At 44.0% G+C, this 288,358-nt stretch overlaps 7 protein-coding genes across 18 annotated transcripts; 4 read left to right on the top strand and 3 right to left on the bottom strand.

The window, feature by feature from the left end:
* Window positions 1-4,977: 4,977 nt before the first annotated feature.
* On the bottom strand, window positions 4,978-28,084 carry LOC146008714 (manganese-dependent ADP-ribose/CDP-alcohol diphosphatase-like). The gene is made up of 4 exons (XM_083148305.1): window positions 27,972-28,084; window positions 18,571-19,205; window positions 11,528-11,644; window positions 4,978-5,664 (listed from the first exon to the last, which is right to left on the bottom strand). Exons 2-4 carry the CDS (start codon window positions 19,148-19,150, stop codon window positions 5,309-5,311), a joined length of 1,053 nt encoding a protein of 350 aa, XP_083004431.1. The 5' UTR covers window positions 19,151-19,205; window positions 27,972-28,084; the 3' UTR covers window positions 4,978-5,308.
* A 13,415-nt stretch (window positions 28,085-41,499) lies between these two features.
* Window positions 41,500-49,131, top strand: LOC146008713 (E3 ubiquitin/ISG15 ligase TRIM25-like). Of its 3 annotated transcripts, none has more exons than XM_083148304.1 (3): window positions 41,500-41,647; window positions 43,067-43,138; window positions 47,286-49,131. In XM_083148304.1, exon 3 carries the CDS (start codon window positions 47,362-47,364, stop codon window positions 48,931-48,933), a length of 1,572 nt encoding a protein of 523 aa, XP_083004430.1. In that variant the 5' UTR covers window positions 41,500-41,647; window positions 43,067-43,138; window positions 47,286-47,361; the 3' UTR covers window positions 48,934-49,131. The 3 variants fall into 3 exon arrangements, with proteins under 3 accessions (XP_083004430.1, XP_083004429.1, XP_083004428.1); XM_083148303.1 differs by having other exon boundaries at window positions 43,067-43,142; XM_083148302.1 differs by lacking the exon at window positions 43,067-43,138.
* Window positions 49,132-55,383: 6,252 nt separating this feature from the next.
* On the top strand, window positions 55,384-90,984 carry LOC146008712 (uncharacterized). 5 transcript variants are annotated; one of them, XM_083148297.1, is made up of 10 exons: window positions 55,384-55,510; window positions 72,740-73,330; window positions 74,078-74,191; window positions 74,503-74,562; window positions 76,681-76,822; window positions 77,203-77,280; window positions 79,166-79,240; window positions 82,417-82,488; window positions 86,297-86,374; window positions 88,200-90,984. In XM_083148297.1, the coding sequence occupies exons 2-10, from the start codon at window positions 72,809-72,811 to the stop codon at window positions 89,015-89,017; spliced, it is 1,959 nt and encodes a 652-aa protein (XP_083004423.1). In that variant the 5' UTR covers window positions 55,384-55,510; window positions 72,740-72,808; the 3' UTR covers window positions 89,018-90,984. The 5 variants fall into 5 exon arrangements, with proteins under 5 accessions (XP_083004423.1, XP_083004424.1, XP_083004425.1 ...); XM_083148298.1 differs by lacking the exon at window positions 82,417-82,488; XM_083148299.1 differs by lacking the exon at window positions 86,297-86,374.
* Window positions 90,985-95,009: 4,025 nt separating this feature from the next.
* LOC146008711 (uncharacterized) lies at window positions 95,010-103,451 on the top strand. Of its 3 annotated transcripts, none has more exons than XM_083148295.1 (9): window positions 95,010-95,273; window positions 97,173-97,815; window positions 98,290-98,403; window positions 99,456-99,515; window positions 99,599-99,740; window positions 99,894-99,965; window positions 100,165-100,242; window positions 100,576-100,641; window positions 102,730-103,450. In XM_083148295.1, exons 2-9 carry the CDS (start codon window positions 97,243-97,245, stop codon window positions 103,062-103,064), a joined length of 1,440 nt encoding a protein of 479 aa, XP_083004421.1. In that variant the 5' UTR covers window positions 95,010-95,273; window positions 97,173-97,242; the 3' UTR covers window positions 103,065-103,450. The 3 variants fall into 3 exon arrangements, with proteins under 3 accessions (XP_083004421.1, XP_083004419.1, XP_083004420.1); XM_083148293.1 differs by having other exon boundaries at window positions 97,078-97,815; XM_083148294.1 differs by having other exon boundaries at window positions 95,271-95,380; window positions 97,078-97,815; window positions 102,730-103,451.
* Window positions 103,452-126,566: 23,115 nt separating this feature from the next.
* LOC146007158 (E3 ubiquitin-protein ligase TRIM17-like) lies at window positions 126,567-128,922 on the top strand. The gene has a single exon (XM_083145531.1). It carries the CDS (start codon window positions 126,737-126,739, stop codon window positions 128,312-128,314), a length of 1,578 nt encoding a protein of 525 aa, XP_083001657.1. The 5' UTR covers window positions 126,567-126,736; the 3' UTR covers window positions 128,315-128,922.
* A 16,202-nt stretch (window positions 128,923-145,124) lies between these two features.
* SPAG9 (sperm associated antigen 9) lies at window positions 145,125-258,293 on the bottom strand. 4 transcript variants are annotated; one of them, XM_083148289.1, is made up of 30 exons: window positions 257,873-258,293; window positions 234,455-234,575; window positions 230,451-230,521; window positions 210,998-211,092; window positions 205,548-205,695; window positions 203,433-203,628; window positions 201,139-201,238; window positions 200,493-200,614; window positions 183,898-183,955; window positions 181,520-181,672; window positions 180,274-180,325; window positions 177,286-177,416; window positions 177,000-177,056; window positions 175,616-175,789; window positions 175,036-175,177; window positions 173,860-173,952; window positions 171,727-171,894; window positions 171,312-171,483; window positions 168,600-168,821; window positions 162,276-162,468; window positions 161,031-161,156; window positions 160,756-160,836; window positions 160,114-160,181; window positions 159,678-159,826; window positions 159,265-159,436; window positions 158,344-158,457; window positions 154,982-155,020; window positions 153,117-153,293; window positions 152,881-153,024; window positions 145,125-151,473 (listed from the first exon to the last, which is right to left on the bottom strand). In XM_083148289.1, exons 1-30 carry the CDS (start codon window positions 258,170-258,172, stop codon window positions 151,355-151,357), a joined length of 3,957 nt encoding a protein of 1,318 aa, XP_083004415.1. In that variant the 5' UTR covers window positions 258,173-258,293; the 3' UTR covers window positions 145,125-151,354. The 4 variants fall into 4 exon arrangements, with proteins under 4 accessions (XP_083004415.1, XP_083004416.1, XP_083004417.1 ...); XM_083148290.1 differs by lacking the exon at window positions 154,982-155,020 and having other exon boundaries at window positions 257,873-258,292; XM_083148291.1 differs by lacking the exons at window positions 210,998-211,092; window positions 230,451-230,521; window positions 234,455-234,575; window positions 257,873-258,293 and adding an exon at window positions 209,919-210,272.
* Window positions 258,294-281,155: 22,862 nt separating this feature from the next.
* On the bottom strand, window positions 281,156-283,834 carry LOC146008709 (E3 ubiquitin/ISG15 ligase TRIM25-like). The gene has a single exon (XM_083148288.1). It carries the CDS (start codon window positions 283,466-283,468, stop codon window positions 281,888-281,890), a length of 1,581 nt encoding a protein of 526 aa, XP_083004414.1. The 5' UTR covers window positions 283,469-283,834; the 3' UTR covers window positions 281,156-281,887.
* Between the last annotated feature and the right edge of the window lie 4,524 nt (window positions 283,835-288,358).

Genomic DNA, 288,358 nt, shown 5'->3' with positions numbered 1-288,358 from the left:
ACCTCAGGTTATAAGATACTTTATATAATATATAACATGTAATTTTGTTCTATCACTTTAAGTTTTTCATTTTTTTTTCATTTATTGCTTTTTTTTTTTTTATATTTCTTCAATTGATTTAACGTTAACATACTTGTTTTGCCATTGGTAACATCCTATATTGTGCGCATATATATTTTATGTTGTATATATTTATTGTCTTTTTGTGTTTTGTTTCCATAGCAACCCGATTTGTGAAACCCGGTCCCCGGGGCTGCAGGCTGATGACATAATCAGTGCGGCAAGTCAGCTGGGGCCACACCACGTGACCCAATGCGGAAGATGCAGGGATCTGTGCACTGAAACTGTCCGGAACCACTAGAGTTTGTCTCTGCTGTTCTCAGCTTTTTAATCATGAAAATTCAGGTGTTGCCTGCAGCCTCTGGGCAAGTAAGTAACCAATCGGGAAGGTGTAAGGGGGTGTGTCTATGTGTACCCTAGTGGTTTTAAATGTCTTGTTAGTTGTACTCTGATTGTCCCTGATGACGAGGTGGATACCTCGTAACAACGTAGGAATAAAGGACTTTTAAACTGCTATAATCCAAGTCTGTGAGTGCCGCCCGCTACCCACTGTATATTAGGGTTACCAACTCATGCCTTTAATCCGGGACACATATTAATTACACAGGTTCTGTGGCAGTTTATAACCAGGTGAAATGGAGTCTTGAGGTGTGGCAGTTTAAAACCAGGTGAAATGGAGTCTTGAGGTGTGGCAGTTTAAAATCAGGTGAAAGCATGAATTACTACACCGGGTGACACCAACCCTAGTGACGCCACTGTTTCCAGTACTGTCTGCTTCAGCACTGAGCATATGATGGTGCTGGCACAGGCAGAATGACTCTCTTCATCCCTAATCTGCAATTCAACACCACAGAAGGGAGGAAGGTCTACAGTGACTGTGGACACATCAGCCTCCAAGCAGCAGCGACCCGGGGCTCAGGATCTGCAATGAGCCTGGTGTCACACTTTGGGGTTTTTGTGGGACTGGCAGGGAGGAGGCAGCTGAGGAAGTGGAAGTGAGTGGATGGATGTAGTGCTTTTCCATGTACCAAAGTACAAGATTAACGGAGGACAGTTGAGAGGTTTAGAAGATTTAATGATAATGTTTTACAGTACAGTCTAAGGATAAACCTCAATGAAAAGACAAGCAAAACAGATATATCTAAAATACAGTGAACACAGGCAACAGTGATAACAGAAGCAGTTCATATATCGGTAGATAGACTGTTGCACAGAACATGAATACAACTGTGAAGAGTTTGAAGAAAACTGTGAAATACACTGGGAACTTGGAGATGATTATGAAGAACTTGGAGACACTGTAAAAAAGTTGTAAATGACTGTGGAATATACCGAGACCTTGGAGACAGCTGTGAAGAACTTGGAAACAATGTGAAGAGCTTAAAGACAACTGTGAAGAATGTGTAAACGGTACTTATTTCCTTTAATTAAGGCATACAATCTATACAATTGAAAAGATTTTTAATTGTATGTACAATATTGCATCTTATTAGATGCATAAGATGCATGAGATCCATAAGAAGCCATAAGATAAAAGATCCAGCAACACCAACCCAAAGCGTGGTGAGCGCAGCGAGTTCGCGAGGAGCGGCGGCACGCGTCCTCCGACCTTTTCATACCCCCACTATCCACGTTGGCGTGGAGTTGATTTTATATAGTGTGGCGAGCGCAGCGAGCCACCGCGCCCTAAGCATGGCAAGCGCAGCGAGCCCCGCAAGGGGACGCGTAATACCTGTGAAGTAATGCGCGTTCGCTCGCCTCGCCACAATATATAAAATCAACTTCATGCCGACATGGAGAGTGGGGGTATGAAAAGGTCGAGGGAGGCGTACCGCCGACGCTCGCCACGCTTCGGGTTCGCGTCAATAGTGGGGTGGCGTTAACAATGGGGGGGGGGGGCATTTCACCCATGAGGGGGGGTTAGCAATTCAAATTGGGGTTTTGGGGGCTTTTTACATTGGAATCAATGTAAAATTGGGTCTCAGGGACCATTTCACATTGATTCCAATGTAAAAATCTCGTTGATCGCATCGCATGCATCTTATACCGCACAAACACATAAGATGCATGCAATGCTTGCGATATCGGCCCGACACAGACAATCTAGATCGTGGGCGCCGTGCTAGGAAATAAGTACCGTGTAAACAAATGGAGGATATACTGTGATCTTGGAGACACCTGTGAAGAACTTGGAAACACTGTGAAGACTTGGAGATGACTATGGACAACTATGAACACTTGGAGACGACTGTGGACAACTATGAACACTTGGAGACTACTGTGGACAACAATGAACACTTGGAGATGACTGTGGACAACAATGAACACTTGGAGACGACTGTGGACAACTATGAACACTTGGAGACGACTGTGGACAACTATGAACACTTGGAGACGACTGTGGACAACTATGAACACTTGGAGACGACTGTGGACAACTATGAACACTTGGAGACGACTGTGGACAACTATGAACACTTGGAGACGACTGTGGACAACTATGAACACTTGGAGACGACTGTGGATAACTGAACACTTGGAGACGACTGTGGATAACTGAACACTTGGAGACGACTGTGGATAACTGGACACTTGGAGACGACTGTGGATAACTGGACACTTGGAGACGACTGTGGATAACTGGACACTTGGAGACAACTGTGGATAACTGGGCACTTGGAGACGACTGTGGATAACTGAACACTTGAGAGGACTGTGGATAACTGAGGCACCTTGAAGACAATTGTAAATAACTGTGGCACTTTGAAGACAACTGTGAGTAATTGTGGCACTTTGAAGACAACTGTGAGTAACTGTAGCACTTGGACACAACTGTGAGTAACTATAGCACTTGGACACAACTGTGAGTAACTGTTGCACTTGGACACAACTGTGAGTAACTGTTGCACTTGGACACAACTGTGAGTAACTGTAGCACTTGGACAGATCTATGAATATCTGTGGCACTTGGATACAACTGTGAATCACTGTGGAGCCCTGGAGATAACGGAACCACTCTCCAGGAGGTAGACTGAAGCACTAGCTGTCGACACTGGACACTTTGGTAACTATCAGAATCAGGATACCTTCCAGCAGCAGACTCAGAGACCACATGGCAAGCTGTGAGCAGAGGCGGCAGTGCAAAGCTCAAGTGACAGTTACTAGGGCAGGCATAGTAAGGGTTAACTCAGGAGCTCAGGACTGTAGAACTGACACAGGTAAGCAACTAGAAGTACTGGCCCAGAGGCTGAAAACCTGATCCCTTTTAAGGAAGTGGATTAAACCATAGCACAGGAACTCAGGGAGAATGGTCTGATCTGGTCTCCAACATGGCGCTGATGTGTGGAATACCATTAATTTTGTCTTAATGGCAATGTCCTGTTGGTTCCAGAGGCCTTTTTTCAGAAATGCAAAGGCAGCTATATGACTTGTGATGCCGCTATCTGTTGACCATTGATAGTTGGACCTAGGTACTTAAAAGCATCCATTTTTTTTAGTGATCTTTTCCGTGTAGGTTTAGCTGCACAGGTATGGTACCAGTAAAGCTGTACTAGTTTTTTTCCACATTTATTTGTAAGCCAAGCTTTGCTAAATTTGTGTGGAGCTTATTTTGGATGTTCTGATCACCTTGCATGTTTTAGGCTAGATATCATCAGCATAGACTGCCCGGCCAAACATGTGTCGTCCCCCCGCCGCCGCCAAATCCGCTCTGTACCATGTGAGGGCATAGGTGCTGATTCTGTGGCTCAAGGGCCCGCGCACCCACGGAAATTGATGAGCACCCACGGGCCCAAGTCCCGCTGCTGGGCCACTGTATTAACTTGCTAATTTGCGGGTGCAGCACCCACATCGTCGGACCCGCCACCTGGGAAACAGTATGCCGGGAAGAGTGTAGTCTGTCCACGGAGTACCTGCACTGTGGGGGCATTTATGTATGTGGAACTCTGTTGCCGTAATTTGAATATTGGAGACAACTGTGCTCCATAATATAAATTGGTATTATTTTGTGGCCACACCCCTTACCCATGAAGCCACTCTATATTTTTGGCTTGAGCACCCACCAGCAAAAACATAAAATCGGCACCTATGTGTGAGGGTATGTATGCAAACACATCCCCTCGCATGCGACCGAAGGGGAGAGAAATCATTCAATGGTCGCCGACCACAGAATCATTTTTTTCCCTTCAGGAATGAAAAAGTCAGTCTGAACTTTTGTCTTTTGACATCAGCCGCACACCCCCGGCAGGCATCAGCCCGCCTGCATTCGCAGGAGATCGCCAAGCATTTTCATGGGGACGCCCATTAAATGCAGGGCATTCCCCTGCTTGCCCCTCTCCCTCCCCTACCTGTACAAATGCCTCAGCGACTGTGATTTTCGCCAAAATATAGAGCCGCACCATCAGTCCCCAGCGCGAATACGCTGGGGACTGATCTGTATTGAATCATCCCCTAAATCTCATACATAAGAACCGTTGTTTTCTTAACGTATTCCTATTTTTATTTTCCCTACAGCTTTGAGAAGCACATGCTACTGCTTTTTATAGTGTTTACTGTGTGTGCTCAATGTGGGAGGAGTTATTTCCCATAATTGCTTTCATGATGGCAATTACCATGTATGCAGAGGCGTAACTATAGCACCGCATCCCCCGCGGCCACGGGGGGGCGCTGTGCATGTGTGGGCGCCAGGGGGCTGTGGTGCTATAGTTAGCCCCCTCCCGTCCGCCCATCTGCCGCCCGCCAATCCGCCGCCCGCAGCCTTACCTGTCTTGCTGGTCCCGTCCCGGCTCCCTTGCTGGCTTCATTCTTCTGCTAGTGAGACGGACCACAATAAAATGTCCGCCCCATATAGCAGACAGTTCTCTGAAACTGTCTGCTGTATGGGGGCGGACATTTTGTGTTGGTCCGTCTCACTAGCAGAAGAATGAAGCCAGCAAGGGAGCCGGGACGGGACCAGCAAGACAGGTAAGGCTGCGGGCGGGGGGTGCCCCCCATTAAGGGTGGGGGGGGCGCCCAATTCATAGTTACGCCACTGCATGTATGAAATAACCATAAGTTACTGGAAGTGATTTTCAGGTTGACACCTGCTCAAATACACTTTCTAAAAATAAATGGATATGGCAGATATCTGCTATTTGTAGTGTTTGCAATTTTTTTTTTCAATATTCAGCAAGCTGCAGTCACCCACCAATGGAGTAAGAGATGTGTGATTGAAACTTCAACACATCAGAACAGTATGTTTTCAGAGCTCTTATCTTTCTTCCCCTGTGGCAGAGGTGCAAGAACATTTAAAGCAATCAGGCCTGCATTTAGTATGCTTTCTGTATGGGAGGAGCCTCTCCCTCACTCTGCCTCTTCCTCTAAGGAGCATACCATCTTCATACACACTGACCGTCCCAAATGCATTGGTGCCAGGCGGTGACTCAATGACCCCTTCCATCGTGATATGGTGTATCCCATAGGAGTCTAGGTAGTATCCCCCACTGTGGTCATGTCCGGCAAGATAACACACCACACACTCGTGTGACTGAATTATTTTGAGTATATCTTCATAGTTCCATGCCAAACAGGTACTGGGTTTAGCTGCCGGGTGGATAGGAATGTGGCCTGTAATGATATTTTACCAACAACACAATGTAATTGCTTTGCAAATAAAATGAACACTTCATTAAACACTTATTTTTAAAATCGTATTCATGTAATGGTGTTCTGAAATAGATACGTACTATTTCTCTATCATCCGGCAGGGGACACTGGCGTTCACGCTGGGTAATAGAGGTGGATGGCTGGGAACTGGCACACTATAACTTTAAGCAGCTGGCTCCTCCCCTCTAGTACCCACAATCCCCAGTTAGAAAAATTGTGCAGAGGGAGCTGGCCACGCAGGAGTTTACTCCTCTAACACATCTCTTTTGGCATTATTTCTTTCCTATTCCCTGCTAGGGAATTTATCCCCAGATAACTGGGTGCTTCATTATCCCTGCTAGGGAGCTTTGGCGCGCTGGTTCAGCCAGCACTGACTGTCAGGGTCTCACCAAAAGACGCCTGCCAGCCTGCTTGTGTTCCTGCGGTCCCCCACCAAAGGGACCGTCAGACACCATCTGCCTGCCTGTGACGCCGGGGAGCCCCAGGAGAGAGTCACCTAATTGTGAGTACCCCTTCAGCGGGGCGTTCTGTTTGTGTCCCTGCAGTGCGCCGTGTGTCACCCCCGTTATCGCGTCTCCAGGCAAGTGCAGTGGGATTATCCCTTGCTGGCCGGGAGGCTCAGCACGGCGGGGAGCGAGAAACAAGTGGTGTAACGCTGTGTGAGGGGCTACTCAGGCGCGGTACCGCACACGGCGGGCGCCATTTTAGATGTAATGCCGCGGGTGAGGGGGACTTGGGCAGCGCTTTAGAAGTTATGCGGGTGTAGAATATTGCTGTGTATAGCTCTATTCTGAGACACTGTTTCTGCTTGTCACCTCTCTCCTTTTAGGTGTATACAGCAGTGGGACTTTAACCCTTTCATTCCCCTCTGTTGGGCGTTCTAGCTCTGTGTGGGGGGAGGGTTTATTGCTAACAAGGAGGCTTAGTCTTCCCTCTGGTGCCTACAGTCCCTGGGTCCTTACACCCCTCCTGTCTTATCTGTGTGTAAGTGCTTCTGGAAAACATGACTGGCAAGGCGTCCACTAAGGCTTCTCAGAAAGCCTTTATATGCATCTCTTGTGGTGCAAAGTTTTCACAGTCCTCTGCTGATGGAAAAGCTACTACTTGTGAGACATGTAGGGGTATGTCACAGGGTCCTTCTGAGGTCTCTAATGCTCCTCCTGCATGGGCATCCTCATTGGTGGGGGCCATGTCTCAGCTTTCCTCTGAACTGGCTGAATCCAGAGTGGCTCAACCAGCCTGGGTCTCTTCTCTAACTAGATCCATGGATTCGTTTGTTACTTCTATGTCTGTCCCTTCTCTTCAGCAGAGGCGACCAAAGCGGCCGTTGCTCCTGCAGGACTCTGATGATTCCGCGGAGGAACAGGAGTTTCTAGCAGACGATTTGGATCCGGACCTGGATGATGACCAGGTCCAACCTGCAGCTGAGCCCGAGCAAGCCCCGGCAGGGGTGCAGGCGCTTATAGTTGCTGTAAGGCGGGTCCTTAATTTCCCTGAGGAGCCGGAACCCGTGTCCCAGGATTTAGAGCTGTTTGAGGTACGTCCTAAGCAGCTGGTGGTTTTTCCTTTTCCTAAACAGGAGCAACTAAATTCGGCATGGCAAAACCCGGATAAACGTTTCCAGGTTCCGAAGAAGTTTCTTTCGTTATACCCGTTTCAACCGTCTGCGCTTGCGCAGTGGGTGACGCCTCCTCCTGTGGACGCCTCCTTTTCGAGGTTGTCCAAGAAGACTACCCTACCGGTTCCGGGAGCTACTTCCTTAAAGGATCCTACGGATAGGAAGCTGGAGAATACACTTAAGGCCATCTATGTGGCAGCAGGAACCCAGCTGCGACCAGCGGTGGTGTCAGCCTGGGTAAGTAAGGCCATTTCCAAATGGGCTGACCAGCTAATCCAGGGTCTGGATGGGGGTGTTCCCCGCCAGGAACTGAGGGTGCTGGCGGAACATATCCGCGAGTCGGCGGATTTTCTTACAGACGCGTCCAAAGATATCACTACGGTTGCTACCAGGGTATCGGCTAACTCTATCGCTGCCAGGAGAGCTCTGTGGTTGCGGTCCTGGCAAGCGGACATGGAGTCAAAGAAGGCGGTAGAAGCCTTGCCGTTTACTGGAGACATGCTGTTCAGCCCGGAGCTGGATAAATGGATTTCCCAGGCCACAGGGGGTAAGTCGGCTTTCCTGCCATCTGCTCCTCCACCAGCGAGACGCCAGTACGCGGGGCCCTCGTTCAATTCCTTTCGGCCGCAGCAGTCCTTTCGCGGCAGGGGAAGAGGCTCTACCTCTTCCTTTCGTGGGTCTCGTGGAAAGACAAGAGGACAGCCTGCGGCCAGGGCCCAGCAGCCCAAGCCCCAGGATAAGCCAGCAGCGTGACTATCCTCCAGCCATGCTGGGGGACTCCCAGGTTGGGGCCCATCTTCTGGAGTTTCGACAGCAGTGGCTTGCCACCACGTCGGATCCTTGGGTCCGTCTGCTCATCTCAGACGGATACAAGATTCAGTTTGTGGGTCTTCCACCTTCAAGATTTTTCACAACTGCTCTGCCACGCGAGCAGGAGAAAAGAGTACAGTTGCAAGGGGCAATGGAGAAGCTTTTGAAATCCAGAGTGATTATGCCGATGCCTTTCGAGAAGAGGGAAAGAGGTTCTCAAATCTGTTTACGGTTCCCAAGCAAGATGGATCCGCAAGACCCATTTTAAACCTCAAGGCACTAAATTTGTACGTCCAGTACCATCCTTTCAAGATGGAGTCGGTACACTCTGTCATAGCCTCTCTGGAGCCTCAGGAGTTCTTACTCTCCTTAGACATAAAGGATGCGTATCTCCACGTCCCAATATGGAGTCACCATCAATCTTTTCTCAGGTTCGCTGTTGGACAGGAGCATTTCCAGTTCCGCGCCCTTCCGTTCGGGCTGTCCTCAGCCCCTCGCGTTTTTACGAAGCTGTTGTCGGTCCTGCTAGCTTGTCTGAGGCTTCAGGGCATCAATATCGTGCCTTACTTGGACGACCTACTGATAAAGGCACCATCCCTTTCGATTCTGCAGGAGCATGCTCACAGAACAATTCTGTTCCTGACGCAGCACGGGTGGATAATGAACTATCCAAAGTCCTCGTTGGTACCGTCCCAACGCCTACAATTCCTGGGCCTGTTGCTGGATACCAGGGTACAGAGAATATTTCTGCCAGAGGACAAGATCGCCTCAATCCGGATGTTGGTGCGTCAGATTCTACTCCACAAGAGAGTTCAGATCCTGCTGTGCATTCGCCTAATAGGAAAGATGGTGGCAGCTTTCCCCGGGGCCTCAGTTCGGGAGGTTCCGCTCTCGAACCCTACAGTTGGACTTGCTTCGTCAATGGTCATGCTCTCACCTGTTCATCCACCGGAGGGTACAGCTATCCAGTCGAGCAAGGTCGTCACTGCTGTGGTGGCTACACAGACAGAATTTGACACAGGGCCGTCGATTCGCCATATGGGACTGGATAGTTCTGACAACAGACGCCAGTCTCACAGGTTGGGGCGCGGTCATCCTAGATCGTCGACTGCAAGGTCTCTGGAATCGGTGGGAAGCATGTCTGCCCATAAACGTGCTGGAGCTCAGGGCGATTCACAATGCTCTACTAGCTGTTCCAGACATTGTTCAGGGAAAGACAGTCAAGGTCCAGTCGGACAACGCGACGGCTGTTGCGTACCTCAACAGACAAGGAGGCACCAAAAGCAGGGGCGCCATGAAGGAGGCCGCAAGGATCTTAGACTGGGCAGAGAGACACAAAGTGATTCTGTCTGCAGTATACCTTTCTGAGCAGGCAGAGGTTCCATCTGGGGGAATGGTCTCTGCATCCCGACGTGTTTCAAGAGCTAGTCAGGAGATGGGGTCTGCCTCAGATAGACCTCATGGCCTCCAGGCAGAACCACCAGCTTCCCCGTTACGTCTCACGAACGAGGGACGCCGGAGCTTGGGCAGTGGACGCTCTGGAGGTTCGGTGGCCCTTCCACTTCGTCTACCTGTTCCCTCCAATTCCGCTTCTAGGAAGGGTTCTCAAGAAGATAAGAAGGGAAGGGGTCCGAGCCGTGTTGATTGCCCCGTTCTGGCCCAGACGCACTTGGTTCGCCGAGATTCAGTCCCTGCTCATAGACCAGCCTTGGACACTCCCAGACAGGCCGGATCTCCTCCAGCAGGGACCGTTTCTGCATCCGGCGCTGAAGCCACTCCGTTTAACGGCGTGGCTATTGAAGAAGACATCTTAAGAAGGAAGGGTATACCAGCCTCGGTAATCCCTACGATGATGGCGGCCCGTAAGCCGGTTTCTGCTAAGCATTATCATCGGATATGGCGAGCATATTCCACTTGGTGTTCCGCTCGGGGGTATCCGTTCAGAAGTTTTCATCTACCTAGGCTACTTCGATTTCTGCAATCGGGGTTGGAATCAGGACTTCGTCTAGCTTCCCTGAAGGTGCAGGTTTCTTCACTGTCCATCCTGTTTCAGAAGAAGTTGGCTTCACTGCCAGAAATCAGGACGTTTTTGCAGGGGGTGGCCAGGGTCCAGCCCCCCTTCGTCCCTCCTACACCGCCGTGGGATCTTCCTTTAGTTCTGCGATTTCTACAGTCCGATACTTTTGAACCCTTGGAGCGGGTAGACTTAAAATTCCTGACATGGAAGACAGTTATGCTGTTGGCTCTGGCCTCGGCAAGGAGAGTCTCAGAGTTGGGTGCTCTGTCTTGCCGGGCGCCTTTTCTTATTTTCCATTCGGACAGGGCGGAGCTTCGTACAAGGGCCTCCTTCCTACCGAAGGTGGTTTCTTCATTCCACGTGAATCAACCGATTGTCATCCCTGCCTTTACTGATTCCGACCCGCAATCGGCCTCCCTTGATGTGGTCCGAGCCTTACGAGTTTATGTGTCCAGAACGGCGTCTTTGAGGAAATCAGATGGTCTATTTGTCCTGTACGATGCCCTCAAACGGGGTTGGCCGGCCTCAAAGCAGACTATAGCTCGCTGGATCAAGCTCACTATTAGGCAGGCCTATTTGGCAGAGGGTAGGGCCCCGCCCTCCTCTATCACAGCTCACTCCACCCGGTCGGTGGGCACTTCGTGGGCGGCGCGACGAGGCGCGTCTTCAGTTCAACTATGTAGGGCGGCTACATGGTCGTCCACTCACACCTTCATTAGGTTTTATAGGTTCGACACGTTCGCCTCTTCAGCGGCGGATTTTGGTCGTTTGGTTTTGCAGGCTCCTCCGAGTTCTCCCGCCCAAGGGGGAATCTTTGGAAGCTCCCCAACGTGAACGCCAGTGTCCCCTGCCGGATGATAGAGAAAAGAGGAATTTGGTACCTACCGGTAATTTCATTTCTCTGAATCCGCAGGGGACACTGGCCTCCCTCCCTACTCTGGTCGCCTGCCGGTCAATGTTGTCATGTGTGTACAGTTCTTGTTGTCTGTATATATATATTGTAAATATGTTGTTATTTGTTTAGTGGCAAGTCTGGTGTCCTTCCTCTCGTTCCAATTTTTCTAACTGGGGATTGTGGGTACTAGAGGGGAGGAGCCAGCTGCTTAAAGTTACAGTGTGCCAGTTCCGATCCACCTCTATTACCCAGCATGAACGCCAGTGTCCCCTGCGGATTCAGAGAAATGGAATTACCGGTAGGTACCAAATTCCTCTTATTATTGTATACACTTTATATTTATAACATGGGCGGATGGTTGCTGCTTGGTGCAAGTACCAAACCACAGGGTCAGTTCCAGATTGTTCTATTTGAAATAATTGAGGCTGCACTTTGACATGTGCTTGGCAGTTAGTTGCAAATTCAATTTAATGTAAGCACTTACCAGCAATTATTACTTTCTCGTTATTATTGTCAGAGTATGTAAGGACACGGTCCAGCCACGCCAGCTGCTTTTTGCTTATTCCTCCATTAAACTCCTGCATGTGACGTTCGTCAGAGCCTACATGGAGCAGAAATTAGGTACTTTTAATTCATTGGTATGTTCCAAAATGCTAGTACAGTATGTGTGGCACCGGAAGTGGGGCGGAAGAATCAATCGCACAGCATTCCCAATAACATGCTGCTGATTGTGGCGCGAAATGGCGCTTAATCGGGATTGGACAGTCACCTTCTTAAATAAAGATCCTCCACACAACTACAGCCATCCTTGAAAAAGACCGTAGTAAACGGTCGAAACGCGTTGGTCCCATTTGCGGACGCTTATCTGGGGAAACCTTTTACCTGGACCTTTGGACTGTGCCTGATGTGAGAGATTCCGAGACTTTCATTAATAGCGCATATTGAGAACTTCCTTCCAACAAGTTCTCCACCAGTTCCGGTAATTGTTTGAAATTCCCCTGTGCGGCGACCTGTTTTTAAAAAGTGTGTTTATGTATACCCAGTTCGTTCCATATATTTGTTGTCAGTATTAAATACAGTATTACAATGGAACGGTTCCATTGTGTTTCCATATGTTCCACTGAGTGTTTTCTGGAGTATATGAATACCTTGGCTAATCAGTGTGATTAAGAATATCCCTATTTGGGGAAGAGGAGACGCTATTCCCTTTGAAGGGGCGTATGGTACCTCTTTTCTCTGTGCTGCTGGTTGGTCTGACTGCACTATATATCTTTGTCCGTGCTCCAGCTTCCCTCTATTTTCCTCCTCACATTAATGCTTGGTCACTCTCATCACTAAAGGTGCTCATACATGGTGTGTTTGCGCCGTGCGATGCACGCTTATACTTTTTGTACTGTTCTCGAATCGCAAAGGCAAATCGCATGCACAACGCATGCATTGCGATGCGATCCAGCCCATAACTGGTGCGATCATCGCACCGTGTATGGTCACCTTAATACAATCACAAGTGGATATACTTACTCAAACAAAAACATTCAGTTCCTGAAATACTCTGTGCAGCAGTGAGTATTATAAAAGGCATGATTGGCTACAAAGTTCTCCGATTGCTACTGTACTTAAAGACTAAGCAAAAGATCAAGACCTAAAATATGTGTTCTAACCCTAATTAAATTATATATTTTCCCTCCCTGTAATGAGATACAAATAGTGTAATAATAGTAATAATACATATTAAAGTTATTAGTAGTAGTATTATGCTTTAGAAGTATGCCCATTGACAATAAACAATGGGGCAGATGTATTAAGCTTTAACAAGAGATAAATCCAAGGGTGATAAGGAGAGATAAACGTCCAGCCAATCACCTGCTAACTGCCATGTTACAGGCTGTGTTTGAAAAAAGTCAGTAAGGAGCTGATTGGCTGGATGTTTATCTCTCCTTATCACCCTTGCATTTATCTCTTGTTAAGGCTTAATACATCTGCCCGATTATGCTTTCTTAGCAAAATTAATTGATCCAAATATTTACCATAGACATACTGTAATCTATGATTCTGCCCAGCACTGTACAATGAGATGCATGGTTGTGTTATTTTTCTTTATATTTTCACTCTTTTTTTTTTGCTACAGCATCATCACCTTACATATAACCATTTTAAAAATAATGTAGTAATGTTATCCACTGCAGAGCCCAAAGCTTGGTTGTTTGTATGTAACTCAGAGCTTATTCTTCGTTAGTAAGTAATACTGTATATATTAGGAAAAGGGGGGGGGGGGGGGTTGGCATTCACTGGTGAGTAGTGTTAAATATACATAGTGGATCATTTATTGTTTGGTATGTACTTAGGCTGAGCCTGGAACCTGCTCTGCTTATCTTGTATTTATTAACTTTTCTTTTTTTCTGGGCACCCCACTAAGGCCAAGTGGCCCTCTGGTGGCTAGATCAATAATTACATCTTCAAATAAAAAACTATATTCTTTTTCTTGGGTGATACAGGGTGAGAGGGATATAACTCACTCACTCCCACCAATATTATATTAATATGTGGGAAGCAGCAGCATATACCCTCAATATATCTGTCACCCAATATCTAACACACCATGGGGCAGCTGTATTTATCCTTCAAGAGATAAATACAAGGGTGATAAAGATAGATAAACATCCAGCCAATCAGCTTCTAACTGCCATGGTACAGGCTGTGTTTGAAAAAAGTCAGTAAGGAGCTGATTGGCTGGACGTTTATCTCTCTTTATCACCCTTGTATTTATCTCTTGTTAAGTCCTAATTAGAGATGTGCAGACTCGGATTCCAGAGATCCGAGCCCCCACGGACGTTATCATTCCGAGCCCGGTTCCGAGCAGCACTTGGAGATTCCCGCCTGACTCGGGTCCGTCCGCGGGGGCAGAACGTCATCACCCGGCACTGGATTTCGCGAGGCTTTAAATAGCGGCTTCTGCGCCCGCCATCTTCACTCCAGTCTAGTAGTGGGTTGGGAGAGGGTGTGTTGGTGCTGCTGCTGGGGCTTAAACTTGAGCGTGACCTTGAACGCAATATTTTATTTGCTGGGGCTGTCTCTCTCAGTGCTGCTCTGTACTCTGTTCTCCTCTCTGCTTAGGGTGGGATCACCCTAGCAAGGAGGACAGTCTAACTGTGTACTTGTAGTACTACTGTCTCCTCTGTGCTGGGGCCTAACTCTGGTGCTGTGCTGTAATATTATATATTATATTAATAATTAATTATATTATATATAGTCCACTGGTGCTGCCTGCACTGAATCTGCCAGTATTATTTAGTTACTCAGTCCACTGTTGCCACTGGCAGTGCTACTGCCTAAGTGTACCTACCTAGTACATACTAGGCTGCTATATATAATTTAATAAAAAAATAATACCTGTGCTGCATGTTACTGTAAAAAATAATTCCATGCTGCTGGTGCACTGACGTGTGCCACTGCCAAGCAGTACCTAATAATAAAATGAATTAGTATAAATTCTGCTGGTGCATAATAGTATGCTACTGGTGCTGTGTAACTACCTTTTGTGGTGACCACTGGCAGTGCTACTGTCTACCTACCTAGTAGCTTAGTTTCTCTACCTACTAGGCTGCTATATTATTAATACTTAATTATATATAGTCCACTGATGCTGTCTGCACTGAACACTGTGAATAGAGGTTGCCAGTATTATTTACTCAGTCCACTGTTGCCACTGGCAGTGTTACTGCCTAAGTGTACCTACCTAGTAGTACAACTACATACTAGGCTACTATATATAATTTAATAAAAAAAATAATACTTGTGCTGTGTGGGACTGTAAAAAATAATTCCATGCTGCTGGTGCACTGACGTGTGCCACTGAGTGCCAAGCAGTACCTAATAATAAAATTAATTATAAATTCTGCTGGTGCACATATACTAGTATTGCTGACGTATCTACCTGTCTGGTGCCTAGTACTGCCGTATCTACCGCTGCAGTGCCACTCTTACATGAGCCACGTGTTTGTGCCGCACACTTGTGTGGCTTAGCATAGTTATCCAGCTACCTCGGTGCAACCTTTTGACCTAAAAACAATATTGTGGGGTGTGAGGTGTTAAGAATAGACTGGAATTGAGTGGAAATTAATGTTATTGAGGTTAATATAGCGTAGGAGCAAAAAAACAAAAACACAATTCTGCGATTTTAGCAGCTTTAAAAAAAAAAAAAATCCAAACACAAAACTTTTAGGAGATGTTTTGGCAAAACCCATTACAACCCAAAACCTCAAGGTAATCAGAAACCAAAACACGAAAAGTGGCCGGTGCACATCCCTAGTCTTAATACATCTGCCCCCTAGTTACCTATACTCACCTTCTGGATACTCTCATCCTATTGGAACCCACACAAACAAAATTCCTGCAACTGTAGGCCTACAAACAGGAACCAAGGTGTGGGAGACTAGGAAAGCAGATATGCCCTAGGTCCACCATAAACACAGTGGATAATTGAGCCACGCTCACTTCCCCATCAATGCCCACCTATAGGACAACCGCTAATCCAGGGTGAAGCGCTGGGGTAAAAGCAGCTGCCTTACACACTGGTAGGTGACCTGCCACAGCTTTCTTATTCTCTAACCAAGGTGTACCTGTACATTATACATACCAGTACACACCAACTAGACATATAATCCTATCAGCTGACCATATACTGGTACTTAATTGTTTACTTAATACAATTCTTAAATATGTGGCTAAGTTTCCAAGCAGTCAATGTAAAACTTTTTTTTTCTAGAAATTGATTCTAGGAATTAATAGAGGGTGACTCACTGCATGTCTAATATCAGGAGATACAATATTGGATTCATATCCTTAGGAAATCCTGTATTTGATTTATTGACGTGCTTACGCTGGCTTCCAATGATGTTGGCATTTAACTTAATTGCCATTACTAATTGAGGGGAAAGTGTTCCCAATACTGTGTATGTTACGTTTATGAATTTATACGTGTGTCCTACTGTCTGGAACAGCTTTCCAGCTTTTTTTTAACACATATTGAATAAAAGTAAAATTTTATATACTAAAGAGTGTTCCCAGAAAAAGAGAGTGCTTTTCTTTCAATATTTTTACATAGCAACAAAAAGAAGGGATGGTCATCCGCAAAGGATCCTCATTGCATTATTGAGGAAAATAGGACCCCCCTAAATGATAACCAAAATGGCGTAAGCCTAGAGTATATTGGTTTACTGCGGGAGGTGTGCGACCTCTAGACAAAAAGTAATAAGCTTTATTGGAAGAGAGAAAGAAGGTATGTCCTTGTCGGGTGCACCTATGAGGTCCTTAAATAAAGTAAAATTTAACTTTTATTAAATGATTACTGAAACTAAGCGAAATATGACAAACACACATGTAACATTGAAACGTGAATACAAGGGGAAGGGTAGGTGTGTTTATTAAAATTGGTGGCCTGCTCAATTCGCACTATTGTTATTACACAGGTTTGTCTTAGGTTTCAAATATATCTGTACATCAGGACAATAAATTTGTCTCAAAATTCACGTATATATGTGCTCCTTGAAATAAATTTGTGGATTGGTACCGTGTCTGTTTATTTGCTCTTAAAAGAGGTTATGTCAGTGGCCTTGTGTGATGTTTGACGTTTATGTTTCATCCACTGCAAGGCCACTGACATAACCTCTTTTAAGAGCAAATAAACAGACACGGTACCAATCCACAAATTTATTTCAAGGAGCACATATATACGTGAATTTTGAGACAAATTTATTGTCCTGATGTACAGATATATTTGAAACCTAAGACAAACCGGTGTAATAACAATAGTGCGAATTGAGCAGGCCACCAATTTTAATAAACACACCTACCCTTCCCCTTGTATTCACGTTTCAATGTTACATGTGTGTTTGTCATATTTCGCTTAGTTTCAGTAATCATTTAATAAAAGTTAAATTTTACTTTATTTAAGGACCTCATAGGTGCACCCGACAAGGACATACCTTCTTTCTCTCTTCCAATAAAGCCTATTTTTACATATAAAGACTCTCAGGTGAGCACCGCCATGTGAGTCAGAGTCCACTAATACTCTTAGACAATTATTATCGTGTTATCTATTTATGCATTATACGTAACAGCTAGTGCACAGCTTTTCCTATTCCCCCCCCCCCCCCTTCCCTGTTACTCAACCTTTAGAGTGTCTCAACCTAAGGCCTGTTTATCTTCAGTGGTCAACCTAATACACGTCGACCTTCCTGTGGTCGACCTAATGATCCCCACACAGTGGGTGCAAATCAGCGCAGGGCAATGTCTTTAATCGAAGATATTCAAGTGTTGCAGGAGACATCTTCAATAAAAAGATGCCCACTGGCAGTTTCTCAGCTCTGCTGCTTGTGTCTAAAGCTACAGCATTGGGCAAATGTCACAACCATCGGACATCTCAGCAAGCATATGGTTGTTGAGAAAGCTCACCCCACCTTAACTGTGAATCCAAGTCTGAGGATGCAGTCTCTGGCTTTAGCATGGACCAAAAATGGTGCGGATACATATCTGTTTGAAAAAAAACCCGTCACCACTCTGTGGGCCTTATTCTGGTTGAATCGGAAGGATGCGTATTTGGGACAGGCACCGAGTGTTCTTTGCCCCGCCTATCGTATGGATCAATCACGCCATCCAAATGCAGTAAGACACCGAGCGAATGGACCGCGAGTGGATGTTTCATGTGAACATCTGCGGGTACCATATGGTAATGAGCCCAAACAGCCCTTCACGCCCCTCTCCACCCCCTGCTCGGATGGTTTCCTACCGATCGTTTTTTGCACGCAATTCACGCACATGCGCAGAAACGCCATTGCACATGCGCAAACACAAAACATCGGCCGTCCATCCACACACGCAGCCATCCGACTCAATCAGAATAAGGGCCTATATGCCTAAATCTGCAGCTTGCACCGCACTGTGGGCCCTTTGCAGCATGAATTGTCAATTCGAAAAAATGCAGTCTTCTGCGAGCAGAAAGCCGCCACTCAGACAGAAAGTACAAACGCCTTTTGCACAATTGCTAATAAATTCCAAATTCGCAGATCCATTCACAGAAACTGAACCATTAAATTTTTTTTTACCATTTGTGCCAGTCTAGGGCTTCCACTAGTTTGCGCAAGAACCAGGCTGGAAGTGGTCATCGCTGACTTCATAAACACACCCAGAAAATGCCATGCTTCCACCCCTAATTCCTGACTTCCTGTCAAATTTTGGGTTCTCTGCGACTTCTATGCTTAAGCATATTTATTTGCTAATTGCCTCTCCGCAAAAGCAGTCATTCGATTATTGCTAGTTTGTAAATTCTCTCATCATCTATGATGAATCAGGCCCTGTGAGCGGAGCCACAACAGCATCGTGACACATGTGGGCTGTGGCTTTCACACGTGCATACATCAGAAACCGTGTCTTTCGGTACTAAATTGAAACAGAATTCAACTGAATCAAATTATGCAAATAATATGCATTTTTTCCGATACTTACGGTACTTCTAACATGTGTACATACCATTACTGCTCGAGTGGCAAGTATTGCATAGGAAGTCTACCGATTCTTGGTACTTAGGGCTATCCTCTGATCTGCCATGTATACTTAGATCATAGGTGTCGACTAGAATGAAGCGGAATTTAGCATGAGGACTGAAGTGATATGCATAATAGTCACTGGTGTCTGGGTTTCCTTCATGGCTTGCGTCCGTTTTATTTTGCAGCTTGTCCTGCATCCAAGTTGTGTTTAGTTTTGTGTCTTTTAAATGATCACGACAAAAGTTATAGAACTCATGATTTCCCCAGATGTGGTGGAAAGGCATCTTTGCATTCTTAATCTCAGTTAGGACTGTGCCAAGTGATTTTTCTGATGTTAAAAATTTGTTATTGGAACCATCAATGATATCTCCAAGTTGCAAAACAAACTTGGGGAGAGGATCCTCCATGTTCCAGTGTTCAATGGCATTTTGCAGATGAATGCAACTGTGCCTGTAGTATCTCATGGTTCTCCAGCCACTCAGTCCATCATCTCGATCAGCATACTGTACATCTGCTATGACTCCAAAGTTAAAATATGGCTGTTGTTTATAGCAGCTCGTCATGTCTTTATGTTTTTCCCCTGTGCTACAAAGCTTGATTGCTGTAAATGTCAAGAACCTATAAAGTAATTAAAAAAATATTTAAAATCTCATTATGTAAATAAAGGGGTGGGGAACTTCCGGCTCGCGGGCCTGATACGGCCCCCGCACCCTGCTTGTCCGGCCCACCGGTCCAGCTGCATATTTTATTGTTTACTTTAAGCAGCCGCCCGCCTGGCTATATTACTGCAGTAATATAGCTGTGCGGGCGGGCGGCTGATTAATCAGTAATATAGGCGGGCGGTGGGCTGATTAAGCTTGATTCAGCTGCCCGCCCGCCTATATTACTGATTAATCAGCTGCCCGCCGAGCAATGTTCCTACCTAATCAGCCGCCCGCCCACATGGGTGGCTGCTGCCGCGGGGAGATGTTGACAACACGCGCCTGCCAATCACAGTGGCTGTGGATGTGATGCGTCCACAGTGATTGGCGGGCGTGATGCGGTCGGTACGGAGGGAGACTGGTCGCGTGATTTAGGATCAGTGCATGGGCGGGAGCATCCTACAACAGCCACAGCAGCAGCCATCACGCTGTGCTGCCACAACTAAAACAGTGTGTTAAAGGTAAATGCTGCTCCTCTCACCCTCCATTCCCCAGTGACTGAAAGATCCAGCGGTTGTCATTTACCCCTGGATTCACACCCAAACAGGTTTATGTGATTTTGTCTGATTATCATAATCAGACATAATCACATAAACCTGTTTGGGGGTGACACTGCCATTTTCTCCACTTTTTATGAGTAAATGACAACCCCTGGATTAATGCTGTGCATTAATTAGCCAGCCCTGGTGTCTCTGGCCACATGTTTATGCCGCGTGTATAATGCCCACATGTATATGCCGCTGCCCGTGTGTATAATGCCCACGTGTATATGCCGCTGCCCTGTTTATAATGCCCACGTGTATATGCCGCTGCCCTGTGTATAATGCCCACGTGTATATGCCTCTGCCCGTGTGTATAATGCCCACGTGTATATGCCGCTGCCCGTGTGTATAATGCCCACGTGTATATGTAGCTGCCCTGTGTATAATGCCTACGTGTATATGCCGCTGCCCTGTGTATAATGTCCACGTGTATATGCCGCTGCCCTGTGTATAATGTCCACGTGTATATGCCGCTGCCCTGTGTATAATGTCCATGTGTATATGCCGCTGCCCTGTGTATAATGTCCACATTTATATGCCGCTGCCAGTGTGTATAATGCCCACATGTATATGCCGCTACCCTGTGTATAATGCCCACATGTATATGCTGCTGCCTCCCGTGTGTATAATGCCCACATGTATATGCCGCTGCCCTGTGTATAATGCAAAGAGAAGCAGTTCCAACCATCGCATTAAGGGTGAGTTATTTAAAAAATATTTGCTAAATAATACAGCAAGGCAATTTTTAAGTTGATAATTTTTATATGGCCCCCGAAGGGTTTTCAAATTTTCCAAATGGCCCTCGGTAGAAAAAAGGTTCCCCACCCCTGATGTAAATGTTATTTTGTCATGTGAAATAATAGGACTGACAAACTTTACATTCAAATAGCTATACTTATATAAAAGATCAAATTTTTGGTATAATTTTTACCCCTTTCAGATATACTCCAAATTGAACACGAATCAACCTGGGATTTTGTTATGTATAAAAAGGCACCTACTCGACTTTGCAATTCACCGGGTCTTTATTCCCGGTTTGGTGACCCGGGTTAAGTATGAATGATGCAACCCAGGAATTTGCTTTTTGCTTTTTGGCTTCATGAAAACATGAATTGGCCTGGATGGGCTGCCCAATGCCTGCTGATAACATCATAAATGGCACTTGGAGAGGAACAGACGCCACACGTGAGGAAAACAGTTCAGAGAAGAGTGCTAGTGAAAAGCCTGCCATTCATTTACTCAGGTCTCACTGGAAGGATGATGAGGTCCTGAAGCTACTACACGTGCTACTGTGAAGTGAGGAGAAAAAAAAAAGGCCCAAATAACAGGCATTGTTAAGGATGCCATGATGTACAGTATGGCAACATTTCAAAGATCGTGTCCAGGAAGGGGGTGTGTGTACCAATATAGATCTTACCTCGGGGCAACTGGGACAAACTTATGCCATTGGTTTTCACACCTCATTTGGTTTGGTATACACAGCAAGCCCAGTGTCCCTCATCTTTTGGGCCTACATCCCACTATGCAAAGCTAGGCCAGTCTCCAAAATCTTTTGGGCCTACTGTACATCCCACTATGCACAGCAAGCCCAGTTTCCCACCTCTTTTAGCGCTACTCCCTAGTATGCCCATCAAGGCCAGTCTCCCACCTCCTTTGTGCCACCATCAAATTATGCCCAAAAAAGATCCAACAGTTACAATTGTGCTCATAAGTTTACATAGCAGAATTTGAGATTTTCTGCCCATTCGACAGAGAATATGTATGATAACTCTCAAACTTTTCTTTCACTCATGGGTAGTGGTTGGGTTAAGCCATTTATTGTCAAACAACTGTATTTACTCTTTTTAAAATCATAATGACTACATAAACTACCCAAATGACCCTGATCAAAAGTTTACATACCCTGGAGATTTTGGCCTGATAAAATGCACACAAGTTGACAAACGGGTTTGAATGGCTACTAAAGGTATTCATCCTCACCTAATCAGTGTGTGTGTGTGTGTGTATAAAAGGTCAGTGAGTTTCTGTTCTCCTGAAAGACCCTTGCATCTTTCATCCAGTGCTGCACTGACATGTCTGGATTCTGAATCATGGGGAAAGCAAAAGAATTGTCAATGGATCTGCAGAGAAAGTTAATTGAACTGTATAAAACAGGAAAGGGATATCCAAGCAATTGAGAATGCCAATCAGCAGTGTTCAAACTCGAATTAAAGTAGTGGAAAATTAGGGATTCTTTGGAAACAAAATCACCAGGAAAATTGTTCGGGATGCAAAGAAAAGTCCACAAATAACTTCAGCAGAAATACAGGACTCTAAAGTGGTGTGGTTGTTTCAAGATGCACAATAAGGAGGCATTTGAAAAAAATGGGCTGCATGGTCGAGTCACCAGAAGAAAGCCATTACTATGCATTTTAAATACATAAATAGTAAACGTTTATTTAAGGAAAACATAGGCCCACTAACTGATATTAGTGGAAAAAGTGTTACTGAGGACAAGGGAAAAGCAAAACTGTTAAATGAGTTCTTCTCATCAGTATTTACTAAGGGAGAGCAGACTGTGGAACGAACATTTACCACAAACGGGACAAATAAGCCAGATCTCATTGTGGATTTCACGCCGAAGGAAATAATACTGAGGCTAAGCAAACTCAAAACAAATAAATCACCAGGGCCAGATGGGATTCATCCGAGGGTATTAATGGAATTAAGGGATGAACTAGCTACCCCCCTACATTATATATTTAGCAAGTCACTATCGTCAGGTATAGTACCAAAAGATTGGAGAATAGCAGAGGTAGTGCCAATATTCAACAAAGGAAAAAAGGAAGATCCCGCTAATTACAGACCCGTTAGTTTAACATCAATTGTGGGTAAACTATTTGAAGGATTTTTAAGGGATGGTATCCAGGAATATTTAGATCATCACCGTCTACTCAGTACTAACCAACATGGGTTCGTGAAAAATCGTTCATGCCAAACTAATCTACTAGGGTTCTATGAAGAGGTTAGCAAAAACCTCGATAATGGAAATGCTGTAGATGTGATTTTCCTAGATTTCGCTAAAGCATTTGATACTGTCCCACACAAGAGAATGATTAATAAAATGGAGAACCTAGGATTGGGTGAAAATATCTGCAGATGGGTAGGGAATTGGCTATGTAATAGAGAACAAAGAGTGGTTGCGAATGGTGCCGTATCAGATATGATACCGATACTAAGTGGAGTGCCCCAGGGTTCGGTTTTGGGGCCCATTTTGTTTAACGATATTGGGATAGAGTTACTCAGCAATGTATCCATCTTTGCGGACGATACAAAACTTAGCAAAGTCATCAAAACATCAGAAGATGTCACCATGCTTCAAAATGATCTTGCAATTCTAGATAAGGTGGGCAAAAAAATGGAAGATGAGGTTCAATGTAGATAAATGTAAGGTTATGCACCTTGGGAGACACAACCAGTGTGCAAGTTACAACCTTAGCGGAGAGGAACTGGGTAATTCCATACTTGAAAAGGATCTAGGAGTCCAAATAGACAGCAAACTAGGATGTAGTGCCCATTGTAATGTAGCTACAAAAAAGGCCAACAAAATTCTGGCATGTATTAAGAGGGGAATGGAAACTAGGGACTCAAGGGTAATTATGCCACTATATAAAGCATTGGTGAGACCTCACCTAGAGTACGGAGTACAGTTCTGGGCCCCACACTATAAAAAGGACATAATAGAATTAGAAAAAGTCCAAAGGCGAGCAACAAAGCTTATTAGGGGAATGGAGAATTTAAGCTATGATTCGAGGAACCGGCAGCGGGTGATGGGGACAGAGACGGTGGGCGGCGGGCAGCAGTGGGAGCAGGAGCCGCACTTTAACAGGGGGAGAGCCGCATGCGGCTCTAGAGCCACAGGTTGGCCACCCCTGCTCTAGGTGGTACATCACCAAGATCCTTGAGCAGCGCTGTCCTTTCCATACCCCAGAGAGGAGAGCTCATCAGTATTTTCGGGGAGGGATGGAGATAAACCTCTTTAAGACCTACCCCCTCCACGTAGGCATGTGAATCATGGCATATGGTGCGATTTGCATAATTTTAACCCTGCTCCCTCCCTAAAGAGCCACGGAAGGTAAAGTGGTAAGAAAGGTGTTTTGAACAGGTAAAGTGGTAAGAAAGTTGCTTCAATATAGGTGACAGTAATTATACATTAACAAGCAAGTCCAGGACCAGATAATTCTGTCCCTCCTGAAGAAGGTCATGTTGGAAGGTATGCAGCCTTGTCTCAGGTATTGGCTGCCATATATGGCGGGTGCCTTTCCACCTCATGCTCCTTTAGTAGCTGGAATTCTGTATTTCCTGTTTTAAGTTAAAGAGAGCAAGAAAATAAAAGGATTGTCTTTGTTGCTGGCTCACTGAAGAAAAGAGTATAATAAAATTTAACTTTTAATTGTATAAGTAAAAAAGAACCGTTATGGTGAAATATATGCTACATACATGACTTACAAAAACATTGAACAATTATTTTAAATGATGCACGCGCTGTGTGTGTGTCACTGTTTTGTGTGGGTTTTATCGTGAGGTTTCCACTGTCCTGTTGTTTTGGTGGGCAATGTCACCCTCAATGTATGACACTGTTCCTTCCTTGATACTATGTTGCAAGTCGTGTGGGTAGTCTGACAGTTTATTGTGTCAGGTTCCTCTATTGTGTCACGACTATATATTAAGTGTGAGCCAGTTCAGCCTGCTTCCTAGTTTAACTATCAATTGGATTGGTTAGTGTAAGTCGAGTTAGCAAGTGCTATGATTCTGGCAGTGTCGTCTGCCAACGGATGTTTTTATCAAGGTGTCAGATGCCGTGATCTCGGCAATACTTTTTGCCGGCCTGCTTGTATGCAGCAAATTTGTGTGATACACAGTGAGATTTGTATATCTGTTCCTGCGTACAGGATTATCTGTCTATGTGTATATCTGTTCCTGCGTACAGGATTATCTGTCTATGTTGTTTTTAGACAATTTATTTTCTCAAGTTTCAGTTGGTCAGTGTGTATCGTGGCAGCAGACGTCGGAATATCGGCAGTGCTTTCTGCCGGACCTTGCGTTATTCAAATGATTGTTTCTTGCACAGTAAAATTTGTGCTATGCACCATGAAATTTGTGCGTTATTGGTTGCATATACCTTATTTATTTTTGCGGTACCCTTGAGAAAGATTTTTTGAGGAAAATTGTATGGGTGATCTGATGGTGTGAATGCTAACAGATTCCTCTAATCTATTGCAATTATTTGCGATATCAGCAGTGCTTTCTGCCTGGCCGTGCTTTATACAGCAACTATTTGATACACAATAAAATTTGTGTTCTGCACAATAGAATTTGTGCGTTGTTGGCTTGTTTATTTTTGGGGGTTAACCTTGGGAGGAATTGTATGGGTGATCTGATGGTGTGGATGCTATTAGACTCCACTAATTTATTACAATTCTACTAGTAGATACTTGGATTGGCAGATGCTGTAATTTTGGGGAAAGATTGTATGAGTAATCTGATGGTGTGTATGCTGTCAGATTCACTAAATTGGTTACAATTTCCCTCATAGGTGTTTAAATCACGTATCAGTGCTTTTCTGTCGGCAGCAATTTGTGTTTGTATCGATATGCGTTCACACAGGTCATACGCAGAGATAGGTCTGTTGGTTTTTGAAAATGCTTATGCCGGCTATTGCTTTATTCGGCGGCGGCTTGTGCACAAACAGGTTTGTGTTTTTCACAATGGAGTTTGTGCTTAAATTAATATGTGATCGCAAGGGTCATACACAGAAGCATACGCGAAAGCCAGATCTATGTTCTAGGAGATTGCGCTGTTGCTGTTGGAGTGTCTTTTGGGGAAAATTGTATGGTTAATCTGATGATGTGTATGCTGTCAGATTCCCTTAATTTATTACAATTTTCCTTTGGTCAGGCAGTGCTTTATTCAGCAGCGGTTTGTGCACAATGAAATTTGTGCTATACACAGTGAAATTTGTGTTCGTATCAATATGTGATCACACAGGTCTTGTAAAAAAAACAAGCGCAAAAGCAGATCTGTATACTGGCTGACTGATCATACTGTTACTGTTGTGGTATCCTGTGGGAAAGATTTTATGGGTAATCTGGTGGTGTGTAGGTTATCAGATTCCTTCAATTTATTCCAGTTTTCCCATAAATGCTTTAATCAGGCTTTGGATACAGTGTTTATATTATATCCCTTTTTCTTGAGGTTTTCTTTAGGGGTACACAGAAATGGGAAACATCAATTATTTTCATATCAGCTTACTGTTTTTTTTTGTTATAAATGGTGTCCATTGTCTGATGCTTAGTCTTATAGGACATTTGTCATGAATTTGACTGGCTCGGGAAGTAGCAAGATATACTGATGCACAGTCCTACTTGTCTGCTTGGTTTCAGACCCAGGTTACGTGAAAATAGCAGGATATGTTAGTGCACAAACCAACTGGTAATATCTGTGGTCTGCTTAGTTTCAGACCCAGATTGCATATGGTATATCGGTATCCTGGCGTGTGACCGGTCTCAATGGGATATATATACACACACGCCAGCCCCTACTGATAGTAGTTACGGTCTGTTTAGTTTCAGACAATGGTTTATATAATGCTATTAGCTGCTCCGTCTCGCCAGTCACTCTCCGTGGCTGGCGGGCTCAGACAATGTTAATCAATTGTATATACACCAAACCCCGCTAAGCGGTATTAGTTGCTGTAAAATAATACTGCTGGCTATAGGCTGTTCATTTTGACTGGCATATCTTACTCATATACAGTGCATAGTTATCACACATTTAGACAGCGCGTGCATCAGGCCAACGCGCGTTTCACAAACGGCTTTATCAAAGCTTGCGGGCAGGCTCCTGATTGGCTGCCTGTTCGTCATTTGATTGACAGCTGACAGGCGCAGGGAGCAATGGGTAGGGGATGGATCCGGACATGACATGTCATCCAGGCATTCCACAGACAGCGCTACATGCCTCAGCGCAAGTGTCCGTGAGGAAGAGGGAGCAGGTCGCAGCTGCTCAGCCTCTCCATAGTGCCACCCGCTGTCAGACAGGCACTGCAGGCGGCGTGCAGGCTGTGTGCACTCGCAGTGCAGGGAGCAGCTCTTTATACTGCCGCCCGCTGTCAGACAGGTGCTGGTGGCAGCATGCAGGAGGCAGTGACAGTGAGGGCTGAGGCAGTTTTAGCAGAGCAGGGAGGGAGACAGCGCCTTTTCAGCATGGCGCCTCCCTGCTTTGCAGGAGCTGCTGAGTGGGTAGCGTCGGCCCTGTGCATACTGTTGCAAATTTGTTACTCACCCAAACATCTCACTATAAAACACTTGAAACTCACAGTCAACCGTTTAATATTGTGGACTATTTGCTTCAGAGCATTTTTTCTAAATAAATATTTTATTTTTTGCCTGTGATTTTTTTTCATTATTTTTCCTTGTCAGTACAATACACAAGAGGCATGAAAATATTAAAAATAAAAAATAAAATCATGCAATGAAGGGTTAATGACAAGAGAGTAATTGCATGGAGCTCTCTCTAGCAGGCCTCTAGCTTTTCAAAATAAAATAAACATACATTTAAAGGACCCTCAGGTATATGACATAGCAAAAAATGGATGGATGTTTATCTTATTTGGAATATAAGATATCATTTTAATAAAAACAATATATATTGGAAAATATCTGGGTGAGGGGGCAGATTATTACTCTTTTAGGCAGATTATTACTCTTTAACCTGGGAGTCGGACTATGGGAGCCACGTTATCTAGAAAGTGCACTGACTGACTTATTTGGGCTTATTTGTCAGGGAACCTGGCAGTCACAGTTAAAGAGGAGTCTCTCATCCATCATGCTGCCAGTATCGGAGGGGCAGCTGCATTAGAATTGTTATGTTACCATTGTACCTTATTAAATAAAAGTCCTTACCCCATGTACTGTAGTCTGTGACTGTAATACAGAAACTTCAAACTACTGAAACGTATACCAAACAGAAGCAAAATTGTACTGTATATCAATCAACAGTTTTCATATAGAGCTTTATTTATATTAAATTCATTTGGGTGTCTCTCTATATTTTTAACACTGTTATTTACCTTTCTGGATACAGAGAATGTGATTACTTACCTCCTAATGCAATCTGAATGGCACTATCATCTGTGCTCTCACTTGCACCGTGACTTCAGGCTGCGTCAGGAACTCACTAACTTCCTGCTTATAAACACGACATGGCACACCCATGCAGCACTGAGGACATTTTTAAAGGGATAACACCATTACATGACATCACGAATAAAGAAGGACATTGCTACAATAATTCAGTAATGAAGCAGGTTTGGCATGGATTACACGTGGAAAATGTTAACTTTAATCCAATTGAACAGATTTGCATACCTTCCAACTTTTGTTGAAGCCAAGGAGGGACATCCTTGTGTGCCGAAGACGCACCGATCAAAAATTCAGGGCGTGGCCTCGCAGAAAGGGGGCCTATAAATTGCGTAATTTCGCAAGGCCACACCCCCATTTTCTGCCGCTGTGGGGGCATGGCTAGCAGATCTGTAAGCCCCTCTGCTTGCGGTAATAGATGCTGTACACATGCGCACAGCGTCTATTTACCAGGTGATGGGGGGGCTCCCAACTGCCCCCCCCCCCACCGTGGGACACTGCCGGCCATGGGAGGGATGCAGGAACATCCTCTAAAACCGGGACGTTCCTGCAGTATGTGGGACAGGTGGGAGGTATGGATTTGACAAATGTCCTTTTAAAGTTAAAATTTAAAAGCCCACTGAAATTTGTTTTTGTTTACAAATATTACTTACAATTGAATGGTAAACAGTTAAACTGGGGGGTGGGGCGCTGTCCGGTCCGGGCAGTGGGGGTCCGGGGATGGGCAGCGGGAGGTCCGGGGATGGGCATAGCGGCAGCTGGAAGCAAGCTACGCTATTTGCTGGGCAAGAAGCAGATTTTGAAAAGACTTTCCGGACACTGATTGGCTGAATTCTCTCAGCCAATCAGCGTCCGGCAAGTCTTCTCAAAATCGTCAGCACTTCCCGCCGCCAGGCAAATAGTGTAGCTTGCTACAAGTGAAAGCCGCCGCTGCCCGTCCCGGACCCCTCTGCATATAGGTATGTGGGCGCGGGGGGTCGCTCAGCCTCCGGCGCCAGGGGCAAGGCAGTCATTTGGTGTGTGTGTGTATCCCAGGCAGGGGGGCGACCAAATGACTGCCTTGCCCCGGGCGCCGGAAACCCGAGTTTCGGCCCTGAGCGATTAGATGGAACCAGGGTCGGACTGGGACCAGAAATCGGCACTGGCATTTTGAGCACACAGGCCCACGTACGAGGCGGGACCCTTGCGCGGTGAAGCCGGGCAGTGAAAAGGGGGCATGGTCTCAAGGAAAGGAGGCGTGGCATCAGAAAAAAGGAGGCATCACACATTATGGAACACACCGTAATGCCCATTACACATTATGGAACACACCGTAATGCCCATTACAGAATATGACAAAATCTGGACACCACAGGCTGCTCCCCTTGTATAATAACCGGACACAACAGGCTGCTCCCCCTGTATAATGACAGAACACCACATGCTACTCCACCTGTATAATAACAGGAAACCCCAGGCTGCACCACTGCACAAAAACAGAACTCCAAAGGCTGCGCCCCCCTGCACAATAACCACAGGATGCCCCCCTGCACAATAACCACAGGCTGCTCCCCCTGCACAATAACGACAGCACAGGCTGCTCCTTCTGCATAATAACAGGACTGAGGACTCAGTCCTGTACAGTCCAGGCATTGTCAGTGCTCCACCACCACTCGCTGTCATGATTACCGTCAGTCACTGCCTCCTGGAGTACGGCCATCCCAGCAGCACCACTGTTGCCAAGCTAAGCCCCACGCTGCAGCAGGTCCCTCAGGCCGGGGGTGAGGGGCAGCGGGCGCTCCGATGTCCGTGGCACTCGGTCCGCACATACTTGTATATAATATGCGCAGATGGATCTGTGAGAGGATCGGCATAGGCAGGCTGCGCTGCTTCCTGGTTTCTCCTATGGCCCCTTCGTCCGCCCGAAGCCCTGCCCTCTGTAGCGACCTCCCGCACTGTCTAGCCAGGTCCTAAGTTCAGGAGGCTGGCGGCCATGTACCCTGAGCCGCAACCATGTTCCCTAAGCTGCGGCCAGTGGCGCCGAACGGCGGAGAGTCCAGCCGTGGCCAGCAGGACTCAAATTCGGCCCACCTGGCCATCGGCCCTTCTGGCATTTGCCAGTAGTGCCAGATGGCCAGTCCGTCCCTGGATGGAACGACCTATATATCGCAAGCCTATTTGTGGGAGCTTACCCCCAATATGTCTGTAAATGTTGTCGTTCACAGACATATCGCAGCAGATGGCTGATATATAGTAAGATATATCAGAGCATCTGGATATGGGTGGATACAGGGCAGTCGAGAGGAAGGGCCCTGGTCAAATTTGGAGGGCGTGGCCTAATCGTGGGAGCTGTGTCCACCTTGCGACGCTCCCAAAACATTTGGGGGTGAAAATACACTTTAAAGTTGAGGGAGGAGTGTTATTGTCTCCACCCCCCTCAGCATCAGCAGCACATACCTACAGCGCTGTGCTGACAGCAGGCTTAGCATGAGCTCTCACGCTGTCAACACAGCACATGCTGTAGGAGTGTGCTGCCCGGAAGGGACGGAGGGGGAAGGGGGGGTGGACCAGGGCCCCCACTGGTCCCCTCCAGCAGACCTGGGCCTGGGTAATTAGTACCCGCTCCCCCTCCCTCTCGGCAGCCCTGGGTGGATAGGCTGTCATCCACCTGTAACGCCACAGCTGGGTGGACCCGCCTAGCTGGTGTACTGACCGGCATGTCAAACTGTCGACCTGGATTAGTTGCTTGGTCTGAGAGACGTCATGTCTGCTGATGTGTCGGCCCTTACTCATTTTCTGCTTTTTTCCAGGTTAAGAAAGAACAATAATTGAAAAATAACATAGGTTAGCTTTAGTGGCGGTTTTTACCTATGGGCTGCAGCACCCCTCAGGTAAAATCCACCACTGTAGCGAAGCCAGGTGCAGTCTGTGAGACTGCACTGGCTTCACTGTGATTGGCAATGGCTACCTATTGGAAGTCCGACCTGCCAGTCACCAAGGCATCCCATTGGGAGGCGTTCCCTCCCTCCAGGAAGCCTTTCTGCAGGCTGCCGTGCAAAATTGCCGACTGCGCATGTGTAGTACCTATATCGGTACTGCGCACGCGCTGGTCCTGGTGCCTGTCATTTGATTTATACAGGTGCCGGGACCATGACTCCCTTCTATGGGCTGTTGTCGAAGCAGCCCATAGATGTTGGCCACATGCGCAGTACAAATGTCATCGTAGCACAGGAGCTGGGAACTCTGCAGGGACCGGCAGCGGCGGCGACAACAGGGGGAGGTACCCCCCGCGGCAGCTGCGGCCAGAGGCAACCCCCTCTCCTGACAAGGTACGGGCCGCCACTGGCTAGCTTCCATACCACAAGAGGGGGTTACAATAAGTTTTGTGCTGTGAAAATATAGTGTATTTCATCCAGACTTTACTTGCTATTTCAACATATTTTGGAACCTATCAAGCAATTCTATTAAAAAGCATATGTACAGCCAGTAAAATTCTACATTGTGTGAAGGAAAGCTCTTTTAGTAGTTTTCGTCATAAGAGATCCTACTAACAAATATATTGCAGAAAAAAGGTTCTGAGAACTGCTCCAAAGACCTCCCTGAACATGTTTTCCTGCATTTGGGTGGAAATTTTTGATTGTCATTTGCTCCCATACATTTCCAGGTTTTTGTTCCCACCAGATAAATCAGACAGAAAATCTGTACGTGTGTACACACCTTAACCCTCACAGCCTAACCAAAACCCAATTTATATGTGCCTGTCCCTGCCTCCCTGCAGCCTAATCCTTCACGAGGCAAAGTGGTACATTTTGACAATGCCATGTTGACTATTTCGACAAATGGGACAAAAACGTGAAAAACGCACGTAGACCTTTTGACTGTAAACTTTGACATTGTTGACCTAATGCTTTTGTCGACCTTTCAACCCTGTCAACCTTAGCATGTCAATCTATTTCATGTGCAATCTAAGCCATGTCAATCTATTTCATGTGCAACCTTAGCCACGTCGACCTCCAGTGGTTGACCCAATGCATGTCGACCTAATATGGGTCGACCTAAAGACCCATACCCCTGCTGCTGAGCCTCTGCCGCCACTGTACACAGAGGTTTTTTACTCTATTTTCCCCAAGGGTGTGTGACTACGCCTCCCGTGATAAGGTCATGCCCCCCAAATTTTAACCAGGAACTGGGGACCTCTCGGCAGCCCTGCGGCAATTCTCGAGACTGCAGATGGAGGCGAGGTGCTGGCTGACTGGTGGCTGCTGCTCTTCTAGTGATATGCTGGGAAGCAAGGTCAGGCTGAGACCCTGTTTAATAAAGATACAGTATGTATGTATGTATGTATGTATGTATGTATGTATAATATATATATATATATATTTTTTTTTTTTTTTATTGTGATGAGAAAGACACCAGATGGTCTGGAGTGGAGTACTAGACCAGTCGAAAGGAGCCTTGCAAAAGGGAAATAGGATCCGTTCCATATTTTGCGATGACCTGGAAAGTGCCTACAGCAGACTTTAGAAAACCCCAGGTTTTGATACAAAACTAGTAAGGGTCCCTGGGGGTGGATAGGGGGGGGGGTGATAAAATGGAAGGTGATAACACATAAGCCAATCAGCTGTGTTTGAAAAATTAGGGGGGGGGGGGGGGGCATCCACAAAGGCCAGTCCAGGTCTTGTGGGTTCTGCAACCAGGACAGCGTACACCTGCATACCCACCTTCCTGGACTTCCGTCTTAATTTATGTTTACCATCACCAGTGTGGAAGCACCTTTCTTTTTACTTTACTTTAACCTGTTCAAAGCAGTTGTTGGCAATCATAAATTGGAGAGGGTCATGTTGGGAGGTATGCACCTGTGGGATACCTAGAAAGAGCTGAAGGTCACCTCTGATGCTGACTAGCAGCCAAAAGCTACAGTAGGGCCTGTAAGGGGGGCTGAGGGCTAAAGACGGGGATCTGGAAGACTGTGTATGCCTGAAGGGACTTCGGTATCGGTGGTTCCTGGCAGGATGCATTCCCACTGAATGCTGCATGCTCTGCTAACTATAACCCTTTGTTGTGAATGTTTATTGCTAGTGCTGTTGGCACAAAAGGGACAAACTTTATAAGGCGTCTATACATTTATTTGGCTTGAAACTCTAACACACTAAAAATAACTCACGCTGACACAATAAAGACCCGGACACCTTAACAATTAGATTTAAAGGTCATAAGTATATTTATTAATGTGGTATGACCCTCTCGTAAAGGGCTGGCAATAAGGCGCCACGGAATGCCCAGCTCTAGTCACATCCCAAAAAATGGCGGCGACTTAAACGCCCCAACTGATTGATATTAATATGGGAATGACTGAGACGGCCCATCTGACTAAGGCACAACCTAACGCTGGGAAGTCTCACCACCCCCGCTCTGGCCGGTGTGGACACTCCGCTGACGGAGGCAGGACACCCTGCCGTCTTTCCAGGGGGCAGTGCCTCCCAGTGCCCTCTCATGCCACAAGTGACCGCTGGACCGTGACGCCCTACCGCCTTAGTTGAAATAATGGTAAATGTACCAATGATTTGACTATAAATTGAAATGCCAAAGGCAAGGAGGGTGGGTGGGGCTGAAGAAAATTCTGCAAGAGGAAGTACTTCCTGTAAGGACCTGCCTATATACCCCTCTCCCTAAGCTCACGCCCCCCCAGTTCACCCAAAGGCTAACTAAACAAAACTGAAACCAACTTTAAACACACTAGCAGTCATTAACGCTTTCCTGCCAACCCAAAAAATGTAAGCCTCTGAAGTAGGCTCTGGCTTAGACAGCCCTTGCTTAATCCAATGCTTGATTCATTGTTTTAGACTGTATGCTTTGTCTATAAACACCGCTGTGTGATGTTAACCAGCCAGGGAGTTTTACTCCAAGTTGTCGTGTAAACAACTTGGTCTTTATGTGGAAAAGTACCTGTAATTTAGTAAAACTGTTTTTCGTTTTCACAATATATCTTGGTATCAGAATTGTAAAGCCCCGCACACACGAGGGAGATATATTGCTCAGCCATATATTGCTGAGCAATATATGGCTGAGCAATATATTGCTCAGTTTCTCCTTTTCATCAGCAACCAGAGATGGTCGCTGATGAAAAATAAACTGCCGGGGGGGAGCCCGGTAGTGGAAATCAGCTGGTCGCAGGAGCATGTTCCTGCGACCAGCGATTACTACAGGGGTAAAAACGGGAGCGCGCACCCGGCAATATATCTTATATATTATATCCTATATATATTACACAAAATCGCCCCCGTGTGTACGCACCATGATTTTATGACAATTCCAACAATGCCATACCTCCCAACATGACCCTCTCCAGGAGGGACACAAATGCTATAGCCCCGTACACACGGGGGAGATATATTGCTGAGCAATATATTGCTCAGTTTCTTCTTTTCATCAGCGACCAGAGATGGTCGCTGATGAAAGGGAACCTCTGCCGGCGGTGCCGCAGAGGTAATCAGCTGGTCGCAGGAGCAAGCTCCTGCAACCAACAATTAGAATGGGGCTGAAAACGGGAGCGTGCACCTGGCGATTTATCGCCGGGGCACACTCCGATCACTGGCAATATGGTCACCAGTGACCATATTCCCAGCAATTTCAGCCCCTATCGCCCCCGTGTGTACACAGCTTATGTCCCTGGACTTCCTTCTTAATGTATAATTGCCATCATCTGTGGTGAAGCACCTTTCTTATCAATCAACCTGTTCAAAACAGGTGATTGCAATCATACATTAATGCTGCTTTCAGACCGCATCTCTGGCTTTGACCCTGTATTTGGAAACGTTTCCAAAAACGGGTCTGCCAGATAAAACCCCTTTCACACCGCAGCACTTAAACGGTATATTACCGTTTAAGTGCCGATTTTTTGACACGGGAGACCCGTTTTTGGAAACTTTCCAAATACAGGGTCAAAGCCAGTGCAGCCTTCAGCCCTCCCCTCCGTGCAGCTCCCCCCTCGCGCGTGTCGACCGAGAGCGTGTCGACGCCTCCCGCGCATGTCGACGCCCCCGCGCGTGTCAACGCGCGCCCCCCCCCCGCGTGTCGGCGCCCCCCCTGTCGACTTACCCCGTGCCGGTACCTCCGTTGTGGATCCCGGCACTGCAGCTCAGTATGCTCGGAAAGCACTTATGAAAAAAGTGTCTTCCAGAAAATGGCTGCCCCATAGGAAACCCTGTTTAAAAAAACTGTCTTTCGTATGGGGGCAGCCATTTTCTGAAAGACACTTTTTTCATAAGTGCTTTCCGAGCATACTGAGCTGCAGTGCCGGGAACCACAACGGAGATACCGGCACGGGGTAAGTCGACACGGGGGGGGGGGGCGTCAACATGCGCGCGGGGGATGTCGACGCGCGCGCGGGGGGGGCTCCAGTGCTGTGAATACTTAATGAGCGCTCATTAAGTATTCACTGTGCTGAATTTAGGACCCAGCTCATTGGCTGGGTCCTAAATACCGTTTCAGAACCGATTTTGAGCCTAAAATACCGGTTCTGAAACGGGTAGGACCCTGCATTTTAACCGGTTAGAAAAAACTTTTTTTCTAACCGGTTAAGTGGTCCTGCACCTTTAAGACCGCACACATTACCGTTTTAAAACGGTAAAAAAATATACCGTTTTTAAAGTGCGGTCTGAAAGGGGCATAAGAGGGAAGTCTAGAAACAGAGCATTGTGTCCCTCCTGTAGAAGGTTATGTTGGGAGGTATGCAACACTGTTACAAGTGGTGGCCAGTACAGGGGGTGTGGATCGTATTATCGCTCACACTTAGGTCGACAGGGTTCTAGGTCGACATGGGTTAGGTCAACAGGTCGCGAGGTCGACATGGGTTTTTTCACTGTTTTTTTACCCAAATGTTGACACAGTCGACATGGACACGTTTTGCACGCTATGCTTTGGGCACACTATTTTATTCTCCCACCACACCCTAGTGGATGGTAGGGCATGAAATACCGCCTCTCGGCACATGTCAGCTAAAAAAAAAAACAGTGAAAAAGCTCATGTCAACCTAGTTGCCTGTCGACCTAATGACTGTCGACCTAAGTGTGGTCGATAATATGACCGTATCCCAGTACAGGGACCTTACAGCATGGCACTCAAAGATCAATAACCTCATAAGACTCATAGAGCATTCATCCAAAATCTGGTGCCACTCCTTCATAAATTCAGTATTATCATGACCCATAGTGGGATTCTTGGTAATGCGAAGACCTCAGGGAATCTGATGGTGTGTAACATAATTATCCAACCCTTTGATATCCCACCATGTCTTTCCTCTTTTATAAGGAGTCTCTCAAGGGAGAAAACAACATCATTGCCGTCAGAGAGGTTATCAGTGCCAATCATAATGGGATTATTCTCATTAAAAATTCTAGAGCATTCCTGTAAACGCTTAGAATTTAAGTCAATATGTCTAAACATGATACCGACTATATCAACAATAATACAGGTAATAAAAGAACGAAAATCTGCAGCTATAAAGAACAACTGGACCCAGACAGACAATTGGAATGGAGGAATAGGCGTTGTCCTTAAAGCGCTGATTGTAAAATAAAACCAACAATGAATAACCACGTCCAATGGTATAAAACGTCACCAAAGTCCCAAATATAGGGCTGCTGCTCCTCCTCTCGTGGGAACACGAATGCCAAGGGTCCAAACTGGCAACAACAAATCTAGAACAAAGAGGATAGAAGAGGGCGCTTCATGGTGTATTAAAAGAGTACATTTATTGGATCCAACACAGACAGAGATCCACGATAAAAGCAATTGCTCGTACCATATATAAGAACACTGTGGGCTGGTTACCACAAGGCATGAATGAACACACAAAGGCAATGCTGCTCACTTATCCTCTGGGAACGGACGGTGGACTGCACGATACTGCTACTGACAGGCGCTGGATTGCGCTGCTGGAGGCAGGGGTACACGCAGACACCAACGCTGTACGGGATCGATGGAAGAAAGCAAAGCGGTCAGGTAGAGCGTCACGTAGCCACTCCCTGACGCGTTTCGTCACTTGGACTTCGTCAGAGGGCGTGGCTACTGTGACAGCCAACCCGATATTTAACACAACAGGTAACCAATGGGGGCATATTCATTGATTAACATACACACGCTAATTAAAAGCAGTGGTTATGGCACCAGCACTCAAAGAGGTACTAGTCAATTAAAAAAACAGCCACATATTATTACAGATAACCTATAGATGAGAACTCAACTGACTCTAACAGTGTTATGTTCATTACACAGTTCAATAACAGGGATCGTGAACTGAAAAAGATTTTCAATAAGCACTGGAATGTACTTCAGCTGGACCCTGTTCTCAGTGGTCACATTCCTAACATGCCCAAATTGTTTTTTAGGAGGGCCAATACTATTAAATCTATTGTATCTAAAAGCCAATTGGAAACGGTACAAGCCAGACCTACAAATAGTTCTTTTTTGTCCATTAAAGGTAGCTATTCTTGTAATAGTTGCAAAACTTGCCAGTATATGGAAAAAGGTCCGGTTATTGAGGCTGCTAACGGCAACCTGAGAATTAATGATTTTATAAACTGTAATTCCACGCAAGTAGTGTACTTATTGAAATGTAGCTGTGGCTTGAGGTACATCGGCAAGACTAAGAGATACGCATCTTGAAGCATCTCCGTAACATCAAGCATGGTGAGCTTAACCACAGCGTTCCACGACACTTTAAGGAACATCACAATTGTGATCCCTCCTGTCTGGTTTTTAAAGGTATTGAAATTATCAAACCAGGTAGGAGAGGTGGTGATATGGACAAACGTCTGTTGAGAAGAGAGACGCAGTGGATTTTGAAATTAAATACATTGACCCCAATAGGGCTCAATGAAGGTTATGAAATAACCCCTTTTATCAATTAATTGTATGTGTATCACTATCACACTGCAGCTCTCTCGACTTTGGCGCATGGGTTGAAAACATTCGTTTGTCCGTATGCGCTCATCCACTACCTATCTTAATTATCTAAACTCGTAGTATAAATGCGTTATACTTATATTGCTGTCCTTTTGTATATGTTTGTTGATTTTTGTGTTCATTTTTCTCTGTTTTACTAAGATTGATTTTAGGGCATATTCATTGATTAACATACACACGCTAATTGAAAGCAGTGGTTACGGCACCAGCACTCAGGGAGGTACTAGTCAATTAAAAAAACAGCCACATATTATTACACATGCACTCCAACAGGTAACTAAAAGCAGATGCTCGTACCATTAACACATGCACTGTGGGCTGGATACCACAAGAGATGTTGTATAAATACCATAGGCAGAAGAGCAACCGATCAGGAACTCCAAATCACCACCAGCACAGGACACAGGGACGCTGGGTTGAGTCGTGTATGCTGAGAAGACCGGGACCAGGTTACAGCCAGATCGGAGAGATGCCGGGGTCAATCGTAGAATGCGGGTGTCACAAGCCACGCTCTAACGCGTTTCATCAGAGACTTAGTCAAAATCGCATGCAGATCGCACTTTTACCTTGCGATCCCGATGCACACCCCGTGGCAGCACAAATCAAAACCCAGATAGACAGGGCAGCAATGACTATATAGTGCAAATCTTTAGATTGTAAGCTTCCAGCAGGGCTCTCCTACCTCCAAGTCTGTCTGTTGTTACCCAGTTTGTTTTATCATGGTCTACTTTTGTAAAGCGCAACGGAATCTGCTGCGCTATATAAGAAACTGTAAATAAATAATAGTGCAAATCTAATGCATATTGTATGAATTGTATGTAAAAAGTACAGACTTAGCAAAGATTGCATAGCACTCGAATCTTAAGTCGAATAGCAAGGGAATCTCACAGTGTGTACACACCATAACATACCTCCCAACATGACCCTCTCCAGGAGGGACACAATGCTTTGTTTCTGGACTTTCCTCTGAATGTATGATGTGCCAAACAGGGTAATTGATAAAGAAAGGTGTTTTAAACACAGGTGATGGCAACATACCTCCTAATATGATCCATTCCAGGAGGGACACACAATGCTCTGTTTCTGGACTTCCCTCTTAAAAGAGAATGACTTGCAAATAGCAACGAATGAGTATAAACGCTCAGCCTGTGCCCCACAAAAAAGAGACATAATTGCTGCTGGGGGGAAAGCAGGTAGGGTAGGTGCCAGCTTAAAGCAAGAGGGAAGATAAGGTGAAGGACAAAAGGTTAATGGCCCCTCCCCAGGGGATAGGCCATACTTAAGGAAGGGGGACATTACACTCAGAAGCAACCCCAGCAAGGATAACACCCACCCACCCCAAGAGGAAGAAGGAACAACATTAAGCAACTTCAAGAAGGCAAAGCAACAGACGGAAGAACTGCAGACAAGCCATGGTATGGCGCTAGGCCTGGCGTCGGGGGCGGAAGTACTGCGGGCCAGCCAAGGTGGGCGCCAGGCCTGGCGTCGGGGGGCAAAACGGGATCACCCAGCGGTTACAGGTTGTCAGTTGCGAGAAGGGGATCCCGGCCCCCCAGGCGGTTACATGATTCAGTTGTGAGAAGGGCTGGTGGACCGCAGTGCTATCTTTGCCACCCAAATTAAGTAACAGTAAATTTGCAGGAAGGGGGTCATTACACTCAGAAGCAACCCCCCACAAGGATCCCACCCACCCACCACAAGAGGAAGAAGGAACAACATTAAGCAACTTCAAGAAGGCAAAGCAGCAGATGGAAGTACTGCGGACCAGCCATGGTATGGCGCTAGGCCTGGCGTCGGGGGCGGAAGTACTGCGGGCCAGCCAAGGTGGGCGCCAGGCCTGGCGTCGGGGGGCAAAACGGGATAACCTGTCGGTTACAGGTTGTCAGTTGCGAGAAGGGGATCCCGGCCCCCCAGGCGGTTACATGATTCAGTTGATAAGGGCTGGTGGACCGCAGTGCTATCTTTGCCACCCAAATTAAGTAACAGTAAATTTGCAGGAAGGGGGTCATTACACTCAGAAGCAACCCCCCACAAGGATCCCACCCACCCACCACAAGAGGAAGAAGGAACAACATTAAGCAACTTCAAGAAGGCAAAGCAGCAGATGGAAGTACTGCGGACCAGCCATGGTATGGCGCTAGGCCTGGCGTCGGGGGCGGAAGTACTGCGGGCCAGCCAAGGTGGGCGCCAGGCCTGGCGTCGGGGGGCAAAACGGGATCACCTGTCGGTTACAGGTTGTCAGTTGAGAGAAGGGGATCCCGGCCCCCCAGGCGGTTACATGATTCAGTTGATAAGGGCTGGTGGACCGCAGTGCTATCTTTGCCACCCAAATTAAGTAACAGTAAATTTGCAGGAAGGGGGTCATTACACTCAGAAGCAACCCCCCACAAGGATCCCACCCACCCACCACAAGAGGAAGAAGGAACAACATTAAGCAACTTTAAGAAGGCAAAGCAGCAGATGGAAGTACTGCGGACCAGCCATGGTATGGCGCTAGGCCTGGCGTCGGGGGCGGAAGTACTGCGGGCCAGCCAAGGTGGGCGCCAGGCCTGGCGTCGGGGGGCAAAACGGGATCTCCTGTCGGTTACAGGTTGTCAGTTGCGAGAAGGGGATCCCGGCCCCCCAGGCGGTTACATGATTCAGTTGATAAAGGCTGGTGGACCGCAGTGCTATCTTTGCCACCCAAATTAAGTAACAGTAAATCTGAAATCAAGTTAATAAATTGTGACCATTTAATTCGCCAAAAATACTAGACTCCGACTGGTTATTTCAGGTACAAGGGGAAGGTTACAAAAGGGGAAAGAAGGGGAGGAGATGGTGCTTTGGGTTCAAGGTATTGTTGACTGGTGAGGGGCATCAGGCGCTCAGCGGTTTATGTGTGATTACCATCACCTGTTTTGAACAGGTTAACTGATAAGGTTTTTCAGCACAGGTGATGGTAATCATTACTTAAGAGGGAAGTCCAGGAATTGAGCATTGTGTCCCTCCTGGAGAGGGTCATGTTGGGAGGTATTATACCATAAGTGGAATAGCAAGGGAATCTCACCGTGTGTACACAGATTATGCCACTGCTCAGGAAACAACCAAAAAGCCATGTTGCCCCAGGTTTGCCTACCTGACCCTCTCCATGAGGGAGAAAATGCTCTGCTCCTGGACTTCCCTGGTAGTGTATGATTGCCATCAACTATGGTGAGCTAGGTAATTGATAAGAAAGGTGTTTCACCACAGGTGCTGGCAATCATACATTACCAGGGAAATCCAGGAGCAGAGCATTTTCTCCCTGAAGGAGAGGGTCAGGTAGGCAATCCTGATGTTGCCTAATAACCTCACCCCTTATTGTCAGCAGATTAATAAAACTTTTTCTTGCAACTATAATGGAGGCTAAACATTGTTCACTAATCATAAGACGACAGCAAGGATTTATGAACTCTGAATTCCAATCCAGCTCTGACTGGATTCAAACCCGTGTTTTCCTGATAGCTTTTCTTGTTCCAAACATAAGGCTGATTAGACAAGCTGCATTGGTTGTGTTTCCTGCTAGAGACACAGCCAGTTCCACCGTGCTAGCAGATGCATGTCAAATCTTTAGTGGTAACACAGGGCCAACACTGCCACACCACCTCCTTACACAGACTTTCCTCCTGTGAGGTAGTTCTGGATTGGGACACCACTAATTTCACTTCTGCTCCCAGGTACATGGTACAGTTGGATTGAGGTGTGTGTGTTTGTGTGTGTGTAACAATTCTTTACATAATATCCCTTTAATAAAATAGGGGACACGTTTGATGATGGGTATGGGTCATAGGGTTGGCAACTGAAGGGCGACATGGGCTTGGGTTGACACCTGTCACCTCAGAATATTGACATGGGCTTAGGTCGACAGGGTCATTAGGTCGTCACAAGCATAAGGTCGACAGTCAAAAGCTCGACATGGGTTTTCCACGTATTTTGTCCCAGATGTTGACACAGTTGACGTGAACACCATATCGGCTTGGTTCATTGCTCTTGCTATTTTATATTCCCTCTGGGCCCTAGTGGATGTTTAGGCATGAAATACCACTATCGGCGCATGTCAGTTAAAAAAAAAAAAAACGTTTTGGCTGTCGAGCTTGTCCATGTCGACCTGAGGTGTTGACCTAAGCCCATGTCGACCTTCAGTGGTTGACCCAATGCATGTCGACCTTAGGTGTGCCAACCTAAGGACCGTAGTCCCCTATGATTTATGTAATGTATAATTGGTATTGGCATAACGAAGCATTTTAATGTTCTGAACAAGTTTAATGATCTCTTCTCAAACACTTCAGTTATACTAACACAGGCACCAGGATAGCCCATGTTCTATACTTAAACATACATACACTGTACACTTATGCATGTGCAGGTAGTAAACTATATGCAGCATGAGCAGTAGACTCTAGCACCACTCTAGAGCTTACACTTCCTGTCTGCAATCAAGAAAGATAGTAGGGGGCCAGTTGGAGCTGTACATGGGCCCAGTCCGCTCTAAATACAGCCCTGGTATATATCCATAGGCGTGCGCACGGGGGGTGCACAGACACCTCCTAATGACTGCCGGCACCCCGTATGATTGCATGCAAAATGTGTATACCCGGCCGCAGCAGCGGCACCCACTTCCACTGGCAGGGCAGCTCACACAGCTGAGCTGCACTGAACCTGTGCAGCGCGATGGAGTGCCGGTCTGAGCAAGAGGCTGCAGAGGGACGGCTACACTGAATAAAGATGCTGCTCGGATCCTGCGGCCACTTGCAGATTACCACCCTACATGGATGCAGGTGCAGACCTGGCTGCTCGTCAGCTATTTCAAATCTTGTGGTTTAGCATCCAATAGGGAGTGGCAGTGGTGCCTCCTGATTGGCTGCTGGCGCAAGATTTCAAATAGTAGATGAGCGGCTATTTTTCTCATGTGTCGGCACTCTGATATAGGCAGGCTCCGGTTTCCCGGTTGCCTGCCGCTGGGCTCAGCTCCCCCCTTGGCAACGAGCATTCATCTCCCCCGCCAATGAGCATTCATTAACTTACTCTTTGGCAACGAGTATTATTTAAACTCCCCCTTGGCAACTAGCATTGATTACACTCCACCTTGGCAACAGGTATTTGCACTCCCCCATGGCAATGAGCATGAAGGCCCTGGCATGGAGCAAGAAACCCCTATCAATTAACATGTAGGTAAGTGGCATTTATATGGCATAATATGTAATGGGTATTACGGTGTGTGGAATAACATGTAATGGGCATTATGGCATGTGGTATACTATGTAATGGGTGTGTGATGTGTAATAGACATTACGATGTGTGGTATAATTTGTAATGGACATAAAGGTGGATGGCATGATCTGTAAAGGGCATTACGTTGTATGGCGTTATGTGTAATGGGCATTACGGTGTATGGCATTATGTGTAATGTGTACATTTTTTTCAGCTCACCTTGAGCATGCACTGTCCCTGTTTCTGCTGTGTATGGGTTGAATGATTTGATCTGAATTCCATATACATAAATATGTCACCTATTTAGTTTGCATTGATGCCCAGTAGGCTGCGATGGACACGCCCCTACAATCGTGCACCCCCTAAGAAAATGGGCTGCACACGCCTATGTATAAATCATCTATATATATATGTCTAGTGTCTGTGTGACTCCAAAACACTGCCATCTGTTGGCAGCAAGTGACGTACATCTACTAGCTTTGGAAGCATGGCCATCTGTTGACAGCAAGTGAAACTACATCTTCATCTACTAATCTACTAGCATTGAAGCATTAGCTTCGAGCAGGCTTACTAGTGTGTGTACTTATATATGTATGTGTGTGTATATCTATCTATCTATCTATCTATCTATCTACCTCTATCACCTCAATAGTGTTAAGTAGCGCCCCAGTTCAAATTACTCTATGATAATTCAGTCTTTCCTTCTACGGATACGTATCAATTTTCTTCCATAAAACATTTCTTTAAAATATACAAAATAAAATTAACTTTTCACAGCAGTTCTTAGTCTTAGGAGTGACTTTCTTGATTCTTTAGATGAAGAACATATACACGACGCGTTTCTTCTCACAGCGAGACTTCATCAGGGGTAAAGTATATCTCTTACATTTTGATTAGATTCCTATTGATCTGAAAGTGGTCACACCTTTCTATAGAGTTCCTGGTATAGAAAGGTGTGACCACGGGGGGAGGGGGAGGGAGATCATTCTACATCAGCTAGCAATATAATTACATAAAGTGCAATTCAGTGCAAATATGAAAGACATTTATAACATATATGATTAAAAACATACTGAGCGTTATATAACATACTGAACATTATATAACATACTTATCTTACTTTAATAGACAAATGCAGAATTTTTCTTTCCCAAGTCTATTAGAGGAGGTAACCGCAGTAAACGTTTACTGCAAACAGAATGTAAATGAATTTACAAATTAGAAGTTTTATTAACAGAACACACGGAACACAGTACTGCAGGCAGAAATCACGTACCCCACAGGGCGGTACTAGACACCGCAGATGACTCGCATAGTGTATGTGCTGCACGCACAACAAGCCGGCGGATTGGTTACACTCAGCGATCAGGCTCAGCAGCGGTGATGTACAGTATTACACACGGATTTCTTGGTCAGAGATGATGCTAGGCCACTCCCAATGCGTTTAATCATAGTCTTCGTCAGAAGGCTGGCCTAGCATCAGTCTCCTACCCTTTAGAAGCTAGCTCTCCACTTGATAGCTTGTTAATATTATGGGGTCACCCTGGTCAAGGAACTGTACCTATTGGGAGTGCCTGTATATGTGGACTTTGTATCTGTATATTAGTATTCATTCTAGCACCCGCTATATTTAAAAAAAAACATGCAGTTTCTGTTCCCTGCCTGGGGTGTCGCTGTCTGCTGTGGTGTTTCTAGCACAGGTCTGGTTTGCCTATCAGTGCTGATATACAGACCACACTGTGCTAGAAGCACTAAAGCAAACAGCGACACCCCAGGCAGGGAAGAGGAACTTCATGGGTTTTCTAAGATAGCGGGTGCTAGAATGAACACTATGTATGTATGTATGGTTGCACTCCAGCAAGCTCTCCCTGGGGTCCCTTGGACAAGCTATAGTCACTCCTGAGAGGGTATGCAGTCGATGGGTCAACACATGAAAAAGGTTGACATTGACAAAAGGTCAACACAGGCAAAAGGTGGATATGTTTATTGCAGGGTTGCCGACTTTTACAGTCTCCTCTCCGGGAGAACCCTGGAGAGAAGACTGCCAGCATCACTTCTGGGGGCGGGGCCTGATGGAGACATCATCAGTCCCTGCCCCCAGTGATGCAAATATGCGGGTCTCCGATGAGGGGGCGGAGCTAAATATACATATTTGCGTATTTAGCCCCACCCCTTCCGACGAAAAGCCGCGAATCGCGGCAATTTCAAGCTTTCTAATACAGGTACATGAGGGGGGAAGGGGACCGCAGGAATCAGGGAGGGTTGCCCAACTTTCCGGGGGGCCGGGAGGGGCACCCGATTTTCGGGATCCTCCCGGCCATTCCGGGAGGGTTGGCAACCCTGGTTTATTGTTGTCACGGGAAAAAGGTCGACATGAATTTTTTTCCTGTTTTTTTTTTTTTTTTTTGCTGTTTTTTTTTAAACTGTATAGTTTATTACATTTTTACCTGTAACCCCCACTGTATGATACCCTTCAACACAACCCATTGCATTAGGTACAAAATGCTCCGCTCCTGTACTTCCCTCTTAATGGGCCAGATGCACTATGCTTCAAAAGTGATAAAAAACCAGCCAATCAGCTCCTGCCTGACATTTTTCAAACACAGTCTGTGACATGGCAGGTAGGAGCTGATTGGCTGGCTGTTTATCACTCTCCATTTTATCACTTTTGAAGCTTAGTGTATCTGGCCCAGTGTATGATTGTCATCACCTGTGTCTTAACACCCTTCTCTTCAATTAACTAGTTCAACACAGGTGATGGCAATCATAAATTAAGAGGGAAGTCCAGGAGCAGAGCATTTTATACCTAATGGAATGGGTCATGATAAAGGATATGATATACCTCTGCTGTTTGTACACCTCCCAATCTATTTATACAGGGTATATCACACTACACAGGTATTGCTGTTTCTATATATGCATTGGGTCTTTTATATTGCTTATCTTACACAGTGTAACCTCTGTAACACCCCCAACATGGCTGCCTCGCCTGGTACGCTTGCAGGGTCAGCTTAACTGCATTATGGGCCCCAGGGCAAATCAGTGCAGTGGTCCCCTACCTAGACAACCTCACTTCTCTTGTTGCTCCTCAATGATAAAGTCGGGCATAATGACATCATGTCCGTCATTCAGTGTGACCACTGGAGTAGGAGGACAGGGGCAGGAGGGATGCTGGCCAACGCTAACAAAATTGCCGTAAGCAACATTTTAGATTTGCCCTGCCTTAGGCTACTCTGGGGCCCCTATGCTTGATGGACCAATGGGCAGTAGCCCACCCAGCCCAGTGAAAAAGATAGCCCTGTGTGCTCGTGCATCGGATGTAAAATGGATCTGACAGTAACGTGGGGCCTTACTACTAGCGTTAGGATGCTGCAGCTGCAACCATCAATGTTGTGCCATCTCTTCTGCGTGTCACATATTCCGCTACGGGTAATCCTACGAGCCCAACATGGCTGCCTCACCTGGTACCTACATGAGTGGAATGTATAACCTGTGGAAGTGCTAATCCAAAATGACTGAATAAATATCTGATAAATGCCTACTTTCTAGGTTTTTTGCAATTTTTCTTCTGGCTGTAATACCGAATTGTTTGTATCGTGCATATTTTTTATTTCTTTAACGCGCCTTGACTCCTGTTGGAGAAAGAGTGCTATTATTATTATTTATAATGTTCCCAACACTTGTAGCACTAAAATATACTTTGCACAATTGCAATTATTTAAGATTATGAGTATTTTAGTACTAAGTGACAAATTCTGTGTGTATGCAAATTGATAACAATACATACATTTTTTTTACACTAAGGTAATAGATAGTAAAGCAAATAACTGTAAAATAAAAACAAAAAAAAAACTTGCAACCTAAAGGGTGTGCAACAAATCTATACCCTGTGGTGAGAACACTCCCATTTGCTTTTATAACAAAAAGAGATTTGTTTCGTTTCTGTATAATGACATGGCAAGAAGTTGTGCTGCTCGTGTGACTGCACAGAGCTGGAGTCCTGCCACTAGCACATACTGTAGTTCCTGCTCACTTTATTCCTTTCACTGCGTAGCGCTGACGGTATAGAATCTCAAGTTTTAAAACTATGAACCTTATTTGCAGGAAGAATCAGAACACATTCTCGGATATTCCACAAGCTTGAAAAAGAAGTACAGCTAATTTCCTCCTGATTGTAGCAATGGCGTCTACAACCCTGCAAGAAGAACAGAGCTGCTTAATCTGTGAGGAAATCTGTATATCCGTAACGCTGTCATGTGGACACAATTTCTGCCAGGACTGTATTGATTGTGTGCTGAATCTGGATGGATCTGGAGTTTATATCTGTCCTGAATGCAGAGAAGACTTTCCAGCGATTCCTTCACTGGGTAAGAATACAACCCTGTGTAAAACAGCAGACCAAGTCCTGCATACTTCACTGACGCAGGAGGAAACGCAGACATTCTGTACCAACTGTATTCACTCTCTTGTACCTGCTGTTAAGACATGCCTACTGTGTGAGGTGTACCTGTGCTCTGATCACCTAAGGGTACACAGCAAGTCAGCAGACCATGTCTTATCCGCTCCAACATCTCTCTTCAATGACATAAAATGTTCTGTCCACAACAAAGTCCTGGAATATTATTGCTACGAAGATGCTGTCTGTATCTGTGTGTACTGTGCTGCTGAGTCGCACAGGTCACATAACCTAGAACCAATGCATGAGGCCTCTAAGAAGCGAAAGGAGAAACTAAAACAGGTTCTAAATAAACTGACTTCAGAGAGAGAGAGGAATGAGAGCAGAGTCCAGAGTGTTTTGAAACAGAAGAATAAAACACCCAGCAAAATAGCTAATTTAACAGGAAAAGTCAATGTCCTGTTTCGAGACATCAGGAGACAGCTGGAAGACCTAGAAAAGAGAGTCCACAGCGAGATCTCCAAGCAGGAAAAGCAGGTATCCCTCTCCATGTCTAAACTGATCCAGCAGCTGGAAATAAAGAACGATGAACTGTCCAAGAAGATGTGTCATATTGAGGAGCTATGTAATGTGACTGATCCACTAATGGTTTTGCAAGGTTCAGCAGCAGACTTGTATGATTCTGGGGCGGGTGGCAATGACAACCTAGAGGAAGTTGATAATGGAGACGACAATGCGTGTCTTGTGAATGAGTTTATAATTGCCCTTACATTCTATGATGGCTTAAACAATCTTGTGACTAAGACAAGGAAACACTTTTATGTCCCTAAGCCATCGGATCTCTTACTTGATCTGAACACAGCTGCCAATAATGTTGTCATTTCCAATGATTTCAAATGTGCATCGTGGTCGGTAATAAACCAACGCCGCAAAGAAACACCTGAGCGATTTCGACAATATCAAGTACTCGGCACAAAGAGATTTTTGTCGGGACAACATTACTGGGAAGTGGAGACCAGTGAATCAGAATACTGGATGGTGGGCGTGACCTATCCCAGTATCAAAAACAACGGGGACCAGTCTTGGATTGGAAATAATAAGAAGTCATGGTGCTTTTGCAGATGGTTTAATGAGTATTCAGTTAGACATGACTGTAAAGATATTTACATACTCACTGAAATTACCTGTAACCGATACGGAATATATCTTGACTATGATGCTGGACAGCTGTCCTTTTATGAGCTGTGTAATCCAATCAGACACTTGCACACCTTTACCACCACCTTCACCAAGCCTCTTCATGCAGCATTTTGGGTAACAGATAATGGGTGGATAAAAATAAGGCGATTGGGTTAGTGCAGTGATTTTCAAACTGTGCAGTGGCCCACAGGGGTGCCTTAGGGGATTTGCAGGGATGCCATATATTGGTGGTCCATAATTAATTCAAAATATTTATGACCAATGTAATGTGGACAAATAGAAGTGAATCATGTTAATTACTAAATAACTGACTTAAAAAAATTCACTTAATTAAATATTTTTTTTCTGATTTTATCATTGAGAAGCTTTTGTCCTCTGGTGATAATCAGGAGGTGGAACACTGGGGCAAATGTATTGATCCTGTTAAAGTGAAAAAGGGGAGATAAAGAAGAAGGGGATAACACACCAGCCAATCCTAATTGTAATTGTTCAAACACAGCTGTTTGGCTTATGCGTTATCACCTTCCATTTTATCACTTTTCCAGGCTTAATACATCTGCCGCATTGTCTGCTAGTCATATGTAGGCGATAGGACCATTGGGGTAGATGTATAAAGCCAGGAGGAGAAGTGATAAAGGGCCTGGTACTTTATCATTGGCCAATCAGCTCCTAACTGTCCCAGCCTGTAAGTTAACAGTCAGGATCTGATTGGCCAATGATAAAGTACCAGGCACGTTATCACTTCTCCCTTATCATGGTTTCATACATCTATAACAGAGTGTTCTAATATTTGGGTGACATAGGTACTGTATGCTGTGATATTTAGCTGATATTTAAGAGAAGGAAACAATGAAGGCTATGATATTCTGGTAATATGTAAGCAGTGGTGAATCCTGAGAGGGGGGGTTGGGGCGATTGGCAAAATTGCCCTCATAACACTTCCCTTATGTACTTTTTGCTGGGCTGGGGATGGGGAAGCTACCGCTGATCAGCAGCAATCTCTGCTACCCACTTACCCTGATGTTCTACACTCTTTCTAGAGCCACGATCTGTAAGTAGTAGGGATTTGTCAAGAGGGGTGATCACCCTTATTGCCCCACCCCCTAATCCAACATGATGGCTGATAAGGAGTTGGGTACAATCAGGGATGATCTCTGGATGATGATCAGGAGATAGAAGCAAAGGATGGTCACTGGAAGCTAGTGGCGCACAACATGTATACACAGGAGATGGAGGGATGGGGGAATGGCCAGTAGCTCTTAGAGCGATGGTTATGCCCCCCAGTGACAAAACGGGGGCATGGCTTTGCGACAGCCTACATTCCCACAAAGCCATGCTCCCTTTACATAAAGTCACGCCTATTTTCAGGATCACCACGCAGGCATCCTGATTCTGGATTGCTGTTGTGAAATTCGATGCATTGCGTGTGGACTAAGTGCCAGCCACCACCCGCCGTGCCAGCCGCAAGATACTATAACTAAACAATTCAACCAAATATGCATCCAGAGAAGTGATGTGACCTTTTTTCCTGCAGTAAAAAACAGCTAATGACAGAGCAGATACACCGTTATATACACAGTGATGGTGGATGACAGATCCTGTATAGAGCAGATACACAGTTATACACGCAGCAGGCAGTTTGATCTGTAACCCATAGGCTACAATCTCTTAATGGTGGTGGCTGTGGATCTGATATCTTTCGCATTCTGGACATTGGAAGATGCGGCTGCTGGCGGCAATGGAGAGATTGGAGCAGCTATCGGAGATATCTGCTGCTAACCCTTCTAGTTACAGTCGGGGGATACTTAATGTTTGGGACTTATATTACATGATAAATGGGCCCCACGGGGTTGGATACAGTATGGGTTGGATACAGTGCGGGATATACAATTAGGGATACAGTGCAGATTAGACATAAAGCAGGATACAATGCAGCATATATTGTGGGTTGGATACCGTGTGATTTGCACATAGAGTAGGATACAGTGCAGATTGGATAAAGGGCCCAATTCAGACCCGTACACAGGGGTGTGAATTCACAGCCCTGCTGATTATCTAAAGACCACACGTGCACTGTACACTAAACTTACTCGGTGCTGCGAGCAAGGGGGAAATAATGCACAAGGACATGCAGCATTTTACCTTCTCACTGAGCTCTGAATACTCACAGCCCATTGAGCAGGTCTGAATCGGGCCCAAAGTATGAGTCGGATACAGTGCACATTAGATATACAGCGGCATACAACACTTGTTGGATACAGCCAGTTGGATACAATACTGTATCCAACCTAGAGCAGGTTGGATACAGTATTTGTGGGAACACAAATAGTACAGTTACTGTTACAGGGGGTGTCTGCCTTGTAGGTGTGCTGGCGGTTTCCTCAGACTGGGATGGCATCGGCAGTAAAGGAGTGCTGTGGTAAAGGAGCGCGGGGTGGCGCTCGTGTGGGCAGTGCAGGAGCAGCAGCTGTATCAGCAGTGCAGGGATGGCTGTGTCGGCAATGCAAGGGTGCCAGTAGCCTTCTTTAATGTGTGTGTGTTGGCATTGTCGGTAGTGCAGGACTGCCGGTTGTGCAGTCATCAGTGCAAGGTAGGGGGAGGGTGGTGATATCCTGCTGCTGTTCCTCCGACTACTGCAGAGAGAAAGGCTGGCTGGTTGACTGAGAGTCGAAAGACTGCTTTCTCAGCCAATCAGTGGCTTCCCATTGATTTTAATGGAACTTTTGTAATCTCATGCCCGCCCGCCACTGCCTATCCTCACCCCTCCTCCACTTGCTGTGCAGCCCAGATCACCGTCAGCTCCCTCCTCTCCTCAGAGCTAAATGCCATCCCTTTGGTCGGAACCACCATCCCCCTTACCCAGAGACACTGGGCTCCTGCAGAAGCAACTCTTTCAGCTGCGGTCCTTATAAGCGTGTCGACCCAATGTATGCCGACCTATATTCCGTTGACCCAATGACCCATACCCTACTATACACAGCAGATACACACTTGTATAACTAGTTAGCCCGCTCAAAGCGAATGCTTCGAAAGTTAGTCTGCTACCTTGTGAGTGCCTCTGTGTTTTGCATGTGTGAGAGAGAAAGAGATGTAGTTTCACTCGCTGCCAAGAGATGGCAGTGTTTCAGAGACACACAATCACAAAATCGAACACTAGACATATATATATATATAGAAGATAAAAGTGAGGGTGGGCGCCGCGTGATAATACGTACTATATAGAACAGATACACAATTGCTATATACCAGGCATGGCCAAACTATGGCGCTCCAGCTGTTGTGAAACTACAAACCCCAGCATGCCGTGCAATAGTTTCAGCATTAACTAATAGCAAAACTGTGGCAAGGCATGCTGGGACTTGTAGTTTTACAACAGCTGGAGGGCCACAGTTTGGACATGCCTGCTATATACAGAGTAAGGGTGTATGTGACAGTCAGGTTATATAAAGCAGATTATTTCCCAAATGTCCTGATTCACACTGTCCTAACCACTAATGGGGTGGGGGGCAGTTGAGAGTAGGGTTGACTATCGTCCATCAATGATTCAGTATCATCGAAGGTCTATGATTGATGTAGGATACTTTTACCATCGATGGGGTAAAACCACATGGATTCCCCCCAGCCATGATAAAGAAGCAACTGAATATCCCACACCCCCACCCCTTTAAGGAACGGGGCACAGAACTGGGTTAGGGGTTAGCTCCCAACTTACTAACACCACCCCATCAAGCCCCGCCCTGTGATCTATTGGCCTGCAGCCATGTGTATAGGAAAGCAGGAGACCATCGATGATCCCATAAAAAAGGGCTGTGTACCATCACTGCTAAACATTAATGGGTATTTGTGTATTATCAGGGCGCCCATCGCATCGCATCGCATTCCACTAATTAAGGGATGCGATGGGACCCGATTTCCGGGCGCACAGACCCACACTGTGTGATAAAATATTGCATCGATATCATTAGAAATGGCATGTGATGCGATGCGATATTAAATTGTACAGGCACCCTGATGGGTGATTACTATGTTAAATGCACCCCCATTGTTAACGCCACCCCCACTATCAACGGCCACCCGAAGCATGGCGAGCACAGCGGTACGCGTCCTCCGACCTTTTCATACCCCCTATATCCATGACGGCGTGGAGTTGATTTTAGATAGTGTGGCAAGCGCAGCGAGCCACCGAGCCCGAAGCGTGGCGAGCCTGTACAATTAAAAATCGGGTCCAATCCCATCGCATCGCATGCAGTCTGATCGCATGCGATGCGACCAAAACTATGTCGTACGATGGAAATCTTGGGCGCCCTGATAATACACAAGTACCCATTAATGTTATGCTGGGTACACACCAGGACGACAAGGGTCCGATCCCATCAATCTAGATGTAATTCTGACCGATTGGATGTAGATTGTGTGGTGATTGGGCCCTTTTCTGTCCTGGTGTGGACCGATACCGATCCGATGCGCGGTCCCGCGGGTCGTCGTTATTCAGATCCTACCTGCAGCAGGAAGGATCTGGAAACGACCATACTCCCGGGTGCGGGTCGCCATCGGCTCGGACCTGCTCACGGTGCACATTGTGAGCGGGTGGTGCCCCCCCGCGTCATCGTGATCGGGTCGGAAGAAACACTGACGACCCACTCACATCGTGCATTGTGAGCGGGTTGTCCTGGTGTGTACCCCACATTAGTGTGTGACCAACGATGGTAAAAGCCGTGACATTAAACATTTATGCTAGTGTGTGACCATCGATGGTAAAGCCGCGAAGGTGGGCAATTTTCCTGCATCAGCCACACAGCCCCCCGCATATCCCTTCCCCGATGCACCAAATACCGGATTTCACGGGTCCCCGTGAACTGCCACGTTTGTCTGCCAAGGGGGGCGGGGCTTGGTGACATCAGCCTTGTCCCATCCCCCTGACATGTACTATCTGGTCTCCTCTCTGGGCTTCTCCCTGGTTATTGCATATTTTACCTAAAATACAGTGATGGTGCATATTTTAGGCCCCGTCCTCTTCCCACCCGCGAGTTATAGCACTGCTTTGCCCTGCTGCTGCTGGCCAGGTAGTGGTAGAGTGTGCAGGCTGGGGCAGTATGTGCGCAGTGTGGGGACATTTGGATGTATGTTATGTCTGACACTGCTCAATCCAATCCATGTTGATAAAAGTCAGTCAGGGCGGATGCCATTACGAAGCTCCTGAACCATTGCCTGCCCCTGGCCTGGGACTTTACACCAAGAGACAGACTCTGGGGCAGATTTATTAAGCTTGGAGAAGAGATAAACTGGAGATAAAGTGGAGAAAAGGTAAAGGGAGATAAAGCACAACCAATCAGCTATGTTTGAAAAAGACAGTTGGGAGTTGATTGGCTGGTTCTTTATCTCCTTTTACCTTTTCTCCGCTTTATCTCCAGTTTATCTCTTCTCCAAGCTTAATAAATCTGCCCCAGACTTCTGCGGCAAAGGAGGCGGGCAGAAGGGTTGTGACATCACGCGGCGCGGAGGAAATGCCGTGTCACAGTGAGTATGCGGCGCAGGGAGGAAGCCTTCCACTGCGCTACCCTCACACGCTATGCTGACATTTGATCCATCGGAGCTGGAGATGAGGGTTCGTGTAGTTGATGCAAGAAGAGCTTTGGACGCTGCAGTCTGCTGTAGCAGCCAGGAAGAAAAAAAATCCTGTGTATAGCGATAGACATATGCAGATGCTGTGGGCCTATTTTTGAGGTTTATTTGCAACTAATTTTATGCTGATTTTTAAATAAATAAGTAAAAAAAATCCTTTTTTTATTATTTAATAATGTAGCATATTTTAACACTTTTCAGGCATATTTTAAGTATTTTTCATGCATATTTCAAGCTTTTTATGTTGCATATAATCCTGTCTCTATTGTAAACAGTTTGCACTATCGTCATCGATGGCTATAAGCATACCTCCCAACTTTAGAAATTCGTCAATCGGGATGATGCTCCTGCGCGAAATTTTCGGGGGCGTGACCTAATTTGGGTGCGTGGCCTATACTCGCGGCTCTTCCGCGAGGCCACGCCCCCATTTTGCCGCTATGGGGGCATGACCCAGAGGCTCTGTGAGCCTCTAGCCATGCCCCCAGTCCCCTGGCTGTGGGAATAGACGCTGTGCGCATGCGCACAGCGTTTATTCCCCGCTGCTTAGCAGCTGACAGGGGGGACTCCCAACAGCCCCCCCACACCGCGGGACACTGCCGCCCACGGGTGGGACATCGGGACAGGCCCTGACAATCGGGACTGTCCCGATAAAATCGGGACTGTTGGGAGGTAATAGCACCGATGGCCATCCTTTAGCACTGCAGCAGAGGGTGGAGACAAGCAGCTCAGAACTGGTTGTGACCCCATAAAGATGACAGCGGAAGGCGTGGCACGCCTCTTCACGCGTAGGGGTCCTGACTCCTGGGGGCTGCAGCTTGACAAATCATGTTGGGAGATACACAGTCATATACACCGTAGCGGGACTGTGTTGTATATAATAACCGCTCCCTCTCTGTGCTCTGCGCTGATATTGTTTTTATTTCACAGTGACCGTGACGTCCGTCTCTTATTATTCAGGCAAAATAAGAATAAAAAACTACGACCCCCAGAATCCTTCTGGAAAGCCGGATGTGATGTTTGACATGTTCTAGCCAATCACAGGTCATTTTGAAATGATCCTCTCTTGTACTTCCGTCTGTGTGGGAGTGTGTGGCTCTGATACAACAACAAGGTATAATAACAACAGTAGTGAGCAGGGGGTAAATGTGGGGTTACTGCAGTACCTGTGTTATGTGCCGCTGTGATACGTCTCCATAACTCCCCATTGTCAGTGTCTGACCCAGCCCATTACCATGGATATGTTTCATGGTGTACTTCGCTGACAGCCTGTAGCTTCCCAGTACATAGAGAACTACAAGTATCAGTATCACCTACCAGCCAATGTATTGCTAGCTATACAGCATATATAAAATGGTAGGATTGGGCAACATGTGGAACCACAAGGAGCAGCATATATACAGAGTACATTACAGGCTGCTTGCAGGTCGCTGTGCACCTGTTGTGAGTGTGGGAACAGGATCCGCAGTTAGAGCGCAGGTGGTGCCTCAGGACTACTCCTGCTGTGATCTAAGCTAAATCTCTGCCAGGGCGCTTTACCCCTAATGGCTCGGCAATGGTTTTATGACTGCTTCTAGTGCATGGCAGGTTCCTATGCAGTATAAAGTCTTTGGTTACTAGTGCCATTTAACTATAGCAAAGCAGCTATATTTTGACTATTGATAAAAATTGACATTTAGACAGTTTGCTTATTGTGGATATAATATTTAGTGGGGACCTAGTAATTTAGCAGGTGTGAAAACAGGGATATGGTCCCTAGGTCAACATACAATTTGTCGACCACTGAAGGTCAACTCGACACCATCAAAGGGTCGATATGGCTTTAGGTCAACAGGGTCATTAGGTCGACAAAAGCATTATGTGCACATGGGGAAGGTCGACAGTTAAAAGATTGACATGGGTTTTTCACGTGTTTTTTTTTTTGAGCCAACGTGTGCCAACCGGTGGTATTTCATGCCCTTCCATCCACTAGGGTATGAAGGGAGAATAAAATAGTAAATGAGCACAGGGTGCAATGCAAGGGGATGCGGTGCACCGATGCGGTGTCCATGTCAACCTTTTGACTGTCGACCTTCCCCATGTTGACCTAATACTTGTGTCAACCTCATGACCCTGTCAATATAAACCCATGTTGACCTTTTGTGGGCGTCAACTTAATACCTGTCGACCTTCAGTGGTCAACCTAATGTATGTCAACCTTCCTGTGGCCGACCATATGATCACACCCAAAACTGGTGATCACCTCAGACTTTAATGCCTGGGGCTATTCACGTAGAGCACTAGTTTTCCTCACCTAGTAAATTACACTGTTATCGGGCATAAACATATAGAACTATATCTGTTAACATGATAACATGTTATTCATTGGAGATTTTTTTTTTGGGGGGGGGTCTGCTCATCCCAGGGGATCAATTAGCCTGCGGTAAATAACAGTATCTAATTCCCCTCTCTAAAGGCCCCCATACATTAGGCCGACTTGTCCTAGGGACAAGTCGGACCCAATTTACCTGCGAGCCTCCCGGCAGCTCCCCGGGAGGCTCACATACAATTTGGCACTTGATGTGCCATTTTTTACATGGGATAAATCGCATGCGATTTGTCCCATGTAAAAAAAAACCCGGGGAGCTGCAGGGCGGTGAGGAGTAGTGGGGGCGGGCAGCGGCGGCGGTGGTGGTGGGGGCGGGCAGCGGCGGCCAGCGGTGGTGGGGGCGGGCGGCGGGTGCGGTGAGCGCTGCTGACCTGGCCGGGCAGTGTACTTACACATAGCAGCAGCGGGGACGGGCAGCGCAGTGGCGGCTATTATATTTTTAAAATACTTGTCAAATGACCGGCCGCTCTCTGATTGGCTGAGAGCTCTCCGGCCAATCAGAGAGCGGCCGGTCATTTGACAAGTATTTTAAAAATATAATAGCCGCCACTGCGCTGCCCGTCCCCGCTGCTGCTATGTGTAAGTACACTGCCCGGCCAGGTCAGCAGCACCCGCCGCCCGCCCCCACCACCGCCAGGTCAGTCAGCAGCACTCGCCGGTGCTCAGGGACCCGCTGCCCCGGTGTCTGCATGCATATGCCTGTCAGGTGGCAGGCATATGCATACAGGGAGGTCGGACGTGATCGTATGTACAGACCGTCCGACCTCCCTGATCCGGTCCGATGCGCACGGGACCGCGCATTGGATCGGATCAGATATCACACACCTACGATTTTGGGCCGATTTCACCCGATTATTGGCACAAAGTGCCGAAATCGGATGAAATCGTCCCAAAATCGCATAGTGTATGGGGGCCTTTAATGTTTTTATGAATACCATTCTTTGAATATGTTAATAAAATATTATTGAATTTGTATTTCTGCAATATTAATTTAAATTTAATTCAGTTAAGTCTATTCAAGTGAGTTTTAAGTACACAACATACACTTAAACATCACTAAATTATTTTAGAAGTTTAGCACCCCATACCTGCATATCACTCTAACAATATTGCTAGCTGTCAGAAGAACAAGCAGATGTCTGCTCTGATCACTCTCAGCTCTCACTGAGGAAACACATCAGAATGTCCCATTGACAATCGTTCACTGGCTATCAGCTGTACTTAAGGTGCATACACAGAAAGATTTAGCAAACAATCCAATCTCATTAACAATTTCCTCAGAACTCCTGGACAAACGATTTGGTGTCAAATAGTTAACGATTTCGCATGGACTATTGATCTTTAACGATGGTGGAGAGGAGTGGGAGCCAGTCAATAAGCTTTAGCAAATCGTTCATCACATGAAACGATTGGTACACATTGCTAAGGATTGGTCTATGATCTTTCTGCATGCAGGAAAGATCATCGACCTCTACCAATGACTGGCAGGTATGCGCATCGGCATTGATATCGTTCATACACAGAACAATTTGAGCGATTAATCATTTCATTCGGTCAGGAACGCTCAGATCTTTTGCCAAATCTATCCGTGTGTATGCCAAGATCTTTTGCCAAATCTATCCATGTGTACGCACCTTAAAACACCTTACTAAAGATTATGCTACTATAGGTTAAACCAGGCATGTCCAAACTATGGCCATCCAGCTGTTGTGGAACTACAAGTCCCATCATGCCTTGCCACAGTTTTGTTATTAGGCAATGCTAAAACTATGGCAAGGCATGCTGGGATGTGTAGTTTCACAACAGCTGGAGAGCCACAGTTTGGACATGCCTGGGTTAAACAGACTATTACTGTACTTATTAACATTGCTATTGCTTTGAACACAAGTCCAATGGCAACATCTAACTTATTTATACATTATTCAATCACTTATGCTGACTGAAAATAGATTTTCTGACTCCACTTTTCTAAATATCACCTCTACATATTTTTAAGGTAAGCAGCCATCATAATTTTTCATATAATTTTTTGGTACTTGTGAGTTATCCGGGCTGCCGATTTCTAAATCGGGTCGGATCGGGCACATCGCATCGCATCGCATGCGACCATCGGATGCGATGCGATGCGATGACCCGATTTTTCCATAGGAATCAATGTTAAAATGGACTGAGTCCATTTTAACATGGAATTCAATGGGAAAAAGGGGTCCTTTTCATACCCCTACTATCCAAGTGGGCATGGAGTTGGATATAAACCTGTGGCGAGCGTAGCGAGCCACCGAGCCCGAAGCGTGGCGAGCGGACACAGAATACCGTCCCCTCGCGGGGCTCGCTTCGCTCGCCACGCTTCGGGCTCGGTGGCTCGCTACGCTCGCCACAGGTTTATATCCAACTCCATGCCCACTTGGATAGTAGGGGTATGAAAAGGACCCCTTTTTCCCATTGAATTCCATGTTAAAATGGACTCAGTCCATGTTAACATTGATTCCTATGGAAAAATCGGGTCATCGCATCCGATGATCGCATGCGATGCGATGCGATATCGCATCGCATCGCATCTGATTGTATGCCTTAACTTAAGGCATACAATCAAAAAATCGGCAGCCCAGATAACTCACAAGTACCAATTTTTTTTTTTACTTTAGTTATACAACTCCATCTGTATGTTACTTATATTATTTATTTACAGTTTCTTATATAGCGCAGCAGATTCCATTGCGCTTTACAATAGTAGATATATGGGTACTTATGTAATATCTGGGCTCCCGTTTTTCTTATGAGACCGCGTCCCCACGCGGGGCTCGCCACGCTTCGGGCATGGTGGCTCGCCACACTATATATAATCAACTCCATGCGTAGTTGGATAGTAGGGGTATGAAAAAATAGGGTGCATTTAACATGGAAGCCCAGATAATACATAAGTACGGATATATGAGGATAAAAGAAAACAAGGGGGTGACCGTTTGGGGATGAAAGCAGGAAAGTAGCCACATGTGTGAGGATGAAAGCAAGAAAGGGGTAAAAGTGGGGGCATGAAAGAAGGCAAGGGGGTAGAAATGTAAGCATGATACCAGGCAATGGGGTGAAAATATGAGAATAAAAGTGAAGAAGAGCTAAAAGTGCTGGGATGAAAACAAGGAAGGGCGTAAAGGTGAAAGCTAATTTAATTAATTTAACTAATTTAAGTGAATTGTGTATTTTTCAATTAAGTCAGCATGCAGTGATGAGCAGGTAAAAGGACTTTTTCCGCTCTAAACACACAATTGAGTTGTACTACTCTGGTTTTTATCCCAAGATATAAACTAACAAGTAAGCCATAGCATATAAAATGCTTCTGCTAGTCTGGGGTTGGCCTTTTCTGGAGAAACTTCCTGTTTACCAGAGTTGGGGAAAAAAAAAAAGTTTTCTAAAAAATAAAAAAATGAATGGTTTGCATTAACTTTTTAATTATTTTTTTTTTTAATCCTGTTTGTTATAAAAATAGTGACATTGCTATGTATTAGAAAACTTGATCAACCATGTTTTAATGCTTTCTAGCATTACCAGTACAACGTTATTAGGCTTTGATATGATTTATTTGAAATCTTTCAATAAAACCAATTTTAGACTAAACATAATAAAAACACGCTAAAGCACTTTCAGAGAAATGCACAAACACAAAAGGAGTTAAGCAGTAGAACTGGATATGTCACTGGCATTAAACATTTTGAATATAAAACATTAGTTTAGATCAGCGTTTTTCAACCACTGTGCCGTGGCACACTAGTGTGCCTTGAGCTGTTCTTAGGGTTACCACCTTTCCCCTTTAATTCCGGACACATATTAATTACACAGGTTCTGTGGAAGTTTAAAACCAGGTGATATGCAGTCTTGAAGTCAGCCAGCCACAGAACCTGTGTAATTAATATGTGTCCGGAATTAAAGGGGAAAGGTGGTAACCCTAGCTGTTCTCGAGTGTGCCCCCAGATCTAGAGATGCCCAAACCAGTTTTACAGCCACCACCAGTTCAACTGTTATTTACTGGTCTCTTCTTTTCATGTAAAGGGCCAAAGTATTTTATTTTTGTTACCTGTGGGGACCAGTGTGATTATTTTTTTATATGGAGGGCCAATAGGTTTGTTTTTTTCCTGTGGGGGCCAATGTGTTTTGCCCTGTGGGATCTCATGGTGTGCCTTGGCAATTTTAAAATGTTATTTAGTGTGCCGCAAGGTAAAAAGGTTGAAAATAACTGGTTTAGATGTATTCAGTTACCAGTCTTTTTCAACCATTTGAATGAAGTAACCCAAAATTAAAAACAAATCTTTTGAATTTAAGTAAACCTGAAGATTAAACCATGAGGTGTTTCCCTGTATATTGCCTGTTTAATCTGTTGGTTTTGTTTACCCTTTAGGGTTACTAGTGTTAACTGTGTTTTTTTCCTGTCCTTTGTTGGGGAACAAGCTTGATGCAAGGCAGATTTAGCACCTCTTATCTGTTTCATCTCCCTTTATCTTTGTTGCATGTGTGTGTGATTTACTGCATTGGTTCAGCTTACTTAGATGAAGACCACAAGCACCAAGAATGTGGAATAATACCATGGATTCCTTACAGTAGGATTTTAAGAAGTCACAGTGTTGTGCCTGTAGCCACAGCATATAAAAAAAAAAAAAAAGTGTTTTTTTGTTTTTTTTTATTTAAACCAGCCAAATTCCCAGCTAGACAAACTGCTTAATGGGACAACATTGTTTTTCAAAGGTTTACATAGTAGCAGTTGTTAGAGATGTTCCCCCATCCTGAACCTTCTGTGAGGGGGTTCTAACTGCATGCAGGAGAAAATCATAACGACACACACACACTGGAGTATCGATGAGAGTTCTGAAGTTTATTAGTCTAATGCTTACATTCGTTTTCTTATCTATTACATAATGGGTTTTACACATATGATTGCATTCCATTCCTATACATAATCTATATAATAAGTTGAAGAATCTGTGTGCGTGTCCGTCGCATTGCGGACACACCGTGGCACTCAGAGACACCAAATTCAGCAACAAGATACCTCTGGACCCGGTGGTGTGCACCTCGAAGCCGTTTTTGGGAAATTTCACTTAGAAATTTAAAAAACACCAAGTTTTAATTTACCTTCATTGATGTTCTGGGGAAAAGATCGATGATCTGGGAAACCGTTTGCAAAGGAACAACTCCACACCTGATTTCATTGCTGTCATTGAGTATGAATGACACATTCTAACATTATGGTGAAGGCTTTAAACAATTAGGAAATAATTGAGGATATACATAGGCCACACAACACACACACATACACATTGTACACGCACACACACACACACACACACACACACACACACACACACACAGTACACCACATACCTCGCACACAACACACATTTATACGTAGAGCACCTCACACACTTACACATTGGACAGATACACACACACACAACACACCACATGCAGTACAATACAAATCCATACACACTACAACACACACCCAAAAACAGTACAACAAACACACAGAACACACACACTTAAACATTGCCAGGATACGCAAAGCACACTACACACACATATATACGTAGCACACATCACAAACTTACACATTCGCCAGATACACACAACACAACACTCACAGTACAACACACACCCACATTCACTACAACACACACCCAAAAACAGTACAATACACAAAACACACACTTAAACATTGCACAGATACACACAGCACACTACACACACACACAGATTTATACATTGCACACCTTACGCACTTACACATAGGGCAGATACACACAACACACACACATAACATACCTCTAACAGCACAACACACACCCACATTCACCACACACACCCAAAAAACAGTATGACACACACAAAACACACACTTAAACATTGCACAGATACACAAAGACACAACACACACATACTGTACATACGTAGCACACCTCACACACTTACGCATTGGACAGATACATACAATACAACACACACAACCACACACACTACAACACACACACAAAAACAGTACAACACACACAAACACACAGAACACATAAAAAATAATTTACCGTTTATTTAACCGTCTGTACCGGCAAATAAAAACTGTACCTAATGTACCGTTTCTACTTTGTTCCCCATATCCGTCTCTCCAGTCCTCCAGCCTGTCACTGCGCTCCCCGGCCAGTTGCACTGAGAAATCTTTGTCCTGGCCAATGCACCCATTGATCAATACAAAGTGGGTACACTGCACTCACCCTGTTAGTCAGTTGGATATCAGGCACTGCTCTGCCTTAAGGGTTTTCCAGACTCTTTTGGTTCATAGATAATGTTTGGTCGATGGGCATGAGCGCTGCATGTATTTGTTTGAATGTTATGAGTGTAAGAAGTTGAAGAATAAGACTGACATGAAGATTTGTCACGTTATAGTGTACAATTTACTCAATAAATTGTGAAAAAAATATGTGTACATAGAAGTACAGTACAATCAAGAAATGAAAGTAGGATTAAAAAATAAATTCTGATTCAAACTGATAATTGTTTGGATGGCGGTGGCTTGCGAAACAAATCTATAGGTGGAGGGGGTATGGATATTGTGGGCATAATTGGTGTTTGGTACACCTACAGGGGGTCCCCAGTTGATGAGAAATTCTCACTACAGTGTCACCGTAGGGGGATTTCCAATTGGTGTTCAGGTGGTCTTTTAGGGACCCCTTTACAATCCCGTTGGTCTCTTCTCCTGGAGCCTACGGTCTCCCTCAGTGATTGACTATCATTAAGGGAGACTGTAAGCTCAAGGAGAAGAGACCTACAGGATTGTAAAGGGTCTCTAAAAGACCACCTGGACCCCAATTGGGAATCCCCCTATGGTGACACTGTGACCGTGACACTGTAGTGAAAATCCCATCAATTGAGGCCCCCCTGTAGGTGTAACAAACACCAATTATGCCCACAATATCCATACCCTCACCTATAGATTTGTTTCACAACCCACCCCATCCAAACAATTATCAGTTTGAATCAGAACTTATTTTTTAATCCTACTTTCATTTCTTGATTGTACTTCTATGTACACTTACATTTTTTTCACGATTTATTGAGTAAATTGTACACTTTGTAACATGGCAATTCTTTTTCTCAGTCTTATTCTTCAACTTCTTAAACTTCAAACCTTATCAATGCATCCATTGATGATTGTGATGGCTGAATCAGTGGATTGGCCCGGCGGGTGTAAGGAAGAATTTGGCCCATTGCACCCATTCCCAGTGGTGCATTACAGTGGTGCGGATAGTGTGCGTCGTGTCATGACATCATGTGGCCAGGCCCGCGGACCTGCTCCCACACTCAGGGGCTGCCCCACTGTTTGGTAGAGATGCTCGGTGCATGTGCTTTACAGATCCCCAGACCTCAGAGACTGCTGCAGGCAGGTGAGGTGAGGGGAGTGGCAGTGGCAGGGAGCAGTGAATTTTTAATTAATTATGGCGCGGTAAGTAACGCCCACACCGGACCCCACACACTCAGCGCCTGTAATTACACACCCTAGAAACTGTACCATTGAAAGTATAGAAATTGAGGTGTGGACATGTCCCTTTCTGATTTTGTACCGATTTCGGTACTTATGTAGTATCTGGACTCCCGTTTTTCTTATGAGAACGCGTCCCCTCGCAGGGCTCGCTGCGCTCACCAAGCTTCGGCCACGGTGGCTCGCTGCGCTCGCCACGCTATATAAAAGCAACTCCATGCGTAGTTGGATAGTAGGGGTATGAAAAAATGGGTCCAGATAATACATAAGTACCCCGATTTCTGACCCTCAGATGTTGGAGGATATGTCATACAGTAGGTGCTAAATCTCAGGAGTGGATGTGGAATTCATCAACACATACAAGTTTTCAACTCAGGAGCATTGTGTTTCAAACAACAACACCACACCTGATTTCATTGCCATCATTGAGTATCAATGCAAACATATTCTAACATTATGATGGAATCTATAACAAATTACAATCTTAGGTCTTTGTCGCAGCATACTGTAAGATTACATTTTTCAGCAATTTTGGAAATAAAGAAACCCCAAGGTATTCCCGGGCAACGCCGGGCGGGTCAGCTAGTTCACTAAATAATTGACACACCAGCTTGCTCACATCACTACTGAGATTTGGTTCCCCCACATCTCCTGGGCGTAGCCAGAAATACCGATAACCTTTGTACCCCTTCTAAAAGATTTACGAGTCTCCTCTAGGAAACGAAACTTAAGCTAACTAATTGACACAATTATATGAGAACACCTTACATTACATATATGATGCATACAAAATGGCGTATATGGTGCTACATAGAATAACTACCAATCTGCCTCTCTCAGTCCCTTCTATTGATTCTATTTAGAGACAATATACATTATTTGCCCTGAGTCTCTCCGCCAATCAGACCAGGCGATGCCCTGATTAAGTACGTTCTGTCCCCATGGGTCTTTCCTGACCAGATGGAGGGCAACATGCCATCCCGTACAGACTGAGAGTTCAGGTCGCTGTCATATGGACCACTAAACAGGTTCTTGTTCTCTTTCCAGGTAGATTGCTTTCACAGCTTTATCCATGGCTTCAGTATCATCATACTGACAACAGATCAAACGAATGTTGTGATGATCATTGTCTTTGTCAGCTTTCTTTTTCTGTGCTTTCTTATTGTGTTTTTTATTTTCTTGGCAGTACATGCAAAATTACACTTTTTGCTAACCATGAAAGTATTCCCATAAACCATCCTCCTATGCCTCCTATGCATTTATACCAATTGGATGGGTTTAACCAACTGAACCAACTATCCTCAGCGAATAACCAGTTACCCTTGTGCTGTTCTGCAAATTCCTTGTTGAGAGTTTCGACCATATCTAGATGCTGTTCAATGGCTTCCTCTATGGAGTCACATGATCGAGGTAATTACAGCAAGTTTCTGCCACTATCAGGCACAAACCCCCCTCCTTGGTGGTAAGGTAGTCTAGTACCATACGGTGAGCCCTAACTTCTCGTTTAACCATTTTCATGTCCTCCAGTACTCGGTCAAAAGTATCATCATATATCCTGGTTATATTGTCCAGTAATTTGGCTAGGTCACTAACTTGTCTGTCATTGAAAGCGGTCCCTGCGGTCCCTATAGTTAATACGTTTCCTATAGTTACCCCTACCATTGTACCCAAACCAGTATTAAACAGGGAGTGGTAGGATTTATGATGACTGCCTCTTTCCTTGAATTCTCTCTTATTTATTCTGTTTGGGAGCCTTGCTTCCATGGCGTATTTTACCCCTAGTTTTTCTATTATTTTTGTAGCTGGGATTAATCTGGCTATGGTACGCTGACACAGTTTACACATTAACTTCCACCAGGGCAGATGGTCTGGCCTGAGGTGTGTTATCATTTTGACAACCTAACTTTTTGTGGGTAGGTGATCTGGTTTGTGTTCAACTGTGGGAGGAGTGTATCCACGTCTCTCTTCCAAACCCTTTCACTGAGGTTGGGGTGGTCAGCAACAATTGGAACGGACCATCATATCTTGGTTCCAGTGAAGATCTTCAATCTTTAGTGCATGAGGTTCTGGTTCTGGGCTTTGGTTACTTAAAAAACAAAACTTGAGAATGCAAATCAGTTAAATATTCATTTAAAGACTTCACATATGCTGTCATGTTCCCATGCTTAAACTGTAATTCTTGGGGACAATAACATTCTTTCTTTGGTTTAACTCCAAATAGGATCTCATATGGAGAATATCCTGTCTCTTTTCCTGGAGTTGTTCTTACTGCAAATAAGGTCAGGGGTAAGCATTCTACCCATGTTTTGCCAGTCTCTTGCATGGCTTTTTTTGGACTTTTAGTTTCAGAGTGCCATTAAGTCTCTTGATTCGGGCACTGGCCTGTAGGCCTGTATAATATTCTGCATTATTTCTCCTGTGAAATGACTACCTCTGTCTGATTCTATTACTTCTGGTACCCCATATCTGCAAACTACTTCAGCTATTATCTTTTTGGCAGTGGTCAGGGCGTACTCATACATGCCACATTTAGGCATGTGAATGTAGTCTATTTGAACTCTTTTGAAAGGGAAATATGCTTTTGGCATGTGTCCCATGCTTGTCCTGGTTTGTCTTCCTGGGTTGTTTTCTGCGCATATTTAACATTGGTCTGTGTAGTTCTTAGCTGCCACATAGAAGCCTGGAGCCAGCCAATATTCTTGAACTGTCTTAGTCATCTGTTCCTTGCCTTAATGGTCTGGTCCATGGGCTACTTGAATCATAGGTGCATATAGTGTTCTTGGCAGGCACCATTTTTCTTCCTTTTTCCAAAGACCCACACAAGATTGCTGGGCTCCCAACTTCTCCCATACTTTGTGTTCTCTCTTTGCTTGTTCTTGTAGTCTGATGAGTATCTTCATATCAATTTCTGCCTTTGTCTCTTGGACATATATTCCAGCTGTTTTCTTCTCCTTTACAGCTGCTTTCTTTGCTTGTTCATCTGCAAAAGCATTCCCTTTTACTTCTTCTGTGTCTTCTTTAGTGTGTGCCTTTGTCTTTATGACTGCCATTTGCTTTGGTAATCGTAAGGCTCTGGTCAATCTCTGGATCAGTTCTCCATTCTTGATGGGTTTTCCTGTTGCAGTAAGGAAATTTCTTCTTTTCCATGTGGATGCATAACGTGAGTCCGTGTAGATATTCACTGACTGTCCTTCAGCCATTTCCAAGGCTCTTGTCAGAGCTGTTAGTTTTGCTGCTTGGGCTGAGGTACCGGCTGGGAGTGGTTCTGCTTCCATGACATCATTTGGGGATACCACTGCATATCCTGCATATCGGTGTCCATCCACATAATAACTGGATCCATAGGTGTAAAATAAAAAATCTGGATTATTAATTGGTTTTTCTTCAATTTTCCAATCAGGTTGCACTTCTTGTTCCATCATGGATACACAGTCATGTATTATAGGTCTCGAGGTATCTTCCTCCTCTTCCACTTTTGAGGTATATCTATCTTCTTCTACTCTCTCTTCTATTGAACCGTCAGGTTCATCATCAATAGTAGAGTGGCAGGGTTTAATACTGTGTATCGCTTGATAGTCACATTGCTTGCAGATAGCAAGTCTACTTCATACTTGGTGAGTCTGGCAGAACTCAAATGCCGTGTAGAAGCTTGTTGCAGTATTTCTGTCACTGCATGTAGAACTTGGATGATGAGGGTGTGATCTAGGACGGCATCAGCACATTTTTCCTTCAGTATTGCAGCTACTGCTACTGATTTTATGCATGATGGTGATCCTTTCATGACCCCGTCTAATGTTGTGGGGTAGTAGGCAATTGGCCTTTGTTTGCCTCCATGGTCCTGCGTGAGGACTCCCATAGCATGTCCTTTTTGCTCATGGCAGAACAGTGTAAAGGGTTTATCATAATCAGGAAGTCCTAGAGCGGGTGCATTGCAGATGGCTTGTTTGATCTGTTCAACTTCTTCCACTTGGGCTTGTCTTTCCTCATCAGATTGGGTTGCTGTTTTCTTGGTTACATCATAGAGGGGGGTTGCATGAGGGCTGAAGCTCCCAGTATCCAGTCTCTTACATACGAGGTTAAACCTAGAAATGCCCTTTTCTTTCTCAAGGTGTCTGGGAATGGGGCGTCTAGGATTGCTTTCACTCGCTGTGTGGTGAGATGCCTGGTCCCATGTGAGATGCAGTGTCCAAGGAATATGACTTTTTCTTGTGCATATTGTAACTTGTGCTGAGTTACCCTGCAATCTTTTTCCGATAGGAATATGAGTATTGCGACTGTTTCTTCCTCGCACTTTTTCTTGGTTGTTGTGGCTATGAGTAGATCATCCACATACTGTAACAATTGGGTGTCATGGGGGTATAGAGGTCCCCCTTTGTTCAGTATCGTAGACATGTGCTTTTTCTTCCATCTTCTTCACTTGTGTACCCAGAGCTTGATTTTGTTCCTTGCTTAGAGGATACTGGCGTATTGCTACTGGTACGGTATTTGGCTTGATGATCAGCTGTACTGGCTGGACATTCATCTTCCCTACGTTGTTCTTCACTTTTGCCCATACCTTGTCTGGAACTCCTAGATGTGACCAAGATTCAAATGCTGTCTTCTCTGCTGGTTCTTGCAAGAGGAATATCTGGACAGCTGCTTGTATCTGGTTGTATTCTTGGGGTTTCAATGCAGTTTGAAATACAATCTTGTCCCCGCGATACAGTATGCTTGCTTGTAGTTTTTGCAATAGATCTGCTCCCAACTGGTTCACTGGACATATAGGTGAGACTCGGAATTCTGCTGATACTTCTTGTGGGTGACCTTGCACCTAAATATTAATCTTCTTTGTCTTGTTCAGGTAAACTTCTTCTCCGGTTAGACCTTGAGCTGTTACTGGTTTGTTTGTAATGAGGGAAGGTGGAATATCCTCTTTTCTGATCACTGATTTGCTCGCCCCAGTATCGAGTAAAAAAGAGATCTCTTCTCCTCCCGGTAGAGTGATGTTCACAAAACCCTCTACTGATTTGCTTTGTGAGGGGAATGCATAAATGTTCTTGACTAGGGCGCCCAAACTTCAGTCTGAGCTTGTTGGTCCTGTATTCTTGGGGCCATTTCTTCTCTTCTCCATGTAGGATTTGTATTGCTTACAGTGCCGTTTCATGTGACCGGATTTCTGACACCAGAAGCACTTTCCAGAGGATGGACTCTCAAAATTCCTTCTTTCCCCATATGCTACATACTTCTTCTTGTCTTCGGTCACATTGTATACTTGTTTTGACCTTGCTCATTTCCACTCCTTTTCCTCTCTTTCTTGATCTTCCAGAGCTTCCATTGTGTCCATTAGTTGGTCCAGTGGGATGGTTTTGTAGGCTGGTGTGCTGACGATGAGTTTTTGCTTCAGGGATGGTTTCATGCCTTCCATTGCCTTGGTTCTCACCAGTCTAGTCCCTATCCCCTGTTCTGGGTTCAGTCCTTCTGTTCTGATGAGGTCACTTATCTTCTGGAAGTAGTCTCGGTAGGGCCTCTCACATTGAGGTCCTATTTCTTCTGGGCATCTTTGGTTACGATTGTAACACCATCTCTTGAGTCTTTGGATGAACTGGGTCCCACTGCCTTCAGTTTTTCTAACTTCTGCTGCTACTTCCACAATTTGACCATGGTAATCTGTTGCTGCAGCTGCTTCTGTATTTTCTATGTCCCATAGATCTGACATTAAGAGCTTACTTTTACATAATTGGGCCACATCCGCCCAGGCTGCTGTGTGTAGGTCAGACATTGTTTCCACATACACACTAAATTGAAAAAAGCTTTTGTATGGGTCAGGACAATCTTTTATGATTGCTGTGGCACTGTCCATTATGCTTGCACAGTTGGGGCAAGTCATAATAACTGGGTATCTTAGTGGGGGTCCTTTTGCCACTAAAACTGGGTATCTTAGTGGGGGTCCTTCTGCCACTGTGGTTCTCTGGTGGGGCAGGATTATTCTGTATATGGGGGGTTGTGGTTGCTAGACACACTGTCATATGTGAATCATCTTCATTCTGCTTTTTCTTCTTTTCATTTCTCACTGGCCAATACCCATATATGTGCCATGTCTGTTTTTCGTTTCCGTTTTAGCCAAGCAATATTACATTGCCGGAAGTTTTTCCATTTCTTTGAATCAAATTGTCCCTCAGGAGGAAATTTTCCACCCTTAGAAGTTCCCATTTTCTCAACTTATTAATACTATTTTATTTAAAAAAAAAAAAAAAAAATCCTGGTACCTATTTTCAGTACTGTATTAATTATTGAAAATATAACACCTATAATCATTTTATGCCTTTCGCTTCACAGTTTTCCACTAAACTGATTGGCTATATTTTTATAATGAATAGAGTATGGACAAAAGATTCTGCCTGGTTCGTCTCTTTTTATTATACCTTCCTTCTCTTAAATTGACTGTTCCGTGATATCCTGTAGTCAGGATTCCTTTAATGACACATGCTCTTATGCCGTATATGGGGTATTGGTGACCATCTACTTTCTTAAAACCAGTTCCATCTTTTTCTGTTCTGGTTATAAATATAACATTTTCTTCTCTCCTGCCTGTCACAAACCACTTCAAACTACCATCACAGCAATTACAACCATATGAACTTTGTGATCCCAAAAAACTATCAAGATCTATTACATCACCCATTTATCATTTTGAATTTGCCTCTGTCTTTGTAAACATAAAACACAAATACAACTTACTGTATGGCAACAATTATCACTATAACAAATGGTACATTCAGACAATATTCATCATTTGACAATATAACATTTTCCCTGAGACAAGGAGGCAGGACAATTAGAGAAGCGCTTGAATCAAAGAGAGAAATAGGTATTCTGGCAGAGATATCAAGACACGTCAAGTAACAATTGGCGAAAATCGCTTAATCAATTTGTTACTTACCACGGTTTGACGTTTGTTGGGATCTCTGGTCAGATACTGGTCATTCCTCCGTCCAATTTCTTAGCTGTCCGGGGTTTTTTCGGCACCATGTAATGTTAGAGGTGTTCCCCCATCCTGAACCCTCTGTGAGGGGGTTCTAACAACTGCCTGTCCTTAGTCTCCAGGATTTGATCAATAACCTGTGTTCCTTTACTGCATGCAGGAGAAAATCATAACGATACACACACACTGGAGTATCGATGAGAGTTCTGAAGTTTATTAGTCTAATGCTTACATTTATTCGTTTTCTTATCTATTACAGAATGGGTTTTACACATATAATTGCATTCCATTCGTAGTGTTCATTCTAGCACCCGCTATCTTTGAAAACCCATGCAGTTCCTCTTCCCCGCCTGAGGTGTTGCTGTCTGCTGTGGTGTTTCTAGCACAGGTCTAGTTTGCATGTAAGTGCTGATATACAGACCACACTGTGCTAGAAGCACTACAGCAGACAGCGACACCCCAGGCTGGGAAGAGGAACTGCGTGGGTTTTCAAAGATAGCGGGTGCTAGAATGAACACTACATTCGTATACATAATTCACTAAATAATTGACACACCAGCTTGCTCACATCACTACTGAGATTTTGTTCCCCCACATCTCCTGGGAGTACAGCCAGAAATACCGATAACCTTTTTACCCCTTCTAAAAGATTTATGAGTCTCCTCTAGGAAACGAAACTTAAGCTTAAGCTAACTAATTAACACAATTATATGAGAACACCTTACATTACATATATGATGCATACAAAATGGCGTATATGGAGCTACAAAGAATAACTACCAATCTGCCCCTCTGACAGTAAGAACTCAGATAGTTAAATATCATCATAGAGGTAGAAATAGAATCTCTCCATCTTTAGTTGCAAGTTGTTTTAAATGCAGTACGTTCTGTGTAATGCTTTAAAACCACTCAGGTGATGATTTAAAGCTGGGCTGGGAGTACCGGATTGCCATCATGATCTGGCCAAACTAATGAAGGAAGAAAGACCCTCTGTTACTCCTCCATCGCTATAGTGTAGCAGTTTACATTAATGTTGCTAAGCTATAGCAGTGATATTGGGATCCAGAAGGATTTTTAATCCTTGATGGAGATTATCATTATACCTCATATGCCAGACGAGACAACTGATTCACCCTTCAAAATGTGATTTAGCCAATTTAACCAAAGTTGCAGTAGCTTTCATGTTAATATCAAATTGAAATGCTTTCACTAGACTGTGAAATTATTAAGCTAGCAATTGTAATTCGGGATATATTCATCACTTACTATCTTACACTGTATAACTTCTCTCACTATCCCATGGTTATACCATGCAAAGTGTATCGGGAAAAGTGCTTCTCCCCTGGGATAACATTGAATGTGTTTCCTAGAGAACTCAGTCGGATAATGATAGTGTTGATGCTTTTGCACAAAAAAAATTCTGGGATCTTAAAAAAAAAAGGGTTCTTATGGCATGTGCTCTGCCCATTTTGACTCTGATTGTTACATGTTACAGGGAACAAAGGTGGTGCATAGACCGGACGCTATACCTACCCTTTTCCCGGGGAATATCACACCGATTGCCATGGATTGGAAGCACCTTCCTTTGCAAAAAAAAACACAGCTTGAACAAGGCGATCCTAATAACTGCCGGATGCAGGCAGATGCCAGTACCTCCACCATGCACATCCTTCAGGTAGAGGGGGGCACACAGACGGAGCTCAGTCTGGCAACAATAAGAGCTCGATCTGTCAAACTGCCCTATTGGCTTACTTCTGACAAAGGTGTGCAGTGGCCGGAATATGAGTTTAATTTTTACGGAGAGGACTGGAAGGTACAACGTGACCACATGTATTATAATAGTAAGTTAAAATGCACCCAGGAAATATCCATGCCCACTGATGATCAGGAAGAGGTCATAAAGGACCACATTCAGGTCCCCTCCATCCCTCTGAAAGATGTCCTGCCACGGTGGGGTTGTAATGTGTCTGCTCAGGAAATGATAAAAGAGGAGTCTTCTGCCCTGTCTCAGACACCAGAAGGATACTTCTTGTCAGACTGCACAATGAGAAACAGAAAAACACTGTGTACTCTGCAGGCAAAACTGGTGAGTGATATAGATTGTTAGATGTTAGAAATATACCCCAAGGCCCTCATTTAGAGCATAAGGGGTCTACACACGGGGCAATTCTTCTAAGAGATTTTGACTACATCGTTAAAATTGATTAGACGGTTGGCCTGAATTGCCCGGTGTGTGCACACAGTGGGCGACAGTGATGCGCGGCCCCGCAGCGTTGCGATCGCCTGGCCAAATAGACAATGCAGGTAAGAATAGTCTTGATACACTGTGTATTTGGCTGTGGAACCTTGGGGCTGGCAGGATGTAGTTAGCTGTCTAGTTAGGATGTAGTTGGACCATCCCATGATCCCATTTGATGTTCTGTATGGTCAATGGGGTGATGTCCAGCTTTTACGCTATATTGGGGCTAATTCAGCATCAGGTACAGTTTTGCTAAAATTGCAAAACTGCAACCAACTACGTTCTTTCGCATGTGGGGGGGCCTTCCAGCAATATAATTGCAATTGCAACACAGAAGTCGCTGCTATCGCTGTGATTAGGGTTGCCCACTACTGCAAAGGCTGCATGCCTCATCATTCCAGGATGCGATCAGACTTTAAGGTTTGGCACGTACACACAACATTTTATGCTGAATTAGCCCCATTGTATGATATTGCTTTTGATTTCTAATCATTTCACACATTTCACTTAGCTGGACCCTGTTATTGGTGAGAGTAAATTATTTTATACAGGTATATTTATATGTTTCCTTTGATTATCTTCCCCTCCTGATAGGTGGCGCTCTTGAGGCATATGATCAAAGCGCCACATATGGGCAGTTACAACAGACAGAGAACAAGGAGACTCCTCCATCAGGTTGTGGAGATCGTGTGCATTCTGGCAGGAGAGGTGAGAACTAAGAACTGTCAGTCGAAACATCATTGCTGTAGATGGCAGCCGTCAGCTGTTCTATTAAACCTCAGCTGCTTTCCATCAGAGGTTCCTGAATTTTTATTGTAATACCTAATAGCTGCATGTTGTGTACTAGGAGCCATCAAATACCAGCTACATCAGCAAGGTGCTGAGGTCTGTTACAATAGGAAAGAGTAGTGAAATACACAGACCGCTTCTTTTACATGGTAACGGTGATATGTGAGGCATGTTCTTATCATTTGGTAAATCAGAAGGAAATGATCAGGGTGCATTATCATATTTTGCAGGATCTGCAGCTTGTGAAGAAAAATGAAGGCCTCAGCAAGTTTTATCAGGAGGAGGGAGAGGTGAGAGATTGTAGGTGATACATCTTTTGTTTTATACAAGTACATTTTCATTTTTTTAATCCTACAGGAAAGTGGAAAACTCAACTAAAAAGATAGATTGCGCCAGTTGAAAATGTGGTCAAATACAGAATGTTCATATATTTCACAGTAAATGTATTCTCTTATAAATATACCAATTTAATAACTATAACATAAAACACACATGTATAAACATAGTCATAAACACAATTCACATTAAATAAGATGTACCATATATACTCGAGTATAAGCCTACTTTTTCAGAACAGTTTTTGGTACTTCTTTACTTTCACGGCGCCAGCATGGCGCCGCGCTACTTCTGGGTTACGCTCGCCACAAACTAAGTAAAATAAACGAAGTTAACGCCATGCCAACATGGATAGTTCATACCTCCACTATCCATGTTGGCATGGAGTTGATTTTAATTAGCGTGGCGAGCGTAGCGAGCCACCGAGCCCGCAGCGTGGGCGAGCGAAGCGAGCCCCGCAAGGGGACTCTGCCGCGCGGCGCCATGCTGGCGCCGTGAAAGTAAAGAAGTACCCAGTTTTTATGCTGGAAAAGCCCCCCTCGGCTTATACTCGAGTAAGGGTCCCACTTGAGTCAATAAGTTTTCCCAGTTTTTTTGTTGTAAAATTAGGTGCCTCGGCTTATACTCGGGTCGACTTATAGAGTATATACGGTATATTAAAAAAAAGTTGCAATCTGCTGGCATTTACCACATTAGAAAACACTGTTTGTAGAAAAGAAGTGAAAGCTTGTGTCCCAAAACACAGTTATGTATCTATAGATGCAGATGAATGGCATAAATAGTAACAGATTTGTACAAATAGTATGTCCTTCTCGAGAAACCTCCAGAAAACTATTCATTTGTTATATGGTATCAACATTAAATTAATTCAGTATAATGATTTTGTATCAATGCCTGGTTACAAAATCAGGAACAGTGGCCATTATTCTGGTTCACTCTCAAAGGCAAATTCCTTCTCAAATGGACAAAACCATGTGCACTGCAGGTGGGGCAGATGTAACATGTGCAGAAAGAGATAGATGTGGGTGAGTTATTTTGTTTCTGTGCAGGGAAAATACTGACTGCTTTATTTTTACACTGCAATATAGATCTAACTTTGAAGTAAAACCCCACCCAAATCTAATTCTCTCTGCACATGTTACATCTGCCCCATCTGCAGTGCACATGGTTTTGTCCATTTGAGAAGGAATTTGCCTTTGAGAGTGAACCAGAATAAGGGCCAGTATTATTGCAGTTATAAATACAGTATCTTCCACCTCAGGTTGGTGTCAAAGGAAAACTTACCACTTGGTAAGAAAAATTCCTTGCATGCTGTAGCCATCGTAATAGTGGGCAGTGTAGGTATCTTGTCCTATATAAGCTGTATTAGTTCCTGATAGTGCAGGTCAACTTTAATGGGATTCAGGGGTGCAGACAGACAGCTTGTGTTGCAGACATTGGCATACATAGGTTTAGGGGCAGGCAGTCCAAACGGGTATCTCTGAAATCTGTAATGCACACTTGCCATAGCTGGATTTGGCACAAGTAGGGAGGCAGGTGCTGTGCTGCGTACATGTGTAACCAGGGGGGAAGTAGATACAGCTAATGCTAGCGGCTCGCTTAGTGATCTTAGCTGGCAATAGGATAAGCATATAAGCCTGTTGGTAGTCAGCTGGCAAGATATCAACCAAGGCAGCTAACGGGTAGGAGACTTGAGCAGTAGATCAAAGCATTTCATTCTTCATCTAAGGACATTTTTAAGAACATGAAAAAGTCAAAAGTCAAAACACATTGATCAATTGCTCAAGTCTGCTGCCCGGACACCCTACCAAGACCCTCATATTGCTATAAGTTTGAAGCTCTGTAAACCCTGTAACCTTTTTTTTTAATTCAATACCGCAGTATCGGGAGTTATACAAAATTGGGCGCGAGGTACGGAAGGTTTTTTTTTGTTCGCCAAATTGAACCCCCCCATACTGTCTAGTTTTGTTTGTGTTTTTTGCACTCTGAACATAAAAATTGCCACATTTTAAGCTTAAGCTATGGAGAATCCATTGCTGTCTCCAGACTGAACAAGATACTGCTTGTTTCAGATTCCTGTCAGGTATGAAGACGTGGCTGTATTTTTCACCAAGGATGAGTGGAATTACATAGAGGGTAACGAGGAGCTTTACAAGAAAGAAATACTCAGTGATCCTAATGAATCAAAGGAAAGCCAGGCAGACAGCAGTGCAGGTGACACTAAATTGTGACATATTCATTTGTGGGCTGCATTTCCAGCAGTTATTAAAGGTGGATCAAAATGTCTGAATCCCTGTTATGTTCAGTCTCCTGTGAACACAGAAAGAAAAACAAAGCCAAGAGCCAAGTGAGTTCCTAATGTGTGGTGAACTGGGGACCAATAGCTATACTGTATTATAAAAACATTAAGCTACTTTAAACATGTTATGGGTAATAATATGTTCTCCTTTATGGTGGACATGGGTAAGATGGCTACAGTAGTGTTTGCCAAACTTATTGGTTGTTATTCAAAGGGAAGCAGAATGGGCAAATATAGTATACAGTGTGTAGAGATCAGCAGCTGAGCTTTATTTTCTGAATTGTTTTCATTCTAGATGCTTTCAAGGAAGACACCAATATTACAGATGACCATTTCTTCAACCTCTTGACTGTCAATGTGCGTTACCCACAAGGTAGGGGAGCTCCCTGTGGCAGTAAGTTCTGGAAATATTATCTCCTGGAACCTCCCCTTTTCTTTTTCTTGAGATCATCCAGAAAAATGATTATACAGTGATACATGCTTCACGCGAGCACTGTACTGAAACAGATGAAAGTCTACAACAGAGGTTGAATAAGTAACAAAGGTTAAATAAATTCTAATTATCCAAAAAAGAGAGAGAAAAAGGCCATAAGAGACTATAGAATCCATGTCATATAGTCTGAATTATTACCGTTGATAGTGGGGTGCCACAACATACATAAAATGGGGACATACAAGGTAGGCACAATAAAACATGCAAGAAAACAGAGGGTAGATAGGGCCTTTTTCTCTGAGAATAGGGCACAGCTGATTGGCTATGAGCATAGGAGCGAGTGTGGCACCAAGTAAACATGAGGTTTTGAGCAGTACATTCAATGGAAAGCTACCACCACTGAACCTGCAATAATTGCTGCCAGAAAATGAATACTCCAGGAACCAAGTCCGCTGCCATACTGCGGCCTACGCGAGGTCCTTCTGCACTGGTAAACAGTGGCAGGAGCCTCCAGAATCCTCCCAGAATCCCAGAACCCTCCATGCCCTGGACCTCCTCTAGAACCTGCTTCCACAGCTGTGAGAGGTGTGCCTTGAAGTTGCTGAGACACGCCCCCTCAGTGAGGCATATGTAACAAGTGATTTCTCTGGTGCCTTTTACGATGCACTAATACTGCCCGTGGTGAGGAGGCAGAGTTCTTTGCTGCGTGCGCAAATTTGGTACCTGGTATCCTCTGATCTGTGTTATAAATTGGAGCAGGAACGGTGACTACACGTCACTGGTTTTGAATGTGATTGAGTAGAACTGGCTCTACCATAGTTCTTGTAAGACTTTCCGTTCCTCTCTCCTCCAAACACTGGTTCCCTTTGATCCTCCGTTGTCGATCTGCAACCGTAAGACCCGGAGAGCATGTAATATGAATGTGGTCAAGTTGTGGAAAGTGGGTACCTGCTACCCAGAGATTTAGCCATCTGGGTAGCAGGTGCCCCCTTTCCACGACTTGACCGCATTCATATTACACGCTCTCCGGGTCTTACGGTTGCAGATCTACACCGGAGGATCAAAGGGAACCAGTGTTTGGAAGAGAGAGGAGCGGAAAGTCTTACAAAAGGGGAGTATATTATTTTTTCCCATATCCCCCATTATTGAAATTTCTAAACCTATAAATGGAGTCCGTGAGGAGAGCGCCCAGTTCCTGATTAAACTACCTATTTTTATCTACTTGCTCAGGGATAGGGGATATATCCCATTATTCAGGACAGGCGAACTCCTACGCTAATAGACTCTCTAAAACTACCAGTCTCTACCATAGTTCTGGTTGACTTTAATTTCAAGTACAATATGTGCATTATCCTCTAAAAAAACGGGAATGTAGTGAAACCGCTAAGGATAAAACAATAATAAAAATAAAATGATAGGAGGAAACTACAAATATGGAAAGCTTGCCGTGGGCAATTCACATCAATAAAAAAAAGCTAGGTTAGACACAAATGTGGTTAATCAGGAATGATGGTCACATACTTGTCAGTGGTCCAATTACTTGAATTAACAAGTGAGCCATTGTAAATTGCTGCAAAATAGAAACAGTCTGTTGCACCTTATTGCTGCTCTAGTTAATAAAATCTGGAACATTGCTTTTATAAAGCACTAGAAATATAGAATTGATTAAATCTCTGCTGTATTAGCCATTTATTAAATCTCTGCTGTATTAGCCACAATGCTTTCTATATTTCTTTTTTTTATATCAAGTTTTTTCCTCTATAGGTTAGTTAAGACCTGTTGCTGACTCTCAAATAAAAACAATGGATTTTTTTGTCCCTTTTAGGTCACAGCCAAAGGCCAGCCTTACAGGGGAAGAATCTGAGTAAAGCTTTACCTCTTAAAGTGGAGTGTTTTCCAGGTGAGAAGCACAGGGTCGGTGGCGTTGTATTATAGTGGCACGGATTGTGCCCCTATAGTACTTCCTGCTTCCCCTTTTCTGCCCCAGCAATCAACACCATAGAGCACAGTGTGTTAGCTTAGTGCTGATGCACTCTGTATTTCCTCCCAGCTGGTTCCTCTGAGCAGGTGCAAGATCTCACTATTATCGCAAGGATCTTCCATGTAGCCCAGAGCTGGCAGCCACCACTGTCCCTGCTGTGGTGAATGGTCGATGATACCTGCAGCTGTTGAAATAGATAGCTGCAAGTGTCGGACCATTACACTGCCCAGCATGTATCTTATACCCCCTTCACACAAGCTTGGACTCCTGTGTTGGCCCCGTGACTAGCACTGGTGTGCAAGGTTCCCAGGCCAAATTCCCGAGAATAGTTACCGTGAATTCAACCCTGCTAGATATCAGGGTTGCTCCCGGACTAGCCCAGGATGCAGGCCAGTGTGAAAGGTACTTACCTGGCATCCTGGCTTGCTTCCAGCGGTGGCTTACTTCCAACAGCGTGTTGCGGGTCCGATCCGGGCAGTGCCGTCCGATCCAAAGAGCGGGGTCTGGGTGGTAGGGTCCAGGCAGCGGGTCGCAGGGTCCAGACTGCGGGGATCCAGGCAGCGGCAGCTGGGCGCTTTTGACATCAGACGCCCACCCCCCTGCAGGCAGCTGCCCGTCTGCATTCGCTTGGAGATCCCTAGCGGTTTCCTGGGTGCACCCAGCATTTTGTGAGTATGCCCAGGAAACACTGGGTGCCCCCATGCGAATGCCCCCTTCCCGTCTCATTCCCCCCCCCTCAGACGAATGCCTTAATGCACATATGCGACTATGCACATGTGCAGAGGCTAAACATCGGTCCCTGGTGTGAGTTCGCTGGGGACCGAGCAGATAAGAATGACCACCAAAGCGTGATTGGTTTGATTTTCTATTTAAATAAGAATTAATCATGCAGTAAGGATTCATTTACATGAATGTATTTTCAAATAACTGTACGTTAAAGCTCCATATTAACATCATTTTTGTTCACATCACTTTTTTTATGCTAGCATTTTTTTGAGTGTTTTTTTTTTTTTTTTTTTTTAATGAATGGAGCGCCACAGATTGATATTTAAATATTTTTAATGTCATGGGACAGAACCAGTGCTGGTGACTGCCAATAATAAAATGTGCGGCCATACAAAAGTACAACTCATGTGCATCCTATCATAATGAACCCAAATCTAATTCTCTCTGCACACGTTACATCAGGCCCACCTGCAGTGCATGGGTTTTGTCCATTAATGGAGTTTGCTTTTGCAAACCAACCAGAATCACGCCCTTAATCCGATTCTCTGAACAGTATCTTATTTTACATCCAATATAAAAAATTCAACTTGAAGCATTTAACATGGATATGTAAACATTCTCAATCCATGATAGGCATCTGAAAATGTTACATCCTTACGATCTTACATAAATTTGTGCTTTTGTGGTATATTCTAAAGGCCCATAAACACTTGCCGACTTTAAGCTGAAACTCACTCAAAACAGATGTTTTGAGCGAGTTTCAGCTTAAAGTTGGCAAGTGTGTATATGCCACCGATGCCCGACTAGCGATGATGCGCGCTCCCGCATCATCGCTAGCAAAGTGGGCCATCTGCTGGTTTTACCAGCACGTCTGGCGATGATGGCTCATATTTGAGCCATCATCGCCAGGTGTGTACGGCAGCCGGGCTGAAAGATCAGAGACTTTCAGCCCGACTGACCGCCCCCTCCCTCTGGAACATACTCACCGCCGGGACAACTGCGCCGCTCTTCCGCCGCTATCTCACCCTGCTCTAGCGCATATGTCACACTGATGCGCCACTCAGTTCCCCAGCCCATCGGATGCCCTGCCTCCCTGCACCTGTCGGACGCACTGACCCCTGCTCCATGTTCTCTCCGCCGTGCTCCACACAAGGAGCATCTACTGCCACCAATGATTTCTTTATTTTCCGGTAATATATACATTGCTGGCACATGCCAGCAATGTATATATTAATGGCACCACTGCCACCAATGATTTCTTATTTGCTGGTAATATATACATAGCTGGCACATGCCAGCAATGTATATATTACTGGCACCACTCCCACCAATTATTTATTTATTTGCCGTTAATATAAACATAGCTTATTAATTTGCCGGAGAATATATACATAGCTGGCACATGCCAGCAATGTATATATTAATGGCACCACTGCCCACCAATGATTATTGGTGCATGAAATGAGCATGTAGGTAATGAGCAATGAGCATGTAGGTAAGCAGCACTTTTGTGGCATTATATGTAATGGGCATTACCGGGTGTGGCATATGTGTAATGGGCATTACGGTTTGTGGCCTAATGTGTAGTGCGCATTATGGTATGTGGTATATGTGTAATGGGCATTGTAGTGTGCATAGTCCCCTGTCCCCCAAAGCCATGGCTTAAATTTTTCGCAGGCCAGCAATGTATATGTTAATGCCGCAACTGCCCCCCCAATGTATATTTTCTTATGGTGTAACGTATACATTGCTGGAGTAAGTGAATGGATTTATCCCTACGTGCACAGCTGCAAATTAAATGTTTGCCGTCAAAATGGGTGGGATTTTGCCCGGTCAGGGCAGCGCGGGGTGGAGTTTACCTGATTGCTGGGCTCCGAATATATGCAGCCCAGCAATCAGTTCTGAATCAGGCCCCAAGAACAGGAATGCACTGAATAAAAGGGCTTCTGCTCCAACCCTTGTAATTCAAACCCCGCCCATTATGTAAATCACCTTTTATATGAAAGATTTTCAGCAAAGTCTTTCGCCTCCTGAAAATCTTTTGCTCTTTAAGGAAAATAGCTCAGTGTGTACGCACTACTTTTGTGACAGATATATCTATCAAAGATTTTGGCAAAGTCTTTTGAAATGAAAATCTTCAAGTGTGTATGGGCCTTAAGTCATTTTAATCTAAAAAGTGACCGGCTATTTTTTTTTTTTATTGAATTTATATGCTGGAAGTTTTGGAAAATGGCTTCCCCCTCAAAAGCACAATCTACAGAATCAGCTGAAAAATGGTTCAAACTTCAAAGAAGATCTTGACTATTTTTAGTTAATGTGTGGTCTTTTCTGAGCAGCAGTGCAATCATGTCTGTGTATTGCCTTTTCAGATGATGAAAAAGACCAAGATGAAGATGAACATTTTGGCAAATCTATGGACCTAGACATACCCTGTCTCTCTGGTAAAGCTGTCAGTTCTAGCTACTAGTAATTGGCCAGATGTGTGACAGATTTGGCAGTATGTATTGGGACCAGATCTTCTGCATGTCTGGTTCTTCGCCTGCAGGTCCATTATTCTGATCTGAACATAATTGTCTTGTTCCATTTGGCTGATGAGGCCAGGCAAGCAGTTGTGCATCAGCAATATACTGCATTTTCCATCCAGTCCATATATGAAACATATGAGAAGTTATTGGCTGTTGAACAAATAAATTGAGCATCATTTCTCCAGGTCTATTACACAGTAACAGATCATGTTTAAGAGCAGCCATGGCCAAACTGTGGCCCTCCAGCTGTTGTGAAACTACACATCCCAGCATGCCTTGATACCTTGCCATAGTTTTAGCATTCCCTAATATCAAAACTGTGGCAAGGCATGATGGGACTTGTAGTTTCACAACAGCTGGAGGTCCACAGATTGACCGTCCCTGTTTTAGAGTTTTCTGAGCCCCTCAACACTTATAAAGGGGAACTTCCACCTTCACAGCATCCCCATGTTCAAATAGATTTGATTATTGTCATTACATGAAGATACAGATGTGATCTTATATATACAGTCAGGTCCATAAATATTGGGACATCAACACAATTCTCATATTTTGGGCTCTATACTCCACCACAATGGTTTTGAAATGAACCAAAAAAGATGTGCTTTAACTGCAGACTTTCAGTTTTAATTTAAGGGTATTTATATCTAAATCAGGTGAACGATGTAGGAATTACAACAGTTTTTATATGCGCCTCATACTTTTTAACAGTCCAAATGTAATGGCTCAAAAGCTATTTCATGGACAGCCATGAGCTATACCCTCATTATTTCATCATCAATTAAGCAGTTATAAAGTCTGGAGTTGATTCCAGGTGTGACATTTGCATTTGGAATCTGTTGCTGTGGACTCTTGATATGAGATCCAAAGAGCTGTCACTATCAGTGAAGCAAGCCGTCATTAGGCTGACAAAACAAACCCATCAGAGAGATAGCAATAACATTAAGTATGGCCAAATCAACTGTTTGGAACACTCTTAAAAAGAAAGAATGCAACAGAGAGCTCAGCAACACCAAAAGACCTGGAAGACCATGGAAACCAACTGTGGTGGATGACAGAAGAATTATTTCCCTGGTGAAGAAAAACCCCTTCACAACAGTTGGTCAGATCAAGAGCACTCTCCAGGAGGTAGGTGTATATCTGTCAAAGTCAATAATCAAGAGAAGGCTTCACAAGAGTAAATACAGATGGTTCACCACAAGATGTAAACCATTGGTGAGCCTCAAAAACAGGAAGACCAGATTAGAGTTTGCCAAACAACATCTAAAAAAGCCTTTACAGTTCGAAACATCCTATGGACAGATGAGACAAAGATTAACTTATACCAGAGTGATGTGAAGAGAAGAGTATGGAGAAGGAAAGGAACTGCTCATGATCCAAAACATACAGCCTCATCAGCGAAGCATGGTGGTCATAGTGTCATGGCATGGGCATGTATGGCTGCCAATGGAACTGGTTCTCTTGTATTTATTGATAATGTGACTGCTGACAAAAGCAGCAGGATGAATTCTGAAGTGTTTCGGGCAATATTATCTGCTCATATTTAGTCAAATGCTTGGGAATTCATTGGACAGCGCTTCACAGTACAGATGGACAATGACCCAAAGCATACTGCGAAAGCAACCAAAGAGTTTTTTTTTTAAGGTAAATAAGTTGAATGTTGTGCAATGGCCAAGTCAATCACCTGACCTGAATCCAATTGAGCATTCATTTCACTTGAGGAAGACAAAATTGAAGGGAAAATTCCCCAAGAACAAGCAGGAACTGAAGACATTTGCAGTAGAGGCCTGGCAGAGCATCACCAGGGATGAAACCCAGCGTCTGGTGATGTCTATGCATTCTAGAATTCAGGCTGTAATTGACTGCAAAGGATGTGCAACAAGTATTTAAAAAGTGAAAGTTTGATTTTGGATTGTTTAGTTTGTCCTATTATGTTTGGTTCCATAAAAAGTGGAAGGGACATATAGAAACCATTGTAATTCCTACACCGTTCATCTAATTTGGATGTAAATACTCTCAAATAAAAGCAGAAAGTCTGCAGTTAAAGCAGTTAAAGTTTGGTTCATTTTGAATCCATTGTGGTGGTGTATAGAGCCCAAAATATGAGAATTGTGTCAGTGTCCCAATATTTATGGACCTGAATGTTAAGGTATAGTGTCCGCATGACTCTGAAACACTGCCGTCTGTTGGCAGCAAGTGAAACTACATCTTTCTCTCTCACACATGCACAAACAGAGGCAATCTCAAGGTAGCAGACTAGCTTCCAAAGCATTTGCTTTGAGCGGGCCTACTAGTCTGTATATATTTTTGTTTGGTCCAAGAGAAGTGAATATAAATAAGCCTGCCTGGGTAATAGAATTCTCTGAACGTTCACTTCTGACTATTTTATTCCACTTGTCGATTAGAAATTGAAATTAGAATAGAAATTCAGTAAAGGGACTGAACTGAGAAACTATGTATTAGTCTGCTTTTAAACATCTTCTGAATAAACAACAGGAAGAATGTAGAGGTTTCCACAGAACGACAGATACAAAAAAACAATTGGGTATGTTTCTGAAAACATAATTATTTCACCTGTGATTCTGTGTGGAGACCTGCAAAACGTGAACTGTTGGGGGTACTTGAGGACTGAGGTTGAGAACCACTGGTCTAGATAGTCAGTAAATAAACAGGACTATTTGTGTTATTGTAGGCCTAATCCTAAACCACCCCTCCCCCCCCCCTCAATCATGCCCTCTGGGAACTGAACCCTAACCTTCCCCTAAGTGTCTAATCCGAACTCTAAACATCCTGAAAACTATGTGTTGATCGTTTTGTATGTCAACCTTTTGACTTTGACGACCTGAAGTCCTGTTGACCATGTTGACTGTTTGTGTTGCCCTATTTACGGTCTATCTACCACCCGTATACCATTTTCTTTCACTTTCTGAACTGTAGTAGACAAATTACTGTGAGATACTGCAAGTTTTCCCCGTGCTTCAGCTTCTGCAAATGCACCTCTGTGTTATTCTGCATTGTATGTTTGACAAAACGAGGATTGTTCCTTTCCTCTGAATCTACATTCTAAAGAATAACCTCAAACCTGCATTCTTGCAGAAGTTGTTTTATGCTGTACTATGGTAATTTGGTCGTATTGTCGACACCACTTAGGTCGACAGGTGTCTAGGTCGACATGGGGCACGGTCTACATGGTTTTAGGTCGACACAGCATTAGGTTGACATGGGTTAGATCGTCATGTTGGAATGTCGACATGTTTTTTTTTTACTGTTTTTTTTTTTTTTTTTTGAGCCAACACGTGTCGACAGGCGGTATTTCATGCCCTACCATCCACTAGCGCGTGGTGGGAGAATAAACTAGTGTGTCGTGCGCAGCGGGGCACCGTGCCTGAAGCAGTGCGAGCATAGCGAGCGATGCGGTTGACTTCCAATTGTGTCCATGTCGACTGTGTCAACATTTGGGTAAAAAAAACACATGTTGACCTAACGCTGTGTCGACCTTGTCACATGTCGACCTTCAACCCTGTCAACCTTCACCCATGTCGATCTTGCCACCTGTCGACCCAATGACTGTCGACCTAAGTGGTGTCGACAATACGATCCAAACCCGTACTATTATATGTAGAGGAAGCCTTTATGTCTTTATTACTACTCCGGGTTGCAAAATATATTTTGTACCCACTTTCTTAATAATGTGAGGCTTCCTGTTCTGTCATGATTGTCCTAGATGTTGGGTATGAAGAAACTGTGAGAGATCATCAAGAAACTGACTCCCCTATCAGTATGGAAAGGAATAATACAGCAGGTAAATGTGTTAAGAGTTCAGGAAGTACGATAATCTGGGTTCTGAAATATCGTCACTTACCTATTTAATGCTGCCACTAATGACAGTATTCAAGGCTGTCAGATCCAACTTTTTTAAAAGTCTGATCTGTTTGTCGGAAACAGCCGCGGATTGACGAATTCACAGCCGTTTTCTGAGGATATGCAGTCATTTCTGACAAATTACAGACTTTGACACTGTACAGTCAGTACATCGGTTACCGACTGGTGATGTACTGTGGAGGCAGTCGGAAATGAATGGATTCCGTCTGCCAGGATGTCTCGACAGTCAGCATATGGAATGGAATACCCTCCTAAGGCTGAAAAGATTCTTCAAAACAGCAGACAACACAAAACATCTCCCATTTAAGAAAAGATGGCTTACAATTAGACACATTTTAGTAACTACCAAAAAAGAAAGTTTAATGGGTAATTAATTATATCAATATTGGGTTAGTGAATGAGTTCTCCAAGTGTTGTTGCTGTAATCAGGAAGTCTTGCATCCAACAGGTCATCAGTGGGTTATAGATCAGGGATCAGACCAACAATGTCTATTGAGTCTGATTCATTAATCTTAACTTAATATACAGACATCAATAGCATCCCAATCTGAATACTGACAAGATTACTTTCCTACAAAAGATAAATATTCGATGTATCCACAATTAGCATGTACATAGAAAGCAAAGTGTGGGTTTAGTTTGTGGCTTAAACTTACAAGGGTGGTTCAATAAGTATGGTAACAAACCCAAACCTGTTTCCATGACATGATGTTATCATTGTACACCTCGACAAGTGGGCGATGAGCTTCGGCTGCTCTGTAGACTCAGAAAGCTGATGTTGGAACATTGGGGCAGATGTATTAAGCCTTAACAAGAGATAAATTCAAGTGTGATAAGGGGGCAGATGTATCATAGCAGCGCAGCGCTTATCGCGCCGCTATGATACTTCCTGCTTTGCCTCAATAGCGAGGCGAAGCAGGAAGGGACATCGACAAGATGTATTAACATCTTGTCTGCCGAAGCGGGGGAGCGTTAACTTCCCCCCTTCGGCGATGTCCCTTTCTGGAGATAGCGCATCAGTTAATACTGATGCGCTATCTCCTGTCCCCCGGCCGGCCGCACTGGGCATGCGCGGGATCTCGCTGTTCACGCGAGATCCCCAGCGCAGCCCAGACCTAACAGCAGGGACAGCGCTGTCCCTGCTGTTTAGATAGGGCTTCGCCAGCCTGATGCTGGCGAAGCCAAAGCAGGCTTCGTGCGGAACGGTCAGCGATGCTGACCGTTCATACATTCGGCCTGCTATCATTTTGATAGCAGCGCCGATATGGACAGGGGCGCATAGCATCTCACCTGCTTCATACATGGGGGAGAAGCGGTATCAGTGCACATAACGTGCGCTGATACCCCTTCTCCCCCATAACGACCTTTCATACATCTGCCCCAAGGAGAGATAAACGTCCAGCCAATCAGCTCCTTACTGACTTTTTTCAAACACAGCCGGTAACATGGCAGTTAGCAGGTGATTGGCTGGACGTTTATCTCTCCTTATAACCCTTGAATTTATCTCTTGTTAAGGCTTAATACATCTGCCCAGTATGCCTGGTATGAGGAGCAGTCTAATGGCGTGAGCTGAAGCAGTTGTCCTACCTGCTCTGGCCTGGTGGGAATTTAGAATGAAGCAAGAAATAATCACTGTCTGAGATCATCTCTGCTCTTTCATGTAAAGTTTTAACCATGGTTGTTTCAGACACGTTAAGTGGTAATCAGAATACCACCTTAATTTTTTTTATATTCCCTTCCCGTAGATGCAGGCATGAGCTGGGACATAACGGATGAGACCCATGATTCACCAGGCTCTTCTCTCTGGATAACACCAGATGGCACCACCTCTACACAGTGGATCCCACAGTTCAAATCTGTTTCCTCTGGACCATTCTTAAAAAGACCAAGAACCCATAAAACACAGCCTAAAGATCCTGAATGTTTGAATGAACCTATTGCGATGCCACAGTCCACAGATACTGGCAGTCTCATGTTTAATGTTTCAAATTACAATGTTGAAGTTGAGAAAAAGATGCAAGTGGATGCAACTCAGGACACCACAGCATTGGATCCTCTAGATGGTCACAGCTCCCAGGAGGAGGAAATGCTGTGGTGCGATATATGCAACAGGTGTTTCCATAATGAAACCGAACTTGAAACTCATCAAATAGCACACCTGGAGGAAACAAAATTGGAATGTGAAGAGTGCGGGGAAAACTTTGACTCTGGGTCTGAGCTTGAAAAGCACAAAGTTAAGAAACATGGCAAAATGCGCTATCCCTGTGAGATATGTGGGTTACAGTACAATTATAGGTCACAGTATATTATACATCAACGGACCCATACCGGGGAGAAGCCATTCCGCTGTAATCAGTGTGGTCAGGCATTTGGGCATAAAAGCAGTCTGGTGATACATCAGAGGAAACACACCGGGAATACTCTGTTTAAATGTGATAAATGTGGAAAACCGTTTGATACAGAGGAAGCATTAGAAAAACACAACAAATTGCGCTTTTGTACAAAGTGTCAAAAATGCTTCACTCGCAGAGCACTAAGACGCCACATGCAAACTCACACCTGAAGAGAGAGGAAAAATGCATCTATAGATAATTAATACACTTTACATTTCATCTAAGGCAACCATCAATATGTGTGTGTCATGTGAGTTGGCTACGATGTGGCACCTGTCCAAATATTGCACCCTAATCTGTGTGTGTGTGTGGGGGGGGGGGGGTACAATTTTGAGATTACTTTTGCAATATGGAAAAATTGTACTTCTGAGACCTTTTGACATGTTGAAATAGTGTCTGTTACACAAATAAAGTCACATGCAATATAATCTGAAATATATGTGAATTTAGAATATTAGAGAGATATATTCTACAGAATAATTTAGTATGATTTAATACCTTAGTAGAGGCACATGTAGAATGATTGCTGCCAATCTTTGACCAATATGTCTCCAGTGGTTTCAGTCTCTTGGGAAGAATCAGTTCACAGCTGGAAGCATTGGGCATCTGACAAGGAAATCGGGCTCAGATCAGGCGCAGCTGCCTCGAGCGCTCAATACTTAGTTACTATAGAGTTTGTCGCATCAATACATTACACATGTGACGCAGCTAATCCTACCTAAAGGTTTACTTTATCTCCACTTTATCTCTTCTCCAGTCTTAATACATCTGCCCTAGTATATGACAGGTTATGGATCATAGGGTTGACAGGGTCTACGTTGACCCCAAAAGCTCAATTGGCACAAAGTCGACATTGGAAGAAGTTTGTCACAAGCAATTCGATTGACATGGACAATAGGTCAACACGAGCAAAAGCTAGTCACAGAAATGGTCAACCCATTAAAAGGTTGACATGAGTTTTACATGTTTTCCGGTGTCAATTTGAAGATTTGAGCACATGGATTAGTGTAACACGCTCTGCTCGTGGCTGCACTTGGCACATGTTACCATAGTTGTCATGTCGTGGTTGGTAGATTATGAAAAAATTGCGAAAACCTCATGTCGACCATTACCATGTTGACCTATTGTCCATGTCAGCTTAATGCATGTTGTCCAATAGTGGTTGACCTATTGACTGTAAATCTAATGCATGTCAACCCAAAGTCTGGATCTTCTATCACACTAGGGAGGAGTTTCTATGCACTATGTCTGTCCTCTCACGCCTGATATGGTTCTCATTCTAGGAAGTGCTGCTTCTAAATATATCCGTAAAAGATACGCCCACCTTGATGTCGGAAGCCCATTGGGTCTCTCTCCAATTACACTCGCCTACCTATAGTCAGTCATTGGCTGTATAAATTCTCTAATTGAAATCACCTGGTGGAATACAGCTCCACCAGTCCACCCAGTGCATTCTTCTTACAGGTTATGTTGGATACACTCTACTTTTTTGATTACAAAAAAACCCACCCAATCTAGAATAGCTAAAATTCTCTGAGATTGTAGAGAGCCTAGAGCAGTGGTTCCCAACCTCGGTCCTTTAAGTACCCCCAACAGTTCATGTTTTCCACACAGAGAGCCTAATTCAGTATTGCTCGCCAAGCAGCGGTCGTTTGCTGCTTAGTGAGATGTTTAATGCTGCCCGGACGAATGTTTTTTACATTGTACTTTTTTATTTGAAGCAAATGTAGAGCTTGAGCTATATAATTATATAATATAATTATTTAAACCCCCCCCCCCCCCCCCCCCAAAAAAAAATAGCAGGCATAGTTACGTGTCAGACATGAGTGGCGTATTGTATATTATTATTAGTATAATGTTCCTATTAGCAATGGACTTTTGCCATATCAATATCAAATTTACACAGCTTTTTAATTTCTCCCAGTTTATTTGCATGACTTAGAACTTTACATTTGGCTTCCAAGTCAATTATTTCTGCCGCGTATCTGTACATATAATATTCTCCTGGTGAATTCCCCTACTTATAATGTGCTGAGTATTTCTTTCTTTCGGTACATGTGAGTTATCCGGGCTGCCGATTTTGTCCTTAAGTTTGGTTAACTTAAGGACACCCGACCGACGCGATGCCCACGATTTAGCTCCAAATCGGGGGCATCGCGTCGGTCGTGGCCGTTATAAGGGGCCGCGACGCGATGCCCCCGATTTCCCATAGACAGTAATGTTAAAAGACACGATATCGGGGGCATCGCGTCGGTCGTGGCCGTTATAAGGAGCCGCGACGCGATGCCCACGATTTCCCATAGACAGTAATGTTAAAAGACACGATGGACCCGATTTCCCATAGACAGCAATGTTAAAATAAAATTACAATGTGAAATTGGGCAATATGTTTTAAAAAAAAATGTTTCATGGCCCCCCACCACCGTTAACGCCACCCTGCTATTGACGCCAACCCGAAGCGTGGCGAGCGCAGCGAGCCCGCGAGGGGCGGCGGTACGCGTCCTCCGACCTTTTCATGCCCTACTATCCACTAGGGCGTGGAGTGAGAATAGAATAGTGTGGCGAGCGCAGCGAGCCACCGAGCCCGAAGCGTGGCGAGCGCGGCGAGCCCCGCGAGGGGACGCGGACACCTGTGAAGCCCGCAAGGGCACGCGGATACCTGTGAAGGTGTCCGCGTCCCCTCGCGGGGCTCGCTGCGCTCGCCACGCTTCGGGCTCGGTGGCTCGCTGCGCTCGCCACACTATTCTATTCTCACTCCACGCCCTAGTGGATAGTAGGGCATGAAAAGGTCGGAGGACGCGTATCGCCGCCCCTCGCAGCCTCGCTGCGCTCGCCACGCTTCGGGTTGGCGTCAATAGCGGGGTGGCGTTAACGGTGGTGGGGGGCCATGAAACATTTTTTTTAAAAACATATTGGCCAATTTCACATTGTAATTTTATTTTAACATTACTGTCTATGGGAAATCGGGTCCATCGCGTCTTTTAACATTACTGTCTATGGGAAATCGTGTCGGAAATCGGGTCCATCGTGTCTTTTAACATTACTGTATATGGGAAATCGTGGGCATCGCGTCGCGGCTCCTTATAACGGCCACGACCGACGCGATGCCCACGATTTCGGGCGCGATGAAAAAATCGGCAGCCCGGATAACTCACAAGTACCTTTCTTTCTTTTTTTTTTTTTTTATTTGCTCCAATACTGGTCACCTTCCATACCAATATGAACCAGACCTAATCTGATATTAAATGGACAGTAATATTTATAAATAAAGGTGTTTTATATTAAAACATTATTTATAACAGAAACAATCTGCTTTTTCTTCCGTTAAAATTGCCCTTTATTAAAGTATAACTGGTTTACTATGTGTTTTACTTTCCCGTGCAATAAGAATATACAGTGTGTTCCTCTGATGTTGAATGGCTGTTTCAGAGTGTATGTTGTATGTGTATATATGTCAGCTAGGTCAGGTATGTACCCAGCATAAGCATTGTTGAACAAGAGTAAAATAATCTTGCAGATTGGATGAAAAAAATATTTACTGGTACACTTTTGGTATTTGCTTTGTGGCAGGTTTATTCATTATTGAATTTTAGACCTGATAATTAAAGTTTTTTTATTGCGACAATAAGAAATTAGTTTCTGATCGTATGTGTTAAAAAAATAAAACACCCCTGTAAGGTGTAAAGAAAAGTAAATGCTGATTCCTCTTCTCGTCAGGATCGGGTAAAAGGATATGATATGTATACTATCAGCTAAAGTGGATAATGCCATTAAAAGCATTGCATTCCGGAGCTTCGTAAATCTCACAATATAGCAGCCCCTTCAGTTTGGTTTTGTCCAGAGGCAGAACTACCATTGGTGCAGCAGGTGCAGTGCAACGGTGCCCTTGAGGACTCAGGGGCCCATTGTTGTCCTGTCATCCTCTTCCTGTCACCCACTATTTTTTTCTGTCACGCTCTGCCTCCCGATGTCACCCACTGCATCTCCCTGTATATACGGACGCTAAATACAAATACGAGTCGGCAGCCTGCATGGATCAGTCAGATCTGCGCAGGCACCAGTGTTAAAAAAATCAATAAAATAATTTTAAAAAAAACAGTGTGGGGTCCCCCCACGGTCATAACCAGCCCCAGGCTCAAAGAGCCAGTCCTGGTTTTAAAAAATTAGGGAACAAAACAAATAGGGGTTCCCCTTATTTTTTAAAACCAGCACCAGGCCCAACCAGCCAGCAGGGTAATGCCACAGCCGGGGGGAGACTTTCAAGTAGAACTTTATTACACACTGAGCCCATTCATACAGATACTTACCTACCTTGACAAGTAGGTAGGTCTCCTCCGCCCACTGGTCCTGAAGAAATCCAATGTGGGTACCTGTGGAAGGAAACCATACACCACGGGGGTCCTCTGGCGTAGATACGCCATTTTTAAAAATGATTTCTTTTTAAATTTTTATACTGAAGCCTGCACGGATCTTACTGATCCATGCACGCTTCGCCAAATACGCCTGGGAAATTAAGTGTATTTTTCAGGAGTATTTTTGCGGCTGTATTCCGCTAAATACTGACTGTATATTGCATACAGCCGCTTAATAAATTAGGAATCACCATTGGAATGAATGGTGATTCCTAGTCTTATTCTTTTGTGCCATGAATACGAATAAACATATTTTTGGCATAGTAAATGCTGAAAATACGAATACCAGGGTTGCCGACTTTTGAAGTCGCCTCTCAATGAGTGTGCCGTCATTAAACCCCGCCCCCAGGATGGCAAATAACCCATTTTTCCTATCTCTGTGGAGGGGGCAGGGCTATAATGTCACGATTATGACACTTTAGCCCCGCCTCCTCCACGGAGATTGGCAGATTGGGTTATTTAAACACCAAGGGCAGGATGGAGGAAGCCGCAGGGCCGGCGTCACCACTAGGCAACTAGGAGAGCAGTACTAAGCTGCAGCAGGAAAGCTCCAGCCAAGTACCAAGCCAGCAGCTATTCTAGCAGGGAGCAGTTGATCGTACCTCCGTCCTTCCCTGGAGCCTGCCCGTCGATCAGTGTTAATCTGTGGGTGGCACCCGCTGCCCCCCACCCTGCTGGTCATCTGTGCCCGCACCCACCCTGGAGCCGGGCGTAGATATAATCGGTGACCACCGCACTCCAGGGGGGGGGGGGTGCGAGCTCTACCCGCAGACTGCCACTGCGGCTGACTGGGGGATGGGTAGGGGGCGCATTTGGTTTTCTTGCCTAGGGTGCCTACAATTCTTGCACCGGCCCTGGGAAGCTGCAATCAGGGGGCTGAGCGGGGGTGCCCAGGATTCCGGGAGGGTTGCCCACCTTTCCGGGAGATTTTCAGGACCCTCCAGGCCATTCCAGGAGGGTAGGCAACCATGACGAATACACGTAAAATAGGTGTCTTTTTTATACGAATACGCCTATTTTATGCATATTTTCGTTAGTAAATTCCCCCCCCCGTGTCTGATCATCAAGCTTCTGATTATTGCATGTTATTTTCTGTACTATTATGTGTACTTCATATTTATATCTTTATTGCTACTTTAGGTTGTGCAAAATATTTTGAATCCACTTTCAAAATAATGTCTTAGATGTTGGGTATGAAGAAATTGTGAGAGTCTGAAGGTCCCCATACAGGCTGCGACAGCAACGTGCAATGTGATGCATTATCGGGTGGATTGCATTGCATCGCATCGCATGTGTACAAAAAGTATGTGCAGCACATACTTTTTGTACTGTGCAATTGTAATGCCCGCGGGAGTGCGCATCGAGTCACATTGAACGCTACTATCGCAGCGTGTATGGGGGCCTTAACTCCCCTGCCAATTTAGATATGGATAAGTCGGGATCGAGTGAAATCGGCCCAAATCATACTACTAGTGTTTGGGCACCTTTATTAGTTCTGCCCCCTGGTGCCCCTCTACAGTCACATCCCCATCTCATGCCCACCGGTTATATTGTATGTTTTTCTGCATACAATGTGACTCTTCACTGTATACTGAAGCAGAGATCTGAGCAGCGTAAAATTCGTTATTTTATCCTCTGCATCCAGCGCAGCTAAACGACCATCTAACCTCACAGCGCCACCTGCTGCTCTCCTGTGCGCAGTACTCTCTGCTGTATGGACTGTTCGCTTCCTGTTTGCCGGCCATTTTACTGGAGGCCGATATTTATTTAGAGACGTTCGTTGTAGCCTTAACTCTGGCTCGTGTAGTGTCGCTGAAAGAGAACGGAGATGACCTCGTATCCTAAAACAAAACTACATCTCCCAGCGCTCCTCGCGGGTCTGACTGTACCCACCACTGCCACTTGGATTTAGCAGCATCTTCCCAGCCCAGCCCAGCCCCTGCCAGGGCATCATTGTTACACACCACTAGACTCGCGCCTCCGTTCCTTTACAGAATAATATTGCGGTTATCAGGTCTGCTTATTATTATTATTTATGATCATTTGTTATTGTCGGCCACCACTTGCTGCCATTGTAGACCGTCACCGCAAAATGCTGACATTGGCAATTAAAAGGGTCAGGTAGGAAAGTTCAGATTTATATGCATCGCCCAATGTTAAGGACATCTCCTTTTAATATAGACTGGATCTACATATACGGGAATCCTAGCTCCATGTCCCCATAGTGTGTGTGTTGCGGTTTCATATATATCAAGCATAGATATAAAGAATAGTGCAGAATAAAATATAATATCTGCTCTCTTTGATGGAATGTTCTAAAAGGATGATCAGCAAGTAAAGATTGCTGATCATCCTTTTAGAACATTCCATCTTACACAGAGCTTGCCAAATGTAGGGAAACGCAGGATAATACACAACAAACCACTTACTTTCTCCTGGGGGCATATTTAATAGCATCCGAGTTCTTACATAGCCTCCTGGTACTTTCCTGTATAGTTCCAGTGGTTGTACTGTTTAGTCGACCCGGCTCAGTTAGACGCTTAAAGATAGTCGGCGGATTTTTTGTTGGTGAAGGTCACAAGGGTCCCCAGGGACATTGTATATGTGCACAATGCCCCCTTGCTCCGCTCACCATGCTTCGGGCATGGTGCCTCTCTCAGCACACTAAAATTAGTCCATGGACAAGAGATTTAGTAGTGTCTTGTGTGAGATAGGGCCATATTTTGAATGTTTTAGGATCCACGTCCCCCCCTTGTCGGCATTTCGGCTGTCGGGATTCTGAACACCGACTATCTTTATGCATCTAACGGTATTGTATGCTATAATATTTACTGAATCCCATGTGGAACTGAGCAAATAGTACCTAACTCTAGAGTCATTTGCATGATTTTTATGATTACACAGATCTTCTAAAGCTGGGTATCGGTGCCATAACTAGATATTTTAGTGCCATGTTGTGCCTATTGCCGGGTCCCTGTGAAGCTCCGCCCCCACCAGGTTCTCTGCAGCAGCCAGCAGGATTCAGAGCAGGGAGAGCGCTTCTTTTGCCCAACGCTTCCCCACTCTGCAGACTAGGTGTGTCACACACACTGGCACACAGTTATGGCCCTGCTTGGTAAACAAGTGATTAGACGATGTGTCATCTGACATGCATGTTGCCAAGCATTGTTAGCAATGTGCTCCAAGGGCCCTACATGCAGGGACGATGGAAGATATCGTTTGCCGGGATCTGCAAGTGTGTATGCACTTTGCCGATGCCAGCTGTCTGCTGGGTACTGTTGCTGCCACATTGTCATCGTCTAGTACAGCGTTTCTCAATCTAGGGGTCCCGAACTTCTCAGCATGGGGTCACGACTCCATGTTGCTGACCATCAGGCTGATGCCTTTTCTAATCTCAGTCAGTGATTCAAGGACTCTTCAAATCTGTTGAATTGTCTGCTCACATCATTTTGTGCCTTCACAATGCTGCCATGTATGTGCTGTCTGCTGACTACACATGTGATGTGATGATCGTCTGCAGTAACTTTCTGGGGTCCTGTAATTGATTTTTATTATCTGAAGGGGTTCCAGAGCAAAATAGTTTGAGGACCCCATGTCTAATGTGTAACCAGCTTTAGAGAAGAAACACGTTACCAAATTGCCCCTTATCTCTTGTTGGTTCCCCCCCTCCGCCCTTATTATTGTAACTACTGTATTTTAAAAAAAATGTTACAGTTGAATAGGAACTGGTTACTACTATTTTACGCATACATTATAATTCTGATCTCATAACTGCTAAGAAGGTATTTTAATATAACATCCTACTTGTCTTTCTCCAGATAGTTGTCATGCCTAGCTGCATTGTTAAGGGATGTACACACTACACCGGCATGAAAACCTCCAACCCCCTGCTGACAATGCATGTCTTTCCCAGGGAGTTCACTCGGATAAAGCTTTGGCTTCAACAGACTGGCCAGGACTTTGGTGACATTGATGCATTTGCAATGAAAATTTTGGATGCTGCCAAAAGCGGAAAATACCGCATCTGCTCTGCACACTTTGACCCAGGAAGCTATACCTCTCAAGGTAGTAGGATAGTACTCAAACAGGATGCAGTACCCACTGTCTTCCCTGGTATTTACTCAAAGCCTCTGCAATATCGGAAGCCATTTGCTCCGCAGGCCAAGAAATATCATATTGATTTGGATATTATAGGTGAAAGGGATAGTCATCTCTGTGTAAATGCCAGGTCACCTAAGCATCCTATCCAGAAAAGAGAGGTGGGTACACAGACAGACATACAGAGCCAGAAGGCACAGAAAGAAGTAACCTGCCATAACATTAGCCTACAGGCTACCAGGCAAAGCTCTACGGAGTCTTCATTCCCACAGCAGCTGCTGGATGTGGATGGCTCATATGTCGGAGTCTTTCGTCACACAGACTTTGGACAAACTGAACTAAAGCTAAAACAGTCCCAGCATGGACACAGCTTACACTCCCAGAGCTCCAAAGACGGCTCTTCATCTGATTCCAGGGTGGAGAACAGAAGCGCTCTCACTTCCTTAGAAAACATAATGGTGAGTAAATGTCATCACTCACACCTCTGGTCAGGTAGTGGGCCAATATAGTTCAGGGGTATTCTGGCCTCAGGACCTCAAAAACTCATGTTTATCAGGCCTTCTCACAGAATCACAAGTGAAATCATTAGCTCTACCTGTGGATTGTTCAAGTATATCAGTGAGTAAGTACCCACCTGTAGTACACCTGTTTGGGGTCTGGAGGACCGAGTTTGAGAACATCTGGTATAGGTAATTATATTTATATGCTGTCTGCAGGAATATCTGCATGAGCATGTGAGAGGAGATATGTGATTGGGTTACATTATTGAAATATTAAAATGTTCCGAAATACAGAATAATCCGTTATTCAAAATTCTCCTGGTCCCAAGCATTTTGGATAAGGGATACATATCCTGTACCTGTTTGATGCACACTTCTATTCTGGGACATAAGATTATTATTATGTTTGTATTCTATGTTGCTGGTTTGCAGGTCTCGCTCTTGCAGCATCTGACAGAAGCCCCTCTGACCACCCGTCCCCAAAAACAAAAGACTACCCGACTCCTGAACCGAGCAGCCGCAATCATCTCCATACTGACTGGAGAGGTGAGACTACAAGTCAGGGGTAAGGTGATGTTTGCTGGATGAGTTTGTGAAAACGCATAAGCATTTAAATGATTATTTTTTTTTTTATTGTATGTAGACAGTCATTTGGTACACAACTTCCTGTAATGGGCCTATTTTGTTCATTGCGTAGTCATGTGACAAACTATTGAGTTCCCCAAAATATTCACAGCTTGGAGAATATATTACATAAGTGGTAGTCAAACTATGGGGGAGATTTATCGAAGATTGGTGAGAGACAAAGTGGAAAGAGAAAGTACCAAAAATCATCTCTTAACTCTCATTTTTCACACACAGGTGACAAGTAGAAGCTGATTGGTTAGTACTTTATCTCTCTCCAATTAATCTCTCTCTAAACTTCAATAAATCTCCCTTTGTGAGTCTTTAAAGAACCCAAACAATTTGTTTTCCTGGCCACCCGTGGCTCTTTTTAGAATGTGTCAGTTACAGTAGTAGTGAATACACTTGTGCACCAGTTAGGACAGTGGTGTCAAACTCATGGCCCTCCAGCTGTTGTGGAACTATACATCCCACCATGCCCTGCCACAGAATTTATATAATGGATTGCTAAAACTGTGTCAGAGCATGCTGGGATGTGTAGTTCCACAACAGCCGGAGGGCCATGAGTGTGAGTTAGGTGGTCTGTAATCATTGAACCGTTGTTACTGCATTACAGGCTAATAAGCCTGTCAAAAGAGATGAGTGATTCTTAGCTGGATCTATATTATCTGGGTTACAACTCATGGCAATGTTTAAGAGGTATTGTGCAATCCAGTAGTTACTTGCTAAACCTATAAGTATGCTGTGATTTATGTAGCCATGTTCAAAGTTTTGTTATGTTTTGGATGGTTGACCATTTATTTTATTGCTGTTATGGTTTAATCTCGACAGTTAATATTTAGTGATTGCTTTGAAAATGATGATTACTATATATATGTTACTGACATATCATATGGTGTTATATACATTTATACTCCCTGGTGTGCGTTTTCCGTTCGATCCTCATGTGGTGATATGTCCCTCTTGTTGTGCAGGAGTGGACAGTGGTGAAGAAGAACGCACATATCAGCAAGTTCTACCAGATGATTCAAGAAGTGAGTAATCTGATCACATGATCCATCACATGACCCTTCCTGAGCTACAGGTGTCCCTAAGCAAATGATATTGTGTGGTACAGGTACCTATAAAGTGCGGGGATGTTGCAGTGTTTTTCACAATGGATGAGTGGGACTACATAGAGGAGCATGAGGACCATTATAAGAATGTGATGCTGGAGAATCCCTTAGAACTTAAAAGCATGCGACCAAGCACAAGCTCAGGTAATATTAAAATCAGTCCTGAAGCCTCATGTTTGTATGGCAGATTCCATTAAACAATTCGGGTACAAATACTTTTATCTATCTTGGATATTATAACAGCATATTAGACTAAATGAGTGCATACTCATTGAATTACTTGTGTTGCCATTTTAGACCATTTTAAAGAAGAATGTCTTGAGAGTTACTGTGACCAAGAGCTGAGTCCCATTACAGAGCAAACAGCAGGTAAAACTGCTTTCTTGAAGGGGAGAGAGTCTCTCTAGTTACTGACTGACTTCATGTTAGGCTTTGGCTAGACAGGACATAGACAACCTGTGGCTCTCCAGCTGTTGTGAAACTACAAGTCCCAGCATGCCTTGCCACCGCTGGAGAGCCACAGGTTGCCTATGCCTGGGCTAGACATTAACATGTTCCTGTGTTTTAGGTACAGATGATCTTGTGATGTCAGAGAATCATCCAGACACTGCCCAGCGTCTCTCTACAGCCCTACCACTGATTACTGGTAGGTTCTGATTGTGGGAGTCACCTTTCACTAATTACCTCCCTTTATTCAGTACACATCTATATTACCAAATGACTTCTTTGTTGATGCTCTGTGGATCTACGCCTAGGCTTTGTGATGAATTACATTGGCTGCCTTCAAGTTTCTCCATGTGCCATATGTGTACAGATAAGCTCATGAAACATGACTACGTCATCAACTCAAGCTCATTTCTTTGTTGCCATTTAGTGTCATGCAAGTGAATTTGATAAATGTGTGTGTGTGTGTTTAATAATGAGTCATTAGTGTATTTAAAGAATAAATCCATATTTTCCACCTGTGGTTTGTTCCTAGGTAACTTTGAGGGAATATTTAGCAAAGAAGAGGATAATGACATCAACAGCATGGAATGTTCCACAGGTAAAATACATAGCACATTATTAAACTCCAGAGCTGCTTTTGTATCTGTATTGTGACTACAGTTTAATGAGGTAGGAATGTACATGAAGCCTGGAATAATATGTAAGACAAATTGATGTAAGGTGTGTTTCTCAGTTTCTACCACGGACTGTAGGTGGTCAGAATCCCGACACATCCCAGAGGTAAGTACTGGGGTTGAGGTTAGGCTGCCTAGGGGGCTAGGGGTAATATTATGGTACAAGCACTTACCGGTTACTGTCTGGATTCTGATGTTGGTCTGACTTTCAGGATTCCCACTACTGGTATCGGGATGCAGTGTAAATCCCGGCGGTCGGGATCCCGGCGTTCAGAATCCCGACCGTTAAAGTCCCGACACTTTCTCCCTCCGGGGGTGTCCACGACACCCCCGGAGGGAGAATAAATTAGTGTGCCCGCTGCGTGGCGAGCCCGCAAGGGGGGCGATCCACGTCCCCCCCCTTGTCGGGATTTCGGCCGTCGGGATTCTGAACGCCGGGATCCCGACCACCGGGATTTAATACTGAATCCCTGGTATCCAACCCGTATATGGTGCTGTGGCTGTTGTAGGCATTGATATAGAAAAAATGTTCATAGCATCTCACAGCCAAGACCTTGTAATACATATATACACAAATGGCGGTGTACCTATTTCCACCACCGTCCATGTTGGACAGGTTACTATAGGGTGTTCAACAGGAGGGTCTCAGTCACTCAGCTCTCCAGACTGGCCTCACGAGCAGTGGTATGCTTTCCTTTAAAGAATGCTGGCTGAGATTCCTTACTGGCTGCCTTTCTCTTTGTCAAGACTTACTGCATCAGGGCCTGTATATACACCCAGATTTGTCTGATCTGTCATTGATAGCATGATTCTGGAGACCCAGATTTTGATGGCTTGTGGGTTTTTCAGGCAGATTATCCAGACCGTGATTCAGGCTTCTTAGTCTAGTTAGGCACTTGGTTACTACCATCTATCTACAGTTGAATTTATTTTTTTATTATGTTGTTGAATGAAACACCAAAAATGTGTAGGAGTACCATTATGACAAATAACCTGTGGAATCAGATAAGGGTCCTGATGTAAGGCCGGGGGATTGGACGGGAGGGGAGGGGGGTGGTGGTGGTGTTACATAACGTGAGAGAGGGTATACTTTTCTGGAAAGGTGGTGCCAGAATGGGAGAGAGAGCACTTTTAATGCTTTCCCCCATTTTTAGGTAACTGCCTCCTACCACAAATGTCTGTTCGCTCTGTGGTGTGGCTTGAGTGGTGATACTGGGCCTGATTCAGCATTTTTGCGAGAAATCTCATAATTACAACTCCTTCCACTAGCATGTGGGGGGGGGGGGGGGGGGTGCCCAACACAGGGCAAGGCCGCCCACATACTGGGTCCCTCTACGCTTTATGACCAAAAAATCACCAATGCTGCGCTGATTCCCACCCAATGCCCTATCACCACCCCCTGCCGGCACCCTTCCTGAAAGAGACCGCAGTGTAAGGTCTTATGCATGCACTAAAATGAGGAAAGTGGATCTCTGCACTTTTGCGCAGTTTACTGAATTGTCCCCTCTGTTCTCACAGTTCCTAAGCTGCCCATAGACGGTCCGTTCCCGGACCGTCCGTTCTGTATTATGAGATGCACGCTCCCGCGCATCTCATCGTACGGTACAAAAAGTATGTGCTGCACATACTTTTTGTACTAGTTGGTTATCGCATCGCATGCACAAGGCATGCAATGCGATGCGTACTATATAAGTCCCAAACGGATCCGTTGAACGGACCGTGTATGGGCAGCTCTACTGTTGTAAGCTGACAGACTTACAACATCCTTTAAGGAGCATTGGGAAATCTAGAAATTGCCTCAGCTGTGGGTGAGCTGTGGTGCTAAGAGCACAGATTGCTTTTGTTTTCTAATATTCTTCTGTAATTAACATGTATTAAACATGAAAAATGGAAAACATTTTCTGACAGTTGATTCAGATATGGCAGTGTGCGCTGCAGTTCTGGTTTGAGAACTTCTGTTTTTGTTCAGGTTTTAAGATATGATCTTTTAATGGTCTTTTTCTATTCTTCAGAGGAATGGAACATGAAAGCCAGTTTCCATGAATCTCCCAGCTCAGAGCTGTGGATTGCACAAGATGGTACCACCTCTTCTCAGTGGATCCCACAAGATGACCCCAGGCCACCTAGATGGGGATACAATACGTATCGCAGAAAACGTCCCCTACTACAGTGTCCTGTCAGTTGTGACAATGCACATACTGTAAATACAGAGAACTCTCCATCAGTCCACGAAGATTCAAAAACACTGCCACAAGATAGCTGGTGTGACCTGTGTCACAAGTCCTTTGCTGACATACATGATCTTGTAGCACATGAAATAACACATACTAAGAGGCAGCGGCCGTGATGAACATTGGGTGCACGTATTCCCACCAGCTCTGAGAATGAGCTCTGTCTGAGTGAGCCGAACCGTGCTTTGCTGTCCCAAGTATGACCGCAGAATGCACAGCCTACAAGGCAAATGGCTGGACCACGGTGGAATGAGGCTTGGCCATTGCATGCCCTCATTTTGCATCAGGGTGTAGAATAGAGAATTAAATGACATCATGAGAGACTTGTCCGTTCTGTGTAAACCTTCTGAGAGTGTATCTTTCATCTACAGTGTATTGTCTTTTGTGTACAAAGGGGCTTTAAATCTCAGTACAGAAATAAGGAGGTTCAAAGACATTAATAAAAATATTTATTTGTGTTTTGCATTATAAAGAACAGACTGGGTTTTTTTTTGTCATGTTTTTTTTCTGTTGAGAAAATCTACTTGAGGGTTCTGCCGTCTTGTCCTATGGGACAACAATCCTTACAGGATTTTCTGACTACCAACATGTCAATTGCCATTTCTATAACTGTATTAGAACAAGTTGAAACTTGGCTGCTATTTCCGAGACCTTGTGTTATCTTATAGTGAAGTTATCAGTGATTGGAGGGTTGGAAAGTGGGCAGGACCTAGAAGGTCAGTGGGTCCTGCTACAACAGGAGGTGTCTGCTGTTTATTTGTGCCCTGAAATGAATCCCACCCAATTTTGAACAATAATAATGAAACCCTGTAAAATCCATTATTTCGATATAGCGAACAAATTTGTTTGGAATATAGTTGGAAATCTAAATGTATAGAAAGAATATATATTAGGACTTTTAAATGTTATTTAATTATGAAATACTTACATGTGTACGTCTTTGCATATAGACTTAGAGTGAGCAATTGTTACCCTGGTACAGTAGTGTCCTGTGGGTACTGTAGTCCACACTGGTAGGTCAATGTTATCAGTTTAATTTAGAAACTCTTTGTTCCTAGCATCCATGTAGCCAAATGTTAAGGCCTCCGAGTTCCGGAGGTGCGGGACTTATGTGCAGATCTGACCAGCAATCATTTACAAGGCAAAACCAGCTTCGCTGCCTTAACCCCTTCCCGACATTTGACGTACATTTACGTCATGGCCGGGATGTACTTCCCGACACATGGCGTAAATGTACGTCATGGCTTTAAACTGTCACCGCGTCTATAGACGCGGTGACAGTTTAAACATGTCTGCTGTCCCTGACAGCAGACATGTCCCTGCATGCCCAGGGGGGGCTGCGATGATGCCCCCACGTCGGCGATCGCTGTGATTGGCTGTTCAGTGTGAACAGCCAATTACAGCGTTTTCTGTGTCACCGGCGAATAACGTTCGCCGGTGACACAGGGATCGGTGGTGATTGGTGCTGTAAAGTACAGCACCAATCACCACGGGGTGTAAGGGTGACACTGGTGTCACCCCACCTCACCCAACCCGCCCCCAAAGGCCGTGATTGGTTCGTCGGACCGACGAACCAATCACAGCCATGGAGGGTGATTTAAACTAACGGTGACTGCACTGCAGACGCCATTCCGGTCTGGAATTGCGTGCAGTGCGGTCACCGTGCCTATCTGCCGCGATATACTGACCTGATCCTTGCAAACACTTACCTGATCACTGCTTGTAGCGTTCCTGGATCTTGTTACTTCTTGTGACTTCCTGTGTTGTGCTGTGTTGTGCTGCTGCAGTGTGTTCGAGTTATAGATAGAGAGAGATAGAGAGAGAGAGATAGAGAGAGATAGAGAGGGCTAGTGACAGAGAGTGCTATATTTTGTGCTGCTGCAGTGTGATAGAGTTATAGATAGAGAGATAGAGAGATAGTGACAGATTGTGCTATATATTTTTTATATATATACAGCTGTACTGCGTGTGCAACTGACTGCTGCCCCCCCCCCCCCCCCTTTTGTGCTGATCAGTATAAATTAACTGATCAGCAACTTTTTGGGGGCGCAGGGTTTTTTTTTATATATATATATAACCTGCTGCTGCAGTATCATAGAGTGATAGATAGAGAGAGATAGTGACAGAGAGTGATAGAGAGTGCTATATTTTGTGTCGGCTGCCCCCCTTTTGTGCACCCCCAGCAACTTTTTGGGGGTGCAGGGTTTTTTTTTTATATATATAACTGTCAGTGCTGCTGCTGCAGTGTCATAGAGTGATAGATAGTGAGAGATAGAGAGAGATAGAGAGAGATAGTGACAGAGAGTGATAGAGAGTGCTATATTTTGTGTCTGCTGCCCCCCCCCCCCTTTTGTGCTGATCACTATATCTGAGGTGATCAGCAACTTTTTGGGGGTGCAGAGGTTTTTTTTTTATATATACCTGCCAGTTGCACTGTCAGTTGCACCAAAGGTTGTGCACCTGCTGCCCCTCACTGGTAATCAGTGTCGCATCACTGATCACCTTTTTTTTTTTTTTTTTTTGAGGGTGCTGTGGGGTCTTTTTTAAATTTTTTTTGATCAAATTTTTTTGATCAAATTTTTTTGATCAAATTCCTGTTGCCTTTGAGCGCTGTTCAGTGACGGACGTTACTGACCAACATCTGTGCTCAATTTTTGGCGCAGGACCTTTTTTTTTTTTTTTCTGCACTACATACACACTACACACTACATTGAAATAAAGTTTATACCCCCCCTACACTATACACGTGTTGAAACATTTCACTACCAGAAACACAAAAATAAAAATGGCATCCCAAATGTCATCCCAGTCATCCAGAAGAATGTATTCAGCGGAGGAGGCATATGCCATGCTTGCCTCTGACTCTGACACAGCCAGTGATGCAAGCGGGGAATTTGAAGGATTCATCTTAAGCTCCTCTTCCTCCTCTAGTGATGAGGGACCCCCTCAAAGACGCCCCCGTAGAGCAGCTGAGACCCCCCCCCCCCCCCAATAATTGATCTCGTATGGACCCCACCACCAGACAATTTTGAGCCCCAGGTTCCTGAGTTTTTGGCCATCCCAGGAATCCAATTTGATTCCACAGGTCTCAGAGAAATTGACTTTTTCAAATTATTTTTCTCTGATGATTTTATAAATTTAATGGTGGACCAAACTAATTTATATGCCCAGCAGTTTATTGCTCAAAACCCCACGTCATCATTTGCTAGGTGGACCCCTGTAGATGCAGTAGAGATGATGACGTTTTGGGGTCTGGTGTTTCATATGGGCATAGTAAAAAAGCCAGAAATTAGGCAATATTGGAGTACAGATGTTCTGTACAGCACCCCACTTTACCGTATGGCCATGACCCGGACTCGTTTTGAGTTAATCCTTAAATTTTTGCATTACAACGATAATGCACAGTGCCCACCCAGAGATGATCCCACCTTTGACCGGCTATTCAAAGTCAGGCCGGTCATTGATCACTTCAGTGCCAAATTTGAAGAGATGTACATCCCAGATAAATTCATTTGCATAGACGAGTCCCTTATACATTTTAAAGGAAGTACCTTCCCAGTACCTTCCCAGTACCTTCCCAGTAAGAGGGCAAGGTATGGCATAAAAATGTATAAGCTGTGTGAAAGCACCTCAGGGTACACCCACAGGTTTAGGGTATATGAAGGGAAGGATTCAAGAATTGAACCGCCAGAATGCCCCCCCTCCCTCGTAGGTGTTAGTGGAAAAATTGTCTGGGATTTAGTGCACCCCTTCCTGGATAAAGGTTATCACCTCTATGTGGATAACTTTTACACCAGCATCCCCCTGTTTAAGGCCCTTGGTTCAAGAGGTACAGCAGCTTGCGGTACTGTGCGCAAGAACCAAAGAGGCCTCCCAAAAACGCACATTGCCCAAGTAATGAGAAGGGGTGAAAGCAGGGGAATATGCACCGAAAATATGTTGTTGGTCAAATATAAGGACAAGAGGGATGTCCTTATACTGACAACAATTCACGGAGACAGTACCACCTCCGTCCCTGTACGAGGTACCAGTACCCACACCTCAAAACCTAATTGTATCCTGGATTACAATAGGTACATGGGCGGAGTGGATCTTTCAGATCAGGTACTGAAGCCGTACAGTGCCCTGCGGAAAACAAAAATCTGGTACAAGAAGCTGGCCGTCTATATCATCCAGATGGCACTGTATAACGCTTACGTGCTATTCCGTTCTACCAGCCAGAGGGGGACATTTATGCACTTTCAAGAGGAAGTCATAAAGGGCCTAATATTTGGGAACCAGCAGGCAGAGGGCCCCAGTACTTCTAGTACTGGCCCCAGTACTTCTAGTACTGGCCCCCGTATTGTACCAGGGCAGCATTTTCCTGATGAAATCCCCTCCACTGGAAAAAAGGGCAGGACACAAAAAAGGTGCAAAGTTTGCTATAAAAAGGGAATAAGAAAGCAAACTATTTTCCAGTGTGACACTTGCCCCGACAAACCCGGCCTATGTATAAAGGAGTGTTTTAAAATATACCACACATCTATGGATTATTAGGTTCATAATTTCACCGTGCTTCGGGGGTCTTGCTAATGCCACATAGCACCCACCATTCATTCCACCAGAATCTGAGCCGCAAAATCCAAAAATCACTCCTTCCCTTCTGAGTCCTGCCATGCACCCAACTGGTATTTTTTGGTCACATGTGAGGCATTGCCGTACTCGGGAGAAATTGGGGCATAGATTTTGGGGTGCTTTTTCTCCTTCATACCTTCTGAAAATGAAAAATTTTGAGCCAGAACTGCATTTTTATGTAAAAAAAATGTAATTTTTCATTTTCACTGCCCAGTTGTATCAAAATTGGTGAAACCCCTGGGGGTTTGAAATGTACACTATACCCCTAGATGAATTCCCTGAGGGGTGTAGTTTGCAAAATGGGGTCACTTGTGGGGGGGTTCCACTGTATTGGTGCTTTGGGGGTCTTGCTAATGCGACATAGCACCCACCAACATTCCACCAGAATCTGTGCTGCAAAATCCAAATATCACTCCTTCCCTTCTGAGTCCTGCCATTTTTTGGTCACACATGAAGCATTGCCGTACTCGGGAGAAATTGGGGCACAGATTTTGGGGTGCTTTGTCTCCTTCATACCTTATGAAAATGAAAAATTTTGAGCCAGAACTGCATTTTTGTGTAAAAAAATGTAATTTTTCATTTTCACTGCCCAGTTGTATCAAAATTGGTGAAACCCCTGGGGGTTTGAAATGTACACTACACCCCTAGATGAATTCCCTGAGGGGTGTAGTTTGCAAAATGGGGTCACTTGTGGGGGGGTTCCACTGTATTGATGCTTTGGGGGTCTTGCTAATGCGACATAGCACCCACCAAAATTCCACCAGAATCTGTGCTGCAAAATCCAAATATCACTCCTTCCCTTCTGAGTCCTGCCATGCACCCAACTGGTATTTTTTGGTCACATGTGAGGCATTGCCATACTCGGGAGAAATTGGGGCACAGATTTTGGGGTGCTTTGTCTCCTTCATACCTTATGAAAATGAAAAATTTTGAGCCAGAACTGCATTTTTGTGTAAAAAAATGTAATTTTTCCTTTTCACTGCCCAGTTGTACCACAATTGGTGAAACCCCTGGGGGTTTGAAATGTACACTATACCCCTAGATGAATTCCCTGAGGGGTGTAGTTTGCAAAATGGGGTCACTTGTGGGGGGGTTCCTAACTTTTAGCATCTTATGGTGCCTAGAAACCTACATGGTGCCTAAAAAATAATCTCATAAAAAGGAGGCTCCAAAATCAAGTAGGTGCTCCTTCTATTATGAAGCCTGTGGTTTGGTCAACGTGCACTCTAGGGCCACATATAGGATATTTATGAAAACAAAAGAATTGGGGGAATCAATTTTTAGTCACATTTCTCTAGTAAAATCTACTGTGTTCCTTAGAAAAATGTATTAAAATTGCAAATCTGCAAAAAAAAATGAAATTTTGAAATTTCACCTACACTTTGTTTTAATTCCTGTGAAACACCTAAAGGGTTAACAAACTTCCAAAATGCTGTTTTGAATACTGTGAGGGGTGCAGTTTTTGAAATGGCATCATTTATGGGGGTGTCTCACATACAAGTCCCTCAAAGTCACATCAGAACTGAACTGGTCCCTAAAAAAAATCAGTGTTTGAAATTTTCTTGAAAATTTGAAAATTTGCTATTCATATTGTAAGCCTCCTAGTGTCCAAAAAAATTAAAAGGAAGTTGAAATAATGATGGAAACATAAAGTAGACATATGGTCTATGTTAGTTATTAACTATTTTGAGTGGTATGATTATTTGTCTCACAAGCAGAAAATTTAACATTTTGCAAATTGCTAAATTTTCCATTTTTTTACGACATTTTGGTATTTTTCACATAAAAACACAGACTGTATCGACCCAAATTTACCACTAATTTGAAGTACAATGTGTCACGAGAAAACAATCTCAAAATCACTGGGATAAGTAAAAGCAAAAAAAAGTTATCCCCACTTAAGTGATACATGTCAGATTTGAAAAAAAGGGCTCTGTCAGGAAGGGGTTAAACAAAAAATTAAAAAAAAGGGCACACTCGCACAAAGTCTCGCACCAAGTCTCGCACCCCTGGCTATGACATTTATCCCATAGTCTCAAACACCCATATTAGACTGGAAACACAGTTCTCAGTACTGATTTTATTACAGTGGGAAAATATCACAATAATATAGTCTTTGGGCTGTTTCTGTGATTACAGATTAGCTAATAGCTTGCACAAGGTAATGGGAATGCATGCAGCATGCCCTGACATTTGGGGCAGAAGTTGAACTTACATGTTTTCTTACTTACCTGTTAGTATTCTACCACATTAGGACTGTAAATAACCATTGCCTGGTGTGGGGATGTAGTTGTATAAAAGTACCTAACGCACACAAAAAAAAGGCCCAGCATTGCACCATATATGTTTTAGAGCAGTGGTAGCCAACTCCAGTCCTCGAGAGCTACCAACAGTGCACATTTCCCATTCAACCTAGCTGCTGCACAGGTGCACTAATTACTCGCTGAAACATTTTAACAGACCCACAGGTGGAGCTAATTATTTCACTTGTGATTCTGTGAGGAGACCTGGAAATCCTGAACTGTTGGTAGCTCTTGAGGACTGGAGTTGGCTACCCCTGTTTTAGACTGTTTCACATGGCTTGGTGGTATTTGTAGTTCTGCGACAGCTTGATTTGTGCAGCCAATGTGAAAGAAAGGAGGAGCAGTTAGACACTTGTAGATTAGCTGTGTCTGTATCGCTGGTGGCGTAATCTCTGCCATATACTGCTTTCCTGACCGTCACGGTGTGCGTTGAGGTTGACTAGTAATGAGCACAATTACAGGAAAGATGCCTGTTCATATTTGGGTGTTGTACATCCACATGTATCTGCACCTGCCTTCTATCAGGTGCAAAAGATATGCCTTCAACCAAGCAAATAGGCACAATGCAGTTATTTTGCAGCAGCCGTATGTATGAACCCACTCAATGTATTTGGCCTATGTTCATCCAGCTGTGTCAGATGCACAGATTGGGCACATGTGAATTTTTTTGGGTGAACACTTTCAAAGTAATATCACAGAACAATGTACTTCTACATGATGCACAGACTCATAATATGCGTGACCAGTAGCACTGATGTGGCCTTTGTGTTTGTCTAAGACGTTCTTTGGGTGGGAATTGAGGTCAGGGATGACCACTTCCAGCCTGTAGCAGAATTGTAGAGGTTTTTAAATGGAGCAGATGGAAAATACTCTTCAAATGTTCTGACTTTTTAGCTAATGGTTCTGTGATTGCAGATTCATACCAGCAGATAAAGTGGCAAAGCGGGAGCACGCATCAGCACTCATCGCTATGAGCAGCTTTTGAGCTGAAAGCCGCTCAGGCGACTAAACTGAGCAGCTTTCGGTTCAAAGTCCCCCCCAGTGTGTATTGATCTTTACTAATATGACACACATACTAGTGTTTGAGCAGTGCGTAGCAATCACATTTGAGAAATGCTTATAGTGTGCTATGTTCCTTTAGGTTACATTGACTGCAGATAAGCTAATCTCTACACAATCTTTCACATGTAATTTCTTTAATGTCAAGCTTAAGCCATATTAACCCCTTTGGTGGCATGCCTGGAAATTAGTATTACGCCTGCTCCCGGATTCCTATTAGCTCAAAAGTGGGCTTGACTATTTAATGGTTTACGCTGATTCCTGGGTGCCGCAGGTAGGGGGCAGCTGGAAGAGCTGCTGTTAACCAAGACCATAGTGATTGTACACCGACTCTTGCACCCGCGGCACTGCTGTTTGCCTCCTTTTACTGTGCACAGTCAGAGTAGGAAAACGGCGGTGCTGCATGTGTGGGAGCCGCATCTCATTAAGAAAAGAGCCACCCGTGCTGTAGACCTTTCAATCCACACCCCTACGTCATATGACAAACAGCAGCACATTCACAGTCTCCCCTGCCTGCATCCAAATCCCCCCCTCCATAGACAAGTGATATCAGAATATATATAGCTTTTATGCTTCACTGGTTTATCGCGTAGACCGTAATGGTGAGATTCCTTTGCTATTCAACTTGCTATGCAATCTTTGCTAACTCATGTGCTATTTACATATAAAGGGCCCTACACACATGCCGATGTGTGCAGGGCTACCTAGCTGCGCTATGTCGGGCTGTGCTGCGCCGCTATCACCTAGCACACAGAGCTGACAGCCCACACACAGAGCGAGCTGTCAGCTCTGTGTGCTAAGCGAGCGGACAGCACCAGTGTTCTCCGGTGGGAGAACACTGCCGATGCCGAGATTGATGGACACTGTCCGTCAATCTCGGCCACCGATAAAGACGCGCGGGGACGCGCGCCGATGCAGATACAGCCCCCACACATACACCGATGTGAGGGCATTTGCTAAGCGACTTTGCAAAACTAAGCAAAATCGCTTAGAAAATGCCTTAATATCGGCATGTGTGTAGGCCGTATAATTCATGCTATCTCCATAGATTTCTACTATATAGTCATTGCTGCCCTGTCTGTCTGGGTTTCGATTTGTGCTGCCATGGAGCATGCATCGGGATTGCAAGGTAAAAACTGTGCGAACTGCATGCGATCCCGATGTGATTTTGACTATATAGTCAAAATCTGACGCTGGATTTTACCATGTGTACACACCATAAGAGACTATGTATGTATGACCACATTGTATCTACTGTACAAAATGAAACATTAGTAACTGAAATGAATGTACTGCTGAGGAAACATTAAATGCAAATTCAGTAGATACATAATAATATAATGATCACCACCAGAATGTAGTCATTTAACAAACTGTGGGGCAGATGTATTAAGCCCTGAGAAGAGATAAAGTGGAGCTAAAGTAAAAGGGGTACTTGTGTAGTTTCACGGCGCCACCGGGCGCACAGTCTGTGTCTGAAACTTGGCAGCCTGCCAGACGCTCTGTTTAACTGTGCGCGTGCCGCTCTAGCTGTTCTCAGCGCAGCGTGTGGCTGCTTTCCTAATGTAAGCTACGTAATCAGCATAGCACTGGGCAGCAGCAGCGCACGCTGCCCAGCGCTGACAGGTCACTCTGGTACTTGTAGTTCCACAGTGAAATAGGCAGTCCTGCGCACCGCTGACAACCCAGCAATTTAGACGCTAAAGCGTCTAAATCCAGAGACTCCCTGAACCGGACACTGCGGCAATTTAGAGGTCTAGATTTAGACGTCTAAATCCAGACTCCCTGCAAACCGCTAAGATGGGGGCATCTAAATTTAGATGCTAAAGCCTCTAAATTTAGTAGGGTCTAGGGGTACACTATTAAACCTGTTCACAATGACACTAGTCGACGTAAGAGCTGTCGACCTTGTTAATTCCACTATCCACGCCAACCCGAAGCGTGGCGAGCGCAGCGAGCCGGCGGTACGCGTCCTATGACCTTTTCATACCCCCACTATCCACGTCAGCGTGGAGTTGATTTTATAAAGTGTGGCGAGCCCCGCGAGGGGACGCGCATACCTTCACAGGTATCCGCGTCCCCTCACCACACTTTATAAAATCAACTCCACGCCGACGTGGATAGTGGGGGTATGAAAAGGTCGTAGGACGCGTACCGCCGCCGCTCGCCACGCTTCGGGTTGGCGTGGATAGTGGAATTAACAAGGTCGACAGCTGTTACGTCGACTAGTGTCATTGTGAACAGGTTTAATAGTGTACCCCTAGACCCTACTAAATTTAGAGGCTTTAGCATCTAAATTTAGATGCCCCCATCTTAGCTGCGTAAAAATCTAGACTTCTAAATTGCCGGGGTGTTCCGGTTCAGGGAGTCTCTGGATTTAGATGCTTTAGCGTCTAAATTGCCAGGTTGTCAGCGGTGCGCAGGACTGCCTATTTCACTGTGGAACTACAAGTACCACAGTGACCTGTCAGCGCTGGGCAGCGTGCGCTGCTGCTGCCCAGCGCTATGCTGATAACGTTACTTACATAAGGAAAGCAGCCACGCGCTACGCTGAGAACAGCTAGAGCGGCACGCACACAGTAAACACAGTCTGGCAGACTGCCAAGTTTCAAAGTTTCACTGTGCGCGCGGTGGCGCTGTGAAACTACACAAGTACCGTAAAAGGAGATTAAGCACCAGCCAATCATCTCCCAACTGTCATTTTCAAACACAGTTCATTGGCTGGTGCTTTATCTCCTTTCATTTTATCTCCATCTCTAGGCATAACACATCTGACCCAATATTTTAAGTATTCACACTGGTAAACCTTTTTTTTTTTAAATGAGCTTTTAATATAATAAAAAAATATATTTCAACATTATTAACTAACCAGTGATATGTGGGCCTTATTCTAGTTCATTCTTACTGACAAAATCCTTCTTAGAAGGACAAAACCATGTGCACTGCAGGGGGCAGATGTAAAATGTGCAGAGATAATTCGTTTGGGTGAGTTATTTTGTTTCTGTGCAGAGTAAATACTGGCTGCGTTATTTTTACACTGCAATATAGATCTCTCTTTCAAGTAAAACCCCACCCAAATCCCCAAATCTAATTCTCTCTGCACAAGTAACATATGCCCCACCTGCAGTGCACATGGTTTTGTCCATCTAAGAAGGATTTTGTCAGAAAGAGTGAACTAGAATAAGGCCCTGCGAGGGACGGTGGTTCACGCTACTTAAGGTAAGCTTTTGCACTTAACACTTGCTCACTGTATGTATTCACCTTGACAAAGGGGCGCCGAGGTACTGTGATTGGAGAGGGGAGAGTGCCGGACCGCACACAGCCAGTATATATATATATATATTTTATTCTAGGTCCCCTCCCAGCTACAAAGGATTGATAGTGATGTGTATAGATTGTGTATCCTCTGGGTGATGGTGAAATATTAATAACTAGCTGACCCGCCCGGCGTTGCCCGGGAAAACCTTGGGGTTTCTTTATTTCCAAAATTGCTGAAAAATGTCATCTTACAGTATGCTGTGACAAAGACCTAAGATTGTAATTTGTTATAGATTCCACCATAATGTTAGAATGTGTTTGCATTGATACTCAATGATGACAATGAAATCAGGTGTGGTGTTGTTGTTTGAAACACAACGCTCCTGAGTTGAAAACTTGTATGTGTTGATGAATTCCACATCCACTCCTGAGATTTAGCACCCACATCCACATCCACTCCTGAGATTTAGCACCTACCTTCTGAGGGTCAGAAATCGGTACAAAATCAGAAAGGGACATGTCCACACCTCAATTTCTATACTTTCAATGGTACAGTTTCTAGGGTGTGTAATTACAGGCGCTGAGTGCGTGGGGTCCGGGGTGGGCGTTACATACCGCGCCATAATTAATTAAAAATTCACTGCTCCCTGCCACTGCCCTCACCGAACCTGCCTGCAGCAGTCTCTGAGGTCTGGGGATCTGTAAAGCACATGCACCGAGCATCTCTACCAAACAGTGGGGCAGCCCCTGAGTGTGGGAGCAGGTCCGCGGGCCTGGCCACATGATGTCATGACGACGCACACTATCCGCATCACTGTAATGCACCACTGGGAATGGGTGCAATGGGCCAAATTCTTCCCTACACCCGCCGGGCCAATCCACTGATCCAGCCATCCCAATCATCAATGGATGCATTGATAAGGTTTGGAGTTTAAGAAGTTGAAGAATAAGACTGAGAAAAAGAATTGCCATGTTCCAAAGTGTACAATTTACTCAATAAATCGTGAAAAAAATGTAAGTGTACATAGAAGTACAATCAAGAAATGAATTAGGATTAAAAAATAAGTTCTGATTCAAACTGATAATTGTTTGGATGGGGTGGGTTGTGAAACAAATCTATAGGTGAGGGTATGGATATTGTGGGCATAATTGGTGTTTGTTACACCTACAGGGGTCCCTCAATTGATGGGATTTTCACTACAGTGTCACGGTCACAGTGTCACCATAGGGGGATTCCCAATTGGGGTCCAGGTGGTCTTTTAGGGACCCTTTACAATCCTGTAGGTCTTTTCTCCTTGAGCTTACAGTCTCCCTTAATGATAGTCAATCACTGAGGGAGACCGTAGGCTCCAGGAGAAGAGACCAACGGGATTGTAAAGGGGTCCCTAAAAGACCACCTGAACCCCAATTGGAAATCCCCCTACGGTGACACTGTAGTGAGAATTTCTCATCAACTGGGGACCCCCTGTAGGTGTACCAAACACCAATTATGCCCACAATATGCATACCCCCTCCACCTATAGATTTGTTTCGCAACCCACCGCCATCCAAATAATTATCAGTTTGAATCAGAATTAATTTTTTAATCCTACTTTCATTTCTTGATTGTACTGTACTTCTATGTACACATATTTTTTTCACGATTTATTGAGTAAATTGTACACTATAACGTGACAAATCTTCATCTCAGTCTTATTCTTCAACTTCTTACACTCATAACATTCAAACAAATGCATGCAGCGCTCATGCCCATCGACCAAACATTATCTATGAACCAAAAGAGTCTGGGAAACCCTTAAGGCAGGGCTGTGCCTGATATCCAACTGACTAACAGGGTGAGTGCAGTGTACCCACTTTGTATTGATCAATGGGTGCATTGGCCAGGACAAATATTTCTCAGTGCAACTGGCCGGGCAGCGCAGTGACAGGCTGGAGGACTGGAGAGACGGATATGGAGAACAAAGTAGAAATGGTACATTAGGTACAGTTTTTATTTGCTGGTACAGACGGTTAAATAAACGGCAAATTATTTTGTATGTGTTCTGTGTGTGTTGTAGTGTATGTGGTTGTGTGTGTTGTATTGTATGTATCTGTCCAATGCGTAAGTGTGTGAGGTGTGCTACGTATATACAGTATGTGTTTGTTGTGTCTTTGTGTATCTGTGCAATGTTTAAGTGTGTGTTTTGTGTGTGTCGTACTGTTTTTTGGGTGTGTGTGGTGAATGTGGGTGTGTGTTGTGCTGTTAGAGGTATGTTATGTGTGTGTGTTGTGTGTATCTGCCCTATGTGTAAGTGCGTAAGGTGTGCTATGTATAAATCTGTGTGTGTGTAGTGTGCTGTGTGTATCTGTGCAATGTTTAAGTGTGTGTTTTGTGTATTGTACTGTTTTTGGGTGTGTGTTGTAGTGAATGTGGGTGTGTGTTGTACTGTGAGTGTTGTGTGTATCTGCCGAATGTGTAAGTTTGTGATGTGTGCTACGTATATATGTGTGTGTAGTGTGCTTTGCGTATCCTGGCAATGTTTAAGTGTGTATGTTCTGTGTGTTTGTTGTACTGTTTTTGGGTGCGTGTTGTAGTGTGTATGGATTTGTATTGTACTGCATGTGTGTGTGTGTGTGTGTGTATCTGTCCAATGTGTAAGTGTGTGAGGTGCTCTACGTATAAATGTGTGTGTTGTGTGCTATGTGTGCGTATGTGGTGTACTGTGTGTGTGCGTGTACAATGTGTATGTGTGTGTGTGTTGTGTGGTCTATGTATATCCTCAATTATTTCCTAATTGTTTAAAGCCTTCACCATAATGTTAGAATGTGTCATTCATACTCAATGACAGCAATGAAATCAGGTGTGGAGTTGTTCCTTTGCAAACGGTTTCCCAGATCATCGATCTTTTCCCCAGAACATCAATGAAGGTAAATTACAACTTGGTGTTTTTTAAATTTCTAAGTGAAATTTCCCCAAAACGGCTTCGAGGTGCATACCACCGGGTCCAGAGGTATCTTGTTGCTGAATTTGGTGTCTCTGAGTGCCACGGTGTGTCCGCAATGCGACGGACACGCACGCACACACACACACACACACACACACGCACACAGATTCTTCAACTTATTATATAGATACCATATAAATCTTGTGCAGATACACTTTTATTTATTTTTATTTTGTTCCCATGCTGTCCCAGCCTTTAATTCCAGAGCTCAAGATGATCGGATACCTCTTTCACACCAGCCTATTTTCAGGGGTTGATCCCAGGAACGACCAGAACAAGTGCTGGTGTGAAAGGGCCCGGCCGAAGTCCCGGGACCATTGTCCCAGGATTTCAACCCTGCATGCTCGCATAGTTGCTCCCGGGATCATCCCGGTATGAAAAGTACTTACGCGGCTTTCCTGTCCTGGCAGTGGTGCGGGAAGCGAACCCCGAACTCTCTCTGCCGCTGAGGAAGCCGCCGGTCTCTGCCTCCCTGTTGATGCTGCCATACTCATGCTGATGGGGTGTCCCCCGGATTTCCCATCCCTGCCTTCCCTTATGGTGACCCTATCGCCCGGCTGCATTCTAGAATGGGATCGGAGGAGGCAGCCCAGGTCAGGCAGGGAGTGCTGTCCTCAAATAGCAGCTGTGAGTGTCCAGGAGGTACAGTAACACAGCTCCTGTCACAGCACCCACTACCCCCCTCACACCAGAAAATACAGGGACTAGGCTGGTGTGAAAGGGGCCAACCCAGAAATGTCCCTACATGATCCCAGGACTGTGTTCCCAGGTAAGCTGTGCATTTTCTGGTGTGAAAGGGGTATGATATGGAAAACCCACCAAACAGTACGGCAATCACATTTACCTAATTATAAATGTGCACCTCGTTGTATAACCATGCCCAGTCGGCCCTGAGGACGACACCCGGGCGCATCCTGAACAGCAGGACCCCTGGAATATATGTTCCCTGTGTGATTACTGTACAACGACCAGTGGCACTGCTGATGGCTGCTCAGCGAATATATGTCCCTGTGTCTATAAACCCCAGAGTACATCTAGTGTATGTACATTTTACAAAAAGAAGAAAAAAAGAACTGTTTGGGGGAACGCACTGATCATTTTAAAATGTAACGTTTATTAGTATTAATTTTATTATTCCCTATATCATAGTTGGGGAATTAATGTAAAACAGCAGAATATTTTGTAGGGGTTAAAATCATGTACAACCAATACACAAATACATATAGTGTGTTTAAAGAGAAGACATTTGTGTGTTTAAAATGTACACAGGTGTCTGTCCAAAAGCTGAAAAAGCTGGTGAACAGCAAAATGCTGCATTGGCACATGTTCTGTCTGAAAGATGCCTGTTAGCCTGAATTATATGAAGTTTGAATAATGAATTGATAAATAATATATAATATCTTAAATAATATCTACCCAGTAAAAACTCTGATAGAAAGTAGTGCATTATATATAAAAATAGCACACTGAAAATAGTGCATATACAGATGGAGCGGGAGACATCTTTGCAGGGGATGGCGGAAGTCACCATCTGCCGTAAGGGGATGCGTCGCCTTACAACAGGGCTCCCTCCGGGTCCCCGCAGCCTCACCGACGCCCCCCTGGTCCTCACCGCACCCCCCCCCCCCCCCTAACCCTGTTCGTCTCCCTGAAGCGGAGACTGACAGGGTTCCCGCTGACGGGAAACGGACGCACGAGCGCCCCAGTCTCTATCGCGGTGCAAGGGATCTGGCGAGCGCCGGCCAAAGATGTCTTCCGCTCCACCTGTACAGTGATCACAGGAGGGCACCAAGATATCATTATCTGTAGCTCTGAGCATTTTCCATGGACATGGAATGACCAGAGGAGGGTGCCAATAGATCACCATCTGTGCTAATAAAGCCACAATGCGGCCTAAACAACATGTAACACATTGTAACACCTTGCAATCACTGTGCTTAGTGTCAAATGTATTTGTATCTGTATTATACTATAAATTGAAACATTCTGACAACAAGCATATTGTGCCTTAACAAGGACACAACATACCAATTTCTTGCTGCAATATCAGAGCCACAACCACAGAGTCTAAATCCAGAGACTCCCTGAACCGGACACTGCGGCAATTTAGAGGTCTAGATTTAGACGTCTAAATCCAGACTCCCTGCAAACCGCTAAGATGGGGGCATCTAAATTTAGATGCTAAAGCCTCTAAATTTAGTAGGGTCTAGGGGTACACTATTAAACCTGTTCACAATGACACTAGTCGACGTAAGAGCTGTCGACCTTGTTAATTCCACTATCCACGCCAACCCGAAGCGTGGCGAGCGCAGCGAGCCGGCGGTACGCGTCCTATGACCTTTTCATACCCCCACTATCCACGTCAGCGTGGAGTTGATTTTATAAAGTGTGGCGAGCCCCGCGAGGGGACGCGGATACCTTCACAGGTATCCGCGTCCCCTCACCACACTTTATAAAATCAACTCCACGCCGACGTGGATAGTGGGGGTATGAAAAGGTCGTAGGACGCGTACCGCCGCCGCTCGCCACGCTTCGGGTTGGCGTGGATAGTGGAATTAACAAGGTCGACAGCTGTTACGTCGACTAGTGTCATTGTGAACAGGTTTAATAGTGTACCCCTAGACCCTACTAAATTTAGAGGCTTTAGCATCTAAATTTAGATGCCCCCATCTTAGCTGCGTAAAATTTAGACTTCTAAATTGCCGGGGTGTTCCGGTTCAGGGAGTCTCTGGATTTAGATGCTTTAGCGTCTAAATTGCCGGGTTGTCAGCGGTGCGCAGGACTGCCTATTTCACTGTGGAACTACAAGTACCACAGTGACCTGTCAGCGCTGGGCAGCGTGCGCTGCTGCTGCCCAGCGCTATGCTGATAACGTTACTTACATAAGGAAAGCAGCCACGCGCTGCGCTGAGAACAGCTAGAGCGGCACGCACACAGTAAACACAGTCTGGCAGACTGCCAAGTTTCAAAGTTTCACTGTGCGCGCGGTGGCGCTGTGAAACTACACAAGTACCGTAAAAGGAGATTAAGCACCAGCCAATCATCTCCCAACTGTCATTTTCAAACACAGTTCATTGGCTGGTGCTTTATCTCCTTTCATTTTATCTCCATCTCTAGGCATAACACATCTGACCCAATATTTTAAGTATTCACACTGGTAAACCTTTTTTTTTTTAAATGAGCTTTTAATATAATAAAAAAATATATTTCAACATTATTAACTAACCAGTGATATGTGGGCCTTATTCTAGTTCATTCTTACTGACAAAATCCTTCTTAGAAGGACAAAACCATGTGCACTGCAGGGGGCAGATGTAAAATGTGCAGAGATAATTCGTTTGGGTGAGTTATTTTGTTTCTGTGCAGAGTAAATACTGGCTGCGTTATTTTTACACTGCAATATAGATCTCTCTTTCAAGTAAAACCCCACCCAAATCCCCAAATCTAATTCTCTCTGCACAAGTAACATATGCCCCACCTGCAGTGCACATGGTTTTGTCCATCTAAGAAGGATTTTGTCAGAAAGAGTGAACTAGAATAAGGCCCTGCGAGGGACGGTGGTTCACGCTACTTAAGGTAAGCTTTTGCACTTAACACTTGCTCACTGTATGTATTCACCTTGACAAAGGGGCGCCGAGGTACTGTGATTGGAGAGGGGAGAGTGCCGGACCGCACACAGCCAGTATATATATATATATATATATATTTTATTCTAGGTCTCCTCCCAGCTACAAAGGATTGATAGTGATGTGTATAGATTGTGTATCCTCTGGGTGATGGTGAAATATTAATAACTAGCTGACCCGCCCGGCGTTGCCCGGGAAAACCTTGGGGTTTCTTTATTTCTAAAATTGCTGAAAAATGTCATCTTACAGTATGCTGTGACAAAGACCTAAGATTGTAATTTGTTATAGATTCCACCATAATGTTAGAATGTGTTTGCATTGATACTCAATGATGACAATGAAATCAGGTGTGGTGTTGTTGTTTGAAACACAACGCTCCTGAGTTGAAAACTTGTATGTGTTGATGAATTCCACATCCACTCCTGAGATTTAGCACCCACATCCACATCCACTCCTGAGATTTAGCACCTACCTTCTGAGGGTCAGAAATCGGTACAAAATCAGAAAGGGACATGTCCACACCTCAATTTCTATACTTTCAATGGTACAGTTTCTAGGGTGTGTAATTACAGGCGCTGAGTGCGTGGGGTCCGGGGTGGGCGTTACATACCGCGCCATAATTAATTAAAAATTCACTGCTCCCTGCCACTGCCCTCACCGAACCTGCCTGCAGCAGTCTCTGAGGTCTGGGGATCTGTAAAGCACATGCACCGAGCATCTCTACCAAACAGTGGGGCAGCCCCTGAGTGTGGGAGCAGGTCCGCGGGCCTGGCCACATGATGTCATGACGACGCACACTATCCGCATCACTGTAATGCACCACTGGGAATGGGTGCAATGGGCCAAATTCTTCCCTACACCCGCCGGGCCAATCCACTGATCCAGCCATCCCAATCATCAATGGATGCATTGATAAGGTTTGGAGTTTAAGAAGTTGAAGAATAAGACTGAGAAAAAGAATTGCCATGTTCCAAAGTGTACAATTTACTCAATAAATCGTGAAAAAAATGTAAGTGTACATAGAAGTACAATCAAGAAATGAATTAGGATTAAAAAATAAGTTCTGATTCAAACTGATAATTGTTTGGATGGGGTGGGTTGTGAAACAAATCTATAGGTGAGGGTATGGATATTGTGGGCATAATTGGTGTTTGTTACACCTACAGGGGTCCCTCAATTGATGGGATTTTCACTACAGTGTCACGGTCACAGTGTCACCATAGGGGGATTCCCAATTGGGGTCCAGGTGGTCTTTTAGGGACCCTTTACAATCCTGTAGGTCTTTTCTCCTTGAGCTTACAGTCTCCCTTAATGATAGTCAATCACTGAGGGAGACCGTAGGCTCCAGGAGAAGAGACCAACGGGATTGTAAAGGGGTCCCTAAAAGACCACCTGAACCCCAATTGGAAATCCCCCTACGGTGACACTGTAGTGAGAATTTCTCATCAACTGGGGACCCCCTGTAGGTGTACCAAACACCAATTATGCCCACAATATGCATACCCCCTCCACCTATAGATTTGTTTCGCAACCCACCGCCATCCAAATAATTATCAGTTTGAATCAGAATTAATTTTTTAATCCTACTTTCATTTCTTGATTGTACTGTACTTCTATGTACACATATTTTTTTCACGATTTATTGAGTAAATTGTACACTATAACGTGACAAATCTTCATCTCAGTCTTATTCTTCAACTTCTTACACTCATAACATTCAAACAAATGCATGCAGCGCTCATGCCCATCGACCAAACATTATCTATGAACCAAAAGAGTCTGGGAAACCCTTAAGGCAGGGCTGTGCCTGATATCCAACTGACTAACAGGGTGAGTGCAGTGTACCCACTTTGTATTGATCAATGGGTGCATTGGCCAGGACAAATATTTCTCAGTGCAACTGGCCGGGCAGCGCAGTGACAGGCTGGAGGACTGGAGAGACGGATATGGAGAACAAAGTAGAAATGGTACATTAGGTACAGTTTTTATTTGCTGGTACAGACGGTTAAATAAACGGCAAATTATTTTGTATGTGTTCTGTGTGTGTTGTAGTGTATGTGGTTGTGTGTGTTGTATTGTATGTATCTGTCCAATGCGTAAGTGTGTGAGGTGTGCTACGTATATACAGTATGTGTTTGTTGTGTCTTTGTGTATCTGTGCAATGTTTAAGTGTGTGTTTTGTGTGTGTCGTACTGTTTTTTGGGTGTGTGTGGTGAATGTGGGTGTGTGTTGTGCTGTTAGAGGTATGTTATGTGTGTGTGTTGTGTGTATCTGCCCTATGTGTAAGTGCGTAAGGTGTGCTATGTATAAATCTGTGTGTGTGTAGTGTGCTGTGTGTATCTGTGCAATGTTTAAGTGTGTGTTTTGTGTATTGTACTGTTTTTGGGTGTGTGTTGTAGTGAATGTGGGTGTGTGTTGTACTGTGAGTGTTGTGTGTATCTGCCGAATGTGTAAGTTTGTGATGTGTGCTACGTATATATGTGTGTGTAGTGTGCTTTGCGTATCCTGGCAATGTTTAAGTGTGTATGTTCTGTGTGTTTGTTGTACTGTTTTTGGGTGCGTGTTGTAGTGTGTATGGATTTGTATTGTACTGCATGTGTGTGTGTGTGTGTGTGTGTATCTGTCCAATGTGTAAGTGTGTGAGGTGCTCTACGTATAAATGTGTGTGTTGTGTGCTATGTGTGCGTATGTGGTGTACTGTGTGTGTGCGTGTACAATGTGTATGTGTGTGTGTGTTGTGTGGTCTATGTATATCCTCAATTATTTCCTAATTGTTTAAAGCCTTCACCATAATGTTAGAATGTGTCATTCATACTCAATGACAGCAATGAAATCAGGTGTGGAGTTGTTCCTTTGCAAACGGTTTCCCAGATCATCGATCTTTTCCCCAGAACATCAATGAAGGTAAATTACAACTTGGTGTTTTTTAAATTTCTAAGTGAAATTTCCCCAAAACGGCTTCGAGGTGCATACCACCGGGTCCAGAGGTATCTTGTTGCTGAATTTGGTGTCTCTGAGTGCCACGGTGTGTCCGCAATGCGACGGACACGCACACGCACACACACACACACACGCACACAGATTCTTCAACTTATTATATAGATACCATATAAATCTTGTGCAGATACACTTTTATTTATTTTTATTTTGTTCCCATGCTGTCCCAGCCTTTAATTCCAGAGCTCAAGATGATCGGATACCTCTTTCACACCAGCCTATTTTCAGGGGTTGATCCCAGGAACGACCAGAACAAGTGCTGGTGTGAAAGGGCCCGGCCGAAGTCCCGGGACCATTGTCCCAGGATTTCAACCCTGCATGCTCGCATAGTTGCTCCCGGGATCATCCCGGTATGAAAAGTACTTACGCGGCTTTCCTGTCCTGGCAGTGGTGCGGGAAGCGAACCCCGAACTCTCTCTGCCGCTGAGGAAGCCGCCGGTCTCTGCCTCCCTGTTGATGCTGCCATACTCATGCTGATGGGGTGTCCCCCGGATTTCCCATCCCTGCCTTCCCTTATGGTGACCCTATCGCCCGGCTGCATTCTAGAATGGGATCGGAGGAGGCAGCCCAGGTCAGGCAGGGAGTGCTGTCCTCAAATAGCAGCTGTGAGTGTCCAGGAGGTACAGTAACACAGCTCCTGTCACAGCACCCACTACCCCCCTCACACCAGAAAATACAGGGACTAGGCTGGTGTGAAAGGGGCCAACCCAGAAATGTCCCTACATGATCCCAGGACTGTGTTCCCAGGTAAGCTGTGCATTTTCTGGTGTGAAAGGGGTATGATATGGAAAACCCACCAAACAGTACGGCAATCACATTTACCTAATTATAAATGTGCACCTCGTTGTATAACCATGCCCAGTCGGCCCTGAGGACGACACCCGGGCGCATCCTGAACAGCAGGACCCCTGGAATATATGTTCCCTGTGTGATTACTGTACAACGACCAGTGGCACTGCTGATGGCTGCTCAGCGAATATATGTCCCTGTGTCTATAAACCCCAGAGTACATCTAGTGTATGTACATTTTACAAAAAGAAGAAAAAAAGAACTGTTTGGGGGAACGCACTGATCATTTTAAAATGTAACGTTTATTAGTATTAATTTTATTATTCCCTATATCATAGTTGGGGAATTAATGTAAAACAGCAGAATATTTTGTAGGGGTTAAAATCATGTACAACCAATACACAAATACATATAGTGTGTTTAAAGAGAAGACATTTGTGTGTTTAAAATGTACACAGGTGTCTGTCCAAAAGCTGAAAAAGCTGGTGAACAGCAAAATGCTGCATTGGCACATGTTCTGTCTGAAAGATGCCTGTTAGCCTGAATTATATGAAGTTTGAATAATGCATTGATAAATAATATATAATATCTTAAAAGAAGGGGTAGTATTTAACTACACCCAGTAAAAACTCTGATAGAAAGTAGTGCATTATATATAAAAATAGCACACTGAAAATAGTGCATATACAGATGGAGCGGGAGACATCTTTGCAGGGGATGGCGGAAGTCACCATCTGCCGTAAGGGGATGCGTCGCCTTACAACAGGGCTCCCTCCGGGTCCCCGCAGCCTCACCGACGCCCCCCTGGTCCTCACCGCACCCCCCCCCCCCCTAACCCTGTTCGTCTCCCTGAAGCGGAGACTGACAGGGTTCCCGCTGACGGGAAACGGACGCACGAGCGCCCCAGTCTCTATCGCGGTGCAAGGGATCTGGCGAGCGCCGGCCAAAGATGTCTTCCGCTCCACCTGTACAGTGATCACAGGAGGGCACCAAGATATCATTATCTGTAGCTCTGAGCATTTTCCATGGACATGGAATGACCAGAGGAGGGTGCCAATAGATCACCATCTGTGCTAATAAAGCCACAATGCGGCCTAAACAACATGTAACACATTGTAACACCTTGCAATCACTGTGCTTAGTGTCAAATGTATTTGTATCTGTATTATACTATAAATTGAAACATTCTGACAACAAGCATATTGTGCCTTAACAAGGACACAACATACCAATTTCTTGCTGCAATATCAGAGCCACAACCACAGAGTATAAATAATAAATTCTTCTTCAGGGCTATATTAAATGGACATTTCTTTTGGACAGACACCTGTGTACATTTTAAACACACAAATTTCTCTTTAAACACACTATATGTATTTGTGTATTGGTTGTACATGATTTTAACCCCTATAAAATTTTCTGCTGTTTACATGAATTCCCCAACTCTGATATAGGGAATATTAAAATTATTATTAATAAAAGTTACATTTGACCAGTGCGTTCCCCCAAACAGTTCTTTTTTCTTCTTTTTGTAAAATGTACATACCCATGCTGTAGGGCACAGTATCCCCAATACAAATGTAAACATCAGTGATTAATCAATTTATAAGGTTGTGCGGATACAAATCATAATCATCACGGAGTAAATACCTATGTGAATACATTTAGTGTATACCTGTATGTGTTATGTAAATTTGTACAGTCATTGTTAACTGTTACCTAACTGGCTGTTGCACAGCAATCCAAATCTAATTCCTAGTATACGCAAGTATACCTGGCCAATAAAGCTGATCTGATAACGAACACTCTTGCTGTCCAGAAGTAGTTCAATAAGTACATTTTAAATGAAAATATACATGTAAAAGGTTTTTTTTTTTTTTATTATTTGTTTGACATGTGGCCAGCTTAAGACTTTGTATTGCAAAAGACCTTTGTACATCATTATACATGATGTATAGGTAATAAAACTCATAGAACCTGCCCTGGTTTTCCCTGCAAGTTCTGTTCTCAATATATAGTCTTATCTGTAGATTACTGGGTCAACAGTTAATAAGATAACGCATACTCGAGAGTAGAAGCCCTTTGCACTTGGGTTGAACCACCCTACTTATTTTCTCAGGTCTAAGATTTCTAGACGTATTTATCCAAGCTACACACCATGGCTTCTACTGATCTAAGAGAAGAATTAGTCTGCTCCATCTGTTTGGACATTTATACAGATCCTGTAACACTGAGATGTGGACACAATTTCTGCAGAGTGTGTATTGAGGATTTCCTGATTACACAGGGACAATCCGGTATTTATACCTGTCCTGAATGCAGAGAAGAGTTTCCGGATAATCCTGTACTGAGGAAGAACACGACTCTGTGTAATATAGCAGAAAGTTTTCTTTTTAAGACAAAACAGGAAGAGACTGGAGTCTCTGCCACTTACTGTGACTCTCCTGTTCCTGTACTTAAATCATGTCATCAGTGTGAAAGATTCACTTGTGATCAACATTTAAAGAGAAATAACGAGTCTGCAGAACATACCTTAATACACCCCAACCCTTCATTGGAGAACAAACAACAGTGCTCTGTCCACAAGAAGGTTCTTGAGTTCTACTGCACTGAGGACACTGCCAGTATCTGTGTTTGTTGCAGGCTGGAGAAAAAGCACAGTGGGCATCAGTTGTGGACATTGGAGGAAGCCTGTATAAGAAAGAAAAGAGAACTACAAAATCTTTTGGAGAAACTGGCCACAAAGAAAGCAGAGACTGAAAGAAGCAGTGAGAACCTGCTGGAGCGCAGGAGAAAAATACAGGAGAAAGCTGTTGGTGAGACAGACAGAGTTACTGTTCTATTTGAAGACATCAGGAGACAGCTGAACGACCTAGAGAAGAGAGTCCTCAATGAGGTCTCCAGGCAGGAAGAGCAGGATTTACTTTTAGTTTCTGATCTAATGCAGCAGCTGGAAATAAAGAAGGATGAGCTGTCAAGGAAGATGCGACACATTGAGGAGCTGTGTAACATGACCGATCCAGTGACTGTCTTACAGGAACCATATGGAGATAACTTATGTGATACTGGGGAGTTTGATTATGAAGACACAGAGAGAGGTGACAATAAAGGACTCAATTTCAGTGACCTGGAGGAAGGTCTTATCTCTTTGACATTACAAGCAGGTTTATCTTCTATTTTTGATAATGTAAATACAGCATTTCATGGGACTTTGGACATTGTATTTGATGTTAGTACAGCTGGTAATAATTTAGTCATTTCTGGTGACCGGAAAACTGCATGCTGGTCAGACATAAACCAGGGACGGCCAAATACAGTAGCAAGATTTGAGTATTATCAGGTTTTAAGCACCAGGAGTTTTTCCTCCGGACGACACTACTGGGAAGTGGAGACTAGTGACACAGGGGGATGTAGAATAGGTGTGTGTTATCCTAGTACACAGCGGAAAGGAGGACACTCCCTCTTTGGGAATAATAATGTCTCCTGGTGTTTGCGATGGTGTAACAATCAGCTTTATGTTATGCATAACAGTACAGTAATACAGCTAGTACATAAGTTTCCTAGTCATAAATTGAGAATATATCTTGATTATGATGCCGGACAGTTGTCCTTTTATGAGCTGTGTGACCCAATCAGACACTTACACACCTTTACTGCCGCCTTCACTGAGCCACTCCATGCTGCATTCTGTGTGTGGACCGGTTGGGTACGAGTACAGGGCTACAAAACAAACTAATGAAACGTGTATCGAACGGATATTCTAGAAAAATCAATGTTGTATTTGTTGATTTCTGTACACTGTGCAACTAGAATATATGCACATTTCAGGGGTGCGCTTTCAGTGTACGCATTTGTCCCAATCCTGAAAGATAACAAGTTCGGAAGTATACCTATTGTGACAAGAACACTGAAATAGTGTTTGAGGGCAGGTATGTTTGTCCCAGGTTCTGGTCTTACACATTTTAGAAACAGGAAACTTCCATGAGAGTGTTTCTTTTTGTTAAAGCTGAGTAAAGGCCCAGTTCAGGTGTTTGGCCTCACAGAGGGCTAATCAGGGCTTGCAAGGGCTTTATAGAGCTGCTAGACTGATCAGTGTGGGCAGACTGCCTGGGGAGACTGCAGAATCTCTGTGAGAGAAACAAGCTGTCTTATGCAAGTGAGCCATCCAGTAGTGACTGGAAAACTTTGTGTTTTGTTTAGAGACAGTTCGGAATGTCCTATGATTAGTTAGTGCCGGACAGGCAAGGAATTTTCTTTTTATGTTTATTTTATTTTCTGCTTAATAAAATTGGTTGTGGCCAGTTGCACCCCAAAGACTGGACTTGTATGATTTCTCAGCTGCTGCTTTCTACCCCAGGAAAAGGTATCTGGTTCCCCTACAGCAGTGGTAGCCAACTACAGTCCTCGAGAGCTACCTCACAGGTACACAGGTGCACTCATTACTGACCGACACATTATAAATGATCCACAAGTGGAGCGAATTACTTCACTTATGATTCTGTGAGGAGAACTGGAAAAAGTTAACTGTTGGTAGCTCTCGAGGACTGGTGTTGGCTACCCCCTGCCCTACAGTGTTACACTATGCTCATGCATGGATATCCTTAAAACCTAACTCCCTACAGTATCAATTTCAGCAGGCTCCCAAAGTAATGAATAAGGGAGACATGGTGCGTGAACACATCCTGACAACCGAGGCCACACCCACATACAAGGCCCCGTACACTCTTTTCTGACATGGTGGTCCCAATTACAAGCTTCCATTTGTCAGGCGGTATACTTAAAATTTGGACTGTAATGGTGTTGGTATGTTTCTGTAATGGTAAATGCTGTAATAGTGATGGTATGTTTCTTTTGGTTACATGGAATACAGCTGAGGTGCTCTATTCCCCCAAATAACTGCATTGTACTTTCTAGCAGTGGGGACAGCTATTTTGTAGGTTGAATCTCAGTTGATGTCAGTGTAGCAATTCACTTGGAAACAGTTTAGGTACTCCAGATTAACTTTGTTCAACATAAAAATGGTCTGTTTTCACTTGAGATGCTTGAGAAAATGCAAATGTTAGATTCTAGGTAATATGAGTAGAGCGAGACACCAGTGGTGTAACTAGAAATTTTGCAGCTCATCAGGTAGGATTACTTTGGCTGGGGATGTTCCAAGTTTGATTTACATTCATCTATCTTTGGAGGTAAACCATTTCAGTACCCTGACGGCATATAAACAGATACCCCTGTGTGTAACTATCTGTTGGCCAAGTTATTCATATCTGGAATATATATATATATATATATATATATATATATATATATATATATATATATATATATATATATATATATATATCCAGCTACGGAATTTTATTGAATTAAGAACTTTAGGACACTCACACATCGAGTGTACCACTGCAGTGAGTATGCTACCATTTAATCTGATTTATTGGTCTTAATGTACACCCCCGGGAGGTTGTTCTATATTATGGTTTTACGCGTTTTATTTTATTCCACTAATTTTTAGTGTTTGTGCATACATGTTTTTAATAAATTGTTTGTTTTAAATTATTGGTCCTTTTCATTGTTTACAATGCATCACTAAGCGCCCTACGCCCTTCTATTTCTTCAAAGTACACACCTGTCTGAACTGATTGGTCTATTACATACTGCAGCAATGATATTAAGGAATGTACCTCCCCCACAACTGGAAAACAAGAATTTTAGGGACCGCTGAGGAATTGCAGTACAAGCAGAGACAGAGTGCTTCTATTCTGGTCTCGGGACTCTAATGACTTGAAACTTCTGGTATGGAATGGGTCATAGAGAGCTATTTAAATGTCCAACCATCCCAGTTATTTATTTATTACCCAAAGTCCATAAGGATCCAGTGCACCCTCCAGGTATTAGGTAACCTGTCAAAATTTTTACATTTCTATTTCCAACCCCTGGTCCAGTTTGTCAAAGGACATGGGTGATATTAACTTTTTATAAACAATGAAATGGCCAGCATAAGCCAGCCAGCCACCCCAAGGTATCACACTAGTCAGAGCCTGCCCTAGGCAAGATTTTAGCTGGTGCCCCCTAGTACCCCGATCCGACACAGCACCCATCACTCAGCAGCATACAGCACTCCTCACAGAAGTCAGCTAAGCACATCTCATTCATATATGCTGAGCTGACTTGGGTATGCCAAATGTGGAGACTGGGAGGTGGATAGAAGTGCATGCACAAATAATCCGTTCAGTGGGAGTATTATGTCAAAGCAGTAGTTTACATATACGCAGGCATTGGAGGCCACAGCCAGACATGGGGCAGGATGTACCAACCACTGGTGGTTCATCCTGCCATTTACCGCTCCAAAATTAATTGCATATGTACTTACAATTAGTAAACGTAGCTCTTCCAAAAAAGCTACCGTTTTAAATGTCCGCCGGACATTCACATAAGTCCCTACCACATGTACACTCACGGGTTCATTTTGTTGGGAGCCAATTAATCTACCAGTATATTTTTGGGTTGGGGAGGAAACCAGAGTACCCGAAGTAAACCCACGCAAGCACGGGGAGAATATACAAACGCTGCATGATGGGAATAGAACCCATGACCTCAGTGCTGACCTCATGAGAATTAGACTTTTTCTTATTTATTTAGGCCCTCCAGATGTTGATGAACTACACATCCCAGCATGCCTTGCATCAGTTTCAGCATGGCCACATAGCAAAACTAATGCAAAGCATCCTGGGATGTGTAGTTCACTAACATCTGGAGGGCCGGTGTTGCCCAGCCCTGCTCTAGAAGATAGTAGACAGGATCTGATTGGTTGCCCATAGCAATATCACATATGAAGTCTAATGCACATCCTATCAAAAGGAGCACAAACACTAAGGGGAAAATTTACTATCAAGTTGTTGCCTATTCTGTTATATGTGTGAGTTTTGTTTGCGCTAGCTATAATAGGAGCACTCTAAGAACCTCCCTGTTAGTGGGAGGTTCTTAAGAGTGCTGCTATTCAGAATAATGATGCAAACCACATGCAGCAATAGTGGACTAATCCTTCCAGTGTCTGAATACAGGTGTATTAAGAAACTGGAAGGATCAGTCTACTATTGCTGCATGTGGTTTGCATCATTATTCTGTGGTTGTCCCATAATGATTGATTACCAGTTTCTATAAATCCGCTGGAGTCGATCCCCCAGATGAAGTCTTGCATGACAAAACGTGTTGGGTTATCTTCTATTTTGAAAGGACAAATCAATAAATACCGTGTCTGACTCTGTAAAAGAGATTAAAAATTTTGAAACGTTGAACTAAGCAGGCATTTGTCTCTGTTATTTTAAAGTCGCCGGAGTGCCGCCCCATGGCCAAGATATAGAGATAGATATTTATAGTATGAGATATCTATCTGTGGGGTGGCACTCACAGGTCTATCATCACATATTAAACACTGACACAGCGCTCAGTTAAAATGAACATTTCAGCTATAATTAAAGGTCCCTACATACTGACCGATTTTGCCCATTGTGTATGCAGAGCAATAATGAGGAAAATCACTGGGCTGAGAACCGCTCAGGGCATACACACTGAGTGATTTTCGGTTGTTTTAGCAATTTTCTCAGGGGTGGACAACTTTCCATAGCAGGGCACTATGGAAAGCCTTCCACTCCATCGCTCATCTGCTGGTAACACCACTACGGTGGCCAGTGATGATGTGGGAGTGTATATCATCGCTCACCAATCATAGCTGCCCGGACAGACTGGGTGACTTTTGAGCTGAAAGCAGCTCAAAAGACACAACTAAGCTGCTTTCAACTCAAAGGACAAGATGCTCTAAGCTTCAAAAGTGATAAAATGAAGAGTGATAAACAACCAGCCAATCAGCTCCTGTCTGACAATCTTCAAACACAGCCTGTGACAAGGCAGGTAGGAGCTGATTGGCTGGTTGATTATCGTGTTCCATTTTATCCCTTTTGAAGCTTAGTACATCTGGCCCAAAAGTCACCCAGTGTATATGGGCCTTAACCTTCCTCAGGATGAAAATATTTGCCACTGTGCCTGTGTTCTAATATGTGATGATACACCTGTGAGTGTTACCCCAATGGTGTGAGCTGTACGTTTGGTAGAAGTCACATCGGAGGGCACCTGGGCAAGTATTCACAAGCTCGAGGGGAGTTACCTGCGGCACTGGGATAATGAATCAGACAACGGAGGTTATTCTGATCGGAGCGGCCAAACGTGCGTACGTTCACTATTAACGTACGCTCTCCGTACGGGGCCGTTGGGGTTAAGTCCACCCACAAATCAGCCGCATACGTACGGCCAGAAACAACGTCGAAGGGGAGTGGCGTACAATTGAGCGTACGCCAACGTACACGGACGGACCAGCCCTTACACTCCGACAACTGGCGTACAACAGAGCGTACGCCACCGTTTACGGACGTCTCTCGTCCGTCTTCCCGCCGACTTCTTGCGGCTATCTGAGCGTACGCCAGCTTGCACGGACGGGTCCCAATTGTTTTCAATAGAAAACTCAGCTTATGTCACCGCTCGTGAGAGTGAGCGTACGTCCGTGCACGCTGGCATACCCTTCACATATATGGACCTGCAAATCTTGCCTTTCAACTACAATTCTGACAATTAATTAATTATTCTAATTGTTATTCAATTATTGTTTTCTATTAACTCAATTGTCTACCTTAATAAAGACCCTAATAAAACAACATTTTAACCCTCATTACATGTATATTTGTTATGTTCTAATGTGGCATTTTAATCACTATCTATGTGTCCCCACATTGCTGTTACTTTTAAAACAAGTTATGTTGGTGTTTCTGTATATGTACTAAGTTATGTCCATAATTATTTTGTCCAAAATGTGTAACATGTATACCTACCCTGATGTTATGTGTGATGTATTCATCTAACAACATTAAACATTCATGCATTTTCACTGTGTTATTTAACTCAAAAACACACACATTCACACAGCAATCGTTACCCCTCACATCAAAATACAAATATAACTTACATTACACATCTGTATGTACCTGCCCTTACAAACCTGCAAACATATTTTTGATTAACAACACCGGCAACTTCTCTCTGTACAAAAATTTTTAATTTTAAAATACAACCATAAAAAAAAAAAAATCAACAAACTTAAATGCGGGCCTCCAGTAGGCCAAAAAGTATCTGCAAATATAGGAGGGTCAGGAAGATCTCCCGAATAATGGCTGCCACCTCCTCCTGGTGCTGTTCAGTGTCTGTAGTGAAGGGATAAAAAAATATATATATATATAATATACACAAATGTTTGTTGTATTTGTACATAATAAGAAGTTGTGAGTTATGTGTGAAGGCCACATACATTTTTTAACTACATTGAAGATGGGTCTGATGTAAACACAGTACTAAAAACTACACACATACTGTACATAGTAAATAACATTAATTAAATTACTCCTTCTTGGATGAATGTTTTCTGTATCCCAATTGGTAGTTTTGTTTTGGGGGACTCACCTCTAACCTCACAATTAGGCTGTGCTATTTAAGGGTTATGACATTGTTGCGGCTTAAGCACTCCTTAATATTTTAAATTTAGGACATTGCTGTACAAATTATAGGCCTAAAGCTATGTTTGTAAAGCATGCATCCGCATGGCCTCACACACTATGAACAAAACAATCTATAAATTAATGTTGCACATCATGCTGGGAAGTGGAGTTACCCAACACCTGGACCCACATAACTACAACACCACTAATGTCGGATATCTCATTGGATGTACTGTTATGTCAATTATTCAAGGGGTGAGCCATGGCCACACTCCAAAAAACCACCAAGGGGACCCTTGTTCCTGGAGAAGGACAGGCCACACCTCATGGTCGCCCTGCAGTGATATGTTGCAACTAATGTTGATGTTGGATACACATATGTGGTTGTTGTGATTGTTTATGTGTAGAAATGTGTAGGTAAACATTAGACACATTATTTACTTACGGCTAGTTGAGCCATCCTGCTCGCCGCTGGTTGGGTGTGCGGTGGTTGGGGGGGTCAGGAGCAAGGGGGATGGGATAGGACTTGGGATACTGGTAGTGGGTTGGAGTGGGGATTGGAGAGGTTTGGGGGTGGGTGGTGGAGAGGTGTAGGGGGGTTGGAAATGGGGTGGGGAGGGGGTGGGGGAGGGGGTTGGGGAGGGGGTAGGGGTGTGGGTGGGGGAGGGGGTGGGGGTAGGGGTGTGGGTTGGGGAGGGGGTGGGGGTTGGGGTGGGGGTTGGGGAGGGGGTGGGGGAGTGGCTGGTGGAAGGGGATGTGGAAATTTGGTGCTCCCCAGCTGGACCCATTGTCTCCTCCTCTTCCTCCTCTTCCTCCTCCTCTTCCTCCTCCTCCTCTGGCTGCTCCTGGGCTGCCTGCTCCTGGGCTGCCTGCTCCCGGGCTTCTATGCGTGCCATTGCCCGTGCAGAAATGTTCATGTTGATGGCATAGAAATCGAAGGTTGGGTTTCATAAAAATGGGGGAAAGAAAAATTCACATTAGTCATGCTCATAACCTTACAAATTATCATTGCTGTTATATTTCAGACATTTATCATGCAAACTAATTGATATGCTACACCCAAAAACTGAGCAACTACTTAAACCCCCCCTATACACCCCCTATACACCCATATACACCCCCTATACACCCATATACACCCATATACTCAGGAACATATTTATAAAAAGTACAGAAATCATTTGAAAAAAAACGCAGACATACTAGTTAATAAAAACTTACATCGGGCAATATGGCGGCGAATGGAACTCAGCATGACTGGCTGGCGCCGGCGCAGGTCAGACCAGCGCCGCTCGACTTGGGCCAGGCTTCTCTGTACGCCGGTCCGGGTGTATATTAGGTGGCGGGCAGCATTATACGCCCGCCGCTTGTCCATGTTGGACACATATGGGCCCCTGGGCCCCAGCCGACGGTCCATGACCTCAACCAAGGTCACCAGCTCCTGGGTCGAAAACGCGCTAGCCCTGGTTGAAGTCATAGTGGCAATGGCGCAGTTATTAATTGCAGGTACATATATCACTTTTGGTGCTTGCTGATTGGTGTAAAAAATTGTTTGTTTAGTATTAACTTTATTAATCCTTCTTACATTAACAAACTGGATGCGAATAGAAACTTACGCGGACCGTTCCGATATACACACACCATAACCAACAGCATGCATTCAATGTATAGAGAGGAACTGTATATACAGTGTGCGGAAAAGAATACACGCAACCGTCTACTAATAAATACGCTGCTAAAAGGGGCACAATACACCGATTTCCATGGAGAGACGTACTGTATATACAGTGCGCGGAAAAGAATACACGCAACCGTCTACTAATAAATAAGCTGCTAAAAAAGGCACAATGCAACATGTTGGTGTATGACAATTTCATACTCATTACATATGTAAGGAAAGCATTATAACGTGATGTTTTGAAATGTGACTCACAAAGCATACACGAACTCCAACAGATACCAGCTGACAACACTCATCATTGGAATGACAGGTGCACACATTTCACAATGTAGCACACAATGCTCCACAACCTGTGTATGTGCATATACAGGTGATTGATCAGGTGCGTTGAGACCTGCGTTATTTAAGCGGCAATTATCGGCGGGAAATATCGGCGTAAATTAGCAACTACATTGCGGGGAAAAATATACGCCCCCTTGTTCATGGCGGGAGATTAACATATAAATATTCAGTCAGATGCAGGCCAGAATTGCTGCAAACATGTCTAGCTCAGACGATTCCGCAGCTGAGGACGCTCTACAGAGAGCTACAGCAGAATCCCTGCTTGAAGCTTTGCAGAAGAGGGAACAGGAGCGGAGAAGGAGGGCCTAAGAGAGAAGTAGCCTGCAAGACCAAGCGGGCCCCTCACTAACAGGCCCTGTTCAACCTCCACCAGCTCCACAAGGGCCAAGCAACCAGCCAGAACAAGAGGTTGCATCTCTCCAAACAGGTGTGACCCAGCAGGTGCATGGTGAGAGAACTGGGGCCACCAGAAAACGAGCTGCAACATCTAGGGTGAGGACTGAGCAGGATACCACCACCAAAAAGAGAAACCCTGCATTTGTAGAGGCAGAATTGCGAATTTTAGTGCCCAGAGCACGCGAATGGATCGAATTGACAACCAGGAAGCCGGGTGCCAGTGCAAGGAGAAACCTTTGGGAGAAGATCACAGAGGAAGTGAACCAGGTGTCACCAGTGGTCAGAGATTGGCTAGCGGTGAAGAAAAGGCAAGTGTGTATGTCCCCCTGATAATGTCATATGTGTGTACATATGTTACATGTATGTTTTGAGAATAATAGAAAGGTGTGTTTGTAGATAGTGCTACACTTCAATGTCACATGTGAACACAACCATGTCTAATAACCCACATTTATATATGAAACATGCACCATTGGTGTGATGTGAGGTTATGGGCACAGTTCTGCTCATGTGAAGTATGTGATGGGACAAGAGAAAGTGTGTTTTTGAAAGAGTTGTTGTAACATGTTCCATATGATAGAGAGAGGGAGATGGGCGCTCTGCCTGGGTTGCCGGCTGCTAAGTCTGGTTTGTCCAAACCTGAGGTATCACACGTTCAAGTATCATCCAGCAGTCTCCTTCCCACTGGGAGTGCAGCCCGTGTTACTCCAGGAATTGGAAGCACCCGGTAAACGCACGCCAGCGGGACCCGGAAGTGCTTCTGTTCCTGTGGAAGCGACACGGTTTCTACACTGGTGATCTGCACGGCTGTGCAGACACCAGCAGGACACAGTCCGGCTACAGAGAAGCGGCGTGGGACGGACGTACTGAAGACTCCAGCGGGCACCAGGTAAGTGTTAGGTGCACCGCCAGGGATCCCACAGAGGACGCTCTTACCCCGAGCGACACCTGGCAACTTACACTGACCTACTGTGAAAGACTCTGTTTACATCCAGGACCAGCACAGCGTTATCGCTAGCAGCACTTATCCTTCAAGCTTCATTCCCCCCAGAACACACGGACTGCGTTCACCTCAGGAGGTGAAGCAGGGTGTGCTCTGTTTCCTTATCCCTACTATCCGGACTCAGGCTACCATAGCCACTACCTGCCCTCCTGCACCCCTGCAGAGAGCCCCACTTGCCTTGTTCACATCCCCCATCCCCCCCTCCACCCACACCCCATATGGTGTTTATACACCCATGTCTATCAGCTAATAAAATAATTTTATTTTATCACATCCACTGGTTACATCGTCATTGTTACAATATAAACCCAGCCTCATACACACAACATTACTCCTTTTTTCAGTTTAAAGCCAGAGCGCTAGTCACCCCCATATCTTTAATGTTCCATATGATGCTACTGAAACAAGAATGACCAAACTGTGCACATGTAGCTGGTGAGAAACTACACATCACAGTATGCCATCCCATAGTTAAATTACTCCATAATAACCACACTGTCAAGCTATGGTGGAATGTGTAGTTTCACAACAGGTGGAGGTGTATAATTTGGCCATGGATGATGTCATTTCTGCATAGTGATCTATGTATGTGCATTTAGTTGCTTAATGAATGAGATGAGACACTGAAATGCCTCCTAATGGAGACATTAATGTGTGTGTGGGACACATATGGCTAAAAAACATAAGATCACCCACACTAGGAAATGTAACGTAGTCATGATGTTCACTAGCACAGTGGTGCACATATCTCATGGTGATATTTGTATGTTTAAACTTGTAGGTGGACAGACTTCAAAACGACACTGAAGAGGAAGATGACTGACCGGTACAACCACAGCATGTCCACCGGGAGGGGGCCTATGCCAGACACCTTGGAATATACCCCCCTGGAGCAGGATGCCTTGGATGTCATTGATGTGGCCGAGGTCAGGGGGATATCCAATGTGGGTAGTGAGCTCCCGGTGGAGATCTTTGCTGCTGCTTTTGATGGTAAGTCACAGTAATGCATTGTATTTGGAAAGATATTTTTTAGTGCGTATGTGATGGTGACATTGTTTTCAATTATTATCCTAGAAGAAGCAGAAACCCAGGATGAACCGGCAGCATCTTCCTCTGCAGAGCCACAGGTGGAGCAAGTGGTCCAGCCTCCACCAAGAAGACACCCCCAGACACAGGACACATGGGATGCCAGCTTGATGGTGACGCTGGAGAGGATCGAGAAGCAAGGGGAGGATGCTGCGGCCCGTCAGCAGCAGGTTGTGGCCATTCTGGCGGATTGGCAGGCCACAACCAGGCAGCAGTGTGAGGCCTTCAACCGCATGAATGACACTCTGGCGGCTGGCATGCAAAGCATTGGCCAACACCTCAGCCGCCAGAATAAAATTCTTGCGGAGCTGCTGACCACCGCCAGGTCCCTAAGGGACAATCCCCCATCTGCTGGCCCACCCCAAGCTGCTCCCCAACCTTCCACCTCTGCTGACCCTCCTGTGTCCACTAGGGGAAGACGCCGCAAGCCATCTGAGCCAAAGGCCCCTGTCCCCAAGGCCCCATCTAAAAAGGGGAAAAAAAGGGCCCAAATAATGAGACCTGGTTCACTTCCTCTGTGGTTGGACCCCAAATGTTTAAATTGCACTGGACATCCACTTCCTGAGTTGGCCATCGATCCATTTTCATGCCATGGGCATTAAAGTTCTTATTTTGACCTCTACAAATGCAGGATATTTTTTTTTGGTGGTGTGTATCTTGCTTAGTATTCACCCTGGTTGTTGCAGTACGTATTCTGGTGTCCCCATTTCTTTCACCATTGCATTTGCAGGGTAACACATGTTTGGAGATATGCAACCTCTTGTTCTGGCTCTTTTTTTATTTTTGTGTCTATTTTATTTGTTTATTTGATTTATGACATTAAAGTGTCAAATAAGCTGTGATGCTGAACAGCAAATACATTTATTTTACCAATTAAAACAAAATTGTTGTATGTGTAATTTCTTGTGTGAAACAAATACTACATTTATGTGTACTTACTGACCAGGGTATTTTTGAACTGTGGTAGAAGTTTCCCATGTGTAACCCTCTCCATGGCCATTCCCATGTTCCTATCCAACTTTTCCCTGCTAATTAGTTTGTGTCAGCACATGTGCAGAGCATCTTAATAGGTGAGAAAGCAGTTTGTGTGCAGGTGAGGTAGCTCCTACAGTAGTAGGTAAAAGCAGGTCCAGAACAATGCTTTCCTCATGGAGTGGGTGAGGCAGACAAACAAGGGTCAAAAGGTACATTTGTGTAGGAATGCATATGTGTCCTCCCTAAAAAAAGATGTGTGAATCGGCCAAACATGAGAAAATTGCTTGTGAACAAACATGTATAACTTTTTAAATATATATGATTTTACAGTGTCATAAGCAGATGTAGGAATCCTTTGTTAGAGAGATGTGAGTGCAATAATGTGATTGGTGGCATCTTGCATCCAGAGTGTAGTAAAATCCAATTCATAGCAGATCAGATAGTGGTACAGTTCTATATTTTGGGTACTATACAAAGATTGTGTGCAAAATAGTGGGCATGGGCTTAAAACATTGCTGAAACATACTTTGTAGGTGTTAGATGTGGTTTATGTTATTGTATCATAAATACAAAACCTATGTTTGTATTAGAGTGAACACGTTGACACATGTCGACTTGTGTAGATTGAGTGTGCTACTGTGTAAAGTCTATGAAAGCACGTAGTGAATGTGTATAACTGTTTAACAAATACCTACCTTAGCATATATAAACAGGTCTTAAAAAGATTCTTACCTTAAATTAAACAAACCTTTAAATGTAGAGAAGTATAGAAAGATAAGCTTCCAATGTGTTTGAGTGCTGTGTGTGGCTTGCAGGTAGTGAAATCATGGTTTGGACTTAATAGACTGCAGCATTGCTTATTACATTCAGGTGTATGTGTTTGAGTAGTAATCAGCGTAAATTAGCAAACCCAGGCGCACGCTGGCATGCGGTATCTGTAGGGGTGGTCTGAGCTGGCGGTTGGCGGGCGCCTGTTTTGTGTCCGAAATGAACAGTGCTTTAGGCGATCGTGCAGTAGTAGCACCGTTCATTTTTGGTGCACACCCCCGTGTACGCCCATTTTCCCTCATTATTTCGGCCGCTCCCCTCATCACGCCCCTATGCCGCCCCCAATGCCCGTACTCTCGCATACAGGTTTTTTCGCACGTAGAGACCCGTCCGTAAACGTTGTGGAGTGTTCGCGCCTGCGCATTGGAGATGGTACGCATGCGCAGATCATTAAAAAACCCGGAACGTACGCGTACGGCCCGGCCGCACCAACCAGAATAAGGCCCAACATCAGGTAAGTATAACCAACGTTTTAAAGTGATTTTACTATGTCATCATGGCATAAATACAAACAAAAATAACTAACCTTATATCCTTTCACCAACATATTGTGGTAAATAAAAGGACCACCCACAGAGACACCTCTACATGACATCATTCATGGATGGCTGCTGTCAATTTGCCACCAAACATTATAATAAAAACATCTAAATAGCATGTACAAAAAATACACATGAACAACAATATAACATATCTTTACAGAAAAAAAATACATCAAGTAAACAAAGCCATCATCAATATATAAAAGAAATCAGTGTATCATTTAATCCACGTGGGGTCCGAGTACCTAATCTGTAAATCTGCGTCACCTACTTTAAAAAAAGTGCCCTTGCACTGGGTTCAGCCTCAAAGCACTCACCTCTGTGTGCCCCTGATCTTTAGCAGTGGGGGTGGAGGGTGGTACCTGCCGGGAGTCAGACTGACTCCATAAAGGCCCATGGGAGGAGGAGCTGCTGCGGCTGCCCAGCCGCAGTAGCCCTCCTCCTCAGCCAGCGGCCATTTTTGTTAGGGGCAGAGAGACAGCCCCGGCCCACATGCAGCAGCACTGCAGCCAAGTATTTAGAACCTGCTCCAGAGCTACCACTGGCGGGCGGCTCAGCTCAAAAGTGCACGCCGGCAGTGTCCCACCGATCACCAATGTTAGAGTAGCCACCCCCTAGGCATAGGACGATGCCCTAGGCCAGTGATGGGGGAACTCGGTCCTCAATACCCCACACAGTGCATGTTTTGCAGGTCTCCTCACAGAATCACAAGTGAAATAATTAACTCCACCTGCGGACCTTATAATATGTGTCTGTGAGTAATTAGTACACCTGTGCACCTGCTGGGTTACCAGCAAAACATGCACTGTCTGGGGTAATGAGGACCGAGTTCCCTGACCACTGCCCTAGGCAATTGCCTAGTGTGTCTATGCCTAGGTCCGGCTCTGACACTAGTGTGAGGTTTAAGTGTTTCTCTGTTTTGCATTAGCAAGCAGCAGCTATGGGTTGAGAATGACCTTGTTATCAGGACAATATGAGCAGAGAATGTAAAGCACCACAATTCTGTTGTGGTGCGACATGATCTCATAAATCCTGTCAAAGGCCTTCTCTGAATCTGTAGAAAACAAGATTAACGAGAAAGAGCTACCAGAGGCCACATGTACTGTTCCCATTAGACCAGGACATTTGTATACTATTTTATCAAAATAACGTTTCCCGATTTTCAGCCTTTGCTTGGTAACCTACAAATGTTTTTTTTTTTTTTTTGCTAGGTGCCTTTTTTTTTTTTCTTCCCCTCACTGTATGCTATTCCTGTAACGTGTATGTCCACTATTTGCACATTCTGGCAGCAGCAACCTACGCAGCACACCCTAGATTAGTGATGGCTAACCTTGAAACTCCAGTTGTTGTTGAACTACACATCCCAGCATGCCCTGCTACAGTTTTACTATCCGACCATGCTAAAACTGTTGCAGGGCATGCTGGGAAGTGTAGTTCAACAACAGCTGGAGTGTCAAGGTTAGCCATCACTGCCCTAGATGGTTCCTCGGTAGGAAGCATGCGTTTCATATGGATCTTTCTGTACAGGGTGTATAATACAACTACATGTGTCTGTATTCCCATATTACTTGTTTGACTCACCTCCCACAGAGTTTCCTTCATAGTGTGCCCAACATGGCTACCTCACCTAGTACGCTCGCGGATGGGATGAAAAAATACATGAACTGGATAGTTATGTTGGAGTGTTGGAATAAAAAGCGGCCTCAACTAATTATATACTGGCTTATTATCCACAATAGAAAGGTGGTCAGTCCTTTTAAGAACCAGAGAGGAGACCTTCATCCAAAGAGTCTACCCAGTTAACTATATCTTTTGCCACACAGCCTGAAGCTAAAGCTGGGCGAACAGCCACCTCCTCAACGACAAAATCCAACTTCAGAAACTTTCGAGTTCTTACAAGACGGGATAGTCATCTCCCTTTCATAGAAAGGGAACTTGAGAAAACAGACCACTAAGAAAGAACCTATGGTCAGTTTAACAATGTTCAAACATAGAATACCGTAAAATAAAGGAGTTAGAATTTAGTACACCCCAAAAAAATTTAAACAAACAGAAGTTCCTAATTTCAGTCAAGTAGAAAAGGAATTTAGGTCAAAACTTACTTATAGAAGAGACAAAAATGATCTATAATCTTGAGACCCTTTTACCGCTATAGAACTAAACATAGATATGGAAATCACCCCTTTCTTATAAACATATTAGAGTTGGTATTATTATAATGGCTTTACAATTATGTTACACAAGTGTAACATACATACACACACACACACACACACACTATCAAACCACCTCGACTTTTCATTGGAGCAATTTTGAATGTACAGCAATAGGCTTTTTTATTTTAAACCGAGACCTCATATTGCACACCCTTATGTATTGAGAGGCAGTAACTTGTTGGGGATTATAGTTGCAAACAGAAAGAGATAAAAAGATGCAGGTGTACTATGCAATAAATTAAGCAATAGTGTTTTTGCATAGGTACACCTGCCAGGGTTATGGGCTTACCCAAAAAAGGTTACCTGGATGTGGTGGGTAAGTCCCAATCTATCATTCTAAAAATTCCTATACACCAGGGATAGCCAACTCCAGTCCTCGAGAGCTACCAACAGTTAACATTTTCCAGGTCTCCTCACAGAATCATAGGTGAAGTAATTAGCTCCACCTGTGGATCATTTAGAATGTGTCAGTCAGTAATGAATGCACCTGTACCCCAGCCAGGTGATCTACAAATGTGATCGGTTGGTAGCTCTCGAGGACTGGAGTTGGCTACCACTGCTATACACTGTATGACTTCTCTGGAGGGAAGTTATGCAATCCTCCTTGTACTGCCCATCAGCAGGATCGCATAGGATACATCGTATGCCGTTCTTTTGCATATTATCCCAGCAAGAGCTGCGAGACCTGATAAATAGTACAGTCCCTGCGGTCTCCGATCCGATGTTCAGGGGACCATGTATCAGAAGTGAAACAAATAGCTTGACAGTTTTCATCCGATTTCTCGGCCTGATCTGCCGGAAAATGAAAATGCCCAAATCACAGTAGTGTATGGCCAGCTTAAGGTTCAAGTCTAGGGCATAGGACACCTTCAAAATCTAGGTACATTTTTTACATAAATGAATTGGAACAGAAACAAAAGGGGACAATTTAAATTTTTTATCAATAAACAGGACTTACATTTTGCTGGAGAAAACGGATAACAGGTATGTAATCCAGTCTCTACATAGAATGAAATAAAGTTCATACCTGTAGTTGTGACACATCTTAATATGGTTTATGAAGCATAAGCCAAGAAAATGCTCGACAACTTTTTTTTTTTTCTATGATATCACTAAAATAGTCACTGCTTGGCTCCCTTTTGTCAGAGACTAATGCTTCACACACCTAAACCTTCTTCAACAAATGGTCTATAAAAACTGAAAACCACATTAAAAACCATCCAGTTGTTCTGAAGATCAACGCAATCTTTGATCCCACAGGGAACTCCTAAGACGGGGCATGGTGTTTGAGAGGCTACACCTCAAAAGTTATTGGACATACTGAGCTGAAATTTGGCAGAGACATGTAGAACTGTTGCCCAGTGCTGCATGCCAATTTTCATGGCATATTATATGCAGTATAGAACCCCGGGTCACAACACGACATTGCTGGGCTTATAAAAAGATTAATTTATTGTATCTCCATTACCCCGTCCTCAGGAGTAAAAAACTTGTCTGTTCTTCCCTATTATGCTATTTTGACAAGGGCACGTAGGCTATTGGAACCTATTTTGGTAAGTACCAATCCAATTATGCCATATTTTTTTTAAATCGGTCTGTAACTCTGGTGGCATCTTGAATGAAACGTCGATTTAATTGCTGTACTGATGTCGCGAGTAATACACTAACAAATTGCGAAAGACCCTGGCAAGTGCAGCTTTATTTTGAATTGCTGCGGACCATTTCTCCAGTGGGTGATACTGGGGGTCACACCCCAGTATGCTGTGCTCAGAAGATAATGTGCAAGTGACTATTATATATTTTGTCATTCCACTGTATAAATAGTCTATGTTTTTATTTGTTTTTTCTAGCATCAGTTTCCTTCTAGCATCATTGTATATTACATTATTGTAAAAAAGATGAAGTCTTATAAATAAACACAAAAACACTGATTGCAAATTGTTTCATATACATATTTATATATATATATTTACACACATGTATATCATGTACAAAGCTACATTCTAAACCCCAAATGGGGTGATGATGGAATTAAATAATTAAGCCCTAAGTACCAAAATGATCTTTCTTGCTTACAGAAGTTTTCTTACAACTTATCAGGTAGCATGTTCCATGGTGCACTACCTATGGTCAGTTTAACAATGTTCAAGCATAGAATACCGTAAAATAAATGAGATAGAATTTAGCAGATAAAAGGTGTTAAATGGTTTATAAAACAAGAACACATTTAAAATTGTAATGTAAAAATTATTAAATACACTGACAACAAGTTAGCAAAACTGTGCACAAAAATATACTTTTGCAAGGCAACTATTTCCATCTGATAGCTTAGTCCTACATTTGAAAGTTAGACTTTTTATGATAAAAAAAAAAAAAAACCCTCACTAATATATGAAATCCTTTGGTACATTTGGAGTTACAGTAGAATAAATATTGATTTGTGCATTAAAATCATGCAAAACATTTACAATAAGTGTGGGTTGAGAATATGATCGAATTGAAGTTACAGCTTAACCCAGTTTGTTCATTAGTTCATGGTATTTAATATAAAAAAACTATTATTAAGTACAATACATTGTGAGCACATATGGTTGTGGAATGTTGTGTATATAACACATACACACACGGGTTAAGGTTAGTTTTTTAGTCTTATATAAAAGGATATTTTAATATACATATATATAAAATACAATTTAGCAATGCATGACTCAAGTTAAGAATGTGAATTCTGAAAAGGACAGGAATTAAAAAAAATTATACCATTAAAAATAAACAGAAGGAACATGAACAAACAACTTTTTTCCTTAAACTTAGTGACTTATTTTATTATGTTTTATACTCTTATAAGCTTACCACAATTTTATGAGTCTATTGAATCAAATGTAAAAGCACATATGATACAGACTTGGCAAATTCAAATAATCTGAATTTGCAGTAATGCTTGAACAGAATGAATCCATTTTACTGAAAACTTATAGTTAAAAATAGGGTGTGTTGCAGTTCATTTTTAATGATTAGAGTTTTAATGATTAGAGTGGGTCCATAAGAAACCATTCATCCCACTTCTAAAATACTGTACACTAGTTTTAGGAATTGGCAAATGAAAATTGTATTAACGATGGATAGTTATAGTCATAACTGCATTTCTAAATGAAAATATTCTTGTTTTTAGCTTTGGCATATCAAATATTCCAACATATAACGTGCTAGACATACCTGCCATTGAATCATTAAAGTACATTAAAATAATAATAATAATAGTACTTCTCTCTGAAAATAATTCTGTCAGTGTTTTGCTATTTAATAACAGAACAGTAGAAAATATTGAATGCTAGGAAGAATACTCATCTAAAGTATGTAAAAACAATTTAAGGCTAAAGGAGCAACCGCTAATATGTGTTTATAAACCAGAATGGTATGATCTACAAGCTGCTCGCTTGACTACAGTGAGCAATTAACGTAACTCTAAATATTCTGAGTGCACCTCAAATACTTCTCTCATATCAAAGTGGATAGGCAAAAATAAAGTAGAAAAAGACAAAACAAACAATAAAAGAAAGGAAAAAAAATATGTAAACCTTATGGTTTTATATAACTATTTTACTTGCTTTATTCAAGTTGTGGGAGATGCATATTTTTGTTCAATGCTATTAAGATGTGGATATGTGGTTCAGTTCTTTTTTGCAACAATACAGACATTGTCATCATGCACTTTGAGCCTGGTTAAAATAAAAGTTCAATAGATTTAAATACAAGTCTTTATTCACACAAGTAAGTAGAATCATATGTACACAGAAGGTTTGACTTAAGGTTTGTGACCAGTCATGGTAGGGGAAGAGTCATAAGGATTCAAGCCTGCTGTATGTCTAAGATGGCCAGTAAAAGTTTTCGGTTAAATTAAAATCACTTCGAAATACCTTGAGGTTAGCCTTGCATTTTGTAGCATTTATATTAGCAGAAATAGATCCTAAGGTGCATTTTCATTAGCAAACTCCCTTCCAGGGTGTAATCGACAGTATACAAGTGTCTTATAATGATTTCCTTTAATAACCGCTGTCCGGCCATTTCCCAGTGGCATCAGTTTTCAACACAAAAACACATTTTCAGTACTCACCATTAACCAAGTGGACTGGACAAATTCTATGTACTTCTATCTTGAACACTTGTTAGCATTCACAGACAAGTAGGAAAGTTGTCTAAATACAGAGATTTGCCTTATCAAAGCTCAACATCTAGGACCGAAGATTGATCATTAAGTATAACCAGAAACCTGGACGAAGTTAGCACCACCTGAATCCTAGAAGTTCCATTATCTACCGTATATACTCGAGTATAAGTCGACCAGAATATAAGCCGAGGCACCTAATTTTACAACAAAAAAACTGGGAAAACTTATTGACTCAAGTGGGACCCTCACTCGAGTATAAGCCGAGTCAGGCTTTTTCAGCATAAAAAATGTTCTGAAAAAGTAGGCTTATACTCGGAGTATATATGGTAACTCAAATATAGCCCACAGCAGACTTTGGATCAGATTCTGAACCACAATATACTGATTTTTGGGAAACTGTGCACACACAGGACCCATTCTGTACAGGTGCGATCGCATCCATTTCAGAAATGCAAATGCCTCTGCGAGGGACAGGACGGAGGCAGCTGGCTTTGCAATGCTCCCTGCGACTACAAGCCTGTGTACACTTACTCAGGATTGCAGTTGCAGATGAACAATGTGACACTCCTGGACTGTGGTCGCATCGCTGTTTTAGCAAATACAAATTTAGGGAGGATGTGAGATGCACTTTCTCTTGCATTTGGATTGCTAAAGATCGCATATGCTAAAAAAAAAAAAAAAATCTTCATACCAATCAAAATATTTTCAATCTTCGTAAACTTCAGTAACTTATTTAGTTGAGAGAGAGATAAGTTTAATCTCATGTTTTGCAATGAAAATTGATGCTGACCTGATAACTCCCAGTGAGAATAACCCGAACCATTTCAATACTTACTGCACATAAAAATAAAAACTACTCTTCGGGTTTGCACACAGTAAATACATAAATGGTTGCCATATTTGTTTTCCCATACCCTGTCATTTAAAGGATGAACACCAAGTGGATGATACCAGAACTTGTACGGCAAGAAACAGCAAGGTCCGGATGCACACTTGTACACACTTGTACTTGCTAAAATGCTCATAAAAATGTCACACAAACTTTAACATAGAATTTATAGCATGTGCACAATTTAATGTCAGATAATTGCCAGGTAAAAAGTCAGTTTGTAAATGTGTCTTTAAGAATGTTTACTCCGTACATTATTTGATTATTCCTAATGAACACGTTGAAATGTAAAACTTTTTTTTCTTAAATACTAGCAGAATATATAAAATATCAGGAAGAAAAATAAATATTTATCATATAATGAAGCTGTAACACATTTACACTATTTGGATTTGCATAGCAAGATTAGAGGCAATTCACTTTTTTCTAATATTGGGAGACTATTTGTATTTGAAGCAACAGGGTTAGATTGCAAGGCTTTAAAATACTTAAATACAGTGTGTGTGTGTGTGTGTGTGTGTGTGTGTGTGTGTGTGTGTGTGTGTGTGTGTATGTATGTGTATGTATGTGTATATATATACACACATTACTCCAGAACAGAAGCAATATAATAAGGAAGGCAGATTTTACTATTTATATAAGATCCAAGCAATATGTGTGACATTGGATTCAAATATTTTGAGCAGCAGGTGGTCACCTCTATCCTCAAAGAAGAAATTATAGTGTGGCTAGGGGGAAATAAATGTCTTCTTACGGTGTGTACACACAGTACAATCCAGCATACAATTTTGACTATATAGTCCAGTGATGGCTAACCTTGACACTCCATCAGTTTTAGCATGACCAAATGGCAAAACTGTAGCAGCATGCTGGGATGTGTAGTTCAACAATATCTGGAGTGTCAAAATTATAAGGTGACTGATATGTCAAAATCGCATGCAGAACGCACAGGTTTAACCTTGCGATCCTGGTGCGCACTCCCGCACAGCACAAATCGAAGCCAGATAGACAGGGCTGCATTGACTATATAGTACAGATCTGTGCTATATAGTCAAAATTGCTGGCGTGTCTTCTGGCTTGCCGTGCCATTCGATCGCATCGGGACAGAATAGCAAGCCTAATCGACCGTGTGTACACACAACAAGAAGCACTTGAAATTGCAGCATAAACCTGTGACTTACTAGTGTCGGTTCTAGTAATGGGTCATACTGTATATGAGAGACAGCCAAGGGAAGTCATGGCAGTAAAAGGAGAATATTTTTTGACCCGCATAGCAAGTTTTTTTATACCATTCTAAAAATGAAAATGGCATACGCAATGGCCAGTATACTTTAAGCAACGACATGTGAAATTAGGGATGGGAAAAGCTAGAAACTGTAGTGATGATTTGATGGTTAGCGATCGCATGAGTCTAGCTACGTTATCAAGCCAAAGTGTCCAGTTCCTCACACATTTGCCTATACTCATTTTAAGCAAGTGGAATCAGTTGGTCATTGGAGGGGATGCAGTTACAATCCCGGCGGTCGGGATCCCGGCGTTCAGAATCCCGACCGCCGAAATGCCGACACATTCTACCTCCGTGGGTGTCCACGACACCCCTGGAGGGAGAATAAATTAGTGTGCCGAGCGTAGCGAGGCACCGGGCCCGCTGCATGGCGATCCACGCCCCCCCCTTGTCGGAATTTCGGCTGTCGGGATTCCGGCGTCGGGATTCTGATCGCCGGGATTCAATACTGAATCCCATTGGAGTCTGTCCTTCTGTGATGATATAATATTAATAATAATAATAATTGTAAAAAAGTATTTAAATCATACTACTCTCCACAGGTTATGCTCCCCAAGTATGGGAAAGTTTACAAACTTTGTTCTGAGTACTAATATATACATTGCATGTGTGTTTGGTTACTTTTAAATCCTTAATACACAAAACCTCAAAAACAAACACTGCAGATGTACACACAGCAATAAGAAACAATTAAAAGCCGTTTTGAAACAAATGACTATGAAATGAACAATATCGCATTGATGTTTCCATTCATGGTTAACCTCCAACAAACAGGCCGTATTTAATCTCGGATTAAATTTTCGCCAGGCGAAACAAAATCAGTTTTCGCGTGGTTTTTGGGGAAAATTTGATTCGCCCTATACAATACGAGCGCCTGGGCAAAAATGGCCATGATTGGTTACTAACAGGCGAATATTTACCGTTTTTTTCACCTCGTGAAAAACTTGTCCAAGATTGAATACGCCCCTTAGTCTCAGCATTCCTGATGGAAGAAAATACATTAAAGTGTTCCCATCCCAACTGTGCAGTAAAGGCAGCCATCTTGTGAGTGAAACCTATATTATACACCAATAAATTTATGAGGCGTATCAGTGAGGCATGAGGAACAAAGTCTCAGTGATGTGACTAGTACATTTACTAAAATGCTCATGAATATTGACTCAGTAGACACAATCATTGCATGTTAGGGATGGGTACACTTTAAGCCATGTTTTGTAAACTAAGTTTGGTCCTTCCTTTTAATAAACTTCTTTTCATAAATCTTAAACAATTAATGGAAAAAACAAATCATATTTGAATGGAATTATAACTTTTTACATTTATCAGATATAGAGCCTCAAATTCTTACAAAAAAATTCATATAAAGCCAACAACTTTATCGCTAACTAGATCGTAATTCCCAGCACTTTACAAAAAAACACTGAGAAACTAACCAAACTGGAGCACATGCATGTGCCTCATTTCTTGCTTCTCCTTATTTATCACAATGTAACTTTCTGTACGCTTCATTATAGAGACAGTAAATAATGCATTAGTTGGCCTTTAAGAACATGATTAGCTCATTATAAGGAGTAGGAATTCATTTGCAGATAATGAACTCTACGTGTGTATATAAAGTACACCACAGTGCAAGATAAAACAAGCCACTCTACTGACAAAGCACACGCTCTGATGGCAGAACGATGCATTTCGAGTGTGAAGATAACATTTTATACATTCGCTGAAGTGTTAAAATACTGATAAAAGAATACAAAATTTGGGAGGGGGGAAAAAAAAAAAGGAGGAAAAAATATTTACACCATGCAAAACACTTGCAGAGTTCTCCTTCATTCGTTGCTGTTGCACATAACCTGCCACACTATGAGGTGACTTCTCTCAACTTTGGTCATGGATGGTTCAAATTGTAAAGACTCGTGTAAAAGTTCAGATTCTGCACCATCATCCCCTAAAAAAAAAAAAAAAACAGAAAGGAGCTTAGGCAATGATTTACCAGTGAGTGTACTTACTCCATCATGAAATACACATGAGTGGAAGCATCTATTTTGTGAGCTGAACCAATGTTCGTGCTCTGTGCCTCTTATCTCCTTGACATCTACATCACATACTTGCTCAGCATGGCAACAATCATATCTACACAACATTGTGTCCTGCTACAACGGCTTCAGTTACCTTGTAGCGGGTCTCCTGCAGCAGCTTCTCCATCTGGCAATAAGGTAATTTAATTTTTAAACCCTAACCCTCTTTTTCCGCAGCCTTACCCCAAACCTCTCCCTAGACCCTAACCTTAAGCCTCCCCTAGTGCCTAACCCTGACCGTCCATACATTCTGCAGATGACAGCATTTCAACAATATTGACATCATAACTGTCAATACTGTGGGGTCAACATGACTGTTGACATTATGCATATCGGCATAGTGTCTGCATACGCATTTTGAAACCTACTAAAAACATTTTCTTTTTTTTTCTTAGTTTCCTTTTTACTGCCATAGGTGTACAACTTGGTCTGCAAACCAAATGTGTCTCATTTGGTTTCCAGACAGCTTCCCTAGAAGTCTGACACATTGAGATACTGGCTGGCACTTTTAGTGAACCCATCATTTCTTTCTATATTGGTTCACTTTAAAGTTAGGCATTTGTAATAAATATTACCACTCTAACTCCAATTCATTGACCTGGAGACACTACCATTTTTATTTTGTAAGAAGCCCCCTTATGAAGTCTTGACAAAAAAGACGAAACGGCTCATTTTTTTCACTTCCATCCTATATGTATGAACTACGATCAAATAAAGCTTCTGGTCAAGCCTACTCGCACTTCATTGTTATGGACTACCAATAACCATACAGGCCATGGACTATCAATAACCACATAGGTTATTTCCTGGTAAAGAGATATTTGGTGCTCTTCCACTTCTATTGTATATGTTTGCTCTTGTATGGTTCCCCACCTTCAGGGAGTTCAAGTGGATCAGCTGCCTTTCTACATTAATTTTATTTTACTATTTTATATGCTACTGAGCGCAATTAAGGGTATTGTTTGACTAAAAAGGCACACCCTAGTTATTACAGGGCATCTGCTCGGTCCAGAAGCAGTGGGGGTGAGCCACTGGAATCAACAGTAGTTTTAGACTAGAACGGGGACCTACAGTATAGTGCCATGGAGTAACACGGCAAATCTAATAATCTAGTAACATATATGAGAGAATTGAATAAAAATACTTTTCATTTATTACAAATAATCAATGAGAGGGTATAAGAACAAGAAAATAACAAGGAAAACTATGTACAATAGTCATTAGAAAAAGGAAATGCAAATTGGAGTCTCTTTCCAGCCCCAAAAATCCACTCTTACCCATTCTAAAGTCTATGTATCCTTCTCCTCCACTCATCACCAGCATGGACTTCTGGGCCAGACTACTCGCTTCCTGCTGCGATGTGGCACCTTTATCATCTGATGAATCTGGTGTGCTGCCACTGGAAGGGCAAATTACCTGACCTGGGTAAACAACCAACCAGCATTATAAGTCGTTTTTCCATATTCAATAGTTTATGAATAATACATTTTTTAGTGACAAACACCACAAGTACCTGGTACTGCAACAAAGAATTTCACAGCATCACGGTGGCCATGAAAACACAACTGCGCGTGCGCCATAGAACAATATGGTATAAACGTTCCTGGAGTAACTTTGTCACTGTTCTCGTCGCCATAGACACGGATGACGCTTCCTGGACGACTCCCAGCACCAGGCAGTGCTTTATTTGCTTAAGATTAGAAAATAAAAAGAAATTATTTTAAACTTAATAGCTGCACATATACATAGTCAAAAGTACATATGACAATTGCCAACTAATAGGAAAGCTAGTGGGGAAAATACACTCAGCATTTAGTATTTTAAGACTTTGCTTCAAATATTAGCGCAGCATGCTTAGATTCTGAAGGAGGAAGATAATGGAATGTGTATTTTGCTCATCTAGCACTAATCAGGAACAAAGCAACATGTTCCATGTTCATTGAGATGTAAACTAGAAAACTTTGCCTGTCCCACATTGGTCCTTATACACTACCTTCTGTCTCCACCTAATGGCGCTCCACAGATATAAACTATATACAACAACATTTCTGAAAACCAGTCTCTTTGTATTTTCTATACTTAAGATGGATTAGTCACACAATAGAGGAATACATTGTGTGGCCTACACCAAGATATAGAACAGTGATCCACAAAAATGTCTGTCTTAACAAGGCATTGCCAATAGGCCCACTTACACTGTACACAATTATTCATGGTTTCTACATAGTATAGGCCATTATGTCAGGTTACAATAAAAGAAATGATATCCAACTAATCTTAAATGCCTGAGAGCTCCCGGCCTACAATAGATGTAATGGCGGGTTGGCACGTCTGAGGAATTGTGGTCTTGTGCCCACACACTAGAACAATTTTTTTGCCGATTGGCAGATTTCCGATAAATCGGCTGATATATCGTCCGATGTTTACTGAGGATTGGTCGAAAATCGTCCGAAATCAGTCCGATGCGCGTGGATCTTTTGCTAAATCTTCTGATCTTACGTGCTGTACGAAAGATCAGAAGATTTAACAAAAGATCCATAGGAACTCACAAGGGATCTTAAGGAAAATCTTTGGTAGAGATGTGCGCTTGCCTGAAATCTTTTCTCCAGGACAGACAAAAGATTTGAAGGCTAATTTATGCGCACATCTTAAGATCACAGATCTTTCTATTGTGTGGGCACCTAGAATAACCTCCACCACTCAATGTACTTACACTGTGATACACTGGCACCTAACCCATTTCACTAAACTGTAAAACTATATCTAAACACCCAATGACCATTCAAGAGCATACAATCCCAGATAAATATTTGCCCCTGTAATCATAGTATTTTTGTTGTTGTAACTAATATGCATGAGAATGCATCCTGTGAAATCATCAGAAGTAGGTGAGATCATTGAGGCATTTCATTTCACTAGCCGTTAGTGTCATAAGAATTTTGCTTTAGCCCAAAAACTTCTGCCACTTATCAAGTCATATGGAATAGGTCAATAATATGTGTTTAATATTCTACACCTATGGGAAGTGGTATTTAGTCTGCCATATGACATGCTAGATGTACAAGACACATCCATTAGAATGAGGAGGCCATGACACAAGGAGAAGTCCAAGAGGAGAGCAGTGTGCAGGGATGAGAAGTCCGAGAGCGGATGGCTTGATGTGGTGACCAGTGTAAAGAGAGCAACTAAGATTAGCTGCAAAATGTGAGCAGACACTAAACTGCTGAGCCGTTTAGTAATACAGGAGACTACTGCCAATTAGGGGACTTCCAGAAGAAGGCGACAATCAGGAACATACAAAGGGGTGACTACACAGCCAGAAAAAAGTGGCTACTAAAAAAGCCTGAGGGAAGATTTCTGCTTTGCATCGGCACTTACCCCTTAACCCAAGTAACCGGCCCTGGTGCAGTATAATCGCTATAGTGAGACAGTAAGGGAAGGGTAATGGACAGGGTATAAAAGTGAAGAACAAGTTCTTGAGAACCTGATAGGCAAAGATCAATCAACATTTACAGACTATGTTTGGGCACTAATATTAACCTCTACCTACCATATGGCAGGTGTTTAACATACTCTTGCATACATTAAAAGGAATCAGTGAGCTTTCTTTCTTAGTATATTTTAATACCTACATATGCGTCAGCCTTGGTGGAACAATTTCAGAGAAAAAAGCAGGAACAGTACCACCACCAACATCACCACCCTCCGCGAGGTACACCAAGTGAAGTACACATATTACGGAGATAAATGTATTTAATAAAAGTAATTATTAAAGTGTTAGCTATAGTCTTTCAGCTTTTCATGATATGGAATAACAGCTAAACCATAAGTCTTGAAGCAAAGGATATTTTTATTAGTTCAAAAACTTTAAATAAATACACCAGGCCAGTAATTATCATCTTAAAATAAAACAAATAAAATTGTGACTCTAAGGCTCATACACACTGGGCGACTGAGCTGAAAGTCGATCAAAACAGCAGGTTTGAGTGGCTTTCAGCTCAATGCCGCCCAGTGTGTATGGCCCGGCAACATCGCCGGGAAAGCCATTCATCTGCTGGGTATACCAGCAGATGAGCGGCTTTCAGGACGGCTTTGCATAGTGCTCCGCTATGCAACGCCGTCTCTCCCTCCCCCCCCCCCCCTCCGTCGGCGCCAGGCAGGGGGAAAGCCGCTCAGTGTGTATGCACTGAGCAGCTTTCCCCGCAGCGATGAACGCGATCATCGCTGTTCAAACACGCTGGGCATAGTCGCCCAGTGTGTATGGACCTTTACTTAACAAACGCAAAATCAAGTGGTTGCTTGTTCTTGTCAAGTGCATGCAGTACTTCATGCAAATGATAAAGATAAGCACATGAGCCATTCTAATCACCATAATACATACACACTACAAGATTTTCATTTCAAAAGACTTTTCCAAAATCTCTGATAGAGATATCTGTCACCAAAGTAGTGCATACACACTGAGCTATTTTACCAAAGAGCAAGAGATTTTCAGGAGGTGAAAGACTTTGCAGAAAATCGCTCATATAAAAGGCTATTTACATAATGGGAGGGGTTTGAATCCCAAGGGTGGGAGCAGCATTTCTGTTCTTGGGGCCTGAGTCAGAACTGATCGCTGGGCTGCGTATATTTGGAGCCCAGCGATCAGGTTAACACCACCCAGGCTGGGCAAAATCCCACCCATATGCATGGCTACAATTATGTGCAGCCGTGCACATAGGGAAAAATCCATTCACCTGCACCAGCAATGCATACGTTATCACCATTACATAATATACATTGGTGGGCAGTGGTGCCAGTAATATATACATTGCTGGCCTGCACCAGCAATGTAGATACAGATGGAGCCGCTCTCATCGCACCGTCTGCCAGAATGGGGAGTGCATACAGGAGACGCTCGCGCGCCGCATTATCGGCAATAAGAAGCTTGCGTGTCCTCATCCACCATCTCCCGCCAGCTACAGTGATATGGCAAACTGGCAGCAAGGGGGAGAGCGGCTCCATCTGTATTAATGCCTTATAAATATTGGTGATGGCAGTGGTGACCGTAATATATACATGACTGGCATGTGTTAGCCATATATATATTATTGCCTTTAGAAAAATCATTGGTGGGCAGTGTATTCTCCACACAGTGGAGTAGGGTGAGGGAGCAGAGCGTTACGCAGGGATGTATGGCCGGGGCAGCAGAGCTGTAGGCCGGGCAGCGACAGCTGAGGAACCAGCCATCATCGCTAGACATACTGGTAAAACCAGCAGACGGGAGACTTTGCTAGCAATGATCATCACTAGTCTGCCATTGGTGGGCTCAAAACAGCCAAAATGAGCGCTTTCAAGGTGAAAATCACCTAGTGTGTATGGGACCTATTTATCAATAATTGAAACTACAACGGTCATACATAGAAGTCACCATTAACCAATGAGTTTTATTATTGTGGTCCAAAGAACTACAGTGTATGTCATGGACAGCAGAAGACTACAGTTTCTGCACTTCCAAAAGAACATAGAAGCCATTTAAATTGTAAACTAGCAGTGCAAGATTGATCAGCCCCTGTTGCATTATTTTAATACAATGTGTGGTTATTAAGTAGTTAGGACACATGGCTGATTTCAATCCAATCCATACAGTCTTTCTCCCATTATGCAGAAGAGCCGTCAGTGAACAGAGCACCACTAAACCGTGATGAAGAGAACTGGTGTCCATACACCATCACAACAGAAGGTAGACATGTGCAACATGCGTGTATGTGCAACAATTTTTTCCCCATATAGATATAGACAACAGATACTTCACTTAAATCCCCCTCAGCGTTTCTCCTCTGGTAACTGGCACAAAAACGGACTGCTGTAAACTACACATGCACACTTTGTGGTATGGTTGATAAACACACTTCATTTCTCTGCAGCACTCAGAATTAACTGTTCTGTGGGGGCCGCAACATTTTTTTGAAAAAAAAAAAAGTTTCTTAGCTCGTCTCAAGCTCTATTATAATAATAATAATAATAATAATAATAAAAATAATAATAATAATAATAAAAAAAAGTGACTTGAGGGCAGTTTGTACATAGACGGGTTACAATAAATTTACAATATGCTTTGTAAAACCAGAAATCAGCAGGAATTAATCAAATTGGAAAATATGGAACTCTAAGGCAAATGTATTAAGTTTTAAACAAGATAAATGCGAGTGTTAATAGTCCAGCCAATCAGCTCCTGTCAGGATATAAGGCTGTGTTTGACAAATGTCAATGGGATGATTGGATGGACGTTTATCATTCTTTATCACCTTCACATTTATCTCTTTTTAAGGCTCAATACATCTGCCACACGGACTCAAAATATATAAGATGAATCAGTGAACGTTATTAGTGTAGGGACACGATTATCATGTGTATACAGCTCACATATGATTTACTGCATCCATTATTTTTGAAGCAGGTTACCACTTTAGACTACTACTTAAATTGTTATATTTGTCCTCATTGGCATCCTCATTCCACTTCATTTGTAAAATGGTACTGGTAGTGAGAGAGACTATAGAACATATCCCCACCTCTCTACTGCTGGAAAAACACACAGTATTACATAATAACCTTACATAAGGCCCTAATGGACTAAGGATTTGGAGCCGTAAAAACCAGTACAGAGGAGAGGCCAATATAAAATGACAATAAGCAGGCATGGTCTCTGAATAGCAGTCTCTTCACATGTACACTTTAATAATTCCCTGTGTACTTACTTTCTGTTAAGGGGATCGAGATAATGACCCCATTGCCAGTGCCTACCCACAGCCGGTTTGAAGACACCATCAATGCTGTTATTCTAACAAAGGAGAAGCCCAGCTTTCCGGTACCTAGAGACAAAAATATTTTTTACATTACAAAGAGGAAACTATGCCAAAGAAAACCGAATCATCATTTAATTCAAAGTAATAGGCCTCACCAAAGAGATAACCGCATTCTTTTAAAAACAAAAAACCTGCAATCTAGTTAAGTACAAATAACACATTAAAAAAAATGTAATTTGTGTACTTGCATTAATTATTTTATGGGAGTTCAAGGGCATACTTTGGATTATAGTTTTATGGAGACACAGAGGCGTCGAGAGGGGGAGGGGAGCGGGTAAGTATTATCTGGGTCGGCCCGGGACCCGCTCCCCCCCCTCCTTGCAGGGAGCCGGGCAGTGGGGAGAGAGATGACACTGCCCGCCCCCCTCCCCCCCTACTGATCAGTGCTGTGCTGTCCTCTCTCTGTATGCGAGAGGAAGACCCTGCCCACCACAACATACAGTCCGCCCCCCCCCCCCCCCCCACACCATGTCCAATGGCCACACCCCCTTTATTTAACCCATGCCCATGCCCCCAACAACAGGAGCACAATGTCCTGGTTTCAGTTTTGTGCCAGTAATTTAAAGAGCTTAAGCTCTCGAACATTACACTCTGAGGTAAATAAATGAAGCAGTGATAAGAGTGGAAAAAAGTACCAGAGGAGAAGTTGACCATAGCAAGCAACCAACCAGCTGCCACCTGTCTGGGGTTACTTTAAAGCTGATTGGTTGACATGGACAACTTCTCCATAATACAATATATATATTTTTTTATATTCGCCTGCACAATGACATATTTTAGAACTTAGAATTCAATTCTTACTTGAAAACTTACCTAACATCTTGCTAACATAAGGTTCAATGTCAACATCCTGCAAATGTTGGCAGGTGTGTGCATGGTAGAGCCGTAAAGTGGAGTCTAGCCGGATGGAGACCCAAACACCATCACCAACCCAAGCTAGCTGCCTTACTTGGCTTTCTTTCCTCGGGTGGGCGTCAAAAGATTTCTAGAGAAAGAAAATAAATATGTGAGTGAAACCCAGATTTTTTATATAATGGTTTTGTTTTTTTCCCCTCTATGAATATTTATTTACATAGCACACACATATTCCGCAATACTTTACAGAGAATCTCAGAAAAACACAGGCAGGACACAACCTTATTTTATTTACTGAAACACCTTAGTAAAACTAGAAGAAGAATTTTGTTTTATTTCATAGCCACCAGGATAATCTAGCTCTCGCTCACCTCTATTTTCATTGTCTTTGGCTGTACTATGTAGATCTTGTTCCTATATCCACACCAGACTTTCTCGTGCACTACTGTCATACATCGAATAGAATGGTGAGGGCGGCCAAAATCAAGAAGGTGGTAGTTTGTCAGATCCCACTGGCCATCTGGAAAGATAAATGGAACCTTCATAATAACACAATTAAAGTGACAAACTGATCTGATACGCCACATTTTTTATACTTTTTTTTTTTTACATTTGAAGGAAATTATAATCAATATCCTATTCAGGTGTGAGCTTATACATAGACCTCCCGGGAAATTGAATGAGAGTGGCATTTCCCTTTAAGAGGGAAAACCTTAAAAATAGAAATATACTGCTTTGTTCCCTTGAGAGCAGCAATATCTTTTTTATACCTACATCTGAAATCAGCCAGCTAAATTCTATACTTACCGACACCTCGATGGAATATGGCCAGTGTTCCATCTGCCAATGCCACCAACACGATACCTTTCACATGCCTGAAAACATGAGTAAATAATACCACAACATGAGAGGATGTAATGAGACACATGCTGATCTTTAGGCAGTAGGTGTATGGCTAATGGGATTCTTCTCTTTGAATGGTCAGTATAGTTGATTAATTCAACTACACCAAGCACCACTGCCACCCAATCATAACACCCCCATTTTAAGTTTGCCAGTTCTAAAGGCTTTAATGTTCCAACTATAACATGTACACTTAGAGTTATTTTAGATCATCCCCCGGTGATGGCTAGGAGGAAACTCTCAGGTGTCACCCAGAACATCAGACCATATCATGCTACACATTAGACCACATCCCTTGCCAGAAGGTCATGTCCTCAATGACCGTAATGGGAGTGGTGCATCAACACAAATACAAAAAGAATCCTGCCTCTAAAGGAGCCATTTTATCCATCGATAGATATACGCAACCAGAGACTGACTTTAAAAGCAGCAGTGTATGCAGATATGGTAAATACTGTTATATGGTAAATAGAAGCTATTCTGGAAATAGAAGAGTAACAAATTACTGCCAGGACATCACATTTTACATATTTGGATTGTACTCACACAATACTGAGGATGGAATCTTTCAGTTTAATTTGCAGCAGACATTTCTTCCACTGGGCGACAGAGGAATGCACATACAAACTGCAACAAGACAAACAGTAAGTCTCTAGTCTGACAGCTACTAGTACATGTGGAGTTAAGTAAATATAAAAAAGAATAAACAATAGTTTCATCGAGGACACACTACTGGAGAGTAGTCAAACTTCAGGTGAGCAAGGTAGAACATGGATCTTGTGGTGGTCACATGAGCACACCGTATGATGGAGATTACTTACTATCCATTCTGTGCACCCAGCCACATAGTAGGTAGCAAGCTGTTCATCTTCTGGGCCTCCTCTCTCATCAGGTCCTGCTCACTAGGGAGCGTTGCAACACCATCTTTATACAAGTCAGAGTCATTGCTGGGGGATAAAATAAACTGGAATAAACAAACATAACATGGGCACTTATCAATTCCCTAGAACATGTGTATTTTATGCTAGCTGTGTGTGACAGAGACAGCCTATAACAGGAGCATTTTGAGGGTAGCTGAAGGCTAATGTCTGGTGTGCAATAACACTCTGTTTGCACAACACTAAGGCCGATATTTTATTACTGGTGGACATATTTCTTAGGGGCCGGTAAGATCACTTCTATGCCCCCAACTACGGCAGCGCAGCAGCAGAGCCTGTCTACATCTGCACCGGCACTACCACTGCTGGCTCTCCTCAGCCGTCCATCAGGGGCCCCACTTACCACTACTGTTAAAGCTGAGCCGGCCCTAGGCTCAGTTTGCCTATGGCTTGGGCCAGCTCTGCACTCTTTAATAAAAACATTTAATTTATGAAAAAGCATATATTTAAGAAGAAAAATAAGCATTAAAAAGGTCACTAAAACACTGGACTACAGAAAGGTTACAAACATATTTGTACCATGATATTTTTTCTCTGTTATCAGTGAACATTCCTGCAGACTGCAGCATTCCTCAGGAAGTCTGAAAATTCTTTCACATGACCTTTACATCAAACATCCCATTCTGGAAACCTCCAGCAATAGCAAAATTATATTTACCTATAATTCTAGATTTTAATTGTAATGTTTTTCAGAGAGTAAAACCACCATAACTCCTCTCCTTAATCTTTACAACCCCCCCCCCCCCCCCCCCCCCCATGCTAACCCTAATCTCTAACACTAACCCCCTGTAATTACTTCCAGGTTTCTTACACACCTATCCTGCACTGCAACCCATGACTTGCATATTACACTGACAGTCCCTTATTAATCCTTCCTCTTCTGCAATGTCTGCCAATAAATACTGTGATTTGGACGGGGGTTCTATACCGTTTAACATTCTGATACTTGGATTAATGATTACACACGGGTAAAAAAAATATACAATAGTCTTTATCTGGAAGACGATGTTATAAGCACAATCATTAGGAAGGAGAACTTTCTCTGAGCGCTCCAAACTACAGTCATCATAATCTCAGCATGTCTACTTTGACTTTGGAGCATTTGTATAGTATAATATAAAGGCTTACCTGTCCTGGCAGCTGTTGTCGTCCGTCGTGCTCTGTACACCTAGTGGGTCAGTAAAAACATGCTCTGTATAGATCCCAGGCTGAGTTATGTCTGCCACATCATCTGTGGAGCCCTCAGCAACTTCAGTAGCCTCTGTGGCTTCCTCTGCAGTGGGAATGTTATCATCCAGCTCGGAACTGGTGGAATCTGGATCTGGGCACCAAGAAGAACAAAACTGATGAAAAACTTTAAAATGACACAGTTGTATTGTCTTTTTAATATGTATATCCAACATGCCCTTGTAACTAGCTCTCTCCCTAAGCGATGCAGTGATGGGTTTATTATTAGCTATTTACGTTGTGCATGCTGTGTCAGAACCTTGTTGCTGCTTCGGTCTCATTGAAGTGCAATAGTGACAGCAATCAGATTATGTTGTTGGGACTTTAGGATAAGTACAATATTCTATCCTACCTTTGGCTTACTAAACATACAATTAAGTTAATAAACTTAGGAGACATCCTATACAAGTAGTCACTACCATACTCAACCAGTATTATTCCAGAAACCCAAAATGTGATTTTCAGTCGAACTTACATTCCAACCTATTCAATTCAAGTGCTAATTTATTGACGGTCAGAAAAAAACGGCAAGTCGGAAAACACGTGAATCGGCAAATTACTAGATCCAAGTATTTTAGTCTAAAATGCGCCTGTTTTTCGACTATTTCTGCCAATGCAAATTCGACTTTAACAAAGTTGGACCTGAATCGGCATAAAAACCATCTAAAAACGGCCGCATTGAATAGGTATGTGCATTCAGGACATCTTGAAGTATAATACCAACAGATATGCAGAATCATCAATCCAAACGGACATCCTATTTCACTCTTTTCAGATCTCATAAGTGCAAGATGAAGTGTGCTCAAGCAGGGCACTTATTTTAGGGTTTCAGCGAGGAAAGTGCCTAAAACCACTTGATTTTTGTTTTACAAGTAGTTAATACCCAAATAAAAATCCCAAATATTCCTGCCAAATAGTGTGTAAAGAAAGAACCTATTTGTAACTTATTTTAGCCAACCACTCATTAAGAAAGATGATTTGTACTTACCGTAAAACCAACTCCTAAGTCCATCTGGGGACACCGCAGACTGTGGGTTTAGAGGGGAGACTGAGGAGTAGGCACTAAATAGTTAAACCCCTCCACCCCTAAGCCCACCCACCTGCTGAAGCAATTTAGTTATTATCCAATAGCCGTAAAGGAGTCCTCATCCTGCAACAGTACAACAAACAAAACTAGGGAGTCAATGCATTGTCCAAGAGATAGACTCTTTCATCCTGTCTGGGGAACACTGCCGACTATGGGACTTCCCAAACCAAGCCTCAAGTTGGCCGGGGGAAGGGGTTGTGATTGGGTGTCATGCACTTGCCCAGCCATACACAAAGCGGACTGTCAATACTGGCATCTGTAGCCACAAAGTCTGGAATCTGGAAAATGGTGGAGAAAAATTCTATACTGACCAATGCTCTCAGCACAGCTGCTCACCCAAGGTACCATGCCACTATGGCCAGTATTCAATGAGAAAAATTTGCCTTGTTTTATGGCGAGTTTGTGCTGTTTTCGCGTTGGAAGGAGCATTTTGCTCTCCAAAAGTGAACCACCCTATTCAATGTGATATTTTCGCCGTCTTTTTAAGTGATTTTCGCCGTGTCTCTCCGTGTAGCAATTCTCCATCTTTTCATGGAGAACTGGAATGTGAACTTTTAAACTAAAAGTTTTTTTTTTTAAATTTTGGTGTAAAAAAAATAGGATTTATGGTCTTACCTTGATAAATCCCTTTCTTTGAGTCCATAGGGGGCACAGGAGTTCACGCTGGGTATGAGAGGTGAGGTAGCAGAGCGTGCACCAAAGGGTTACAAAAATGTACCCAGCATGCTCCCTGCCTCCCTTCTCCCTCATAACCCGCCCCCTGACCCTGGGTCACCAGTTTCGTTAGCAAGCCCAAGGTAGGAGCAGAGCCAGAGAAGAAGGAAGAGCAAACGCACACCCACATAGCATACAGGCCCTAAAGCCATGGAACTTTCCTACATAGGAAGCCCCGCTACCAGGTGCGTCTGGGAGGGCTTCCTGTGCCCCCTATGGACTCAAAGAAAGGGATTTATCAAGGTAAGACCATAAATCCTATTTTCTTTTTCGTCCACTAGGGGGCACCGGAGTTCACGCTGGGACGTCCTAAAGCTGTCCCCTTACGGGTGGGGGACGCTCCTGGACTGCGGAAAGCACATGTCTACCAAACTGTGCATTAGCCGATGCAAAGGTATCAAATGCATAAAACTTGATAAAGGTCTGGGAAGAGGACCAAGTAGCCGCCTTACAGAGCTGTTCAGCCGAGGCGCCTCGATTAGCGGCCTAGGATGTACCCACAGACCTGGTAGAATGTGCAGTAATCCCCTCCGGGGGAGTAATCAGTGCGGAAAGATACGCTTGGCGAACCACTGATCTGAGTCATCTCGCCAAGGACTGTTTGGAAGCGGGCCAGCCCCTCTTATTGGCCCCATAAAGCACAAACAGTGAACCCGACTTACAAGTTGACTTAGTCCTGCGAAGATAAATCTGCAACGCACGGACTACATCAAGAGAAGCTTCAAAAGAACCTGGAAAAAAAAGGCACCACTATTTCCTGGTTAAGGTGAAACTCAGACACCACCTTTGGAAGAAAATCCAGTTTGGTACAAAGAACCGCCCTGTCCGGGTGAAATACCAGAAAAGACGGTTTCCATGATAATGCACTCATGTCAGACCCCCTTCGTGCTGAGGAAATAGCCAACAAGAAGCCACCTTCCAGGATAGCCATTTCAGATCCACCTCCTCCAGAGGCTCGAAAGGAGACGATTGAAGTGCCCGGAAAACCTCTAAAGAGGGACACCTCAACAGCCAGCCCATCAAAGCCAGGCGACTCAAGTCCGGGTGTCGGAATGGCCCCTGTGAAATTAGGTCTGGACGCAGAGGTAGACTCAGAGGAGAGGCTACCAACAGGTTCCATAGATCCGCGTACCAACCTCGACGGGGCCAATCTGGGGCCACTAGGATCATCATTCCTCCCTCCTTCCTGAACTTCCACAGAAGGTGAAGTAGGAGTTGAAACAGGGGGAATGCGTACACTATCTTGCCGACTTAAAAAGTCTGCCTCAAAATTGAGAACCCCTGGGATGAAGACTGCAGAGATTGCAGAAATCTGCTTCTCCGCCCACCTGAATATCTTGGAGACTTCTTTCATCGCTCCTTTGATGCGTGTCCCGCCCTGCCTGTTGATAAAGGCCACGGGCGTGGTGCTGTCAGACCGGATCTTTACAGGGCACCCTCGGATGAGGGACCCCAACCTCTGAAGAGCCAGAAGGATTGCTCTCAATTCCAGGAGATTGATCGGAAGACGACTCTCCATGGCACCAAAGAAAAAACTGGTGACCCAGGGTCAGGGGGCAGGTTATGAGGGAGAAGGGAGGCAGGGAGCATGCTGGGTACATTTTTGTAACTCTTTGGTGCACGCTCTGCTACCTCACCTCTCATACCCAGCGTGAACTCCTGTGCCCCCTAGTGGACGAAAAAGAAATCAGGATTTTTTTTCTGTGAAGGGGCATGTTATTTTTATTCATGTGCTTATAGCACATGAATATATATTTAATTAAAAAATATATATTTTTTTAATTTTTTTTTTATTTATTTTTTTACAGAGCAGCCAGCAGGGGGCCGGAGCGATCGAGTCGCTCATTAGATATTCATATAGTCACTGCATCCGATCATTACATATGCACGATCGGGTGCAGTGAATACTGGGTCCCCCGCTGGCTATAGGGGGGGGGGGGCAGCTTGTGCTGCCTGGGTCCCGGGGAGCCCACCTCCCCTCCACATAGGTTCTGCTCGTCCGCTGCAGGGGTTAAGACTCACCGAGAGTGGCGGCGAGTCTTAACCACATTGAATAGTGGGAGCAGGAGTGGCAGCGAGCCCTCCGGAACAGGGCGAGTGCATGGCGAGAGAAAAAATCTCTCGCCATGCACGGAGAATTTTTTTCATTGAATACTGCCCTATGTCTTAGCAGCATTTAAAGCACGACTAGCAAGCATACAAATCTGTTCAGGCACCGGTATCCTATGAAATAGGTGAAGTGATCTATTGAGTCACAGAGTATATGGAGGCAGGCCATCCGCTCTGGTCAGTGTAAAAAAATGACCATGTGACTGTTCAACATGGCCCAAAACACAAACCCTGCAATGTCTGGACAATAGTCAAGAAGAACACAAGAACATCAGGATCAGAAGGATGAAAAACTGGGAATACAAGCTCACTAGTCATGAAGAACCGGGAAAACACACTGGTCAGGACGATGGTGGATCGCAGAGCCCTGCCCCCACACAATGGAAAAATCTGAAAATGAGAGTCAGCAGATAAAGCTGCCAGCTAGACAAACTGAATCACCACTTCTAAGTAAGCCTCCACAGGCCAAAAGAGGAGCCCACACAAGCACTTCTAAAGGCAACACGGAGGTTCCGAGACAGGACTGGTAAAACAGAGAAAGGATGTACGTACAACAAACGCTGCATAAATGGTTGAAAAACAGGCCAGACACTGAAACAGGTTGATAAGGTAAAAGTGTAACCTGACAGCGTATACCCAGAGTCAACCTTCCCACAAAAAAGAAAAGGAGAGACAATGGAAGAGTGAGGAAAAGCCCACATAACTATAAGCTAAAAATTGTGAAGCAGTAAGGGACTCACACAAACGACTCACACGATTGATAAGGCTAAGGAAATTAATGACGTGACCTAAAAGAGCTTTACCAGAGAGGACCAAAAGCCCCAAACCTCTGCTCTGGTCCTTATCAGTGTAGTTCTTTTGGCTGAGTACTACCCCCCATTGGACAGTAAGTGGTTCTGCAGCTTCTTTTGAAGCAGCAGTTTAATTCTGGTCATGGGAGATGTTTAAAATTTTTTTTTTTTTTTATGGAAATAAAAGCTTGGTCTTCCCCTTAAAGGCCCAGGTCTGTGACACAAAGATTGCCCAGCTAGAAAAGAGATCTAATTAAAACCTCAAATTCTTGCGCCTCTCCTGCAGGCGCTAAATAAAAAAAAATGGAATGCTGCAGCTTCTGAGGCATAGCCGTAAAAAAGGAGGCTTCCTGATCGATCACAAACACAGAGCACCTGCAGATACCAGGAAAACTCTCCCGGGTCAGACACGAGTAGCAGCATGTAAGACAGACACCGGCTGCCGGAGACGTCCTAATAGCTTCTCCCATGGAGCCTGATCTCAAAAGAAGATTCAGGCACCAAGAATAAAAAAAAAAAAAAATGAGACTATAAATGAAAATAAAACCCTAGCTCCTAAATAAACTAGATGTCAACAGGTGGGTATAGTATAGTTTCAGCGTCCACAGTTTTACGTAATTAATGCTTATGCCTCAGCCTCTCCTCTACAGCCATAGGTGTTTAATTACTAAAATGGGAGTTCTTTTGAAGATGGGATGTTGCTATGGGAAAGCAACTAGATTATATTATCTTCTAGAAGGTGCTAAAAAAATGCGTAGATTGTGAGTGTTAGCTATGGACAACATCCCATCTTCAAAAGAACTCCCATCTTAGTAAATAAACCCCATAGTCTGCAGTGTTCCCGAGAAGGGACCAAAGAGGGGGTGCATCCTCCTGATGAAGGAGATGGCTGCGGGGCCCTATTCAATGCGGTCTTCCCCGACAGCATTGAACAGGGGTTCTCGGCAGAACGAGCCCGACTTCAGAAGCGGTCTGGCTCTTTCTGCCAAGAAAAGCCGGAAATAGTCGGAGCTCGACTATTTCCGGCCTCAGCTCGTGGCCACGCCCCCTTCTCGCTGCTTAGGACATTGAATCCCGACTGCCGAGTTTCATTCGAGCAAAGCGAGAATGGGAAAGGGTCACGGCTGTCGAGCTAGCTCGACAGCCGTGTCCCTGACATTGAATACCCCCTTAACGCTTCAGTAACAGCTGATAAACATATAGAATTTGATAGGGGAGAATGTGTAAGATGATGCCTTAGAACAGTGGTAGCCAACTCCAGTCAACGAGAGCTACCAACAGTTCATGTTTTCCAGCTCACCTCACAAGCACACAGATGCACTCATTACTGACTGACACTTTTTAAAAGATCCACAGGTGGAGCTAATTACTTCATTTGTGATTCTGTGAGGAGATCTGGAAAACATTAACTGTTGGTAACTCTCGAGGACTGGAGTTGGCTACCCCAGCCTTAGAAGAACACCCTCTGGAATGGGGTAATTTGATTAGCTAATCCACCAAACAAAAATTGCAAACCATCTTTACCTGGATTGATCTCTGCCTCTGGGGAAATGACACTTGGTGTTTGTGCTATGAAGGTCTGGATGTCCTCCGCAGTGGCAGCGGTTACTTTGACTCCCCCTACAGCCAGGTCAGTAGAGGAAGTGCTGCTCACTAGGCTTTCTGATAAGGAGGACCTGTCTGTCTGACCAGAGTCTATGTCTTGTTTCACAGGATCTCCTGTGGGGTAGTCTGTTTCCATCACACCTGTAACACAGCAACAAATCTGGTAACTGCAAAATATCACATTGTGCTAAAACAGTCCATTCTTTAACAATAGCAGGAAAAAGAAAAGCAATATTAAGATCTAGTATGGAAAAGAAAAAAGGCAGTGGTCTAAATATGTAACATGTATGACACAATACTAAAGCATTGCACATATCTAGCCATTATACAATCAAGCTAGCCAATATAACAGGGGACCAACCATAACACCATTCATCCCTCAAGATATTTATTCTGTAGGTTACCATAGGTTTAAATGCTACAAACAGCAAAAAACACACTTTCAGCCTTGTAATCTGTGAAAAGCTACAATACTAATTGAAAAAACTTAGGAGTAACTATCCCCTTCAGGGTTCCTTTAAAATATACATATCTGCCTTCATGCACAAGTGGAACTTAACCTGCAAACCTTTTGATACAATCTAGAGAAACACAAACTTACTGCCTACTTCTGAAATCCCACAGAAAACTATTCAGAAGCTGCTGAACCTGCAAATGGAGAAGGTTGTAGCTATACAAATGAGTGCTCATAAATTCATCTTTGTTTGTATAGTAAAAGCGCTGCGTAAAAATCTAGCACATAACACTAAGCTATTAATTGCTTGTTGTTCTCTCTATGAAGAAGTCAGAACCACATTAGCAGTGAACCAAGAACATTAACACATATGTGATAACATGCGGCTGTGGAGTACACTATCTTGGCAGAACCACACGTAGCTTTAATATCCACTTTTTACAAAATTTTAGAAATATCCTTAAAAAAGGTATAGAAACCTTAGCAAGACAAATTGCAACATGCCCACATGGTGACTTTGGAGATTTGAGAATTAAAAGGCACAGAAAAGATTAAAATAACTTTAAAAGGTGGTGACAGATAGCGACAACTTTGTAGAAAGGAGGCTTTCTGGATGTTCAGATTGAGGAACTTGGTACCAAATGGACTGAATGATACCATAGAACTAAATAACATTATATGTTTGGAGTGATATGTCAGACACCCTAGGTACATGGAGGCCAGTCAGTTTACTTCTAGTCTCCCATTACATATAGATGGATTTTTTGCCCTTCAGCATTATGGTATATAATAGGAAAAGATAGGGGTGGATTATATCTCATCTTTGTGTAATAATTTGCAATAAATTGAATCACCCTGGGTCCATTTGTAACTACAGTATATGTAGCACAAATGCAAATCATGTGCATTACTTCAATGAGGAATGTGTACACGTCTAAACAAAATACTCATATGTCCTGATAGAAATATCGATGCACTATGCTAGGTACCCTCTTCTTAAATTGAGAAATATAATGGATTTCTGTAGATTAGATACTTACATACTCTTACTCTTCTCACCCATACACCCATAATTTAAATGTACAAGAATAATTCAATTCTGCTAGGTTGGAAGTCTAATCCCAAAAGAAACAATCCATTGTAATGGGAAAACTGATGAAAGCGATTAGATAGATAGTACATGGTGAAATGTGAATGATGCACTGTACTTTTTATGGAATGACCCCACACAATTTATATTCAGACAATTATATATGTTATTTCTTAGTGACAACAGCTACAGATCTTTAGAAATATTTGCGGTCATATATGTATATTTACTAATGTATAGCCAATGTGAAAAACAAAGAAATGAGAGGTCTGGAAACACTAGTGGATATCTCTTATGCAATATGTAGCACATTTGGCAAACAAGGAGTTAAAAAGCAATTGGATAATAGGAGTAACCTTATGACAAAAAGGGCTTTGCGTGACGGGCAGTCACTCTTGAGGAAACAGCCACTAATGGCGGTAGGCTGAGAAACGCATCACACAGAGCTACAAACAGTCTCGCAAGCTACGGGCTAGGTATTAGCTATTAGGCCGCAATCAGCTAACCAGACTCTCACGGACACATACAGACGCATATAAATGGCAGAGATGGACTATATCCAAACCCGAGCAGGAGAAACATATGCCATCATAGGCTTATCTGCATAAGTCCAGAGCCAGACTACAGCGCCCAAAGGACTGGGTAACGATAAGCAAACTCAATGCTCTGAGTAAAGTTTGTCTCCTACTACTAGGACATTAAATTGTTCTCTACCCTCAACAAAGACTGTCATCATTTCTATTGCATAGCTGTAAGGGTGCAGAGAAATATCAACTGCCAATATGATTTTGCTAAATCTGTATAACATGAATAGATTTACACAAATAAAAAAAAGGCATGCATAAAATCACTAACACCGCACACAGGGGCAGATGTATGAAGCAGTGATAAAGGAGGAAAAGTGAGCCAGTGGAGAAAATGTACCCATGGCAACCAATCAGCACTGAAGTAACATCTATAATTTGCATACTATACAATTAGGTAGAGCAGCAGACTGGTTGCCATGGGCGACTTCTTCACTGGCTCACTTTTCCTCCCTTATCACTGCTTCATACATCTGCCCCACAATGTGGGAGAACAGTCTTACCTGGTACACTAGCGATACATAAGACGTGAGAGTTACAGACTATGAAACTATCCAACAGGTTTCCTGGGTCATTGGCATCAATGATGATAACCTTGGTTGACGAATGGGTGCTAGTGCAGATCCACACCAGACTGGATAATTCATCCTGGTGTCTCAACTCCTTCTGCTGCACCTGTGCAAACAGAACACACATTTCTATAGTCTAGGAACGGAAAGTGACCTAACCTTTGTGTTCCCTAAGCTTTTGTTACAGTGTGGATATATATCTCTGCTGAAATAAAATTAAAATCGTATCCATTTAAGTAGGCAAATCATAGAACCCATACTAAAATATGGGCAATTCATTAGAATTCAGCTTTAATACTACAGAACAATATTGATTCTGTATAATACAATCTATGCCTCTGAAACATACCTTGAGTTCTTGTTCCAATTTCTCTAAACTGCTTTGGGTTTCACTTCTGGATTTCTGGTTCTCCATTTCAGAGCCTGAGAGGTCGCTATAGAAGACACTGGCTCCGATAATGGAGCCTCCATCTCTGGTCTTTCCCCCAGACAAGTTGACACCAACTGCACACCACAGCTGTGGAAGAATAAGCACTGTCAAACCGATAATATTGCCATGCTCTTATTTCACATCACATAAGTGAACAAAAGCACATTGGGGCGTAAATGTAAGTTGCTCCGATTTAATAACCTTATTCAGTCTACTGGGATTTATGGAAACCAGCTTTGTGCTTTCATATGATCACAGAACTCCTGGATTGTAATACAGATAATAGGAAAATGAGCTGTCAGGTAACATGAGGTACAAAAAATGATTTGTTGTATGTTTCCTGGCCCATCGCATGTACATGCACCGTGAAAGTTACCATAATAAAAGTCCTATGCGTTGACCAGAGCAAAATGGGACTTGGAGAAAAGAGTCTGCTTCCCACGCAGATTTTAGAGCACTGTACAGTAGGTTACACAAACAATCTTCGGAAATGTGCATTAAAGGGTGCTCAGTAGACAATAACAATTGTAAGTACAACGGTGTACTAAACCAAGAGGGCAAAATAAAACACATATATAGCATTAGCAAAAAAGAACTTACTCGCTTGAGGGGGCTCTGGAGTGCATTCTACTGCTCTGAGATAAAAATGTAAAATACAGAGAATTCGGTACTTATTTGCTAGCACGGCGCCCATCGCATTGTATACCATAAGCCTTACAATGGTATGCGATGCGATGTTACACGAAGGCACCCGATGTTATACAATTTAAAATTGTATACCATTGTATATGGCATACAATGCGATGGTATACGATTTAAAATTGTATAAGCACCCTAATGGGTGTTTTCAATTTTAAATGGCCCCCCTATAAGATTATTAATTGTGTAAGCACCGTGATGGGTGCTTACAATGTTAAAAGCACCCCCACGCCACCTCCAGTATTAACGCGAACCCGAAGCGTGGCGAACGCAGCGAGCCTGCGAGGGGCGGCGGTACGCGTCCTCCGACCTTTTCATACTCCCACTATCCACGTCGAGGCGGAATTGATTTTAGATAGTGTGGCAAGCGCAGCGAGCCACTGAGCGGGAAGCGTGGTGTGCGGACGCGGAATACAGGTAAAGTAATACGCGGGCGCTCACCACGCTTCGGGCTCGGTGGCTCACCACACTTTTTAAAATCAACTCCACGCCGACGTGCATAGTGGGGGTATGAAAAGGTCGGAGGACGCGTACCGCCACCCCTCGCGGGCTCGCTACGCTTCGGGTTGGCGTTCATAGTGGGGGTGCATTTAACATTGTAAGCACCCATTAGGGTGCTTATACAATTAAAAATCGTATAGGGGGGCCAAAATCACATCGCATCGCATGCGGCTATATGGCATGCGATACAATGCATAAGATGCCATACGTGCTAGGAAACAAGTACCGAGAATTCAAATGATTTGCTAGTCATTTGTTAAATAAAAATTTGTTGAACAAAAACTAAACAATATATGGCGCTATATAAGGACTGGTATTTATTTGAGAAATCAACAAATAAAACCCCATTCGTGTTCTAGTGCGTGTCAACATAGTTCATCTTAACATCATGCCTATATTGCAAGAAATAGCTTTGATAGTAAAACATTTCTACCAGAACCAACATAACTCCGTTGCAGGGAATTTATGAAATAGACAATTTAAAATAAACAAACTACTAGCGTATAATTGGAATTATCTGTAGTTTACATTTTATCTCATTGGGAGCAGTAGAGCGCACTCCAGAGCCCTCTGAAGTTGGTCACTTTTTTTTTTTTATAACCCTGAATTTACATAAACTTGCAGGTTTAGGCCACCTACTATTGTGGCTCTACAAGTCCAAGCATAACATGTCCGCCAACGCCTCATCAGCATAGCTGCGTTTTCGGAGCCACAACAGTTGGAAGCATTCAGATAAAAATCCTCCACATTAAAAAGCAATAAAAAACAGGACAAACAAAAGTAAACTGAACAGTAAAACATAACTATAAATAAACCTGTTCTCCTTCTACAATTAAAAACTCAGATAGTCACCTTCATTGATGTGTCTTTTTCATCCAGAGGCCTTAAATAAACAGGAACTGGTAAATTCTTCATTTTGCCTTCATTTTGTCCACCATTTGTAAGCTGTCAGGTTGGAACAAAAAAACATTTTCAGTCATTTCAATGCAACTTTTCAGAATTTATAAGTTGTAAGTTTATAAATAACAGTGTATGTACTGTAATGAGGGAACTAGAAGACTCATTCTGAGGAAGGGGTAAAACAAGTAACTGTTCACCTTGGCAAACTATATTGCACTGCAGCTGGGGTAGATGTAAAATTAGTTAGATTTGGGAGGGGTGTGTCCAAAATCTACCGAAAACTGCAGTGTTTATAAAAAAAAAAAAAAGCATTTGTTGGCTACATGTAAAATCACCCAGAATTTATAAAAATAAAAAGAGTTTGCTCAGATACATACTATATACACTCGAGTATAAGCCTACTTTTTCAGACCATTTTGTATGCTTAAAAAGCCCCCCTCGGCTTATACTCGAGTGGGGGTCCCACTTGAGTCAATGAGTTTTCCCAGTTTTTTGTTGTAAAATTAGGTGCCTCGGCTTATATTCGGGTCGGTTACAGTATTTGCTCCTTGCTCTTTTTTGCTTTACTTGCACCTGAGATCCAGGTCCCATTCCACCAACTATCGTTTTGAAGGGACAAGCATAGAACGTACACTTAAAAGTTGAATTTTTTTCAATCCATCTATGACAATTGCACTTTGTAACATGTTGGTGAGGCCACATCCAGCATTGTAACTTCCAACAATACAATCTGGGGAAGCCAGACAAACTGCTATCTGGTATGTAAATAGGAAGCACAGACATCTATTATCCCTGTTTTGGATCTCTTCAGCTGTTTTCAAGAATCCAAATGAAACCAATACTTGCAAATAGCATATACCCAGTGCCTGGGACACCACTTTTATCTGTTCCAGTAACATTTTAATTGTATGTCATTTTATTTGCGCTAAGGCACTACAATGTGAAATAAGCCAGCAGTCACTGAAGAGCTAGCAGATCTAACAAATAAATGACACTAGCTACTGTGCAAAACTACATGTAGATCTCTAAAGTGCTAGACACACACTATGTATGTACTGTAGTTTTAAGTCCTATAGAGGGTACATATAGTTCTAAAATAACCTATAGCATTTATGAACCACACGTTACCGGTTTGTACTTTTGAGGAAGACTCCAGCCAAATGCCTGTATGCGGCCATCTTCTTTCTGAACATGTGCCTTCACCTGGCGGTACTGCTCCCGCTTCTGTTCTCGCCGGGAGGCTACAGAGGCTTCATTACCCACAGAGACACTGTGAACAACATTTTTAACAGAATAAATATTGTTATAAAAGGCCACTTAGAGTGCAAGCTGCAACAAAAAAATAAAAATACCTGTAACCCTTACAAAATGTTTGGAACCTTTCAGGATTGTTTTTTTTTTGTTTGTTTTTTTAAGGAACTGGAGAGTTTGGAGGAGGTATATTTCAGCTTAGCTTTGTATTTTCCTGAAATATAAGTTTTTAAACTAGGAAATAATCTCCAAACGCTCATGTACATATTATCCAAACACACAGCCAATCAGCTCATAAGTACCCAGTGACACTATAGGTGCAGTTATATCACAGAGTCCTTGTAGATCGATAAGCTGCATTCCCAATCTTTCCATAGGCAATTAGTGCTGTGTATTGCAAATATGAGATGACAACCAGCGGTTAAAGAATAGAGAGGTTTGGAAACTGAACACTCACTCTTCGCTGAGGAAGTCGAACGCTTTGTACTTGTCACTCGGAAGTTTGGCTAAGGCACTGCTCTTCTTCTTGATGGAGGGAGTGATGTGCGAGGTTGGAGCATTGTACTTAACATTAACAGGGAGATCTGTTTTTTTAGAAGCAGTGCCTGAGGAACTGAAAAGCCGGCTGAAACTGAAAAGGAAGGAAGGAAGGGAAAAAAAAAAGAACTGCTGTTAGGAAAGAATTATAGAAGTTGGAGAGTTTTTCCTACTCTACTTATAAAGTAGGCAAAATGTAACTGGCTGGAGATTTAGGCGGAATTCAATTAGTTTCAGTAATGTCCTGCAACAAAGCGATCCCCTTGCAGCTATTCAGCCCCACACTGGGCATTAAAAAGGGAATTTTTTTTCACCAACCAGGGGCTCTGGAGTTATTGAGTCCCATGCACCTGTCTACAAAGGATTACATTAACTTTTTGGATTTCATGCATTAATGTTCGATAACTTTTTGTTTTAACGGGCGTTGGTTAATAGGCATTAACCAGCCTTTTGAAATAGGCTACCTCTGTTATTACCCACAGGTCATTGAATTTCCCTTGAACAGTTTATTTTGATATAGACGCCATAAAAGTCCGGGCTCTAACGGAACTGTGATGTAGAATGCAATGACCTTGATCATTTTAGTTCCCACAAGTGGCAAGCTACTGTGAATAGCCTAAACCTAGCTCATTTAAGATACTGGTATTTTCAGACGTGTGGTGGCTGGGACAATGGTTCAAAAAGTAGGTGCCGTGGCAACCTGAAGTGTCTCTAGATTCTTGCAGAGGTGTCCTGGGGTAGTGGTTCATGACCAAATAAAATTATTAAAGGTCAAGTTAATTGGGAAAACCAGTACTTGTGGTTTCCAAACATAAAATGTGGATAAACATAAGTGAATCATGTAAATAATTTTGTTCTTTCCAGTAAACCACATAAGCAAACCTAAGGAGGACATATAGTTACAATTTACTTAATTAGTATTCTGAATGTCTCAATTAGAAACTAAGGGGAGCCATGAAAGAAAATTCTTATACTGTAGAATGCCATGATTCAAAAAAGTTTTGAAATCACTGGGCTTGGGTATTCTGTTTTAAGAGTAGAAGACATATCTAAAAGACCGTATTAGTGTTAAACATATGGAGCGGTGTTGATCATGTCACCTATGGTGGTAATGGAGATGCACAGTAGAGAGGGCACAATATTATATGCAAGCATACAAGTTACATTTTTACATTGTAGATGTTCTGTACAAATTATTTCCAACTAGACATGACCACTGTGCCCCAGTTTTTTTGTACTTAACATAAATTAAACTAACTTGCTAAAACTTATGGAAACCATTCCCACCATGATCGAATACTAACAATTGCCAGATGCTTGATCTCTTCTTCTCCTGCATGGCAGGATTTTCTCTTGATGCTCTGGAAAGAAAGAACAAAAAGCCTGAAATAAGCGCTTGAAAAATAAACATGACCCAAAACTAAAAATAAAATAACACATGCTTACAAACAATTTTTAGGGGAATACAAATAAATGCATTTAATTCAGAAATGAAACCTTGCATTAAAACTAAAAAAATATATTTTAAATTAAAGTCGTTAAGCCTTCCTAGGTTATATTCAGCAGGAACAGAGAATAGTTAATGAATACCGAATCATTTCAGTCCATCGAACGGCCTCTTGAAGCTCCATCAATCTCTCTTTATACTGGTTTCTTTCCATAAGTACCCGAGCCATCTCCACGCGTGTGAACCTTTTCCTCTGAGCTGTGGGCACATCACTCTGTACCAGGAAAAGGAGTACAGACGTGTGGGTAATAGGGTTTCATAAAGAACATATTGAGTTTATTGGGATTCCAATCTTCCATCAATTTAATAAACTTCAACTAATATACTTCTTGACAACGGTGTCCTGTCTGCATCACATTATACTCTTTATAGTACTGGGATTTGCCATTTAACCTGACAATCAGCTTAGGTAAGTCAAGAATGAAACAGAAGTAAAGTGATTTGAAGTTTGAAGCTAGATATGTACCTGAATGGACAAGTTCATGAAATAGGCTTAATTTATTTAATTATTTAATAGATTAAGGAAACAGAACCCGACCTACTTAATTTGACAAGTGATTAATGAAGAAAATGTTATTCACTCATTTTTGAAGCTTACAAATGCTAAAAGGATAAAGGTATTCACGTAATGATCGTGTGTCATATTATACAATGGTACTTTGTATAAAACAGGAAATCCAGGACCTTCCCTTGTCACTAGCAGCAGAACCAGAAATGACAATATTAAATAAAACACTTACAGGAGTTATTAAAAGTGTACTTTTGGAATGGCTGGCTGATTTATGTATATGGATGGGGTCACTATCATGACTTATACTGGAATAAAAAATAAAAATCCTTAATATCTCGATTGCCTTAGCACTGTGCCTAACTCAATATAAACCAGTAACAATACATAAACAAATATACTTTAAAATAAATCCACTAACTAGTATCACAATAGAGACAGCCACTTTAGAGTTTACTTTCAGTATTCAATCCAGTATTCAATCCGGTATTCCGACTGTCAAAACATCCCGACAGTCAGAATTCCAGGCCGTTCCCATCTGATTCAACAGCAACTTGACAGTTGGAATTCAATGTTCCAACTAGAGTATTTAAAAAGTCTGTGGATTGGTGAAGAAGGTGGCGGATTGTCAAAAAACGGCTGTGAATTCGACAATCCACGGACGTTTCCCAAAAAAACAGATCAGGCTTAGAAAAAAAAAAAAATAAATCTGATCGGACGGTCATTAATGAGATTGATTGAGTAGGCGAGTGCCGATATTTCCCCTGTTAGGAAATATCGGCACAGATTGAATTCCCCCCTTAAACCATGTTTGGTACTTGTGTATTTTGGCGGCGCCCCCGATCTCCATCGCGCGATGTGTACATCGCATCGCATGCCATGCACCCGATGGCATGCAATGCGATGCAACGCGATTTTTGCCCCCTATTCGATGAAAGATTGTATAAGCACCCTTCGGGCACGGTGGCTCGCTGCGCTCGCCACACTTTCTATTCTCAACTCCACGCCGACGTGGATAGTGGGGGTATGAAAAGGTCGGAGGACGCGTACCGCCGCTGCTTGCCACGCTTCGGGTTCACGTTTATAGTGGGGGGGGTGGCGTGGGGGTGCATTTAACATTGTAAGCACCCATTAGGGTGCTTATACAATGTTTAATCGCATCGCATCGCATTGTATGGCATTGTATGCCATATACAATGGCATACAGTTTTAAAATTGTATGCCATTGTACAATATCGCGCGATATTGCGTTGCATACCATCGTATGCCTTATGGTATGCGATACGATGGGCGCCGCCAAAATACACAAGTACCCCATGTTTAATGAGAGTTCAACCTATCTATTCACAAGGAAACCATGACATCACTCACTTCAGGTCATTAATTTTATGGGATAACCAGTAAGACGGTCAACTATTAAAATAGACCAACCAACTACACACAATGGAGGCAAACTTTTGTAGGATGAAGCAATTACAATTGGAGTACAGTCTAAGGGGGGGTATTCAATGTTGGGTCACGGCTGTCGGGCTGGCCAGACAGCCTTGATCCTGTCCCATTCTCTGTCTGCTCGACCAAGAATTTGCAGGCGGGATTCAATGTCCCACCTGCCGCGGGATGAGAAGGAGGGTTGGCTGCGAGCTGCAGCCGGGAATCGGCAAGCTGCGGCAGGGAGCTCGTCAATTCCCGGCATAACAAGCGTGACTGCTTGTGAAGTCAGGCTCGTTCTGCAGAGATCCCCTGTTCAATGCTCTCGGGGAAGACTGCATTGAATAGGGCCCCACAGCCATCTCCCCCGTCGGGAATGGCTGCAGGAGGATTAAATACCTGCCTAAGAATTTCAAAAAGAGCCAGAGCCTCATATATAATCATAATAAAAATTGACTGTCATCATAAATATTAATTGTAGTGGTGCGATTGGTTGTTGGACAAACTACAGACAACAATCTAGTTCAACACACGTCATCTGCCTTCAACATCTGTAGCAGACAAATTCAGAAAAAATTCATTAGTGGTACGCATTTTGCATTAATTTTTAAGGTCATAGATTGTTAAACACACAAACTGACTGTCCCCATACTCTTTTCAAGCAATGAGTTTACATTTTTGTGCGAATTTCTAAATAAGCAAAAAAGTTAAAATAGCGATTCTATTAAAGTGAAAACAAAATGAACATATTTCTAACATCGGATTCATTTACAGATCACCGTACTATATGTTGCCAAAGAGATAAAGGTTTTCTGTTATTTTGCATTGTTGATATATCAAGGCCTCACAAAAGGTACCTTGGCACATGCACAGTGCATGCTCAGTCTGTCGATAACCGCTCAGTTGCATAAACATCAGCATTGCGTGCAAACATTAATTAGGCCCTATGTACACAATCTACAAATACTGTGTAATATTATGGTAAATAAATAGGCAAACAAACAGAATCTGCCAACATAAACAGACAGAAAACAGTCTCTACCAAGACTAAAGAAAATAAGCTACTCCTACCCAGTCATTTCTGGGAAATGCCATTTACATGGTACAGTAAAGAGAAATATATAAATGAATTTACATCTTCTTCATCTTTAGATTTTTGTCTTGCCTCTTCCGCCTCGGCTCTCACCCTGAAAGAAAATAAAGCCTTTCACAAACTACAACATTTCTGGACCAGTACAGGATTCTTTAAATCTCATTTTTATCAAATACAAAAAATACAGCATACATCAATAAACAATCTTGAGTAATAAGCTGCAGAGATTTTAGAAGATACATGGAGAATATAGGTAGGGGTTCTCTGATGGACCAAGTTTTGTAATAGGTCATATATAAATGGAGATGGAGGAGGGAACGGTGGTGTAGGGGGTTTAAAAATACCCCCCCCCCCCCCCAAAAAAAAAAAAAAATTAAGACTACGAACACTAAAACAGAAAAAAAAAACATTAACAGAAAAAAAAACCATTGGTTTACACCAAACAGGCAACAAGGAGTACTTAATGGGGTGTTATGTCCCAAATCAGACTGTCGGGACGTTCGTGACAACCTGATTCAAGTCCGTTCTCGACCCATTCCAACTGTAAGTAGACAGTCGGTACTCAATGTTCCAACTGCCGACTGTTGGAATAGCAGCACTCACCTATTCCATACTGCCGCTTCAGTCAGCATTAAATCTGAACTGTTTGAAAAGGGTGCTCATTGTCCAATTCGCATCCATTTTCAACAATTCAGATTCAATGCTGACGGAAATGGCAGCATTGAATAGTAGAGTGCCGCTATTTCCACAGTCGGAAATAGCAGCACAGACTGAATACCCCCAATAGTGTGGTAATTCCACGATTTCCCAATACAGGAACCTTTTCCTCGGAAACAAAATCACAATTCTTACAAAACTCCTAGATCTGAGGGGTAAAACTTATGAGGTTTCCAATAAGTCTGCAAAGCCCAACGTTAGTTGTAGTATTCAAACAAGGAACGTCTGACTTACTGACCACAAAAAGTGATGATGAACTGTAACTTACATTAAACTTTAAGTATTCCATTAATCAAGATCTAAATTTTTATTTTTTCCAACATTTTATGTAGTTACAGACATGTTTTTACTAGACATTTAGTATGGGAAGTAAGTGCTTGAGTGGCTTGATTGTAATTAAATACAGAACATTCTAAATTACAAACTAAAAAAAAAGTGTCAGCATTTTGAGTAATGGGGGACTTATAATAATTTGCTAGGCTTAAGGTTCCATTACACTGGTTGTAAGATTGTCAGCATGGGTAATGGAGGTCCATGACACAGAGGATTTTAGAGACCATCAAAAACGTACCTCTTTAACTCTTCCTCCAGCTCCTTGTTTCTCTCTTCCAGCTTCTGTTTGGCCTGTTTGACGGCAGTCAACTCCCCTTGTAACACATCCTTCTCACAAACCAGCTCATCCAGCTTTACAATTAAGTCATTCTTCACCACATTGAGGGCATTTCTACATGTTCCATGTACATAAAAGTAGAAAATGTGTCAGAAAAGCAACATACAGTGCTGGACTTACCACAAAGCAACATAGGCAGCTGCCTTAGGCATTAGAATGGAAAATATTATTTAAAAAAAGGCGCCGAGGGCCAAGATTCCCTGGTTCAACAGGTATTTGATTAGAGAGTTCTGCTGGACCAGCACTGTGGCACTGGCACGCTGCAGACCAATCAGTTCTGCTCAAAGTTACAGTAAAGCAGTGTCAGAGTTTTCTGCACAGTGCTCTCTGTACTCTCAGTCAATCACAGGAGCACATGCTAAGCGACTCCAGTCAGGGCTCATCACATTCTGCTCTAAAGGCCCATACACACTGGGTGACTGAGCTTAAAGTCGCTCAAAACACCCAGTTTGAGCAGCTTTCAGCTCAAAGCTACCCAGTGTCTATGCCCCGGTGATGAGCGGTGAGTGCTGCTGCACTCTCCTGCATCATTGCCGGGAAAGCCGTTCGTCTGCTGGTCAAATGAGCGGCTTTGAGGATGGCTTTGCATAGCTCTGCGCTTTACAAAGCCGTCATCCCCCCTCCGTCGGCGCTGGGCAGGGGGAAAGCCACTCAGGGTGTATGCACTGAGCGGCTTTCCCCGCAGCGATGATTGGCATCATCGTTGTCCATACACGCTGGGCATAGTCGCCCAGTGTGTATGGACCTTAAATCCTCCTACTCATCAGCTCAGAAAGCTGTGCAAGAAGCCTAACACGTGCATTATACAGTGTACACATGTAGCATATTTCAGAAGAGTTGTGGGCAGTGTCACTGAGAATATAGTGATCAGTCTATTTCAATGTGTATGAGGCATGTGATCTCAGTGTGGCCTTAGTATAGTGATCAGTGTGTATCATATCTTTCTCAATGGATTGTAGAAAGTGCCCTAAACCATTATGGTGCAGACTAAAAGGCCCCCACTACTCTGACTTGTCTTAAAAGGCAAGTGCAAGTCAGGCCAGATTTTCATTGTGCTCCTTTGGAGGTCTAATATCGGACTTGGCACTTGTGCAATTTATCGCATGTAAAAAGGACTCCCAGGGAGCTCCCTGGGAAATTCAATGGTAAGTCGAATGCGATATATCGCGGGTGCTAAAAAGCACCCACCATGTGCCGCAGAGGGCTGCACATACGAATTATCTTATGTGCAGCACGTCTGACGTCCCACTGGATGTGCACGTGACCGTGCATCGGGTTGGTTAAGCGCATGCGATTTAGCAACATTTTTCGGGTATGGATCATTAGGTCTACAGCAGTTAGGTCGATATGCATTGGGTCGACACCATTAGGTCAACATGGGTGTAGGTCGACATGGGCAATGTCGAAATGGGGTTTTTCACGGGTTTTTTTACCCGAATATCGGCACAGTCGACATGGACACTGAAATGTAACACTGCGTCCCCTTGCTTGGCTCGCTGCACGCACTCACCATGCTTTGGCCACGGTGCCTCACTACGCTCGGCACACTATTTTATTCTACCACCACGCCCTAGTAGATGGTAAGGCATGACCGCCTGTCGGCACAAAAAAACAGTGAAAAACCACATTTTGACCTTTTGACATGTCACCCTACACCCATGTCGACCTAATGGTGCTGACCTAATGCCCGTATTCCGATTTTTTAAGCCCAATCCGTCAGAATCAGGTGAAATCAGCCCAAAATCACACTAGTGTATGGGTGCTTTTAGTCTGGCTTTGATACAATGTTAGACGTTTAAAATAAGTGTTCTTGCATAATGGTACATTACTGGAGGTTATTTTGAAAAAAAAAAAAAAAAAAGATTTAGCCCTAATAGCATAATGTCTGAAGTAGTGCATGCAAATCAATAATATTACGGCCACCTTATAACTTACCTAAATAAATGGGAAAATATACATTGGCAAACATTTGAAAAAGCACAATACAGTATACTGGATGTAAGGCCACCTAGATGTTGGTTATGCACACCATAATGTCTTCCTCAACGGGAAGTCTTTCTAGCAACAGGAACAAGCAAAACAATGGAATGTTTCTTACACTTCTCACTATAGGAATGCATACAGGATGCCTTCACAGAACCACTTTCCTCTCTTGAAAGAATGACTGATAGCAACAATATCCTACATTTACATCAGCAGATGTTTACAGTGTCTATAAAAGACAGCGCTTTGTCCAGGGGGTTGATCTGCATAAGAGGTAATATAGAATAGTTACATACTTTGTTTCGAGAAGCTGGGTGTTCTCCAGAATAAGATTTTCCACCTCTCGCCCCATTCCTGCAACAAAAAGAGTTGTGCAATAAATATATAAATATTAGGGGTCTAGCAGTAAACAGAGTTGGAAATGAAAGGGTTAAGCAAGGTACAAGATGTTAAAATCAACACCTTAACAGGCTGCAGTGGCCCGACTTCTGCATCTAGCTATAGAAACATGAATAAGCAGAGTCCCATTGCCATGATCTTGAACATTCCTCTAGTCCAGTGGTTCCCAAAGTGGGTCATTTCAGCATGGGGTTGCGACTCCATGTTATTGACCAACAAACTGATGACTTCTCAAATCTCTCAGCCAGTCACCAAGGAGTCTGAAACATTTGTTGAATGGTCTGTTACTTTAGACTCCTTGGGGCAGATGTATTAAGCCTGGTGAAGAGATGAAGTAGAAGGCAATAATGCATCAGCCAAATTAGCTAAGTGACAGTTAGGAGTGGATTGGCTGGTGCGTTATCACCTTCCACTTTATCTCTTCACCAAGTTTAATACATCTGTCCCCTTGCATCATTGTGTGCCTCCACAATGCTGACCACGCATGTATGGATAACTATTCTTTCGGTTACTTGCTGGGGTTCTGTAATCATTTTTATTGTCTGAAGGGTTTCCTGCTCTAGTCTACCTAGATTAATGGTTCCCAAACTCTGTCCTAAAGGACTCCTAGTAGCTCACATTTTCCGGAACACCCAGCAGGTGCCCAGGTGTGATAATTACTCATTTTAAAAGATCTACATGCTAAGTATTTCATTTGTAATTCTGTGAGGAAACCTGGAAAACACTGTTAAGGGTCCTTGAGGACTGAGAGGCAGATGTCTGAAGTGTCGTTATGGGGGAGAACAGGTATTAGAACACATGATGTGCACCAATACGGCTTCTCCCCACGTAAGAAGCAGTCAGGGTGCGCCAAATGAAAGGGGTGCTATGCCGCTGCTATCTAAATATTGGCAGGACAAATGCAGGGCAAATGAATGAGCAGTCAGCAGCGCTGACGGTTCCGCCCCTTGCCATTTCGACAGCTGCAGGGTGGTGATCTCCATAGCAGGCACAGTGCTGTCCCTGCTGCTAGCTCCAGACTGCGCTGGAGATCTTGCGCATACCCAGTACAGCCGGCCGAGGGGAAGGAGACAGCACGTCAGTGTGAGTTGAGGCACTGTGTCCTCACGGGGACACCGCCGGAGGGGGAAGTTTGCGCTCCCCCGCTTCAGCAGACAAGATTTTAATACATCTTGTATTATATCAGTGATGCGAAACAGGAAGTGTTAAAGCGGCACGCTAAGCGCAGCTATAATACATCTGGCCCTGAGTTTGGGGACCACTGACCTAGATAATTTGTTTTACCCATCCTGGTGTTCCTACCCTGTTGCATACCTTTGTGTGGTCTGCAAAAATAAACCATATCCCATTAATAGCACTGGTCCAAGTACCGATCCTTGCGGTACTCCTCTAGTAAGTTAACGTACCTTTTACCTACTGCAATCAGGAAGGTATTCTATTCTTCTATTCTATAAGGTATCTTAAAATCCAAACTCAATCTTTCAAATTTATTTAGCAGTATGCAAATAAACTGCACTTATGGGCCCCACACACGGGGCGACATTCAGGCATTTTCTGAGCAATTTTGCAAAATCACTCATAAAATTCCTGAAAACGCATTTAAATCATGGACCACACAGCGATTTAAATGGGCGGCCCCAATGATCTGAATCTGCCCAAGATTCAGAACGGCCCGGTCAGATAATTAAGAGCTCAGAAGCTCCTGCTCAGCACCCGCATGTGTGGCACAGGCAGATGAGCAGGGCCTCTGAGCGGGCGATGCAACACCCCCACACGCGGCACTTCCTGGTCCGGGGGTGGCAGTCCGGGTCAAAAAAAAACTCAACTTCACAATGGCCAGGCCAGCCAATCATGGCTTGCTGTGTCATTGCCCAGCCCCTAGAGCTGGCTATATTAGCCAGCTCGAGACAGGGGGCAGGCAGTCCGACTGGAAATCTCCGATACCTGCTGCGATCGCTCCTGTCCCATCCACAGCCCCCATAGTTTTCTTTGGGGGATGGGATGCTGCCCGATACCAATATTAGGCAGCATCACATTATGTAGCATTTTCTCTAGCTAAACACCCAGCTCATTAGTTAACATACTTATTATCAAGGGCACAATACACCAAATATTGTTGTTATATTTTACTTCACATTTGATTTAGTTTTAAAGTAACAATTTCTATATAAAAGATAGTGTATATTAAACATAGAAACATAGAATTTGACGGCAGATAAGAACCACTTGGCCCATCTAGTCTGCCCCTTTTTTTAAACATGTTACCTCAAACCATATTTGATCCTTATTTTTTTGTAAGGATATCAATATGCTTATCCCAAGCATGTTTAAATTGTACTACTGTATTTGCGTCTACCACCTCTGTTGGGAGGCTATTCCACTTATCTACTACTCTTTCTGTGAAAAAATTCTTCCTCACATTTCCCCTGAATCTTCCTCCCTCTAGTTTCAGTGCATGTCCTTGTGTTCTGTTGCTCCTCTTCCTGTGAAGAATGTCTCCCACCTGTACCTTGTTAAAGCCCTTGATATATTTGAAAGTTTCTATCATGTCCCCCCTTTCCCTTCTCTGGCTATTCCAGATAAACACGGAAGCCTACTATTGTTCACAACTCCACTTTTCAATGCTAACAAGTGCATTGTCTCCCACAAGTAGATCTTTATCTAAAGACATTAAACAGACAGCTGTTCCCTTTCATTTACTGTACAGAATAATAATGGATGTTAGAGCCTCTTTTTATTTATTAACAGTGTCTTATATAGCGCATACATATTACGCAGCGCTTTACAGAGTATAGTTGAACAGTCACATCAGTCCCTGCCCCAGTGGAGCTTACAATCTATATTCCCTACCACATATACACATACACAGACATTCTAGGGTAAATTTTTGTTGTACCCGCCGGAAACCCACACTAGTACGGGGAGAATATACAAACTCCGCACAGTTAGAGCCATGATGGGAATCGAACCCATGACCTCAGCGCTGTGAGGCAGTAATGCTAACCATTACACCATCCGTACTGTTCTTTAAATCCTCTTGGACAATATATACGTGCAAATTTAAGGCAAACTATTTTGCCTTGGGCTTATTATAGTAAAAGGTCTAATTAATATCAAGCTTATCACTCATAGAAAATCTGAGTATGGATGACTTGGGGGGAAAATTTTAATTGCAAATTGTAATTATTGCATTCGAACAACGGGATCTGGAGAGAATTGCAATCTACAGTATTTCCATGCACATAGCAAACCAGTAACTAGCTGTAGTACCCAGGGGACCATCCATTTAACCCCTTCCCGACATTTGACGTACATTTACGTCATGGCCGGGATGTACTTCCCGACGCATGGCATAAATGTACGTCATGGCTTTAAACTGTCACCGCGTCTATAGACGCGGTGACAGTTTGGAGATGTCTGCTGTCAGGGACAGCAGACATCCCCCCTCGCCGCCCAGGGGGGGCAGCGATGCCCCCCCCGTTCGGCGATCGCTGTGATTGGCTGTTCAAATGTGAACAGCCAATTACAGCGTTTTCTGTGTACCGGCGAATAACGTTCGCCGGTGACACAGGGATCGGTGGTGATTGGTGCTGTAAAGTACAGCACCAATCACCACGGGGTGTAAGGGTGACACTGGTGTCACCCCACCTCACCCCACCCGCCCCCAAAGGCCGTGATTGGTCCGTCGGACTGACGGACCAATCACAGCCATGGAGGGTGATTTAAACTAACGGTGACTGCACTGCAGACGCCATTCCGGTCTGGAATTGCGTGCAGTGCGGTCACCGTGCCTATCTGCCGTGATATACTGACCTGATCCTTGCAAATACTTACCTGATCACTGCTTGTAGCGTGCTGGATGCTTCCTGGATCTTGTGACTTCTTGTGACTTCCTGTGTTGTGCTGCTGCAGTGTGATAGAGTTATAGATAGAGAGAGATAGAGAGAGATAGAGAGAGATAGTGACAGAGAGTGCTATATTTTGTGTCTGCTGCCCCCCCCCCCCCCCTGTTGTGCTGATCAGTATATCTGTGCTGATCAGCAACTTTTTGGGGGTGCTGGGTTTTTTATTTTATATATATACAGCTGTGCTGCGTGTGCAACTGACTGCTGCCCCCCCTTTTGTGCTGATCAGTATAAATTAACTGATCAGCAACTTTTTGGGGGTGCAGGTTTTTTTTTTTTATATATATATACCTGTCAGTGCTGCTGCTGCAGTGTCATAGAGTGATAGATAGTGAGAGATAGTGACAGAGAGTGATAGAGAGTGCTATATTTTGTGTCTGCTGCCCCCCCTTTTGTGCTGATCAGTATATCTGTGCTGATCAGCAACTTTTTGGGGGTGCAGGTTTTTTTTTTATATATATACAGCTGTGCTGCGTGTGCAACTGACTGCTGCCCCCCCTTTTGTGCTGATCAGTATAAATTAACTGATCAGCAACTTTTTGGGGGTGCAGGTTTTTTTTTTATATATATATACCTGTCAGTGCTGCTGCTGCAGTGTCATAGAGTGATAGATAGTGAGAGATAGAGAGAGATAGTGACAGAGAGTGATAGAGAGTGCTATATTTTGTGTCTGCTGCCCCCCCTTTTGTGCTGATCAGTATATCTGTGCTGATCAGCAACTTTTTGGGGGTGCAGGTTTTTTTTTTATATATATAACTGTCAGTGCTGCTGCTGCAGTGTCATAGAGTGATAGATAGTGAGAGATAGAGAGATAGAGAGAGATAGAGAGAGATAGTGACAGAGAGTGATAGAGAGTGCTATATTTTGTGTCTGCTGCCCCCCCTTTTGTGCTGATCAGTATATCTGTGCTGATCAGCAACTTTTTGGGGGTGCAGGGTTTTTTTTTTATATATATACCTGTCAGTTGCTGCCAGTTGCAAAGGTTGTGCACCTGCTGCCCCTCACTGGTAATCAGTGTCGCATCAGTGATCACCTTTTTTTTTTTTGAGGGTGCTGTGGGGTCTTTTTAATTTTTTTTTTTTACACACACTATTGTGGGTGTCCTGTGGCCACTGTGCGCTGATCAGTGACGTACATCACTGATCAGCTTTTTCGGCACAGGGTTGATCTATTTTTTTTTTTTTTTTTTATCAAATTCCTGTTGCCTTTGAGCGCTGTTCAGTGACGGACGTTACTGACCAACATCTGTGCTCAATTTTTGGCGCAGGACCTTTTTTTTTTTTTTCTGCACTACATACACACTACACACTACATACCCCCCCGGGTTGAAATAAAGTTTGTACCCCCCCTACACTATACACGTGTTGAAACATTTCACTACCAGAAACACAAAAATAAAAATGGCATCTCAAATGTCATCCCAGTCATCCAGAAGAATGTATTCAGCGGAGGAGGCATATGCCATGCTTGCCTCTGACTCTGACACAGCCAGTGATGCAAGCGGGGAATTTGAAGGATTCATCTTAAGCTCCTCTTCCTCCTCTAGTGATGAGGGACCCCCTCAAAGACGCCCCCGTAGAGCAGCTGAGACCCCCCCCCCCAATAATTGATCTCGTATGGACCCCACCACCAGACAATTTTGAGCCCCAGGTTCCTGAGTTTTTGGCCATCCCAGGAATCCAATTTGATTCCACAGGTCTCAGAGAAATTGACTTTCAAATTATTTTTCTCTGATGATTTTATAAATTTAATGGTGGACCAAACTAATTTATATGCCCAGCAGTTTATTGCTCAAAACCCCACGTCATCATTTGCTAGGTGGACCCCTGTAGATGCAGTAGAGATGATGACGTTTTGGGGTCTGGTGTTTCATATGGGCATAGTAAAAAAGCCAGAAATTAGGCAATATTGGAGTACAGATGTTCTGTACAGCACCCCACTTTACCGTATGGCCATGACCCGGACTCGTTTTAAGTTAATCCTTAAATTTTTGCATTACACCGATAATGCACAGTGCCCACCCAGAGATGATCCCACCTTTGACCGGCTATTCAAAGTCAGGCCGGTCATTGATCATTTCAGTGCCAAATTTGCAGAGATGTACATCCCAGATAAATTAATTTGCATAGACGAGTCCCTTATACATTTTAAAGGAAGGGTTAAATTCCGCCAGTACCTTCCCAATAAGAGGGCAAGGTATGGCATAAAAATGTATAAGCTGTGTGAAAGCACCTCAGGGTACACCCACAGGTTTAGGGTATATGAAGGGAAGGATTCAAGAATTGAACCGCCAGAATGCCCCCCCTCCCTCGTAGGTGTTAAGGTGGCCATACACACGCAGATTTATCTTCAGATCTGGCTGGTTGGAACAAAATCCTGGTTATGGATGAGAGCAAATGACAGTTGACCATTTGCTTGGAAATGCTGGAAAACTGTCAAACTGTCACTCATCCATAACCATGTTTTTGTTCCAACCAGCCAGATCTGAAGATAAATCTTACTAGTGTATGTGCACCTTTAGTGGAAAAATTGTCTGGGATTTAGTGCACCCCTTCCTGGATAAAGGTTATCACCTCTATGTGGATAACTTTTACACTAGCATCCCCCTGTTTAAGGCCCTTGGTTCAAGAGGTACAGCAGCTTGCGGTACTGTGCGCAAGAACCAAAGAGGCCTCCCAAAAACGCACATTGCCCAAGTAATGAGAAGGGGTGAAAGCAGGGCACAATCCACCGAAAATATGTTGTTGGTCAAATATAAGGACAAGAGGGATGTCCTTATACTGACAACAATTCACGGAGACAGTACCACCTCCGTCCCTGTACGAGGTACCAGTACCCACACCTCAAAACCTAATTGTATCCTGGATTACAATAGGTACATGGGCGGAGTGGATCTTTCAGATCAGGTACTGAAGCCGTACAGTGCCCTGCGGAAAACAAAAATCTGGTACAAGAAGCTGGCCGTGTATATCATCCAGATGGCACTGTATAACGCTTACGTGCTATTCCGTTCTACCAGCCAGAGGGGGACATTTATGCACTTTCAAGAGGAAGTCATAAAGGGCCTAATATTTGGGAACCAGCAGGCAGAGGGCCCCAGTACTTCTAGTACTGGCCCCCGTATTGTACCAGGGCAGCATTTTCCTGATGAAATCCCCTCCACTGGAAAAAAGGGCAGGACACAAAAAAGGTGCAAAGTTTGCTATAAAAAGGGAATAAGAAAGCAAACTATTTTCCAGTGTGACACTTGCCCCGACAAACCCGGCCTATGTATAAAGGAGTGTTTTAAAATATACCACACATCTATGGATTATTAGGTTCATAATTTCACCGTGCTTCGGGGGTCTTGCTAATGCCACATAGCACCCACCATTCATTCCACCAGAATCTGAGCCGCAAAATCCAAAAATCACTCCTTCCCTTCTGAGTCCTGCCATGCACCCAACTGGTATTTTTTGGTCACATGTGAGGCATTGCCGTACTCGGGAGAAATTTGGGCACAGATTTTGGGGTGCTTTTTCTCCTTCATACCTTATGAAAATGAAAAATTTTGAGCCAGAACTGCATTTTTGTGTAAAAAAATGTAATTTTTCGGGGCGTGGCCTGCACGGAGCAAGGGACAGCAGCATTTATTACTAGCTCCTGCCAAAAAAGCCATAAAAAGCACAAAAAAAGACTGATACTGTGCCTTAATCCTCCTCACACCTCACTACCAACCCCCCAGAGACACCAGCGACACGGGTGAGGAGCGCTGTGGTGCCGGGAGACCCTTTCCTAGGCCCCGGAGGGTTGAGGCCTATCCGCCCGGAGAAGCCGGGACCTGGATTTTAGAAGACTGCCCACGATCGGGCTCCACGGCCGAAATCGCGGCCGATCGGGACCTGGGACAGCGCTGATCCACACACCCCCAGCCTGCTATACATCAGGGACCCCCTCTGCAGCTCCACAGACGCCGGGGACACAGGGGAAGAGAGCCACGGAGCCGGGAGACCTTTCCCTGGGCTCCGGAGGGTTGCGGCCTACCTGCCCGGAGAAGCCGGGACCTAGATTTTGGAGGCCTGCCCGCGATCGGGCTCCACGGCCGAATTTGCGGCCGAACGGTACCCGGGACGGCGCAAAACCACCCACCCTCAACCTGACATACCTCAGGTGTACCCCTGCAGCCGGACAACCCACTTCTGGAAGTCTGCTACACGCAGACAGGGAGGTAAGAGGCCCTGAGATCATTGCTGCTGCAGCTGCGGCGGCCATCTTGGATTACACTGAGCCCACAATTAATGTCTCTCTGGCCAGCACTTACTATACGTGCAGAGAATATATTTAACAACTGAGGGTATTACCAGACTAGCCCTTGTCCCCCAGCCCTTTGGACCTGATAATCCCTCACACTACTCACTGTGCCACCTCCACTGAAATCTGGCAGAGCTGCTACTACCTGTCAGGGACACACACATAATTGAACAGCAGCCTGCTGACTTTAATATTAGGCACATCTGTCTGCAACAACGAGACCCCTGAATAACGCTGTAGTGCCAATACCCTGAAATACGCAGCCCTAGGTGTGTCCAACAAAATTGTGGAGCAACAACCAATCACCTCCCTCCCCCATAAATAGCCTTTGCTGCACGCTATATACCTGGATAACTAAATACCTGCTATACGGCGCCGACCATGCTTGGCGGGTGGGCCAGAAATTCATAGTCATGAAGCCGCAGGCACGTTACTGACTACAGTTGTCCCAACTCCGTTCTATGCTACTGTTCACACCGTGAACATGGACTAACCTTACCACGCTGAGGGGAATGTGTACTGTGTCACTACGTTGAAATCACCCGGCCATTTCTCCTATACCACTAATGCAATCCTGACTCTGGACCTGTCTGCCCCAGCACATGACGAAACGACGCTCTCACAAAAAGCACAGCGGTTCCACACCCAAACCTTCGCAAGCGAGAGCATTCCACTCCCTGTTCCGGACGCCAGACATCGATCACCACATACCCACGTCTAGACCTATACAGGAGATAGATACACAGATGGCAGATACCAGTACTGCAGAAAAGGGGCAACATGCCCCAACAATTCATCCCGGAGCTGAACCCATCGACATGACAGCCTTAATGGCACAGCTACGCTCCCTTCCGTCTCGCCAAGAATTTCAGCAAGACTTACTATCAACGGAAAACCGTCTCCAAGACGCTTTCCAATCTACAATCTCAACCATACAGACGGACCTGACCCAAATAGGTAATAGAGTGGACAAGTTGGAAGAACATGCAGACGATGTTGACTCCAAAATTGCGGATCTACATGACCTGATATCACGTCAATCCCGTTCTCTCGCAGAAGCAACGCGCAGACTCACAGATATGGATGACAGGGGGCGCAGAAATAATCTCCGAATCAAAGGCCTCCCGGAGGACATCCCGCCCCAAGGCATCATAGATGCCCTAACAAAAATATTCAATGAACTTTTGGGCGCCTCTCCGAATGCAAAGATCCTGTTTGATAGGGCCCATCGAGCTCTCCGCCCTAAAGGCTCTCCTACAGAGAAACCCCGTGACGTAATCTGTAGACTGCATTACTTCCATGAAAAGGAAGACATCCTGCGCAAGTCGAGACAGGTACCGAACATAGACTTCAATGGATATCAGGTCCAAATCTTCCAAGATTTGTCATGGCACACCCTGCAACAGAGACGCCTACTAAAACCACTAACAGACGCCCTCCGGAAAAAAGAGATAAGATTCCGCTGGGGATTCCCCTTAAGTATTCAGGTGATGCATGAGGGAGCTCGCATTGTGTTGCAGGAATACGACGACGTGCCCCAATTCTGCAAATCACTGGGACTACCGTTGATCAAGTTGCCAAACTGGTTAGACCCACTTACCCCTCCCGTACTCCACCAGCCACGGAGATAGACCTGGAAAAAAGCTGGAAAGCCCCGTGGCCGCTCAAACTCTAACCAGTCTGGAAAGGCACCCAGAGACACTTGAACAATATGGATCCTCACTTGAATTCATATCCTTTTTTGGTTGCGATATATAGTATGTTAAGATACATATCAGTTGATAATGTTGTCACCCCTTTACATGCTCTCTTTCCCCCTGGTTAATAACTCCCGTTGAGCGTTCATCTCATGAGATGTTGTGAGTCATGCAGATGATGGTCCCCTAGCATCGGTGCTGCTGGTTTATGTTACTGCCGAACCATCGGAACTATCCGGCGCTTATGCATGGTGAAATGGCCGACCGAGCTTAGCTCGGTTTCCCCTAAATATAATAATAATATGTCAAGTTGTGAAGACACATTCACTACCCCCCCTCTCACCCCCGTTCTGCTGTAAATTGTTGAGACCGTGGGCCACTGGTAGATGCCCATGGCTCTAAATGCAGAATACTACCACTTGAAAATGTCACTGTTGTACTTTTCATTGTACTTTCTTCTTCAGGCAAGCAGCCTGAACAATTTGTTTGATATGTTTTCTACCCCAGCTAAACCATATGCAAATTTGAATTTACTAGGTTATATCTCCCTTTTGTGTTTCCCTTGTCTCCCCACTTCCCCTTTCTCTTATACAGGTAATGAGGGTAACCCTTCAACGGTTTACGTGCAACATTACTCACAATGGCTAAGTTGAAAATTTGGTCCAATAATGTAAAGGGCTTAAATGTACCTGAAAAGAGATCACGTCTCTTACACACACTACATACGGAGAGGGCAGAAGTGGTGTTTCTGCAAGAAACCCACTTTAAGAAGGGAGCTTCGCCACGTCTCAGTTCCCGACACTTCCCTACTGGTTTCTTTAACAATTACTCAGGAGCAAAATCGAGGGGGACAGCTATCTTGTTTGCCAAACACCTCAGGCTTAGTGATATAACAGAAAGGATGATAGGAGATGGCAGAGGGGTGATGGTAAAAGCCACCATAGACCAACAAGTGTTCACATTTGTAAACCTATATTTCCCTAACCATAACCAGATATATTTTCTCAGAAATAGCCTGGAATCCATAGAGAGTTACATAGAAGGTGTCTTGGTAGTGGGCGGAGATTTTAATTGGACCTTAGAACCAGCCCTTGACTCCTCCGTTGGGACATCTAGGATCCCTTTGAAACAGGCGAGGCAATTTAGGTCAGTCTTACACGACTTTCAGTTGATTGACTCTTGGCGTCTCCTCCACCCAGCGGATAGGGACTATACTTTTTACTCGAACCCCCACAATTCCTACTCTCGCATCGACTACCTCTGTGTGGGCCATAGACACCTGGACCTGATACTAGATGCTACCATAGACCAAATGGTGGGATCAGACCATTCCCCCATCACGCTCACACTAGCCCTCCGAGGTTCACCTCCTTCCCAATGGCAATGGAGGTTTAACGAACAGTTACTCAGAGACCCTGACAGCCGTGCCCAATTAGAGGCGACTATAGATGAATATATCTCACTAAATTCCACAGAGGACTGCTCACCGTTGACTATTTGGGAAGCCCACAAATGCGTAATAAGGGGCAAATGCATTCAGATGGGATCTCTCATTAAAAAAAAAAAAAACGAAAGTCGGTTGGCCCTACTAGCCAAAATTAAAATGTTAGAACAAACTCATAAAACATCCCGCACCAATGACACACTATTAGAGCTCCAAAAAACACGTTCAACACTCAATAATATGCTAGATGACAATACCCGAAGAGCCTTCAGGTGGTGCCGACATAAATACCACAGATGGGGAAATAAACCAGGGAAATTGTTAGCCCGGGCACTTAGAGCACAAAGGTCACTTACATATATAACTAAAATGAAGGATTCTGGCGGCAACCTACATGTCAAAAGCAAAGACATAGCTAAAGTCTTTCATAAATACTATACAGACCTGTATAATCTAACCCTGCATCGCTCATCGGATGCTCTGACCGCCCATAAATTAGAATTGGAACAGTATTTGCAGAACTCTTCTTTCCCTAGTCTACCCACAGAAGTGACCCAGGCATTAGAAGACTCCTTTACAGAAGACGAATTGATTAAAGCCATCGGAACCACCCCTTCCGGTAAGAGTCCAGGCCCAGACGGCTTACCAATCACTTACTATAAGGCATTTAAGGAGAAGCTGATCCCACTGCTCCTACGGGCATGTAACACGGTATCGGACAAAAATCCCTTCACTAGTCAATCTCTGGGAGCTCACATAACGGTGCTACCAAAGGAGGGCAAAGACCCCTCTCTTCCATCTAGTTATAGACCTATCTCCCTACTGAATGTAGACCTCAAGCTCTACGCCAAACTCCTGGCCAACCGCCTGGGTCCGCTTTTGCCAGGGATAATCCACCCCGACCAGGTTGGGTTTGTGCCAGGAAAAGAGGCAAGAGACAACACCATTAGAGTATTTGACCTAATTGCGCATGCCCAGTCGAATGGCACACCCATGATGCTCCTCTCCACTGATGCGGAGAAGGCCTTTGACCGAGTGGACTGGGCCTTCATAGAGGCATTGTTGCGGAGGCTGGGGCTGGGCGAGTCGTTTCTTCAAAAAATTCTAGCTCTCTACAGAGCCCCGACAGCACAAGTTAGGGTGAATGGGATCCTGTCTGAGCCGATCAACATATCAAACGGGACACGTCAGGGATGTCCACTTTCGCCCCTGCTATTTGTTCTAGGTATGGAGGCCCTAGCACGATCGATCAGGCAGAATCCCAGCATCACAGGCTTACAGGTGGGAGACATGAACCACCGACTGGCCCTATTTGCGGACGACCTACTCGCGATCCTGACCAATCCAACATCTTCACTTCCGAACCTTATGAAAGAATTTGACCAATTTAGTAGACTATCCAATTTTAAAATTAACTTCACTAAGTCCACTGCCCTAAACATATCCCTACCTGCGGCAATAACCACAACTCTGAAATCTACCTTCCCATTTGAATGGCATCCGTCACATGTCAAATACTTGGGAGTTCTGATTCCGTCCTCCCTTCCAAGAACTATCTCCATTAATCATGACCCCTTGCTGCAGAAGCTGAAACGAGAAATGGCGCAGTGGCTCACGCAGAGGTTCTCTTGGCTGGGACGTATGAATATAATCAAAATGAATGTACTGCCCAGACTACTGTATATCTTCCAGACTGTTCCTCTTAAACTTCCCCAGCGCTTCCTGACCGATACTCATAAAGCAATTAGTCACTTTGTTTGGGGGGGAAGGAGACCCAGGTTCAAACATTGCCACCTGTCTAGACATAAATCACAAGGGGGTCAACAATTACCCCTGATCTCGGCCTACTACCAATCATCAATCCTTTATAGGATAATGGACTGGACGCGTCCAGACTCTAGCAGAAAACAGTGGGTGACGCTTGAATCCTATTCCACACAGCTAAACCTCAGAATGGTCCCTTGGCTCCCCAAAATCGGGAAATCCACACATCCCACAGTAGGCCCCACTCTAGCGGTATGGAAATCGATTAGGTATAAATATAATATCTCATCCGTTAATCCCCCGCTCCTGCCTGTCATAGGCAACCCTGCGTTTACCCCAGGGCTATCAGGAGGAATAGCTGCCAGATGGGAAAAAAAGGGTTTAGATAGGGTACACAGGCTATACTCCCAGGGTACACTTAGATCATTCTCAGAAATATGTGAAACGGACATCATACCCCCTAGGGACTTTTGGTTCTATTTACAGCTCCGCCATTTTATCCAAACACAAAACAAGACGCTAAATCTCAATAGAGAGCTCACTCCCTTTGAGAAGCTATGTACACAGGGTCCAGCCCCGGCACACTTCATATCTAAGGCATATAAAATCATTTTAGATGGTACATTCCCCGACACTCCCTCTTTCTGTAAAGCATGGGACAACGACCTTAACCACCGGGGGATACAGATTGACTGGAAAAGGCATTGTAGTATGATATCGCAGTGTTCTACCAGTTTAGACGTTAGCGAAACCCAATATAAATTGTTCACCAGGTGGTACAGGTGCCCCTCCTTGCTCCATAAATGCTACCCTTCGGTGTCACCTCTGTGCTGGAGATGTGGCGGGGAGAGAGGTACCCTAATACATATCTGGTGGGATTGCCCTCGGATAATCCCATTCTGGAACGCAATCATAAAATTGACATCTAAAATTGTGGGGTATGATGTGCCCAGCGGACCTGACCTCTGGCTCCTTTCACACTCTAACCTACCTGTGACTAGATATAAGAACTCACTTTTGAAACATTTATGCAATGCGGCTAGAGCGGTGGTACCTGTCCTCTGGCGCTCAACGAGAGCCCCTACGATAAGAGAATGGTGTCAGAGAGTGGATTTTTATATGCATATGGAGGACATATACTCCTCTGCACTAGAAAAACATTCCACACATGTGGCCACTTGGTCACCGTGGCTTGAATTTAAGTCCACAAGTGAATACATTTCGTTAAATCCACCCGTGTGCATGTGAAATAAACTCCTCGTGAGAATAACACAACTTTAATCACTCAGCTAATGCACCATCATGCCTGTACCCAGCCCCCTGTCTTACCCCCCCCCCCTCCCCTCCCCTCTACTTTTGTTTAATAAATGTTAAGACTTTCTGTACTAGCAAAATATACAGTTTTCTGATTGTTACTATGTGATACATGTATGACAAATAGTTACACTTCCTATCATTTTGTACTTGTGATATGTGAAATGCATGTACCTATGTCTCCCCTGTTATTTGAAAAATCTAAAATAAAGAATCTATAAAAAAAAAAAAATGTAATTTTTCATTTGCACAGCCCAGTTGTATCAAAATTGGTGAAACCCCTGGGGGTTTGAAATGTACACTATACCCCTAGATGAATTCCCTGAGGGTGTAGTTTGCAAAATGGGGTCACTTGTGGGGGGGTTCCACTGTATTGGTGCTTTGGGGGTCTTGCTAATGCGACATAGCACCCACCAACATTCCACCAGAATCTGTGCTGCAAAATCCAAATATCACTCCTTCCCTTCTGAGTCCTGCCATTTTTTGGTCACACATGAAGCATTGCCGTACTCGGGAGAAATTGGGGCACAGATTTTGGGGTGCTTTGTCTCCTTCATTCCTTGTGAAAATGAAAAATTTTGAGCCAGAACTGCATTTTTGTGTAAAAAATTTAATTTTTCATTTTCACTGCCCAGTTGTACAACAATTGGTGAAACCCCGGGGGGTTTGAAATGTACATTATACCCCTAGATGAATTCCCTGAGGGGTGTAGTTTGCAAAATGGGGTCACTTGTGGGTGGCTTCCACTGTATTGGTGCTTTGGGGGTCTTGCTAATGCGACATAGCACCCACCAAAATTCCACCAGAATCTGAGCTGCAAAATACAAAAATCACTCCTTCCCTTCTGAGTCCTGCCATGCACCCAAATGGTATTTTTTGGTCACATGTGAGGCATTGCCGTACTCGGGAGAAATTGGGGCACAGATTTTGGGGTGCTTTGTCTCCTTCATTCCTTGTGAAAATGAAAAATTTTGAGCCAGAACTGCATTTTTGTGTAAAAAATTAAATTTTTCATTTTCACTGCCCAGTTGTACCACAATTGGTGAAACCCCTGGGGGTTTGAAATGTACATTATACCCCTAGATGAATTCCCTGAGGGGTGTAGTTTGCAAAATGGGGTCACTTGTGGGGGGGTTCCTAACTTTTAGCATCTTATGGTGCCTAGAAACCTACATGGTGCCTAAAAAATAATCTCATAAAAAGGAGGCTCCAAAATCAAGTAGGTGCTCCTTCTATTATGAAGCCTGTGGTTTGGTCAACGTGCACACTAGGGCCACATATAGGATATTTATGAAAACAAAAGAATTGGGGGAATCAATTTTTAGTCACATTTCTCTAGTAAAATGTACTGTGTTCCTTAGAAAAATGTATTAAAATTGAAAATCTGCAAAAAAAAATGAAATTTTGAAATTTCACCTACACTTTGTTTTAATTCCTGTGAAACACCTAAAGGGTTAACAAACTTCCAAAATGCTGTTTTGAATACTGTGAGGGGTGCAGTTTTTGAAATGGCATCATTTATGGGGGTGTCTCACATACAAGTCCCTCAAAGTCACATCAGAACTGAACTGGTCCCTAAAAAAATCAGTGTTTGAAATTTTCTTGAAAATTTGAGAATTTGCTATTCATATTTTAAGCCTCCTAGTGTCAAAAAAAATTAAAAGGAGGTTGAAATAATGATGGCAACATAAAGTAGACATATGGTCTATGTTAGTTATTAACTATTTTGAGTGGTATGGATTATTTGTCTCACAAGCAGAAAATTTTCCATTTTGAAAATTGCAAAATTTTCCATTTTTTTACGACATTTTGGTATTTTTCACAAAAAAACACAGACTGTATCGACGAAAATTTACCACTAACTTGAAGTACAATGTGTCACGAGAAAACAATCTCAAAATCACTGGGATAAGTAAAAGCAAAAAAAAAGTTATCCCCACTTAAGTGATACATGTCAGATTTGAAAAAAAGGGCTCTGTCAGGAAGGCAAAAACAGGCTGCGGCGGGAAGGGGTTAAACCTTACTTGCACTAAAACAGTAGATGGATGTAGATAAAAATATGACAGTAAATGGAATACCTAACAAGTCAGCCCCTTCATCAACATCTCCAATAAGGTCTGTTCCAGCTGATGACAGCTCCTCAAATAATGACTCTGTGTTTCGGTCAAAAGCTTGATTTTCAATGCCTTTGGTTGGGGTACTGGGAACACGAAAAAATTAATACACAATTGCGCTAAACAACAAACAAAATATTTCATGGATGGGATTTATTATAGGCAGACATTTATGTTGACCAATATATAACAGGAAGTAAAGTAATGTGTGTATATAGCATGCAAGCTTTACTAAAAATTTATTGTGACAATGGTCCGTTCTGGAGATGATTGTCACAATTAATCTTTAATGTGTGGGCTCCCCTTTTGGCAATCCCAATCAAAAATTTATCGATTGCTGAATCAGATTTTTAAACATTTTTAAAAATCTGGTTTTATTGGAGTTTCATTTTTGTATGTCTGGGCATTCTAACAGGAAAAATATGCTGATCACTGAAACCAATCTGTAATGTTTGGGCAAGTCAAATAGATTGAAGAAACCATTTATCTGGGGGGAAAAAGAAATCACTGGATCGGAGAAGAAATTAATTGTGATTGCTGATGTATGGGGGCCATAAGACTATTACCTTGGAAATATTGGAGAGGTCTTAATACTTTGAATACTACCAACCTGGTAACCTGATGGGCCCTGGGGTCTTTGTCCATGTCCAGCTCTGGAGTAGATTCTATGATTGACTGAACCTCTGATTTTTCCTCATTATCATTGGTATCTGGAAGGCATTGGTTAGTTACTGTATCTCTAGTAGTGCCCCAGTAGTCATTTCTATTAACACTGGTTATTAAGTTTCTTGTTTTATTCAAACATAGGTGTAAAACTAACATAATTATTTGGGAGATTATTAATATATTCAAATTCATACTGAATGCACTACTGCCTCTTAAAATTGTAGCAAAACCATCTTCAATGAAAAATCAGGGCCAGACAAACGCTTGGGTGATGTGAAGATTATGACAATTTTCAAAATGACGGAAAATATATTTCCACTGATACAGCATTAAAGGGATCAGTTATAGGGTTGTATCAAAAGTACATTTAATATTCCTAGATTTACCAGGTTACTTAAAGACTGCAAAAAAGAATAATAATGCTGCACTTATTCCATAAAATTCAACCTGAAAAAAAGAAAGAAAAAAACAACAAACAAAATCGCCTTCTTTCACTACCAATGAGCCAGTATAAAATGAGCTCAGCCTAGTTTGGTCTAGGAGAGCCCCAAATCTTACGCAGCCCACACACGCACCGATCCCGGCGTGCGTTGTGGGCTTAACTAGCACACATAGCATCGCATCGTATGCCTTGTGCATACGATGCGATGCTATGCTAGAAAAAGCCAATACAAAAAGTATGTGCAGCACATACTTTTTGTACTGTAAGATGAGGTGCCGCGGGAGCGCACACCCCATCGTACAGCATCGCACCGCCGGCAACGGTGCGTGTGTGGGCTCCTTTAGAATACAATCTCTTTGTGGTGCTGCCTTATCTGGCTGAACTGAGCCCCAATAAAAGCAGAGACTTTCTAGTATGCATGTTAAGTTTGCCATTGCATTTGTAGGTGTAATGCCAATAGAAAGATTGAAAACACAGTTGTGTTTGCAATCTTGATAATAAGAAACATTGAATAAACCTTTATTCAAATATAGGCCTATGTGGTTTTGCGCATTTTAAAGTTGCCCTCTTCACTGCTGGCCAATAAGAATACACGTTTGGCAAAAAGCCATATCACAGAGCTTCTTCTTTCGCTCAATACCCTGAAAGTTTCTTATTTTATTTTCAGTGTGGATGTAATCGATGCCTTTAGTGAATGATAACATCCATTAGAAGGAACTGAGCATAAATAAATTAGCTGAGAGATGTACTATCATAACCACAAGAGAGTATGACTTCTATGACCTTGAGGCCAACAGTGTTCTAACACAATCTCCTTGAGCACTGCACTGCTAGGAGGCTGCACCAAAAGGATTCCTTTTGTTATATACCAAAAATTACCATTGGAATATGGTAAACTCTTTTCTGAAAATTTCATTTATAGACAATAGATAATTATTATATTCAGTTATTCAAATAAGGGGTGTTTGTAAGGTTTGCGCTTATTTTCTTAAATATTCTATCCCTATTCTAGGCTACAGAAAACATGGACATATTGATTTATCGATATCCGAAGAGGCTTTAGGTTTGTGTCTCAACTCTCGAAACAACACTGAACAGTTGAGTATGTGAGAGGAATATCAATGGCCAATTACAAAGGATATAGGCATCCATATACTATTAAGCAATATGTAAAGGCACCAATGCAGCAAATAGGCCTCTAGATGTTGATAAAATTTCCAATGTGCCACTATATTGATCAATTGACTACATGAAAAGCATGAACTAAAGGCTATGGGCAAACATTGCATTTATGTGCATACATGCTTTTGTGGTTTAATTTGTTCTAGATACAAATTGAATGAGGATTTGCTGTAATTTACTGCTAACAAGCAAGTCTTCAAAATGTGTTCATTACAATGACATGACTTTACAGGAGCAAATTTTAGAGAAAAGTAGGAGGAGTTACTTATTGCAGGGTATTAAAATAAATAAAAATAAAGTGTGCTGTATAAAGTTATAGATCGACCTCAATAAGCGGAGGGTCACCACCATAATCAGAGGGTCACCCCCACCAGGAAAGAGACAAAGTAAACACAAAATAGAGCAGGATGTCTCTAATATATATATCAGAAAACCCATGCACACATTTTAGACCAACTGAAACATCTTAAGAGGCATGCAGACAGCTTCCCTATGTGGTAAAATGTAGTTCGTAAGAATAATCATTCCTTAAGGGAATTCAGTTCTTGCCTGTTAATGCTGCTCTGCATCACAGAACATTACATTTCAAAGTAAGAAGTCAAGTTGTAGACTACCTGTAGATGCGGAGGTGGTCTCCTGGTTAACCTGGACGTCTTCATTCTTCTTATTTTTCTGTACATTGTTGTTCTTTAAATTGGCTTTCAATATGACCTCATCTTTTTGTTCTTTTGACGATGGGTGCACCATGTTGTTAGGGTCTATGCTGGCAGTTTTGCCTGCCCCTGATTGGCTTAGATTAAATAGCTCATCCTGGAATAGCAGCATAAGGGAAGTCTGTCAGATTCACTGTATGTCTCAGGTGCTTCCACCATGCAAACAGGTGACTCAACACCACTATGACAAACATACCTACAGTCATATTAGTTCTACAGGACTGAATGTTAAGGCCCCCATACACTAGGGCGACTTGTCCTTAGGACAAGTCGCCCCCGACTTCCCCCTGAGCTTCCCCGGCTGTACCCGGGGGAGCTTGATTAGATTGGCACTTGATGTGCCATTTTTTACATGTGATAAATCGTCTCGATTTATCACATGTAAAAAAAACCGGGGAGCAGGGGGGGGGGCTACAGAGAAGGGCTGCTGGTGGGAGCAGGGGGGGCTGGGGACGCTGCGGGGGACACAGGCGGCATAGAGCCGGGCAGAGGGAGCCGGGAGCTGTCAGTGCTAGAAAAAAAAGCCTATACAATGAATGGGCAGCCTGTGATTGGCTGAGCGCTCTCTCAGCCAATTGCTGACTAGCTGAGAGAGCGCTCAGCCAATCACAGGCCGCCCATTCATTGTATGGGCTTTTTTTTTTTTATTCAGTACTGACAGCTCCCGGCTCCCCCTGCCCGACTCTATGCCGCCTGTGTCCCCCGCAGCGTCCCCAGCCCCCCCTGCTCCCTCCACCGCCGCGCCGCCCCACTAGGTCCCAAGTCGGGTGGTCGGACGTGCAGCAGGTCCGACCACCCGACGCAGATCCGACCGCGCATCGGATCTGAGGGGACATCAAAACTAGCCGATTTTGGTCCGATTTCGGCCAGATCCTACTGATCTGGCCGAAATCTGACCAAAATCGGCTAGTGTATGGGGGCCTTAAGACCTCTGCCATTCTATAATATTTCCATTACTTATGGAAGGGATGGATTATATTAACATGGACTTTAAGTGAACTGTTCCATTAAGTATGAAGACTCCAGCAAATTCTAAAACCAACATTTATTTACATTAACCTTTTTTATTGGGGTTCTAGAATACCTGACTTTATAAATACAGGTTTGCGATTTTGGGTACTTGTGTATTATCACGGCGCCCTCGATATTGATCGTGCAATGTTTTTATCGCATCGCATGCCATACACCCGATGGCATGCGATGCGACATGATTTTAGACCCCTATTCGATTAAAAATTGTATAAGCACCCTAATGGGTGCTTACAATGTTAAATGCACCGCCACGCCACTCCCCACTATAAACGTGAACCCGAAGCGTGGCGAGCGCAGCGCGCCCGCGAGGGGGCGGCGGTACGCGTCCTACGACCTTTTCATACCCCCACTATCCACGTCAGCGTGGAGTTGATTTTATATAGTGTGGCGAGCGCAGCGAGCCTCCGAGCCCGAAGCGTGGCGAGCCCTGCGAGGGGACGCGTATACCTGTGAAGTTATGCGCATCCCCTCGCAGGGATCACTGCGCTCGCCACGCTTCGGGCTCGCTGCGCTCGCCACGCTTCAGGCTCGCTGCGATCGCCACACTATATAAAATCAGCTCCACGCCGGCGTGGATAGTGGGGGTATGAAAAGGTCGTAGGACTCGTACCGTCGCCCCTCGCGGGCTCGCTGGCGTGGGGGTGCATTTAACATTGTAAGCACCCATAAGGGTGCTAAAAAGCACCCATTAGGGTGCTTATACAATTTTTAATCGAATAGGGGTCTAAAATCGCGTCGCATCACATGCCATCGGGTGTATGGCATGCGATGCGATAAAAACATTGCGCGATCAATATCGGGGGCGCCGTGATAATACACAAGTACCTTGAATTCATATAACAAATCTGGCATTTTTAAACAATATTTTGCATATCTCTCTCTGAGCTGTTGGCACTCAAAGGGTTAATAATCAATTTGCAGTTCCAGCTGCTGTGAACCCCGAATCCCACAGCTACTCTTTTATATGGACACTATATACAGTACCTTTAAACTGGTGTTGCAACGTGCATGTTTTTGTTCATGAAGTTTCCAGGGTCCATTTCCTGGTGTTTCAGCACCACGAGCGTCAGGTAAAACCAAAGAGTCACCGGGAGACAGTGGGAAGATCCCCAAAGAGATGGGACGCTCTTTCCTGAATGGTTATAAAAATTAATTTTTGTATATAGATTGGTCGAGTAAAAAATATTTGTTCATTACCATCAACAGAGCCTCCCCCTCTTTACACATCTCCTTTCACAGTCTTCAATCCATAGCATAACCATTCTTAAATACTTTCTATCTAGATGTTATTTCTCCACTTCCTCCTCCTATATCCCAACCTCAGCATCATTACGGTCCACTTAATCCTCTTCTGCATCCCATTAGCCCAATAAACTTGTCTGCTAAATCACTACGCCCACCCTGCCCAATCATTTCACTTCCTTTACGCATCAATAACAATCCATGTTTTAACAATACTAATCCACCCGCTGCTGCCAGTATATCATTTTCCTCCATACATTATTAAGTCACCCCTTTAGTATTAACCCCCATTGAACCACTTATTGTCATTCTGCTTCTCTGCATTTACTCAGATGGCAGAGTAGACTGGTTGGACATATCCCTCAGTTAATAAGAGAACAGATTTGTGGAAACTAAATTTGGTGCTAGGGAATGCCGGACTGTTAACAAAGTTTTATAGGGCATCCATTAGTGCTGGTAGTAGAGCGTCTACAGCATTTGAGTGGGACAAATATCCAGGCACATGCCAGGCTTCTCAGAAGGAGTTGATCGCACAGGAAAATCTTTCTCAAATGGACAAAACCATGTGCACTGCAGGTGAGGCAGATGTAGCATGTGCAGAGAGTTAGATTTTGGTGGGGTGTGTTCAAAGTAAAATCTAAACTGCATTGTAAAAATAAGCAGCCAGTATTTACCCTGCACAGAAACAAAATAGCTCACCCAAATCTAACTCTCTCTGCACATGTTACAGTGCGTTTTGACTAGTTGAGAAAGAAAGATTCTGCTTTTGCAATAAAGTCTGAATCAGGCCCTAAATCTTTATCACCAATGTAACCTGGCACCAGGGGTTTTGTTTAACCTACTTGCACATCTGCAAAATTTCAATTGCTTTCGGAGTATCCAGTCCCCTCTAGCATTCTGTGGACTGAATGGTATACGAACACCAGGGTTTAGACCAACCATGGTAGGGTCGACCACCCTTAGTCAGACCCATCAAGATAGTCGGTGGCAGCAGTAAAGCTAGTTAGACATAGACAGCTAATCGTGGGACATAGTAGTCGTAGTTTGTTTATTTATAAGGCGCCACAAAGTATTCGCAGCGCCATACATACCAAACAAAAAACAAATGACAAGGTAACATACAGGGTATGTTGCTAAAATGTGGCATAAATAGGGGTATAACTGGTAGAACTTAAATCAGCATCAGTTCTGAAGTAGGTGTCGAAATTGTCGAGGAGACTGAAGATGAAGTAACGGAAGGGAAGAACAGGGCAGGAGCACTGGTGAGGTTAAGAGGTAGGTGAGTACGTGAGGAAGGAGGACCCTACTCATAAGAGTTAATAGTCTAAAAGGAGGTGGGTGGACAAATGAAAAAGAATAGATTAAGTAGGAACGGATGGCAACAGATGGAGGGGTAGGGTAGACAGGATAGGAGGAGTGAAAGGTTAGGAGGAAGAGGAGGTATAGGCTAGTCGGAAGAAGTGGGTTTTGAGGGAGCGCTTGAAGGAAATAAGGGAATCAGAAAGCCTGATGGGTGGCGGGAGGTTGTTCCAGTGCAGGGGGGCAGCGCAAGAGAAGTCTTGGACACTGGAGTGGGAGGAGGTGATTAGGTGAGAGGTCAGGCGACGGTCGGTGGCGGAGCGAAGAGGACGGAAGGGAGTGTAGATAGAGATCAGTGAAGAGAGGTAAGGAGCGCTGGAGGAGAGAGCCTTGTAGTTGGTAGTGAGGAGTTTAAAGAGAACTCGGAAAGGAATGGGGAGCCAGTGAAGAGATAGACAGAGGGGAGGCAGAGGCAGAGCGGCGGGAGAGGAAGATGAGCCTAGCAGCCTCGTTAAGAATGGACTGGAGAGGGGCGAGGCGGATGAGAGGTAGCCCGGAGAGAAGGATGTTGCAGTAGTCAAGGTGGGAGATGATAAGAGACTGAATGAGAATTTTGGTTGCATCAGTGGAGAGGAGTGGTCTGATGCGCGAGATGTTGCGGAGGTGAAAGCGGCAAGACTGTGAGACCACGAATGTGGGGGGTGAAAGGGAGGGAGGAGTCAATGATGACACCGAGGCAGCACGTTTGTCGGTGGAGGTGATCTCGGTTTCACCAATGCTGATGGAGATAGTGGGAGAAGAGGGGATGTTCGGGGGATGGAAGATTAGAAGTTCAGTTTTAGCCATGTTTAGTTTCAGGAAGCGTTGGATCATCCAGGCTGAGATGGCCGTGGGGCATTCAGAGACCTTTGACAGGAGTGATGGGGATAGGTCAGGGGAGGAGAGATAGATTAGGGTATCAGCAGCATAAAGGTGGTAATGGAAGCAGTAGGAGCTGATGAGGGTGCCCAGAGGTGGTGTAGAGGGAGAAGAGGAGAGGACTGACCCTTGGGGAACACCGACTGGCTGCGGGGTAGTAGGAGAGGAGGAGCTCGGAGTGGAGACGGAGAAGGAGCGATCGGAGAATTATGAAGTGAACCATGAGAAGACCGTGCCAGTGATGCCAAAGGAGCGGAGGGTGTTGAGCAGGAGAGGGTGGTCAACCGTGTCAAAGGCAGCCGACAGATCAAGCTGGTCGAGAGGACTGTTTCAGGACTTTTGGTTCCAGTCCACTTGGATCATTCTTCACTATCCAAGTGGACAGAGTTAGAATAGAATAGTGATGCATTTTACCCATCTAATGAAGCCGTGTCGACAAGGGTGGTCCACCATACCATGGTCAATCTAAACCCACGTCGACCTGCTAAACCAGAACAAGACTGTATACGCCAATCCATAGTAACTAGTATCACAATTACAGCAGCATGCATACCAAGGTTTAGCACTTTAGGTAAACTGTTCAAAGCATCCTTAAGACCATAAATAATTTAATTTGTCTAATATATTATATTTATTATGTGGTTTTAGATTTAATTTAGGAAAAAAATAAGATATTTTATAAGCCAAAAATATGCCATAACTTTTCAGACTGTAAGTGTAACTTCAGCACTGCACACGTAAAGAGCGGCCTAGCCCTGTAGCATGGGACCAAGATGGATCATATTGTTCTGTATTCTCTGTACACTGCAGAAGTCTACTTATGGGAACCTAAACTAAGCCTATAAACATCTAGGACATCATTGTTACTATGCAAGAGAGTCACCAAGGATTTTTCATCTAATAAAAATGCACTGCTAAATACGGTCCCTATAATCAATAATTTGTCAATCTATAGGAAAAGAAAACAAAACAGTCAATGCTCCTTTGTGATCTGTGAGGTTATATATTCATGCTGCATACAAAAGTCACAAAACACCAAGTCACTCAGATGCCAAAGTACCCTTCCTTCCCCTTAACCTAACATACAGAGTAGTCATCTGTTCTGTTTCACTAACAGACTTGTAATGCATCTATTAATGCCATACCTAATGCCGTTATGTCTGTCCTTGGATCCACCATTAAATATTAATTGTTCATTCCGTTCGCATACCGACAGTTGCAATGTTTTTATGTTTAGAAAGTCAAATGATCTCACACACCAGCTCTAGCAACTATATTCTATTTATTTTAACGTATTTAGCTCAGATAATCCCTAAAACAAAACAGTAGCAACCAAATCAAAGAAGACGATAAATAACTGCAACAGAACAATGTATGTCATGGCTTCCATTAGAGATGAGCCAGGATACAGGAGAACACAGCGTTTGTCCTTGTTACTGACGAAAAACATTAGGGATTAAGTGCATACAAAATTAACTGCAAAGGAACCAACTCATTCCTTCCAATAACAACAGACCAAGTAAACAAGTACACATTAACCACACGTAAAACTGGAAGATCTATACTTTAATCCACAGTAAACATTACAATTCCACACCACAAACTTACTATACTAACTACCTATAACCAAATGCAGTCTTACAACTAAAATATTCATTTAAATATATCATTTCCTATGAAAGAATGCAAGTAATCATCTTACAAAATATGTACGTGCATGTAATAAGAGCTGGTACTAATGCATGTGCAATTGTGGCAACAAGCTATATAAAGATGCTATGTAATTATGATAAAAAAATACAGTTACAAACAGGAATAACCTGTAAACACTAAAGGGTCTGGCTGGATGCAATATAGTTAAGAAAAGGCAGACAGGGAAAGACAAGGCCTGAGTACCTGAGGATCCTTGGTAGTTTTTCCGTTAAGGCCGGCAAGCCTGTAGAGAATGAGAAGTGCACGAGCAGCAGAACGGAGAGAGACACTAGGATGGCAGAATTAATAACCACCGCCCCGCCAACGAAGCCAAATACAAACAGAAGCATGCATCTGGGACTCATGGCGCTGCGCTGGCATGGTGGCACGCCGGTATCAAGGAATCCACAGGACTAATAAGGGTGTATCTGGACTCTGCTGAGGGTCTGTCATTCAGCTGATGCCATGGGCAGCCACTGTGTATGCTCCTGCAGTAGCCCCACAGCGATGACATCATCCTTCTCTCTCTCTCGCTCCGCTCTGTCTCTCCCTCAGAAATAAATGAGGAGGGAATATTGTCTTCCCTGAGCTGCAGCCAATCACTGCACACTGACTATCTGGGGACTACAGCAATGGAAGGGAGGGGGTGGCACTAAACAAAACACAAACATGCACTCTGTGCTGCAACCTAGGCACATTAGCCATGTAAAACACATATTACACATGCAGAATAGAAGAATGCAGATGATTTATGACATTAACCCTTTGCGTGAACACTTCAGAATTGTGGATTTAAATAAGGATGTGGCACTCCAGCACCCCAATAATTATAATACGGTAAAGCAGGCTGGGATATGTAGTTCCTCACAAGCTTGCTTGCTGCTACTTTAAAATAGTCTTTAAAAAAAAAAAAAAATATGCATAATAAAAAAAAAAAAAAAAAAAAAACAGAGTTTAACTACTACAATAATCCCCATTTAAAAACATTAATGTCCCTTACACTTTAATAATGCAAGCCACAAGTATAATTGCTATTTTTGACACCAGCACACATTGTGTGTGTGACATTTTCTGTACATTTCAGCTCTATTCTCCGACTGAATTCCAATCATTCAGCCAGCTTTTCTGAATCAGCCTGAGCATTGTTCCAGGATTTAAATACAATGGCAGCATTCTCTCCAGCAGACAAAAGCAGATTGGTGGGAGGTGGGGGGGGGGGGGGGGTGCGGGTTGGAGACTTTCTTCTCTCTGCACTTTGTCACTTTAAGATAAATGCAACTTACCTAATTTTACTGTGTACAGAAGACTCCAGCTGGTCAGAACCCATCAGCTGCTGAAGCTTGGTACGTTCCAAGTGTTCCATGTAATTATGGATCATCTATTGAAAGATGTTGAATGATCACCTGGTTAAATTACGTTATTTTTCACTTTTGAGTGCAAAAATTATTACAGTCTACTAGAGAAACCAAAAAACACAATGGACATTGGGGCAGATGTATTAAGCCTTAACAAGAGATAAATGCAAGGGTGATAAAGAAAGATAAATATCCAGCAAATCAGCTCCTTACTAACTTTATTCAAAAACACAGCCTGTAACATGGCAGTTAGGAGGTGATTGGCTAGACCAGGGGTGGCCAACCAATCAGCGATGAAGAGCCAAAAAATCTGTTTTGTAAGACAGAGCCGAAACGCCAGTTTCATCTATCCGGTCAGTGCGCCATATCTTTCAGTCTCACGTGCTGTTCACCGAGAATGGGATGCGCATACATGTGAGACAATTGCGCATCCCTGCAATGAAGATATGGCATGCTGGCCAGATCGATGAAACTGGCTAAACCTGTAGCCGCCACTGATGAGGAGTGGAGAGAGAGATGGAAAGTGGAGAGATAGATGGAGACCGGAGAGAGAGAATTGGAGAATGGAGGGCGAGAGAGATGCAGAGCAGAAAGAGGGAGATGGAGAACAGAGAGAAAGAAATAGAGAACGGAGGGAGAGAGATGGAGAACAAAGAGAGAGAAATGGAGAGTAGAGGGAGAGAAATATGGAGAGCAGAGAGAGAGAGAAGGAGAACAAAGATAGAAATGGAGAGACAGCGGAGAGAAGAGCGCAGAGGGAGAGAGAGCGGCGAGAGAGAGAAAAGGAGAGTGGAGAGAGATGGAGAATAGAGAGAGAGACACAGAGACAGACATAACTGTGTGTGTGTATATATCTCAACTTTAACCCCAGTACAGGTATGACTGGGTTCCTTTGAAGCCCCTCCCCCTTTGAAGCCCCCCCCTTTGAAGCCCCTCCAAGTCACCGCCTCCCCTGTAGCTATAGGAGCAGGTACCTAAGGCAGTCGCGGACCTGTCCCCCCATCATCCGTCCCTGTGAGTAGTTGGCCCGATGAGGCTGCTCCAAGAAACAGCAGGTTGTTGTCGTCAACGTAGCACCCGCAGCAGCCGCTTACGATATGCATGCCAGAGCGTCACAAATTTGTGACATCAAGCCCGGCAATAGAGGAAGTAAAACCCGGTAGAGACTTTGAGAGGACTGTCTAGCACAGCTGCTTGCTGCGGGCTGCTTCATTGTGCGGCTTTAATAAAAAAAAAAAAAACATGGAAATGACAGTAGGGGCCGGGGTGCCTCCCCTCCTAATTCCACCCCTTACAGGTTACACCCCTCCCCTTACTAGGTTACCCCGTGCCTGCCACCAGCCGCTAGCTAAATCTGTACTCCTGCCCGCATCCCCTCCCCGGCGCCGGCTATCTCCAGTCACTGCCCTGCTACCTCACATCACAGAAGAAAAATATATGCGACTGTCAGAGTGTGCGATAGGGCCACCAGCCGCGGCACCCTCTGTGACAGCGCTGCGGCGCACACTTTAGGAACCACTGGGCTAATGAAAGACGTCTTCCTAGGCGCTGGGGCGATGAGCCGCACATTGTGAGCGGAAGAGCCGCATGCGGCTCACGAGCCGTGGGTTGGCCACCCCTGGGCTAGACGTTTATCTCTCTTTATCACCCTTGCATTTATCTCTTGTTAGAGTTTAATACATTTGCCCCAGTGTGTGTACCGTAGCCAACTAGCAGAGTATAAAAGATACTTCTGTAATTTTCAGCCATCATTCAACAGTCTTAAAAGTATAACAGAAAGATAGATTTCACCATTGAGTCTCTATGGGTGTGGTATAATTACCCGACAGTCGGGATTCCGACAGTCATTACTCAGACGTCGGAATCCCGACTGCACAGCGTGGGGAGCGCAATGAAGCCCCTTGCGAGCTCGCTGCGCTTGCCACGCTGCGTGCACGGTGGCGAGCTGCGCTCGCCACCTATTTTATTCTCCCTCTATGGTGGTCGTGGACCCCCACGAGGGAGCAGTCGGAGTATTGACTGTCGGAATCCCGACTGTCGGGGAGCCGTCCGGCACCCATCTCTATACTGTATGACAAATTCCAGAAATGGTGTCAGATACTTAAGGTTACAGTGCAAAAATATCTGGCATAGTACAGCACATACATTTCCTACAGTCACAATTCAGACCTAGAAATGGGCATCAGTTTCACATATGACCAGTCTAGTCCCACTAGAATGCCAAACCCCCATTTTTAACAGTAATTCAACGTCCAGTTCATTTTCTAATCAAATGTATTCGCATTAACAATTTCAATTTATTATTTAAGCATTTCCTTCACTGTAAGCCACTGATAATTGGGCGATACAATGGGGAAACTTGGAAATTCCGCATGTTAAACTCCAAATTTACCAATCCTGATGGGTTACATGTCGGATTTCCCAGATTCTCTGACCGCAGTGTCGTAGTAATGTCCTAATCCATAGCAGATGTAAGGGGCTTTATTACTTTATTTGCCTGTAATGACCACTGTAACAATCCATTTTGTCTATATCACAGTTTGTTCTCTGGTTTAATAACAAAGCAGAGAGCGATTCCACCACACTTTAATAAAGTGGGTACAAACAGGAGAAAAAGTTCTAACATTTGATCAGATATGGTAAAAGATGCACCAACTATAATTTTCAGTATGTTTTAAACAATATTTTACGTTAACGCAATCAATCTCCACATGAATGAAAACGCTCTCTGCAATAGGTAGGAATGCCTTTTTGCAGATGACAAAGTTATGAATAGTAGAGGGATAAAACAAATTATTGAGGATCTAGGTAAAGTCGATCATCAGGACCCCACACAGGGCATGTTTTGCAGGTCTCCTCACAGAATCAAGTGAAATAATTAGTTCCACCTGTAGATCTTTTAAAATGTGTCAGTCAGTAATGAGTGCACCTGTCGGGTGACCTGGAAAACGTGAACGGTGTGGGGTCCTGAGGACAGAGTTTGAAAACCACTGGACTACAGAAATAAGAGTATGGAAACTATAGCTGAATGCCAAAAAAAATGCTAAATCATGCACTTGCATACCAAAAACCCAAAGAATACAGTATTATACAGAAAGCGATATCGGTGTCTATTTCAGTTGACTTAAAAAGGTAGGTAAGCAAAGTAATGCTGCTTTCACATTGCCTAAACGTTTGAGACCCGGCATTTTCAAACGGTATATTACAGTTTTAATAACCTTTCACACTGCACATAAATGCCTGGTCTCAAGCAGGTTTGCAGTGTGAAAGCAGGACAGACAGTAGCTAGAAGACAGCTTAGTGCATATGTAATGAGCCACTCATTACATATGTTCATATGTAATGAGTGCAGTGCATATGAATGAGATGCTCATTATATATGTGCATATGTAATGAGCGGCTCATTAGATATGCACTGCGCTCTCATAGCTACTGCCTGAGTCCTATATACCGTTTAAGAGCCTTTCCCAATGGCAAAAAAAAGGCTCTTAAAGCGGGTAAAACACTGTTTTTTTACCCGTATAACAATTACCGGTATTTGTTAAACAGGTAAAGCAACCTGGAGCTTTCCCACTGCAGCTCTAAACGTTTAAAAAAGGCAAAAAAACGGCAATCTACCATTTAAGAGCTGCAATGGGAAACGGGTATAACAAAGCAATGAGAAAGGCAAGTCGGATGAATAACTGGTGAAGAAACAGTAGCAGAAAGGATTAATGCAACCGTATATGTTAGAATTTTGTGTTCATTTCTTGAGGCCAAATATCCAACAGGATATAAATACAAAAGATAAAGAAAAAAGTAGCCTAATATACAAATGAGCCTTCAATTATAAGACATTTATTGTGCACTTCAAAGATAAACAAAAAAAAAAAATCAATAAAATATGCATATTACAGTGAATTTAAATCAACAATGTGGGGTCACTGGCATCTGAAATCAATTGCTATATGGTAATCCATTCCTAGTTGTGTCACCTGTTAGAAAAGATTCCTAATAATGTCAGTGTCTTTGGTGGGTTTCTCTGGTATAAAGGTATAATTACCAACCAATGTCCTCCAGGGGACTTGATCCAGGATAGCATAGCAGCTGTATACTCCTGGGAGATGTTGAAAGAAAACAGAGTCCCACTTGGTGATGGAAGATAGCTGTGGCTGGATCCCACAGTGCGGCTGGTCCGGATGGCAAAGTGCAAAGTGCTGTGCAAAGATGGCAATGGCAAAGTGGCTGGCCTACAGCATCCAACGCATTTCCCTGTCTGTAGGACAGCTTTTTTCTTTCAAAAAGCTGTCCTACAGACAGGGAAACGAGTCATGAGTTGCAGGCCAGCCACTGAGCAGAATACTAGCTGAGGTTACTACAAGGTTAACAAGGAATTTCTGCTTTTAGGATTTTATGATACTCTGCCTTCTGTGTAAAATTGGGGATGCAGTTATAATCCCGGCAGTCGGAAACCCGGCGTCCAAATTCCAGACCACTGAAATCCCGGCACTTTGTCCCTCTGTGGGTGTCCACGACACCCATAGAGGGAGAATAAATTAGTGTGCCGAGCATAGCACTGGGGCAGGGACTGATGTGAACGTTCAACTATACTCTGTAAAGCGCTGCGGAATATGTATGCACTATATAAGAAACTGTTAATAAATAAATAGCAAGGCACCGGGACCACTGCGTGGCAAGCGCAGTGAGCCCGCAAGGGGGGCGATCCACATCCCCCCCTTGTCGGGATTCCGACCGCCATAATTTCGTATCAATCCCTAAAATAGACTTCAGAAGAAACTCTACAAAAACACACATTTTTTTGACAACACATATTTGTTGAAGCTCTAAATCTTGGTACAATGGCTATATTCATGGTGGTATATTCGCATATTGCTCTAACTGTGTGGAGTTTGTATACTCTCCCCGTACTTGCGTGGGTTTCGTCCAGGTACTCCAGTTTCCTCCCACAATCCAGAAATATACTGGTAGCTTAATTGGCTCACAACAAAGTAACCCCAGAATGTCTGTGTGTGCGTGGACATGTGGTAGGGAATATAGATTGTAAGCTCCACTGGGGCAGGGACTGAATGTTAAAATATTCGGCACTTGTGTAGTTTCACGGCAGTTATGTAGTTTACGTAGTGGTGTATTGAGAATACCAATACAGCACTATGCTGGCTACGTAAACTACGTAAGTGGCTTTGGAGCCCTGAAAATACACAATGCTTAATATCCCCACTATCCACGTCGGCGTGGAGTTGACTTTATAAAGTGTGGTGAGCGCAGCGAGCCACGCGAGGGGACGCGGATATGCGTCTGCTCGCCACACTTTATAAAATCAACTCCACGCCGACGTGGAACTGGAGGTATGACGTGGATAGTGGTGATATGACGTGGATAGTGGGAGTAGTGGGGGTGAAATGGCAGGTCTATACTTACCCTCCTCCGTCGATCCCCGCTGACTCCAGGCTGTAATCCACAGGCACCACATCCCCGCTGAATCCTACTGTGATCCACGGTCACTCCCTGGCTGCAGCTTTCAGTCCCCCTCCTCCGGAATTCGCGGCGGGCGCTGTACGCAATGAGCGTAGTGCCACTGGGGGAGCAGGGAAACCATGTGATGCGACGCCAGCGGCACTACGGACAGCATCCGCCGCGAATGCCGGAGGAGGGGGGCTAAATGCTGCCGCAGGGGAGAGACCGTCGTTGCCGCCGGAGAGTGATCAGGGATCGCCCCAGGAGGAGGGCAAGTATAAACCACAACCCCCACCATCCTGCTCCCAGTGCTGCCTCATGTAGTTTCATGGAGCCGGCTACACTTACAACGTAGCGTAGCCGGGCGCCGTGAAACTACACAAGTACCAAATATTCTCTGTAAAGCTTTGCGGAATAGGGCCCTTATTCAGATCTGATTGCAGTGCAAATTTGTTTGGAAAATGGGCAAAACCATGTGCACTGCAGGTGGGGCAGATGTAACATGTGCAGGAGAGAGTTAAATTTTGGTGGGGTGTGTTGAAAACATCGGATTATACTCACCGATAATTCCTTTTCTTCTTAGAGACCATGGCAGCCTTAACATTGGGATTCCATCCCTCCTCCTCGTAATTAGACAGGTTACTTTTTTCCCAGGGACCTCCCCTTCCTGTATAAATCCCTGCTCCTCCCAGACCCTGGTGTCTTTTCGAGTGTCTCCTTCCATTCCTGGGAAAAAAGAACACAAAAGGGAGGGCAAACCATGGCTGCCATGGTCTCTAAGAAGAAAAGGAATTATCGGTGAGTATAATCCGATGTTTTCTTCTACGATCCCATGGCAGCCTTAACATTGGGAAATACCAAAGCAAATAAGAAAGGGAGGGACACGAAAGCATGTTCTATAATATTTTACTTTTTAAACACACTCTGCAAAACTTGACTCCCAAATTGAGTTCTTGAAACATCTAGCTCATAATGCCTTGAAAAGGTATGGACTGAGGACCAAGTAGCGGCGTCGCACAGATCCTTGACTGATGCATTCGCCTTCAGAGCCCAGGAAGTCGCCGTAGCCCTCGTGGAGTGTGCCGAAATGATCGCCGGAACTTCTCTTCCTTCCAATTTATATGCAAATGAGATAACTTCTCTCAACCATCTAGCGATGGTCTGCTTGGTAGGTGTGAGCCCCTTTCTGGCTCCTTCCGGGATGATGAACAGGCTTCTTGATTGCCTAACGTCCTCCATTCTTTGTAGGTAAATGGTAATACATCTTACCACATCTAGTCTGTGTAACAATTCTTCTTCTTCACTCTGTGGGTCAGGATAGAATGAAGGTAGCGAGATCTCCTGATTGAGGTGAAATTCAGAAACCACTTTTGGAACGAAATGTGGATTTGTCTTTAAAACAATTCTTCCTGGAAGTATCTTTAAATATGGTTCTTCAGCCCAAAGGGCTTGTAGTTCACTGACTCTTCTTGCCGATGTTATGGCAACTAAGAATACTGTCTTCCATGTTAAATGTCTCAACGAAGTCTCGGACAAGGGTTCAAATGGAGGTCTCATTAAGGTCGTCAACACCAAATTCAGATCCCATGATGCTACTAGCGCTCTAATTGGAGGTCTCATCCTCTTAATTGCGTTACAGAATCTTATAATCAATTGTTCTTCTGCCAGCCTTCTCTCCACCAGGACGCTCAAGGCTGAGATCTGCACCTTTAATGTAGAGTTGGCCAGACCCTCGGAGAACCCTCTACACAGGAACTGTAGAATCTCTGCTGTGGATGTCTCTTGGATTGGTAATGTTACCCCTCTCCAGTTGATAAAGGTACGCCATACCCTATAGTAGATATTCGAAGAAACTTTCTTCCTTGCTTGTAGCAGGATCGCCACCACTTGGTCTGACAGACCTTTCTGCTTCAAGGAGTTCCTTTCAATCTCCAAGCCGTCAAAGCTAGAGTAGCTGGATCTGGGTGAAGCACTTGATCCTGTCTTAACAAATCTGGTCTCAGTGGGAGGGTCCATGGACCCAGAATCGCCAATCTCTGTACTGTTGAGAACCAGGATCTCCGAGGCCAGAAAGGAAGGATTATTATCACCTCTACCTGATCTTCCATTATTTTCTTTAACACCTTGTGAATCAATGGAAATGGTGGGAACACATACCCTAGTCGGAACGTCCACTGGACTGACAAGGCATCCGCTGCTGATGTTTGGGGTAGCCAAAATCTGGAGAAGAATTTCTCTACCTTTTTGTTCAAATGTGTCGCCATGAGGTCCACTTCTGGAACTCCAAACCGGCTGGTTAGTTCCCTGAAGGTCTCCCCATTCAACTCCCACTCGCCTGGGAGGATCTGTTTTCGACTGAGAAAGTCTGCTAGCACATTCTGTTTCCCGGGCATGAATAAGGCTGATAGTGAATTCAGATTCTCCTCTGCCCATGACACTATCTTCGCAACTACATTCATTAGGGACTTGCTCCTCGTGCCCCCCTGATGATTTATGTAGGCCACGACTGAGGTATTGTCGGAGAAGATTCTTAAATCTGACTTCCTGATTCTTGGAGAAAAGAACTCGATTGCTCTCCATACCGCCTCGGCCTCTCGCCAATTGGATGAATTCCGACTTTCTCCTTTTGTCCATAGCCCTTGTACCGTCTCTCCTTCGGAATGGGCTCCCCAGCCTAACTGGCTCGCGTCGGTTGTAATGACTATAAATTTGGGCATCTTCAACGATGTCACCTTGTCCCTCAGGGTTGGCTTGCTCCACCATGACAGAGATTTCTTTGCTTTGTCCGGAATTGACACCTTCTCTGCCTTTGTCCATCTTCTCTTTAGGTATGGCAACACTGCCCACTGTAATTCTCTCATGTTCCATTGAGCCCATGGAACTATCCCGATCGTGGATGACATCATTCCCAAAAGCCTTACCCAATCTCTGAGAACTACAACTCTTCTTCCTGCCAAGGCGACCGCTAGTTCTCTTATTTTCAAACATCTTTCCTCTGACAGGGAAATGGTGAACTTCACGGAATCTATCATCACTCCCAGAAACTTTATTCTTTGTGTTGGCTCCAGCTGGCTCTTTCCTTCGTTCACTAGCCATCCGTGCGACTGCAAGTGCTCCTTTACTATCTTGAGCTGTTTCATTAGAATTTGCTTGGAGGGAGCAGCTATCAAAATATCGTCCAAATAAGGCCATAACAGAATCCCCCTCTTCCTGAGATTCGCTATCACTGTTATTAGCACCTTGGTGAATACCCTCGGGGATGAGGCTAACCCGAAGGGGAGGCACGTGAACTGATAGTGTTTTCCCTTGATTGAAAACCTGAGAAATTTTCTGTGACTGTTGTGGATCGGAACATGATAGTAGGCGTCCTTTAAGTCTAGAGACCCCATGAAGTCTCCTCTTCTTACTCCTGCTGTGATCGTCTTCATAGTCTCCATCTGGAATTTCCTTACTTCCAGGTATTGATTCAGACGCCTTAGGTCTATTATCGTTCTGAAACCTCCTGTATTCTTCCTGACTAGGAAAAGATTGGAGTAAAACCCCTCCATCCTCTGTTCTGATGGAACCGGCTCTATTGCTCTTATTAGTAGCAGATTGACTATGATCTTCTTCAATTCTGTCTCTTCCAACTTTGATCTCGGATTTCTTGATTCCATAAAATAATTCTTGATTGGTATCTGAGCAAACTCCAGCTGATAACCTTCGGACACTATGTTCTGAACCCAAATGTCCTGAACTGAATTCCCCCAAATGTTGGTAAATAGTAACAGCCGGGCTCCTACCGGGGGAAACTGCTGACTGTCATTGCCTGCCACCTCTTCGGAAGTTTTGACGAAAGGACTGGCGAGAAGAGGCGAAAGCCCCTCTTTGACTGTATGGCCTACCTGGCCTATAAGACTTGGCCTCTCTGAACGCTTGTCTGGAGCCTGAAGGATATTGGAAACGAGTCTTCCTATCTTGAGGTAATTTCAAGGATTTACCTCCCGTAAGCCTATGAATTAGTGCATCCAGTTTGGTCCCAAATAGGAATGCTCCTTCAAAAGGTAACGATACTAGACGGTTCTTTGAATTGGAGTCAGCAGCCCAGGGCCTTAGCCATAGAGCTCTTCTTGTGGCTACTCCAGCTGACATAGCCCTGGCTGCAAATGTTGTCACATCCAATGAGGCTTCGCATAAGAACTCCACCGATTTTTGGATCACCTCTAAATTCTTTAATAAATATTGTCTGGAGATTTTCTCCTCAATGTCATTATGAAGAGTGGTACACCATACCCTAAGGGCCCTGGCCACTGATGCCATGGATACACCCGCCTTCAAAGATACAGCCGTGGAGAAGTGTAGCTTTCTTAATGAGTTCTCCATTCTTCGATCCATTGGATCCTTGAAGGAGGCTCCGTCCTCCAACGGTAAGGTAGTGCGAGATGTAACCTCCGCCACAGCTGCATCAATTCTTGGTAATCCGCACCATTTAACAAAATCATCATCCTTAATGGGATACATCCGGTCGACTCGGAACAACTTGCCCTGTTTTTTCTCCACATTCGTCCATTCTTTATTAATGACCTCTTTGATTACACGGTGTACCGGAAAGGATCTTGTCTTTTTCGACCTATCCTCAAATAATACATCCGCCCCCTCCACGGGAGTTACCGGATCCTCATAATTCATGGTTTTATATATATTTTTCAGAATAATCTCAACTGTCTCAAAATTGAATATTCTAGTGTCCTCCTTGATTTCACCAGGCTCATCATCGGCAACCTGTGCCCCGTCCTGCTCATCAGAAGTATTGGGATCCTCATATGGCAGACCTGCTTGATCTCTGGACCTTTTAGAGCCCTGATCCTCCCTATACTCTGTTTTAGAAACGAAAGAGTCTCTCATCCAGTCCATCAAATCCTTAAGCATCTTAGTATGACTATCACTACTTGCTCCTGAGTCCTGTTTAGGTCGTACTTCACACTGTCCACATAGTGTTTTGCCTTGTACAAATTCAAACTTTCTGTCACAGTTCATGCAGCATGTTTCTCTATGCTTTTTCTTAATTGTTTTCTTCCTAGCTCCAGTCTGTACCTCAATATCCGGCACACTATGGAGAAAGAAAGCCTGTCACTATGCTATAACAAAAAAAACCCTATTCCTATTAGCATAAAAAAATAACAAGGCTCACCTCACAGGGGCACTCTCTTCTCTAGTGGGGGAAGGCAGATTCTGCTGTTCCATACTGTCAAAGGACCTGAATGAACATATTCCCATGAGAGATATCCTCTAAGCATATGAGGTATCTGAGTAGTAAGGAAGTGTCCTACCTTAAACCGGCTAAAACAAGTCACTGCCACTGGCCTCTCAGAAAACGCTGTCCACCGCTTGCTCAGAGATCCCTCTGCTTTCATACAAGCTGCCATAGTGCCGCCCGTCCAGCGGCTTTTAACTGTGCAGAGCGCGCCGTGCGTGCTGTTGCCGGAAATGGCGTCCCGCAATGCATTGTGGACGCTGTAGTCCTGCCGCGGCGGAAGCGCGTCACCGCCGCTCTGAATCCTGGTGCTTGTAGTCGCACACGCTGCCTGGACGCCGCCGCTCTCTGTAGCAGTACCATGCTGGATTTCCGCAGCGGTTTAAGGTGATATACATATATGCTTTTTAAGGAGACTTACCCATCCGCTCCTGACCTTTTTACATGGACAGTACTCTTAGAGCCACGCTTCCATGTTGCTCTTCCCCATAGTGACCCCCTGTATCTATGAAGTGAGCCCAAAATAAAGTAACCACTCCTGCCTCTAACTACACAAGGAGACAGGAAAAAAAGACACCAGGGTCTGGGAGGAGCAGGGATTTATACAGGAAGGGGAGGTCCCTGGGAAAAAAGTAACCTGTCTAATTACGAGGAGGAGGGATGGAATCCCAATGTTAAGGCTGCCATGGGATCGTAGAAGAAACTGAAATCTAAATTGCAGTGTAAAAATAATTCAGCCAGTATTTACCATGCACAGAAACAAAATAACTCACACAAATCTAACGCTCTCTGCACATGTTACATCTGCCCCACCTGCAGTGCACATGGTTTTGCCCATTTTCCAAACAAATTTGTACTGCGATCAGATCTGAATAAAGGCCTATGTGCGCTATATAAGAAACTGTTAATTAAATATATAAATATTTAAGATCAAAACATATTAGAAATATTTACAATTCCCCTTTGTTATGATATACAGTGCTCTACATTATAAATGGGTTTGTGGCACCAATATTTGATCTATTGTCTGCATATCCCATGACAGGCTTCTATATTTGGAGAGGTACATAAGAGAACACCTCTAATAAAAAAAAAAAAAAAAAAAAAAAGAAGGCAGTGGTGGCATAGCCAAGTTGAATGGGCGGGCATTTTCTACACACTGATTTTGAAAGCACCTCTGGATCTGGCTTTTGGTGGCCACGGGGAAAGTAGAGTATGAATAATCTGTGTTAACCCTTTGAGTGTCAAGAAAATTAGTTAAAATAGGTTTGTAAATTGCCAAGCAAACCTTTTTATTCATCATAATGACCTGCAATGTTTACCTTACATAGGAAATATTTTTTTTTTTATACAACATTTTATTTTAATTTATATAACAAAAGTGAGCAACGTTGACATTTTTTTGCGAATATTTTGTGCATCTCACAGAGCTGTAGGAACTTAAAGGGTTAAATATTGGATGGAAGTAACTTTCCAATCAAATTACGAGTATTAAATTATACCAGGAATCAGATGCCCAGCCGATGGATGGCTACGTCTATGCACCTGCAGACACCCATAAGTGGTTTATATACCCTTACCTTCAAAGAGAAAAAAAAAATGTAATCATGTGGAAAAAAAATAATCATGAAACTTTTTCATTTACCAATTAGAATGGTGTATTCTCCCTTAAATAATGGAATCTCTTGTTGAAATTGCAACTAAGACAATGGTGATCAGAATTTGTCAGATAACGGTCTGTATAGTGGGGTGTTCAATGAGAATACTCGGCATGTGCAGCGAATCCTGTTTAGGATTCGCTGCACAGTCGCCATGTTCCGGAGGGCTGGAGCATTTGCTGCCAGCCCTCCCCGACACCGTATTCAATGCCTCAGGGGCTCACTGCCCCTGACAGCGATTCTTAACCCATGGGTGAACGCCGCAGTGAGCCGGGGGGCGGCGGCAGGCAGGAAGATGGAAGCCTCCCTGCCTGCGCCGGACACTGTGGGGCAGAAGCAGGGCTCCCGGGGACACAGGCAGCAGACGCTGCCCCCCATGAGAGCTAGCAGGGGTTGCACGTCTCCCAATCGTGCATATGTAATGATCAGGAGCAGTGAATATATGAATATCTAATGAGCGTCTCTCTGTTCCCGGACCCCTGCTGGCTGTTATATGTTAAAAAAATAAAAATAAATAATAAATTTAAATTAAATATATATTCATGTGCTGTAATGTAAAAATAGCATGCCCCTTCACATAATAAAATTCCTGATTTTTTTTTACACCAAAAAAAAAAAAAAAACACCTTTATTTTAAAAGGTCACATTCCAGTTCACCATAAAAAGATGGCGATTGCTACACGGTGAAACACAGCGAAAATCACTTAGAAAGCAATTCGCCATCTGATCATTGAATACACTCACGACGAAACCACAGCGAATTGCGGTGACTATCAGATGGCGAATTGTCCATCATTCACTGTTCGCCGTTGGCGAATATTGCACGTTGAATAGGGTGAATCACTTTTTCAGTAAAAAGATTCACCTTACAGCGCGAAAATAGCACAGATTCGCCGTAGAACATGGCAAATCAGCCTCATTGAATACTGCCATTGTCTGAATGATAAATTCTTATTTTGTGAGACTTCATCGGGCAATGCTATAATCAGCTTATTCCATTTGGGACAGGAATGGGAATCAGAAACCCCAATAAACTATTCCTAGGCAGAAAAACACAGGTAAAAGTCTACAGAATATGAGCCCAAGAAGTATTTCCATAGAGAGAAGTGCTTTAGCTAAATGGTAGCCAGATTTGATTGGTAATAAAGTTAAACAAAAAAATAAATAAAAAAAAAGTGTCTGTTAAGAGGAATGATTCACTGGGCCTTATTCAATTATTTTATTGTGCCTGATCTCCTGTCAAAAGAGAGAACAGGGAGCAATATACAAATTATCTTTATTTCCACACTACTCATGCTCATAATGATCGGGTTCAGCTGCGCATAGTGGCTAAACTAATAGGTGTCTTCTGAAAGGTCCCATTTGAGCATGGAAACGGGTGAGTGGGGTGCAAGCTGAAATGTGTTACAGCAGCCAAGCGCACCCAAATGGAGCTACATTTGAATATCTCCATTGGGGGCCCTCTTGTGTATGCCACGCAAAGAAGAAGAAAAAAAAATTGGATATGGCCCATTCAATATATCTATTTGGAGTCACTGAAGATGGAGCTGTGGTTGTTCATCCTGCCGGCGTGCCAGAGCTTTCCGGCGTCTTGGCACGCCAGCATCCCCATACAATCTACTTTTTCATATTTCAACCACACAATTATAACTGATATGGACTGTATCATTGACATCGATTGTGGGCCATCTGGGATTGCAGCAAGTGGCCACGGTTACCACCCCCCCAGGTGATTTATTTTCAAGCCTATATTTTGTTAATTTATTTTAGACCTTTTCAAATAGCATTTTACAAAAATGGCCTCCCTCTTTCCTTTATGCCCAATACCTCCATGGTCGAGGGGGGTTATGCTAAGGAATGAATTATAGAAGTCCGCATAAAGATACCTTAATGATAGTACTACAGTAATTGGCTGTGTGAGTACGGTATGCATTGATTTCAACCGGGGATACTGATTTTTGGTGTTGCCCATTTGCCTATCTCACGAGGTGACCCTTAAAGATGTGAAATTAAACCATTATACACACGGTACCAACCCTCTCTCTGTGAGTAGGTTACGTCCTCTTATTCATAGTAGATTTCTCACCCCCATTTCATATGTTTGCACCTATTATCCATTGTTGTTCATAATCACTAAAGCTGTGTACACACGGGGGCGATAGGGGCTGAAATCGCTGGGAATATGGTCGCTGGTGACCATATTGCCAGTGATGGAAGTGTGCCCCGGCGATAAATCACCGGGTGCGCACTCCCGTTTTCAGCCCCATTCTAACCGCTGGTCTCCTGCGACCAGCTGATTACCTCTGCGGCTCCCCCGGCAGAGGTTCCTTTTCATCAGCGACCATCTCTGGTCGCTGATGAAAAGGAGACACTGGGCAATATATTGCTCAGCCATGTATTGCTAGCAATATATGGCTGAGCAATATATCTCCCCCGTGTGTACGGGGCTTTAGCACCATTCTGGACGGAAATTGTGAAACTCTAAAAGCTTGAAAAACAAATCCAGCACCATCCGTCATTGTCTTCTGCTTTAGTGCAATGCAATAGTGTCCGAATTCACAAAAAGGTAATAATAAAGGCAGTAATTTTTGGCTCAGAAAATGAGCCGACGGTAAAAAGTTGGATCCGGATATTTTGGCCATGGTAAACATACAACTCAGGCGGGGAACGGGATAAAAAAATACAGATCTAATAAAGTCGGACATATTTACAGCTGGTTTGTATGGTTGAGTTCTATTCACCAATGTTTAAATTCACTTACAAAAAAATTCAAAATAACCTTACAAAGAACAAATACTTTGACCTGTCAAATTGGCTCATATACTGTACATGTCATTCCCCCCCATTAAATGCATGTTATGCCCACTGCTCTGCTAATGAGACATACAAGCAGCTTCTGGTTGATTAAAATTATATATAGCATGCCTATATTCTGTATGTAATTGCGACTGTATTTGCATAAAAAAAGTTCAGCTACAGTGTTTCCCAGCCAAATTGTAACATTGTTTGATATGCACATACAGTCACATAATATAAGATCTTATGGTGTGTACACACTTGTACAATGTGCATGAGATTTTGACTATATAGTCAAAATCTCATCTGGATCTCATGCATATCAGAGCGGAGGAGGCAGTCAGAGGGAACCTGCGGCAGGAGAGGCTCCACTACCCCAGGCCTCCGGAGCAGCGTAGCGTCAGCGGCGGGCAGAGGCGGTCGCTGAGATCAGAGCGGAGGAGGCTGACGGAGGTAACCTGCGGCGGGAGAGGAAGAGGGTGAGAAGTGTGCACTGTGTCCCCCGTGTCCCTTTGGCGCAGGATGCGGTGGCACCCGGCCAGAGGCGGACAGAGCTGTGCTCCCGCCTGCAGCACCATCCATCGGGCAGCGCGGCCCCCCCACCCGCAGTACCATCTTCTCCCCCCCCTGGCAGCAACACACCACCGGCAGCTCCATCTGGAACATTGTACGGGGAAAAACCCCCCCCCCCCCCAGAAACAACTTCAGGATCAGAAGATGGGAATATGGCTGAACAAGGCAGTTTGGGGGCAGGGCAGGTCTCCACATCATATCAGCCTGGCATGATCCCCCCCAGACAGGCCGCACCGGCCCCGGGTAACTCTGCAGGACCCCCGAGCCCTCCACCCCCCTTCCTGACTGACTCTCCCCCGGCCTCACTGACTCTTTCTGCCCCCTCCCCCCCGCCACCACCACCAGCCCCAGGAAGATACAAGTTGGCGCCGCAAATGGCTGCCTAGGATCTGTGCACTCAGCCATATGTAACCCCGTGTCCCCTATGTGATAACTGTACTGTCTCTGCTTTAATTGCAATGTTTGTGCTCATACTGTTACTGCTACCTTCCACAGCTACTTCAGCGACCAGTGGCGCCGCGGATGGCTGCCTAGGCGCTGTGCTGATCGGCGGGCTGCGTCCCCCACATGTAATGTCTCAATGTAATGTATGTAATGCCCCCCCCCCCCTTTTTCATCCCTGCTGATGCTGCACTGTATATCCACAAAAAATTCCTAGTGTGCGCAAGCACACATGGCCAATAAAGTTGATTCTATTCTTCTATTCTATATCACACATGTTGTAACCCTTGCAATCCCGATGCACGTTCCTGTATCGCAGCCAGAAAGTCTTGGCTGCATTGACTATATAGTCTAAATTGTATGCAGATAGTCTAAATTGTAATATAGTCTAAATTGTACAAGTGTGTACACACCATAAGATAATACTTGCTTGTTGTGCGTAATTGCAACTGTATCTGCATACTGAATGTTACATTGTTTTGCTGGGAAACATAGTAGCTGAACATTTTTTTATGAAACTACACATACAAACAAAATAAAGGCATGCTGTATACTACATTTTAATCAACAGAAGCTTCTTGTGCATCTGATTAGCATAGTGATGCACATAAGATGCATTTAAAGGGGGGGGAAATGACACTTTGGGGTGATTCTGGATGATTTGGTCCCCTGCGAATTTGCAACGGGGACCAATGGTGAAGGCATGCACATTTTTGCTTATGCGCATGTGCAGGCTTTCTAGCCCGCACCAGGAAGGGGGGGGGGGGGGGGAGGAGGAGGCATGCTGGGGGCGTCCCCATGCAAATGTGGGCGGGCTGATGTAACCCACAGTTCTCGGAGCTGGGTGCTGCAGAACTAAGTCAGCAGAGACCGACTTAGATTTGTGAGCATGTTAGAAATCATTCAATGGTTGGCGATAATCACATGGTTTTGGGCACGCACGCAAGACTGTGAATGGATGTTTATGCAAAACATCCATTCGCAGTGCTGAGGGGACCTTCGGTGTGCAGTGGGGGGCGGGCGGCTTTACATGGCTCAAAAAGCAGCAAAATACTGCTGCTTTGTGAGTCAACCAGACCCTTACATTATGAGCTATTTTGACAAATCAAATTATATTTGTTACAAAATGGATCTTTAACATTCCTGAATACAACTTAGACACCCCCCCCCCTTTTCAAAAAAATAAAAGGCTCTATTTATTTCCGACTTAAAAGCGGCTTTGTGCAAGGCTTGCTAACTTGGCTATCCTTACTTCCCGGCCTGCAACTGTTATACTATACATCGCATTCTGGTTAGTCTAAATATAAACCCGGGTGAGACCTGGCGTCTTGGTGTAAAAGTGGCATAACACACTCAGATCATACAAATGTGTCCTGTGGGAACAATGAATAAGTGTGTTTAGTGAAGCCACAATGTCCGTACCCAGATTGCTAAATACGCAAAGACAGCAACCAGTTATTGTGGTTTACAAATGATCATCCTCAACCAAATTTGCTGCACGCCGAATCCATTTGTTAAAGATCCAACTTTCCTTCTAAAAATACAATTGCTTTTCTTAATTATTTATATAAGGAAGAGTTTCCCAAACTCTGTCTTTACAGTCCAGGCTTTATTATTATCCATGTCCGAGTCCAGGTGCTTAAATCAAATTGAATGCTGTACTAACCCTGCAAACCTGGACTGTAACGTCAGGGTTCGGGAAACAGGGCATAAGGAATAGTTGATAAAAGCAGAGATCAAAACGGTTTACTCTGTGTTAATACCACACGCGACATAGCTATTTTATGTTTTAAGATTGGATTTCCAAAATGAGGACTTTAGGTTTAGCCATAGATGTACTAACTTCATAATTAGTACTTCGTCGAGTACCAAATGGCTTCAAAACCACTAGAAATGCCAAATTAGTGTCATGATAAATGTGCAAGCATAAAAGGCTGGTTTATTACTACTCCTCCTCCTCCTCACCATCAGCATGCACTTGATCTGTACTTGTAGCAAAAGATACACCTCCTAGTAGGTGTATATGGCCAACATCTGCATGAACAGCCTTACGGAACTTTTCCTTAACGCCTCCATTCCGTTTGTCTGGTGTTAAGTGTAGGTACATTTAGCATCCATTTGACATAGCACGCTCGCATATGCGTGCGCTCATTCAGAGAAGAAATGTAAGCAATAAAAGGCTAAGCAAATGGTAATGTGCATCATACCCAATGAGAGTCATACAGTACCTGACACCATTCCTGAAATGAACGATACAACAAATTTGTACGTAAAAAACATTACCAAATAAATAGCAGATGCTGGATACAAAATGCCAAGTCCCTCTGATTATTTACACATTATGATAAGCTTGCATACTGTAGGGCCTCAGATAGTTTAACACAGCAATGTTACTTTGTGGATATGAATACTGGCAAGGTTAAAGACTTTGTCATACTTGAGATTCCCTTGCTATTTGACTTATGGTGTATACACACAGGTACAATCAGCATGAGATTTTGACTATATATAGTCAAAATCGCATGCAGATCGCACAGGCTTTTTACCTTGCGATCCCGATGCGCACCCCATGGCAGCACAAATCGAAACCCAGATAGACAGGGCAGCAATGACTATATAGTGCAAATCTAATGCAGATAGCAAGAATTGTATGTAAATAGTACAGAGTTAGCAAAGATTGCATAGCATTCGAATACCAAGGGAATCTCACCATCTGTACACAGCATAAGATCCTACGGCTATACAATCTTTGATAACTCTGTACATACAATTCTTGCTATCTGCATTAGATTTGCACTATATAGTCATTGCTGCCTTGTCTATCTGGGTTTCGATTTGTGCTGCCATGGGGTGTGCATCGGGATCGCAAGGTAAAAAACCTGTGCGATCTGCATGCGATTTGCACGATATAGTCATTGCTGCCCTGTCTATCTGGGTTTCGATTTGTGCTGCCACGGGAGCGCGCATCGGGATCGCAAGGTAAAAAACTTGTGCGATCTGCATACGATTTTGACTATACAGCTGATTGTACCCGTGTGTACACACCATAAGTTTGGTGTGAAACAGAACCAGAATTTAGTACAGACCTACAGTTTATCTGCAGGACATTATTATTTTAACAAATAAACCTATATTTACTATTTTTTTTTTTGTAACACTACTACCAAAAAAAATAAAAAAAGTGTGATTGCTCATTCGGAGTTACAGATGGTGGACATCGGTTTACCTCTGAATGTCTCTGGTGCAGGGAGTTATATTCCTTCTTCAGCTCCGCCTCCCTCTCTTCCAGGCGACTAACTGAAAGAAAACACAAATTACAGCTTAATTATGAAGAATATTTTTAAAACCTATATACACACTACAACAATATTACATACATATCACACTTGATTTCATGCACTTTTTTGTTTATGCGGACATTATTAATCTGCATCTAAGAAGTAAAAGAAACTTATAAGTGTACACTACTGTGTTATAAGAACGGTGCATTTTTGTGGCCAAGGATATTTTTCCATTATAACGATTAACAAACTGAACTTACAGATTTCAGGCAAATTTATCACCATCTGCACCCTCAGGTATGAGCGTGCTGTGATAGGATCATCCCAATTTGCAATTACAAAGTATGGAAAATGTGATCTGGTTACTTTAAATATTAGGATTAAAGCCCTTTAAAAAAAGACTGAAACACTCCCTTTCACATTATTTTAGTAAAGCTATGGTTAATAAATCTGCCCCTAGGTTTCATATGAAGGTGAATTTATTTAACAATCATTGGGCATCAGTCCACAGATAATTGACAGACAGTATGATCATAATCAACCCACAAAACGGCTCATTATGAGGGGCCCAGTCACCATGTAATATTTGCGGCTAATGCCTCGAAAATACCAGTTTGGGGGGGTAGCACAATATTAAAAAGTATCCTCTGAATGTATCTAGGAGGGACCACAGCAGGAATTTCCAATACCAATTCTCTGCTTGCAGCCACTTCCCCCATAGATTTCTATGGGGGATGTGACACTACCCAATGTATCAGTGTAACGATGTATTGAGCAGCATCGTATCGGGACCAGGTGCTACCGCCACTCTGTGACGGCGGTAGCCTATGGGCTACAGACTGGCGGGGCAGTGCGGTCAGAGCTAACTTTGCATGCGCAGACCCCTGGCACCTGGCGAAGCAGATCACAGGGACAAGCTCCTTTCAGAGCTTCTGTCCTTGCATCTGCAGAAAGATACATTATGACGAAAGGAATACATATTGCAATGCGATCCTGGATGGTATATATCATTTATTTATTTGGTGCCACAAAGGTTACATAGCGCCTAAGAATGCATAAATGAGCAAAAAACAAATAATGAATTACAGTACAAGACAATTTAGGACAAATACATTGTAAACGAGGATAGTTGCATCAGGGGGCAGGACACTGAAGCATTAATCAGGGTGGCAGAGAGATATATGTTCTAAGAAAAGCGCTTACATGCCCAGATCGCATGGTCTATGTGTTCTCATATTTAATGGGCCTCTAACTAATCCATGTTAACCAATGTTTACACTGAAGAAGTTTACTGCTGTGGCAAATTTGTAGTGCAACACCGCAGCATTTAAGCATTGTATGAAGAGGAAAGACCTCGAAATTCCATGTGCTTATTCATTGCCAAGCGTGTTCAACTGCCATCATTTCAGCTTCCTCTTTTTTGTATAACAATAGCAAAGGTCTGGGTATTTATCAAAGCGTGAAGAGATAAAATTGTGAGATATAAATTACCAAATCAGCTGGTAACTGTCATATTGCAAACAAAGCCTGTAAAATGCAAAGCAGTACATTTCCAATGGCTGAACGTCATGCAAAATGTGATAAATACATCCCCCCCTCCGCCCCTTATAATATTTTTAACCATCTGATAATGATTGCTACTTTAATTCATTGGGCAGATGTGCACGGAACCCGCTGATGTTACATTTGCCCCATAGTCTTTTCTTACATTTAGAGTTCCATCCATGTGACAAGAACATATCGTTTAACATAAATAGCGAAGACAACTAGTATAAATGCAGATTAGGTTACTCTCACACTTTGACAAGTAGCAGGCATTTCTCCCACTCATGACGATGGAAGGACTGAGTATACATACTGTATTAAACTGTTGCTAAAAAGTCATCAGTAAAAATGTTGGATATCTGTTCAGCATTCACTTGCCTTCTATGAGCAAATACACAGGAAACAAAAACATTTCATTTGAACAAAACCTCAAAAAAATGTTGGCAAAACCTAAACCCCAAGTAAATTATTTGTATATAGCATAACAGATGTCATAGATGAACAGTATTTTTTTTAGACATGTCTAATTCAAAGTGACAAAACACCATATACAGGCTGTTGCTGACTAAGTGGGGCACATCATGGTAGGTCAATTTATTGTCTGGAAAATGAAGCGCTGCAGAGGCAGGCTCTATAAAATACTATGTTCCCACTATCTTCGGAACATTAGGACAATTTTGTGGGACTGTCCCACAGTGGGAGAGCAGTTTGGAGAGCCTCTCTCACTTGCAGCAGAGCAGGGGGAGAGGGGGGGAGAGAGAACCGGACATGCCCCCATAGTGAGGTTAACGAGGCTTGGCTCACGATTGTGTCACTGCGCCCCAGGTTACATCACTATGGGGCATGCGTGGTGCTCTGTGAGCTGTTTGGACACAGATGTGCAGAAGGGTCCCACTTGAAGACCAAGGTCAACATAAATGCCAAATGTTATCTATGTACCAGAAATTTACTGGGTCCCCATATACCATGGTCAAAGAAAGGAGGTATGAACTCAAGATTGCAGGTTGTCCCCTGCACTGAAACAGGTATTGCTAAACCTGTCAATGTGGTTAATATTATCAATTAATTTAAAAACAAGAAGGAACTCCATTGTGGGCGATTTTTTTTTTCTTAGCTAACAACATGCAAATAAGCAGGTCTGCCCCATTAACAGGGCTTCATTTGTTCACATTTTTTTTATTAACCCTAGTCTTAAGGCCCCGTCCGACGGACTGGTGGAAGTTTAAGCTTATGCAATTCTTGTTCCACCTTCCCATCCACAGTAGGGCAGGAGCTGCTTCAGCACCAGAGCAGGTCTCCAACTATCCACAGCAGTGCAGGGGCTGCTGCAGGAGGCACAGCAAGACTCCAACTATCCACCTACCCTTGCAGACCACAGCAGGGCAGGAGCTGCTGCAGCAGCAAGAGCAGGTCTCCAACTATCCACCTTCCCTTCCTATCCACAGCAAGGCAGAAGCTGCTGCAGCAGGCACAGAAATCCTGAAAACCCTCAATAAATAAGCAATCAAGAGAAAAAATAACTGACTGGGGATCGATCTCACAACGATACCTACAGTGTTCAATTCACAGACCACTCTGTCGATGAGTCGCTTATTAATTTAAGTTTGTCAAAAGTTCTGTAAAGTGAATTTTTTTTCATTTAATGGACCCTTACAGGCCTTTAAAAAGGTCCACTTAAGGGAGTCTGTTTATTGTGTTGTATTCAGAAAGCCATAAGCTTTCCAATTACACCACAATGCCTGAAAACAACAAAAATAGCATGGAACCTTAGGTCGGTTTCACAAGCTCCGGCAAACGCCGTGCGGCGAAACACCCCACGGAAAAAAGCTGTGCCGTACACAGTAGCCAATAATGGACAGGAGTGTGTCCATTTACACGGGAGTGTGGCCTGGCCGCCGCATGTCACCACTAGGAACGACGGCTGCCGGGCTGTGGCCATCCCGACTATTGTAAACTTCTGTGCACAGCACTGCTTTTTGGCCATGCGGGGGTTTAGCCGCCCAGCATCAGCCGGAGCATGTGAAACAGCCCTTATGACAGCACACTTAAGGGCTCATCCGTCCCTTAAGAGGATAAGGTAGTATGCAAAGTTGGAAGACAATTAGTTAAAGCCTTCAGGAGTTATTGTGGAACATCCATACACTCACACACACATTGTTCAATTACACTTATGTAGATGAGGAAAGAGTGTCCTGCTCGTTACAGCATATAAGCAGTTATCGCAATGATTCCTTCACAAGTATGTCGCATTATAAACATAGAAACAAAGCCAATCGGATACGCTGCCTACCTACCTGTAACTTAACTAGTTATTCTTTCAAATTATTTAAAAAATGTAAAACTAAATTAAAAAAAAATATTAAATCATAAAGCATTTTATTAGTACATAAACCTACAGCCTTACTTTGATCTGCATAATTTTTCGCTTTAAGTTCAAGCTGTCTGGTTTGAGATTCCAGATTTTCCACATGCACCTGCAAGTCTTTCTTGTCCTGTTCTTGTAAATCTTCAAATTCAATAAATTTCTACAAATAAAGAAAATAAAATAAAAGTAAGTAAACAAAAACTTTATAAAGATTCAAACACAAAACTAGAAATAAGGTTTTTGTTGAGAGGAGTGTTTTATTGGTGTTGTTAATGCCGAATAGATCATGCAGTTGTACTTAAGCACAAATGGCTCCAATGTGAATACCCCATAACAATACGCGGCCCTGCATGTCGCCACTGTCGGCTCAGATATTAAGCGCATGCCTAAATATCTAGTTAGATTGAATAGAAAGTGCAAACAAAATACAGTGGTTGGCACAGATCGCTAAGCCCACATCACTATGTGTGTATAGACACCAGGAAGCTCAATGGAAAATTGACTACACTAAATCGCTTAACACACATCTGCACATGTGTATGCCACTTCAAAGGAGTACAAAGTACAAATAAAGTAATAAAAAAGAAAAAAACAACATACAACAGCAACAGAGAGTGATGCTATGGTCAGATTTGACTGAATGTTCAGACAACAGTGAGGGTGTCAATAACTACCCACGGGAGCACGCATCATTAACGTTATATGGGGGACCCAGCTCTCGTCTTGTTCCCTGTGCTTTCCTGGCACTTGCTGTGTGACGTTATAAGATCACATGCTATCAAGGCTGGGGGGGCTGGAGCAGAGGGTACATGCATGCTAAGAAAGGTTTTTTGGTTGGATCCCGCACTGGGTACTCCACTATGCAGACATGATATCTTGCAAATTTATTGAGTGGAGTTGATAATTTGATATTGGTCCAAATCCTGTTATAATTTTGAAAGGGGTATCTTGCCCCTTTTAATTTGTAGGTTGGAGGTGCACCCCAGAGTCAGAGGTTAATATGTTCAATAACATGGAGAAAAAGAAGACTCTTTTTGGGGGCACTCTTGGAAATAAGTTAGCATATTCATATATGCAAGTATAAATACCTGTGGACTACCAAAAATATGTGGAAAATTGTTTTTATTTGTAATAGTGATAATCTTAAAATATAACTTTTAATATTCTAACTTGTATAATATAAGTGGTAATTCACACAATTTGACAAAAAAAAGGATTTAAAATATGCACTGTAGCTCACACATCCTGGCTCAAGGTAAATAATTCTTACTTGAGCAAAAAAAGGAGAGAAAATTTCTTCTTTACAACACTAAATATTGTGTAAGTCAGTCCTGATTTACACAATATTTAGTGTTGTAAAGAAGAAATTTTCTCTCCTTTTTTTGCTCAAGTAAGAATTATTTACCTTGAGCCAGGATGTGTGAGCTACAGTGCATATTTTAAATCCTTTTTTTTGTCAAATTGTGTGAATTACCACTTATATTATACAAGTTAGAATATTAAAAGTTATATTTTAAGATTATCACTATTACAAATAAAAACAATTTTCCACATATTTTTGGTAGTCCACAGGTATTTATACTTGCATATATGAATATGCTAACTTATTTCCAAGAGTGCCCCCAAAAAGAGTCTTCTTTTTCTCCATGTTATTGAAGGTACATGCATGCTGCAAACCTGCTAGTGAGTCCAAGAAGGTAGCAAAAACCATGGTTAAATTTCCCAGCATACTAATAATCACAAGGATTCTCAGGTTTCTCTTCCCCAAAATGTTTTATCACTTCCTACCGAACTCTCAAACCAACCCCGACTGCAATGAGTTGACAATATTCTGCTTCCTACATAAAGGATGAAACCAAACAGGACATGTACAAGGCAAGGCACTAATATTCCAATAATAGTTGTGCAGAAATAATCACAGCCCAGGGTTAGAACATAATCATGTTGCATACAAACCATCTAGTTTATTCAAATTAAAAAGACAAGCACGTAACTTGTGGACTGAGCAGGACTTGACACTGTCATAATCAAATCATAAGACCAAGGCCTCATGACCATCACACTGCGCCTCCGGCACACTCCCAGGCCTAGATAGATATACAGTCTGGGTCACATGATCCATCACTTGATATTATGCAACAGGTATACAATTAACACTTTAGTGGTTAAATTATATTTACTTATGAAAGAAAAAAAAAGGGACACCTAAGTCCACTTTCTGGATGTAGAACCGTGCAGAATCAACAGATTTTCACAACTGACTTTCGTGAAAGCACACATAGAAATGCATTGCTTAAAGCAGGCAGCTAATCTGGGGCACAAAAGAAAAGGGTTACACCATTCCCAGTTTTTGGGAGTCCTCAGGATATTCAGCGATTAAAAAAAAAATACCGGATTATTACCTGGTAATGGGTTTTCCTCTACTCCGCCATGGCAGCCATCAAGAATGGGTATCTCCCTGCTGGGTAGTGCTTTTGGAAAGGAAAAAAAGACCTCTGGCTCCTATAAGAAGGCTCCTCCTCCGAACACCAGTGTCTTATATTCTTCAGCTTTAAAAACAAACGGACATCATTATTCCACATAGACCCCCCCTTTCCTGAGCGTTCCACTCAAGGGAGGGAAATACCGCTGCCATGGCGGAGTAGAGGAAAACCCATTACCAGGTAATAATCCGGTATTTCCTCTGCCTCCGCCATGGCAGCCATCAAGAATGGGTCATACCCAAGCAGTACTGTATTTCGTAGGGAGGGCATACTCACGTATAACTTAGGAACAGGCCACTGGCCGTATAATGCATAACTCAATAAAAAATGTTTCTTCATGTTTCACTCTACTGCTGCGCTCAGGATCTTCCTCCCAAACTTAGCATCTGCGGAAGACCAGACGTCTACTCTGTAATGCTGTGTAAACGTGTGCGCTGAGGACCACCCTGCGGCTTTGCAAATTTCTGTCAGTGATGCAGATCTTCTCTCTGCCCATGACGACGCCATTGACCGCGTTGAGTGTGCTTTAAAACCTTCTGGTGGCTCTTGTTGTCTTATGACATATGCTTGTCGAACACAACTTTTAATCCACCTTGATAAAGTCTGTTTAGAGGCTCTTTGCCCCTTTCTTTCTCCCTCTGATAATATAAATAAATTGTCAGTTTTACGGAATTCGGCCGTCCTTTGCTTGTAAATGGACAGGGCTCTGACCAGGTCCAGACAGTGTAACCTGCTTTCTTTACTATTCGCCGGATTTGCGCAGAACGTGGGCAATATAATCTCTTGATTGATATGAAACTCCGACGCCACCTTTGGTACAAACATCGGGTTTGTCCTTAAGACTACTTTATCCGCATACATTTTGAAATACGGTTCTTTTATCCACAATGCTTGGAGTTCTGAAATTCTACGAGCTGAGGTCATGGCCACTAGGAATAACACTTTCCACGACAGAAACTTTAAGGCTACTTCTTGTAGTGGTTCAAACGGAGATTCTGTTAGTACTCCCAGTACTAGATTCAAGTCCCACGAGGGTACCGGACTTCTCACCTTTGGTTTAATTCTCTTTACTGCCTGCATGAATCTTTGAACATATCTGTTTTTGGCTATGTCCCAATCCAATATGCATGACATCGCTGAAACCTGCACTTTCAGAGTACTTGGGGAGAGGTTCATCCGTAACCCTTCTTGCAGGAAAGAAAGTATGGTGACCACACTGCGAGGATTCTTCTTATTCTCCTTCGCCCAACACGCATACTTCTTCCAAACCCTATAGTATACCTTCATGGTTACCGGCTTTCTTGCCTTCAGCAAGGTTTCCACTACTCCTTCACTGAAGCCTCTCGCTTTCAGACCCCTGATTTCAGCAGCCAAGCCGTCAGTTTCCACGATTCCGGCTGCTCCTTGCATACCTCTCCTTGTACCAGTAGGTCCTTGGTTGAGGGTAACCTCCACGGGTCGTCTATTGCCAATTTCTGGACTGTATTGAACCAAGCTCTGCGAGGCCAATACGGTAGGATCGCTATTACCTCGATCTCTTCCCTCTGCAGTTTCTTTAGTAATTTCTGAATTATTGGTATCGGGGGAAAAACATAAGCCCTCTCTATGTCCCAGGGCACCGACAGGGCGTCTACTTGTTCTGCCAGCGGCTCCCAGAACCTGGCAAAAAATCTGGGTACTTTTTTGTTTCTTGCCGTCGCCATAAGGTCTACCTGTGGACATCCCCACCTTTGCACCAGATCTTCAAACACCTTTTGGTTGAGACCCCACTCTCCTGGCAGACACTCCACCCTGCTTAATTGATCTGCCACCACGTTTTCTTTCCCTGCTAGGTAAACTGCCGTGATGCTCAGAACCCAGGTTTCTGCCCACTCGAACAGTTTGGTGGCCACCTCCATCAATGCTCTGCTGCGTGTACCTCCTTGCCGATTCACATAGGCCACTACCGCTTGGTTGTCGGTCCTCACAATTAGTTCTGCACCCTGTAGTTGGTTTTGGAACCACCTGCAGGCTCTGACCACCGCCTCCATTTCTCGCAGATTGGAGTGAGCTTCTTTCCAGTTTTGTTGCCACTTTCCTTGGGCCACCTGATAATTGCAGGTTGCTCCCCAGCCTGTTTCGCTGGCGTCCGTGGTCAGTGTAACCTGTGGCCTTGTGCCAAAATATCTTCCTGCTGTCAGCCTGCTTTCTACTGCCCACCAGTCCAAGTCTTGCCTGGCCCTTGTCGACAGGATTATTTTTTGGGACAAATCTTTTGAATTTTTGTTCCACTGTAGAAGAAAACAGTTCTGCAGTTTTCTTGTATGGAATCTTGCCCAAGGAACTACCTCTATTGCTGAGGCCATGAGGCCTAGCACCTCCATGCAATCTCGTGAGGATGCAACGCGTCTTCTTTTTAGGTTCTTTACTTGGTGAATTAGTTTTTCTCTTCTGACCTCTGTTAAGGAGATTTTCTGCTCCTTTGTATTTATTACTACTCCCAAGTATGTTCTTTCTTGAGCGGGGACCAGTTGGCTCTTTTTGTAATTCACCAGCCATCCGTGTTCCAACAGACACTGCACCACTCTGTCTGTGTGTTCCTGGGCTTTCTCCTCGGAATCTGCGACTATTAGAATGTCGTCGAGGTAAGGAAATAATCTTATCCCGCTCTGCCTTAGTGCGGCTATCAACACAACTAGTACCTTGGAGAATGTTCTTGGGGATGTTGCCAGCCCGAATGGTAGGGCGTTGAACTGATAACTCTTGCCCATCAGCCTGAACCTCAGATACTTTCGATGGCTTATGCAAATTGGGACGTGCAAATAGGCGTCTTTGAGATCTATCGACGTCATGAAGTCTTTCCGACTTAAATCCAGAATTACTGACTTGATACTGTCCATTTTGAAAGATTTCACCTCTATGAACTGATTGAGCCGTCTCAGATCTAGTATGGTACGAAACCCTCCTGTTGCTTTTTTTACTACAAAAAAGCGGGAGAAACATCCCCGAAATTCCTGCCCTTCTGGCACAATACTGATTACTTCCTGTTCCAGCATTTCTTGCAAACTTGCCAATAAGGCTTTCCTCTCCTCCCTGTTCTTGGGAATTGGAGACTGAACAAAAAACTCTCCGGGAACTCTGTTGAACTCCACTTTGTACCCGGAGGAAATTATCTCTTGGACCCACTTGTCTCCAGTGGTCCCGGACCAGACGCTTGCAAATTTCAGCAACCTGGCCCCTACTGTTTGTGACCTGACGTCACTGTGCCTCCTTCTTGGAGGAGAATTTGTCTCTATTTCTTTGGGCACGAAAATTGCCCCTTGAAACCCAGGATCCCCTTCTATAGGGTCTTCCTGGTCTATAAGCCCGTGACTCTCTGTAGTCTTGAGGCTGAAATCTCCCGAACTTGGCTGGAGGTACTCGTCTGCCTCCCTTATCTTGAGGGAGCCAAACCGACTTCCCTCCTGATATTTTAGCCACAAGCTCGTCCAATTGCTTGCCGAACAAGTAGTCCCCTTGAAATGGCATGGACAAGAGCTTATTCTTGGACTGCACGTCCGCTGCCCATGGTTTTAACCATAGCCGAACTTGCCAGCTCATCTAAAATATCTCCCTCGAGTTGCTGACACCAGCCTCTTGCTATCCTGGAAGTCACCGCCATTGCTGACGCCGCTTTTAGAGAAGCCCCTGAAATTAGATGTTGCTTTCTTAGGCCCAACTCGATTTTACGATCCATTGGATCTTTAAAAGCGTTGGCCTCTTCTAGTGGCAGTGTCGTTTTCTTTGACAACCTCGCCACTGCTGCATCTATCTTCGGCGCTTCCTCCCATGATAGTACTTGTGCCTTGTCAAAGGGGTACATTTTATTAACCTTCCCCGGAATAGCCACTCTTTTATCCGGCTGCTTCCATTCCTCAGTTATTATGTCCTTTAGAGTTTGAGACAGGGGAAAAGTTTTAGTTTTCTGTTTCTTGTCTTTAAAAAGCATCTCCTGCAACCTGACATCCTCCTGCTTGTCCTCAATATCTAATGCCTTATAGATCCGGACCAAAAGGTTGTCGACCATGTCGGCATTAAAGTCTGATTCTGACCTATCCTGGCCTGGATCCTCCTCCTCTTCATCATCTAAGACCCCTCCAAGCATACTAGGGCCAGCCGACTGACCTGGTATATCCTCAGTATCCTCATTTAAGACAAAGCTTTTCCTCTTGATAGGCGTCTTGCCTGCGTCCTCTTTTGGTGCAAATGTATCAGCCAAGGCTGTTTTCAGCATTTGTACTAAGCTCGACATTTGAGCCGGGGAAAACATCTGAGACATTTTACAGCCTTCACACACAGTTCCCACATGCTTATCCGGCAGCGTTTTCTCACATGCTGTACATTTGCTGAGCACCACTTTCTTCTGCTTGCTTTTCCCTTTATCCTTACTAGACTCTGACCTAAAGAAAATATCAACCAGTCACTACCACCACTACACAACATCACACCCTGTGGACACCCTACACCACATACTGCTCACCCCGTTTTTATACCAGACTGTCTGTCTTCCTCCATTATGAGTAGTGCGCTTCTGGAACAATACATACAATCCTTTTAGAATCCTGCTACAATAGCCAACAGCTAGGTACCGCGTTGAGCCCCTAACCAACCCGCTGCAACTCACCTCCTTGCAGCCGTACTTTTCCACGCCCGCTCTGCTAGACGCTTACTACCCTGCTGCCGAGACCTCAGATCAGCGTGCACAACGCCGGCTGTTCCCTAAGACCTGACGCGTACCGGAAGTCGCGCCCTAATGACGCGCCTCCTCTGTGTACACGCCGCGCGCACTACTCGGCGCCCGCCCTTAGCACAGAGCTGGGGCAGGGGAAGCGTGTGCCGACAACCACCGTGCCTCACCGTATCCTTCCCCCCGGACGCCGCCGCATAGCTACCCCATGGGGCCCGCATTCGGCATCGCGGAGCTTACACTCCTTCCTCCTCTGCATGAAGCCAAAGCAGCTGCAGGGAGCGACAGTCTCCATAAAGGTGAGCTGGTGTCCACAAGCACTGCACTACCCGGAAAGGAAAAAAAGACACTGGTGTTCGGAGGAGGAGCCTTCTTATAGGAGCCAGAGGTCTTTTTTTCCTTTCCAAAAGCACTACCCAGCAGGGAGATACCCATTCTTGATGGCTGCCATGGCGGAGGCAGAGGAAATTATATTATATATACACACACACACACACATATATACACACAAAACTACACAAACCGGCTTGATCGTAAGGACATGATCCATAATTGCAATAAGTTACATACACAGAGTAAATATGTGGGCAAGGCAGTGTTCTAAAGTACAGTGTTAACTTGACTCTTTATCTGACCATAGGTAACTGTACGGTATTGCATTACCTACATAACTCCCATAAAAGACTCCATGTGTACTATTTGCATTACTTGGACTTGTTAAATAGAACAAAGTCATTTTAGTGCAGGTAACCACACCACCACCCACACACTGACCATCAGGTCACTGTGGAGACAGAATGTGAGGTGATCCCATTACAAGGCTCTGGAAAGTCCCAGGCAGACATGTGGCCAGAGCCGAGCTGTTCCTCACCCTTTGTGATAAACACTGACTGAGCTAAAAATCACTGCCAGCATTATCTCTACCCGTTTACACTCATCAGCCTGGCATACAATCCTCGTCACTGTATCTGAAAAACTCACTCAACAGCATTCTCCCATGACTGTGCCCACACATCTACAACCATATCATGTCATCATTGTCTGCAGCCTGCTCACTTATTTAGTACCAAACCATTCTAACAATTTCTGGCACCAACTGAAGATCAAGAGGGCCACCCACACTGGCAGCATCAAGGAGGAAGTGAATGGACCACCAGATAGAGATGATGTGTTTCTATCAGGGCTGCTGTCAGGTACCTCCTCATTGGGTATAGGTCTAATATACTAGCAGAAAGGAACATATATTGTTTTTTTGGGTTTCCTGAGGGAACAGCGTGATGAAAAAAAGATTTAACCCTGGATGAGATTACATATGTACCAAATGTGCATTGCAGTGTTATTAATTGCTATAGAAATTATTTATCTATTTTAATAAAATAATTCATATAACTACCTTCTCTATAAATCCATGGCTCATCCAATCAGATTTACAATATGCTTTATGTGCAGTAACTTAAAAAAATAGTGAGTTGTGCAGAGGATAAATCAACTTGGCAGCACAATGGTTAGCATTACTGCCTCACAGCACTGAGGTCAGGGGTTCAGTTCCCACCATGACCCTAACTGTGCGGAGTTTGTATATTCTCCCCGTGTTTGCGTGGGTTTATTCCGGTTTACCTTTATTAATGTGTATGGGGGGGGGGGGGGGGGGGGGAATCGTTGGGCTTAAAATTGCTGTATGGAGTGACTTTTTATCAGACCGGAGTGCTGCCAACACCTACTGTGTTTGCATACAAACTCCATGCCACACTGCGGTGTTGATGGAGGGCACCCGGCAAGTACCAGGTGTATAACATCTGATTCCGATCGAATGCACGGTGCTGTGCGCATCGGATTCAGAGATCGCAAGTGCTGGCATTAAGATTTGTCAAACCCAGCAAAAAATATGATATGGCCGCCATTTCTCACGAAAAGTAGCGAACACACGTGGATTGGTGGCTAATTCGCCAATCCAGGTTTTTTTTTGCCAGTGATGACATATTTCAGCTAGGCGAAAACGTGTCCCTCCATTTCAATAGGGGAATCCCCATTCACCCTAAAAAAGGAGATAAAGTGCAGATGTGAAAAATCATCACTAACTGAATAGCCAGCACGGTGTTCCAAACACAAACCAATGTTTGCGATATGCAATTCAATAGGCATAATAAAGGTCTATGATTTCTACATTACTGTAGTACTTGCATGATAATCACAAAAAAAAAAAAAAGTCTAAAATAATCTATCCTCCGACGCTCCATAAATAAACTTCAATATGCCACGAGGACACAGTGAATATTACAGACAGTCTGTGTTAGTCAGTGATCATATATCCTCACACAGCAGATACTCACAGTCCTACCACATTTGGCAAAAAAGCTCTGCATATTATCCAGAATCTCTGCCAGATCTGGGAGTGGTGAGTTTGCTGGACAGGAAGCCACACAAAGTCACAACGAATACATAACAGACGTCCTAGAATAAGCAGTTTATGATTACATTATTCTGTCTCATCCCAAGTGGGAAGGTGAACTCAATTAACTGTGATAATCTGTTTAAGTGGGTAAATAAGAGCAGGTGGTAATTTTTCACTATTCAATTATACCCCTTTTCCACTAGGAAATTCTACCCGGATTTTTGCACGGGGACACGCAAAGACATGGGTTTTTTGTTAGTGTGAATGGGTCCGACTTCCAAAACACGGGTAGTGAGACCAGGGAATCTACCCTGGTATCTACCAGGGTAAAACACGGCAATGACACAGGTCTGTGCACAGTGTAAACGCACATTACCCGGGTTTTTATATCCGGGTAACGCTCTGAGGCCGTTTATTGGTTCTTCAGGGGCATCTGACTGGAAAAAAAGCTTGTCTTGTGGGCATTCTTGGTTTTTTGAAAGCTTACCCGGGTTTAATGTAAATGGCTCCAACATGGGTATAACATGGGTCTATGTGCAGTGGAAACTGTGTTTTTACAGGTAGGACCCATTTTCAAAAACCCGTGTTTAACACAGGTTTCAGATGGAAAAGGGGTATTAGCTGGGTTAAATTTACCAGTGTTAACTCACTGGATTTACCAGTTAATTCAATGGATTTAATAATGTTTGCAGCCCCTTGGCAGGTGCAAAGTTGATAAAAAAAAATCCCTCCCCTCCACATACAGACACCATAATTATCTTAAATGTGCGCAATAATTAAAATGTAATTTTTGGGAGTGATAGTGGGATTGATATTTTGCAAAATGCAGAACAATGTGAGCGGAACATGGGGTTACTGTATTGATGAGATACGTGTTTTTAAGCTTACAAGTGGGTGTTACAGGTGTTAATAAATGTATAAAAGTGGCTTGAAATTACAAAAAAAAAGGTGCATACACATTGGGCGTTTCTGCGTCCAGCGTGTATTGAGGGCAGTGAAGGGGGGAAAAAAACGCTGGGCTAAAAATCACTCAGTGCATATACAATGAGCAATTTTCACCAGTCCAATCGATTTTCCCAGGGGATGGACGGCTTTCCATAGCAGGACACTATGGCAAGCCATCCACCCCATTGCTCATCTGCTGGTAATACCAGCAATTTAGTGGCTGCGGCTGGCGATGATGCAGGAGCACACATCAGTGCTCACTGCCGGGCCGTACACACTGGGCAGCATTTGAGCTGAAAGCAGCTCAAAATAGCAAAAACTGAGCCGCTTTAAGCTAAAACATCACCCCGTGTGTAAAGGCCTTTATGCACCCAAATGCATCTATAGCATTTCACTTACTAAAAAAAATACTTGCTATAATTTTTTTCCCTACTGTTAAAGTTTTTTACGTGCGAATTATCACATAACGGACTCCCAGGGAGCTACCGGCTTTGAAACAGATATTCAAAAGAATGGGGGCCGCTGATTGGCTTAGAGAGTGCACAGTGGCAGGGAGGAGTAATGGCGCAGAGCGGGGATGGCGCTTCCCCGCTCTGCAGGCACACACCTACGTTTCGGATACGATACATCGCAGGTGCTAAAAAAGCACATATGATCTGTAGGCTCTGATCCGATGGGCATGGGAACGCACATTGGATCGGATGTCAAACACATCCAATTTGGCATATTTTCATGTGATATATCAACCCAATCTGTCAGAATCGGATAAAAACAGGCCAAATGGAACCTTTGAATGGGCACCTTTACTCAAAGAAAAAAATGTAAATAAAATAGCTATTTGACACCTTTTACAAACCTTTAAATACCTTCATTTTGGCTGCTGCTTTCTATACTACTATCAAATATAACTTACACCTTTTTGGGGCAGACTGATTTCCCCACTTAACCTTCATATAGCGGTTATTTTCTGGTGGAATAAATGCAATAAAGAATATCTATTCCTATGTATTAATGCCTATTTCCCCTATATAGATTGTAAGCTTGCGAGCAGGGCCCCCATACCTTTTGACGGTCTGTAAATACCCAGTTTATTTTATCATTGCCTCCTACTGTAAAGCGCAATGGAATATGCCGTGCTATATAGGAAACATTTAATAAATAATGCAGGCGTTTACCAGTTAGAAATACTGTGCGACCTAAGAAAATACAAAATACATTTTTTATCATTCCTGTTATGCTGGGTGTATAATTCAAGTTATGCATATGTTTTCTAGCATTGCAGGAGCTATTCAAATATGGGGGGAGGGGGTCGAGCCAGAAGTAATGGGCACTTAGTAGAGCAATATAGTTGTTGTTATTGTTCTGTGTTATGGTATAAATGGTAGACAATGTCTAGGTCTGTCAACCAAAGGTCGACACCTTGAAATGGTTGACATTGACAGACGGACGACACAAGCTTATGGTTGACATGTTTTTCACTTTTATTGGTGTCTGTCCACATATATCGACATGGACTCCGTATAAGTGTACCGCATCCGCCCACCATGCTTCAGGCACGGTACCTGGCTCCAATCGGCACACTATTATATTCCCACTCTGTGGCCACTTGGATATTATGAAAAACTACCTTTAAAAAAAATAATTTGGTTGACCTTATTCATGTCGACTAAGTCTATGTTGACCATTTCAAGGTGTCCACCTAGTCACTGTAGACCATTAGGGGTCGACCTAGTGACTGTCAGCCGAGACACTGCCTACCCAGTGACCGCATACCGTTGTTCTTATAGGGCACGCATAACTTTTTAACATGTGTTTTAGCCGTGCACAGCGGCTAATCCTGTGTGAGCACATTATTTTACTTTTTTTCTTGGCACAAGATAAAAAGGTCTTTCCTGCGGCTAATCGGAGCATGAATGGAGCAACATTTGAATTGCTCTGCGCCCCTAGTGGTAGCCGGGAACAGACACACACAACTGAATCGCCTCCTAAGAGATTCCTGTACAATACAAGGAATGGTCAGAAGGAGCACCATTTTTTCTTGCTCTGTAGAACAAACATTTCGAAATTTACTTAACACATATTGCCAGACAAATGAAATTTGAAATGGCATGTTCTTTAGTAGACATTGTATACTAGGAAAGCCATTTATCTATACATACTTCACTAGAGTTTAGAAAGGTAGGGAAATTAGCAGGCAGGAGACAACACAGCCAAGTGACATGTTGAAAGAGGGCTTCACATTCCCTAAGGACAGATTCCAAGACACAGATTCAAGGAGACTGATGGCTGCATCTAACAAATTGGACAGATGTGCATTGAACACATTAATAGACCAGTTCATTTGCCAACGATATTTTAATCACAGCAAATACTTGAGGGTAACATGAGAAAATAATTTATGGCATATTATATATATATTTTTTTTTTTTTTTGTGCTAAAGCACTTAAGTGTTTACAATGTGTAACAGACGAAATACAATTTTAAAGGCAACAACAGTTGTCATTCTTAGGTTGCAGGTAAATTCATTTAAACATTTACAAAAGAGCCAAATAAACAAAACTATCATTAAAATGAATTACTTGCTCTTATTTAAAATATTTAATCCACAAGACTTTATACCATTAATCAACAAACGATTACTGGTCATTTTTGTAACATGCTACTCAGTATGATGAAAATGCAAACACTACAGAACAGATGTATCTAATACCCCTTTCAGACATACAGCAAAATCCCGGGATTTTTCACGTGCACGCGCACAATCCCGGGACTAGGGTATGTCTGAAAGGCTCTACCCGGGATTTCCTCTAAAATCCCGGGTCCTGTGCACCTGCAATGGACCCGGGATTTTTAAAAACCCGGGTTTGAACCGGGTCTAAAATCCCGGGTAGTGTGTCTAAAAGGGGTATAAATCCAAACTTGATTATTTTTTAAAGAAACCTTGCCCAATTCCACCTTCCTTGCTAAACCTGCAATGAAATACTTGGGTATCTACTGTATATTCCTTATGATCCAGGGGAATTATATTGGGCAAACTATGCCTTACTAATGCGCACCATACCGAGATTGTTGGAGGACCCTTATCTATGATGGTTAGAATAGCAGTACTAAAAAAAAGTTGTTTTCCCTAAACTCTCTTATCCCATGCAAATGTTACATATTGCCATCCATAAATATGATGTTGCTCCATTACAGAAGGTTTTTACCAAGTTTATTTGGAACCGGAGAAAAAAAAATCTAATAAGGTTGGCTAAACTTAGTTTGATCCGTAAAGAAGGTGGTTTGGTTGCTTCTGATTTCACAGCGTTTTTCCTTTATCTGTATTTTTCCATTACATTGCCGACTGGCTCCTACAACGGTCTGTCTATACCTCACTTCCAGTAGAACAAGAATTAGTTATTCCATATTCATTGGCTGCATTGCTCCACAGCCCCAGGGAAAATATTCCTTATTTTATTCGCAAGAACACTCTGTTTTGGGCAGGGCTGTGGAGTCGGTAGATAAATGGTCCGACTCCGACTCCTCGTACGTCTGCCCCCGACTCCGACTCCATATATGCAAATGTAATTGATACATTCCTTGAAGGAAAGAAAGGCAACATACATATTATTACTACAGAAACTAGAGGCTGGGAAGCCAACAGTCTACTGTATTGAACAGTTTAAGCAAAGGACAAACACAATGTTTGTCCGCTGGTTTGCTTGCTCGTCACCGTTCAATTCACGGACACAAGGAACGATTTCTTTACCGGATCGTTACTGGCGACGAAAAATGGTGCCTGTACATCAATATGAACCAGCGTAAGGAATGGCTTAGCCAAGGTAAACGACCCCGCGCATGAAACAAGATCTTCATCCACATAAAAAGATGTTGTGCGTATGGTGAGAGAGCTTGGTTGAATGAATTTTTCGCGTCTACACCAGGTGATTTCTACCAACGAGGTATTGAAAACCTTATTGAACGTTGGAAACTACAAGGGAGAATACATTTAGAAGTATTGGTGCTCCGAATTGTGCGTTGTGTGCCATATAGTGAAGCACATGAAAAGCATGCTTTTCACGGTCACTTAACGTGTTCGTTTTGCGGTTACGTGAGGCACTGCATGCATTGGTCTTTATTCTTACAGTAGAGAAGTCATTAATCATCATTTTCGGAGTCGGTGCATTGTTTGCCGACTCCGACTCCAGGTACTCGAAATTTGCTCCGACTCCACAGCCCTGGTTTTGGGATACTTATACCACGCAGCTTCATATTAACCGTAAATTAAAACTTAATTGGCACTACTCCCCATTTATCCCTTTATGCTGCAACCCACTCTTTACCCCCGCCTTAGAGAACCACCAGTTTACCACATGGATAAATTGCGATGTAGAGTGTATATTTTCTTAAGCATTATTAATTATGCAGTTTTTTACATCACTTTCTGTGTGACAGTTGTGAAATCTCCCATTATGAATCGGACACAAATCTCTCTGTATGTGGCTCATTATCTGAGAGAGTGAAATCTCTCATGCTGAATTTCCCATTATGAATCTCTGGCACAAATCTCTGCGTATGTAGTGCCCTTTAGAGTTGGTCTAAAGATATCCCTACATTTCCTGATCCCAAAATCCTCCTGCTACATATTGATATTCAATTAACCAATTTCGCACTGCATTATTACAGGAGACTCATTATGGAGTCTAGAGCCTATATTTTACAGTCCCAGACGAAGTACATGGTGATGTAGTTGTTGGACTTCTACCTTACATGTCATGCTTCTGATGCCTCCTACCATAATTATTGTGACTATAGCAAGATTCTCCAATTTTGGAATAAAATTGCTACCTATCCACTGTGTCTATGTTATGCCTTCATTATGTGCATTGGAACCTGGGATCAAATCATAAATCTATTATACCATTACTATCAATTATATTAGCAGCGGTTAGAAAAGTGATGTTAGTCAATTTGACCAGAGTGTCCCTGCCCCTCCTCACCGCTGTACAATAATTATTGCTAAACGTTTTATGTTTTGATAGCTGGGCCTCATTTCCAGACGTTGACCAAGGGGTCAACCGCTTCGATAAAAGATGGGGACCCTGAATCGAATACCTCCCATTACAGGACAGATCTTGAATACTACAGATATTTGAGTCTACTTCTTGATTTATGCTACATCAGGTTATAGAATTCCCATTGTCTTGCAAATGTCATGCAACATTTAAGATATTTAGTTAACTCTGTATGTACAACAGCAAAGTTAAAAATGGACTCTAAGATATAGTATAACTGATGTTGGACGCTAGAATCTCTTTTGGTTACGATTTATAATTTCCCTTCCCTGTTTCTGTCCTTCCCACAGTCTCAATTTGTTGTCTGTCTCATTTTTCCACCATATACATCGCAATTTTAATATGTTTATATATTAGTGGATATGTGATGTTTAATGGACTTTGTATTCTGTAGCAAATAATCTTATAATCCTAGATACTTTCCACTGTTACAAATACATAGCTAGTCTCTGTTATGCCTACTCACTTTATTCAATAGGATGCTTTAACCTTCCATAATATGTCTTTTGATCCTTGAAATAGATTCTACTACTATCCTACTGGACTTTATTTAGTGGACTGTGATCATTCGTTGTTAAGGGTGTTCTCTTATTTTGTATGTCCTTTGCTACTGTGTAATTTTATGTTTGTTACTTGTTATTATATACAATATAAAATGAATAAACAGATTTTAAAGGGAAAAACCAACTATTCATTAACCTGTTTTGAGTTCTCTCTAAGTGATTTCTTAGATATTTATGCACAATAGTAAATGATCAGTATGTATATGGCTAGATGACTCAATGCCACATCAGTCTCATGAAAAGACACTTGTATTATATCAGCCACATTGAGTCACATAGGGAGGGTGTAGCCTTGGCAGTCAACTGAATGCAGGCAGGAAATTTATTAGAAAAAACAGAGAAAGGGAACAAGAACTCTACACTGGGAAATATAAGAGAAACAAAAAGTATTGTACTGTGTGTAGTTTACTAAAAATGTGATTATCTGTCCTTCTGCCACCTGTAAAAAAAATAAAAAAAATATGAAGGTCCATTAGGATGGAGAACGGGGTTCAACGGCTCTTCTGGTTCTTTGTGTCATTCCCGAAACCAGAACTTTAACCCTTTGAGTGATAATGTTGCTGTGAGAGATCCTCAAAATAACAACTAAAAATGTCAGCACCGGTCACAGCGACTGTTCTTTTTTGTGTGCAATATTTAACTAAAATAAATTAATTGACTTAATAGGAAGGTAAAAAGGAGATCTGGCCATACACCTACAGATTTATTTTCAGATCTGGTAGGTTGGAACAAAAACATGGTTATGGATGAGCGCAAATGCCAGTTGACCATTTGCTTGGAAATGCTGGAAAACTGCCAAAATTGTGAGATCCTTAAGGCCCCCATACATTAGTCCGACTTGTCCTAAGGACAAGTCGGACCTGATTTCCCCCTGCAGCTCCCCGAGAGGGGGACACACGATTTAGCACTTGATGTGCCAAGTTTTGCAAATGATACATCGCATGCGATGTATCATTTGCAACTCCCGGGGAGCTGCAATGTGGAGCGAGCAGGGGGGCCGGGGACATCGAGGTGGCGGGCGGGGGATGCTGCAAGGCGGCTGGGGGGACGGACGCACTCTGCTAGTAGTGCGGACGCTGCGGGGGACATAGGCGGCAGTAACAGAGCCGGGCGGGGGGAGCCGGGAGCGGTCAGTACTGAAAAAAAAAAAAAGCCCATACAATGAATGGGCAGCCTGTGATTGGCTGAGCGCTCTCTCAGCCAATTGCTGGCAGGCTGAGAGAGTGCTCAGCCAATCACAGGCTGCCCATTCAATGTATGGGCTTTTTTTTTTTTTCCAGTGCTGACAGCTCCCGGCTCCCACCGCCCAGCTATATGTCACTGCCGCCTGTGTCCCCCGCAGCGTCCGCACTACTAGCAGCGTGTCGTCCCCCCCCCCTACCCGGACGGAGCATGACAGCTCCCTGCTCCGGCTCCCCCTGCCGCCCCCCTCCCTTGCCGGCGTCTCCCGCCCCCCTCCCTCGCCGGCGTCCTCAGAGTCCCCATGGCTGCACATAAGATGCGCACGGGACCGGGTCGGACCGGGTGTCAAAACCTGCGATTGGGTCCGATTTCACTGCCCGATCCATCTGGATCGGGTGAAATCGGGGCCAAATCGCATAGTGTATGGCGGCCTTTAGTTCTCTGACATAACAGCGTGGTAAATTTAATCACTCTGGGAGCTCCTTCCTAGAACTATTCATACCACGCTGAATTAAATGTACCCCCCAGAGATCTAGAACAACAATTCACCCAATTGGTCCCATAGATGATTTCCTAATGCCAGAAACATTCATATGTATTTGGCAGACATAGAATGCGCATGTTTTGTATATTACCACAGAAACTTACTACCTTGTTGGGTTTTGAATGTTGGAAACGACAAACTATTATAACTACAGTAAGTATGAGATGGGGAGGGTGGGATGCTCGAACATTCGCAGCCCCACTTTGCCCACTACCACATCCATAATAATCGCATATACACTAACATATGCAGTTATTAATGCAAAAGACAGCTCTTGTGATAAGAGTTGTCCTTTACGATGTGGCGCTATTTCTAGACTTCTGGGTCTCAGACCCAGGAGTACCTATGCGCATGCACAGAGTGACGGTGCCAGCCACGGGGCATGCTGAGAGGGATCCGTGACAGATTCCTCACACAGCGCTGCGGAGAGAAGCCCATAGGCAATTTTACCTAGTCAAAGTTGGATAGCACATCACAACATGTGAACACGACAGCTGCAGAAATCCCTTTTATATACATGGGGGGGGGGGGGGTCGTCTAATTACTAAGTTTGAGATAAAGAAAAGTGGATGGAGATAAAGTACCAACCAGCTCCCCTCGGAGAAGTCCCATCCAATCACCCTTAAACCACCCGGGACCTTACCAGGCAGCAGCATTGCATGGGGTACTTCTGCATGTGATGTATTATATGTAATCCCCATTCCACGCTGCCATGAGGGGGTCTGACCATATGATCCCCAGCTCCGATGATAAAAAGTTAATTTCTCCCATTTCTCGTTTAAAAACACGGCAGCAGTAAAAACAAAAACAAATCAATCCTCGTTCTGAATTTATTTTACTCTGAAAATGGATTAGGGAATAGCGTGAGTGAAATACCACATAACCTGATGGAGCTCTACAGCGTTGTCATGACAGACGCAATCTGAAGAGCACCTGTTGCTGCTGCTTCTAGTCCAAATACTTTGTTTACAGTAGTTACTTTTATATGTCTGCTCAGTAGAACGTGGACTTGAGCACACAGCTGACTATCAAAACAGGAGTTTACTTATAGGTACAAGTGTGCCTCCTATCCTAAAAAGGATAGGGGAAAACAGTGTATAGTTTATGACAAGAACAGTGGGATAGAAAGAAAATAAATGTCATAACTCTTACATAACACACCTTAAAACCGGGTTATTGCCAGGCTGATCCAGATCGAGGTGCGGTGTAAAAGCCCCAAACCTTATAAAGCGGGAAATTAGACCCAAATTATAAGAAGGGTTAAACCCGGGTCGCTCAGTGTGTAATTGGCGAGCCGGGCTAAGTGTAAAAGCACCAAACCCAGCAATGTGATGTTAAAGTGGTATTAGTTATCTTTAATGTCTAGTGCACAATGGTTGTTTCACAAACCACAAACTGGAAACAAGCCATTCCTAAATATACTGAATGACTGATGACCATTAGTCACTGGTTAGCAAAGCTGCCCATACACAAGACCACCTTTCATCCAACCTTCCAACTAGTGTGCCAATCTGGTAATGTATGGAAGAAAATGACAGTCATTTGTCCAAAAAAACAAAACAAAGAATAGACAGAAATAATGTTTCAGACAAGGCACAAACTAAAGCCAAAAATTTAGCCAAAACTACAAAAATCGGGTTTTGTGAGCTTTGGCTGAGTTTACAAATGTACCAAGTTCCATGAAGAAATTCATTCTAGAGCACATGTTCTCAAACTCGGTCCTCAGGACCCCACACAGTGCATGTTTTGCAAGTCTCCTCTCAGAATCACAAGTGAAATAATTAGCTCCACCTGTGGATCTTTTCGGGTCGGGTTGCTGTGTGGTCGAGAGCCGGGTTGCTTCATACTGCCGGGGGCCCACGAGTGGGCTGATGCGACAGTTGCAGAACAGTGCGGGCGTCTCAATCGGCCTGCACAGCGTGACCTCTGACCTAGTCACGCTGCACTGCCAGGTATGGGAGATGCCGTGCAGCCTCTGAGCGGGTGCTCAGATGCTGCCCAACATTAGACTGCGCATGCGCAATCTAATCCCAGGACTGAAATCCCAGCATTTTTGGGGCCAAATCCTGGCCACCCTGGTAAAGATCATTTATAAATAGGGAGACAGTTGATCCATTCTTCTTTGTGGTGTGCTTTTGGTAGGATGAACAACAATGAATGCAACATTCTGGCAGCAATCGATACTATGGGCCTTATTCTAGTTCAGTCTTTCTGACAAAATCCTTCTCAGATGGACAAAACCATGTGCACTGCAGGTGGGCAGATGTAACATGTGCAGAGAGACTTCTACCAGCGATAATGCTGCGTGCCTATCACTGGCCCTTACACACACACGTGTAGGGTCACTTTCTAAGCGATCTGGTCAGATCGCTTAGAAAATGGCTAAAAATCACTGTATGTAGGCTCCATAATTGACCAGATAGTAAGAAACATGTATGTGTATGCACCTTAAGAGTAGACATGTAGATGATTTATTAAACCTTACTGCATCTGTACCTGAAATAGGTTTTACTACTCTCTGCTGAACCGGCTGACTGCTTGAAGCAAACATATAAGCCAGTCAGGAGTGAAGTTTATGCCTTTACTGCACCAAGCCCCCAAAAAATGATCTGAAGTGCTATTTTGAAAACATATACATGCTTAAAATTAACAAACTGTATAAAGGTTCATGGGAAACTATTACCATCACATAAATCTTTAATTTCTCACTAAAACCTCACCTTTACTACTGACAACCATCTCAAATCAAACTTTCTTCTTTTGTCTCAGAACTACCCTTTTCCCAGTAGCTCTCTCAACAGGAGGATTTCATCTACCTTTTGAGTGCTTAAGAGCAATGCTGGACACAAACAAACAAAACTACTACATGTTGAAAAGAGTGATAAAACCTAATTTAATTTATCAAATAAACCTATTGACAATCCATAATAATCAGAGATGATAATTGCCTCTTTTCCACCAAAATGCTGTCCTGACGTAAGTTTTCTAATACAGGAGTAGATGTATGAAGCAGTGATAAGGGAGGAGAAATGATGAAGTACCTGGTACTTCATCACTGCCCAATCAGTCCCTAACTGTAACTGAACATTCAGGAGCCGATTGGCTGGTGATAAAGTACCAGGCACTTAATCACTGCTTCATACATCTACCCCACAGTTCTAACTCATGTCACAGTCTCCAAGCACCGGACATCCAGCTTTCTGGATGCCATTTATACCCCTTTCAGACAGAAAAGTCTGAAAATCCTGGCAAATTCACAGCATTTCAAATGCTGTGTCATATTGCCGGGAGCAGCCTGACCCCCTTCACACAGAAGAACAAATTACCGGGTTGAGAATTTCTACCGGGTAATTTGCTGAATAACACGGGTATTTCTTCTGTGTGAAAGGGTCAACCCGGGTCATAAATCCAGTGTCCTCGACCCTGGTCAATTCCAGGGTCGGAGACACGGGATTTATGACACGGGTGTGCCCTTTCACACAGAAAAAGGACCCGTGTTATTCACAAAATTACCGTGTGGAACTGCTTCACCCGGCAATTTTGTTTTCGGTCTGAAAGGGGTATTAGAATGACAAAGGTCACACCGTGGGTTACCAGGGTCGAATTTCCAGGTGACCCTTTAACACCAAGGGTTGCCCCGGCATTAACCCAAGTTATACATTTGGTGGACAAGGAGAATAATGTTCTCTGTGACTGTGAAATGCTTCAAACACTGAATGCAACTGCAGTTTAATTAAGTAGCACAAACAAATGGCTATTCAGGTACAAAAACGTAATTACATTGTATTTTACTACTACTACTGTACAACATAAGTAGTAAAAATATTTTTTTTTTTTTTTTATACAGACACAAGTTTTCTGAATCTTTCGCGACCTTTTCAAACATAAACAATCAGGGAAGACTGGAAGTTCCAGAGCTTCCTGCCACTTATAAACGCACATGACGAAGGGGGGCAAGAGGTTGAGGTACAGAGTCACTGGGTAAAGAGTACATTACTTCCCAGCCAACAATAGGAAGAGAGGTCCTTTAATACAGTGCAGCACTGATTATGAATACAATAACAAATGTTTTAGGCTTTCCTGGGGGGGAATTAAAATGGGGGAAAAAGAAAGACCATTTCTATCCATACACAGGGCCAATTCAAAAGCACAGTGAGGCAGACAGTCTAAAAATGGGGTCCGTTATAGCAGGGAACATATTAAAACAACACAATGATTCCTAATCAACATCAGATGTACTGCGATACACAAAGAATGAACCTTAATACTAGTTACACGATATTAGTTTTTAACAAGTAGGGAAAGACAGAAAAAGCAATCTACTTTTCAAATCTGTGCGTGCATGTTAGAAGGAACAACATGCTTCGTTTCAGTGCTAGAAATTTGAGCTATTACAAAGTGGCTTAAGACCCAGCTACAACAAGCAGGGTATCCCCTCCACATATTATAAATGGCTTTCTGTAAAAAATGAAAAAAGTGATGCTTTATAGCATGAATACACTGTTCATGAAGGAATTTGAGTGTGCTGGTGGAAGAGAGGTGAAGGCATCAGAAATTAGAGATCACAGTGGCTCATTTTGAGTGATTTACTATAATAGGGATAAATACATATGACTGGAGTGTATTAGCCTTAAATTAGTTATTAAATAGATCTAAAATTTTGGGTGTATTGATAACGATGAATTAGTTGGATTATTAGATTGGTAAAGAGTTACGTCAGTGGTTTTATTAGTATAAGGGGAAGGGGAAGGGATGGGAGTGTTGGTACAAGGGTGGAGAGCATCGGTAATAGGGTAGAAGGGTTGAGGTGTTGGTACTAGGGTAGACAGTATCAGTACTAGGGGAGAAGGGATGGGATGTTGGTACTAGATTGGAGAGCATATCAGTCGTAGGGTAGAAGGGATGTTGTGTTGGTACCAGGATGGAGAGCATCGGTAATAGGGTAGAAGGGTTGAGGTGTTGGTACTAGGGTAGACAGTATCAGTACTAGGGGAGAAGGGATGGGATGTTGGTACTAGATTGGAGAGCATATCAGTCGTAGGGTAGAAGGGATGTTGTGTTGGTACCAGGATGGAGAGCATCGGTAATAGGGTAGAAGGGTTGAGGTGTTGGTACTAGGGTAGACAGTATCAGTACTAGGGGAGAAGGGATGGGATGTTGGTACTAGATTGGAGAGCATATCAGTCGTAGGGTAGAAGGGATGGAGTGGTGGTACCAGGATGGAGAGCATCAGTAATAGGGGAGAAGGAATGAGGTGTTGGTACCAGGATGGAGAGCATCAGTACTAGAATGTTGGTATTTGTTGGAGAGTATCAGTAATAGGGTAGAAGCGATAGGGTGTATGGGTTCTGGCAGTGCCAGTAATAAGGGAGTAGTTGTTAGTGGGCAATGGACTGGGCAGTATTGGCATTACAGGGGTACATGCACTGCTGCCATAGGTTGGGGAGGCTGGCGGTGGAGTTAGTGATAGGAAGCGGGAGCAGTGGTGTAGGGGGAAGCGGTGGTTGGGGAGAGCTGGGTGAGGGGGAGTAGAGAGAGAACGAGGGTCCCCGGCACATGAGGCCTAGTAAGCGGAGTCCCCCCCACACCTCCTCGGCGTGTTTCCTCAGCGCCTTCTCCCTCTCGTACTGTGTGATGAGCTGCTCGTTGTCCTCCTTCAGCAGCTCCAGCTCCACCTCATGCTCCTGGTTCTCGGCAAACACCGCGTCCAGGTTCTCCAGCACGGCCACCACCAGCGGCATCAGCTCCTTCACCACGTCCTCGTCATACTTCCCGATCAGCCGCTCGAACTCGCGGTAGATGGAGCCGGCCAGGCCGGACACCCGCTCTGACATGACAGCGGAGCTGCCCGGGTCCTCCTGGTAAACCATGCCGTCTTCCAGCTCCATGTCAGCGGACTGAGCGCTGGCTGTTCCCCCGGCTGAGCTCAATCCTTCAGGGGACAGGCCCCGCCAGAAGCAGTGACGTCAGCGGTCCGGCTAAGATGCTGGAGGGTCTACTCCTCCTCCATGGCCATCCCTCCTTCTCCCGTGGAGATTCCCACCTCCATCTCTGCCCACTCCCCGCCTCCATCTCCTCAGGGCCACCTCCCCCTCTGCCATCCCTCCTCCTGGTATGGAGATTCCCACCTTCATCTCTGCCCGACTCTACGCCTCAATGGCTGCCGCTGTCCCTGCCTTCTCCCTCGGTCCATGTATGCTCGTGTCAGGATATTCCTCTCCCCCCCTCCCCGGTGTCCCCCCCTCCCCCCTTCCCCTTCCATCTGTATGTCACCCCCACAGTTCTCTATCACCGACACATTTTGGTTTTCACTTCCAATCCTCCCCCATGTCACTGCATCCCATGTCTGTGCATTTTGTTTTCCTGTCTGCACTGCCACCTGCCATGACCCTCTTTCCTAGCACACGGACGCAACACAAACTCACATATGGGTAACCTTACACATCTATCATATTCCCCCTACACCCACAGTAGCATGGGCAGATCCTGCCAGGCAGGGAACTGTTTCCCAAAGTTGCCACCTCTTCCTCCATCTCCTCCTATAGGCAGACCTTACTCCTGGTAACCTCCCCCAAACATGATGTGTGTGCATACCTATATCACATGATGTGTGTCACTGTGACATAACTGCAGTGTGTGATAATAGCATCATACCGGCATGCATGCAGTAACAGTGTCAACCAGAATAGAGGGAATTTCTGAAACAAAGCTTTTGCATAAGCCTGGTTTGCAAACTAGCTTTAGTTAAATCAGCACAATAACTGAATGTTTAAAATTAGATGCAGTCAGGATCCCGGCATTCTGGATACCGACAGAATACACACAGTCAGAATCTCAACTGATCCCAATGGTAAGTACTATGGTTAGGATGAGGGAGGGGATTGTAATGTAGGGTACACACCATGAAGACCCGCTCACGATGCATCGTGAGCGGGTCTTCGTGGTGTGTACCCTACATTACAATCCCCTCCCTCATCCTAACCATAGTACTTACCATTGGGATCAGTTGAGATTCTGACTGTGTGTATTCTGTCGGTATCCAGAATGCGTCAGTGTCTCGTCCGACCCGCTCACGGTGATGTGGGGGGCACGACCCGCTCACGATGTGTACCGTGAGCGGGTCCGATCCGATGGCGACCCGCACCCGGCTGTATGGTCGTTCTTCAGATCCTACCTGCAGCAGGTAGGATCTGAATAACGACCGACCGATGCGCGTGGCCGCGCATCGGATCGGGATCGGACCAGAACAGGGGAAAAAAGGGCCCAATCTACCTACAATCTACATCCAATTGGTCGGAATTGGATCTAGATTGAGGGGATCGGGCCCTAGTCGTCCTAGTGTGTACCCAGCAAAACAGTTATGCTGCGGGAGGAGATCGCATCAGTTAGGCTGTGGAAGGGGGGAGGTAGGCATAAAATATGAGTTAGGATCCATCATGAATTTGAATGTCAGGATGAGCAGTTGGCATTCTGGCTGTCGGGATGATGACTGCTGGGATTTCAATAAAATCCCCCTAAAAATGTTTCAGTCTTTTTTAAGTGGCAATCAGGCAGCACCGAGCAATCTTTGGCCAATAATTACAAATTGTGGGAAAGTAAAGTACCATAAACTAGCCACCTGACTGAGTGTAAGTACTGTTATATAGCATGCATAAGGCCATCCAGCGATCCACCTCCCACTGGACGTCCGCAGCTGCCTCCCGCATCGAGGTGAGAAAATGCAGTAGCTGGGCAGCGGGGACACGAGCAGCGGGACGCAGCAGTGAGATAAGTGGCGAGAAGAAGAACGCGTTAACAATCCCTCCTTGCCTTGCAAACTAAAAAAGCAAACAAACAAATGAATACCGCACGAGAGCGTTAGTGTAAACGACGTCAATGCCGCCCATTTGAAAGTGGGGAATAAAAGAAAGCTCAAGTCAAAGATTTGAATATCCCCCACTGTGTCAGTAAGCCAGTGCTATACAGAGTAGGCTACTAGAGGGTACTTATGTATTATCTGGGCTCCCATGTTAAATGCACCCCATTTTTTCATACCCCTACTGTCCAAATAAGCATGGAGTTGATTTTATATAGTGTGGCGAGCGCAGCGAGCCACCATGCCCGAAGCGTGGCGAGCGCAGCGAGCCCCGCGAGGGGACACAGTCTCATAAGAAAAACGGGAGCCCAAATATTACATAAGTACCTACTAGAGATACACACACTGTGTCAGTAAGCCAGTGCTATACAGAGTAGGCTACTAGAGATACATGCACTGTGTCAGTAAGCCAGTGCTATACAGGGTAGGTTACTATAGTTACACACACACAATGGGTAAGTAAGTAAGCCAGTGCTATACAGGGTGAGCTGATATAGATACACACAATGTGCCAGTAAGCCAGTGCTATACAGAGTAGGCTACTATAGATACACACACAGGGCCGGTGCAAGGCACTGGAGCACCCCAGGTAGGGGGGGTGCCCCGGCGCTCACTTGCTCCACCGGGGGGGGTATGCAGCCGCCGCCTCACCACTCCGGGGGGGGGGGGGGGTAATTGGTAATGCGGAAGCCCGGCTCTTACCTGCTGCATCGCTCCACGGGGATGGGGATCATGCTTTATGCCGGGGGAAGTGGCCATCGCCGCCTCATCGCTCCACGGCGGGGATGGAGAGGGGGGTCGCCAGGGGGCTGCTCACCCCCATGGCCCGGCGCTCACTCGCTCCAGCAGGGGGGTTGATGCGACCGCAGCTACATCGCTCCAATGGGGGGGGGGGGTCGGGTGGGTAATACGCTCGGCGGGGGGATGGTGAGGGGGGGGGGTCGAGGGGGAGAGTTGCCACTCACCTCCATCCAGGATGGGGGAACTCCTGCTCCTGACTTCGACCCTCCAGTGGCCAGTGCCCTAGGCAAATGCCTAATGCTGCCTTGTGGTGGCGCCGGCCCTGTACACACACTGTGTCAGTAAGCCAGTGCTATACAGGGTGAGCTGCTATAGTTACACACAATGCGCCAGTAAGCCAGTGCTATACAGGGTGAGCTGCTATAGTTACACACAATGCGCCAGTAAGCCAGTGCTATACAGGGTGAGCTGCTATAGTTATAAACAATGAGTCTGTAAGCCAGTGCTATACAGAGTAGGCTACTATAGAGATACACACACTGTGTCAGTAAGCCCATTATCATACACAGAGTGGTATTGGCCCCCGGCAACATATACAGAGTGGCAGGAGCCCCAGGCAACATCTACAGAGTGGCAAGAGCTCCCGGCAACATTCACGGAGTGGTTTACACCCCCATCACCACCCACAGAGTGGTATACGCGCCCATCCCCATCAACGTAGTGGTATGCACCCCCATCACCATCCACAGAGTGGCATGCGCTTCCGTCACCATTTACGGAGTGGCAAGTGTCCCTGTCACAGGAGTGGCATGCACTCCTTTCACAATCCAAGTAGTGGTATGCTTCCCTGTCATCATCACGGAGTGGCATGCACTCCCAATGTAGAGGCGTCCCACTACATCTCATCTTCTGTTAAATATGGAATATTGCACATAGCAACCAATCAGATTGTATCTATTATCTCCTAGACAATGCTAAATAAATAAGTAGTCTAGATAATAGATCTAGACTACTTATTTATTTAGCATTGTCTAGGAGATACTAGATAGAATCTGATTGGTTGTTATGGTCAACATCCCATCTTCAATAGATCTCTCATCATAGTAAATTTACCCCATCATGTGTTATTTCCAACAACAATTTGGGTAATAAAATGAGTGGTGAATAATACGGTTTCTCTGTGGTTATTTCCTCATTTGGAGCAGCTCCATGCTGGGTGAATGATTGGGGGCTACAGTGTCAGAATATGTCAAATAAAACGTTTACATTTACTTTTTTAAATATGTCTTCATACATCTCAGAGGGTTCCTTGGTCTATGAGAAGACCTAGCCATTACCCATGATTCTTCTGTCTAAATACATTTCAGAGGGTTTCTTGGTCTATGAGAAGAACATAGCCATTACCCCATTATTCTCCTGCCTACACACACCTCAGAGGGTTCCTTGGTCTATGAGGGGATGCGGGACCATTTGTCTACAACAAGAAGATAGACAGCCATTAGGTCGACACCATTAGTTCGACAACTCATAAGGTCGACATGCTTTTAGGTCGACATACCATTAGGTCGACATGCCATTAGGTCGACAGTGTCTAGGTCGCAAGTCAAAAGGTCGACATGGTTTTTTCACTGTTTTTTGACCCAGATGTCGACACAGTCGACATGGACACAGTTGGAAGTGAACCGCAGCCCCTCGCTTCGCTCGCAATGCTTCGGGCACGGTGCCTCGCTGCGCTCGGCACACTATTATAATCTAACTCCACGCCCTAGTGCAGTGGTTCCCAAACTGTGTGCCGCGGCTCCCTGGGGTGCCTCGGGACACTTGCAGGGGTGCCTCGGGTTGGTCAATTCAAATTATTTATGATCAATTATTTCTGGACAAAACCAGTGCTGGTGGCTGCCAATCATAAAATGTGTACAATCAGAACCAAATCCTGCCCTTTACCACATAACTGACCCTAAGAATCACATATAAACACAATCTACTTAATTTGATATATATTTTTGGGGCCTAGGGGTGCCGTGGAAAAAATCTGATACTCTAGGGTGCCGTGATTAGAAAAAGATTGGGAACCCCTGCCCTAGTGGATGGAAGGGCATGAAATACCGCCTGTCGGCACATGTCGACTCAAAAACAGTGAAAAAAACCATGTCGACCTTTTGACTGTCGACCTAGACACTGTCAACCTAATGTCAGTGTCGACCTAATGACATGTCGACCTAATGGTATGTCGACCTAATGGTATGTCGACCTATTGAGTTGTCTAACTAATGGTGTCGACCTAATGGCTGTCTATCTTCTTGTTGTAGACAAATAGTCTGGATACCCTATGAGGAGACATAGCCATTATCCTATTATTCTCCTATCTACAGACATCTCAAAGGGTTCCTTGGTTTCTGAGGAGACATAGCCATTACCCATCATTCTCCTGTTTACACACATCTCAGAGGGTTTCTTGCATTGGTCCATATGACCCCCACAACCTCCACCACCTGCGTTCCAGATTTCTGGGGTGCAGTCGGGAACTGGGAGCCATGACCTGTAAGGGAAGGAGAGCGAGACATAGATGATGACCCCAAAAAGGTGTATCTCCTACAGAAATGTCTCCTACTGCATCTGTACACATTAACAATAGCACCAGCATTCGTGCATGCAGCAACCTATCTGCGTGACCACAGAATTACTCAGAAGTCAGAATATGGAAGGCTATGTGACCGTGCTGTGCATTTGTACGCTGTTGCAGTGATTAGCAAAGTGGCAGACGGGCGCCTTCATACAAACCCAGTCAGCTGAGGCAGCTGATTATTTGCACACATTAGATGTGTATGGAATCGCAGCTGCAAATACTATGAATCTGGCCCTATAGGTCCTACTGAGTGCATAAACATACACACATATACACCCAGGATCATTTGTTGGAAGAAGCCAATAGGGCTCATCATACAAACGCCCCATATAGAGTTTGTAAGCGCAAAAACATACACTGGGCCTGATTGCAGGACTCTGAAAATGAGCAGAACAGTAATCAGCCAGAGTGAAACCCCACCCCGTGCAAGCCTCTCACCATCAAATTGTTTTCACAGTGTGTGCGTAGCCAACGACTTAAGGTGCCCATACACTAGTAAGATTTATCTTCAGATCTGGCTGGTTGGAACAAAACCATGGTTATGGATGAGTGACAGTTTGGCAGTTTTCCAGCATTTCCAAGCAAATGGTCAACTGTCATTTGCTCTCATCCATAACCATGTTTTTGTTCCAACCAGCCAGATCTGAAGATAAATCTGCGTGTGTATGGCCACCTTAGCTGTATAAAAGTACGTTAAGCACCTCAAAGATGTATAGGAAATGTTTCTTATCAGATAAAGACACACAAAGCTTTCTCATGTGCCTCAGGGATACTGCGCATTCACAAAGCGCTGCAGTGAGGCCCCTAGTTCACAGTGACTGATATTTCACAGGTCAACGGTCATTAGGTCGACCACTATTGGTCGACAGTGAAAAAGTCAACATGCACTAGGTTGACATGGACTAAAGTTTGAGACAAGCAAAAGGTCGACATGATTTTTTATGGTTTTTAGTGCCTATGTCAACAACCGTCGACATGGACCTCAATTAGTGTACCTTGTACCCTCGTATGGTGCATTGTTCGCCATATTTTACCATTACCAATTGTAGACCAGGTGGACAGTAAAGTAATAACAGGTTATGCGAGTTAAAAAGGTTGGAAAGAGATAAATTAACAGCCAATCAGCTTCTAACTACCATGTTACAGCCTGTGTTTAAAAAATGTCAGCTAAGAGCTGATTGGTTGGTACTCTAGCTCGCTCCAATCTTTGATAACTATCCTCCTTACAGACACAGCAGGCTTCTTGCGAACACTTCAAGTCCAGCGCTTATTTGGTGCAGGCAAGGAAATGGGTAATTATGTCCTGACAATACAGTGTACAGCATACAAAATGGCCAACAAGCCTTGATGAACAGCACATGTGGCACACGTATCTCTCTCCTTATGTACACACCACTGGAGAGTGGTATAGCCGGATGATTATCGATTTTGGCCACACTTTGGGGGTTATTCAAATGTTGGTCTGTTCTTTTTTTCACAACATTTATATGTCGTGATGTTAGTTTGATATTCAATTCTTCTCCGTCTTTTAAAAGTTCACAGTTTTTTTAACATCTTTTATTTCACAGTCATTTTCAATGGGCTTCGTATTCAAATGTTTGGTGATAAGTTTCACGCCTATTAATCATGCATGCTCCAGCAAGGTGGTGTGGCCTAGCAGTGAGGGGAAGCAAGAACGCAGGCACCGGGCCTGGCATCTTGGAGAACCACAAGTCCCAGCATGCGGGGCATTTAAGGGCCCGCTGGCACTTGTAGTTCCACAGTAGTAAAATAGTTAAATAAACACACACTGACACACAAGAAAAATAAAGCTTTATTACATCCAAAGCCCACACATACTGATACTTACCTATCTTGAGCCTTTAGGTAGGTCCCTGGGTCCGGGGCTCCATGGTCCAGGGGTCTGGGGCTTCATGGTCCAGGGGTGGAAGGAAATTCTACTCACGGGTCTCCTCCGGGGTAGATCTGTCCTCTTCTCTCCGCAATAGTCCTCCGGTGCTTGGCAAAATAACAAAACGAAACCCGGCACCAGCGAACAGGAGAAGCGCCTCTCCTCCGAATGATTCTATTGGCCGCCTAGCGGCCAATCAGGAGCCGACTTTCTCCTATGGATTTCCCCTATGGATTTTGCCAGACCCGGACCCCTGGACCCCGGAGCCGAACCCCGGACCCCTGGACCATGGAGCCCCGGGTGCAAGGCACCGGAGCACCCCAGGCGAGGTGTGATGGGGGTGCCCCGGTGCCCACCAGCTACAGGGGGGGTCCGCGCCATCTGAGGGGGACCTGCGGCGCCCACAGCAACTTACAGAGCCCCGTCGGGTGCCGCCATCCGGCCAGGAGAGAGGGAGCCACCCGCTGTACCGCCCAGCCAGAGTGAAGTGCTGCCCCTGCCGTCCATCATCATCCGCCGGGCAGCGTCACAGGAATCGCTTCTGATTTTGAAAACAGTGGCCGCACCCAATCAGCATGCGCCCAGTGTTTTCAAACCCAGAAGCGCTTCCCGCGCCGCTGCCCGGCAGATGATGATGGACTGCAGCAGGCAGCACTTCACTCCGGCTGGGCGGTACAGCGGGTGGCTCCCTCTCTCCTGGCCGGATGGCGGCACCCGACTGGGCTCTGTAAGTTGCTGTTCACCTCTGCTCACTCCATCGGGGGGGGGGCCTGGCTGCTCTGAACTGCTGCCCTCCAGTGGCCGGCGCCCTAGGCAAATGCATAAGGCTGCCTAGTGGTGACGCCGGCCCTGGCTGGGACTCATAGTTCCACAGTATTAAACAATAGTTTTATCTATTTTTTTACACAAAGATCAGCCCGGTGACCACCGCACAGGGTCACCGGGGACAGCACCAGGCTTCAGCCTGGTCAGGTAAGTCCTGGAGGGGGGGGGCCTTTATTGGGGGGTCCCCACTCCCCCAGGGCCCCTGGCCAGGCTGACTGGTCGGTAGGGTTACTGCTTTGGCCGCGGGACCTTATATAAGTCGGTGCGGGGCCGCAGTGGGTCGGTGCGGGGCGGCTGTGGGTCACATTAGAAGCCCATAGGCTTCTATGGGGCATCGCTAGATATTTCTGGCAATGCCCCCCCCCCCCCCATCGCGATAACCCATCGGGGGATGCTTAGAGCATCCCAAAATGCAGTAAAAACCCAGATAACGGGTTTTTTACTGGATTTTTAGTTTAGAGAATCTCCCCCTAAGAAATTACTTAACTCCTGTGGAGTGTCCTAATAGTATACCCACAACTACATTAAATCCTTAATATACCCCCAACTACATTAAATCCTCATTACCATTAAAATATGCAGAAATTCTGCCGAAAATATGCCTATGCCTGTTGTTCCCTGTGCTAATGTGCATGTTGTTTTTCATCTAAAGTGGCACTGTACTGTGTACTTCCCTCTGATATGTGCAATATATAGGTGGAAGCAGTCCCTCTCATTTACCAGTTTTTAATGCATATTAAAGAAAAGGTACTTATGTATTATCTGGGCTCCCATGTTAAATGCACCCCATTTTTTCATACCCCTACTATCCAAATACGCATGGAGTTGATTTTATATAGTGTGGCGAGCGAAGCGAGCCACTGTGCCCGAAGCGTGGCGAGCGCAGCAAGCCGCGCGAGGGGACGCGGTCTCATAAGAAAAACGGGAGCCCAGATATTACATAAGTACCAAAGAAAAATATATATCTTCTGAGGAAACCGTCTGATCCCACGACGGAGAAACGCATTAAGACCGGGAGGACCACCCGGCACCCACTTATACCCTCCACCTTGTCTCAAACTACCAGATATTCATCTCTTTCCCAGGGTGACTTGCGACGAACCCGGACCGATCTATACCATCAACAGGACCCCCGAGAGGTGTGACTTGCTCCAGACTTCACCACACAGTGCGGCAGGTACCTCGTCACTCCCGCTGTTGGCTCTCCCTCAGAGCGTCACGGCGGTGGATGTGCTCCCGGCTTACTACAAACACCTGCCGATTGTAGCACAGGGTCATCTACTCCAACAAGTGAGTCTGTCTTGCAAGTTATCATTCATCATCACACCTATTCCCCCAATTCCCCTTTATCAACCCATATATCACCACTGCCAATAAACTTACTGGATGGACTTTTCTCTATGGACATACAAATATCATCTGTTTACAAGTTCCCCGCTACTGGACATGACACCTTCCTTTAGTGGGTAAGAGCACCGGACATTTATTCACAATAACAGCATTGTGTGGGGTATCAGTGACTGCCCAAGTGGTTTAATTTGATTTAATTTTTTTAATATTATTCTTACTGATTTTATTGTTATATAAAATAATTGCGATTGTGATATAAGCTCTTTCATAATTAATTGATTTTTAAATAATATTTTGTGCTTAATTCAGTGCGCTCTACAATTATTTGATTTGAATAATTATATCCCCCCTTTTTTAATGCATATTGCTGTTGTCCCACTTACTCATGTTACCCCAATGCACATACATTACCATATACTGCACTGACCTCATCTTTTCTGTAAAGGTGATGCGGGATATGGGTGTCTCCCGTGGCTCATGACACCTCTGCGTTCCCTAGAAGGCCCTACACAGCACTGCTATAACGAAGCACACATTGCCACCCGCAATGTTGTGGAATGCACCTTTGGGGTGCTGAAAAGTCATTTCAGGTGTTTGGACAGGTCATCAGGAATACTGCTTTACCACCCAGCAAAAGTAGTGATGATTGCCCAGGCTTGCTGCATGTTACACAACATTGCCCTCTCCCAACCTTATTATGTTGAAGATGACAATGCAGCAGTCATGCAGGAAGCTCAAATTACCTCGACTACGGAAATGTTCTATACCTATTGAAGTTAAAAACAATCCCACAACATAAATTTACACCCATATCTACACATTACCATATACCATTATACATTAGGAGTAAATAAACCACAGAGACATTTGTAAAAGGCTCCTTTTAGTGGGCCAAACATTTAGTATGTCAGGAAAAAAAACATTTACAAGTGCTCATTAACATGTATACAAATATGTGAAAAAAACTCATTTTTTTATGCCTGAGCACATGCACATCCTCCCTTCTCCCCTGACGCCAGTCCACCCCTGGTCCTAACACTCCAACGTGGGGGTGAAGTGAACTGGTGTACTGGAGACACTACATACAGTAGATGTAGCTGTCCCAAACAAATTCAGCACCATATGATTAATTTGACCCTGCATATCAATTAAGGCATTGGTCTGTGCAGTAATAGCTTGATTTTGGCCTACAATACTTTCACTAAGGGTGGCAATATGAGTATTGTGTTCCCGTAGGGCCTGAGTAATTTCTGACAAACGTGTGTCCAGGGTGGTAGCCATCCTGACTTGTGTGCCCACAGCAACATGTACGCTGGTGGTCAATTTTTTAACTTGCTGAAACAAGTTTCTAATGTACCCTTGAATATTGCCAATTTGATGGCTTTGCATGGCCATAATTTCAATCTGCTTACTTTTAAATGTATGCAATGAGTGAGCTATCTGTTCAGGGGTGGTTTCTGTTAGGAACCAGGGTCAGTTCAGTTTGGTTTTCTGTTCAGTTTGTGTTTGGCATTTGACTCACTGGAGGCCTCCATTGGTAGGTATGTGCCATATCAGCTCAATATTCTGGGAGCTAATTATTCACTAGGCTGTGAGGTAATTAGCTTGTTAAGCACAAGCCTGGGAGCTGCCTGGATCTCCAGCAGGTGTAATCTATCACTCGAGCCCTTTATAGGGCAGGCTCTCCTGCAATACTCTGCCAGTGATAGCTTCCTGCAAGCTAATCCCGGTCCCTGCTTGCATGTCTGTGCCCAGTCCCCGGACTCATCCTGTCCCAGTCCTGGCATCAGTGTCTGGCCTTTGGTTGGTGTGACATCACACAGTTTTCAGTTCCTGTGCCCGGTCCAGTCTCACTCACCATCTCGGTTCACGTAAGTGCTCCTGTGGAGCCTGGTTATTTTCCATTTGTTCTTTTGGAGAGCTGCCAATCTCTTTTAGTTATTGGGCCGTTCCGCCCATTGTCTAGTTTGTTAGGGTTCAGGATTGCGCCCTGCCGTGGGCCAAGCCCATTTCCTCCCTCTGGTAGTTACCAGTTATTTACCTTCATTTCCTTTTTGCTTGCCCTTTCTATGCATTTGTCCTTACATAAGACCTAGCTGCATCGGGGTTGGAGCGGGCCTAATTTGTTTCTTCGAACGCGGAGGCCACAGGTGAAGCCTAGTTCCTGCAGGGGTTTGACATCTGCCCGGGGGGACTCAAGAGTCAGTGTAGGTTTCGCTGTGGCCGTTCTAACCAGCGGTCCCGGCTACGGGCTCACACCTGATCTCCAGCTTCCAGCCTCCGGTAGTGACATCCAGTGCCCAGGCGGCATCCGTAACAGTTTCTTCTTCAGGTGAAAACGACTCGATGGGCTGGAGAATTATTTCAATATCTTTGTCCAGCATTTCCGATGATTCCGTGTGTTGTTGCGCTAGTTGTGATGTTCCTGTGGATACAGAAAAATTGGTAAGTATTCAACTATACTAGTGCAGTATATGTGTACTTAGATGTTAGTTAGGTTTATTGAGGGTTATGTCACATAACAATGGGTATTATGTACTTACACATGTACCCCGTGACTTAGTGTAATGATAACATTGGTAATAAGAGTGATGGCTGGTTCTCGTTACATTCATTTCCATTGGCATGTAGCAGCAGGAGATGAATGTAATGTAGGCTATTGTGTATGTGATATGGGTGTGTGTACTGTATGTGTAATGGTGTCATTTTTTTTTTTATTACCTGCAGCCTCTGCATCCATCGGCACCAATCTGTCTGGATCGCTTTGGTGGAGTAGCACTTCAGGATAGATAATCTGCAAAGGAAATGATGGACAGGCATTAGAGACCTTGCATGGACACCTTTATTACCAGCATGTTTCTTTATGTTACAAATAACCCCTAAGATTCACATGGGCGATGGTCACCAATAATTGAATGGGTTCTTTTTGGTATATTTTTTGAAAAATGATTGAATGATATAATAAATATTGTTTCTGACTGAAAACTGCCAAAAATTCTGCTGTTTGGAGGCGTTTCAGCTATGCCAACATGACACCTATGTTTGGGACCACAGCCATGTAAACCTGTAACAAAATCTGCTAAACATTTGTCCAAAACCAGCAGGTGTGGATCTACATGGCCCAGCATCACCAACAATTTCTATCTATGAGCATGACATTTATCTAGTTTACCCTTGCTGGGATATGTAGTTCCACAGCAGCACTATTGTTATGCTAACATTAGAAGAGAGAATTACAGTTATAAAACATTGCAATGTATGTTGTACATGAAATGTGGGCACACTTACCAGTTCGGGGTGGTGTTGGTGGCCTATCTGTATCCGCCACATGGAGCCCAGGAAGCTCCTCTGGTGGGATGATCTGCATTAACTTTTTCTCATATGAGGTGTAGGCAGAGGCGTAACTAATAATTGTGCGCCCCCCTGCCCCCTAAAAAAAAAAAAAAAAAACAAGCAGCGGGGAGCCGTGGGGGGGGGGGGGGGGGGGATTGAGGGGAGAGAGCGTGTGTGTGTGTATGTGTGTGTTTGTGTGCGTGTGTATTTTACCTTGGGCCGCATCCGTCCGCGCCGGGTCCCGGCTACTGCTGCTAACGAGTGACACTTGGAAAATGGCTGCCCCCATACAGCAGACGAAAAACTGTCTGCGGTATGGGGGCAGCCATTTTCCAAGTGTCACTTTTTGTATCAGTGAGAGCAGCGCTGCGGCAATAGCTGGGAGAGCTGGGACCCGGATGGTGCACACAGGCAGCCAGACATTGACTGTCGTCCCGCAGCCCCCCCCGGCGCCCACATACCCTCAGCGCCTCCCCGCCACGGCGGGGGCTGCGGGACGATAGTTACGCCTCTGGGTGTAGGAGACTTTTGGGGATTCCTCCACCAGTCCGTGTAGCCTCTTTGAGCTCAGTAGCCATTTTGGTCTTCAGCTGCCTTTTCATGTAATTGAAACGTTTCTTCACATTTCTGACGATGCATTTGTGACTGCTGACTGCGATGACGCCTCTGTAATGGAGTTCCACATGGCCCTCTTGTGCTGTGCAGTGGTTCTATTACTATGTTTGCCCAGCAGCCGGTCATATACAGGTATAAATTGCCCTGACTAGGGCTGCATTTTCTTCATATGAAAACCGCGCCTTCCGGTCACTTTGGGTGCATCCACTTCATACTTGCCTACTTTTGAAGACTAGTTTCCGGGAGATTATAGTTGGAAATAGAATTTTGCACAGCGCCCCATTGAGGGGGCATGTTATGCTCCACCCAAAGGGCGTGTTTAGTTCCATATATGGATATATTGTGAAAAGAGATTGTGAACATGGCACCTAGAGGTGTGGGTGTGTACTGCTACATCTGCAAGGAATCTTTTAAATGACTTATATCCAAATGTGGATGAGCCCCAAAGCAGTTAGCAAGAGCTACTATACCTGGTAAATTGCTAGGAAATGGCGCTGATGGTTCAATGTAAATGTATCTATCTCTTTTTTCAGAAAATTTTACAGTGTAATGAGGGAGATTGCTGCTATTTCAGGGAGTCTCCTGCAGCATGCAGGAGGGTAGGCAACTATGGTCCACTTTCTCCCTCCTCCTCCAGCTCCTCTGTGGCCATGTCCCCCTCCTCCTCCTCACCTCCATCTTCCTTCTCCTCCTCAGGCCAGTCGACCTCTGAGATGTGGCCCTCCTCTGTGTGGCGAAGAGGTCCTGGGTTAGTGCATGAAATGGGGATGCAAGAAGGTCCTCCACCTCCTCCTGCTGTGCCTGCTCCTCCGGGATCCGGGCTGAGCCAGGCCTTGCTGTGGCCATGCTGCCTGCCACACTGCTGCCTCTCCCTCTCACAGTGCTGCCTGTCAACATTCCTCTGCTGCCTCTCCCCCTGGCTCCTCTGGCGCTGCTGCTGCCTGTCAGTGGTCCACTGCTCCCTCTGCCACCACCACTTACTGCCACTCGACCTCTCCCTGTCATCATTCCTCTCCATGCTCCTTACTCCCTTTCAAAGGTCAAAATGGTGCCTGTGTCCCTTTATATAGGGGGTGTGATGCATAATGTAGGGGACATAGGTGGGCCAATAGGTTAAGGGGTTATTTGGCATGCGGTGACAGTGTTGTAATTAGCACTCCGGTTGGCCCTAAACTCGCACATGACCCGCAGGAAAAATTGCACTTTTATGTGTCATAAAATTGCACCATATAACACCACATCGCATCTCTTTATCACACTTTTTGGCCATATATTCTAGTCCCATTAAATAAGCGGTTTACAAGGGTAAAATGCGATTTCAATAAGTGCGTTGTGCGGCGATATGGTGCGATTTTAAAAAGTGCAATAAAATCGCATTCTATTAAATGTCACCCCATTACTCTGCCTACACCGACTTATATCTCTGCTTATCTCAAAATATATTCCCTCCTGACTTCTCCGCTCTGCACAAGATCTGCGTCTCACTCATCCACACTCATTACTCGCTCCCACTTACACTTGCAGAATTTTTGTCAGGCTGCACCCATCCTATGGAATGCCCTTCCACGCACATTAAGACTCTCCTCTAGCCTCCAAACTTTCAAGCATTCTCTGAAAACTCAACTCTTATCAAGCTTATCATGTTCCGGAACCCCAGACAACCCCCAGTAGCATTCATATCTAATTGCATCCCATCAGGACTTCCATGCTATAGATTCCTATCCTCATGTATCCCTCCTATTATCTCTATAGATTGTAAGCTTGTGAGCAGGGCCCTCCTACCTCTATGTCGGTTTATTTCTACCCAGTTTGTTTAATCACTATTGTTTCAAGTACAACAGAATATGCTGCGTTATATAATAAACTATAAATAATAATAATAAATCCAATAAAACAGGCTAAACACCGCTGATCTATACAGTAGTTTCTGTGGACTGCATGGGCTAGGAAGCAGAATCATAGCTACACCTAGTGGCAGAATTATGAACATTACAATGGATTATTATTATTATGTAGTGTTCATTTTTATTGACATATTTTGGTTTCCAGGACATGGCCAGAATAAAATAATGTTATGTTTAAACATACTTTGGGGTTCTGTAATAAACCTTTAGCCACCACTGAGACTTTGAAAGCACAATAAAAGGTGTATACAGTCTGTCCAATTAGCCCGTTTTCTCCATCGGATGATAGAGCCACAGTTTGACTGATAGGAAGCTGGTGTCTAGGGGTAGAAACTGACTGTTTTCTGGGGGTGTTAAAAAAAAATGCAGGCTCAGACCTAATCACATTTGCACAGATAGCAAAGTCTCTTTGATGTTTTTGGAATTGTGAATGGATTTCTCCTCACAGTTCAGTGTGAATACTCCACAATTAGCGATCCATGCTGAATTCGGCCCATAGTATACAAAGTTCCATACTTGCCTTCTTTTGAAAACTAGTTTCAGGGAGATTATAGTTGGAAATAGAATTTTGCACAGCACCCCATTGAGGGGGCGTGTCATGCTCCACCCAAAGGGTGTGTCTAGCTCCATATATGGGGAAGATTGTGAAAAGAGATTGTGAATGTGGCACCTAGAAGCGTGGGTGTGTACTGCTACATCTGAGAGGAATCTTGTAAAATGACTTATATCCAAATGTAGATGAGCCCCAAAACAGTTAGTAAGAGATACTGTACTTGGTAAAGTGCTGGGAAATGGCGCTGATGATTCAGTGTAAATGTATCTATCTCTCATTCCTTTTTTTCTCCAAAAATGTAACAGTGTTATGTGGGCTAGGTGACATGCGGGAGATTGCTAGACTAATGAGGGAGAGAGGGAGATTTCTGCTATTTCAGGGAGTCTCCTGCAGAAAGCAGGAGGGTAGGCAACTATGCAAAGTTCTTGTATACTATAATTTCTGCTTGTTGCAGATATCGATATTATGTTATTTATATGCCCTTATTGTGACTATAGGGCCTGATTCAGGCCAGTTCACTAGGCTGTACACGAACACATCAGGCCGAACTGAGGAGAAATCATTCAATAGTCAGCTCTTAAAAGCAAAGAGCCTCTCCCAGCATTTGCTCTGGTCCATGGGCAATGACATCCGCTGCCAGAGACCAGGAGACCAGGAGAGACCAATAAGCAACTCTATTTGGAAATTCCTGGGTCGTTAATATTGGGTAAGAGTTGTTTCAAGCACAGCTCACAGGAAAAGACTGGCAAAAACCCTGCTTGCGACCAGGTTAAATATCCCAGGTCACTTTACCAGGAAGTTTTTTTTGTCTTGTAGTTGTTTTCCCGGACAAAAATCCTGGGTATGTGCACGTTCATGTGAAAAAAAAGGGTATTAGTAAATAAATTCCATACACTTTTAATTAATTAAATTATGCTTACCTGTCATCCTTAGGATCCGTTATGTGGTGGTGGTGTTAGACAGGGTTGTATCCACATATTTTATGATTGTAAGCCACCAACACTAATTTTATAAACTTGTTTACTAATAAATTTGACTTGGACCTGAACACCAACCCATGGCACTCCTGCAAGTGCACCAAGGCACCCAGTATGAAATCACTATTGTAGTGTATTAGTGAAGATGGCCCTTGCTTCTCTATGTGAATGATAGGGAGGATAAGATAAGGTTAACATTTTAGATGTTTAACCCTTTGAGTGACAATATCTCAGTGAGAGATGCGCAACATATCCACTAAGAATGCCAGCGTCACTGTTATATCACTTCAAATAAAAAAATGTTGTGTAAAAAAAAAAACCTTATATTTCCTATATAAGGTGAACAATAAAGGACATTATGATGACTAAAAATGTTTGTTATGCAATTTTCACACCTATTTTGACAAATTCACTTGACCCTGGCCCAGTGTTAAATCTAACACAATTATACCCCTTTTACACTGCCCGAAAAATCCGGGTCAGCGGCGGGTCAGACCCGGATCTTCGTCGGTGTAAATCCCTAACGCCGTGTCCCTTTACACGGGACTTCTACCCAGGTCCTGACCTGGGTAGAACACGGCTAGGACCTGGGTAGAGGGCGGTGTAAATGGGAACGCCGGGTCGGACGACCCGGCTCCGATTTACATGAATGGGGAACGTCCAACCTGCGGACCGTAGCGTCCGCAGGTTGGACGGATTGTCAGTCTGACACTGACAGCCGGCGCTGCTGTCTGCTATAATCTGCAGAAAGCAGCGGCGGCGGGGGAGGGAGGTGAATGGATGCCTGTGTGCGGCATCCATTCACCTCCTGTCCAATGGCGGGGGGTGCGCGCGGGGACTGGGGGCAGCCTAGCAGCTTACCTTAGTGCTGGGCTGCCCCCAGCAGCGTTCCGGGTACGGCGGCGTCGATCGGCGCTTGAAGATGACATTGCGCTGTCATCTTCAAGCGCCAGGAAGGGGCGGGAGGGGGCTGTGGGCGTTTAAGCCCGTCCGGTGTAAATGCCCCTAAACACCGGGTCGCACCCGGCTTCAACCAGGGTCCAAAAAGCCGGGTGCGACCCGGCGTTTTGGTCTAAAAGGGGTATTAATCAGAAACTTTGGTTTGTCCATTTCTTTTATTGTGTTAGTGAGAACAGGGCTGTACTGTATTTGATATGATTGTGAGGAGAGGAAACAGTTCATTAGACGATGCAAAATTAAGTAATCATCATTCCAATTTCCTTTGAACTCTCATACAATACCATATATGGTCTAATTCAGACTTGGCCGCTAATGTTAGAATTTGCAGTAGACTGTGAGGAAAAGCCACCACTCAGACAGAAAGAGAAAACGCCCCTTGCTAAATCGTCAGATAATTGCAAAAGGCTCGCTAATCGCTATCCATTTGCAAATCTATGGCAAAAAAATGAAACAGTTTCTGCCATCTGTGCATTTGTGAGTAAGTCAGAGGCTTTCACTAATCAGTATCTGAGACAGGGTGGAACTTAAGTGGTCATCGCCGATGTCACAGACCTTCATCAAAAACACCGGGGAACGCCCGTGTTTTTTTCCACCACACCCACAAAATGGCAGGTTGCCACCCCCAAATGAAAGCTTTCTGTCATGCACATTTTCTGTCCCTAATTTTACCTTGCGCATGCGCAATGCACTTGGGACATATATACGCCTGGGGTAGTAATCTCTAGTCTGAGAGAGCTACCAACAGTTCATGTTTTCCAGATCTCCTCACAGATTCACAAGTGTAGTAATTATCTCCACCTGTGGATCTTTTGAAATGTGTTAGTGAGTAATGAGTGCACCTGTGCAGCAGCTAGGTTGTCTGGAAAATGCGAACTGTTGGTAGCTCTCGAGGACTGTAGTTGGCTACCACTGACATACGCAGTTGTTCGATAATAATAATACTCAAGTGTGAAATAGGTCCATAGTTACAAATGACCGAACAATATGTCGTGCATCATTTGGTAGTTTGTAAAAAGGGCCTCCGACAGTTCCTTATATTGGCAACTGATATATTTGTACATGTTAAGTATGTCCCCCCTTGAATGTCCCATTTCTAGCGTAAACAATCCTAAATGGTTCAATCTATCTTCATACCTTAAATTCTCCATTCCCTTTATTAGCTTCTTTGGACTTTTTCCAGTTCTATGATGTCCTTTTTGTAGTGTGGGGCCCAGAATTGTACTCCATATTCTAGATGTGGTCTAACCAATGTTTTTTACAATGGCATAAGATGCTGCAAACGACTGACAGGAACACACTTACTGGATGATGTGAATGATTTGTTGTTTTAATATGTCGGAAAACAACCAATTGTACAAAACATCGTCTAGTAGTGTGTACCCATGTTAAGGTAGCAATTTAAACAATTTAATGTGCCTCCAACTGAAAATCGGTACACACACACAAAGATTAATCTGTCCATTCTGTCTGGTGGTAATAAAAATCTGGAAATATATATCAGCAAATGACAATCAACCTTTCCTTCAAAACAATGGAAAACAGAAAAAAACAATTGCTTGGATACATTTGACATCAGGGGTGACATTCTATGGGATGAGAGTTTTTCGCACGTCAGTTTTTCGCCCATTATCGCACTTTTTTTAAATCGCATTTTTGCCGTGGATTCGCATATTTAATGTGGTGCGTGTTCTGGCAAGAAAAGTGCGATAATGGGCGAATTTTCGGTATGAAAATGTGCGATTTTTAGGCATGAAAATGTGCGAATTTGAGGTTATGTGCGATTTTGTGTTTGTATAAAAAAAAAAAAATTTGCATGGGGTCCCCCCTCCTGAGCATAACCAGCCCCGGGCTCATTGAACTGGTCCTGGTTCCAAAAATACGGGGGACAAAAAATCTGGGGGTCCCCCGTATTTTGAAACCAGCACCGGGCTCCAACAGCCCGCAGTGTCATGCCACAGCCAGGGGACACATTTTACATAAGGTCCCCCGGCCGTACCATGAGCACCGTGGCTGGTCAGCCTTGGACGGGGTACCTGGAGGAGTGGGGACCCCCCCAATAAAGGGGTCCCCCCCCCCCAGGCTTCACCCGTCCAGGGCTGAAGCCCGGGGCTGTCACCGGCGTCCCTGGCCAGTGGACGCCGGCCTGATGGGGTTAAATTTTTCAATCCTAACATTGCTTTATACAGGAGAACTACAAGTACCAGCAGACCTCCCCCGCAGGCTGGGACTTGGAGAACCACAAGTCCTAGCATGCGGGGCATTAATGGGCCCGCTGGGACTTCTAGTTCACCTGTAAAAAGAATGTTTAAAGAAAACACACACACAGAGAAGTAAAACTTTATTACATATACATCCACCCATCTCACTTTTACACCCACATACTCACCGATCCAGGAGCCAGCGCTGGCCTCCCTTCTGCAGAGCCGGCTACCCCCGCACTGACAGCGGGGACAACCGGCTTTCTCCGATGGAGCTAACAGCTACAGGAACACTATTTTATTCTCCCACTACGCCGTAGTGGATAGTAGGGCATGAAATACCGCCTTTCAGCTAAAAAAAAGGTGAAAAACTAATGTTGACCTTTTGACGAGATGCAGTTAAAACCCCGGCGGTCGGGATCCCGGCATTCAGAATCCCGACCGCCGAAATCCCAACACTTTCTCCCTCCGTGGGTGTCCACGACACCCCTGGAGGGAGAATAAATTAGCGTGCCGAGCATAGCGAGGCACCGGGCCCGCTGCGTGGTGAGCGCAGCGAGCCCGCAAGGGGGGCGATCCACGTCCCCCCCTTGTCGGGATTTCGGCAGTCGGGATTTCGGCGGTCGGGATTCCGGCGTCGGGATTTTGAACGCCGGGATCCCGACCGCCGGGATTTCATACTGAATCCATTTTGACTGTAGACCTTCCCATTGTCCACCTAATGCTTGTGTTGACCTTAGCCATGTCGACCTATTTCAGGTCTCAACCTAAACCATGTGCCTTTCCGTGGTTGACTCAATGCCCGTCGACCTAACTAGGGTCAACCTAGTGACCGTGTCCCCTTTGCTTGTTTCTGCTGATGTCCCATAGTGGGGCGAACAAAAATACACACAGACTATACAAGTATGTGACACCTATACCTTAAATACCTAGGCACCTAACCCTAGGTCTCTGCCACCATAATAATTACCACGGTGTCCTATCCCCTGATGCAACTGTCCTTATTTACCATATACTTGTCCTAAATTGACTTGTACTATTAAGGACCCCATATATTACTGCAACTTCTCCAAGAAGAGAAGTCGCAGCCGATTCCCCTCGATATATCGCATGTGATTTCAGCATCTAGGAGCTCCGATCTGATGCACACGGGATGGCACATCGGAGCGGATCTAAAACACATGTGATTTGCCAGATTTCACCCGATTTCTCAGCCCGATGTATCGGAATCTGGGAAAAATTGCATAAGTGTTTGGCCAGCTTGAGTCTTGTAATTTGTTCATTTATGCAATAATAGGCTAGGAAGAACCCTGGTGGCGCCATATAAATAAATGATAATAATAATACTAATAGTAATAAAATACACTTTCAGCACATAGGCTCTCTTTTAGAGATGTGATAGAAAAATACATGGACTTACTGGCATAGCATTTACTTTAATGTTACTAACAAATGTACAAACTCCTCAAAATAAAAATCCATATTGAAACATCCAAAACACTTTTTTAATTGGAAGCAATCATATTAATGCATTTGTGAGGTCTACATCATCAGCTCGGCTGGACGCTGCCATGACTGTTCGGTATTATAAGTAATACCCTGCTGTACATACTGAAAGCAAAAAGATTATAATGCACACATTGCTGCAAGCATGTAAGCTTACTTAAGCTGTGAACACGCATGTCCAATCATCCGGGGATACAATTTAAGCTCGGACTGTTGACACAATATTACTGGAGACCTGGACACAGATTCAACATCCATGCTATGCATACACACCTGTCCAATTTTGCTGCAGATCTCTAATCTGCATCTGCTGTAACCATCTGGATTGTGTGACCATATACACACCTCTAACATAGGGGTTTATTCTAGTTCATTCTTTCTGACAAAATCCTTCTTAGATGGACAAAACCATGTGCACTGCGGGTGGGGCAGATGTAACTTGTGCAGAGAGAATTAGATTTGGGTGGGGTTTTTCTTCAAAGTGAGATCTCTATTGCAGTGTAAAATAAAGCAGTCAGTATTTTCCCTGCACAGAAACAAAATAACTCACCCAAATCTAATTCTCTCTGCACATGTTACATCTGCCCCCCTGCAGTGCACATGGTTTTGTCCATCTAAGAAGGATTTTGTCAGAAAGAATGAACTAGAATAAACCCCATAGTCTGGTGATTGGCGATCTAGTCTTTTGATTTAACGGCAGATTTAAAAAAAAAAAATTGACAAGATTAGATGATCAGGACTGAATGATACCAGAGGTTGTTTGAGGGAACATACTATATCAATGTCTGGCTAACTAGTAGGTCATGGTTGGTTTGGATGAGAATTGGACAAGTGTGTACCCAGCTTTAGTCATTCCAAGCCAGTGGCTTTAGATAAAAGAGACACTTTTTCAAAACTATGGAAGTAAGCATAATACAAGAAAACACAATGCACACTACAACATGACCAAGGGCTAACTATTTTTGGACATATATTTTTAGAAATGGGCTTTTTTCCATCCGGGAAGTACTATCAAAAAAAAAAAAATTCTTCAGCAATAACAAATAAAGTATCTGTTAATAACTTTTATGTGGTCGATTGAAATAGCTTATGGGCCTTATTCAAATCTGATCGCGGTACAAATTTGTTCTCAAAATGGGTAAAACCATGTGCACTGCAGGTGGGGCAGATGTAACATGTGCAGAGAGAGTTACATGTGGGTGGGGTGTGTTGAAACTGAAATCTAAATTGCAGTGTAAAAATAATGCAGCCAGTATTTATCCTGCACAGAAATAAAATAACTCACACAAATGTAACTCTCTCTATACATGTTACATCTGCCCCACCTGCAGTGCACATGGTTTTGCCCATTTTAAGAACAAATTTGTACTGCGATCAGATCTGAATAAGGCCCCTACATACCCTCCAACATGACCCATTCCATTCGGTACACAATGCTCTGTTCCTGGACGTCCCTGGTAATGTATGATTGCCAGCACCTGTGTGGAACTAGGTAATTGAGTTTCAACACAGGTGATGACAATCATACATTACCAGGGACGTCCAGGAACAGAGCATTGTGTACCGAATGGAATGGGTCATGTTGGAGGGTATGCCCCTACATCTGTAACAGACAACCATATCAAGACAGGGTTTCACATGTGAGGTACAGGGAATGGTGGCCTTCTGTATACTTCTTTATATCAGCATGAACCCTTTCACCACAGCATCAGCAAGCCTATACTTTCGTACATATCTCAATTATATGCTGATGTGTTATTTTCCAAAGGTTTGAGTATGGATATAAAGAGGTGTCTGAGTTAAAGCTGGTGCACACATACAGATATTTTCCGCTAACTATTGTATTACATTTATCCACATCATCATATAAGGAATTCCAAAGACAGCAGTTTGGTTTTAGTTGACCCAAAAGTGAAGTAAAACTGCCAGATAATTATAGAACAGCTGGATCCACAAATTGACCTTAGTATAGGGGATCATTGCTGTGTGTGTGCAATTTATTTCTTAGCAATAAGCAGACATTATTGGGAAGGAATTTGGTTCAGGGTGATGTGCCACCAGGGATCATCCCATTACCATGTAATATAGTTGGATGTTTTTGCAAATTTCCTTGCATGGGGGGAAATGTAAGCAAATAATGGTAACAGAGTGCCTTTGCCCAACCATGTTGCAGCACTCATTACTCAATTACCCCCCCCCCCCCCCCCATACAGTCATTCAGGGATGAAATAACCTTTTTCATAGTCCAAATACCCATTGATAATCTTTCCTAGCTCTTAATTCTTACTGAGTCTCCCCATACATAAAAGACAGCATGGAGGGGCTCAGTGAAAATGGCAGTGAATGTGTGCAAGTGTCTAATAGGCCCTCGTATTTCATAAAAGGACAACTGTCCAGCTTCATAATCCAGATATATTCTGAAACTTTGACAGGAAATATAGTGAGATAATTGGCCTACATCACTGGAATGTATCACTGAGTATTCATTGTTAAATTTACACAGACCCCATGACTTGTTATTATTTCCAATATAAGACTGAACTCCTTTTCTGTCTATACTGGCATAGCACATTCCTACCATCCAATCTCCTGACTCACTAGTCTCCACTTCCCAGTAATGTCTTCCTGAGGAAAAACTCCTGGTGCTTAAAACCTGACAATACTGAAATCTCTCTGGGGTTTCTGGGCGGTACTGGTTTAATTCCGACCAAGATATGGTTTTTAAGTCACCGGATACAGCTACATAATTACCAGCTGTGTTTAGATCGAGTAATATGTCCAGCGATTCTGACACATAGATCCCTCTCTTTACACCAGTCATTATATCAGATAAACCAGCATGTAACGTCACTGAGACAAGACCCTCATCCAGATCACCTACATTATGAACCTTTTTATCATCTCTCTCCCTGTCCTCATTATCTCCCTCCTCAATATCACGCAATTCACCTCTGTAGGATTCCTGGTCATGTAAAATAGTTACTGGATCAGTCAGGTGACACAACTCCTCAATGTGACGCATCTTCCTGAACAGCTCATCTTTTTTTATCTCCAGCTGCTGAATTAGATCAGAGACTGTAAATGAAACCTGCTCTTCCCAACTGTAGATCTCATTCAGGACTCTCTTCTCAAGGATGTATAGCTGTTCTCTAATGTCCTTAAAAACAACATTGACTTGCTTTGTCACACGAGCTGCTTTTTCTTGCACATCTGTCCTCCACTTATGCAAACTCCTGACTCTTTTCTCAGTCCTTTTTTTCTTGACGGTCAACTTCTCCAGTACATTTCTTAACTTATCTCTCTTTTTCTCAAAAGCTGTATTTAAAGGTTCCACAAAGTGTCCCATGTGCTCGCCAAAAGCAATACAAGACACACAAATGCACACACCATCCTTAGAGCAGTAATATTCCAGGATCTTCTTGTGGACGGAGCATTTCATGTTGCCCAGGGATGTGGTGGGATCGGATAAGACGTGTTCTGCTGACTTGCTGTGTACTCTCAAGTGATTCTCGCACAGAGAAGCCTCACACATCAGACAGGATTTAACGGCAGGTACAGGAGAATGAATACAGTAAGTACAGAAGATCCCTGCAGTGTCATATTCTGACTGGGAAGAGAATAAGCATTGTGCTGTGTTACAGAGATGTATGCTCTTCTGCAGTGTTGGTCTCTCCTGAAATCTTTTCTTGCAATCAGGACAGGAATAAACTCCAGACGCTCCCTGTGTGTCCAGCACATCATCAATACAGACCTGGCAGAAGTTGTGGCCACATGTCAGTGTGACGGGATCTGTATAATTATTCAGACAGATGGAGCAGTTCTGTCCCTCTTTGAAGTCAGCAGACGCCATAATTAAAATCAGGAAGTGTCTTTTAGCGTGGAAAATCCAGTTTGATCAGCAATATTTGTTCCAACCACTAAGGAGAATGTTAATTTATCATTTATCCTAACTTTTTGATTTTTAATTAGATATTCCAGAAAAACACAGCATGTTTTCCCTGCGGCTGTCGTCTGCAGAACTGAATGCACAAGCCGTACCTTTTTTTTTTTTCTGTCTCTCTCTCTCTGAGAACGGAACACCAGACTGTCAGCTGCGTTGAATATGGAGCTGTTGCCAGCAGAGTGCGCCATCTTGTGTAAACACAACAGATGACAGGGAGCTTCATTTATAAAAAATGAGTTTCTTTACCATCTGTTTTTGTACACCGTGGGCCTTATACTAGTTCACTCTTTCTGACAAAATTCTTCTTAGATGGACAAAATCATGTGCACTGCAGGGGGGCAGATGTAAAATGTGCAGAGAGAATTAGATTTGGGTGAGTTATTTTGTTTCTGTGCAGTGTAAATACGGGCTGCTTTAATTTTACACTGCAATATAGATCTCACTTTGAAGTAAAACCCCACCCAAATCTAATTCTCTCTGCACAAGTAACATCTGCCCCATCTGCAGTGCACATGGTTTTGTCCATCTAAGAAGGAATTTGTCAGAAAGAGTGAACCAAAATAATCCCCTGCTATACTAAATAGGAGAGGCATTGGAATGAAATGCTTCTTAGTGCATATACAACTTTTTTTTTTTTTCAACTCTGTGTATGAACTAAGCTGATATATTGAACCATAATTTATTTGACACATTTAAGAAGATTTCTCGTGATGATAATCTTCCTGTGATGGAAGACAAAGGGCTGAATTTATTTCATTTAAAATGAAAATGTAGCAACCAAAAAAGATATTGGGCCAGATAAAATGGAGAGTGATTAAACAGCCAGCCAATCAGCTCCTGTATGACATTTTTTAAATACAGTCTGTGACATGGCAGGTAGGAGCTGATTGGCTGGCTGTTTATCACTCTCCATTTTATCACTTTTGAAGCTTAGAGAATCTGGCCCTCTGTCTTTCATTTTCTATAATGTAATAGAGACATTATGGACAGAATGCGATTGGTCACTATGAGAAACATCACCATTTTTAAAAACTTTATAAGAGAAATTGTACTCTTGAAGATGGGTACACCTGGGTTAAGCGCCTCATCCACCATCATGTTGACAGAATGAGCTCTTAGGTAAGCATACACAGGGCCTTATTCTGGTTGAGTTGGATGGTTCCGAATGCGGACGGATGGCCGACGGTTGGTGTTTGCGCATGTGCAGAGGCTTATCTGCGCATGTGCGAACGCCGCGCACGTCCGAAAACGGCGTGAATTCTGTGCAGAAAACGATCGGTTGTAGCAATCCGAACAGGGGATGGAGAGGGGCATGACAGGCTATTTGGGCTCATTACCATATGTGTACGCCCCGCGTTTCATGGGCGTTCCCATGAAAACGCTGGGCGTACGTATGATAATGCGGCCGTGACGCACGTGTGGGGGGCGGACATATGGCATATCCGGATGCCTGCTGTCCGCCCATATCCCTGCTTTTGCACGGAGAAATGCCCAAGTGGTCTGGAGCACTTGGTGCTGCCTGACCACTCGGTCCAGAATTCGATGGTCGGCGACCATCGGAGGATGGGGGAGGTTCCCACAGATGGAGGAGGTGTGCACATGAAAAATCCGCTCGCGGTCCGTTCGGTCGGCATCTTACCGCATTAGGACGGTGTGAGTGATCCCTACGGAAGGCGGGGCTAAGAACACTCGGTTCCTGTCCGAAAACACGCATCCGACCAAACCAACCAGAATAAGGCCCACAGTTACAAATCAGCTGCTCGGGCCAAGCATCACAAGTGGGTGCCATTTGAATTTGCCCATCAAGCTGTGATGTCAGTCCCTGCACCCAGCACATACACACATCCAGATATGCTAATATATCTGCAAACTATATTGGCATCGGCTGTGCTGTAGGGCTGACACAATATGCAGGTCCTTTAACAAGGGGGTCAATGGGGACACCTTTACTGGGCCCTGAAGTTCAGTGGGCCCCAGGGATTAGGGGTAAATAAAAATCCAGTCCAGGTTTTAGAGCAGCAGCAGCAGCAGCAGCAGCAGCAAGAAAACCTGATTTGATCAAAGGGCAGAGGGTCATTGTTTTTGATGGTGGAATAGCTCCCCAAATGATAGGCTGGGGTGTGGGCTTCAGTAGGGACCTGAACAGTTTGAACTATCCTGTGACACCTGCATGCTGCAATGCTGTAACCAAATTTGCTTATGTTGATTACCTATTAAGCTGTTTTGCCTTCTACAAAATAAAGTCCAAGACTTCATCTTTATCCAGTGTATGTGATTCCCTGTCACATTTGGCGCCCATCGTAGGACGTTGCAAACCACAGGAGCCCTGGTAAGACAGTTACCTGTGTTTAAACCTGGCAAGTTTTGTTGTTTGGTTACACACTGTGCAGCTGCCCTGGGAGCCACGCAGTGGCGGAACTCCCGGAGGCAATGGAGTCATCTGCCGCCGGGCGCCAGCCTTAAAGGGGCCACTGGCTCCATTGCCTCCTGGGAGTCCAGCCAGAGATGCTACAGCCCCTGTAAGACAAAGTGCCCCAGCGCAGTGCCCCACTATTATTTGTATTACACTCGCTGCGCTGCTGTGCAGCAGCTGCAGCAGAAAGAGGCTGAGGAGCTCTGGCGGCTGGTGCTTCCCTCCTCCTCAGTCCCCGTGCGCCGTGTGGAGGCGGAAATGTTGGACGCGTCTGGTCCAGTCCCCGGCGCCACGGAGCAGGAGAGTAGTAGCAGCGCCGGCGGCCGGGCACAGTGAGCAGAGCAGCGGAGGCAGGGAGCAGGACTGAAGCAGCAGCTGAGTGGCCGGGAACGTAGGCGCTGGCGGGAGCAGGTGATTAGCGGCACTGCGGCAGCCAGGGACCATGATAAGGGCAGCGGCAGCCGGGACCACATGAGAAGGCCAGTATCAGGTGAGCAAAGGCCGGTATCAGGTGAGCAAAGGCCGGTATCAGCCAGCAGAGGCCGGCCCCTGTGAGCCACTCACTGCTAGTGGGAACAGATCTGCTTCCTCTTCCTACCTTCTCCTGTACCCCTCTCGACTCACCCTCTGCCACCTCGCCCCATTTCACCAAGTCACCGTGACCTCACCCCCTGTCAGCATGCCCCTCTTCCCCTTCTTGCCTCAGCCCATCTCCTCATCCCACCACCTCGCCCCTTATCACCTCAGCCCATCACCTCGCCCCTTCTCACCTCAGCCTGTCACCTTGACCTTTCTCTTCGCAGCCCGTCACCTCACCCCTTCTCACCGCAGCCCATCACCTTGTCCCTTCTCACCTCAGCCCGTCACCTCGACCCTTCTAACCTCAGCCTGTCGCCTTGACCCTTCTCTTCGCAGCCCATCACCTCACCCCTTCTCACTGTAGCCCGTCACCTCACCCCTTCTCACCGCAGCCCATCACCTTGTCCCTTCTCACCGCAGCCCGTCACCTTGTCCCTTCTCACCGCAGCCCATCACCTTGTCCCTTCTCACCTCAGCCCGTCACCTCGCCCCTTCTCACCTCAGCCTGTCACCTTGCCCCTTCTCACAGCAGCCCGTCACCTTGCCCCTTCTCACCGCAGCCCGTCACTTCGCCCCTTCTTACCACAGCATGTTATTTCGGCCCTTCTTGACACAGCCCGTCACCTCGCCCCTTCTTTTCGCAGCCCATCACCTCCCCCTTCTTACCGCAGCCCATCACCTCTCCCACTCTCACCATAGTACATCATCTCGCCCCTTCTCACCTCAGTCAGTCGTCTTGCCCTGTCCCCTCTCGTCTCAGCCCATCACCTCACTCCCTCTTGCCTAAGCCTATCGCCTCACCCCCTCTTGTCTAAGCCTGTCACATCGCCAGCTCTCACCTTCTCCACTTACCTCCCCCATCTCTTAGTCTCACCTCTCTCTCTCACCTGTCTCCCTCTCTTTATCCCCCCCCCATGCTATCTCTTTCCTCTCCATCACCTTTTCTCTCCCCTTTGCTCTCTCTACTACCCCATCTCTATCACGCTCTATCTGCCTGGCAGTTTCTTCTCTTTTTCTATCTCTCTCTGTCTCTCTCTCACCTACTCCCCTCCCTCTACCCCTTCTCTCACTGTCCCTCCATCTTACCTGTCTCTTTATCTCTCTCTGCCCTAGTCTCGCACTCCTCCCTCTCTTGTTCCTTCCCTTTTCTCTATCTGACATGTCTCTCACACCTCTAACTCCTCTTTTTTCATGAAAAAAAAGCTAAAAAGAATGTGTGGGATGCCAATTTATATAAGATGAGGGGTCTCTGGTACCCACACATGTTTTCACTGAGTGCTACCACTGCGCCATGGTGCCCAGAGAACAGTGCCACAATCTAACTCCCTCTGTAACCATATAATCCCTATTAATGGTGCCCCCCCTGCAGAGAGGTGCATGGAAGATGGCATTGAGAAGTTCAGGGGGACGGAAAAGTGCAGGAAAGGAGGGTGAATGGGGGGATGGAGAGGTGGAGGAAGAGAGAGGCGAAGAAGTGATAGGTCAATGAGAGGTGCAAGGAGTGAGAGGTGTAGGGTGAGAGGTCAAAGGAGATGTGGGGGTGACAGACGTAAGGAGAGGTGCAGGGGAGGAGGGAATGAGGTGACAGGGTGACAGAAAGGTGCAGGGAAGGAAGGAGTAAGAGGTGCAGTGGTAACTGGGATGAAGAGGTGGACGGAGTGAGAGGTGTAGGGTTGAACAGTCGATGGTGAGGCGGAGGGGTGACAGATGGAGGTAGAGGAGCAAGGAAGGAGGGAGTGAGAGTAAGTTAAACCATGAATATTTGCTGAAGTCCGTGGCACCGTAGCATATTGCATAATATATAA

The sequence above is a fragment of the Crinia signifera genome, chromosome 6, assembly GCF_055691185.1.
Source record: "Crinia signifera chromosome 6, ASM5569118v1, whole genome shotgun sequence".
Taxonomy (NCBI): Eukaryota; Metazoa; Chordata; class Amphibia; order Anura; family Myobatrachidae; genus Crinia; species Crinia signifera.
The sequence above is the reverse complement of the archived record's forward strand: the minus strand, read 5'-3'. Positions and strand labels throughout refer to the sequence as shown.

Excerpts from the sequence above, each read along its gene's own strand:
- SPAG9 (XM_083148289.1), bottom strand. The coding sequence starts at position 258,172 with ATGGAGCTGGAAGACGGCATGGTTTACCAGGAGGACCCGGGCAGCTCC. Across the intron at positions 181,673-183,897 it reads ACCCAGCTTCTCGAAACAAA|AAATGCCCTCAATGTGGTGA; the intron begins GTATGTAACTAT and ends TGGAACATGTAG. Across the intron at positions 162,469-168,599 it reads AGAGGCAGAGATCAATCCAG|ATCCAGATTCCACCAGTTCC; the intron begins GTAAAGATGGTT and ends CTTGGTGCCCAG.
- LOC146007158 (XM_083145531.1), top strand. The coding sequence starts at position 126,737 with ATGGCTTCTACTGATCTAAGAGAAGAATTAGTCTGCTCCATCTGTTTG.
- LOC146008712 (XM_083148297.1), top strand. The coding sequence starts at position 72,809 with ATGGATTGGAAGCACCTTCCTTTGCAAAAAAAAACACAGCTTGAACAA. Across the intron at positions 74,563-76,680 it reads TTTATCAGGAGGAGGGAGAG|ATTCCTGTCAGGTATGAAGA; the intron begins GTGAGAGATTGT and ends TGCTTGTTTCAG. Across the intron at positions 79,241-82,416 it reads TAAAGTGGAGTGTTTTCCAG|ATGATGAAAAAGACCAAGAT; the intron begins GTGAGAAGCACA and ends TTGCCTTTTCAG.
- LOC146008709 (XM_083148288.1), bottom strand. The coding sequence starts at position 283,468 with ATGGCGTCTGCTGACTTCAAAGAGGGACAGAACTGCTCCATCTGTCTG.
- LOC146008714 (XM_083148305.1), bottom strand. The coding sequence starts at position 19,150 with ATGACGAGCTGCTATAAACAACAGCCATATTTTAACTTTGGAGTCATA. Across the intron at positions 11,645-18,570 it reads TTGCCACTCGAGCAGTAATG|GCTCTGACGAACGTCACATG; the intron begins GTATGTACACAT and ends TGCTCCATGTAG. Across the intron at positions 5,665-11,527 it reads CGAGAAAGTAATAATTGCTG|GCCACATTCCTATCCACCCG; the intron begins GTAAGTGCTTAC and ends ATATCATTACAG.
- LOC146008713 (XM_083148302.1), top strand. The coding sequence starts at position 47,362 with ATGGCGTCTACAACCCTGCAAGAAGAACAGAGCTGCTTAATCTGTGAG.
- LOC146008711 (XM_083148294.1), top strand. The coding sequence starts at position 97,087 with ATGCCTAGCTGCATTGTTAAGGGATGTACACACTACACCGGCATGAAA. Across the intron at positions 99,516-99,598 it reads TCTACCAGATGATTCAAGAA|GTACCTATAAAGTGCGGGGA; the intron begins GTGAGTAATCTG and ends TGTGTGGTACAG. Across the intron at positions 100,243-100,575 it reads AGCCCTACCACTGATTACTG|GTAACTTTGAGGGAATATTT; the intron begins GTAGGTTCTGAT and ends GTTTGTTCCTAG.